General features: G+C 44.3%; 1 protein-coding gene and 337 non-coding genes across 341 annotated transcripts; 1 reads left to right on the top strand and 337 right to left on the bottom strand.

Moving 5' to 3' along the window:
- Positions 1 to 21,206: 21,206 nt before the first annotated feature.
- On the top strand, positions 21,207 to 65,378 carry jcada (junctional cadherin 5 associated a). 4 transcript variants are annotated; one of them, XM_033638924.2, is made up of 6 exons: positions 39,061 to 39,422; positions 40,658 to 40,736; positions 52,125 to 52,664; positions 55,494 to 56,435; positions 57,117 to 60,898; positions 63,063 to 65,378. In XM_033638924.2, the coding sequence occupies exons 3-6, from the start codon at positions 52,294 to 52,296 to the stop codon at positions 63,095 to 63,097; spliced, it is 5,130 nt and encodes a 1,709-aa protein (XP_033494815.2). In that variant the 5' UTR covers positions 39,061 to 39,422; positions 40,658 to 40,736; positions 52,125 to 52,293; the 3' UTR covers positions 63,098 to 65,378. The 4 variants fall into 4 exon arrangements, with proteins under 4 accessions (XP_033494817.2, XP_033494815.2, XP_033494814.2 ...); XM_033638926.2 differs by lacking the exons at positions 39,061 to 39,422; positions 40,658 to 40,736 and adding an exon at positions 21,207 to 21,278; XM_033638923.2 differs by lacking the exon at positions 40,658 to 40,736.
- Positions 65,379 to 78,447: 13,069 nt separating this feature from the next.
- On the bottom strand, positions 78,448 to 78,519 carry trnag-ucc (transfer RNA glycine (anticodon UCC)). Its single transcript has one exon. It is a non-coding gene; the product is annotated as a tRNA-Gly (tRNA).
- Positions 78,520 to 82,024: 3,505 nt separating this feature from the next.
- trnag-ucc (transfer RNA glycine (anticodon UCC)) lies at positions 82,025 to 82,096 on the bottom strand. The gene has a single exon. It is a non-coding gene; the product is annotated as a tRNA-Gly (tRNA).
- Positions 82,097 to 82,345: 249 nt separating this feature from the next.
- Positions 82,346 to 82,427, bottom strand: trnas-aga (transfer RNA serine (anticodon AGA)). The gene has a single exon. It is a non-coding gene; the product is annotated as a tRNA-Ser (tRNA).
- A 309-nt stretch (positions 82,428 to 82,736) lies between these two features.
- Positions 82,737 to 82,808, bottom strand: trnaq-cug (transfer RNA glutamine (anticodon CUG)). Its single transcript has one exon. It is a non-coding gene; the product is annotated as a tRNA-Gln (tRNA).
- Positions 82,809 to 83,034: 226 nt separating this feature from the next.
- trnal-cag (transfer RNA leucine (anticodon CAG)) lies at positions 83,035 to 83,117 on the bottom strand. The gene has a single exon. It is a non-coding gene; the product is annotated as a tRNA-Leu (tRNA).
- Positions 83,118 to 83,755: 638 nt separating this feature from the next.
- Positions 83,756 to 83,827, bottom strand: trnaa-ugc (transfer RNA alanine (anticodon UGC)). The gene has a single exon. It is a non-coding gene; the product is annotated as a tRNA-Ala (tRNA).
- A 413-nt stretch (positions 83,828 to 84,240) lies between these two features.
- trnag-ucc (transfer RNA glycine (anticodon UCC)) lies at positions 84,241 to 84,312 on the bottom strand. Its single transcript has one exon. It is a non-coding gene; the product is annotated as a tRNA-Gly (tRNA).
- A 249-nt stretch (positions 84,313 to 84,561) lies between these two features.
- trnas-aga (transfer RNA serine (anticodon AGA)) lies at positions 84,562 to 84,643 on the bottom strand. Its single transcript has one exon. It is a non-coding gene; the product is annotated as a tRNA-Ser (tRNA).
- A 309-nt stretch (positions 84,644 to 84,952) lies between these two features.
- Positions 84,953 to 85,024, bottom strand: trnaq-cug (transfer RNA glutamine (anticodon CUG)). Its single transcript has one exon. It is a non-coding gene; the product is annotated as a tRNA-Gln (tRNA).
- Positions 85,025 to 85,251: 227 nt separating this feature from the next.
- trnal-cag (transfer RNA leucine (anticodon CAG)) lies at positions 85,252 to 85,334 on the bottom strand. The gene has a single exon. It is a non-coding gene; the product is annotated as a tRNA-Leu (tRNA).
- A 638-nt stretch (positions 85,335 to 85,972) lies between these two features.
- Positions 85,973 to 86,044, bottom strand: trnaa-ugc (transfer RNA alanine (anticodon UGC)). Its single transcript has one exon. It is a non-coding gene; the product is annotated as a tRNA-Ala (tRNA).
- Positions 86,045 to 86,457: 413 nt separating this feature from the next.
- Positions 86,458 to 86,529, bottom strand: trnag-ucc (transfer RNA glycine (anticodon UCC)). The gene has a single exon. It is a non-coding gene; the product is annotated as a tRNA-Gly (tRNA).
- Positions 86,530 to 86,778: 249 nt separating this feature from the next.
- On the bottom strand, positions 86,779 to 86,860 carry trnas-aga (transfer RNA serine (anticodon AGA)). Its single transcript has one exon. It is a non-coding gene; the product is annotated as a tRNA-Ser (tRNA).
- Positions 86,861 to 87,169: 309 nt separating this feature from the next.
- On the bottom strand, positions 87,170 to 87,241 carry trnaq-cug (transfer RNA glutamine (anticodon CUG)). Its single transcript has one exon. It is a non-coding gene; the product is annotated as a tRNA-Gln (tRNA).
- A 227-nt stretch (positions 87,242 to 87,468) lies between these two features.
- On the bottom strand, positions 87,469 to 87,551 carry trnal-cag (transfer RNA leucine (anticodon CAG)). The gene has a single exon. It is a non-coding gene; the product is annotated as a tRNA-Leu (tRNA).
- A 627-nt stretch (positions 87,552 to 88,178) lies between these two features.
- Positions 88,179 to 88,250, bottom strand: trnaa-ugc (transfer RNA alanine (anticodon UGC)). The gene has a single exon. It is a non-coding gene; the product is annotated as a tRNA-Ala (tRNA).
- Positions 88,251 to 88,663: 413 nt separating this feature from the next.
- On the bottom strand, positions 88,664 to 88,735 carry trnag-ucc (transfer RNA glycine (anticodon UCC)). The gene has a single exon. It is a non-coding gene; the product is annotated as a tRNA-Gly (tRNA).
- A 249-nt stretch (positions 88,736 to 88,984) lies between these two features.
- On the bottom strand, positions 88,985 to 89,066 carry trnas-aga (transfer RNA serine (anticodon AGA)). The gene has a single exon. It is a non-coding gene; the product is annotated as a tRNA-Ser (tRNA).
- Positions 89,067 to 89,375: 309 nt separating this feature from the next.
- trnaq-cug (transfer RNA glutamine (anticodon CUG)) lies at positions 89,376 to 89,447 on the bottom strand. The gene has a single exon. It is a non-coding gene; the product is annotated as a tRNA-Gln (tRNA).
- A 227-nt stretch (positions 89,448 to 89,674) lies between these two features.
- Positions 89,675 to 89,757, bottom strand: trnal-cag (transfer RNA leucine (anticodon CAG)). The gene has a single exon. It is a non-coding gene; the product is annotated as a tRNA-Leu (tRNA).
- Positions 89,758 to 90,395: 638 nt separating this feature from the next.
- On the bottom strand, positions 90,396 to 90,467 carry trnaa-ugc (transfer RNA alanine (anticodon UGC)). The gene has a single exon. It is a non-coding gene; the product is annotated as a tRNA-Ala (tRNA).
- A 413-nt stretch (positions 90,468 to 90,880) lies between these two features.
- On the bottom strand, positions 90,881 to 90,952 carry trnag-ucc (transfer RNA glycine (anticodon UCC)). Its single transcript has one exon. It is a non-coding gene; the product is annotated as a tRNA-Gly (tRNA).
- A 249-nt stretch (positions 90,953 to 91,201) lies between these two features.
- Positions 91,202 to 91,283, bottom strand: trnas-aga (transfer RNA serine (anticodon AGA)). Its single transcript has one exon. It is a non-coding gene; the product is annotated as a tRNA-Ser (tRNA).
- A 309-nt stretch (positions 91,284 to 91,592) lies between these two features.
- Positions 91,593 to 91,671, bottom strand: trnaq-cug (transfer RNA glutamine (anticodon CUG)). The gene has a single exon. It is a non-coding gene; the product is annotated as a tRNA-Gln (tRNA).
- A 226-nt stretch (positions 91,672 to 91,897) lies between these two features.
- trnal-cag (transfer RNA leucine (anticodon CAG)) lies at positions 91,898 to 91,980 on the bottom strand. Its single transcript has one exon. It is a non-coding gene; the product is annotated as a tRNA-Leu (tRNA).
- Positions 91,981 to 92,621: 641 nt separating this feature from the next.
- On the bottom strand, positions 92,622 to 92,693 carry trnaa-ugc (transfer RNA alanine (anticodon UGC)). The gene has a single exon. It is a non-coding gene; the product is annotated as a tRNA-Ala (tRNA).
- Positions 92,694 to 93,106: 413 nt separating this feature from the next.
- On the bottom strand, positions 93,107 to 93,178 carry trnag-ucc (transfer RNA glycine (anticodon UCC)). The gene has a single exon. It is a non-coding gene; the product is annotated as a tRNA-Gly (tRNA).
- A 249-nt stretch (positions 93,179 to 93,427) lies between these two features.
- Positions 93,428 to 93,509, bottom strand: trnas-aga (transfer RNA serine (anticodon AGA)). The gene has a single exon. It is a non-coding gene; the product is annotated as a tRNA-Ser (tRNA).
- A 309-nt stretch (positions 93,510 to 93,818) lies between these two features.
- Positions 93,819 to 93,897, bottom strand: trnaq-cug (transfer RNA glutamine (anticodon CUG)). The gene has a single exon. It is a non-coding gene; the product is annotated as a tRNA-Gln (tRNA).
- Positions 93,898 to 94,123: 226 nt separating this feature from the next.
- On the bottom strand, positions 94,124 to 94,206 carry trnal-cag (transfer RNA leucine (anticodon CAG)). Its single transcript has one exon. It is a non-coding gene; the product is annotated as a tRNA-Leu (tRNA).
- A 641-nt stretch (positions 94,207 to 94,847) lies between these two features.
- On the bottom strand, positions 94,848 to 94,919 carry trnaa-ugc (transfer RNA alanine (anticodon UGC)). Its single transcript has one exon. It is a non-coding gene; the product is annotated as a tRNA-Ala (tRNA).
- A 413-nt stretch (positions 94,920 to 95,332) lies between these two features.
- Positions 95,333 to 95,404, bottom strand: trnag-ucc (transfer RNA glycine (anticodon UCC)). Its single transcript has one exon. It is a non-coding gene; the product is annotated as a tRNA-Gly (tRNA).
- Positions 95,405 to 95,653: 249 nt separating this feature from the next.
- trnas-aga (transfer RNA serine (anticodon AGA)) lies at positions 95,654 to 95,735 on the bottom strand. Its single transcript has one exon. It is a non-coding gene; the product is annotated as a tRNA-Ser (tRNA).
- Positions 95,736 to 96,044: 309 nt separating this feature from the next.
- On the bottom strand, positions 96,045 to 96,123 carry trnaq-cug (transfer RNA glutamine (anticodon CUG)). Its single transcript has one exon. It is a non-coding gene; the product is annotated as a tRNA-Gln (tRNA).
- Positions 96,124 to 96,349: 226 nt separating this feature from the next.
- trnal-cag (transfer RNA leucine (anticodon CAG)) lies at positions 96,350 to 96,432 on the bottom strand. Its single transcript has one exon. It is a non-coding gene; the product is annotated as a tRNA-Leu (tRNA).
- A 641-nt stretch (positions 96,433 to 97,073) lies between these two features.
- On the bottom strand, positions 97,074 to 97,145 carry trnaa-ugc (transfer RNA alanine (anticodon UGC)). The gene has a single exon. It is a non-coding gene; the product is annotated as a tRNA-Ala (tRNA).
- A 413-nt stretch (positions 97,146 to 97,558) lies between these two features.
- Positions 97,559 to 97,630, bottom strand: trnag-ucc (transfer RNA glycine (anticodon UCC)). The gene has a single exon. It is a non-coding gene; the product is annotated as a tRNA-Gly (tRNA).
- Positions 97,631 to 97,879: 249 nt separating this feature from the next.
- On the bottom strand, positions 97,880 to 97,961 carry trnas-aga (transfer RNA serine (anticodon AGA)). The gene has a single exon. It is a non-coding gene; the product is annotated as a tRNA-Ser (tRNA).
- A 309-nt stretch (positions 97,962 to 98,270) lies between these two features.
- Positions 98,271 to 98,342, bottom strand: trnaq-cug (transfer RNA glutamine (anticodon CUG)). The gene has a single exon. It is a non-coding gene; the product is annotated as a tRNA-Gln (tRNA).
- A 227-nt stretch (positions 98,343 to 98,569) lies between these two features.
- trnal-cag (transfer RNA leucine (anticodon CAG)) lies at positions 98,570 to 98,652 on the bottom strand. Its single transcript has one exon. It is a non-coding gene; the product is annotated as a tRNA-Leu (tRNA).
- A 627-nt stretch (positions 98,653 to 99,279) lies between these two features.
- trnaa-ugc (transfer RNA alanine (anticodon UGC)) lies at positions 99,280 to 99,351 on the bottom strand. The gene has a single exon. It is a non-coding gene; the product is annotated as a tRNA-Ala (tRNA).
- A 413-nt stretch (positions 99,352 to 99,764) lies between these two features.
- On the bottom strand, positions 99,765 to 99,836 carry trnag-ucc (transfer RNA glycine (anticodon UCC)). The gene has a single exon. It is a non-coding gene; the product is annotated as a tRNA-Gly (tRNA).
- Positions 99,837 to 100,085: 249 nt separating this feature from the next.
- trnas-aga (transfer RNA serine (anticodon AGA)) lies at positions 100,086 to 100,167 on the bottom strand. The gene has a single exon. It is a non-coding gene; the product is annotated as a tRNA-Ser (tRNA).
- A 309-nt stretch (positions 100,168 to 100,476) lies between these two features.
- On the bottom strand, positions 100,477 to 100,548 carry trnaq-cug (transfer RNA glutamine (anticodon CUG)). Its single transcript has one exon. It is a non-coding gene; the product is annotated as a tRNA-Gln (tRNA).
- A 227-nt stretch (positions 100,549 to 100,775) lies between these two features.
- trnal-cag (transfer RNA leucine (anticodon CAG)) lies at positions 100,776 to 100,858 on the bottom strand. Its single transcript has one exon. It is a non-coding gene; the product is annotated as a tRNA-Leu (tRNA).
- Positions 100,859 to 101,496: 638 nt separating this feature from the next.
- On the bottom strand, positions 101,497 to 101,568 carry trnaa-ugc (transfer RNA alanine (anticodon UGC)). Its single transcript has one exon. It is a non-coding gene; the product is annotated as a tRNA-Ala (tRNA).
- A 413-nt stretch (positions 101,569 to 101,981) lies between these two features.
- On the bottom strand, positions 101,982 to 102,053 carry trnag-ucc (transfer RNA glycine (anticodon UCC)). The gene has a single exon. It is a non-coding gene; the product is annotated as a tRNA-Gly (tRNA).
- Positions 102,054 to 102,302: 249 nt separating this feature from the next.
- trnas-aga (transfer RNA serine (anticodon AGA)) lies at positions 102,303 to 102,384 on the bottom strand. The gene has a single exon. It is a non-coding gene; the product is annotated as a tRNA-Ser (tRNA).
- Positions 102,385 to 102,693: 309 nt separating this feature from the next.
- Positions 102,694 to 102,765, bottom strand: trnaq-cug (transfer RNA glutamine (anticodon CUG)). Its single transcript has one exon. It is a non-coding gene; the product is annotated as a tRNA-Gln (tRNA).
- Positions 102,766 to 102,992: 227 nt separating this feature from the next.
- trnal-cag (transfer RNA leucine (anticodon CAG)) lies at positions 102,993 to 103,075 on the bottom strand. The gene has a single exon. It is a non-coding gene; the product is annotated as a tRNA-Leu (tRNA).
- A 638-nt stretch (positions 103,076 to 103,713) lies between these two features.
- Positions 103,714 to 103,785, bottom strand: trnaa-ugc (transfer RNA alanine (anticodon UGC)). Its single transcript has one exon. It is a non-coding gene; the product is annotated as a tRNA-Ala (tRNA).
- Positions 103,786 to 104,198: 413 nt separating this feature from the next.
- On the bottom strand, positions 104,199 to 104,270 carry trnag-ucc (transfer RNA glycine (anticodon UCC)). The gene has a single exon. It is a non-coding gene; the product is annotated as a tRNA-Gly (tRNA).
- Positions 104,271 to 104,519: 249 nt separating this feature from the next.
- Positions 104,520 to 104,601, bottom strand: trnas-aga (transfer RNA serine (anticodon AGA)). Its single transcript has one exon. It is a non-coding gene; the product is annotated as a tRNA-Ser (tRNA).
- Positions 104,602 to 104,910: 309 nt separating this feature from the next.
- On the bottom strand, positions 104,911 to 104,982 carry trnaq-cug (transfer RNA glutamine (anticodon CUG)). Its single transcript has one exon. It is a non-coding gene; the product is annotated as a tRNA-Gln (tRNA).
- Positions 104,983 to 105,209: 227 nt separating this feature from the next.
- Positions 105,210 to 105,292, bottom strand: trnal-cag (transfer RNA leucine (anticodon CAG)). Its single transcript has one exon. It is a non-coding gene; the product is annotated as a tRNA-Leu (tRNA).
- A 627-nt stretch (positions 105,293 to 105,919) lies between these two features.
- On the bottom strand, positions 105,920 to 105,991 carry trnaa-ugc (transfer RNA alanine (anticodon UGC)). Its single transcript has one exon. It is a non-coding gene; the product is annotated as a tRNA-Ala (tRNA).
- Positions 105,992 to 106,404: 413 nt separating this feature from the next.
- On the bottom strand, positions 106,405 to 106,476 carry trnag-ucc (transfer RNA glycine (anticodon UCC)). Its single transcript has one exon. It is a non-coding gene; the product is annotated as a tRNA-Gly (tRNA).
- A 249-nt stretch (positions 106,477 to 106,725) lies between these two features.
- trnas-aga (transfer RNA serine (anticodon AGA)) lies at positions 106,726 to 106,807 on the bottom strand. The gene has a single exon. It is a non-coding gene; the product is annotated as a tRNA-Ser (tRNA).
- A 309-nt stretch (positions 106,808 to 107,116) lies between these two features.
- trnaq-cug (transfer RNA glutamine (anticodon CUG)) lies at positions 107,117 to 107,188 on the bottom strand. The gene has a single exon. It is a non-coding gene; the product is annotated as a tRNA-Gln (tRNA).
- Positions 107,189 to 107,414: 226 nt separating this feature from the next.
- On the bottom strand, positions 107,415 to 107,497 carry trnal-cag (transfer RNA leucine (anticodon CAG)). The gene has a single exon. It is a non-coding gene; the product is annotated as a tRNA-Leu (tRNA).
- A 641-nt stretch (positions 107,498 to 108,138) lies between these two features.
- trnaa-ugc (transfer RNA alanine (anticodon UGC)) lies at positions 108,139 to 108,210 on the bottom strand. The gene has a single exon. It is a non-coding gene; the product is annotated as a tRNA-Ala (tRNA).
- Positions 108,211 to 108,623: 413 nt separating this feature from the next.
- On the bottom strand, positions 108,624 to 108,695 carry trnag-ucc (transfer RNA glycine (anticodon UCC)). Its single transcript has one exon. It is a non-coding gene; the product is annotated as a tRNA-Gly (tRNA).
- A 249-nt stretch (positions 108,696 to 108,944) lies between these two features.
- Positions 108,945 to 109,026, bottom strand: trnas-aga (transfer RNA serine (anticodon AGA)). The gene has a single exon. It is a non-coding gene; the product is annotated as a tRNA-Ser (tRNA).
- Positions 109,027 to 109,335: 309 nt separating this feature from the next.
- trnaq-cug (transfer RNA glutamine (anticodon CUG)) lies at positions 109,336 to 109,414 on the bottom strand. Its single transcript has one exon. It is a non-coding gene; the product is annotated as a tRNA-Gln (tRNA).
- Positions 109,415 to 109,640: 226 nt separating this feature from the next.
- trnal-cag (transfer RNA leucine (anticodon CAG)) lies at positions 109,641 to 109,723 on the bottom strand. Its single transcript has one exon. It is a non-coding gene; the product is annotated as a tRNA-Leu (tRNA).
- A 641-nt stretch (positions 109,724 to 110,364) lies between these two features.
- Positions 110,365 to 110,436, bottom strand: trnaa-ugc (transfer RNA alanine (anticodon UGC)). Its single transcript has one exon. It is a non-coding gene; the product is annotated as a tRNA-Ala (tRNA).
- Positions 110,437 to 110,849: 413 nt separating this feature from the next.
- trnag-ucc (transfer RNA glycine (anticodon UCC)) lies at positions 110,850 to 110,921 on the bottom strand. The gene has a single exon. It is a non-coding gene; the product is annotated as a tRNA-Gly (tRNA).
- Positions 110,922 to 111,170: 249 nt separating this feature from the next.
- Positions 111,171 to 111,252, bottom strand: trnas-aga (transfer RNA serine (anticodon AGA)). Its single transcript has one exon. It is a non-coding gene; the product is annotated as a tRNA-Ser (tRNA).
- A 309-nt stretch (positions 111,253 to 111,561) lies between these two features.
- On the bottom strand, positions 111,562 to 111,640 carry trnaq-cug (transfer RNA glutamine (anticodon CUG)). Its single transcript has one exon. It is a non-coding gene; the product is annotated as a tRNA-Gln (tRNA).
- Positions 111,641 to 111,866: 226 nt separating this feature from the next.
- On the bottom strand, positions 111,867 to 111,949 carry trnal-cag (transfer RNA leucine (anticodon CAG)). The gene has a single exon. It is a non-coding gene; the product is annotated as a tRNA-Leu (tRNA).
- Positions 111,950 to 112,590: 641 nt separating this feature from the next.
- On the bottom strand, positions 112,591 to 112,662 carry trnaa-ugc (transfer RNA alanine (anticodon UGC)). Its single transcript has one exon. It is a non-coding gene; the product is annotated as a tRNA-Ala (tRNA).
- A 413-nt stretch (positions 112,663 to 113,075) lies between these two features.
- On the bottom strand, positions 113,076 to 113,147 carry trnag-ucc (transfer RNA glycine (anticodon UCC)). The gene has a single exon. It is a non-coding gene; the product is annotated as a tRNA-Gly (tRNA).
- Positions 113,148 to 113,396: 249 nt separating this feature from the next.
- On the bottom strand, positions 113,397 to 113,478 carry trnas-aga (transfer RNA serine (anticodon AGA)). Its single transcript has one exon. It is a non-coding gene; the product is annotated as a tRNA-Ser (tRNA).
- A 309-nt stretch (positions 113,479 to 113,787) lies between these two features.
- On the bottom strand, positions 113,788 to 113,859 carry trnaq-cug (transfer RNA glutamine (anticodon CUG)). Its single transcript has one exon. It is a non-coding gene; the product is annotated as a tRNA-Gln (tRNA).
- Positions 113,860 to 114,085: 226 nt separating this feature from the next.
- trnal-cag (transfer RNA leucine (anticodon CAG)) lies at positions 114,086 to 114,168 on the bottom strand. The gene has a single exon. It is a non-coding gene; the product is annotated as a tRNA-Leu (tRNA).
- A 641-nt stretch (positions 114,169 to 114,809) lies between these two features.
- On the bottom strand, positions 114,810 to 114,881 carry trnaa-ugc (transfer RNA alanine (anticodon UGC)). Its single transcript has one exon. It is a non-coding gene; the product is annotated as a tRNA-Ala (tRNA).
- A 413-nt stretch (positions 114,882 to 115,294) lies between these two features.
- On the bottom strand, positions 115,295 to 115,366 carry trnag-ucc (transfer RNA glycine (anticodon UCC)). The gene has a single exon. It is a non-coding gene; the product is annotated as a tRNA-Gly (tRNA).
- Positions 115,367 to 115,615: 249 nt separating this feature from the next.
- Positions 115,616 to 115,697, bottom strand: trnas-aga (transfer RNA serine (anticodon AGA)). The gene has a single exon. It is a non-coding gene; the product is annotated as a tRNA-Ser (tRNA).
- Positions 115,698 to 116,006: 309 nt separating this feature from the next.
- trnaq-cug (transfer RNA glutamine (anticodon CUG)) lies at positions 116,007 to 116,078 on the bottom strand. Its single transcript has one exon. It is a non-coding gene; the product is annotated as a tRNA-Gln (tRNA).
- Positions 116,079 to 116,304: 226 nt separating this feature from the next.
- Positions 116,305 to 116,387, bottom strand: trnal-cag (transfer RNA leucine (anticodon CAG)). The gene has a single exon. It is a non-coding gene; the product is annotated as a tRNA-Leu (tRNA).
- Positions 116,388 to 117,513: 1,126 nt separating this feature from the next.
- Positions 117,514 to 117,585, bottom strand: trnag-ucc (transfer RNA glycine (anticodon UCC)). The gene has a single exon. It is a non-coding gene; the product is annotated as a tRNA-Gly (tRNA).
- Positions 117,586 to 117,834: 249 nt separating this feature from the next.
- Positions 117,835 to 117,916, bottom strand: trnas-aga (transfer RNA serine (anticodon AGA)). The gene has a single exon. It is a non-coding gene; the product is annotated as a tRNA-Ser (tRNA).
- Positions 117,917 to 118,225: 309 nt separating this feature from the next.
- Positions 118,226 to 118,297, bottom strand: trnaq-cug (transfer RNA glutamine (anticodon CUG)). Its single transcript has one exon. It is a non-coding gene; the product is annotated as a tRNA-Gln (tRNA).
- Positions 118,298 to 118,523: 226 nt separating this feature from the next.
- On the bottom strand, positions 118,524 to 118,606 carry trnal-cag (transfer RNA leucine (anticodon CAG)). Its single transcript has one exon. It is a non-coding gene; the product is annotated as a tRNA-Leu (tRNA).
- Positions 118,607 to 119,732: 1,126 nt separating this feature from the next.
- Positions 119,733 to 119,804, bottom strand: trnag-ucc (transfer RNA glycine (anticodon UCC)). Its single transcript has one exon. It is a non-coding gene; the product is annotated as a tRNA-Gly (tRNA).
- Positions 119,805 to 120,053: 249 nt separating this feature from the next.
- On the bottom strand, positions 120,054 to 120,135 carry trnas-aga (transfer RNA serine (anticodon AGA)). The gene has a single exon. It is a non-coding gene; the product is annotated as a tRNA-Ser (tRNA).
- Positions 120,136 to 120,444: 309 nt separating this feature from the next.
- On the bottom strand, positions 120,445 to 120,516 carry trnaq-cug (transfer RNA glutamine (anticodon CUG)). The gene has a single exon. It is a non-coding gene; the product is annotated as a tRNA-Gln (tRNA).
- A 226-nt stretch (positions 120,517 to 120,742) lies between these two features.
- On the bottom strand, positions 120,743 to 120,825 carry trnal-cag (transfer RNA leucine (anticodon CAG)). Its single transcript has one exon. It is a non-coding gene; the product is annotated as a tRNA-Leu (tRNA).
- A 1,126-nt stretch (positions 120,826 to 121,951) lies between these two features.
- Positions 121,952 to 122,023, bottom strand: trnag-ucc (transfer RNA glycine (anticodon UCC)). Its single transcript has one exon. It is a non-coding gene; the product is annotated as a tRNA-Gly (tRNA).
- Positions 122,024 to 122,272: 249 nt separating this feature from the next.
- On the bottom strand, positions 122,273 to 122,354 carry trnas-aga (transfer RNA serine (anticodon AGA)). The gene has a single exon. It is a non-coding gene; the product is annotated as a tRNA-Ser (tRNA).
- A 309-nt stretch (positions 122,355 to 122,663) lies between these two features.
- Positions 122,664 to 122,735, bottom strand: trnaq-cug (transfer RNA glutamine (anticodon CUG)). The gene has a single exon. It is a non-coding gene; the product is annotated as a tRNA-Gln (tRNA).
- A 226-nt stretch (positions 122,736 to 122,961) lies between these two features.
- Positions 122,962 to 123,044, bottom strand: trnal-cag (transfer RNA leucine (anticodon CAG)). Its single transcript has one exon. It is a non-coding gene; the product is annotated as a tRNA-Leu (tRNA).
- Positions 123,045 to 124,170: 1,126 nt separating this feature from the next.
- On the bottom strand, positions 124,171 to 124,242 carry trnag-ucc (transfer RNA glycine (anticodon UCC)). Its single transcript has one exon. It is a non-coding gene; the product is annotated as a tRNA-Gly (tRNA).
- Positions 124,243 to 124,491: 249 nt separating this feature from the next.
- trnas-aga (transfer RNA serine (anticodon AGA)) lies at positions 124,492 to 124,573 on the bottom strand. Its single transcript has one exon. It is a non-coding gene; the product is annotated as a tRNA-Ser (tRNA).
- A 309-nt stretch (positions 124,574 to 124,882) lies between these two features.
- On the bottom strand, positions 124,883 to 124,954 carry trnaq-cug (transfer RNA glutamine (anticodon CUG)). The gene has a single exon. It is a non-coding gene; the product is annotated as a tRNA-Gln (tRNA).
- Positions 124,955 to 125,180: 226 nt separating this feature from the next.
- On the bottom strand, positions 125,181 to 125,263 carry trnal-cag (transfer RNA leucine (anticodon CAG)). Its single transcript has one exon. It is a non-coding gene; the product is annotated as a tRNA-Leu (tRNA).
- Positions 125,264 to 126,389: 1,126 nt separating this feature from the next.
- On the bottom strand, positions 126,390 to 126,461 carry trnag-ucc (transfer RNA glycine (anticodon UCC)). The gene has a single exon. It is a non-coding gene; the product is annotated as a tRNA-Gly (tRNA).
- Positions 126,462 to 126,710: 249 nt separating this feature from the next.
- Positions 126,711 to 126,792, bottom strand: trnas-aga (transfer RNA serine (anticodon AGA)). The gene has a single exon. It is a non-coding gene; the product is annotated as a tRNA-Ser (tRNA).
- Positions 126,793 to 127,101: 309 nt separating this feature from the next.
- On the bottom strand, positions 127,102 to 127,173 carry trnaq-cug (transfer RNA glutamine (anticodon CUG)). The gene has a single exon. It is a non-coding gene; the product is annotated as a tRNA-Gln (tRNA).
- A 226-nt stretch (positions 127,174 to 127,399) lies between these two features.
- trnal-cag (transfer RNA leucine (anticodon CAG)) lies at positions 127,400 to 127,482 on the bottom strand. The gene has a single exon. It is a non-coding gene; the product is annotated as a tRNA-Leu (tRNA).
- Positions 127,483 to 128,608: 1,126 nt separating this feature from the next.
- Positions 128,609 to 128,680, bottom strand: trnag-ucc (transfer RNA glycine (anticodon UCC)). Its single transcript has one exon. It is a non-coding gene; the product is annotated as a tRNA-Gly (tRNA).
- Positions 128,681 to 128,929: 249 nt separating this feature from the next.
- trnas-aga (transfer RNA serine (anticodon AGA)) lies at positions 128,930 to 129,011 on the bottom strand. Its single transcript has one exon. It is a non-coding gene; the product is annotated as a tRNA-Ser (tRNA).
- Positions 129,012 to 129,320: 309 nt separating this feature from the next.
- trnaq-cug (transfer RNA glutamine (anticodon CUG)) lies at positions 129,321 to 129,392 on the bottom strand. The gene has a single exon. It is a non-coding gene; the product is annotated as a tRNA-Gln (tRNA).
- A 226-nt stretch (positions 129,393 to 129,618) lies between these two features.
- Positions 129,619 to 129,701, bottom strand: trnal-cag (transfer RNA leucine (anticodon CAG)). The gene has a single exon. It is a non-coding gene; the product is annotated as a tRNA-Leu (tRNA).
- A 1,126-nt stretch (positions 129,702 to 130,827) lies between these two features.
- Positions 130,828 to 130,899, bottom strand: trnag-ucc (transfer RNA glycine (anticodon UCC)). Its single transcript has one exon. It is a non-coding gene; the product is annotated as a tRNA-Gly (tRNA).
- Positions 130,900 to 131,148: 249 nt separating this feature from the next.
- trnas-aga (transfer RNA serine (anticodon AGA)) lies at positions 131,149 to 131,230 on the bottom strand. Its single transcript has one exon. It is a non-coding gene; the product is annotated as a tRNA-Ser (tRNA).
- Positions 131,231 to 131,539: 309 nt separating this feature from the next.
- Positions 131,540 to 131,611, bottom strand: trnaq-cug (transfer RNA glutamine (anticodon CUG)). The gene has a single exon. It is a non-coding gene; the product is annotated as a tRNA-Gln (tRNA).
- Positions 131,612 to 131,837: 226 nt separating this feature from the next.
- trnal-cag (transfer RNA leucine (anticodon CAG)) lies at positions 131,838 to 131,920 on the bottom strand. The gene has a single exon. It is a non-coding gene; the product is annotated as a tRNA-Leu (tRNA).
- A 1,126-nt stretch (positions 131,921 to 133,046) lies between these two features.
- Positions 133,047 to 133,118, bottom strand: trnag-ucc (transfer RNA glycine (anticodon UCC)). Its single transcript has one exon. It is a non-coding gene; the product is annotated as a tRNA-Gly (tRNA).
- A 249-nt stretch (positions 133,119 to 133,367) lies between these two features.
- Positions 133,368 to 133,449, bottom strand: trnas-aga (transfer RNA serine (anticodon AGA)). Its single transcript has one exon. It is a non-coding gene; the product is annotated as a tRNA-Ser (tRNA).
- A 309-nt stretch (positions 133,450 to 133,758) lies between these two features.
- On the bottom strand, positions 133,759 to 133,830 carry trnaq-cug (transfer RNA glutamine (anticodon CUG)). Its single transcript has one exon. It is a non-coding gene; the product is annotated as a tRNA-Gln (tRNA).
- A 226-nt stretch (positions 133,831 to 134,056) lies between these two features.
- trnal-cag (transfer RNA leucine (anticodon CAG)) lies at positions 134,057 to 134,139 on the bottom strand. Its single transcript has one exon. It is a non-coding gene; the product is annotated as a tRNA-Leu (tRNA).
- Positions 134,140 to 135,265: 1,126 nt separating this feature from the next.
- Positions 135,266 to 135,337, bottom strand: trnag-ucc (transfer RNA glycine (anticodon UCC)). The gene has a single exon. It is a non-coding gene; the product is annotated as a tRNA-Gly (tRNA).
- A 249-nt stretch (positions 135,338 to 135,586) lies between these two features.
- Positions 135,587 to 135,668, bottom strand: trnas-aga (transfer RNA serine (anticodon AGA)). Its single transcript has one exon. It is a non-coding gene; the product is annotated as a tRNA-Ser (tRNA).
- Positions 135,669 to 135,977: 309 nt separating this feature from the next.
- On the bottom strand, positions 135,978 to 136,049 carry trnaq-cug (transfer RNA glutamine (anticodon CUG)). Its single transcript has one exon. It is a non-coding gene; the product is annotated as a tRNA-Gln (tRNA).
- Positions 136,050 to 136,275: 226 nt separating this feature from the next.
- On the bottom strand, positions 136,276 to 136,358 carry trnal-cag (transfer RNA leucine (anticodon CAG)). The gene has a single exon. It is a non-coding gene; the product is annotated as a tRNA-Leu (tRNA).
- Positions 136,359 to 137,484: 1,126 nt separating this feature from the next.
- trnag-ucc (transfer RNA glycine (anticodon UCC)) lies at positions 137,485 to 137,556 on the bottom strand. Its single transcript has one exon. It is a non-coding gene; the product is annotated as a tRNA-Gly (tRNA).
- A 249-nt stretch (positions 137,557 to 137,805) lies between these two features.
- Positions 137,806 to 137,887, bottom strand: trnas-aga (transfer RNA serine (anticodon AGA)). The gene has a single exon. It is a non-coding gene; the product is annotated as a tRNA-Ser (tRNA).
- Positions 137,888 to 138,196: 309 nt separating this feature from the next.
- trnaq-cug (transfer RNA glutamine (anticodon CUG)) lies at positions 138,197 to 138,268 on the bottom strand. Its single transcript has one exon. It is a non-coding gene; the product is annotated as a tRNA-Gln (tRNA).
- Positions 138,269 to 138,494: 226 nt separating this feature from the next.
- Positions 138,495 to 138,577, bottom strand: trnal-cag (transfer RNA leucine (anticodon CAG)). The gene has a single exon. It is a non-coding gene; the product is annotated as a tRNA-Leu (tRNA).
- Positions 138,578 to 139,703: 1,126 nt separating this feature from the next.
- Positions 139,704 to 139,775, bottom strand: trnag-ucc (transfer RNA glycine (anticodon UCC)). The gene has a single exon. It is a non-coding gene; the product is annotated as a tRNA-Gly (tRNA).
- Positions 139,776 to 140,024: 249 nt separating this feature from the next.
- trnas-aga (transfer RNA serine (anticodon AGA)) lies at positions 140,025 to 140,106 on the bottom strand. The gene has a single exon. It is a non-coding gene; the product is annotated as a tRNA-Ser (tRNA).
- Positions 140,107 to 140,415: 309 nt separating this feature from the next.
- On the bottom strand, positions 140,416 to 140,487 carry trnaq-cug (transfer RNA glutamine (anticodon CUG)). The gene has a single exon. It is a non-coding gene; the product is annotated as a tRNA-Gln (tRNA).
- A 226-nt stretch (positions 140,488 to 140,713) lies between these two features.
- On the bottom strand, positions 140,714 to 140,796 carry trnal-cag (transfer RNA leucine (anticodon CAG)). The gene has a single exon. It is a non-coding gene; the product is annotated as a tRNA-Leu (tRNA).
- A 1,126-nt stretch (positions 140,797 to 141,922) lies between these two features.
- Positions 141,923 to 141,994, bottom strand: trnag-ucc (transfer RNA glycine (anticodon UCC)). Its single transcript has one exon. It is a non-coding gene; the product is annotated as a tRNA-Gly (tRNA).
- Positions 141,995 to 142,243: 249 nt separating this feature from the next.
- On the bottom strand, positions 142,244 to 142,325 carry trnas-aga (transfer RNA serine (anticodon AGA)). The gene has a single exon. It is a non-coding gene; the product is annotated as a tRNA-Ser (tRNA).
- Positions 142,326 to 142,634: 309 nt separating this feature from the next.
- Positions 142,635 to 142,706, bottom strand: trnaq-cug (transfer RNA glutamine (anticodon CUG)). The gene has a single exon. It is a non-coding gene; the product is annotated as a tRNA-Gln (tRNA).
- Positions 142,707 to 142,932: 226 nt separating this feature from the next.
- On the bottom strand, positions 142,933 to 143,015 carry trnal-cag (transfer RNA leucine (anticodon CAG)). The gene has a single exon. It is a non-coding gene; the product is annotated as a tRNA-Leu (tRNA).
- Positions 143,016 to 144,141: 1,126 nt separating this feature from the next.
- trnag-ucc (transfer RNA glycine (anticodon UCC)) lies at positions 144,142 to 144,213 on the bottom strand. Its single transcript has one exon. It is a non-coding gene; the product is annotated as a tRNA-Gly (tRNA).
- Positions 144,214 to 144,462: 249 nt separating this feature from the next.
- Positions 144,463 to 144,544, bottom strand: trnas-aga (transfer RNA serine (anticodon AGA)). The gene has a single exon. It is a non-coding gene; the product is annotated as a tRNA-Ser (tRNA).
- Positions 144,545 to 144,853: 309 nt separating this feature from the next.
- trnaq-cug (transfer RNA glutamine (anticodon CUG)) lies at positions 144,854 to 144,925 on the bottom strand. The gene has a single exon. It is a non-coding gene; the product is annotated as a tRNA-Gln (tRNA).
- A 226-nt stretch (positions 144,926 to 145,151) lies between these two features.
- On the bottom strand, positions 145,152 to 145,234 carry trnal-cag (transfer RNA leucine (anticodon CAG)). Its single transcript has one exon. It is a non-coding gene; the product is annotated as a tRNA-Leu (tRNA).
- A 1,126-nt stretch (positions 145,235 to 146,360) lies between these two features.
- On the bottom strand, positions 146,361 to 146,432 carry trnag-ucc (transfer RNA glycine (anticodon UCC)). The gene has a single exon. It is a non-coding gene; the product is annotated as a tRNA-Gly (tRNA).
- Positions 146,433 to 146,681: 249 nt separating this feature from the next.
- On the bottom strand, positions 146,682 to 146,763 carry trnas-aga (transfer RNA serine (anticodon AGA)). Its single transcript has one exon. It is a non-coding gene; the product is annotated as a tRNA-Ser (tRNA).
- Positions 146,764 to 147,072: 309 nt separating this feature from the next.
- Positions 147,073 to 147,144, bottom strand: trnaq-cug (transfer RNA glutamine (anticodon CUG)). The gene has a single exon. It is a non-coding gene; the product is annotated as a tRNA-Gln (tRNA).
- A 226-nt stretch (positions 147,145 to 147,370) lies between these two features.
- On the bottom strand, positions 147,371 to 147,453 carry trnal-cag (transfer RNA leucine (anticodon CAG)). Its single transcript has one exon. It is a non-coding gene; the product is annotated as a tRNA-Leu (tRNA).
- A 641-nt stretch (positions 147,454 to 148,094) lies between these two features.
- On the bottom strand, positions 148,095 to 148,166 carry trnaa-ugc (transfer RNA alanine (anticodon UGC)). Its single transcript has one exon. It is a non-coding gene; the product is annotated as a tRNA-Ala (tRNA).
- A 413-nt stretch (positions 148,167 to 148,579) lies between these two features.
- trnag-ucc (transfer RNA glycine (anticodon UCC)) lies at positions 148,580 to 148,651 on the bottom strand. The gene has a single exon. It is a non-coding gene; the product is annotated as a tRNA-Gly (tRNA).
- Positions 148,652 to 148,900: 249 nt separating this feature from the next.
- trnas-aga (transfer RNA serine (anticodon AGA)) lies at positions 148,901 to 148,982 on the bottom strand. The gene has a single exon. It is a non-coding gene; the product is annotated as a tRNA-Ser (tRNA).
- Positions 148,983 to 149,291: 309 nt separating this feature from the next.
- On the bottom strand, positions 149,292 to 149,363 carry trnaq-cug (transfer RNA glutamine (anticodon CUG)). Its single transcript has one exon. It is a non-coding gene; the product is annotated as a tRNA-Gln (tRNA).
- A 226-nt stretch (positions 149,364 to 149,589) lies between these two features.
- On the bottom strand, positions 149,590 to 149,672 carry trnal-cag (transfer RNA leucine (anticodon CAG)). The gene has a single exon. It is a non-coding gene; the product is annotated as a tRNA-Leu (tRNA).
- A 641-nt stretch (positions 149,673 to 150,313) lies between these two features.
- trnaa-ugc (transfer RNA alanine (anticodon UGC)) lies at positions 150,314 to 150,385 on the bottom strand. The gene has a single exon. It is a non-coding gene; the product is annotated as a tRNA-Ala (tRNA).
- A 413-nt stretch (positions 150,386 to 150,798) lies between these two features.
- Positions 150,799 to 150,870, bottom strand: trnag-ucc (transfer RNA glycine (anticodon UCC)). Its single transcript has one exon. It is a non-coding gene; the product is annotated as a tRNA-Gly (tRNA).
- A 249-nt stretch (positions 150,871 to 151,119) lies between these two features.
- trnas-aga (transfer RNA serine (anticodon AGA)) lies at positions 151,120 to 151,201 on the bottom strand. The gene has a single exon. It is a non-coding gene; the product is annotated as a tRNA-Ser (tRNA).
- A 309-nt stretch (positions 151,202 to 151,510) lies between these two features.
- Positions 151,511 to 151,582, bottom strand: trnaq-cug (transfer RNA glutamine (anticodon CUG)). The gene has a single exon. It is a non-coding gene; the product is annotated as a tRNA-Gln (tRNA).
- Positions 151,583 to 151,808: 226 nt separating this feature from the next.
- On the bottom strand, positions 151,809 to 151,891 carry trnal-cag (transfer RNA leucine (anticodon CAG)). Its single transcript has one exon. It is a non-coding gene; the product is annotated as a tRNA-Leu (tRNA).
- A 641-nt stretch (positions 151,892 to 152,532) lies between these two features.
- Positions 152,533 to 152,604, bottom strand: trnaa-ugc (transfer RNA alanine (anticodon UGC)). The gene has a single exon. It is a non-coding gene; the product is annotated as a tRNA-Ala (tRNA).
- Positions 152,605 to 153,017: 413 nt separating this feature from the next.
- trnag-ucc (transfer RNA glycine (anticodon UCC)) lies at positions 153,018 to 153,089 on the bottom strand. Its single transcript has one exon. It is a non-coding gene; the product is annotated as a tRNA-Gly (tRNA).
- A 249-nt stretch (positions 153,090 to 153,338) lies between these two features.
- trnas-aga (transfer RNA serine (anticodon AGA)) lies at positions 153,339 to 153,420 on the bottom strand. The gene has a single exon. It is a non-coding gene; the product is annotated as a tRNA-Ser (tRNA).
- A 309-nt stretch (positions 153,421 to 153,729) lies between these two features.
- Positions 153,730 to 153,801, bottom strand: trnaq-cug (transfer RNA glutamine (anticodon CUG)). The gene has a single exon. It is a non-coding gene; the product is annotated as a tRNA-Gln (tRNA).
- Positions 153,802 to 154,027: 226 nt separating this feature from the next.
- On the bottom strand, positions 154,028 to 154,110 carry trnal-cag (transfer RNA leucine (anticodon CAG)). The gene has a single exon. It is a non-coding gene; the product is annotated as a tRNA-Leu (tRNA).
- A 641-nt stretch (positions 154,111 to 154,751) lies between these two features.
- trnaa-ugc (transfer RNA alanine (anticodon UGC)) lies at positions 154,752 to 154,823 on the bottom strand. Its single transcript has one exon. It is a non-coding gene; the product is annotated as a tRNA-Ala (tRNA).
- A 413-nt stretch (positions 154,824 to 155,236) lies between these two features.
- trnag-ucc (transfer RNA glycine (anticodon UCC)) lies at positions 155,237 to 155,308 on the bottom strand. Its single transcript has one exon. It is a non-coding gene; the product is annotated as a tRNA-Gly (tRNA).
- Positions 155,309 to 155,557: 249 nt separating this feature from the next.
- On the bottom strand, positions 155,558 to 155,639 carry trnas-aga (transfer RNA serine (anticodon AGA)). The gene has a single exon. It is a non-coding gene; the product is annotated as a tRNA-Ser (tRNA).
- Positions 155,640 to 155,948: 309 nt separating this feature from the next.
- On the bottom strand, positions 155,949 to 156,020 carry trnaq-cug (transfer RNA glutamine (anticodon CUG)). Its single transcript has one exon. It is a non-coding gene; the product is annotated as a tRNA-Gln (tRNA).
- A 226-nt stretch (positions 156,021 to 156,246) lies between these two features.
- trnal-cag (transfer RNA leucine (anticodon CAG)) lies at positions 156,247 to 156,329 on the bottom strand. The gene has a single exon. It is a non-coding gene; the product is annotated as a tRNA-Leu (tRNA).
- A 641-nt stretch (positions 156,330 to 156,970) lies between these two features.
- On the bottom strand, positions 156,971 to 157,042 carry trnaa-ugc (transfer RNA alanine (anticodon UGC)). The gene has a single exon. It is a non-coding gene; the product is annotated as a tRNA-Ala (tRNA).
- A 413-nt stretch (positions 157,043 to 157,455) lies between these two features.
- Positions 157,456 to 157,527, bottom strand: trnag-ucc (transfer RNA glycine (anticodon UCC)). The gene has a single exon. It is a non-coding gene; the product is annotated as a tRNA-Gly (tRNA).
- A 249-nt stretch (positions 157,528 to 157,776) lies between these two features.
- Positions 157,777 to 157,858, bottom strand: trnas-aga (transfer RNA serine (anticodon AGA)). Its single transcript has one exon. It is a non-coding gene; the product is annotated as a tRNA-Ser (tRNA).
- Positions 157,859 to 158,167: 309 nt separating this feature from the next.
- Positions 158,168 to 158,246, bottom strand: trnaq-cug (transfer RNA glutamine (anticodon CUG)). The gene has a single exon. It is a non-coding gene; the product is annotated as a tRNA-Gln (tRNA).
- A 226-nt stretch (positions 158,247 to 158,472) lies between these two features.
- On the bottom strand, positions 158,473 to 158,555 carry trnal-cag (transfer RNA leucine (anticodon CAG)). Its single transcript has one exon. It is a non-coding gene; the product is annotated as a tRNA-Leu (tRNA).
- A 641-nt stretch (positions 158,556 to 159,196) lies between these two features.
- trnaa-ugc (transfer RNA alanine (anticodon UGC)) lies at positions 159,197 to 159,268 on the bottom strand. Its single transcript has one exon. It is a non-coding gene; the product is annotated as a tRNA-Ala (tRNA).
- Positions 159,269 to 159,681: 413 nt separating this feature from the next.
- On the bottom strand, positions 159,682 to 159,753 carry trnag-ucc (transfer RNA glycine (anticodon UCC)). Its single transcript has one exon. It is a non-coding gene; the product is annotated as a tRNA-Gly (tRNA).
- A 249-nt stretch (positions 159,754 to 160,002) lies between these two features.
- trnas-aga (transfer RNA serine (anticodon AGA)) lies at positions 160,003 to 160,084 on the bottom strand. Its single transcript has one exon. It is a non-coding gene; the product is annotated as a tRNA-Ser (tRNA).
- A 309-nt stretch (positions 160,085 to 160,393) lies between these two features.
- Positions 160,394 to 160,465, bottom strand: trnaq-cug (transfer RNA glutamine (anticodon CUG)). The gene has a single exon. It is a non-coding gene; the product is annotated as a tRNA-Gln (tRNA).
- A 226-nt stretch (positions 160,466 to 160,691) lies between these two features.
- Positions 160,692 to 160,774, bottom strand: trnal-cag (transfer RNA leucine (anticodon CAG)). The gene has a single exon. It is a non-coding gene; the product is annotated as a tRNA-Leu (tRNA).
- Positions 160,775 to 161,415: 641 nt separating this feature from the next.
- trnaa-ugc (transfer RNA alanine (anticodon UGC)) lies at positions 161,416 to 161,487 on the bottom strand. Its single transcript has one exon. It is a non-coding gene; the product is annotated as a tRNA-Ala (tRNA).
- A 413-nt stretch (positions 161,488 to 161,900) lies between these two features.
- trnag-ucc (transfer RNA glycine (anticodon UCC)) lies at positions 161,901 to 161,972 on the bottom strand. Its single transcript has one exon. It is a non-coding gene; the product is annotated as a tRNA-Gly (tRNA).
- Positions 161,973 to 162,221: 249 nt separating this feature from the next.
- Positions 162,222 to 162,303, bottom strand: trnas-aga (transfer RNA serine (anticodon AGA)). Its single transcript has one exon. It is a non-coding gene; the product is annotated as a tRNA-Ser (tRNA).
- A 309-nt stretch (positions 162,304 to 162,612) lies between these two features.
- Positions 162,613 to 162,684, bottom strand: trnaq-cug (transfer RNA glutamine (anticodon CUG)). The gene has a single exon. It is a non-coding gene; the product is annotated as a tRNA-Gln (tRNA).
- A 226-nt stretch (positions 162,685 to 162,910) lies between these two features.
- trnal-cag (transfer RNA leucine (anticodon CAG)) lies at positions 162,911 to 162,993 on the bottom strand. Its single transcript has one exon. It is a non-coding gene; the product is annotated as a tRNA-Leu (tRNA).
- Positions 162,994 to 163,634: 641 nt separating this feature from the next.
- trnaa-ugc (transfer RNA alanine (anticodon UGC)) lies at positions 163,635 to 163,706 on the bottom strand. The gene has a single exon. It is a non-coding gene; the product is annotated as a tRNA-Ala (tRNA).
- Positions 163,707 to 164,119: 413 nt separating this feature from the next.
- trnag-ucc (transfer RNA glycine (anticodon UCC)) lies at positions 164,120 to 164,191 on the bottom strand. Its single transcript has one exon. It is a non-coding gene; the product is annotated as a tRNA-Gly (tRNA).
- Positions 164,192 to 164,440: 249 nt separating this feature from the next.
- Positions 164,441 to 164,522, bottom strand: trnas-aga (transfer RNA serine (anticodon AGA)). Its single transcript has one exon. It is a non-coding gene; the product is annotated as a tRNA-Ser (tRNA).
- A 309-nt stretch (positions 164,523 to 164,831) lies between these two features.
- Positions 164,832 to 164,910, bottom strand: trnaq-cug (transfer RNA glutamine (anticodon CUG)). Its single transcript has one exon. It is a non-coding gene; the product is annotated as a tRNA-Gln (tRNA).
- Positions 164,911 to 165,136: 226 nt separating this feature from the next.
- trnal-cag (transfer RNA leucine (anticodon CAG)) lies at positions 165,137 to 165,219 on the bottom strand. The gene has a single exon. It is a non-coding gene; the product is annotated as a tRNA-Leu (tRNA).
- A 641-nt stretch (positions 165,220 to 165,860) lies between these two features.
- trnaa-ugc (transfer RNA alanine (anticodon UGC)) lies at positions 165,861 to 165,932 on the bottom strand. Its single transcript has one exon. It is a non-coding gene; the product is annotated as a tRNA-Ala (tRNA).
- A 413-nt stretch (positions 165,933 to 166,345) lies between these two features.
- trnag-ucc (transfer RNA glycine (anticodon UCC)) lies at positions 166,346 to 166,417 on the bottom strand. The gene has a single exon. It is a non-coding gene; the product is annotated as a tRNA-Gly (tRNA).
- A 249-nt stretch (positions 166,418 to 166,666) lies between these two features.
- On the bottom strand, positions 166,667 to 166,748 carry trnas-aga (transfer RNA serine (anticodon AGA)). The gene has a single exon. It is a non-coding gene; the product is annotated as a tRNA-Ser (tRNA).
- A 309-nt stretch (positions 166,749 to 167,057) lies between these two features.
- trnaq-cug (transfer RNA glutamine (anticodon CUG)) lies at positions 167,058 to 167,136 on the bottom strand. Its single transcript has one exon. It is a non-coding gene; the product is annotated as a tRNA-Gln (tRNA).
- A 226-nt stretch (positions 167,137 to 167,362) lies between these two features.
- Positions 167,363 to 167,445, bottom strand: trnal-cag (transfer RNA leucine (anticodon CAG)). The gene has a single exon. It is a non-coding gene; the product is annotated as a tRNA-Leu (tRNA).
- Positions 167,446 to 168,086: 641 nt separating this feature from the next.
- On the bottom strand, positions 168,087 to 168,158 carry trnaa-ugc (transfer RNA alanine (anticodon UGC)). Its single transcript has one exon. It is a non-coding gene; the product is annotated as a tRNA-Ala (tRNA).
- A 413-nt stretch (positions 168,159 to 168,571) lies between these two features.
- Positions 168,572 to 168,643, bottom strand: trnag-ucc (transfer RNA glycine (anticodon UCC)). The gene has a single exon. It is a non-coding gene; the product is annotated as a tRNA-Gly (tRNA).
- Positions 168,644 to 168,892: 249 nt separating this feature from the next.
- On the bottom strand, positions 168,893 to 168,974 carry trnas-aga (transfer RNA serine (anticodon AGA)). Its single transcript has one exon. It is a non-coding gene; the product is annotated as a tRNA-Ser (tRNA).
- A 309-nt stretch (positions 168,975 to 169,283) lies between these two features.
- trnaq-cug (transfer RNA glutamine (anticodon CUG)) lies at positions 169,284 to 169,362 on the bottom strand. Its single transcript has one exon. It is a non-coding gene; the product is annotated as a tRNA-Gln (tRNA).
- Positions 169,363 to 169,588: 226 nt separating this feature from the next.
- On the bottom strand, positions 169,589 to 169,671 carry trnal-cag (transfer RNA leucine (anticodon CAG)). Its single transcript has one exon. It is a non-coding gene; the product is annotated as a tRNA-Leu (tRNA).
- Positions 169,672 to 170,312: 641 nt separating this feature from the next.
- Positions 170,313 to 170,384, bottom strand: trnaa-ugc (transfer RNA alanine (anticodon UGC)). Its single transcript has one exon. It is a non-coding gene; the product is annotated as a tRNA-Ala (tRNA).
- A 413-nt stretch (positions 170,385 to 170,797) lies between these two features.
- Positions 170,798 to 170,869, bottom strand: trnag-ucc (transfer RNA glycine (anticodon UCC)). The gene has a single exon. It is a non-coding gene; the product is annotated as a tRNA-Gly (tRNA).
- A 249-nt stretch (positions 170,870 to 171,118) lies between these two features.
- Positions 171,119 to 171,200, bottom strand: trnas-aga (transfer RNA serine (anticodon AGA)). Its single transcript has one exon. It is a non-coding gene; the product is annotated as a tRNA-Ser (tRNA).
- Positions 171,201 to 171,509: 309 nt separating this feature from the next.
- trnaq-cug (transfer RNA glutamine (anticodon CUG)) lies at positions 171,510 to 171,581 on the bottom strand. The gene has a single exon. It is a non-coding gene; the product is annotated as a tRNA-Gln (tRNA).
- A 226-nt stretch (positions 171,582 to 171,807) lies between these two features.
- trnal-uag (transfer RNA leucine (anticodon UAG)) lies at positions 171,808 to 171,890 on the bottom strand. Its single transcript has one exon. It is a non-coding gene; the product is annotated as a tRNA-Leu (tRNA).
- A 641-nt stretch (positions 171,891 to 172,531) lies between these two features.
- trnaa-ugc (transfer RNA alanine (anticodon UGC)) lies at positions 172,532 to 172,603 on the bottom strand. The gene has a single exon. It is a non-coding gene; the product is annotated as a tRNA-Ala (tRNA).
- Positions 172,604 to 173,016: 413 nt separating this feature from the next.
- trnag-ucc (transfer RNA glycine (anticodon UCC)) lies at positions 173,017 to 173,088 on the bottom strand. The gene has a single exon. It is a non-coding gene; the product is annotated as a tRNA-Gly (tRNA).
- A 249-nt stretch (positions 173,089 to 173,337) lies between these two features.
- Positions 173,338 to 173,419, bottom strand: trnas-aga (transfer RNA serine (anticodon AGA)). The gene has a single exon. It is a non-coding gene; the product is annotated as a tRNA-Ser (tRNA).
- Positions 173,420 to 173,728: 309 nt separating this feature from the next.
- Positions 173,729 to 173,807, bottom strand: trnaq-cug (transfer RNA glutamine (anticodon CUG)). The gene has a single exon. It is a non-coding gene; the product is annotated as a tRNA-Gln (tRNA).
- Positions 173,808 to 174,033: 226 nt separating this feature from the next.
- Positions 174,034 to 174,116, bottom strand: trnal-cag (transfer RNA leucine (anticodon CAG)). The gene has a single exon. It is a non-coding gene; the product is annotated as a tRNA-Leu (tRNA).
- A 641-nt stretch (positions 174,117 to 174,757) lies between these two features.
- trnaa-ugc (transfer RNA alanine (anticodon UGC)) lies at positions 174,758 to 174,829 on the bottom strand. Its single transcript has one exon. It is a non-coding gene; the product is annotated as a tRNA-Ala (tRNA).
- Positions 174,830 to 175,242: 413 nt separating this feature from the next.
- Positions 175,243 to 175,314, bottom strand: trnag-ucc (transfer RNA glycine (anticodon UCC)). Its single transcript has one exon. It is a non-coding gene; the product is annotated as a tRNA-Gly (tRNA).
- Positions 175,315 to 175,563: 249 nt separating this feature from the next.
- On the bottom strand, positions 175,564 to 175,645 carry trnas-aga (transfer RNA serine (anticodon AGA)). Its single transcript has one exon. It is a non-coding gene; the product is annotated as a tRNA-Ser (tRNA).
- A 309-nt stretch (positions 175,646 to 175,954) lies between these two features.
- On the bottom strand, positions 175,955 to 176,026 carry trnaq-cug (transfer RNA glutamine (anticodon CUG)). Its single transcript has one exon. It is a non-coding gene; the product is annotated as a tRNA-Gln (tRNA).
- A 226-nt stretch (positions 176,027 to 176,252) lies between these two features.
- trnal-cag (transfer RNA leucine (anticodon CAG)) lies at positions 176,253 to 176,335 on the bottom strand. Its single transcript has one exon. It is a non-coding gene; the product is annotated as a tRNA-Leu (tRNA).
- Positions 176,336 to 176,976: 641 nt separating this feature from the next.
- On the bottom strand, positions 176,977 to 177,048 carry trnaa-ugc (transfer RNA alanine (anticodon UGC)). The gene has a single exon. It is a non-coding gene; the product is annotated as a tRNA-Ala (tRNA).
- A 413-nt stretch (positions 177,049 to 177,461) lies between these two features.
- trnag-ucc (transfer RNA glycine (anticodon UCC)) lies at positions 177,462 to 177,533 on the bottom strand. Its single transcript has one exon. It is a non-coding gene; the product is annotated as a tRNA-Gly (tRNA).
- A 249-nt stretch (positions 177,534 to 177,782) lies between these two features.
- Positions 177,783 to 177,864, bottom strand: trnas-aga (transfer RNA serine (anticodon AGA)). The gene has a single exon. It is a non-coding gene; the product is annotated as a tRNA-Ser (tRNA).
- Positions 177,865 to 178,173: 309 nt separating this feature from the next.
- trnaq-cug (transfer RNA glutamine (anticodon CUG)) lies at positions 178,174 to 178,252 on the bottom strand. The gene has a single exon. It is a non-coding gene; the product is annotated as a tRNA-Gln (tRNA).
- A 226-nt stretch (positions 178,253 to 178,478) lies between these two features.
- trnal-cag (transfer RNA leucine (anticodon CAG)) lies at positions 178,479 to 178,561 on the bottom strand. The gene has a single exon. It is a non-coding gene; the product is annotated as a tRNA-Leu (tRNA).
- Positions 178,562 to 179,202: 641 nt separating this feature from the next.
- trnaa-ugc (transfer RNA alanine (anticodon UGC)) lies at positions 179,203 to 179,274 on the bottom strand. The gene has a single exon. It is a non-coding gene; the product is annotated as a tRNA-Ala (tRNA).
- A 413-nt stretch (positions 179,275 to 179,687) lies between these two features.
- Positions 179,688 to 179,759, bottom strand: trnag-ucc (transfer RNA glycine (anticodon UCC)). Its single transcript has one exon. It is a non-coding gene; the product is annotated as a tRNA-Gly (tRNA).
- Positions 179,760 to 180,008: 249 nt separating this feature from the next.
- On the bottom strand, positions 180,009 to 180,090 carry trnas-aga (transfer RNA serine (anticodon AGA)). Its single transcript has one exon. It is a non-coding gene; the product is annotated as a tRNA-Ser (tRNA).
- A 309-nt stretch (positions 180,091 to 180,399) lies between these two features.
- On the bottom strand, positions 180,400 to 180,471 carry trnaq-cug (transfer RNA glutamine (anticodon CUG)). The gene has a single exon. It is a non-coding gene; the product is annotated as a tRNA-Gln (tRNA).
- Positions 180,472 to 180,697: 226 nt separating this feature from the next.
- trnal-cag (transfer RNA leucine (anticodon CAG)) lies at positions 180,698 to 180,780 on the bottom strand. Its single transcript has one exon. It is a non-coding gene; the product is annotated as a tRNA-Leu (tRNA).
- A 641-nt stretch (positions 180,781 to 181,421) lies between these two features.
- trnaa-ugc (transfer RNA alanine (anticodon UGC)) lies at positions 181,422 to 181,493 on the bottom strand. Its single transcript has one exon. It is a non-coding gene; the product is annotated as a tRNA-Ala (tRNA).
- Positions 181,494 to 181,906: 413 nt separating this feature from the next.
- On the bottom strand, positions 181,907 to 181,978 carry trnag-ucc (transfer RNA glycine (anticodon UCC)). The gene has a single exon. It is a non-coding gene; the product is annotated as a tRNA-Gly (tRNA).
- Positions 181,979 to 182,227: 249 nt separating this feature from the next.
- Positions 182,228 to 182,309, bottom strand: trnas-aga (transfer RNA serine (anticodon AGA)). The gene has a single exon. It is a non-coding gene; the product is annotated as a tRNA-Ser (tRNA).
- A 309-nt stretch (positions 182,310 to 182,618) lies between these two features.
- Positions 182,619 to 182,697, bottom strand: trnaq-cug (transfer RNA glutamine (anticodon CUG)). Its single transcript has one exon. It is a non-coding gene; the product is annotated as a tRNA-Gln (tRNA).
- A 226-nt stretch (positions 182,698 to 182,923) lies between these two features.
- Positions 182,924 to 183,006, bottom strand: trnal-cag (transfer RNA leucine (anticodon CAG)). Its single transcript has one exon. It is a non-coding gene; the product is annotated as a tRNA-Leu (tRNA).
- A 641-nt stretch (positions 183,007 to 183,647) lies between these two features.
- Positions 183,648 to 183,719, bottom strand: trnaa-ugc (transfer RNA alanine (anticodon UGC)). Its single transcript has one exon. It is a non-coding gene; the product is annotated as a tRNA-Ala (tRNA).
- A 413-nt stretch (positions 183,720 to 184,132) lies between these two features.
- Positions 184,133 to 184,204, bottom strand: trnag-ucc (transfer RNA glycine (anticodon UCC)). Its single transcript has one exon. It is a non-coding gene; the product is annotated as a tRNA-Gly (tRNA).
- A 249-nt stretch (positions 184,205 to 184,453) lies between these two features.
- On the bottom strand, positions 184,454 to 184,535 carry trnas-aga (transfer RNA serine (anticodon AGA)). Its single transcript has one exon. It is a non-coding gene; the product is annotated as a tRNA-Ser (tRNA).
- A 309-nt stretch (positions 184,536 to 184,844) lies between these two features.
- On the bottom strand, positions 184,845 to 184,916 carry trnaq-cug (transfer RNA glutamine (anticodon CUG)). Its single transcript has one exon. It is a non-coding gene; the product is annotated as a tRNA-Gln (tRNA).
- Positions 184,917 to 185,142: 226 nt separating this feature from the next.
- trnal-cag (transfer RNA leucine (anticodon CAG)) lies at positions 185,143 to 185,225 on the bottom strand. The gene has a single exon. It is a non-coding gene; the product is annotated as a tRNA-Leu (tRNA).
- A 640-nt stretch (positions 185,226 to 185,865) lies between these two features.
- trnaa-ugc (transfer RNA alanine (anticodon UGC)) lies at positions 185,866 to 185,937 on the bottom strand. The gene has a single exon. It is a non-coding gene; the product is annotated as a tRNA-Ala (tRNA).
- A 413-nt stretch (positions 185,938 to 186,350) lies between these two features.
- Positions 186,351 to 186,422, bottom strand: trnag-ucc (transfer RNA glycine (anticodon UCC)). Its single transcript has one exon. It is a non-coding gene; the product is annotated as a tRNA-Gly (tRNA).
- A 249-nt stretch (positions 186,423 to 186,671) lies between these two features.
- Positions 186,672 to 186,753, bottom strand: trnas-aga (transfer RNA serine (anticodon AGA)). Its single transcript has one exon. It is a non-coding gene; the product is annotated as a tRNA-Ser (tRNA).
- Positions 186,754 to 187,062: 309 nt separating this feature from the next.
- trnaq-cug (transfer RNA glutamine (anticodon CUG)) lies at positions 187,063 to 187,134 on the bottom strand. The gene has a single exon. It is a non-coding gene; the product is annotated as a tRNA-Gln (tRNA).
- A 226-nt stretch (positions 187,135 to 187,360) lies between these two features.
- On the bottom strand, positions 187,361 to 187,443 carry trnal-cag (transfer RNA leucine (anticodon CAG)). Its single transcript has one exon. It is a non-coding gene; the product is annotated as a tRNA-Leu (tRNA).
- A 641-nt stretch (positions 187,444 to 188,084) lies between these two features.
- On the bottom strand, positions 188,085 to 188,156 carry trnaa-ugc (transfer RNA alanine (anticodon UGC)). Its single transcript has one exon. It is a non-coding gene; the product is annotated as a tRNA-Ala (tRNA).
- A 413-nt stretch (positions 188,157 to 188,569) lies between these two features.
- Positions 188,570 to 188,641, bottom strand: trnag-ucc (transfer RNA glycine (anticodon UCC)). The gene has a single exon. It is a non-coding gene; the product is annotated as a tRNA-Gly (tRNA).
- Positions 188,642 to 188,890: 249 nt separating this feature from the next.
- trnas-aga (transfer RNA serine (anticodon AGA)) lies at positions 188,891 to 188,972 on the bottom strand. The gene has a single exon. It is a non-coding gene; the product is annotated as a tRNA-Ser (tRNA).
- A 309-nt stretch (positions 188,973 to 189,281) lies between these two features.
- Positions 189,282 to 189,353, bottom strand: trnaq-cug (transfer RNA glutamine (anticodon CUG)). Its single transcript has one exon. It is a non-coding gene; the product is annotated as a tRNA-Gln (tRNA).
- A 226-nt stretch (positions 189,354 to 189,579) lies between these two features.
- Positions 189,580 to 189,662, bottom strand: trnal-cag (transfer RNA leucine (anticodon CAG)). Its single transcript has one exon. It is a non-coding gene; the product is annotated as a tRNA-Leu (tRNA).
- A 641-nt stretch (positions 189,663 to 190,303) lies between these two features.
- On the bottom strand, positions 190,304 to 190,375 carry trnaa-ugc (transfer RNA alanine (anticodon UGC)). The gene has a single exon. It is a non-coding gene; the product is annotated as a tRNA-Ala (tRNA).
- A 413-nt stretch (positions 190,376 to 190,788) lies between these two features.
- On the bottom strand, positions 190,789 to 190,860 carry trnag-ucc (transfer RNA glycine (anticodon UCC)). The gene has a single exon. It is a non-coding gene; the product is annotated as a tRNA-Gly (tRNA).
- Positions 190,861 to 191,109: 249 nt separating this feature from the next.
- trnas-aga (transfer RNA serine (anticodon AGA)) lies at positions 191,110 to 191,191 on the bottom strand. Its single transcript has one exon. It is a non-coding gene; the product is annotated as a tRNA-Ser (tRNA).
- Positions 191,192 to 191,500: 309 nt separating this feature from the next.
- Positions 191,501 to 191,572, bottom strand: trnaq-cug (transfer RNA glutamine (anticodon CUG)). Its single transcript has one exon. It is a non-coding gene; the product is annotated as a tRNA-Gln (tRNA).
- A 226-nt stretch (positions 191,573 to 191,798) lies between these two features.
- trnal-cag (transfer RNA leucine (anticodon CAG)) lies at positions 191,799 to 191,881 on the bottom strand. Its single transcript has one exon. It is a non-coding gene; the product is annotated as a tRNA-Leu (tRNA).
- A 641-nt stretch (positions 191,882 to 192,522) lies between these two features.
- Positions 192,523 to 192,594, bottom strand: trnaa-ugc (transfer RNA alanine (anticodon UGC)). Its single transcript has one exon. It is a non-coding gene; the product is annotated as a tRNA-Ala (tRNA).
- A 413-nt stretch (positions 192,595 to 193,007) lies between these two features.
- Positions 193,008 to 193,079, bottom strand: trnag-ucc (transfer RNA glycine (anticodon UCC)). The gene has a single exon. It is a non-coding gene; the product is annotated as a tRNA-Gly (tRNA).
- A 249-nt stretch (positions 193,080 to 193,328) lies between these two features.
- On the bottom strand, positions 193,329 to 193,410 carry trnas-aga (transfer RNA serine (anticodon AGA)). Its single transcript has one exon. It is a non-coding gene; the product is annotated as a tRNA-Ser (tRNA).
- A 614-nt stretch (positions 193,411 to 194,024) lies between these two features.
- On the bottom strand, positions 194,025 to 194,107 carry trnal-cag (transfer RNA leucine (anticodon CAG)). Its single transcript has one exon. It is a non-coding gene; the product is annotated as a tRNA-Leu (tRNA).
- Positions 194,108 to 194,748: 641 nt separating this feature from the next.
- Positions 194,749 to 194,820, bottom strand: trnaa-ugc (transfer RNA alanine (anticodon UGC)). Its single transcript has one exon. It is a non-coding gene; the product is annotated as a tRNA-Ala (tRNA).
- Positions 194,821 to 195,233: 413 nt separating this feature from the next.
- On the bottom strand, positions 195,234 to 195,305 carry trnag-ucc (transfer RNA glycine (anticodon UCC)). The gene has a single exon. It is a non-coding gene; the product is annotated as a tRNA-Gly (tRNA).
- Positions 195,306 to 195,554: 249 nt separating this feature from the next.
- On the bottom strand, positions 195,555 to 195,636 carry trnas-aga (transfer RNA serine (anticodon AGA)). Its single transcript has one exon. It is a non-coding gene; the product is annotated as a tRNA-Ser (tRNA).
- Positions 195,637 to 195,945: 309 nt separating this feature from the next.
- Positions 195,946 to 196,024, bottom strand: trnaq-cug (transfer RNA glutamine (anticodon CUG)). The gene has a single exon. It is a non-coding gene; the product is annotated as a tRNA-Gln (tRNA).
- A 226-nt stretch (positions 196,025 to 196,250) lies between these two features.
- On the bottom strand, positions 196,251 to 196,333 carry trnal-cag (transfer RNA leucine (anticodon CAG)). Its single transcript has one exon. It is a non-coding gene; the product is annotated as a tRNA-Leu (tRNA).
- A 641-nt stretch (positions 196,334 to 196,974) lies between these two features.
- On the bottom strand, positions 196,975 to 197,046 carry trnaa-ugc (transfer RNA alanine (anticodon UGC)). The gene has a single exon. It is a non-coding gene; the product is annotated as a tRNA-Ala (tRNA).
- A 413-nt stretch (positions 197,047 to 197,459) lies between these two features.
- On the bottom strand, positions 197,460 to 197,531 carry trnag-ucc (transfer RNA glycine (anticodon UCC)). Its single transcript has one exon. It is a non-coding gene; the product is annotated as a tRNA-Gly (tRNA).
- A 249-nt stretch (positions 197,532 to 197,780) lies between these two features.
- Positions 197,781 to 197,862, bottom strand: trnas-aga (transfer RNA serine (anticodon AGA)). Its single transcript has one exon. It is a non-coding gene; the product is annotated as a tRNA-Ser (tRNA).
- A 309-nt stretch (positions 197,863 to 198,171) lies between these two features.
- On the bottom strand, positions 198,172 to 198,250 carry trnaq-cug (transfer RNA glutamine (anticodon CUG)). Its single transcript has one exon. It is a non-coding gene; the product is annotated as a tRNA-Gln (tRNA).
- Positions 198,251 to 198,476: 226 nt separating this feature from the next.
- On the bottom strand, positions 198,477 to 198,559 carry trnal-cag (transfer RNA leucine (anticodon CAG)). Its single transcript has one exon. It is a non-coding gene; the product is annotated as a tRNA-Leu (tRNA).
- Positions 198,560 to 199,200: 641 nt separating this feature from the next.
- On the bottom strand, positions 199,201 to 199,272 carry trnaa-ugc (transfer RNA alanine (anticodon UGC)). The gene has a single exon. It is a non-coding gene; the product is annotated as a tRNA-Ala (tRNA).
- Positions 199,273 to 199,685: 413 nt separating this feature from the next.
- On the bottom strand, positions 199,686 to 199,757 carry trnag-ucc (transfer RNA glycine (anticodon UCC)). The gene has a single exon. It is a non-coding gene; the product is annotated as a tRNA-Gly (tRNA).
- Positions 199,758 to 200,006: 249 nt separating this feature from the next.
- Positions 200,007 to 200,088, bottom strand: trnas-aga (transfer RNA serine (anticodon AGA)). The gene has a single exon. It is a non-coding gene; the product is annotated as a tRNA-Ser (tRNA).
- A 309-nt stretch (positions 200,089 to 200,397) lies between these two features.
- Positions 200,398 to 200,476, bottom strand: trnaq-cug (transfer RNA glutamine (anticodon CUG)). The gene has a single exon. It is a non-coding gene; the product is annotated as a tRNA-Gln (tRNA).
- Positions 200,477 to 200,702: 226 nt separating this feature from the next.
- Positions 200,703 to 200,785, bottom strand: trnal-cag (transfer RNA leucine (anticodon CAG)). The gene has a single exon. It is a non-coding gene; the product is annotated as a tRNA-Leu (tRNA).
- A 641-nt stretch (positions 200,786 to 201,426) lies between these two features.
- Positions 201,427 to 201,498, bottom strand: trnaa-ugc (transfer RNA alanine (anticodon UGC)). The gene has a single exon. It is a non-coding gene; the product is annotated as a tRNA-Ala (tRNA).
- A 413-nt stretch (positions 201,499 to 201,911) lies between these two features.
- trnag-ucc (transfer RNA glycine (anticodon UCC)) lies at positions 201,912 to 201,983 on the bottom strand. Its single transcript has one exon. It is a non-coding gene; the product is annotated as a tRNA-Gly (tRNA).
- Positions 201,984 to 202,232: 249 nt separating this feature from the next.
- trnas-aga (transfer RNA serine (anticodon AGA)) lies at positions 202,233 to 202,314 on the bottom strand. Its single transcript has one exon. It is a non-coding gene; the product is annotated as a tRNA-Ser (tRNA).
- A 309-nt stretch (positions 202,315 to 202,623) lies between these two features.
- Positions 202,624 to 202,702, bottom strand: trnaq-cug (transfer RNA glutamine (anticodon CUG)). The gene has a single exon. It is a non-coding gene; the product is annotated as a tRNA-Gln (tRNA).
- A 226-nt stretch (positions 202,703 to 202,928) lies between these two features.
- Positions 202,929 to 203,011, bottom strand: trnal-cag (transfer RNA leucine (anticodon CAG)). Its single transcript has one exon. It is a non-coding gene; the product is annotated as a tRNA-Leu (tRNA).
- A 642-nt stretch (positions 203,012 to 203,653) lies between these two features.
- On the bottom strand, positions 203,654 to 203,725 carry trnaa-ugc (transfer RNA alanine (anticodon UGC)). The gene has a single exon. It is a non-coding gene; the product is annotated as a tRNA-Ala (tRNA).
- A 413-nt stretch (positions 203,726 to 204,138) lies between these two features.
- On the bottom strand, positions 204,139 to 204,210 carry trnag-ucc (transfer RNA glycine (anticodon UCC)). The gene has a single exon. It is a non-coding gene; the product is annotated as a tRNA-Gly (tRNA).
- A 249-nt stretch (positions 204,211 to 204,459) lies between these two features.
- Positions 204,460 to 204,541, bottom strand: trnas-aga (transfer RNA serine (anticodon AGA)). The gene has a single exon. It is a non-coding gene; the product is annotated as a tRNA-Ser (tRNA).
- Positions 204,542 to 204,850: 309 nt separating this feature from the next.
- Positions 204,851 to 204,929, bottom strand: trnaq-cug (transfer RNA glutamine (anticodon CUG)). The gene has a single exon. It is a non-coding gene; the product is annotated as a tRNA-Gln (tRNA).
- A 226-nt stretch (positions 204,930 to 205,155) lies between these two features.
- On the bottom strand, positions 205,156 to 205,238 carry trnal-cag (transfer RNA leucine (anticodon CAG)). The gene has a single exon. It is a non-coding gene; the product is annotated as a tRNA-Leu (tRNA).
- A 641-nt stretch (positions 205,239 to 205,879) lies between these two features.
- trnaa-ugc (transfer RNA alanine (anticodon UGC)) lies at positions 205,880 to 205,951 on the bottom strand. Its single transcript has one exon. It is a non-coding gene; the product is annotated as a tRNA-Ala (tRNA).
- Positions 205,952 to 206,364: 413 nt separating this feature from the next.
- On the bottom strand, positions 206,365 to 206,436 carry trnag-ucc (transfer RNA glycine (anticodon UCC)). Its single transcript has one exon. It is a non-coding gene; the product is annotated as a tRNA-Gly (tRNA).
- A 249-nt stretch (positions 206,437 to 206,685) lies between these two features.
- trnas-aga (transfer RNA serine (anticodon AGA)) lies at positions 206,686 to 206,767 on the bottom strand. Its single transcript has one exon. It is a non-coding gene; the product is annotated as a tRNA-Ser (tRNA).
- A 309-nt stretch (positions 206,768 to 207,076) lies between these two features.
- On the bottom strand, positions 207,077 to 207,155 carry trnaq-cug (transfer RNA glutamine (anticodon CUG)). Its single transcript has one exon. It is a non-coding gene; the product is annotated as a tRNA-Gln (tRNA).
- A 226-nt stretch (positions 207,156 to 207,381) lies between these two features.
- On the bottom strand, positions 207,382 to 207,464 carry trnal-cag (transfer RNA leucine (anticodon CAG)). The gene has a single exon. It is a non-coding gene; the product is annotated as a tRNA-Leu (tRNA).
- A 642-nt stretch (positions 207,465 to 208,106) lies between these two features.
- trnaa-ugc (transfer RNA alanine (anticodon UGC)) lies at positions 208,107 to 208,178 on the bottom strand. Its single transcript has one exon. It is a non-coding gene; the product is annotated as a tRNA-Ala (tRNA).
- A 413-nt stretch (positions 208,179 to 208,591) lies between these two features.
- On the bottom strand, positions 208,592 to 208,663 carry trnag-ucc (transfer RNA glycine (anticodon UCC)). Its single transcript has one exon. It is a non-coding gene; the product is annotated as a tRNA-Gly (tRNA).
- A 249-nt stretch (positions 208,664 to 208,912) lies between these two features.
- On the bottom strand, positions 208,913 to 208,994 carry trnas-aga (transfer RNA serine (anticodon AGA)). The gene has a single exon. It is a non-coding gene; the product is annotated as a tRNA-Ser (tRNA).
- A 309-nt stretch (positions 208,995 to 209,303) lies between these two features.
- On the bottom strand, positions 209,304 to 209,382 carry trnaq-cug (transfer RNA glutamine (anticodon CUG)). The gene has a single exon. It is a non-coding gene; the product is annotated as a tRNA-Gln (tRNA).
- A 226-nt stretch (positions 209,383 to 209,608) lies between these two features.
- On the bottom strand, positions 209,609 to 209,691 carry trnal-cag (transfer RNA leucine (anticodon CAG)). Its single transcript has one exon. It is a non-coding gene; the product is annotated as a tRNA-Leu (tRNA).
- A 641-nt stretch (positions 209,692 to 210,332) lies between these two features.
- On the bottom strand, positions 210,333 to 210,404 carry trnaa-ugc (transfer RNA alanine (anticodon UGC)). The gene has a single exon. It is a non-coding gene; the product is annotated as a tRNA-Ala (tRNA).
- A 413-nt stretch (positions 210,405 to 210,817) lies between these two features.
- Positions 210,818 to 210,889, bottom strand: trnag-ucc (transfer RNA glycine (anticodon UCC)). Its single transcript has one exon. It is a non-coding gene; the product is annotated as a tRNA-Gly (tRNA).
- A 249-nt stretch (positions 210,890 to 211,138) lies between these two features.
- trnas-aga (transfer RNA serine (anticodon AGA)) lies at positions 211,139 to 211,220 on the bottom strand. The gene has a single exon. It is a non-coding gene; the product is annotated as a tRNA-Ser (tRNA).
- A 309-nt stretch (positions 211,221 to 211,529) lies between these two features.
- trnaq-cug (transfer RNA glutamine (anticodon CUG)) lies at positions 211,530 to 211,608 on the bottom strand. The gene has a single exon. It is a non-coding gene; the product is annotated as a tRNA-Gln (tRNA).
- Positions 211,609 to 211,834: 226 nt separating this feature from the next.
- On the bottom strand, positions 211,835 to 211,917 carry trnal-cag (transfer RNA leucine (anticodon CAG)). Its single transcript has one exon. It is a non-coding gene; the product is annotated as a tRNA-Leu (tRNA).
- A 641-nt stretch (positions 211,918 to 212,558) lies between these two features.
- Positions 212,559 to 212,630, bottom strand: trnaa-ugc (transfer RNA alanine (anticodon UGC)). The gene has a single exon. It is a non-coding gene; the product is annotated as a tRNA-Ala (tRNA).
- Positions 212,631 to 213,043: 413 nt separating this feature from the next.
- On the bottom strand, positions 213,044 to 213,115 carry trnag-ucc (transfer RNA glycine (anticodon UCC)). Its single transcript has one exon. It is a non-coding gene; the product is annotated as a tRNA-Gly (tRNA).
- Positions 213,116 to 213,364: 249 nt separating this feature from the next.
- On the bottom strand, positions 213,365 to 213,446 carry trnas-aga (transfer RNA serine (anticodon AGA)). The gene has a single exon. It is a non-coding gene; the product is annotated as a tRNA-Ser (tRNA).
- Positions 213,447 to 213,755: 309 nt separating this feature from the next.
- Positions 213,756 to 213,834, bottom strand: trnaq-cug (transfer RNA glutamine (anticodon CUG)). Its single transcript has one exon. It is a non-coding gene; the product is annotated as a tRNA-Gln (tRNA).
- A 226-nt stretch (positions 213,835 to 214,060) lies between these two features.
- trnal-cag (transfer RNA leucine (anticodon CAG)) lies at positions 214,061 to 214,143 on the bottom strand. The gene has a single exon. It is a non-coding gene; the product is annotated as a tRNA-Leu (tRNA).
- A 641-nt stretch (positions 214,144 to 214,784) lies between these two features.
- On the bottom strand, positions 214,785 to 214,856 carry trnaa-ugc (transfer RNA alanine (anticodon UGC)). Its single transcript has one exon. It is a non-coding gene; the product is annotated as a tRNA-Ala (tRNA).
- Positions 214,857 to 215,269: 413 nt separating this feature from the next.
- Positions 215,270 to 215,341, bottom strand: trnag-ucc (transfer RNA glycine (anticodon UCC)). Its single transcript has one exon. It is a non-coding gene; the product is annotated as a tRNA-Gly (tRNA).
- A 249-nt stretch (positions 215,342 to 215,590) lies between these two features.
- trnas-aga (transfer RNA serine (anticodon AGA)) lies at positions 215,591 to 215,672 on the bottom strand. Its single transcript has one exon. It is a non-coding gene; the product is annotated as a tRNA-Ser (tRNA).
- A 309-nt stretch (positions 215,673 to 215,981) lies between these two features.
- Positions 215,982 to 216,060, bottom strand: trnaq-cug (transfer RNA glutamine (anticodon CUG)). The gene has a single exon. It is a non-coding gene; the product is annotated as a tRNA-Gln (tRNA).
- Positions 216,061 to 216,286: 226 nt separating this feature from the next.
- Positions 216,287 to 216,369, bottom strand: trnal-cag (transfer RNA leucine (anticodon CAG)). The gene has a single exon. It is a non-coding gene; the product is annotated as a tRNA-Leu (tRNA).
- Positions 216,370 to 217,010: 641 nt separating this feature from the next.
- trnaa-ugc (transfer RNA alanine (anticodon UGC)) lies at positions 217,011 to 217,082 on the bottom strand. The gene has a single exon. It is a non-coding gene; the product is annotated as a tRNA-Ala (tRNA).
- A 413-nt stretch (positions 217,083 to 217,495) lies between these two features.
- On the bottom strand, positions 217,496 to 217,567 carry trnag-ucc (transfer RNA glycine (anticodon UCC)). The gene has a single exon. It is a non-coding gene; the product is annotated as a tRNA-Gly (tRNA).
- A 249-nt stretch (positions 217,568 to 217,816) lies between these two features.
- On the bottom strand, positions 217,817 to 217,898 carry trnas-aga (transfer RNA serine (anticodon AGA)). The gene has a single exon. It is a non-coding gene; the product is annotated as a tRNA-Ser (tRNA).
- Positions 217,899 to 218,207: 309 nt separating this feature from the next.
- trnaq-cug (transfer RNA glutamine (anticodon CUG)) lies at positions 218,208 to 218,286 on the bottom strand. Its single transcript has one exon. It is a non-coding gene; the product is annotated as a tRNA-Gln (tRNA).
- A 226-nt stretch (positions 218,287 to 218,512) lies between these two features.
- On the bottom strand, positions 218,513 to 218,595 carry trnal-cag (transfer RNA leucine (anticodon CAG)). The gene has a single exon. It is a non-coding gene; the product is annotated as a tRNA-Leu (tRNA).
- Positions 218,596 to 219,236: 641 nt separating this feature from the next.
- On the bottom strand, positions 219,237 to 219,308 carry trnaa-ugc (transfer RNA alanine (anticodon UGC)). Its single transcript has one exon. It is a non-coding gene; the product is annotated as a tRNA-Ala (tRNA).
- Positions 219,309 to 219,721: 413 nt separating this feature from the next.
- On the bottom strand, positions 219,722 to 219,793 carry trnag-ucc (transfer RNA glycine (anticodon UCC)). Its single transcript has one exon. It is a non-coding gene; the product is annotated as a tRNA-Gly (tRNA).
- Positions 219,794 to 220,042: 249 nt separating this feature from the next.
- Positions 220,043 to 220,124, bottom strand: trnas-aga (transfer RNA serine (anticodon AGA)). The gene has a single exon. It is a non-coding gene; the product is annotated as a tRNA-Ser (tRNA).
- A 309-nt stretch (positions 220,125 to 220,433) lies between these two features.
- Positions 220,434 to 220,512, bottom strand: trnaq-cug (transfer RNA glutamine (anticodon CUG)). The gene has a single exon. It is a non-coding gene; the product is annotated as a tRNA-Gln (tRNA).
- Positions 220,513 to 220,738: 226 nt separating this feature from the next.
- Positions 220,739 to 220,821, bottom strand: trnal-cag (transfer RNA leucine (anticodon CAG)). Its single transcript has one exon. It is a non-coding gene; the product is annotated as a tRNA-Leu (tRNA).
- Positions 220,822 to 221,462: 641 nt separating this feature from the next.
- On the bottom strand, positions 221,463 to 221,534 carry trnaa-ugc (transfer RNA alanine (anticodon UGC)). The gene has a single exon. It is a non-coding gene; the product is annotated as a tRNA-Ala (tRNA).
- Positions 221,535 to 221,947: 413 nt separating this feature from the next.
- trnag-ucc (transfer RNA glycine (anticodon UCC)) lies at positions 221,948 to 222,019 on the bottom strand. Its single transcript has one exon. It is a non-coding gene; the product is annotated as a tRNA-Gly (tRNA).
- Positions 222,020 to 222,268: 249 nt separating this feature from the next.
- trnas-aga (transfer RNA serine (anticodon AGA)) lies at positions 222,269 to 222,350 on the bottom strand. The gene has a single exon. It is a non-coding gene; the product is annotated as a tRNA-Ser (tRNA).
- Positions 222,351 to 222,659: 309 nt separating this feature from the next.
- Positions 222,660 to 222,738, bottom strand: trnaq-cug (transfer RNA glutamine (anticodon CUG)). Its single transcript has one exon. It is a non-coding gene; the product is annotated as a tRNA-Gln (tRNA).
- A 226-nt stretch (positions 222,739 to 222,964) lies between these two features.
- Positions 222,965 to 223,047, bottom strand: trnal-cag (transfer RNA leucine (anticodon CAG)). The gene has a single exon. It is a non-coding gene; the product is annotated as a tRNA-Leu (tRNA).
- A 621-nt stretch (positions 223,048 to 223,668) lies between these two features.
- trnaa-ugc (transfer RNA alanine (anticodon UGC)) lies at positions 223,669 to 223,740 on the bottom strand. The gene has a single exon. It is a non-coding gene; the product is annotated as a tRNA-Ala (tRNA).
- Positions 223,741 to 224,153: 413 nt separating this feature from the next.
- trnag-ucc (transfer RNA glycine (anticodon UCC)) lies at positions 224,154 to 224,225 on the bottom strand. Its single transcript has one exon. It is a non-coding gene; the product is annotated as a tRNA-Gly (tRNA).
- Positions 224,226 to 224,474: 249 nt separating this feature from the next.
- trnas-aga (transfer RNA serine (anticodon AGA)) lies at positions 224,475 to 224,556 on the bottom strand. The gene has a single exon. It is a non-coding gene; the product is annotated as a tRNA-Ser (tRNA).
- Positions 224,557 to 224,865: 309 nt separating this feature from the next.
- Positions 224,866 to 224,937, bottom strand: trnaq-cug (transfer RNA glutamine (anticodon CUG)). The gene has a single exon. It is a non-coding gene; the product is annotated as a tRNA-Gln (tRNA).
- Positions 224,938 to 225,163: 226 nt separating this feature from the next.
- Positions 225,164 to 225,246, bottom strand: trnal-cag (transfer RNA leucine (anticodon CAG)). Its single transcript has one exon. It is a non-coding gene; the product is annotated as a tRNA-Leu (tRNA).
- A 650-nt stretch (positions 225,247 to 225,896) lies between these two features.
- trnaa-ugc (transfer RNA alanine (anticodon UGC)) lies at positions 225,897 to 225,968 on the bottom strand. Its single transcript has one exon. It is a non-coding gene; the product is annotated as a tRNA-Ala (tRNA).
- Positions 225,969 to 226,381: 413 nt separating this feature from the next.
- trnag-ucc (transfer RNA glycine (anticodon UCC)) lies at positions 226,382 to 226,453 on the bottom strand. The gene has a single exon. It is a non-coding gene; the product is annotated as a tRNA-Gly (tRNA).
- Positions 226,454 to 226,702: 249 nt separating this feature from the next.
- trnas-aga (transfer RNA serine (anticodon AGA)) lies at positions 226,703 to 226,784 on the bottom strand. Its single transcript has one exon. It is a non-coding gene; the product is annotated as a tRNA-Ser (tRNA).
- A 309-nt stretch (positions 226,785 to 227,093) lies between these two features.
- trnaq-cug (transfer RNA glutamine (anticodon CUG)) lies at positions 227,094 to 227,172 on the bottom strand. The gene has a single exon. It is a non-coding gene; the product is annotated as a tRNA-Gln (tRNA).
- A 226-nt stretch (positions 227,173 to 227,398) lies between these two features.
- On the bottom strand, positions 227,399 to 227,481 carry trnal-cag (transfer RNA leucine (anticodon CAG)). The gene has a single exon. It is a non-coding gene; the product is annotated as a tRNA-Leu (tRNA).
- A 641-nt stretch (positions 227,482 to 228,122) lies between these two features.
- Positions 228,123 to 228,194, bottom strand: trnaa-ugc (transfer RNA alanine (anticodon UGC)). Its single transcript has one exon. It is a non-coding gene; the product is annotated as a tRNA-Ala (tRNA).
- Positions 228,195 to 228,607: 413 nt separating this feature from the next.
- On the bottom strand, positions 228,608 to 228,679 carry trnag-ucc (transfer RNA glycine (anticodon UCC)). The gene has a single exon. It is a non-coding gene; the product is annotated as a tRNA-Gly (tRNA).
- Positions 228,680 to 228,928: 249 nt separating this feature from the next.
- trnas-aga (transfer RNA serine (anticodon AGA)) lies at positions 228,929 to 229,010 on the bottom strand. Its single transcript has one exon. It is a non-coding gene; the product is annotated as a tRNA-Ser (tRNA).
- Positions 229,011 to 229,319: 309 nt separating this feature from the next.
- trnaq-cug (transfer RNA glutamine (anticodon CUG)) lies at positions 229,320 to 229,391 on the bottom strand. The gene has a single exon. It is a non-coding gene; the product is annotated as a tRNA-Gln (tRNA).
- Positions 229,392 to 229,617: 226 nt separating this feature from the next.
- trnal-cag (transfer RNA leucine (anticodon CAG)) lies at positions 229,618 to 229,700 on the bottom strand. Its single transcript has one exon. It is a non-coding gene; the product is annotated as a tRNA-Leu (tRNA).
- Positions 229,701 to 230,341: 641 nt separating this feature from the next.
- Positions 230,342 to 230,413, bottom strand: trnaa-ugc (transfer RNA alanine (anticodon UGC)). The gene has a single exon. It is a non-coding gene; the product is annotated as a tRNA-Ala (tRNA).
- Positions 230,414 to 230,826: 413 nt separating this feature from the next.
- On the bottom strand, positions 230,827 to 230,898 carry trnag-ucc (transfer RNA glycine (anticodon UCC)). The gene has a single exon. It is a non-coding gene; the product is annotated as a tRNA-Gly (tRNA).
- Positions 230,899 to 231,147: 249 nt separating this feature from the next.
- On the bottom strand, positions 231,148 to 231,229 carry trnas-aga (transfer RNA serine (anticodon AGA)). The gene has a single exon. It is a non-coding gene; the product is annotated as a tRNA-Ser (tRNA).
- Positions 231,230 to 231,538: 309 nt separating this feature from the next.
- trnaq-cug (transfer RNA glutamine (anticodon CUG)) lies at positions 231,539 to 231,610 on the bottom strand. Its single transcript has one exon. It is a non-coding gene; the product is annotated as a tRNA-Gln (tRNA).
- Positions 231,611 to 231,836: 226 nt separating this feature from the next.
- Positions 231,837 to 231,919, bottom strand: trnal-cag (transfer RNA leucine (anticodon CAG)). The gene has a single exon. It is a non-coding gene; the product is annotated as a tRNA-Leu (tRNA).
- A 640-nt stretch (positions 231,920 to 232,559) lies between these two features.
- trnaa-ugc (transfer RNA alanine (anticodon UGC)) lies at positions 232,560 to 232,631 on the bottom strand. Its single transcript has one exon. It is a non-coding gene; the product is annotated as a tRNA-Ala (tRNA).
- Positions 232,632 to 233,044: 413 nt separating this feature from the next.
- trnag-ucc (transfer RNA glycine (anticodon UCC)) lies at positions 233,045 to 233,116 on the bottom strand. Its single transcript has one exon. It is a non-coding gene; the product is annotated as a tRNA-Gly (tRNA).
- Positions 233,117 to 233,365: 249 nt separating this feature from the next.
- trnas-aga (transfer RNA serine (anticodon AGA)) lies at positions 233,366 to 233,447 on the bottom strand. Its single transcript has one exon. It is a non-coding gene; the product is annotated as a tRNA-Ser (tRNA).
- Positions 233,448 to 233,756: 309 nt separating this feature from the next.
- trnaq-cug (transfer RNA glutamine (anticodon CUG)) lies at positions 233,757 to 233,828 on the bottom strand. Its single transcript has one exon. It is a non-coding gene; the product is annotated as a tRNA-Gln (tRNA).
- A 226-nt stretch (positions 233,829 to 234,054) lies between these two features.
- On the bottom strand, positions 234,055 to 234,137 carry trnal-cag (transfer RNA leucine (anticodon CAG)). Its single transcript has one exon. It is a non-coding gene; the product is annotated as a tRNA-Leu (tRNA).
- Positions 234,138 to 234,777: 640 nt separating this feature from the next.
- On the bottom strand, positions 234,778 to 234,849 carry trnaa-ugc (transfer RNA alanine (anticodon UGC)). Its single transcript has one exon. It is a non-coding gene; the product is annotated as a tRNA-Ala (tRNA).
- A 413-nt stretch (positions 234,850 to 235,262) lies between these two features.
- trnag-ucc (transfer RNA glycine (anticodon UCC)) lies at positions 235,263 to 235,334 on the bottom strand. The gene has a single exon. It is a non-coding gene; the product is annotated as a tRNA-Gly (tRNA).
- A 249-nt stretch (positions 235,335 to 235,583) lies between these two features.
- trnas-aga (transfer RNA serine (anticodon AGA)) lies at positions 235,584 to 235,665 on the bottom strand. The gene has a single exon. It is a non-coding gene; the product is annotated as a tRNA-Ser (tRNA).
- A 309-nt stretch (positions 235,666 to 235,974) lies between these two features.
- Positions 235,975 to 236,046, bottom strand: trnaq-cug (transfer RNA glutamine (anticodon CUG)). The gene has a single exon. It is a non-coding gene; the product is annotated as a tRNA-Gln (tRNA).
- A 226-nt stretch (positions 236,047 to 236,272) lies between these two features.
- Positions 236,273 to 236,355, bottom strand: trnal-cag (transfer RNA leucine (anticodon CAG)). Its single transcript has one exon. It is a non-coding gene; the product is annotated as a tRNA-Leu (tRNA).
- A 618-nt stretch (positions 236,356 to 236,973) lies between these two features.
- trnaa-ugc (transfer RNA alanine (anticodon UGC)) lies at positions 236,974 to 237,045 on the bottom strand. The gene has a single exon. It is a non-coding gene; the product is annotated as a tRNA-Ala (tRNA).
- A 413-nt stretch (positions 237,046 to 237,458) lies between these two features.
- On the bottom strand, positions 237,459 to 237,530 carry trnag-ucc (transfer RNA glycine (anticodon UCC)). The gene has a single exon. It is a non-coding gene; the product is annotated as a tRNA-Gly (tRNA).
- Positions 237,531 to 248,217: the final 10,687 nt, after the last annotated feature.

Below are 248,217 nucleotides of genomic sequence, written 5' to 3'. Positions count from 1 at the left end.
CCTCTATTCCCTCTGACACCTTCGCCCTCTTCTCCATCGTCCTCTCTCCCATGTCAGAGCTCTGGCATGAAATTCCACACATGCCTTTAATTTGGAACGAGGCAGCTCAGGAGTGAAGTTATCTCGCCGCTGTGGAATTTTCCACTCTTGCCTCCGACATGAGCCCAGAAGCAATTAAGCAAAAAATAAAAGTGGGGTGTATTATCGGATTGGGAAAACGGGGCGATGGCTGTCTGTGAATGAAAGCAAACGCTGTTGTGTTTGTTCAGGCCACTGTTTACCGGAGAGTGTGAGTGAGAGTGGCAGGATGGGGAGATAACGATGAGAAGGTGAGAGGTGGAGGAGGAATAAATACTGCAGTCTTCTCTGGAGTCTGAGCTAAAAGGGGTTGCAGTGACAGGGGATGAATTGAGAGAGGATGGGCAAAAGAATATTTATCTTAACCCCGGATGACCCTCCCTCGTTATCTGACTTTCCCCCCTTCACTTGGTCAGAAAATGTTTGCCCATTACCCCTCACATGATGAGCCAAATCTCAACTGAGTCATGCCTTTTAATAGGCTCCCCAGCCCCGACAGAATAATGATCACTGTTACATAAAAATGGAAAAGACAACATTTCCTACGTCCCACAAAACAATTCCTCTTCCGTCTCACTCGGCCTCCTCTGGGAAATCTGCGAGCCACGAGTAACCCAATCACTGACTTCGTGATGGATCTGTCAGATACATCGGATCATTGGCTCTGCGTTTGACCGCCTGGCCTGCTTTTGTACTCACGTCCTTGGTTTGGTTTCTGCTCCTTTTGTCTCACTGCTGAAGAAAAAGCCGGGTTATAAAAAGAACAGTGACGGAAGGCCTTTGAAGTTTTCCACGAGAAATCGTGAAGAGGAGTGAGGAAACAGTTGGGTCCTTTCTACTTGAAATAGCAATTATGCTAACGCTTTGATATTTTGGATACTGGGAGCACGCGTTCAATCCTCCTATTCTCAGTGCTGCAATATAGAGAGAAAAAATTCCCATTCTCTTGAATAATAACCACATTGATGTTCAGAAAAGATCTTTATTCTGGAGTTCAGAGACGTGTGCTGCTTTTCTCTCATTCAAAAATCTGAAAGGAAACCTCCTTTTCAAGCACTAATTGATATTGAATCTAATGACCAGCTCCTTTTTCCTCTCTCTCAGTAAATGGCACTTTGCCAGCTGCTCAGCTAAAAAGAGAATTCACTCTGTGTTAACCAGCATTGTGTGAAATACAGGCTGCGCTCCGGCTTTGCTGCCGAAAATATATTGGGATGTTATCTTGACTGATACATTTTACAATTACGAAGGAGATCCTCAGGGTCCAAGTGCACTTTGGCAGTCAGTCATCTTCTCCGTCATCTGTAGTCAGGAAAATGTATGTATAATTTAACGTACTTAAAGGTTTGTAGTGACAAAGGAGGTCTTTTGTGATGAGACTTTGGGACATGTCCAGCTGTGTTTGAAATGTCAAAAGTGGGTCTTTTGTAACGATGCTATGGGATGTTTCCAGCCATGTTTGTAGCAAAAAAGTGGGTCTTTCATGACGAGAATTTGTGACATTTCCAGCTGTGTTTGTAGTGACCAAAGTGGGTCTTTTGTAACAAGACTTTAGGACATGCCCAGCCATATTTGTAGTGATAAAAGGAGGTCTTCTGTAATGATTCTTTGGGATATTTCCAGCCATGTTTGCTGCGAGAAAAGGTGGTCTTTAGTAACGAGACTTTATGACGTCTCCAGCCGTGTTTGTAGTGACAAAAGGAGGTCTTTTGTAAAGAGACTTCAGGACATGCCCAGCCATATTTGTAACGACAAAAGTGTTTTTTTTTTCTTAACGTGAGTTTGGGACAAGTCCAACTGTGTTTGTAGCAACAAAAGCGGGTCTTTTTAAATAAAACTTTGGGACATGTCCAGCCATATTTGTTGTGATAAAAGGAGGCCTTTTGTAACAAGACTTTAGGACATTTCCAGCTGTGTTTGTAGCAACAAAAGCAAGTATTTTTCAACAAGAGTTAGGGACATTTCCAGCAGTATATTTAGTGACAAAAGCGGGTCTTTTGTAACAAGACTTGAGGACGTGTCCAGCCATGTTTGTGTGTCCAAAGCAGATCTTTTTAAATGAAAGTTTGGGACATGTCCAGCCATATTTGTTTTGATAAAAGGAGACCTTTTCTAACAAGACTTAAGGACATTTCCAGCTGTGGTTGTAGCGACAAAAGCAAGTGTTTTTCAACAAGAGTTAGGGACATTTCCAGCAGTTTATTTAGTGACAAAAGCGTGTCTTTTGCAACAAGACTTAAGGACATGTCCAGCCATATTTGTAACGACAAGTGTTGTTGTTTTTTTAACAAGAGTTTGGGACATGTCCAGCTGTGTTTGTAGCAACAAAAGCGGGTCTTTTTAAATGAAAGTTTGGGACATGTCCAGCCATATTTCTAGTGATTAAAAGGGGCCTTTTGTAACAAGACTTCAGGACATTTCCAGCTGTGGTTGTAGCGCAAAAGCAAGTGTTTTTCAACAAGAGTTAGGTACATTTCCGACAGTTTATTTAGTGACAAAAGTGGGTCTTTCATACTGATACTTTGGGACATTTTCAGCCATGTTAGTAGTGACCAAAGCGGGTCTTTTCAGGACATTTCCAGCTGTGTTTGTAGCAACAAAAGCAAGTATTTTTAAACAAGAGTTACAGACATTTCCAGCAGTTTATTTAGTGACAAAAGCGGGTCTTTTGTAACAAGACTTAAGGACATGTCCAGCCATATTTGTAACGACAAAAGTGTTGTTGTTTTTTTAAACAAAAGTTTGGGACATGTCCAGCTGTGTTTGTAGCAACAAAAGCGGGTCTTTTTAAATGAAAGTTTTGGACATGTCCAGCCATATTTCTAGTGATTAAAAGGGGCCTTTTGTAACAAGACTTCAGGACATTTCCAGCTGTGGTTGTAGCGCAAAAGCAAGTGTTTTTCAACAAGAATTAGGTACATTTCCGACAGTTTATTTAGTGACAAAAGTGGGTCTTTCATACCGATACTTTGGGACATTTTCAGCCATGTTAGTAGTGACCAAAGCGGGTCTTTTGTAACAAGACTTCAGGACATTTCCAGCTGTGTTTGTAGCAACAAAAGCAAGTATTTTTAAACAAGAGTTACAGACATTTCCAGCAGTTTATTTAGTGACAAAAGCGGGTCTTTTGTAACAAGACTTAAGGACATGTCCAGCCATATTTGTAACGACAAAAGTGTTGTTGTTTTTTTAAACAAGAGTTTGGGACATGTCCAGCTGTGTTTGTAGCAACAAAAGCGAGTCTTTTTAAATAAAAGTTTGGGACATGTCCAGCCATATTTGTTGTGATAAAAGGAGGCCTTTTGTAACAAGACTTAAGGACATGTCCAGCCATATTTGTAACAACAAAAGTGTTGTTGTTTTTTTAACAAGAGTTTGGGACATGTCCAGCTGTGTTTGTAGCAACAAAAGTGGGTCTTTTTAAATGAAAGTTTGGGACATGTCCAGCCATATTTCTAGTGATTAAAAGGGGCCTTTTGTAACAAGACTTCAGGACATTTCCAGCTGTGGTTGTAGCGCAAAAGCAAGTGTTTTTCAACAAGAGTTAGGTACATTTCCGACAGTTTATTTAGTGACAAAAGTGGGTCTTTCATACTGATACTTTGGGACATTTTCAGCCATGTTAGTAGTGACCAAAGCGGGTCTTTTGTAACAAGACTTAAGGACATGTCCAGCCATATTTGTAACGACAAAAGTGGGTTTTTTTTAAACAAGAGTTTGGGACATGTCCAGCTGTATTTGTAGCAACAAAAGCGAGTCTTTTTAAATAAAAGTTTGGGACATGTCTAGTTATACTTGTTGTGATAAAAGGGGTCTTTCATACTGATACTTTGGGACATTTCCAGCCATGTTTGTAGCAACCAAAGTTTTAAACTAAAAAGAAAAGTCACTCTGTGTTAACCAGCATTGTGTGAAATACAGGCTGCGCTCTGGCCTTGCTGCAGCAAAATATATTGGGATGTTATCTTGACTGATATATGTTACCAATAGGAAGTAGATCCTCAGGGTGCAAGAGCACTTTGGCAGTCAGTCATCTTCTCCGTCATCTGTAGTCGGGAAAATGTATGACTGTGCTGCTATCATCAGAAAGTGAAGAGAGGACAACTCTGAGGCCTTTGCACCAGTTTCAGTTACATGAAACCCACCCCTGCTGTCTGGCCAACTCCTGCTCTCCGCCCTGTGCTGCAAATGAAAACATGGGTGTGTGCCGCAGAGAGAGGGGAGGAAGGAAGAAATAGCTGCTTGTTTTTTTTTTAATCTCTCTTTATTTTCATCTGGCTATTGAAGATATCCAGATATTTTTAAAAAAACTCACATTACAATGTGACGACTAGCCACGTTTGAGCTGGAGAGATTAAGATGACAGTAAGAAAGGAAACAGAGGACAGCTGAGGACTGAGTAAAAGTGAGACACAGAGAAATAACAAGCAGATGAGAGTAAAAATGGAGAGGTGAGCAGTTGTGCGATGGGTTGTCTGGGCCGGCGAGCGGCTCACTGGGAGTCTGTGTCCTCTCTTTGAACTCAGACACAAGGAGGTGACACTGCCGTCTGCCTCTCAACAGTCAATATCAATAACCGCACTGGACGTCACAGGAGGAGGAAGTGAGGAGGAAAGGAGGGGATGCTCTTAGTGGGATGGGCAGCGGGTGTGAAACCTGCACTTTCTCAGTCTTTGTGAAGTCATGAAGAGGACGTTTAATGGTGGGTTCAAACTGGTTGGCTTCAATTTAATCATCCATCTGTCACTAAAGGGTCGTTTGCTTTGGAGTTCTGTCCAGTGAAAAGTATTATCCAAAGTAAGAAGAAAAGACCTTTTAGTGAACAAAAACTACGGACTACTGTCAGCATAAAATCCTTAAAGCAGCTTTACTGGATCAGAAGAAAAAAGCCTTGCTGTTTCTGTCTGCATCCTTTTTTCTATAAGTCTGCGATGTTTTGTGTTTGACCTTGGAGCTTCATCAGGATGGTGAACAGTTTCTTTTTTTAGACTTTACAGACAGCATTATACTCGTTTCATTTGGTGAATCAGTTATTGTTATGTAGCTTGCGATGCGTTCAGAATACAGTGTGTTTGTCTTTGACTGCCTCTGATGATCAAGGCCAGTGCTTTGGTCATCCAAGCTTGTCCAACAACCTCATTAACTGTCTGTCAAATACAGTGTTACTGGCAAATAGTCAACAATGTCATTTGATTGATAGTCATGATTTGTAAACTTTGGTACCCTTCGTAGAGTTATTCTAGTTGTAGTATGTAACACGTATGTTTGAGGACCTTGTAACCCACATTTACTCCCACTGTGTCAGCCCAGTCACCAGGATAAAATGTTGGCATTGTATGTTCCTACAAACCAAAGCTATGTTACATTTTTACATTTCATAAATACAACGTAGTTCAGATTACATGTATATGAACAGAAGAAGGAGAAGGAGAAGAAGGTGGATGGTGTGACACCTAGCTGAGCAGCAGACCACTATTCAAGACCAACAAAAGCAGGGGTTTTTAACGAGAGTTCAGGACATATCCAGCTGTGTTTGTAGTGACAAAAGTTGGTGTTTTTACTGACAGTTTGGGACATGTCCAGCTGTGTTGGTAGCAAAAAAAGTGTGATTTTTAACAAGAGTTTGGGGCATGTCCAGCCACAAAATTAAGTCTTTTTAAATGAGGGTTAGGGGCAAGTCCAGCCATATTTGTGGTGACAAAAGGAGGTCTTTTGTAACGAGACTTTGGGATCTTTCCAGCTGTTTATCATAAAGCAGTTTTTTAAGAGGAGTTCTGGACATGTCCAGTCATATTTGTAGCGACAAAAGGAGGTCTTTTGTAACAAGACTTTGAGACATGTGCTGTTGTGTTTGCAGCGACAAAAGCAAGTATTTTTTTCACAAGAGTTTGTGACATTGCCAGCCATGTGCGTAGCAACAAAAGTGGGACTTTTGTAACAAGACTTAAGGACTTGTTTAGCCGTGTTTGTATGATAAAATTAAATCTTTTGTAAATATCCTTTAGGATATTTCTAGCCCTGTTTGTAGCAACAAAAATGAGTCTTTTTAAACTAAAGTTCTGGACATGTCCAGCCATATTTGTAATGACAGAAGGAGATCTTTTGTAATGAGACTTTGGGGCATGTCCAGCTGTGTTTGGAATATCAAAATCAATTTTTTTCAAGAAGAATTCAGGACATTTCCAGCCGTGTTTGTAGCAACAAAAGCAGGTCTTTTAATTTGATGCTTTTGATGCTTCAGGTTATTTTCAGCTGTGTCTGTAGCAACAAAGGTGGGACTTTTTTCAATGACATTTCAGGACATTTCCAGCCATTTTGTAGCGACAAAAGCAGGTCTTTTTAAATGAAAGTTCTGGACATGTCCAGTCATATTTGTAGCGACAAAAGGAGGTCTTTTGTAACAAGACTTTGAGACATGTGCTGTTGTGTTTGCAGTGACAAAAGCAAGTATTTTTTTCACAAGAGTTTGTGACATTTCCAGCCATGTGTGTAGCAACAAAAGTGGGACTTTTGTAACAAGACTTCAGGACATGTCCAGCTGTGTTTGTAGTGACAAAAGGAGGTCTTTTGTAAATATCCTTTGGGATATTTCCAGCCCTGTTTGAAGCAACAAGAGCAGGTATTTTCTAAAGAGAGTTCTGGACATGTCCAGCCATATTTGTAGTGGCAAAAGGTGATATTTTGTAATGAGACTTTGGGACATTTCCAGCTGTGTTTGTAGCCACAAAAGTGGGTCTTTTGTAACAAGACTTCGGGATGTGTCCAGCCATATTTGTGGTGGCAAAAGAAGGTCTGTTGATTTGATGCTTTTGATGCTTCAGGTTATTTTCAGCCATGTTTGTAGCAACAAAAGTGAGACTTCTTGCAGTGACATATCAGGACATTTCCAGCCATTTTGTAGCAACAAAAGTGAGACTTCTTGCAGTGACATATCAGGACATTTCCAGCCATTTTGTAGCGACAAAAGCAGGTCTTTTTAAATGAAAGTTCTGGACCTGTCCAGTCATATTTGTAGCGACAACAGGAGGTCTTTTATAACAAGACTTTGAGACATGTGCTGTTGTGTTTGCAGCGACAAAAGCAAGTGTTTTTTTCACGAGAGTTTGTGACATTTTCAGCCATGTGTGTAGCAACAAAAGTGGGACTTTTGTAACAAGACTTAAGGACTTGTTCAGCCGTGTTTGCAGCGACAAAAGCAAGTATTTTTTTCACGAGAGTTTGTGACATTTCCAGTCGTGTGTAGCAACAAAAATGGTACTTTTGTAACAAGACTTAAGGACTTGTTCAGCCGTGTTTGTAGTGACAAAGGGAAGTCTTTTTAAACTAAAGTTCTGGACATGTTCAGCCATATTTGTAGTGACAGAAGGAGATCTTTTGTATTGAGACTTTGGGACATGTCCAGCTGTGTTTGGAATATCAAAATCAATTTTTTTCAAGAAGAATTCAGGACATTTCCAGCTGTGTTTGTAGCGGCAAAAGTGGGTCTTTTGTAACAAGACTTCGGGACGTGTCCAGCCATATTTGTAGTGGCAAAAGCAGGTCTTGTGATTTGATGCTTTTGGTGCTTCGGGTTATTTTCAGCTGTGTCTGTAGCAACAAAGGTGGGACTTTTTTTAATGACATTTCATGACAGTTCCAGCCATTTTGTAGCGACAAAAGGAGGTCTTCTTAAATGAAAGTTCAGGATATGTCCAGTCACGTTTGTAGCGACAAAAGGTCTTTAAAGCCAAAACATGATCTTTCTCTCTACATAACTGCTACATATAAAACGTAAAAATGTTGGATTGTAGAAATGTACAATGCCAACATTTATTTTAGCTGTTGGGTGGACTGTCTTGTACAATGAGAGCAGTGAAAGTAAACCACAGTGGTTATGCTGCAGGTTGTAAACTATAACAAGGTTAAAAACACTAATACACAGTTGTGTTTAAGGGAACGATTTGAGAGAGTTGATTGATAACTCTGTCTTTGTCACCAGGATCAAGCCTTTCACATTCCCCACAGTCATTGGTTTCATTGGTTATATAAACCATTAGTTTAGTGCAGCTTTAAATGTATTTTTGGTGAAAATCAGCAAAAGCCTAAAACAATGGGCTTTGCACATATATTACATCAGACACAGCTGGAGCTACTTCTGGCCTCCTTTCATATCATATTTTAACATTTACTAATACATCTGATAGACTAGAACTATATCATTGAAGGTAACTTCCCATATACCACTAGAACTGATACAAATTTAGATGCTCTCCCTTTTAAGAGAATGTTTTTGACTTTTATTTTGCAGCATGGTTTAAACTAGCATTGTTATGTTTTCAGTATAAAATAGATTAGCTGGCTGTGTGCTCATTCTCCGTCAAACCTAGTGTGTTTGTTTTTTACATTAAACATGAAACAATGGACTGATAAAAGTAAATGAATCTGACTTGGAGTCTGTTGGCTTGATGATACTAGCAACAAAAAAGCATTGCATGAAACATTAAACCGTTTCCCTAAAAGGGAAATTTTGTCAATCTGCTCACCTTTAACATTAAAATGTTGATTTAGACAGTAGCAAATACACAAACGGATCGACACGAGTGGCCGAGCAGACCCAGGAGAAATGTTAGGATTTAGTGAAAGCATGTGGTTTGGGGAGAGAGGGACTTTAACTCTCAAATATCTCTGGACACTGCGAAAACTAACATAACCCAAATCAGAAATGGAGTCTTTAGGCACCCAGGCTCACTGAACCGTACCATCCATCTTGCCATGTGGCGACCATCCAGAATCTGGCTCGTGACCCGTTTCAAGGCCCGGACCGAAGTCGAAGGAGTACTCTGCCGTGAGCGATGAGGAGCGAGCCATGGTTGTTGTTTTTGGAGTCCAGAGTTACCCACTGTGAACTTCGCTGGTTCAGTCCAGACTGGGCCTGCTGATCCATGCTCTGGCTTTCTCACCAGATCCTCAGCGCGCTGCTCCGCTCGCCTGCCTGCTGGGCTTCCTGTGCTCGGGAAAGAGAGTTAGAGCGGGAGGCGGGTGGCAGGCAGCCAGGAGCCAGGAGCATGTGTGAGCAATCTGTAGAGCCAGACCAGTGGAGGAGGGTGTGTGTGTGTGTGTGTGTGTGTGTGTGTGTGTGGAGGCTGGGGCTGCTGTGTGTTTGCGAGAGTGGGTCGGGGTTGCCATACCTGCTCTGTGTAATCACATCTTAATCATACCTTTTCATGTCACTCTGCATTTAGCCGCATGCAGTCCTCCAGTAGACAGTTTGTGATGAGAGGTTTCAGTTGGAGGTGCAGTCTGCTGCCAGCTGAGGTCTGAAACCTGAGTCAGTTTATTTTAATCTTATCTGCACTGGAAAAAGATTCTCCCGGAAATCTCATTTGAATTCCATGTAGAGCACAAAATGTACAAAAGGCGGATTTCTCTGCGGAGGACCTGTTTGTTTCCGTAATGCCCAGATTAGAGTGTGCTATTGCGCAAGCACGCAAACCAGTGACCCTGATCCCTCAGGGTCCATCCCCATCACCGCCACCCCTGAGGCCTGGAGAGCCTCTGAGCCCTGACCCATGAAAGTGATCGCCCAGCCCTCTGAGATTAACCCCTGACCTCTACCTTCACTAATATTTGACCATCGTCCAACCCCCACTGAGAGACAACAGAGCCCCATTCAGATGAGAGACTCTCCGACTGCTCGTTAGACAGGCAGACACTCAGAGCGGTGTGGGCTCACGTTCAGGCCAGACCAAACACTTCAGATTGCTACCCTGAGACGCACTTTACAGTTTACTCCAGCATGCACAAGCTGCAGCGTTTGAGACATGACTGTTTGTCCCAGAGCAATTTATTAGTATAATTTCCTCTCCACCTCTGGGACGGCAAACTCCCTTCATTTCACTTCATTTTAACTTAGCGGAGCCTGACCCCCCCCCCCCCCCCCCCCCCCCCCACCAAATAACGAGCACCATTAAGGCCTGTTAGGCACCGGCACGCTGTTTACGGAAATGCTTTTTTCCTCATGTGGGTGCTGGCTGTAGCGTATGCTTGTCAACTTGGACTTGGCACTTCGCTTGAACTCCTGAAGTCAGTCTGTATGTGAGTAATGTGTGGAGGTGTATTCCAAGAGAGCTGATTACTGCATCAGCCCAAAACAACACGCTCCCTCCTCCGACCTACATGGTAGCCTATTAAACTGACATGACAAATGGAATGTCTTCGCTCTACAAACAATCAGCATGTGGGTGTAAACTTAAAAGCTCGTGCTATAATTATGACGGATGCCTTTTGGTACTGTACGTCTTTGGTGTTTCTGTCAGTGTAGCGCTCAAAGGCAAAAACTGCTTATTGATGGAATCAAGCCGTCTTGAAGTCTTGTATTTATAGTGTGTTATCAGGTTTGTTTTGGAGCGCTATCACAAAGACGTGCTATCGGTTTTTCCCATGCTGATATCTCTTGGAATGTGGATCGCCACTGGCTGGGTTCCCACAGAGAGGGGATGGGTGTGTCTCCTGCCAGAGACACTGTCCAGAGCGAGCGAGGACACTGCAGAAATCACAGTTTGCCTGGAAATCAAGAAGTAGCACTGACGTGTAGACGTAGAGACTGACTCCGCTGAGGGTGTGAGGTGAAGATGGGGGAGGTGGAGAGGACTCACTGCTGAAAGGAATGAATCTTGTTTAATATATTGATTTACATGATGGAAAAATCACCAATTTGTGATCAGTGAATTCCATAAAAAAACATTCAATATTTGAAATTCGTAAGTTTCCAGGATTGTAGGAATACTGATGTCCCAGCTACAGGCAACAATCCCCCCACCCAAGACCACTAAACTAATTCAACTGTTTAAACATCATTCTTGGTAAATGTTAGTTTATTTTTAAAGTTCTAGTGTGCAGGATTTTGTGGCATCTGGCAGCGAGATTGCAGATTGCAACCGACTGAAACTTCTCCTGTGTGCAAAGCTGTTGGAGAATTAAGGTGGCCGATGTGAAAATGTGAAAGGCCCTATCTAGAGCCTGTGTTTGAGGTGTCCACTCTGGAAGCAGCTAACGAGTAGGCAATCTCGCTTCCTTCCTTCTTATCGCTGTTGAGTTACATCTGTTCCTTAACTCTTTTCCATGACCTCGATGGAAAACGTTATGAGTTGAGGTGAGGTGAGGTGTGTGTGGGAAAGAAAGGCTGCTAAAAGACATAGAGTGTGCTTGTTATTGGTTACTGTTATTGCCACTTGTTAGGGGTCTGTGCTTTGAAAGCTATTTTCCAATCTGTTTCTCCACTCTGTGATGTTCCTCAGATGCAACCTGCTGCCATGCTCTAGAAAGCTGGCACAAAACACGACACAAAAGTAGCACCCAGCACATGACGTCCCATTTTCCTGGTGGTTAAAGACGCAGGCTAAGTGTTTCCATCTTCGTAATTAGCTTGCTGCTTTGTAGTCCCGCCACCAGACAATCACAGATCTCCGCGTTCTGATAGTCTGGGGACACTCCTTTCTAAAGTGTGTTTAACACACCGGCGAAAACGGCCGGCAACAAAGCAACGCCTGTTGCATTTTTGAAAAGGACACGCCTTCTCGGAAATGTGCGCTCCCCCTTTTCTCGTCCACAAGGAAACAAACACACAGAGAGCTTGAAAATGGATGCCGAGAGATTAAACTCTGTTTTATCAAACATGTGCTCATCCGTGAAGAAAATATTTTTTTCGGGGGGGGGGGGTTGAGGGAGAACAGGCTCTGATTGGAGGGAGAGCTAACCACGCCCACTTAGGAGACAGGAAGAGTAACCGTTTTCTTAACATTGGATAAGCCTACAGTGGGGTATCTCCTTTATCCAATATCTCTGGTAACGTTAATGTTCCGAGGCAGTGTTTCGATCCCTGCTTCGGCACGCCCACAATCACGTGACTACCGGGAGTGAGGCCTCGTTACAGGCAGTCCTGGTCCCAATGGTCTTCCACTTAGATGCAGTTCTGACACACAGCCAGCAGATGTCACTCTTCTGACTGTATGCTTCGAAATGCTTCGAAGCAGTGTGTCATTCTTGAAGCAGGTGTGTCAAAGTGGTTCAATGCTTCATGAAGCTTCGATTTCACCATCACTACATATATAGAGTGCCAAAGTCACGCCCCTTCCGGTAGAGCTCATGGGACCTTAGATCGGAAAAAATATGAATGGCAGTGAATGGGGAGAGCAATATTAGCTTTTGTTCCCGTTTGAGTTGCGACATGAAATCCAAATATGTTGTTAATGAATTTAAAACATAAATTTTAAGGTCAAGGAAGTCATACTTTGTGGTAAAACTGTTGAGATATAAGCTTTTTAATTAGAAAGACTCAAGAGTACACAGGAGGAGGTCGCGTATGTGACATCATAGCTTTCGCTCGCTTCCTGCAGCTTGGCCTCCCCGCTGAAATTCCACTGTTTTATGATTAATTGATTTATGATTGAAGATGTCTGTGTGTTTTGTGCCAGGTTGCAGTCACTCCAAGCTGCTGGAAGCGGGCGAAAGCTATGACGTCACATATGTGAGCGCCTCCTGTGTAGTCTTTCTAATTACGTTTTTTCAAAAGCTTATATCTCAACAGTTTTACCACAAAGTATGACTTTCTTGACCTTAAAATATATGTTTTAAATTCATTAACGACATATTTGGATTTCATGTCACAACTCAAACGGGACCAAAAGATAATATTTTTCTCCTCATTCACTGCCATTCATATTTTTTCTGATCTAAGGTCCCATGAGCTTCACCGGAAGGGGCGTGACTTCGGCACTCTATATATATATATATATATATATATAGCTAAAAGCTCTGCTGGTTTTCTACCTGGAAGTATTTGTAAACATCAAGGCGATTCCCTCTATAGTCCGGCTGGACGGATGAGTCATGGCCTTGTAAAAGACAAACATCCACTAACTTTGTCGGCGTTTTCTGCGAGCGCGGCTGAGCCATTTTGTACCATTACACGTGTTTCTAGTGGGACTATGTTTACAAGCACAAGAGTTCAGCGAGCCACCGAAGGACCGCCCTGTGGATTTACTAGGCTATTGGTTCTGCAACGTAGGGAGTTTTTTTAAACTCTGAAATTGTATCCGCCCATCTAAACACAAAATCAGGGAGAAAGACATCAGTCTTTAGTTAAGCAAAGCGTCTAAAGACTGACTTGTGAGTCTAGCTGCTTTGTGGCGTGCCTGAGCAGCTCAATGATTACGAAAAGGAGTTGTATTTCATGTCAGTTCTGACGTGATAACAAAAGTAACGTTGTAACAAGTCGTTTGGTTTTGGGATACTTTCATAACCGAAATTTTATTATTAATTAGTTACACAACTTGTTACTGGAAAAGGTAATATCATTACAATAACACGTTACTGCCCAACACTGTGGGCAGGTAGCATGCTGGGTACATTTGCTGTCTTTAGCTGGAAACAGGGTCGATAAGCGCAGTGAGACTAAACCAAAACGCTTAAGTTGCACGCCTTAAAACCAAAACAATGAGCTGAAAGACGCTAGAACTGTCCGTACAGCTCAAAGGAAATGTAGGTTTGTCACTATAGCCCCTTTTTCCACCAACATTTCCAGGAAGTTTTATTTCCAGGAATTTATTTACCTGGGTGTGGTTTGCGTTTCCACCGCACCTCAAAGCTCCGGAAAATGTATTCAGATTACCGTGATGACGTAGATGATTCGGTGTGTGCCCTGTATTTGCCTCTGCGAGCTTAATGGCTGGTAACATGGTAACATTAGTGCTGCTACAGAAATAAGGGGCGTTTTGTCTCAGCCAGTAGCTAAGTTTAAAAGTATTTTAAGATAAGTGTCAAACTAAGTTAGTCTACATACAGACAGCTGTCATTTGAGCTTATTAGTAACAATTCACTATCAGCCCAACTAGCGTGCTGTCCTTGTGTAAGACATAACGTTAGTGTCAGTGGATGAGAGACTGTGGACGGAGCATATTGAATATTACTGTCTACATTTTCACATGTATTGATAAATTACTGGCTTCTTACTCACAAAGGGTTAATGTCACTTACAGTAACGAGTGTAGCTGCCGTTGACTCGAGTCATTTTCGAGTTATCTTCACTTCGTTTCCACCGCGGCAGCTCGGCTGTTCACCGGTTATCGTGTCGCGTAGATGTTTGTGTGGAGGCGTGTGGAGGAGATCAGCGCCGGCACAGAGCGCAGAGGAGAACCGATGCCGTTAGCACTTACCAAAACTATGGTCTTTGATAATTTAGCCTCGGGGCTAATTTAGTACTGGGTTTCAGTACCCATCCTTTATCAAAACACAAACAAAGTGGAGCTTGAAATGAAATAAAGTTTGCATCCACACTGGCATGAAAGTGCGGAACGCTGCAAGTGTGTGTTCCACCAATCAGCGTTCGTCAGCACACAGCCCCGCCCCTCAAGAATTCCGGGGAATCTGAAAAGTCCTACCCCCCTACTAGGTACTTTTTTCAGGGAAAGTTTGGGGTTGAGGGAAAGTTTTTTTCCCCGGGTAATTTCGGTGGAAACACGCTGAGGTTTTTCAAAATCCCGGGTAAATGATTAAAGTTCCTGCGGTGGAAAAGGGGCTAATGAGTGATGTCTTATATGGAACAAACATTTGTTTTTCTGTTGTTAAAAAAACATGATTAGTGCAGCTTTAAATTGTAAAATGTAATGTAAGATACATCAAAATATCCATAAAAAAACAGAGTGTGACACTGTGAGGAGATGATTCTTCCAGGTGAAAGCTGAAACAACAGTACAACATGTGTTGTGCATTGAATTCTAGTTTAGCCCACAGCTGGTTGAGAAAGTGGGATCTCTGCCTCTTCTACAACAGATTTCTCCCTTTACGATTACCGAACTCTGGTGTTAAACTGTGACTTAACAAACAGGAACTTGGTCTTTGATTAATCTATATTTGGCTAATGAGAATAAAACCACAGAACAGCATGGGCCCAGACATGGATGTGACATCACCGACAGCTGTTTGTGATAGCACCAGAGTGTTTAATGAATGGTTTTTCTTTGAGTCCACTTGTTAACCTGCAGGTGTCCACGCATTCATCACTGCTCCACATAAACTGAGCCAAATTATCCTCCAGAAAGCAGCACGATCAAAAAATCTTCCTCCCTGCCGACCTCTACACCAGTCCACTTGGATCAATATTTTCATAGTTGTCTTTTACCTTGTCTCATTTCCACAGACATCAGCAAGGTTGATGTGGCCGGATGGTAAAACCCTGTAATACCCACTCACTGGGGAAGGGTGGGGAGGCGGGAGAAAACGACCACTAAACGGGCCCTCCAAAGGGCCTCTCTACGTTGGTGGTCCTCCCTGCCTCAGATTTTATGGCACAGTCTAGTCAGTGCTCTTGGCTCTTTCTTGGATAGCAAAAGGGGCAAGAAGAAGTGGAATGCTGTAATGTATAGCATGTGGGGAAGCACCCTGATGTGTATGGAGGTCTATTCTGTTAAACAATGGTGGCACTGGAGCCTATTGTAAAGCAGGCACTGACACAGGGCCAGCTGCTGTGAGAGGACTCTGAAATTATGGACAAGATGAGGAGGAATAAATGTTGCTAATGCTGAGGCAGATAGTGAGGCTGTTTTAATTATTAGTCACATTCCACATTATCGCATCGCCCTGGGGCTACAGTGTCGAGGCTCCACGGCCGCCTCGTGTCCCTGACTCCCACCACTGTCCCTGAGCTGCAGCTGGACTGCAGATAACTGCTGTTTACAGAGGAAGAGGGAGGTGGAGGTGGCTGGTTGGATAGTTGGTTGCTGGCTTTAGATCACAGGTTGTGTGCATACAAACCTCAGAGCGAAACAGGCCGTGCCAGACAGCACCAGATTTGCCCTGCAACATTAACAGGCTCTTAATCTGCGCTGCTCCATTCATGCTTTCACCAGCTCACACGCCACTGCATCCGTGACTGACTGTCATTTTTACAGAGTCCAACATTTTATCTTTGATCCCCATAAACTGCATTGTATTTTTCTAATTTTAGGGAACCAGTTTCTTCTTAATGTGTGCGAAGTATGTCGGTTTTGTCATCTGTACTATTGTGTCTATATTAAACTGTACCCAACAGTGTAGATACCACACCCAACTATGATGTCATGGTGTACTGACACACCCTGCTGTGTAGCTCTGTGCTAAAAGCAGTGCAGGAGGGCCACATCAGTGGGGTCGTGTTGTTTAAGGTCCCAGTGAGACAAAAGGTTTTCTGACTCAACAGTTCTGGGGAGCTCCCCTGAGAACTACATGCTGTCTAAGGCTTTTTTTTTTGTTTGTATTTGCACTGGCAATAGGAACGCTGAAATGATGTAAGCCGGCCTACGCCTATTTCACTTTGACAAGTCAAAATCGTGATGTATTTCCCCACTCGCATATATTCTCAGTAAAGTCTGAACTCCACTGTTGGTCCATACGTCCGTGTTTTCTTCCATTTCAAGCTGTTGTTTGTGGTTTTTTGTGATGTCTGTTGTTTACACGACTAACAGGTTTAAAAAATGGCGGTTGCCAGTGCTGCATTGGCTCATGTTTGACCAGTTACTGTACACTTACATATATCAAAGTTCCTCTTGTGCTGGGAGAGAGCCTGCTCTGAAGTAGGCGTTCGAAGAAATTCTATCGTTCGTAGTTCTTCTGGTGCAGACACAATGAAAAGTGAAGCTCTTACAACTATGAAGAAGTTGCTCAGGTCCAAAAACCTCTAAAGTAATGTGATCCAGGAACTCCAGTTTTTCCAGAAATTAATGGTAGTGGCTAGATGGTAATTCTAGATTTGCAAATCTCTTGTGAGCTGCTTCAAAATAGTCTTGCCTCATTGATTTAAGTTGTGACAATGCTTAAGGTTAAGGTTTAGGCACAAAAGCACTCAGAGTTAGGTAAAGTTCATGGTTTGTTGTAAAAAGATCACTTGAAACATGAAGTTTCACAGGTGTTTTCACAAATTTGGGGTTGCGATTTATTTAGATATGACTCGGATTGATGTATTTAAAGGCTTACTAGACACCAGAAACTGTAGCTATAAGTAAAACTCAAACTCTGCAAAGCAATCACAGTGAAAACTATTTTGTCTTCTGTCATACCGAAATATAACGTTCACATTATGAAGTGATCTACCAAGAATGTGTGCTCACATGTATCAGCAAAAACTTAGCAAGGTTCAAGCTCTCTGCGTTGGCATCCTGCTGTGAACGCTACCTTACTTACTACTGTTTTTAAATTGAATGCCACTAGCAGAAAAAATGCTTGCTGCACCTTTTTACAGTTGCCAGGCAACCACCCCATCACCTCCTTTCCCTAACCTTCCCATGTAATCAATCCACCGTTATTTGTTTTATTTATTTCACAGTAATCAGTGTGTAGTTCCTGACATGTTGAGGCAGAGGGTACTGTCTGTAGCTCTGGTTGAGGGTGAGAGGCTGTCAGCAGATAAACAGAGATCTGTGTGGGTACATGAGACCCTAAAAAAGAGGCTGGATCATGGGGAGTACCACCAGTTGGTCCAGGAGCTTCTCCTCCGTGATGGACGTTTCCAGGCGTATTTTAGGATGACTCAGGGGCAGTTTCACAACCTGCTGTCTATCGTCGCGCCGTATAGCTCTGTGTATCCAGCAACCACTACCACCAGTTTCTCCTCCACTGTTTACCAACTGTAAACTTGTTGTCGTGACCACCACAGAAGGCCCGCCTCTCAAATCATCTGATTAGACAATGGGAAAAAAGTGGAGGTGACGTTTTTTCAACTTCAGGAGTTCAGAGCGCTCCGGCAAAAACGCCAGGCGCCTAGAGCACAGAAACACAAGGTGTGTAGCGACACAAAAACAGTGAGTAAAAAGCTTCATTCTCATTAAAAATAATTACAAAAAGCCGCCTCCAGCTGCTGAAACACTTTGTGTGTGATCGGGGCCTCCGTCAACACAGCCAACCTCCACCATGGTACATTATGTAATCACGGTGTGTGTCTGTTGCAGAACAATACATGTTAGGAATGACTTGATTCTTAGACGTTCCCCCTATAGAGAAGATGAACTGATTAGATTCTGGAGCACCTAGATACATACATTTGCATACTAATGAAAACACCACATCCCTTTAATGCTTTAAGATCCATTTATATTAATAGCGGTCATGTGAAGTGTGTTGACTTGGACATATGTGCTAATTATTGTATTAATGTGCTGAATTAATGACCCCTGGCGTTACAGGTTGTGTTTAATATATCACAGTGGTTAAAGCGAGGATGGCAGCTCAAGTGCTTCTACATTATATTGTAAAGCTGAATAGGCATATTTTAACACAAATTTCTTGCCTCCTAATTAATTTGTGCATAGATTACACCTTAAAGAGCTGAAAGTGAGGAGTTCAGCTTGAGGTGGGAGCAGTTTGGGCAGCAGTTATTCACTACAGCTACATCTGTATTCAGCAGCTTTGGCCTTATAGCTCAGAGTAAACTCTGGAAGAATGATTCAGCGGTGATGCACTGTGTTTGACCCTGCACGCTGCTTCCAGTCTGCTCCGATGGACTCACAGTGAACTGGGCAATTGCTGATAATGTTCGTGAATGACTTGCTGGAAGTCAGTGGAACGTGTTGAGCGATGTGTGTGCATGCAGCTGCGTCGTAGGAGGTCTGCACATTGTTGATTGGTAGCAGACCTAATCGGGCGGGGCGCGCAGCACAATGGAGCATCCAGATTTAGTCCCCGAGTTTCCTGCTGTCCCCTGTCACGTTGTTTACATGTACACAAACTGCTGGAGAGGAGCAGTCGGCCAGATGCATTAATTATAAATCTCACACCCTCCCCGGCTCCGTCCCACAGTGTGCAGCGCTGGAGCAAAAATAATGAGGCACGGACGGGCCCTGGAGAGTTGCGGATTGAGCCTTTAACTTCATCCTTGAGCGACTCCTCGCCGCAGACCTCCAGCGTTGCGCAGAACGGCACGGAGAGCTTAGATTCCTCTCCGGATCAACATGCTGAACAACAACAAACGCTTTCAGTCCTCTTGGCTCAACTTCTGCGCTCCGTCTTTACCTCTCAAGAGCGCTCGCATTGGAACTCAGCAAAAACAACACTGTGTCATATTTCCCTCTCCCAAAGTGATTTAATGTTCAATTGAGCTTGAAAAAGGCCAGTGGTTTTGTTTTGATACACTCAGGACACACCTCTCCCACTTCCACATGCTCTACCTCCCTGTTTCTTTCTGACTATTTGGTAACTTTATATTTTACACTCCAGTCATGGTCTGCTATTTACTTGAAATATAAAAGAAAATATAATAGTAGGATAGTATAAAAAGAACTGACTAGTACGTACTAAGTTATGTACATGGAAATCTACCAGAAGTATAGATGGTAATAAAATCTAGGTATCAGCGTAGTACCCCTGAGAAAAGGAGAATAAGTACTAAAGCCCCTGTTTCACTTTTGGTATGGTACCTTTGGAACCAACAGTAACCCTTCAGACAACCTAGACCCTAGCGTTCATATAATCCAGGTGAAATCAGTATATATTTTTAAACGCTTCAAGATCCACTCATTACTAAAAGTGTCGCAGTGAAATTTAAGGTGTGCTGATGGGTTAATGTTGTCAATTTATACATTGAGTAACATTACAAGTTAACGTTCCACCTTAAAAGTCACCGGCAGTCGGCCCAGTGAATGAAGTTATTGTTTCTCAGACTCCAGCTGCTGTGAGAGGCAGCAAAACATCCTTTCATTGTATAGTTACAGTTTCCTAATAAAACTCTCCACAGTATGAACAGTGGTTACATGAGCCTCAAAACCAGCCACAACTCAGCCCTGAGCAGAGTGACCGTCCTCTACTGACCAATCAGACTGCAGTGTTCACAGCTCCACCTTTTAGCACCAGATCTGTGTGCTAGGTACCCCAACAGAGGGGGGACCAAACATGGGGACGGTACAGAATGGTTCCATTGGTACCATCCACAACTTTTCACAGTGGAAAAAAGTGTAACGAACTGAACTGTACCGTACCGCTTGGTGGAAACAGGGCTGAAGTTATCACGTAGTGCCTGTACATAAAATCATACCAGGAAAATAAATGGTAACAGAATATTGGTACTTAATACCTAGATTGTGTTATCATCAAGTTTCATAGGTTTTTATGTATTTACTAAGTAATAACTTAATATTTACTATCAGGTTCTTTGGGTTCTTTCTTAATGACCATATTTTTAACACGTAGTATACTATGTTCCCCTTTGTTGACTTGGTAACAACTTAGTCCTTATCCTTTTCTTAAGGGTACTATATTAGATTTCATTACTGTCTACACCAATCCACCAAAATATTAAAACCACTGACAGGTGAAGTGAATAACACTGATCATCTTGTTATGATGCCATGTTCTGTTGGGAAACCTTCGGTCCAGGCATTCATTTGGATGCCATTTGGCACAATTGACAGACATAACCCACCCAAACACCTTTGCAGACCAAGTATACCCCTCATGGCTGTTCAAGAACGGCAGGAGCAACATGACAAAGAGCTCAAGGCGTCGTCCTGGCCTGCAGATTGCCCAAATCCTGATCTTATTGAGCATCTGTTGCATGTGGCAGTAGCCCAGAAGTCCTGTGTCCATGCCTCACTAGGTCAGAGGCCCCAGTGTGAATTGGACTTGGCTAGGACATGTCGAGGCATGTTCACAGGATCTCTGGGGGTGTCCTGGGGTGTGACACCAGGGCGTTGGTGACAGATCCTTTGTGGGTTGTGAAGTGGGGTACTGTCATGTCCCGCGGATGCTAGATGAGATTAAGATCTGGGAAATTTAGAGGCCAGGTCGATGCGTTGAGCTCTTTGTCACGTTACTCTGGCCATTCCTACGCAGTTTTTGGCATGGCACATTGTCATGTGTGGGTGGGTGGTGCATGTCAAATGGCATCCACCTGAATGCCAGGACCCAAGGTTTCCCTGATCCGTGTAGTTTCCTGGTGGGTTTCCAAACTTACTAAGCAATGCTTACTATTTACTATTGTACTTAATAGCCAGTTCTTTTGGTACTTTCCAAATAGCTATAGTTTGGTACCATCTAGTTTCCTAGTCAATACCAGGTAATTAGTGGACTGTGAAATAAAGGGCTACACTTATTTATTCGCCTTCAATTTTATTTCTCTCTCTTCAGGTCAGTTCCTCTCAGGTTTGCCAAGAACATTTGCCAAGAACTCCTGATAATATCCCTCGGAGCAGGACACACAGGTAAGCCTTTTTAAGTGCAATGGGATTTATGTAACATTATCAGAAGTGCTTCTCATGCCATCGGCTCCTGCTCCTCTCCTACAACCCATCCATTAAAATAAAGTAAGAAGTAAGTAAGAAATATGAGTTTTGCCTTGTTTCCTGCATACAGTAAGAGTAAAGTTTTCTTTGCTATTGGCAAAAGCCAGAGAGTATGTGGAACAGCTGGGTGTAGGAATGGGTGCAGATAGGCTGACACTATAATTAGTCACTGGAAGGGTTCAGTGGAAAGCTAACAGTGGCTGCTGTGAGTCCTCAGGGTGGAGGAAGAGAGTTCCTTATCCCTGAGCAACATGTCAAGAGAGGGAGGGAACCTGCTGAGGAATCCCAACCATGTCTGCACTGTGTGTGTGTGTGTGTACTCTCCATCAACTGCTGTCGCTCATCCATCTCTCACGCCTGTTGGCCCCCACTGAGCGAATCATACTGCTAATGTCTCTTCTGGGAAGGATGGATGTCGTTCAGTATGTTTGTGTGCATGCTGAAGTGTGTGAGTGAGCGATAATGGAGACTCAGTGGCGTGCACTTCAAACTAAATCATAACTTTTGCATACATACCATACCATCTGTACAAAGCCACCGGCACCAAAAGGTTTGCAGGTTTTAGTTGAATAAACATGTTATCGTCACCCTCAGCTATTTTGGAATTCCGTTTTAGTTTTGATAGGAAAGACTTTACAGACGTGCTGCGATCCTGTGGTTTTGGTCAGTTTCAATGTTCCCTTTCTGCCTCTTGTTAACTGAACCACTGCTCTGCTCACCCACTGAACAATGAATAAGGAGAGGCCCAGTGTAGCAGACTAGATGGAGAGGTTTTCTCAGAGGATATAAGCTGTGCAGCAGACACAAGTGGGTTTTTTTTGTCCTCTCTCCAGCCTTAGTGACTCCAGTGAAAGCTAAGTGGAGACCCTGTTTGTGGCTCCAGATGTGAGTTATCTCATCCCACGTCAGTGGCCCAGCATGCACATCATCACCCCCCTGCTGGGGTGTTTGTGGGGGGAGGAAAGTGAACTGGGGGTTGATGGGTAGAGATGGGTGCCTGGTACTGGTCAGGGCAGGACTTGCGTCATCCTCCCAACACACAGATCACCACATAAAGGGGTTGATTAACTAAAATAACAAATGAATAAACATATAGAAATTGCTTCCTTGTGATGATACCTGGCCTTACAAATAGTTTTGTTGAGGTTCATCTGTTGCTGAGATTTTTGCCTCAATCCGAACAGTAAGCCACACTGAAGAGTTTTGTTCCAGTACAGAAAGTACAAAAAAACAAATTCAAATGAAAAAACAGCTTAAAAATTCAGCCCTTGAACATAAGCCATGTGATACCACTTCATAATACTTTGCATACTTGCTAAGCAGTTCGCTCTTTATGCCTAGACAAGGACCATAATAAAAAGTAAGATCAAGCTTTATTTTTCAGTTTTTGCTGGCCTTTAAAGTGCCTATAATCAACTTTTATGTACATGTTACGAAAACAATTTGCCAGTAAGTGTGTTTCCTTACAACGTTTGCACATTTTGAAATTATGCACAAAAACTTAAAGAAAAAAATGACAATTCACAAAAAAAGTTGAACTAGCACAAAAAGGTTTTTATGTTACACTGAGGTGGAAAAGTCGATGTATCGGGGGAGAAAAAATGCAACAAAGTGCAATGGAAACTGACTTAGGGTGCTTTCACACCTGCCCTGTTTGGTTTGGTTCAATCAGACTCAAGTTTGTTTTCCCCCTCAGTGCGGCTCATTTGTGTAGGTGTGAACACAGCAATCACACTCAGGTGTGCACCAAAACAACCAGACCAAGACCTTCTTGAAGAGGTGGTCTCAGTCCGGTTCCAAATGAACTCTGGTGCAGTTGGTTTGTGGTGAGAAGGTGTTCCGACCTGGATGTGAAGCAACTGCAGTCACATGACACATTGTTTGGGTTAAACATGAGCATGTTACAGTCCTGGAGGATTATTAATGTGCACCTCCTCCTGTACTGCCTTAATATGCACATTCAGCACATCCAATGCATCAAAACATTGTTTTCTAGTTGGAGCCGCGCCTCGTTTTCAAACTGTATGGTTTGACTAAAATGAACAATGACAGCAATATAGTCCACGATGAGCAGCGCTAAAATCAACCTGCGTAGTTGTCCCTCCATTGTGACATTAGAAAGTGTCACATTTATCTTGCAAGTGTACTCTTCTTCAATGTTTGCTTTACTTCCTGGATTTTTCCCACATGGAAATTCTGACCAATCAAGAGCAGTTTTCTCATGCAGTGTTTGATCTGGTGTAGATGCTGCCATGAGAACACGAACCAACTCTAGGCAATTATACAACTTTGTGACAAAATTAGTCCCTGATTCAGACCAAACGAGACGACTCTAAGTCTGAGAGCAACCTAAGAGAAAAAATTGTAATGTTTATGAAGCGTGTGACTTTAACATCCACTGAAGGCATGAAAAACAGGTAGATGAAAGCATCAGATCTGTGTGGGTTCCCAAATGAGTCAAACAGAAAGCCAAACTGATTTAAAATCACAGTGACATTTGTAACAACACAAATGACTACAAATCCAACCTTCGAACATAACCTTGCCCAGTACCACTCAGTAACACTCAACATGCTTCGTCAGTGCTGTGTATCATGTGGCTCCAGCTGTATGTCTATATAAGGATTAAAAAAATGTTTTCTCCTCTCACATTTGATGCATTTTCCAGCCTTTACCAAGAACACAATTTCCCACAAGCCCAAGACCTTTGGGGGTTTTATCCCACCACCTCTTCAGAGGAGGCAAGTCCAGACATGCCTGTAACAACAGCAGGACAGAGAGGACTTTACAGTTTAGAGGTTGAAATAACACTTACAGAGTTAGAAAGATGACACTGGAGGATATAGTGGCATATGTGGATATCACAGATAAGAGATAAACCAACAGTTATGATGATATAGTCTGCAGGGTATGCTAGTAAAACCTGTTGGAGCTAATGCTAATACATTAACTGTTCTTTAATTTTGCAAGTCATTTTCTGCAAGTGCTATATTAGTTACACATCTGTCTTAGAATATGGAGTGTTTCAGACAGATGAAAGTAGACGTAGAACAGCAGCCAGCCTGAGTGATACCAGGGCTTCAACTGTCTAAGTTAAAGAAGACGAATGTAGCCTAATAGAGTGGTGCAGGAATTAGTCCTAAAACCTGAAACAACACTTTAAGCACTACTGATTTCCTCATCTTGAAGTTAGTGGGTTAATGGATTTTTGGTTGATGCCTGAAATAAGGTCTGTGGTTAACACAAGCTTAAGAGACTTTCACGTTTTGTTCTACGACATAAAATACATCAGTAAAAACTCGGGATGAGCGAGTACACCATTATCTGTATCTGTTTCTGTATCTGTTTCACCATCTAAATTATCTGTATGTGCATCTGTACTTGGAATGGGCGGAGGTTGGACTGAAAGTGGGTGTGTCCTAATCTGAAGTGGTTATTTTAAGCCTGAAATTGATACTGGTTGGTCAGAAGTTGCTATATTTATTATTTAGCAGAAAACTATTCTTATACAACAATCTCAGAATTGAACTACAGGTCATTTTTGATCAAAAGAGCAAGAGATTGAACACAGGTACCCAAATGAGGATGTCCCCACATCAGGAGTACAGATTTTGACACATTTACTCATGTCATACTCGTATTCATATAAAGTACGTTATCTGTAGCTGATACTCATTTAATCTGAGTATTTGTCTCAACCCTAGTAAACACTCCAATCTTAAATTTTGCATTTCTTAAAATTGGTGGTTGCTAACAAGTGGATAAATGAGACGACAGGATGTTATCAAGCCGAAAACGGCTTTACAGCCTTGTTGTGTTGTGTTGGTGACGTTGAAGTCATGCGACTGTGATGCAGACTAGTTCGTTTATAGCCTGACATTAGCATTCACGCTTCAAAATAAGTAGTAACAGTAGTGTTTATTTGTGAAGATTGTCTTGCTGAATAAAATGTGTAAGTATCATAACCTTCTTGAAAGGAAGGCAACCCAGGCACTCCAAAAAAAAATATAGAAAAACGCCTTTATTGTCGAGGCTAAGTCATTAAAAGAGCTAACATGTTTCGACCACTGCAGGTCTCCGTCAGGGCCTGGATTGCTTTCCTGTGGATCCTGTTGTTTCCCGTTCTCCACGAGCACCCGACACAAGATTTCGATCGTCCTTTGTAGTCGTCACTCTCTTTTTCTAGGTTTTTGGACCGTGCTGTGGGAATTGCCCAGTGACTCGGTACATGCGCCGCTCTTTTTTATATTCATTTGAGCGTATGTATCTCACTGTTCTACTTATGCAATGAGCTACTTCTCTTACTCTCACGGGGAAGGAAGGAAGAGTCTTGTTCTGGACTCTCTTTTACACTGAGGACTATGTTCCCCATACAGAGACAAGAAAGGCACAATGAGTGACATGAACTCTTGGAGAAGGACATGAATTTTTGTTTGCCACAGAGTTTATTTTCTGCAGTAATTCAGAATCCAGTGGTAAAATCCTACTGACTTTTTGTTGAGGGAACCAGGGCGATGTTAACTTTCATGTTCTCCTACAAAAAAAATCATCCCTGCACCACTCTAGTTGGCTTGTACTAGTTTAATCATTGACAAATTTCTTTTCATTCTCCAGAAACAATGTGTCAGATACTCTGGAACACACAAACAATTTCTTCAGGCACTACGTCTATAGTGGTTTCAGTGAAAACTGTTGACTGTGTGTTCTGTGGAGTCACCAGTGACACATTTTCTGGAAATTTATTTTTTAAAGAAAATAGTGAAAAAAAAGAGAGTAACAAAGCAAAAGTTTCTGTGGCCAGACACCACAAGAATTAAGCAAGAAAAAACACTTTCTTTGTAATGTGGGTGAACAAGCCCTTTAAAACCTCTCAGCCTGTCACCTTTATATCATCAGCCACTTATCCCTGAAATAATGCTCTTTCTCTGCATTGTCAGACTGGTAATTAGGCTAGCTGTGGTGTAATTACACATTACTGCTAACTTATAAAACTTTCTGCAGATTGGAAACACTGGGCTGTCTACACGATAAGGCTGTATTTTCCCTCTGGCACTCTTCCATCCTCCTTCCCTCTCTTTTCCATGTCTGGCTCACTGGGCTGTCTGTGTGTCTGCTGCACTCTAGTCAGATCCCATGAGAAACCCAGGACAGCCTATATTGCTCCGACTGTGTGTGTGTGTGTGTGTGTGTGTGTGTTACTGGGATTGTGTGTTTTACCATATGACAGCCCAGTGATACTTTGAGGGGCACGGAGTGCAAACAACACACTGGGATGGCAAAATACACACAGAGTGACTCACTTAGTTGTCTTCCAAGTCTGGCAAGCATTTCCTGAAAGAGTGATCCATGTGAGTGCACATATTCCGAGTAGATCTGTCATCCAAATGATATGTGTGGGGAAATGAATTAAACCTAATGATTTTTGAAGGACTGTTTTGTGCAATGGGATTTAGTATCCTGGCTGCAGACAGTTAATGCGAATTGGATCATCATGACTCTGCTATTACCCCCCGATATTTCATCTGTAAAAGCGCAGAGGACGACAGCCATCAGTCACACTGACTTTCTCATGCGGCGTCCCTCTGCAAAGTGTACTGATGTCATCTCTGGCATGAGCAGCCCTGATGTGAACATATCAAATTAGCCATGATGTCCGCATGAAAGCACTTATCTGTGTGACTCATATACCAAACAGAGGTCAAATATCTCGCCCATGGGTACCTCATGCACTGCCTTCACGGAGCATCTATATCTTATCTAATTCAGATAATGAGAGACATACTTCTGCATTCAAACAATGTGACGTGTCTCAGAGAGCAGCAGGCCGGTGCCCTGTGCTCTCTCAGCTCTGTGGGGGTTACAGGTTTGAGCCGACGTGTTTATCCTGTTGTGCCTTTGAGCACCAAATTGTTGAGCCTCAACAAAAAGCTTAAACGTAATTAAACCGAGGAGTTTCCTCCAAGTGGGGTCTGTAGTGACCTTGCGGGCTCCTCTCAGGCTGGCAACAGCAGAATCAGGAGTGGATTCATTTCATTTACCAGTTAGCGTGAGGAGAGAATGGGTGTATCATTACTTCATTGGTTCCCTTCCTACCAATTATTCCACCACTTTTAAACAAGCAGCTTAAAGCAGATTAAATGAAATCTTAGTGAAGCAAAGAGGAGAGGCTGATGAGGTCCGCAGCCAGATGGCTCACTATTTTGCAGTCCTTGGCTAAATATCTGAGATCCACTGAAACAAGCAATTAACTACAAGGATTGTATTGATGCAAACTGCTTCCTCAGTGCACTGCAGCCTCTTTTTTTCCCAAGCCATGCTCAAAGGTCCGTCCATTAACAGAGAGCTGCTTGATGGAATTTCTCAAGACAAATAAACATTGTAGTGAATGTTTAAATAAAAAACACTACTGCTGATACAGTACAGTGCGTTCTTGACTTTCTCCACCCAAAGAAGCAGAAATTGGGCAAGAGTCCAGTTAAGCTACAAGTCATTCACTTTATTTTTTCAGCTAGAAAATACCTCTCATCACTCTTTATTACTGTGACATCAACCCATTTGTCCATTACTTTCAGATTCAACTTGCAAACTAATTTTTCACAGACACTTGATTGCAGCACGAGGTGTTGGTAAGAGGTGTGTCCTCTGCATTTAGCCTGTCACAGCTGGTGGTGTCTTGGCTATTTTAACAAGTAGAGCTAATAAACTGAATCGGCCAATATATGAGATGATTATTTCAGACATATCAGTATCAGCATGTATGTTGGCCAAAGTGGCATGACACTGCTGTACAGAAATTCCAAAGATATGTTTGTGGTTTAACTTCTGTGAGACCAGGAGTTAAATTACACAGTGGTGGCACATATTGTGTTGAAATGACGTGCCAATGGAAAGTCCGTTAGGATTGTTTGTTGTGGTGGTCACCCAGCACATTCTCATCCCAAGTTGTCACATGTTGCTGCTTTGTCAGTGGCCTTTCACGTCTACATATTACGTACTAGGTATGTTAACGTTCCAGGATGTGCTACCCATGGTGGGATGTCAACGAAAGCACATAGTTAGGTTTAGGCAACAAAAGCATTTCAATCAGGAGAGACAGAAGACTGAAGTAAAGATAATATTTAATACAGAATATCAATCAATCAATCAATCAATCAATCTTTTTATTTAGACTCCAGTTCCATTAATATGAGTGTACAGGTTAAGAGATGATTTGTGCAGATTAAGATTTAACTTAAGCCTTTGGCGCTCTAGACGCTGATAGTGGTGGTGGTGTAAGATGATAGGCTGACAGAAAGTAGGATGACCATATTTTGATTTCCAAAAAAGAGGACACTCAGCCCGGCCACGACATAGCCTACTTAAATGATACTCGCAGTTTACTCAAAGATGCCTTATAACTTTAATATATTTAAAGTTTATATGTATGGATAGAAAATTCAGTTATATTACAAAATAATATCTCTCAAAGACAGAAATTCAGATAGGCCCCTATAGATAGGGGACACACACACACACTAGAGTGTGGCTACCCGATCCGAGCCCAACAGGACCTGTCGGTATCCGACAGGTCAGGCCAGGTTCGGTCAAAAATGTATAAATTGTATTCGGGCTCGGGTCGGATTCGGTCAGCTTTCAGTGAAAATGTAGTGTAAAAATAAATAAATCCTATTGTCTGTCCTGTTTATTGCTTGGGCACTGTTATTTACGTGACAACACCTGAACATAACACACACAGACATTGGCTGTTTGTTTCTACCTCTCCCCTCGCTGGAAGTCTCGGACCTTCCGCTGCCCGCCTCCGCCTTGATTAAATGCTGAAAATAAAATAAAAGAGGGAGACAGGTTTTTCCTATTTTATCTTATTTTGTTATATTTCTCCCTCTCCCCTCGCTGGAAGCATCGTACCTCCCGCCACCCGCTCCCGTGTCAAACACGGAGGTCTCCCTCTCCGTGGAGCACCCACGGCGCACGCCCGGCCTGTTAAATAGCCTGTAACCATAACAACTGTGTGACACAAACTCAGTGCTTTAGTAATTAAATAATGTTGGACTCGGTTCGGTTTTGACATAACAAAACAGAATGACTGTCGGGTTCAGACAGAAATATGCGGCCTGTGCCGCACTCTAACACACACACACACACACAAGGAAATTATCATCAATTTATAAACACCCCCCCGACGCCCTGGACGTGACAAGTGGACATGTCCGGGCAAAAGAGGACGTTTGGTCAGCCTAACAGAAAGGGTGTGTCGCTGTGCTATTGGTTGATTGTGGTTTAGCTGAAAAACAGCTGATGACTCAATTGACAGACCCGAACAATGACACCTAGAGACAGTGAATAAGCACATGTGCAAGGAGTGAATGGCAGAGTGGGAAAGAAAACTTTAAGTCTGAGCATAAAAAGTCTTCCTAACTGAACTTTCGCAACAGCTACATTAGCAACAAATGCAGGGACCTCAACAAAAGCACATGGTTAGGTTAAGAAAAAACCCGTCATGGTTTGGCTCTACATTTTTACATGAAGACACCAGTCTCCCAGGTGAAAGTCCAGGGTTTGTTGGACCCATCCACCAACCCTCCCACCTGCCCTATTGGGACTTTACAGCTCCTTATATTACATGGTTGCTGGCAGCGTTTCTACCTATCGTACCACCACGACAGGTGCCATTTCGCCAACCCGCGATGTATCATAACAACGTGAAAGCTTACATCTGGCCACACTTAATATTGATGCTGCCTGGCCTCGTATCATACCACCTCGAAAGATGGCTTTTGACGTCAGATGTCTGACACCAAAGTCACTAGCAAAGTGCCGGTATTCCACGACTTTGTAATAAGAACTGACTGTGGTCACACGAATTCTCTGGTGGAACAACGTCATGCAGTGGGTGGTGGTTAATGTCACCACCCCACAGGAAGTTTAAAGAGCAAGAAATTCCTCATTGGGAGGAGTTCATGATGGTGGATGGCTCAACAAACATCAGACTTCCACCTGGGAGACTGCTGCTTGTGTCCCATGTGAAACTGAAACGCAATGTACTTACATGCCTGTATGTAACAGGTGTGGTCATTTTAACATGATCTTTTTATAAACCTAACCAAGTAGTGTTGGTACCTAGACCCATCCGTGCTGCCAAGACAATACATGGCACCATGTAATGCGTGTACAGAGGTCACGGTAATTTCGATATCTCTGTGAGATCACGTTGTCATAAACTGTGTCTACATACATAATTTGTCTTCCAGGTAGCACTGATAAGCTGACATTTTTAAATTGTACAGTGTCAGGGTATTGTAAAGATCAGGTTGTTAATCACTGCTTACTGCTTAAGGGGATTGTTGTAAGGCTTTCTGGGAACTCAAGGAAGTCATAAATGGAAGTAGCCAGGTTTGGGGAAAGTGAGAATGACATTAAAGGGATAGTGCACCCAAAAATGAAAATTCAGCCATTATCTACTCATCCATATGCAGAGGGAGGCTCAGGTGAAGTTTTAGAGTCCTCACATCACTTCCAGAGATCCCAGGGGAGAGCAGGTAGCAACACAACTCCACCTAATGGAGGCTGATGGCGCCCCAAATTAAAACATCCAAAAACACATAACTGAAACCACAAAATATCTCCATACTGCTCGTCCGTAGTGATCCAAGTGTCCTGAAGCCCCGACATAAAAAGTTGTTTGGAAAAACGTGTTGTTGCTACCTCCTCTCCCCTTGGATCTCTGCAAGTGATGTGAGGACACTAAAACTTCACCAGAGCCTCCCTCGGCATATGGGTGAGTAGATAATGGCTGAATTTTCATTTTTGGGTGCACTATCCCTTTAAGATGAAATACAATTTTTAATTCCCAAGTAACTGCTGGAATGCATGGATCATTACAAATTGGTAATATAATCGTGAGAGTATCTTTGGGTGGTGTCCCCTGTAATATGTTCATGTACCGATTAGTATACACCAAAATGGGAGGGGCCTTAAGGCAACATCTGCAGTTGTACCTCCCTGTTTTGTAGGTCAGAATCTTTTAAACTCTTAGAAAACCTTAAAATTAGGTTTTAATTTAATAGGCTTATGTGGTGTATATTCATAAAACAATGCATTTGATTAATTGTACATAGTGAGTTGAGAAACGGGGGGGGGTGGGGGCCCACAGCTCACTTGTTGCCCTTGGCCCACTCAAGGGTTAATCCGCCCCTGGTGGGAGAGTATTTTCATGTAAAGGCAGATCATGAAACAGGTAGATGAACATCTTGCACTTTCCAAAAACTACTCTCTGACACAATATGAGCACAGTTGTCTGCATGAATCTGGATCAAGGTGGATCAAAGCGAATCTCTGCATCAACATGAGGCAGCTGTTCACACCATGGGTTCAGAGGTGAGGGGGCTTTACATGATCCTCATGTGTTGAGAGTGGCCCGCGTGCCCTCTTCCCCACAGATCTCTTACCTTACAACAATAACCGCAATCCACGGCCGGACCAAAACACAAAGAAAATCCCCGGTCGGTCTCTCAGATCTCCTGAGCAGATGCCTGTGGGTGGTGTGATACCGCTAGGGAGGCTCAGACCTCATACAGTCCGGCCCTCTCCACATCTGTCCTGAGTTACGGTAGGCACTTCACTCCGTCAAAACCCAGCTGTTTAGGGATTTGCTCAGTTGGTGTAGAGCTAGCTTGATCGTGGCTGAGTATCATCGTGTTCCCAAATTTCTCTCTGCTGTTTCAGCTAGTTGCTGACCAGTTGCTGTGGGATCACAGCCCAGGAAAATAAAAGCGCTCCAGAGGAAGACACTGAGTAGATTAGATAACCAGTGTTGGGATATGATGTCGTGAGCTCACTCTTTCTCAGTGTATTTGAAAAGCAATCATGTCGTAGCATGTGATGGCTGAATAACACATTTTGTTGTCAAATGAGTTTTGTGTCCAGACATTTTGTTGCAGACAGACAACAGTGTTTCTGAGCAGCAAACAAGGAGCACATGTTTGTAATCACAGCCCAACAATACCCCAAATGTTGACAATGGTTTCCTGCTGTTGATTCACAATTTCATCGGAGCCGTGGTGATGGATTGAGGAATGTAACACAGAATCAGATTTGTGTTTATGTTACACTGTGGTGCAATTGTTTGGGTTCAGGGCAGCTCCTGTGGCTCTGCGAGATAGATTCAGAGGATGCAGTGACCACTGGATACTCTGGTGTTCCTAAAATAATCCTAATTATAGGTCTGCAGATGGATTCTGATGGGAAATGGACAATTTTGGTCCACGAGGCCCACAAATGCGCAGTTATTATAGCCGAGCCAAGTTTAGCACATTCTTTCTGTATGAAAAAGCATTTAAGTTCTGAAATCGGCGAGATAGAGTAGAAGCAGCATAAAATCATTCTTTGGCATTCCCTTTGAGAGCGAGCCATAAAGGTGATGTTAAATAAAATCCGTCTGGAAATGGTTTCACAACCCCTGCATCTTTTAAAAATGGCCTGGCAAGTTTTCTTTTTTGTTGCCAAGAAGAAAGGTTAAATCATCGCCAGTTATTTGTCAGAAGAGAACTAAAGACAAATGCTGAGACAAGAGGCTGTGAGCCAGCTCCTGGATGCACGGTGGCCGTAAATTAGACCGATCACAGAGAGGCTCATGTTTGCCAGGTGGCACCGTAGCCCCCTGATGGTAATCTGTCTGGCCCATGCCAAGCTTTAAAAGGTGGCCACACTCGCTACATTAGGACTGCTACAATTACAGCCTTCCAAAGCCCATTACCTGCTGATCTATTTAAAGCTACTGTAGCAAGCCTCTCTCCACAGACGCCTTTGATGTGAGCCTCACCTCAGCAGAGGTAACTCCTACAATACACCATGTACACTGATTGGACTTAATGATAGGGACATGCGGTCTCTTCAGACAGGGCTGTAGTTACAGCTGAGGGCGCTCACTTAATGCCTTCTATTTCCTATTTTTCCTGTAATTTGGGAATTTTAGCAGACTCCTTCCTGTATTTTTAGACTCAATATCTTTAAATGTGACTGCTTAGTATTAGACCTACAAAGTGAAATACATTCTCCATATTTCCCATTTCATTCCTGGCTGTATGGAGCAGGATATTAAAGTGTCAAAATAGGTGGGTAAATAAAATAGATAGAAAAACATACTGTCATAGCAATACAGGAACGATCTAAATGACCTGAGTATTTTACTTTATAATGAGTGGCGAATGATCTAAATATCTCCAAAATCCTGGTTATGGTCGTGTTTTAGACAAGACAAGTCACTAATCTGTATACATCGTATTCATTTATTAAAGAATACTTTTTTGGACATACTTGCTTTGGTGCAAGGAGTTGGATGACAAGATTAATATTATTCTCATATCTGTTCCTTAGCTTAGCATAAAAACTGCTAACATGTCTGAAAGTGACAAAATCTACCACCTACCAGCACCTCTAAGGCCTCATTTACACCGCAAGTGATGCATTCATGTAGCGCTCGCGAACAGTCGCGGTTTACTCACGTTTTCATTTTGGGCGAGCATGTTAACAGGTTAGAGCATTCACACCGCATCCGTTCTACGCGCTGCTCGAGTCGCGCTGCTTTCGCGAGCAAGCTTGAAAATAGAAGAGAGGCTGAGTTTTTGCGCGAGTCGCAAGCGATTGGTCGCGGTATTCAACAAAAAACGTGAGTTTGTGTGTGGTGTGACCTCTCTCGGCCACCGTAGATGCGAGACCTGACAGGCACATGTTTCATGTACTTACCCATTTGTGGTGCTTAATATTAATTCTCCAAGTGTTGGAATAATAACTGGTGCATGAACCTGTCCACCCTGGGCTTTGGGTTCAAACTCACTTCTTCTTCTTTGAAGTTTATTGGAGATTTACAAACACGGTGCACTACCGCCACTGTCAGTTCGGGTGTGGTTTGTATTTTGACGGGACAGCAGTGGCCGCTGCGTGACGCGTCTGTTAGGTTTTGGTGTGGATACATGTGTGCTGCTGCGACGCTTGTGGACTGCTTCGCAAGTACTACGCGAACGCATCGTTTACAGTGTAAATGAGGCCTAAAGCTCACTTATACCCATTTTCCCAACATGTTATTACTCAGACCTTGTCACATATTGACTGTTGGTCATGGACTTTATGTGTCCAGATACGACGTAAAAGGTACCCAGGGTACGTTGTCTGCTGACGTTCTGGAACGCTGTGTCAAGTTCTGCCTGTTACATGCATTGCCTTCTTTCAAAATACACTTCCATTTTCACAGGAAATTTAACGTTTACATACACTCTCTTTCAAAATAAAAGCACTATGTCAGTACATCAGTGCAAAAGAAGTTTTATTTTTCCTTCAACAACTAACGCACATGGTTATATTTAGGAAAAAATTACAGGGTTTGGCGTTACAATGTTACAGGATGCAAACAACGCTACCCCAGATGAAAGTCGGTGTTTGTTAGACCCATCCACAACCCCTCTCGCCCACCCCACTCGAACTCTTACCACCTTAACTTTAGTTCTTGCCTTTCTGTGTTTTCCCCTGATGCCGCTGAGTGCCGTTAAACTATAACGGTGACCGGCCGCGTATCATGCCATTGTTAAAGGACGGCGATTTTTGTCAGTGTTAGACGCAGCGAGTCATTTTAACGACTTCGGAGTGAGACTGGGTTCCTTTTACACCAAAATTAGCTCATGTGCATTTTTTTAAGCACCGGTAAACCCTCTACAGACTCCCTTTCCATTGCCAGTAGATTAGAGCTGTGTGCACGGCTCTGTAGCAGATGAGCATGCCTTTCTGTGTGTGTTTTTATATTTTTGGTGTGTCACGTTTGATGTCAAGGACAGGGCGCAAAACAGGTCAGTGAAAACTTTACAGTGGTTACTTCTTCCTAAAAATCTCTTACTTATTCAGTCTTTCAAACTCAGTGCAGACGAAATTTGAACGATGTTTGAGTGCTGCTTGGGTGAAGACCGACGGTCATTTTGTGACAGTCTGTCGTTGCATCTTGCCGGTAAAGGAGCTAAAATTAGCGCATTCACTTTAGTGTCAATGCTGATCTGTACCAGAGCTGATAAATACCTGTGACTGCTGCAGAGTCATTTGACCCAAGTGTGATTGCCTATCAAAACCTTTTCCATTGCATTAAAAAGCCAAATGTAAGCCAGTGTTAGCATGTTTTTGTGCAGTGGGAAAGGGGCTTTTGTTTGTTTATGACAAGTTGTGGTTTTATGGCAGGTTGTGTGCTGGACTATTTCTTGTACACATGCAGTGACGAACTTAAAAGGTGCTTGTAGGTGGGATATTTCACCCTCTGAACCCACCATGCTAAGTGTTTCCAGTCTTTATGCTAAGCTATGCTAACTGTCTCGTGGCTGTAGCCTCATATTCAATGGGAAACAGGCATCCAACTTTCAGGAAGAAAGAACATATGCATATTTCTTCAAATGTCGTTGACACCTGCCAACTGTATCACCATGCAGAAGGAAGCATGCATCTACAGAAAGAGATGTTGCTGTTGCATTTTTCAGATGTAGTTTGTGGCACTTTGGGCACCACAAGCTAAGTGCCATCTAGTTCCATTATATTAGAGAGAAGGCAGACATCTGTACGGCTGATATCTCCAATACTCTGCATCTCACACCAAAACAATGTAGATTTATAAATAGCTCTACAGGTAAGAGGAAAGATATGTGTTTTTGATTTTTGGGATGAACTGTCTCTTTAAGATTCATGAGTCCATGTCAGAGTTCTCCCAGGTTGATATTGCTCTCTGGTTAGAGGAGCAGAGAGATACACATATTAACCCCCCCACACCTACAGAGTCAAGATGTTAGACCACAGTTCTGGGGAACTGGGGAGCGGCAACTTCAGCAGCCCACAGCAGGCAAACGCTCAGACTCCAAACCACAACTGGCAAACGGAGCAGTGACATCAGCGTCTCTGCACCACATTTCAGTGCATTGCATATGAGCTGCATATGTACGGCACAATTGGAAACAGACGCGGCCAGACTGTTGGGTGCAGGGCGGTACAGGCAGCGTGCACTCTGCTGAACACAGGGAGCAACAGAGGGGTTGACCTTCAGTGATACTCAGCAGATGCCAGTAAGTCACAGGCCAAATCAAATGATATGCCTTTCCCAAACTACTGTACCACGGCAGTTACAGTATCTCACATCACTCCTGTTATTCTCTCACTTTTAACATGTCATGTTGTCCAAGGTCATAACCTCCAATTCATTCTATGGGCAAACTGTGTACAAGCAGCACAGGGAACTCAAACACCACCGCCTCTTTGGCTCTATTAAGTCATTATGGATGTTTTTCTCCATAAACTAGTGGCCCCAGGATATGTAACGTCAACAACTGGAACAATAGCTAGCTCCACAGGAAGGCAGATAACCATCAAGTAGGTAATTCAAAGTTAAGCTGACTTAATGTAAACATGATCATTATTGTTGCAGCTATTGCCAAGGGAACACCTTAACAACTGTGATCAGGCAAAGATGTATTTCAGTGGTCAGATACGAGGCAGTCCGCTCAAATGATTCCCACTGTGGGAATACACGAGCCTGGGCCGACAGAAGCTCACCGGCCTCTCTTAGTTCCAGGGGAATTCAGTTGTATGCAACATCTGTGTCAATATTATGGAGGTTTTAGGGTCCTCTGTTCTTTTTAAGAGGTGGAAAGGGAGTGCAGCTTTCAGCTCTGATGGCCTGCAGCCAGGCGGGTGTAAAGCAGGTTTTGGCAAACCCTTACAGGAACACCAGAACAAAAAGTGGACCAAAGTTTGATTAACTGCTGTGAATAGTAAGGACGTCGTAAATAAGGGCGTGGGTTTTGTTTTCAACACTGAGGGGGACACACATGAAACAGGCGGGTTTGAAGGTCCTCCGCCAAGAATTTTTCCTGCATTTTGTTGAATATTTATTCACCAATTTGAACCTTTTCTGCATCAATTAAAGAGCGCAGCGTGCAGGATGTAGAGGGTATACTGGCAGAAATGGACTACAGAGTACACAGATAAATGTGACACTTTCTAATGTCACAATGGAGGGACAACTACGCAGGTTGATTTTAGCGCTGCTCATCGTGGACTATATTGCTGTCATTGTTCATTTTAGTCAAACCATACAGTTTGAAAACGAGGCGCGGCTCCAACTAGAAAACAATGTTTTGATGCATTGGATGTGCTGAATGTGCATATTAAGGCAGTACAGGAGGAGGTGCACATTAATAATCCTCCAGGACTGTAACATGCTCATGTTTAAGCCAAACAATGTGTCATGTGACTGCAGTTGCTTCACATCCAGGTCGGAACACCTTCTCACCACAAACCAACCGCACCAGAGTTCCTTTGGAACCGGACTGAGACCACCTCTTCAAGAAGGTCTCGGTCCGGTTGTTTTGGTGTGTTCACACCTGCACAAACGAACCGCACTGAGGGGGCAAAAGAACTTGAGTTCGACTGAACTGAACCAAACAGGGCAGGTGTGAAAGCACCCTTAGAATGAGGGTCATCGTCTATGGAAAACATCATGCTGCACTGCCATGTTGCTACAGTACAGAACCAACAAACCAAACACTGGCTTTAGACAGAGCCATTTATGTTTCCACATCGACCACCAACATTACAAGTTTCTCTGCAAAGAGCAGTGTTGTAAAGCGTTTAAAGGATTTTTAAGCATTTTCTTTTGTGTATTCATCAGTTTAAATCACCTTGCCTGTGTGCTTGGGGGGGACAAATGCACATGTTCAAAATATTGAGGGGCCTGTCCCCTGCGTCCTCCCCAATACACCTGCGGTCATACACAAATAATGAATACTGAATAATGTTCTGCAGCATAAACCCTGTGAAGCAAATTGTAGCAGATTTTTGTAATTTTTTGCTTGAAATTGCCTTAAATATTAGCCTAATCAAAATGGCAGTTGTTGATTAATTTTCTGCCAGTTATTAAAGATTACCTGCTTAATACTTGACCACCTGTTGAAGCTCTGCATACGTTAACAGAAAAAAGAGTCCATTTGGGAGGGCTGAATGATACATCAAAGTGTTAAAATACTTATATTTTATTTTATTTGCACAGGGATGTCAAGTGGGGGGGAAGTGGGACTGATTACCCAGGGCCCCAGTAGAGAGGGGGGGCCCTTGAAAAACCTGGAAAAAAATCAATGTAATGAATAAATGTTCAGACAGGGAAGTTGGGGTTCCAAAACAGAAAGAAGAAATGAAAGAAAGCAAACTGACTTCGATAAAGAAATTTTCAAAAGACATGTATAAAAAGCCCGGTCTCACTTTGACGTTGTTGAAATCTGGTGCTTGGGAGGTGACTTGCAGTGTCAGACACTGACGATAAAAGCCATCCTTTAACGTTGGTGTGATACACAGCTGGTTGCCTTTATAGTTTAATGGTGCTCATGTGGCGGGTCAAGAATGAAAGTTAAGGCGATGAAAGTCTGAGACTTTCACCTGGGGGAGGAGTGTTTACTTTGCGTCCTGTTAGATTGTTAAACTCTGTTATTTTTCCTAAACCTGACCACGTGCTTTAGTTGTTGGAGGAAAAAAATCCATTTGCATTGTTGTACTGACGTGTGTTTATTTTGCAAGAGATTACTTCTGCACAGGGCCCAGAGTGTGGTGCTACGCCCCTGCCTGTGTATATGCCACACACACACAGTCCAAGACCCAAGACATATAACTGGAGAAGTGTGGAGGTGATGGTCATCATACACACATTATTAGACTATTTGCAAGTGATCAACCGTCATAAGTGGACATCAATCATCCTGATTGCAGCCACAGTGATTACAGAATGTAGATTATATAATAATTGAATCCCTGATGGACAGACAGACAGACTGCATGAGTTTGATTACTTTGTCTCGAAACACTGAGAGTGAAGTGACCTTATCGCTGAGCAGCATCCAGCTGCCTCCCCGCTGGAGAAGAGGGATGTTTCCTCAGTGCTGCGCTGCTGTGGTGTAGAGGGGCTGTTCCCTCAGCAGATCCCAGCTCAGTCCGTCCAGAGCAGCGGCGGGGATGAGCGCTGGGGACTAGGCGGCAACGCAACGACGCATTTCACAGGTAAGACTGGCTCCAGGTCGAGCGACGCACTGTCTTTAAACACAGGCTTTGGCTGGGGGTGGTTTTCTTCATATTTCCCGTCCCGTGCGGTGGCCAGAGGAGGCGATCCGCAGCTGTGAGGACTACACAGAGGTTGAGAGTCGCATCTGCGCTGCGTTCAACATTTCCAGCGGTCCCTCAACTTGCAGCCCAGCCAGCTACCTCGGCGCTCTCCTGTCCGGCTGTCCCTGCCTCCTGTGCCGGGGATTAGAGGGATTTAGGACCAGACTGTGGCACTTTCAGGCGGCGACAATAGAAGGTGAACGACTGAGAGGATGGCGCTGTTTATTTTTTAACTTGAAGCGTGTGCGGGGGCGACTGGCACTATGTGCGGACGCGCTCCGATCAGCTGAAGGTTAAAGATTGCTGATGGAGCTAGCCAGGCTAGCGCTAGCTCCGCTCAGAGCCGTCCTCTCTCCTCTGGGCCAAAGTCCGTACAAATTACGCAGTTTTATAATATCCTCGCATCCCAGCAGAAATGTATATGCAGAAGAACACTAATTAGGGACTTAAGTGAAATAATGCCACCATGGCTTGTATTCGGCATGCATTCACTGTTACTCCAAACAGCTTTACTTGTGTATACATTTTTAACTTGTAGAATTGCTGTGCTTTAAATGTTCTCAGTGGGATTCCTCCCACAGTGTGCTGTGATGGGCGACACTGAGCAGCTGGAGTTATAAAACAGAGCTGCTGTTGTAATACAGTCTGAATAATGGGTCATGTATGGGCCGAATTTAACAAGGACCTCCACTGATCTGTCTAAGGTCTTAAGTGTTGTCAAACAGGTAGGCATTTATTCCTTACTCTAAAGAAATCTTAAACAGACAGATGTTTTAATTGAATTTGGCGTGGTATCCTAAATGCATCCGTGAACTGCGCGCATCAGGGCTAGGCTAGTATGCTACGGCTGCAACCTGCACCAGAACCAGCGGAGGCTAGCGTCATGCCAAGCCTGTCAATCATTTCGTAACGACATGATGACAACACTCGGGTCCGGCACCGTGTAGCTCTCGGTTCTGCTCGGGTGCTCAGGAGCACCAAATGGCGATGGAAATGAGCTGCGGATAGCCCTTGGCAAATGGTATGCCAAGTTTAGGCTGCTTTGATGTTTGCATGTTGTCACTTTGTCACACCTGCTGTTTGCATGATGGTGATGGCTGCTGCTTGACCTCTCTTCTCCTTCCCCCATGCAGCCTCCTGCACGCACCGCCTCACAACCTCGCATGCATCTGCTGTCAGAGCAGCCATCCTGCTGTCAGTTGGCACAAATGGGTAAATAATGTTATGCGCCTTTGATTTACGTTTTAATATTGAACGCTGGGCTTAAAAGGTTTTTACAGCGTAGTTATATTTAATAGCCTACAAGACTGGATGGATAAAACACTGCTCTGCTCTTAACTCACACCCCAAATTATGTCACAGTGTTCACAATTGCTTAATGGCTTTAATTTTAGAAGGTCTTGCACATAAATTGTTACTGTCACTTAGGGACCTCTAGAGGCCAGATTGTCAAAGCCAAGATTTCACCTGACCTGTTCAAGTTCAACATTATGCCATCATCTATGTGTTCGTGTACTTTTCCTATTTTATCCCAACTTCTTATCTGGGCCGGTCTGTCACAGCCTGAGGTCTGATTATTTTAGGTCGTGTTGCTTATAGTATTTATGGAGTACTATTAACATTGCCCCGGAGTGATCTGTTCCTTCTTGCCAAGACCTTTCATAGCTCAGTGAGCTTACATCAAAAGCTGTTAGTAAATGTCAGTAAAGAAGCATTTTCCTGACGGTGCGCAGGATTTGTAGATAACAGCAGCTGATGACTTGAAAAGACAAAAACACTGCAAAACACAGACCAGCGCCGGCTAATGTGCATTTTAACAGAGGGAGAATAAGAGAAATTTTAAGTGTGTGTGCGTAGGCGCATGTGTGTTATGTGGTGGGTCTTTCACACATCCTTGAGACTGGGATGGTGTGTGAACACAAGGCCCTGCTAGATGCCCTGAGGGGGGTGAGGTATGGTGGGACGGGGAGTGTATTAAGAAGGGAAGCAGCTCATTAATTCCTTCCAGCAGCGGAGGAAAGGGTTGGTCAGCGAAACTGGAGGGGCCCTCCACGGCTATGAAATGAGTCATACCAGTTCAACTTTCAGGAGTGGTCCAAACAGCCAGCGATAAGTGTGGGCTGGGTTAGTTTCCTCGTGTTGCAGGCAGTCTGGTTAACCCACGGGTACACTTTCCCTTTCCAGTAATCGTGCGTGTGCGTGCAGTAGTTGCTTTAGCAGCTCTGACAGACTCCTTCACTCTCTGTTTGTCTTCAGTTTTTATTTCTAGGCCATCAAGAAAATGAGTTTCTCTGCCATTGGGTAGCTACAGCCAAAGCCTTTGAAAGTCATCTGCCCGGCTACAGGGATCCCCTCGGAGGTCCTGCCTGATGTCACATGTGATGTCAGAGCAGAGGTGACGCAGGCAGGAGGAAGGAGGATGGTGGATGAAGCCAGCCAGAAATGTGTGAAAGCTACTGACATCTGCCAGCGTGCCTCTCAGAGTGAGAACGCAGGCCAGTGAATGTGAGGCAATGTAACGGCAGGCACGCCAGTGTATATACTATTATGTTCCGAGCTGGATGCTGGCCGCTTGATGTTTGTACGTTTGGCAGATGCCTGCTTTGTGATTTCTGTGTGTCACTTCTGTGCCGGTGCGGTGATGAAGCCCTTGAGATAACCCTGAGCATTCATTTTCATGTGTTTACATCGCACTTTTCTACATCCACCAGGCCATCCATCATGACAACACGTTACTTACATTGCGGGGGAGAGCCTTTTCATCCCACCTGTAATCTGCATCACAGTCATCTGTCACCATAATTCTGCTGTTGCCACGTCCTGTCAGCTGTCTTTAAACATCACACTCCTCATGCGCCTAAGATGTCTTGACAAGGCACAGTCTCTTGCATCGGTGAAATGTATTTATGTTGGGTTGTTTATTACCTTTCCTGCTATAATACTGTGCAAGAAGCATGCAGAGTCCATCTGATTAGCAGGAAGCCAGAGCGTGCTAACTCTTTGATCACTGTGTTTCTGGCTGATAAACCATGCCACTGTCATCTCTAGCGAGCCCTGGACCTTGACAGACACTAATTACCATGAAGCCAGTTTGGCATGCTCAGAAACAGCATGGGTTGGGAATAGTTCAGTGCAGGTGAAGCCCACTGTGCCGCAGAACAGTGCCTCGGTGGATTAGCGTGCCTAATAACCTCTCCTTTATGTTTTGTTTTTGATCCTCATATGAAATGATAATTTTCAGCTGTTGGCATGAGCTGTGGTGTTTTGGATCAAATGCATAGCCCTGAATCTCCCTGCACGTGAGTGTTGGACGCATTCGGTTGAAGGAAATCTCATGACGTCAAAGCGCTGCATCTCAGCTGAACTGAGCTAAGCCTGCGATACAATGGCAAAATGAGTCCATTGATATAATAACCCTCACATCGTCAGTGTCTTGCTGGTGCACGGCTTTGCCTTGTGCATTAATGAGCTATTAGCTATACTGGTCTTGTGCGTGAGCCAGTTATTATTGAAAATTTTCTTTGGATTGAAACACTGATACTGCAGCAGACAAATGTTTGGCTGGACTACTTTTTGGCTGTCTGAAATGAATCAGAACCAGACCGTACTGTTTCAGACTGTGATGTGTTGGAATATGGTGGAATAAAAACACCCCCCAACACACACACACACACACACACACACGCTCCCCGTCCCATCCTGCCTTTGATTTCGCTGCCAGTGAGTCTGACTGTAATAAGTTTTGGACTGAAGCAATGCAGCGGGAATATCTTAGCAGCCCACATGCTATTGTCTGTGAGCTGCCATTCACAAAAGCAAAACAACTGTTGCCATGGGATATGCTCAACAAAATAATGTGAGTGGGTGTTTTTTTGGCTAAACCTTTCCGCATGAGCTAATTGACTCACAATGCACAGGCCCTGCCTGTTTCTACTCTCTCTATGAGGAGGGCGTAGATGCTACAGAAAGCACATGGGTTGCAACGTGGTGATGAGTTCTCCTTTGTGATGGCTAGTGAAGTGTTTTTGTTTTTACACATCATTTAAACAGATGTTCAATGGTTAGTTTACAAACCTGTTGTAGAGATCATCCTTAAAAGAATACTTCACATGCAGAATAATCATTTGCATATGAATTACTCACAGCATGTTACCTTGAATTCACTAAGAAAAGTTGGTTTTTCAAACATGTCTCCTTGGTGAACAAAGAATCCAAAAAAGGCGAACGTAAACGCGTTTATGAGACACAAAGAACTGATCTTTTGCTAAGCCCCGCCCCTTTGTGGTGGTCCAACAAGCTGTCAGGTAAAAATGGAGCCCACACTGTAACTAACTGCACTCCCTGAAGAAATATGATCATATTTTTGGAGAAATGAAAGAGTGATTCCAGAGAGAAGCAGACAGAGGGGTCTACAGTCTGTGTTTGAAGGATATATCCAGGATGTCAAACTGACTCAGCAGCAACAACAGGTTAAAAAGACAAAGCTAGTTAGAAGCTAAAGCCGAACTATAGGCTACAGATCACAGTGTAAAAGTGAACCACCACATCACTGCTGATCGCCACACAAGACAATGAATATAAAGGGAAACTTTGCTCATATTGAACCAGCTGTGTGGCATCGCAGTGTGTGCACATGAACAGTGTTTGGCTTCGGATCTCTAGGGGAAGTCAAACAACGTTCATCTGCGCACACTGTGATGCCACACAGCTGGTTGAATCTCAGCAAAGTCTCCCTGCTTCCCTTCACTGGTTCCTGTACAGCAGGGTCGGTCTTTGTTTCACTGTTATAATCATTACAAAGCAAAAGCAGCATGTGTATACATTCAGTAGGCTATATCTTCAGTAGCTAGCTAGCTAACCCTACACTTTTCAGGGTCTGATTTTGGTTTTGGAACAGGGAAGAAACGTATATCTTTTTCCAACCTCTCCAGGTAACGAGTATCATTAATACACGACGTGCCCCAGGCACAACATTTAGCTCCAAATCCACAAAACCAGCCTGAAAATGAAGGAAATCTGAAACGACTGCATTAGAGTCAATGGAGCACAGCTGCGTTGGTGTCGGACCCTGGTCTGAGACGTCCCGATGCTACGTTATGATTGGCCAGTCTGCGTCTGGGGGTCAGTTAGCGCCTCATGGCTGATGTTACGTACACAAAGTCACATAGGTTAGGTTTAGGAAAAGAAACATGTGACTCTTCCCTAAAATAAGTCAGAGTTCGCTTGGTTTCTCACTGTCCCAAACATCGGGCTCCTTGGGGAAAGTCCTGTGTTGTTTGACCCACCAACCACCCCAACCTACCTCCTTATGCAGACTTTCGGTCTTTATGCTACTTCCTGTTTTACTCCCGTCAGCGCATTGGTTGCAGGATTGCAGCCTTTCTGATGATGTGGGTTATATATGAATTGTGGTATATAAACGTACGACTTGATAACTGAGACTTGGATAATACTGAACGAGTTGTTTGAGAGTTTGTGAATGAATGTTTCCATATTGTTTTGCTGACCCTGTTTACTTTAATTCCTGAAGAATGTTTGCCTTTTTTGGATTCTTCGTTCACCATGGAGCCATGCAAAAAACTAATGCAACATGATACATGATGAGTAATTCATATACAAATGGTCATTTTGCAGGTTTAATTTGTCATTGTCACAATAGGTCATAATCGCCCTAAACTATAGTTGCATGGCTCCTGAGCCCAGTGGGATTTTTCTGATGGATGGCGAGTGTCCAGAGGGCAGATAGCTCCCCAGATAATATGCCCACTTTTTATGTTGCTGAGTTACAGTCTACCTGAAGTGGAGAACATTGTGCTTTCTAGAGGTCAGGGTGGGTAAAATATGGCCCGAGGTTGTTTGGCTGTTTATTCCTCCGGCCGCAGCCAAAAACAGGCCTCCAACTTCTTTCCCCGGGACAAACAGGAGCTCACACAGAGCCTGATTGGAAACATTTGCGACACTGTCGGCTCTCCTCCGTCCCCACAACTACGCACTTCCTCAGGAAGAGAGACGGCCCCTCCGCTGGACACAGTGATGTCACATAGATAAACAATCTGCGGACCGTTGCTGTTTGCTGAATGTGATGGGCTGTCATCCCTGAGAAATCCCTGTGCGTGCACAGTCCTAACAGATGCAGGCCAGAGACTAGCCAAGAACACACCCACTCGGGTCAGTTGTTATAGATCCAAGGAGACTGGGAACAATGTGGTAGAGAGGTGCGGCTCTTGTGGAATATTTTAGGAAGCAGGCTAATCGTCTTTTTGGTTCCAGGCTCTGGCATATGAGATTTCTTTTGTTGTGGTGTTTTTATGCTGCAGCCTGTTAGATCCAGATTTGTTTTTGTCTGTATTTCTTTACTTTTAAGAGGGATGTGCTATTTTAACACATCTCAGTGTCTTCTTCAGGACAGCATTAATCACTGTTAATTTATTTTGACTACAGTGCAGAACATCTTCTCTTTTTCTATTTCCTATACAGTATATTTAATAGTCTGTCGTGGCTGCTCTCTGTCTTTGGAGTTTATTTACACAGTCTGTATCCCATGCCTGCAAACTGGACTATCTAGCAGCTCCCTCTAACTCTGCACTTCTGTCCTCCCTGAGGCCTGATCTAGGTCTCTGTCCTGCATTGTCTGCCACCCATGTTCTCCCTCTGCTACCCCACCTCCCCACTATGCCCTCATCTCAGTTGGGCCATGAATAAGGAGCTGACACCAAACTGTCAACCTGCAAGCCGTCATGCCCCTGCAGCCTGCTGCTGGTGTAGCCACCAGTAAGGGCACAGGCCCCCCCTTTACGCAGCTAAAAAATGCTTGTATCTGTTTTTAATAAACAAGCCCTGGCCTTGGCAAAAGTTCACTTGACCTCGAAAGCGGCGCTCTTACAACTTTAACTGCGTAGTAAATGTAAATGATGTTACAGTAGTAGTGCACAGTGGCTGATTAGAGAAAATGTGGAGGCTGGTGTGAGGGTCGTCTGCAGGGAAATGCCAGCTCTCATGTGGTTCTTTTTATTTTTAGCTTACTTTGCAGCACATGTTAGCCATAAACTGTATCATTAATTTTCCTCTTTGAGTGAGCTGTGTCATTAAAATACAGCAGATCTGCCCTGTTTTTTTTCTCCCCCAGTTGCCAAATTCTAGCGCCTGTAATGCCAATCTTTTTCACATAAGAAGGCATTGTGGCGAAACACAATGTTGTTGTGTTTAGGGGGATGAAAGCCGGCCATTGTTGCGTACCGTTGCTTGAATCCGAGGTTTTATTTGATATAAAATGGGTAATTCCATTGCGTAACAGCATTAGCAGTATTTAAACTGAGCCTGTCATGGGAAGGAAGGAGTGGGGGTGGGGAAGTGTTGGGGGACTGAATGCGGGCAGGTCACTTTACAGGAGGAAATCCTCACTTTTACTGGTGATGGAGATAATCCTCATTTAGTGATGACACCAAGAGCAATTGCCCCAGATTAAGGGTTTAGCGAGATTAGACAGCATATGGATGTGCAGTCAAAATAGGTTAATGTGCAACTATCATAACAAAAGTGAATTATCATATTTATGAACATAGCCCTTGACCTACGGCTCACTTAATTAAGCTTTTGCTTGCTTGGAGCGATAGGCCTCATCCACAGGGAGGGAAGGATGATGATAGCAATCTGACTCTAATCTGCGAGTCTGATATGTATGGAGGCAAATAAGAGACATAAGTATTTACATTTTTACTGACACTGAATTCATTGCATTGAAATATTTTACTTTTAAACCCATGTATTTGAGTTTATTTGTTCTGAATACACCTTTTTGAAATATAAATATGGTTAGCTGAATTTGAATGTATTTTTTTCAATGTCACAACTTCAGACCCAAAAATTGAAAATGTATTATATGAATCCCCAGGCGAAATTTTTTCACTCTGTTGTCATACACACATATACGCACCTCGGCAGTGCCCAGGAGTCAAGCTGGCACCTCTCCAGCCACCAGTGCATGCTTCATGTTTGGTCTGGACAGGGGCTTGAGCTGGCAAGCCTCTGGTTTCCAATCCAAGTCCATATGGAGTGATCTACTGCCGCCCCAAAGTTCCAGAATTTCAGAAATCAAGGAAAAAAATAGATTCAGGTTGCTCAAATTTGATTGGTCAGATCTAAAAAATCAAGTTGCAAAACATCAAATACAGCAGCAGGTACAGTACAATCAGATTGTTCATAAACAGCACAAATGGGAAGACTAACTAGCGCACTGTCGGGTCTCCCTGGTAGTCATCATTAGGTTTCAGTTTTCCAGCTGCTTTCTTGAATCATGGATGTTGCTATTAAAAAAAAAAAAATTAAGTGGAATTTTTGCATCTGAATTTAACTAATCAAATTTCAAAAGTCTAAAATTCTGAAACTTGAATTCTTGGATCTGAATTCATGAGCATAAACAAATCTCAAAATTCAGCTTTGGAAATTGCAAATGAAGACATTTAATATTTTAATTTCAATGGGGTGAATTTAGAACAAAGGAATTCAAATGCACAGTTTTTAAAGTTCAATATTTTAATGTAGGGATGCATAATAATATCAGCATGCTGTTGGTATCGGCTGATATTGGCTTAAAATTGAAATCAGAATCCGCCAACATGCTTTTTTTAAAAAAATTTTGCACAATAAATATTACATACATTGAAAAGTATTGTATTTCATGTCTCCATCTGCTGGTGGGCTGTCACGATAAGAGCATGCATGCATAGTATGATGGTAATTCCACAACAGAAGAGACATGATGATCGCTAAAATGAGGTGGGGAAAAAAGTGGATATATCGATATCAGTATCAGTTATTGGCCAAATAAGTCATTATATATCGGATATTGGCAAAAAAAATTGCGCATCCCTATTTTGGTGCTATGAATTCAGTGAAGTGTACATTTCAATGTTAAGTATTCAGAGGTTTTGAAGGTTAAAATACTTTTGTCTCTTATTTGTTTTCATAGATTGGGGCGTCTCGAGCGTTGCATAGAGTCCTGGTGTTGATTTTTAATTTAAAACACAGAAGAAAAAAAGTTTGGATTTTAGAGAAACATTCTCGTCCATCAAATGACCACAAATATTACCATCTTGGGTTCCATTTTACGCCATTTACAGTATTCAGAGACACACTGTGACTTACTGAACATAGTCATTGGCCTGTTGCCCAGCTCAAGTTCAAGTACAGTTCATGAAATAACAGTCAATGAAGAACTGTATGTCCGCGGTCTGCATGCTCGTCTGGATGAAAGAGACCAAAACCCATTTTTTAACATTGTTGACAAAGGCCTCCCGACCAAACTCAGAACTAGCTTCTCTTAGAAGAAAGAGTTAAACTCAACAAAAGTATTAACTGGGTAAGCGCCAAGAGTCAATCCTCCAAAACTAACAGGTTTAAAGCCTTAAATGAAAAAGATAATCGTATTAGAGAGCCAGACATACAAAGAGAGCGGCATTTCACGGTCTTGGATCCTGTTAATCACCTAGTAGGCTATCCTAGGGTTCAGGTACAAGGAGGAGGGAGGGAGGGAGCAGGAGGAAATAGAGCGGGGTAGTGATGCTGCCCTCTGAGTCAGGAGGCCTTTCATAGATGGATTTTGTCATCTCTATGGGACCGTCGTGGCTAAACAAATGCTAAGAAGCAAAACAAATGCTAATCTGTTTGCAGCTGAATACATTTTGGTGAGGCTGTGTCGGCCGTCTGTTTTACAGAACCGAAAACAAGCGATTTGGCTGTGTCATTAAACGATCATAGTGTGATTGGTTTTTAAACTGTCTGAACAGCATTTGATTCTGGCAACGAGTCTCGCGCTGCTGTTCCTGAATGCCATTTCTTATTAAGGACAGCCAGGTTGTTGGCAGTCTGCTCCAGTGGAGAGTATTGAATGAGTGGGCCGCAGCAGCATCTGTCCTGTTGACAAGGCAGCAAGCATGACTTCATCAAGGGCGTTACATCACGAGCAGATGCACCCTGGGTATTATCAATTCAGTTCTTCATCATTCCTTGATCCTGATGCTTGTTGACATTTTTCGAGCAGAAAGCAAAAGTAAGAATGTTGTTTTACCTGGGGGTGTAGCGATACAGCGATCTGGATCGATATAGATTCAACAATCCAGTATTGTCAATGCAAAGTGAAAACACTGCTACGTCATCATCGTAAAAATACGCCTTTATTTTGAAATTCCCATGGCATGACTGTGTCACCAACAGTGCCAATGGCCAAGTGACGAGCAGCCGAGAAGGATATTTATAGACATCATCTTGTATCAGTCACAGGCCTCTGAATTGAATGGAAAGCGTATTGTGGCAGACTTTGTGATACCAGCAAACGTTGTTGTACGAAGAATTGAAATAATACTGTATCATGATGAAACTTGTGATTTGCACCTCTAATTGTACCTTTTACAGTCTTTGTGGATTGTTAGGGTTTACTCTGTGTTATTGCAGTGTCCCTCGCTCAGTTGTTTTTGCTGTGTCCCTCGACAACTATTACATCTTCAAGCTTAATTAGAGCACTTACAGCACTGGTGCTTGTGAAGGAAAACACACAAATAGGGTTGCAACCATCTGTTATTTTCATTATTTAATAGTTTGTGGATTATTTCTTTTATTAACTGAGGAATTCTGTCGTCTAAAGAAGAAAAGAAAATAGTAAAACATTTCCATCATGCCATTATACACTAGGGCTGGACAATTTATCATTACTATATCTATATTGTCATATAAGACCTCTTAGATTTTAGATATCTTAGTCTGTAAGTGTTGTCTTTTCCTGTTTTAAAGGCTGCATTACAGTAAATTGATGTAATTTTCTGAATTTTGTTCAAGCTGTTCTATTATCCGCCTTTACCTACTTAGTCATTATATCACGTGTTATTATTTATCAGAAATGTCTTTGTGTGAATATTATGTGAAAGCACCAGTAGTCAACCTGCAACATCAATATCATGACATTTGATTTTCTCCATATCCCCCATCCCTGTATTTGTGGCGCTCACTTGGGTGATGCCTCAGTGTACAACCATGTTTTGTGCAGTCATGTGTAGTTCATGCAGTTACTTATAGTTCTATGAGCCGTGGTTATGGGCTCTATTGGTTTGCTTTTGTGATCTACCGATGGGATGACATTGTAAATGGGAGACAACTACTGCTGTCTCTTGCTTGGGTTTTATTTAAATTTGTCTATGTTGTTAATTGTCTACGATGTCATAAGTTAATGTCTTGTCTTGTTTTTGCGTTTTGTGTGGACCCCGGGAAGAGTAGTTGTTACCAGGGTAATGACTAATGAGGATCCCGAATAAAGACTATTCAACTGACTATTATAGAGGACTAGGAAAACTAATAGTGTTGAGCCAAATACATGGATGAAACAAGTATCCGGTACAGATGATGTACTTTTCTACAAAGTCTTGTGATAAAAAAGCTCAATTCCGAGGCTGCTGTGTAAATACTTTTCCCATAGGTGATAAATATTGCAACTTATGATTAATCCATGTAAATTTCAGGCTTAGAATAACAACTTTCAATCAGACCCAACCCACTTTTGACTTAAACCCCGCCCACTTCTGGCATAAACTCCGCCCACGCCGAGTACAGATACAGATAATTTCTTGGTTGAACAGATACAGACACAGATACAGATAATGCTGTACTCGCTTATCCCTAAAAACGAACAAATTTCAAACTGAGGAGCAGAAACCATCAACATTTTGGCATTTTTGCCATAGAAAACTGAAAACGAATTAATTGTTTTGTCGATCATTTAACTGGCTAATCATATGAGCTCTACACACCATAAGAAAGGGCATGGAGCATGTTGAATGATTTGTTCTACACCTTTTGATTCTGATGTTCTATAGTTTTTATGTTGATTTCAATTCTATAATTTTCTTTAACATCCAGAAGTGAAGGGAGCTGTTTTGAAATAAAACCCTTATGCAAGATGGAAATTATTTTAGGGCACATAGCTGAAAAAATGTCCTCCTTTAAGACTCAAACCAGCAAATACCTTTGAGATGAAGACAAGATGTCGATAGAGAGGATGCGGAAGTGAGCAGAGAGGAACACAATCCCCCAGTAGCCTCATTGATGCAAAACATGAGCAGCGGTTGGCTGCTAGCAGCTACCTTACAGCCACTGTATGGAAGTCTACAGGGAGCCAACTGTAAACAGTGACATTTCACTGCAGCACCAGCAGTCTTCTCAAACTCACGTCACCGCTAATCATCATGCTAATTATGGTTGCTTTTGAGGGTGTTTGTTTACCTCCCTGTCCGCCTCACTTCTGGACGTGGACGGGTTTGGTGCCGTGATCTCCGAGTGAGATGGAAAGAGGGTTGTTGCTAGGAGGACTGGAGAAGAGAGGAGGGAGGGACAGACTGCTGGGAAGGCGGGTGATGTCGGTTTTGTCGTGGTGGCTCAGAATTTGGGTTCGGGGGTCTTTTTTTTTTGTTTCGTCCTCTCAACTGTCCATATGGGTTTGGACCCATGACAGAAACTGGACACGGGTAGCGGGTATAATGTGTTTAGCGTCACCTTCTTTTCTCTGTCTGTCTTCTTGTCTCCTCATATCGTCCCCTTCTCTCTTTTTCTTCCCAGTGATGGCCTCAGCTGCGCAGCTGTGCCGGTGATCCTGCCGCTGCACGTAGGGAAGAAGCAGAGACGCCTTGACAACCGATCTACCTTCCTCTCTCTCTCTCTCAAGAAAAAAAAAAAAAAGGCAGAGAGAGGAAAAAAAGAAAACACACCAGCATAAACAAATGCGACCATGTACAGCGTGGAGGACCTCCTCATCTCTCATGGATACAAACTGCCCAAGCATACCACCTCCTCCTCCACCCCTACCCCAGCCCCCGCGTCCTCGTCCCGCCAGCCTCCCTCGTCCTCACCGCCGTCCTACAGCAAACACCATGAAATCCTGGAGAACAGGCCCGGTCCCCGGACGGTGAATGGCTATGAAAGAGGGCCTGGGATGCCCTATGGGAATGGTGGCGCCGCCAGGCAGCCCCAAGCGTATGGCAGCGGCTGTCCCAACAACAACAATGAAACAAGGGACAGGAGCTTGTCCAGGCGGGAGGGCGAGAGCAGGAGCCAAATTGACACACACTCCTTGGGAGAGTCGCTGACCTCAGACAGCGGGTAAGACATAGCGTGCGCTGTACCTTGAGACGAGTGATGTGCTCCTTGTGCATTATGGTTGTCCTCAATCTTTATTGATAGATTACACAATCATGCATTGTTATGGTGCTTTGATGGAGCAGATTAGTGAAATTAAAAACCTCATCAAGGAGTTTTGCACGGGGACTTTGTGTTGCATCTTAACTGCCTAACACTGCCGCTCAGTCCCTCCTGCAATCTCTCTTTTGCTTTTGTCTTTTCTCTTGTGTGCAACTTTCTCTCACTTCATCTCCATTCCCCTCTCTCCTCCTCCTCTTTCCAATCAAGTGTTGGGCAGGGGAGGAGAGATAGTGTGTGCTGGAGTCTTAATCTGCCACATGGGACCTCGGAGTTCTAATCAAAACAGCTTTTGGGCAAACCTGAGCGCCCCATTTGAGCATGCCCAAACTTACACACACAAGTTGCCAGGTTTGTTAGGAAACCCCATTCCCCATTCTACCTCTCAATATGCCTCACAGTGTCACAAGCATTATACCTACTTATATAATGCATACCCCATCAATAATACAGTGTTCATATAGGGTGTATTTAAATATGTATATGGCAGATAGGCTATATTTAGCTCAGTCTGGAGTTATGCAATTGAAACTCTCTTGGGTAAGGACTGTTATAACATATGATGTTTCCAGAGATATCGCCCGGCTGCAGCCAATCTGTTTTCCTGAAAACAGGATTGTTTAATTTGCCTATTTGCACCAGTTCTGGGGGTTAGTGTGCTGTAACTGAGACAAAGTCAATACAGCTGTTCTCATGTCCACACAATTAGGCAGGCTTGTCAGATTGTTTTCTCTTTTTCCTTACATTTTGTTTGGCTGACTTTCTTTTTTTCCCCCCTAATCCCTTTTTGCCACCAGCCAGTGACAGAGCATCTGAAAATAGTCAAATGACCTTGAATAATGTCAGTGGTTGTGTTGGTGTTTTATCACTTTTCAGTTTTATTCTTTGAGACGAGTAATCCGCATTTTCATGTCGCAGCTCTGCCAGTGCTATCAGAGCATTCTGTTGGGAATGTGGGAATTGCTAAGACATATGTTCTGCGATTTCAGTCTGTTATTTGTTCATCCTTCTTTTTTTTCCCCTCTCTCATCCAAATCCGTTTTGCCTGGCAGCTTTAGTTTAGATAAGGAACAGGCCTATCTTGGCACTCCCATTAGGCAGTGCTACTTAGACCCAATTAGGCTAATGATGGTAACTCATCTTACATAAGATGCCCTCAAATTCAGCAGACTGGCATGGCCAGCCCCCTCTTCCCCTAGCAAACATCACTGGCCAGTGATGATCATGGATGGAAATGTCAAGGACGCTCAGTGGCCTCGGCCCCGGGGGGGTGTACACATGTGCTTGCGTCTTGTTTGTGTTGTCAGTCAGTCAGTCACTCCGCAAATAGCCTGAAATGATCAGGCTGTATGCTGAGACCCATTGCATCTTGTTGTAGCCCATCAGGTCTGCCATCAAACATCCTCTCAGAGATGTAGTAGGAGCTTTCTTTAAGCTGGTGTAGAGAAATGCTGCCCATGTTCTCACATTAGGAGCTAAAGAACAGCGCAATACAAAGACTGTCAATGAAGCGTCCTCTAAATTGTTGATCTGTCTTGGAGGACATCTGGGACTAACAGCCACAGTGTATCATTGTGTAATGTGTTCATTATGCCCCATAGAAAAACACAATTACTAAACACTGTGCTGCTACTCATGGTCATCTGTCTCCATCTAGTGGGAGATGCTTTCCTCTTTTTTCACTCTGTCCACACTGCAAACTGTTAACGGATATTTACCTCATATCCTTTGCACAGTACCTATTTGTTGGCATTTAATAGCCCTGAGCAGTTGTGTTTCAGTGCTTTGATTACTTTGATGTTTCAAAGAGCTCATAACTTTACTCAGATTTTTCCAGAGTGAGTAGCTTAGCGCATTCCTTTGGCTCATTCATAAACAAAGGATCTTAAAGGTCGAGTTGTGCTTGAGCAAATTAGTTTGTACGACACAGCCTGACCATGTTTGAAGGTAAAAGAGCTTATAGCTGCTCCGAACGGCTGTAGGCTACTCCCTGTACTACTCAAGGCTGTTTGAACTGCCTGCCATTAACGATCAAATACAGGGATAAAAGTAGACACTTTGGGGCAGTCTTTCATGAAAGGAATTAATAGTGTTGAACACATAAAGGGACAGAAATAATTGTGTAAAGAATGATACCTGCATAAATGACTTATCTACGCAGGCAAGGGTTACAGTGACTTTCAAGGTATACCTTGATATAAAAGTTGATGTAAAAGTTATCACACCCTTTCCATTTGCTTTTCTATGATATTGGAAAAAATTGCAACTGGACGGAGAATCCAGAATACCCTTTATAGTAGTTATATTCAAACAGGAGACTTTTACACATACTTCCATTAACAAAATGGTTTCAAGTTTTAATTATAGTGATAAAATGCTCGTTCAACTAAAATTACCCTTCTATTTCATTCCTTTAAGGGTCATTCTGACTGATAATGACATAAATTCTGTAGCACCATGATACCATGAACCGCGAGATGTTCTGAGACGGTTATTGTACTGTGAAAATCTCATCCCAAAGCGCTTTGGGGTTGCATTTTTGATGTATGAAAGGTGCTCTATAAATAAAGTTTGATTGATTGATTGATTGATCCCTAATGTAGACTGGGCTTGCTTGCCAGATTGTTACAGAACCCAGTTCTGATGTTGGAGTGGTGTAGGGGAGACACTATTCAACCATCAAATAAGCATTTTGATTGAAGCATAATCACGCCTTTATTTGTGTGTCTCCAGGTTCTGTGATGGCACCAGAGGTCCTCAGCCGCAGTCCAAGGATGTATCCTACTGGAGGAGGAGAGGCCAGGATTTCACTGTGCTGCTGGACTATGCTGACCTCAGAGATTCCCATGGAGGAGGGCAAGGGGGTTACAGCAGACCGGAGGGGCCTCAACAAGCAAGGGGCCAAGAGCTGTCTGCAGAGGAGCGTCAGAGGATAGCTCAGGAGAGGCAGCGGTGGGCAGCCCAGGCCCAGGCTCAGGTGCAGGCCCAAGCCCAGGTCCAGGCTCAGGCCCGCTCTAGAGAGAGGGAAGCTGCTCTCCATCAGTGGAGGATGGCGAGTGAGAGGAAGTGCCAAAGCCTGGGGACAGAGGAGTGGCGTCCAGCAGTGAGCTTTGCCCGCCAGCTGTCACAGAGTGAGGGTGAGCGTTGGGCACAGGAGCAGCAGCGGCTTCATGCCAGGACACCAGAGGGTATGGTAGTCCATCCCAGGACCAAAGCCAAATCCCAGTCCCTGCCCAGGATGCTGCAGCCTGAGAGCCTGCAATATGTGGACATAGCCTCGTCCGGTCTGGAACTGTACAGGCGGGTCAATGGCCACCCACTGGCACACCACGACTTTTACAGGGCACCCCGCTGGCCGGAGAATGGCAGGCCAGCTAGCGCCAACCAACTCTCAATGACACCAAAGCCCCGCTTCACCCGACCCCCCAGACCTCCCTCTTATGAGATGCACCAGCAGATCAGGGGAAGCTGTGAGATGCTGTCTGGGAGAGACTCTGTGATTCCCCAGGCCAGGGACAGAACGCCACTTCCAATATCAAGGACAGGTGACCCCCAACTGGACTATTTTGCACAGGACTCTGGACCTCCAGGATACATCCCTCCCCCGTCATATAAAAGAGTTCCTATAATGGGAGGGGTGCGCCGGGGATATGGTGAAATTGCTGTAGACTACAGGTAAATTAGTCTTTTATCTTTTTCTTTCACTTAAATTAGACATTTTTACCTTTAACATAAATTAGTTGGGCATTTAAATTTAACATTGGGTATCTAAAACCCTTAGTTAAGCATCAATATTACTTGGTTGTACTTGACAAGAGGCTCTAATGTTTTGTAGTGTTAATATGAGACTATAACAAATATAGTAAACATTTCAACATTTTGCTTGTAGGAAAGTTCACCTCGTGTTCATCAGCAGAGATGGTACAACACTTAATCTTGTATGCCATGTCATCCCTATACATTTAAGATGAAACTCAACCTAAAAAAGTGTGACAAAGCATAAGTTGAAACTACCAACTAACATGTTTTGCATGTGAGGCCCAATTCAGATTGTGATGGATCTCTTGTGCTATAACAATGGAGAGGCTCCAGTCTTGTTAGGATCATATGTCTCTTCTCTGGTGGTGTTCACTGATATCTTTAAATCTATCCAGTGCAATGAAAGTACCTCTGTGCTGTATTCCGAAATTGTGTCATTTCACTTGACACCACATTTGCAAAAGTAGTTCTTAACTTGCTAAAATAAAAAAGTAAAGCAATATAGCTAGGTTAACACCACGTCTTTTCTTTTGATTTATGTCTTGTTTAAGTCATTGTTGCTTAAATAAAGTACAACTGTGTTGTTCTTACTCCTAGGTACAGAGGGGATGTGTACCAGCAGATACAAGTGGCTCCAGATGGGACTCACTGGTTCACCAGACATCCAGCTGGTTCCTGGCCTGATCCACAGAGAGAAAGGAGCTTGTCCAGCCAGAAGCAGCTTTACCCGGTATATACTACCCAGGAGCGCCCCGGTGGAGGGATCCAATACATCCCCTTTGATGACCCCCGCATCCGCCATATTTCCTCAGCCCTGGGTGGCAACTCCCTGACGGACGCTGACAAGATCCGGCACATCCGCAACGAGCTTCCCAGCGTCACCGTGTCGGAGCCTGCATCCAACGACAGTGCCTTTTTGCCCCCGCCATTGGGGCCTTTCATCGCCGCCAAACTGGCCAATGATGCTAACCCGACGTCTTCTAGCGACTTCGACAATGACAATAACAGGTGGCACAGTGATTTGCACAAAGAGGCTGTCGATAACTTCCCAGCAACTGACCAAAACTGCAACAACAGATATCCCAAAAACCAACGTCCTCCTTCATCTCCCTCTTCAGCCTTCCAGGCCCCATTAACAAGAAGTTCTTCTCGCCAGGGGTCCAGCTCAGATCAGGTCTTTGCAGAAACCATCACCCAAGTGAAGAAAATTGCCCCAGATTCAGGACCAGAGAACACTAAGAGAAGAGTGAGTGAGACCATCTTCTGCCTTGTGTCTGTCCCTGTTCACACACCGACTAACATTAGCAAAGACTTAGCAGCAGATCAGAACAACAATGAGACGATACCAAGCCTGACTGTCACCAAAACAGAAACTTTCGCTGTAGGCCTCAAAGAGAGCCCCAATGTGCGGAGCAAGTCAGTGAATGAGATGCCCATCAAACACCACTACTCTTACTTCCACACCAGCAGCACATCCTCAATGAGGAACTACAAGAGGGCTCCTTTGAGGAAGGAGATAATAGATGCTTGGGCACTTCAAGCCAGTGAAGACAAAGAGTTGTGCTATGCTGGGTCCTGGCCTGGAAACCAGTATCGTAACCAGGAAACCCAGACTGGCTCACCTTTGACGGTGGTGAAAAGTCCAGAACCCCAAAGTCCTCCTGGAGGGCAAGAGCCTGTTCAGTCCATCTCAGACACAACAACAGACAGTGGTTTGGGGACAGACAGTAACTCCTCTTATGGTTACCCCATGGCAGGCCAGAAAAATCTTCATCCGTCCAGCAACAGCGCCTTCTCCCGTCTCAGCCTCAGCCCAACACAACCGACATCCCTTCAACCCTTACAACAAGAGCCACTCTCCCCATCAAAGGTCCGGCATCTGGGAGACCAGCAACCATCCTCCCCAACAAAAGTCCGACATCTGGGAGACCAGCAACCATCCTCCCCAACAAAGGTCCGACATCTGGGAGACCAGCAACCATCCTCCCCAACAAAGGTCCGACATCTGGGAGACCAGCAACCATCCTCCCCAACAAAGGTCCGACATCTGGGAGACCAGCAACCATCCTCCCCATCAAAGGTCCGGGAACTGGTAGACCAGCAACTATCCTCCCCAAAGAAGAGCAACTCAAGTCCCCCAGAGAGTGCGGAGCAAGTGACCTTTGGTCAGTTTCTCTTAAAACCAGTGAACCGACGACCCTGCGATGTCATTGGTGAACTGGAAACAATTAATAAGGAAATGGAAGACACAATCAGCAAGAGACCCCATGTGGTTCAGTGCTTTGATGATCTAGATGGGGTGAAGAGATATGACCGGTTTAAATCAGGAGCACATTTCACTGCTGGTCCAGAACCAGGTAGGGAAGCAATCAGTCTTCCGCCAATGCACATAGAAAAACCCAACTATATGAAAGTCAGATCAAAGTCCTTTGCTTCTACTGCTGATCTGGAATCCATGGACATGAAGAGTGCTTTCTCAAGGCCACAGGCCAATAACATACCACCAACAAATGAGTTATCCATACTGTCCAACCCAGGCCCCACAGACAGTTGTCTCCTGCCCTCACTACCCCCACACTATGAGTCAAACCGTCTCTACAGACAGGACATCCCAGTCCCTCAAGAATCCTTGCTCAGGGATGTGGGTTTAACTGTCTACACAGAGACTCCCGGTGGTCCTGGGGAGCCAATGCAGCGCTCCCTCTCAGTCCCATCTCCCCTCGATCATAAGGAGCTTATTCAGTCAGTGGAGCTCCCGTGGGACAGCAGGACAGCACTTAATAAAAATAGTGGTAGCCCTGAGCACAATTCAAATAAAGAGCCTCAAGCTGAGGTAGAGACTGAGAGAAAGGCTAAATCAGACAGTGTTCCACCATTCAGGGGTGAGGTAAATTTAAGCATCTGTAGAAGCAGGAGTGAAAGCAGCAGATCACCTCAGAAAGAGAGATCACCATGTATCACCAGGCTGACCAGGGAGGTTTCTTTTGTGTTAAAGGATGATGATGGTGATGGACGATACGCCATCTCTGAGCCTCTGACCTATAAGAATGAGTCAACAATGGCAGATAGGCACCTGGAGAACTTACTGATTCAGGAGAAAGCCAATTCTTTACCTGCAGAGGACCTCAGCAACCTGTATGAGGTCAAATGTGCAAAAGGTATCCCTGAAAATGAGTCCATCGAACAGAGGGCTGCCAGAATCCTGGGGATAGCTGTTCCAGTGGAGGCCTTGGGTGTAGCTGACAAACAGTCAGAGGACAACCAGGATGATATGGATACCACTGGAGCTGAGGGACTACAAAGTCAAAATGAAGAGACACAGCAGGTGATAGGAGAGTGTGAGCAAGTCAGAGAGGAGTCCTTGATTGTTCAGGGAGCAGAGGCAGAGGAGCTTAAGGGGACAGAATCAGGAGTGGACCATGAAGAAGGAGACGGACAAAAGCACAGCAGCAACCACAGTGATGGTGAAGACAATGAGGATACTGAGATTCAGTCCCTGGTGGTACTGGACCTGCCCGAGTTCCCACCTCCTAAACTCCCCCTATCCCTACCCATCAGCCCTGATGACAAGCTAGCACTGAGCATGTGCAGTGTGGAGAGGAGGGGGCGAGGTGGAGCATGCAAATTAATCGAATCCCTGCAAGATAAGCTAAACTCTTCCACTTCTCCATCAGCTACATCTCTGGGCAGGTCAACCCCAGACAGAATGGCCCGTATGAAAGAGCTGGACTCAGTGTCTCGAATCAGACGTCTCAGTCTCAAAGGTTCAGAGTCTGGAGGGGAATCTGAGGAGCAGAATGGTGACAGAGAGGAGAGTGAAGTTCAGGAAGTGACACGGGAGGAAGTTGTGGAGCAACAAGAAAAGGAAGAGGATAAGAAACTGGAGGAAGAGGGAGATGAACATGCACATGAGACACATGATAAGTTGGAAGAACCTGAAGAAGATTGTAAACCTAAAGAAGAAGCCAATGAAGAGATATGTGAAGAAGAGCAAAGACAAGAGGAGGAGACAGAACAGATGAATGTTGAGATTGCACTAAAAGAAGAAAATGAAGGGAGTAAAGAGGCAGATGTTGAATTAAAAACAGAGGAGACAGATGGAGAAGTGGAGCTAAAAAATGCGGAGGATGACAAAGACAAGTCTTTGGAGAAGGCGAGAGACAGACAGAATACAGCCGAGGTCAGCAGAGCTGAGACGACACAACAAGCCAAGGGAGGAAAGTTGCCCAAACCAAAGCAGCGCACCAGGCTGCAGAAGCCTCCTCTGCTTCCTAAACCTCGCAGTGTTCCCAAGAGAGAAATAACGCTTCCTGTCAGCTTCAGCACTGGGACCTGTGGCCCCTCGAATATGGAGGATGAGGAGATGCTGTCTGTCTCAGGTGGGTAAGAAGGAAGGAGATTAATCTTTTCTTTTGCTTGTTTTGCATTTTAAGTAAAGCAGAATCAAAGTATAACATGGATAGTAGCTATGAGCAATAAGTATGCTTTTGATTAGGATTCTGTTGTTTAAGGGATAATTCAACAATTTTGGATATATTTTTATTTGGTTACTGGCTGAGTGTGAGTTGATAAAATTGATAACCATGTCCTGACTCCAGCTTTGCGCTCAATGCACAAACATCGGACTGATATCAATGGGCCTCACTCACCAATATCAGACATTTTTTCTTAAATTTGTTCTTAAGAAAAATCTTAATAAAAGTCTATGACACGTTCTTAAATTAGCACAGGTAATCACCCTGCAAATCCCCATGAAGACTACAGGGCGGTGTGCACACATAGAACCTGAAGAAGCTGCAACAGCTGATAGAATCAAGTCAAGAGCGCCCAAATGAAAGTCTTAAGAGGGTGGGGCACCGGACACCAAATATCACAAACGGATGCATGGGATGCTAAAAATACACGGACCTGCAAACCTTAAAAACCTTCAGCATTATAGTAGCACAAGTGTCAGGACTGAGGACAGAGATGAGAGACCGAGAGATGGGAGAGAAGATGAACGTTATGTTTCTGTAAGTTATTAATAATTTACTCAGAACGCTGCTTTGTCACTTTTCGTCCTGCCCACCAGAACTGTCAGTGATATTTTCTAGTGTGATCAATCACTAATTATCAGATGGCCTGATTCCCATTAACATAACTGATGTGAAGTGTTCGTGTAGTGTTTATTTATAAGACCATAATGCTTTTTGTAAATTAAGCAAAATAGTTATTAAAAAATATTATAAGTTATAAAAATATTATAACTTTAATCCTAGATGTCAACTGTAGAATTGAAGAAAACACAATAACCAATTATTTTGCCAAACGTGTATAAGAGTGCTCTAGAGCAGTGGTTCCCAACTGGTGGCTCGTGGTCCAAAAGTGGGTCGTGGGTCCGTTCTGAATAGACCACACATGACTCGCAAAAACACTTTATTTTGAAGTACAGTGAATTTCTTATTCTGAAGTGCCATTTCCTGTTGGAGAGTGAGTAAATAACGGATAGCTACTTAACAGAGACAGCAAACGAGTCCATATCATTGGTCCGACAGCCCATTGGTGCAGCATCCCATTAGTCTGACGTCCCGTTGTTCTGATATGTGATTAAACTAGGCTATACTGTATTTGTGTACCATAGAGGATCAGCAAACGCAACAAAAGTAGGCTACTGGTCGAGATACAAGTGTCATAGAGAGAAGAGAGTGAAACACCATAACCTCCTGTTATTGACTCTGGGGTTGGGGTTGTGTGGGGAGCTCTCTGCAGTGCTGAACGGCTCCCGACGGGCGTATTTCTACCTTGATAGTGTGCGCGACCAGCTCTGGGTCAGCTGGGAAAGGCTTGAGGCGAAGCAGGCTCACGGCTTATGTGTTTGTCACTTTCTTTTTCATTTTAACCCACACCATGATCTTTTCCTGACCCTAACCAAGTGGTTTTTGTGCCTAAACCTAACCAGACCTTAACCACAGGGCATCATGATGATTTCGGAACAACGGGACTTTGGAACAATGGGTTTTATATGGTCGGAACAATGGGATGTCAGACCAATGGGCAGTTCCCCAGCAAACCAGCGCCACAACATGGCCAAACACAAGTGTGACGCTCAATGTATTCAGCTGTCTGGACCTTGAACTAATGACTAGGGAGAAATGTGGACCCTGTGGCTGGACCAGTTGGGAACCACTGGTTTAGTGTGTGTGGGTTCAGTTCTTACCTAGGAACAAATCCAAAATAAGAAAACATTGGTGAATATCAAGATCTTTGTGAAAATTGCATCTGTGGGTTTTAAAAATACATTTCTTCTTGAAGCAGCTGGTGAATGAGGCCAGTTACCCAAATTGTTCATCTATTCCTTTGCAGGCGCTGCAGACGTTCTTATTAACAAAGTTACTGTTTACATTCAGTGTTACTCACCAACAGTCATTGTATGTAGCAAGCACTAACAAACAGTCCAACTCCACAGGGTACCTTTATTTTCCACCTTTTTAAGGGCAAATAATATCGTTGTGACTTGTTTTGATTGTGTTGTCTCATCTTTTCTTCCCTCTCTTTTCTCATCAGACTCCTACGACCCCAGTCGAGTGGAGAGAGTGTAACCCCTGACACTGCCTTCGCCACTGTGGAAATCTGTCTTTCTCAAGTTAACAGCTTTTTCCAACAACAAAAGCTTTCATCTCACCTCACGGCCTAGTCAGCCATGACCCCTCCAATATTGTTACGAATTACTTCTCACAGAACTGACTGTCCTGGTGCTGCGAGAGCATTTTTACAGCCAAATAAAGGCGCCGCCGGTGCCAATTCTCCAGGCCTTTTCAACCTCGACGTCCTCGTCCTTCCATTCTCTCCACCTCTCTCCGAAAGTTTATTTGCTCAAGCAAGCGGACTTCCTCCTTTTGAAGTCGTCTTATTTTGCTTTTGGAAAAATGCATGTCATTATTCCCTGTCTGCACTCGGGCTCCTTCTCGAGCCCGGGTGTTGAAATATGAATGTAAAAGTGCTTCTGCTCAACAAACATAAGAAATGTAACAGAAAAAACAACAACAAGAAGGCAACAGTATTGCATTACAATCAGTATTAACCTACACCAAATGTAAATAAGAAAGAGTTATAAGATTTTATTAAGAATATAAAAAAGTAAATTTAAGTCATTTAATTGCTGAAGAAATGTATATTTTCTTATCTATGTTAAGAAAAGACTAGATTTTTTGGAAGTGTAGTCTTTGGGTGTATTACTAATAATGAAACCCCCTGTTCTTTATTCTTATACTTGTGTGATAGAGAATGTACTCAGAGAGCCTGGATTGCAATGAGAAACACTGTGGTCCTTGAATAGTTTCACTAAGAGCAATATAGTCGTTGTATACGGGACATTTGTGACATGATTTAAGTAGTTTAACTCTCCATTTCAAGGAGCTCATCTCATTTAAGCATCTGCTTTAAAGCTCTACCTTTTGGTACAGGTGTTAGGTTTGCACTGCTGAGATTATTGGCTTTATGTTACCAGCGAGCACCTGATAATCTCCTCAAATACTCAGAGATTACACTAGGAGGGATTCACGTCTGCATCCTCCCCGTTCTCCGACGCTGCCAGTCTCAGCATCAGCGAACGCAACATGTATCAGAGAACGTCTGATTTAAGTGTTATTTCTGTTCATCCTCACACTGTTGAAGATCTATTTTGTGGCATTAACAGAAGTCTTTATTTAACCGTGGAGTTTTCCTTTGTTCACATCTCCGTTTGTGTGATTTTAGAAGTGCTTTTTTTGCAGGAAACGATAGATGTAGCTATACTGATCGCAGTGTGCCTTGTACACACTGTTTCTGTGGAGAACTTGATTTGTGTGTCACACATCCAGTATTGTCGGTTTACAAATCCTAATTTTAACTGGACACCAGTGATTCTTTTTATTTTAATGAAAACATTTGGAGTTGTTTTGGCAATAATAATAATATTCAGCTGAAGAAGCTTAATATTGATGCTGTACAGAACATTGTTGTTGGAATACTAATCACAGTATCTGAACATGTTCAATAATTTAATGTTGACATATCAGTGCTTTTGTGTGTCGTGGGCATAACTGGCAACTGGTTTACACTCACTTCACATATGGGGTAGCAATACGAAAAAAATTCAAAACATACCAAACCAAACTTTGTGCTATGCATTGGACATCTACATTTACTGGGTTTAATACCAAAATTCAAAGCTAAAACTGCAACTTTTGGTTTGCTTGTTTGACCCTGTCACTCTTTGATCCAGTGTTAGATGTTGAACCTGTCGGATCTGGTTGTAGACTTGCGTAGAAGCGGCTCTGACTGGAGTTCACCAGTGGAAGCTCAGTGCCAGGTTTTGTCTTTGTCCTGTTAACCAACCCAGTACCCGTACCTCTGTGTTCCAGGTAATGTGTTATCTGGTCATTCTCGTAGGTCTTTTTGTACTGCAAGTTCTTTGTAACATGATATAGACTATTGGTGCACATCTTGCTTTGATATTTTCTATTTTCATACAGGAGTATGTACAGCTTCTTTTGTATGCGCGACATCTTTTTTTTTCTCCTCTTTTTTTTTGTGCATGAAATGCGTCAGAAGTCACAGAGAGAAGGTGTATTTGCATATAATTGCATTTGGTACTATATAGTCTATCCAATAAACAACTGTTATATTTCATATAATGTATATTTTATTTTCAAAAAGTTATGCTACATATTTAAAAACAGAACAAGGTATTTTTAGATTATTGTGAAAAGGGAACTGTTTTTGAAGGCACAATATTTGTCTATATTTGAAATGATCATTGAGAATGATCAGAAATAGAGACAAGTGTGTGCTGTTGTAGAGTACTGCAGACTATTCATAAATAAAAGTCTTTGCATGAAACATTTTGTCTCTTGATTCTGTGTGTGAATATTATACAGTATTTGATGCAAAGAGTGTTTGGATGGTTGTGCATATTTGATCATAACAGGGAAAATTAAACAATATAAACTATCATATTACTTTCTTGGGAAGTATCACTGTGACCATGGTTGCATGACAGACACATTTTGGTTGATACCAAAACAGTACACAGAGTCAACAGAGTCCAGTATCCCCCCTGAAGCCAAAGCTAAAGCTGGAACCACTCAGTCCACTCACACCACAAGTGCGTCCTCAGAGAGACGAGACAATGATTCTTTTCAATGACTTTTTTTTATTACATAAAAATACAGACACACACCCTGGCCAGATAATAACCATAAATAGTTATTCATGTGTGGACGGTGCCCATCAGATAATAGGATAAATGAATCCATATGCATAATAAGGTTTGTAAAAGAAATGATGGTTCAAGTTGTAAGACCTTCAAAAGACAGATGACTGTGGCTCCTGGCTGCATTCCAACACTGAGTGCATCAAAATAATATGAAGTGTTCTTACACAGCACCATGGGCTGAACAGAGGGGGACAATGCAATTTAATGATCCTTTTAGGGCATTTAAAGGCCTTGCACAATTTGCATTTACATTTTCTTTAGATATTTACACCCCATTTGTTTTTATTTAGATATTCACCCTCTGCTAGTATACTGTATTTAACCTTCTGTGCATTTTACATTTTCCATACACGTCTTTTGTAGTAACAGCTCTCTATAGCAGTCCTGGGAGAAGACCATCGTTTCACTGCTCTGTGTTTTTATTCTTACGTTTCTATTCTTACAGCTTAGTCTATCTATATCTATCTATCTATCTATCTATCTACACACACATATATATTCAAGTTCCAGTCTAATGAGCAGCAGTAACATCAGGAAGAAGGAGCACGAAAAGAGTGAGAAGTACTAGGGGCTGAAGGAACAACTGGAACAGATGTGGAAGGTGAGGTCCAAAGCGGACCCAGTGGTAACAGGCGCATTAGGGGCTGTGACCCCCAAACTGGGAGGACTGGGAGAGTGGCTCCAGCAAATTCCAGGAACAACAACTGAAGACTCTGTCCAGAAGAGTGCAATCCTAGGAACAGCTAAGATTTGACACAGAACCCTCAGACTCCCATGCCTTTGGTAGAAGACCTGAGCTTGAGGAGGACACACACCACCCCCACCAAGTGGAGTAAAAAACTCCCTCTCACCTCCATACATATAACTTTAAATAATGATTATGATAATCTACATGAGGGCTGCCCTCTTTTGACCAACTGATGTATTGTCACTATGTCAGTTTACTATTCACAGTTGCAGAAGAATACTGGTAAAATCAGTGATTTCTTTTCAGGGGCTTGAGATAAATGTGGCTTTGTGGACAAACTATACATTCCCGTACAGTAAGTAAAACTCAGAGCACATTATGTTTGACGCAGCACACTGAGTTTTAGTCTTTTATTTAAAATTATGTGAGATCCTCTGTGTAGTAATCATGATTTTTAAATAGATCTATACAAGGTCATACAATACAACTGGGGGCAGCAGTAGCTCAGTCCACATGGAGTCCAGAAGGTCGTCCGTTCTGACATCTCTCCATTTAATGCATGTATAGGTCCTGTTTGCACAAGTGTATGTATTTTGGGCCTGTGTGTATATGACAGAGTGAAAAATGACTTTCTCTCCGGGGATTAATACAGTATATCTTCTACAATTTACAAAAGAATATGTGGAAAACCATGGTGGCTGATACTCCAGTTTTATTTAAAAACAACTTGTAAGTGTAAAAATAAAGCAGCTACTGTGTTTCATGTAATGTGAAAATGCTCTTTGTATTCCCTGATTAGAAATTAATCATCAAAAGTTTTGAGCAGCAACACATTAATTACTATGAAACTTTTGTGGCCTCAAATCTACGTTGGACCTTTGCAGAATCAATCCATCAATCTTAAATCTTGACATGTAATCATAAGTCTGCTCTGAGGCACATTAAAGGATGCCGACAGTTTCCAGAGCCCAGGCCGAGATCGTCTGATTATTCATCAGTGAAACCAAAGTGTCTGAAATGTGTGAAGTGTATCTCTGCTCACGCCCACTCTCTGTCTTTATAACAGAAACACATGTGAGTGGGTGTTGAGCTGTGAAGACTATGGTTTTGAATCTTTATGCAGTGCAGGCAGCCTTCCAGTTCCTTTATCCAGGAAATATGACAGAGTAACAGGGCCATCTGCTGGAAAGAGTGAATAATTCACGTCTACTATTTAAATGTAATTCAATGAATTGGACATAGAAATAAGCACCTTGTATATTGGACTCTGACAGGGAAAACGGTAAAGAACACGTAAAACAAACAAACACATTAAGTAACATGATGACATACTGTACTATGACTTTTTTCATGGTTTTGGACGACACACTATACGATGACTTTTTTTCATAATTCTGGACGACATACTATACTATGACTTTCTTTCATGATTTTGGACGACATACTATACTATGACGTTCTTTCATGATTCTGAACAACATACTATACTATGACTTTCTTTCATGATTTTGGACGACATACTATACTATGACTTTTTTTCATGATTTTGGACGACATACTATACTATGACTTTTTTCATGATTTTGGACGACATACTATACTATGACTTTTTTTCATGATTTTGAACGACATACTATACTATGACTTTCTTTCATGATTCTGAACGACATGCTATACTATGACTTTCTTTCATGATTTTGGACGACATACTATACTATGACTTTTTTCATGATTTTGGACGACATACTATACTATGACTTTCTTTCATGATTCTGAACGACATGTTATACTATGACTTTTTTTCATGATTTCGGACGACATGCTATACTATGACTTTTTTTCATGATTTCGGACGACATGGTATACTATGACTTTTTTTCATGATTTTGGATGACATACTATACTATGACCTTTTTTTATGATTTTGAACAACATACTATACTCTGACTTTTGTTCATGATTCTGAACGACATGCTATACTATGACTTTCTTTCATGATTTTGGACGACATACTATACGATGACTTTTTTTCATGATTTTGAACGACATACTATACTATGACTTTTTTTCATGATTTTGGACGACATACTATACTATGACTTTTTTCACGATTTTGGACGACATACTATAGTATGACTTTTTTTTCACGATTTTGGACGACATACTATACTATGACTTTTTTTCATGATTTTGGATGACATACTATACTATGACTTTTTTCATGATTTTGGACAACATACTATACTGTGACCTTTTTTCATGATTTTGGATGACATACTATACTATGACTTTTTTCATGATTTTGGACAACATACTATACTGTGATCTTTTTTCATGATTTTGGATGACATACTATACTATGACTTTTTTCATGATTTTGGATCATATGCTATATACTCTGACTTTTTTTCATGATTTTGGACGATATACTATACTATGACTTTTTTTCATGATTCTGAACGACATGCTATACTATGACTTTCTTTCATGATTTTGGACGACATACTATACTATGACTTTCTTTCATGATTTTGGACGATATACTATACTATGACTTATTTTCATGATTCTGAACGACATGCTATACTATGACTTTCTTTCATGATTTTGGACGACATACTATACTATGACTTTTTTTCATGATTTCGGACGACATGGTATACTATGACTTTTTTCATGATTTCGGACGACATGGTATACTATGACTTTTTTTCATGATTCTGAACGACATGCTATACTATGACTTTCTTTCATGATTTTGGACGACATACTATACTATGACTTTCTTTCATGATTCTGAACGACATGCTATACTATGACTTTCTTTCATGATTTTGGACGACATACTATACTATGACTTTTTTCATGATTTTGGACGACATACTATACTATGACTTTCTTTCATGATTCTGAACGACATGTTATACTATGACTTTTTTTCATGATTTCGGACGACATGCTATACTATGACTTTTTTTCATGATTTCGGACGACATGGTATACTATGACTTTTTTTCATGATTTTGGATGACATACTATACTATGACCTTTTTTTATGATTTTGAACAACATACTATACTCTGACTTTTGTTCATGATTCTGAACGACATGCTATACTATGACTTTCTTTCATGATTTTGGACGACATACTATACGATGACTTTTTTTCATGATTTTGGACGACATACTATACTATGACTTTTTTCACGATTTTGGACGACATACTATAGTATGACTTTTTTTTCACGATTTTGGACGACATACTATACTATGACTTTTTTTCATGATTTTGGATGACATACTATACTATGACTTTTTTCATGATTTTGGACAACATACTATACTGTGACCTTTTTTCATGATTTTGGATGACATACTATACTATGACTTTTTTCATGATTTTGGACAACATACTATACTGTGACCTTTTTTCATGATTTTGGATGACATACTATACTATGACTTTTTTCATGATTTTGGATCATATGCTATATACTCTGACTTTTTTTCATGATTTTGGACGATATACTATACTATGACTTTTTTTCATGATTCTGAACGACATGCTATACTATGACTTTCTTTCATGATTTTGGACGACATACTATACTATGACTTTCTTTCATGATTTTGGACGATATACTATACTATGACTTATTTTCATGATTCTGAACGACATGCTATACTATGACTTTCTTTCATGATTTTGGACGACATACTATACTATGACTTTTTTTCATGATTTCGGACGACATGGTATACTATGACTTTTTTCATGATTTCGGACGACATGGTATACTATGACTTTTTTCATGATTTCGGACGACATGGTATACTATGACTTTCTTTCATGATTCTGAACGACATACTATACTATGACTTTCTTTCATGATTTTGGACGACATACTATACTATGACTTTTTTCATGATTTCGGACGACATGGTATACTATGACTTTTTTCATGATTTCGGACGACATGGTATACTATGACTTTTTTTCATGATTTTGGATGACATACTATACTATGACTTTCTTTCATGATTTTGGACGATATACTATACTATGACTTTTTTTCATGATTCTGAACGACATGCTATACTATGACTTTCTTTCATGATTTTGGACGACATACTATACTATGACTTTCTTTCATGATTCTGAACGACATACTATACTATGACTTTCTTTCATGATTTTGGACGACATACTATACTATGACTTTTTTTCATGATTTCGGACGACATGGTATACTATGACTTTTTTTCATGATTTCGGACGACATGGTATACAATGACTTTTTTTCATGATTTCGGACGACATACTATACTATGACTTTCTTTCATGATTTTGGACGACATACTATACTATGACTTTTTTTCATGATTTCGGACGACATGCTATACTATGACTTTTTTTCATGATTTCGGACGACATGGTATACTATGACTTTTTTCATGATTTTGGACGACATGCTATACTCTGACTTTTGTTCATGATTCTGAACGACATGCTATACTATGACTTTCTTTCATGATTTTGGACAACATACTATACTATGACTTTCTTTCATGATTTTGGACGACATACTATACTCTGACTTTTGTTCATGATTTTGAACGACATACTATACTATGACTTTTTTTCATGATTTTGGACGACATACTATACGATGACTTTTTTTTCACGATTTTGGATGACATACTATACGATGACTTTTTTTCATGATTTTGGACGACATACTATACTATGACTTTCTTTCATGATTTTGGACGACATACTATACTCTGACTTTTGTTCATGATTTTGAACAACATACTATACTATGACTTTTTTTCATGATTTTGGACGACATACTATACTATGACTTTCTTTCATGATTCTGAACGACATGCTATACTATGACTTTCTTTCATGATTTTGGACGACATACTATACGATGACTTTTTTCATGATTTTGGACGACATACTATACTATGACTTTCTTTCATGATTCTGAACGACATACTATACTATGACTTTCTTTCATGATTTTGGACGACATGTTATACGATGACTTTTTTTCATGATTTCGGACGACATGGTATACTATGACTTTTTTTCATGATTTTGGATGACATACTATACTATGACCTTTTTTTATGATTTTGAACGACATACTATACTCTGACTTTTGTTCATGATTCTGAACGACATGCTATACTATGACTTTCTTTCATGATTTTGGACGACATACTATACAATGACTTTTTTTCATGATTTTGAACGACATACTATACTATGACTTTTTTTCATGATTTTGGACGACATACTATACGATGACTTTTTTCACGATTTTGGACGACATACTATAGTATGACTTTTTTTTCACGATTTTGGACGACATACTATACTATGACTTTTTTTCATGATTTTGGATGACATACTATACTATGACTTTTTTCATGATTTTGGACAACATACTATACTGTGACCTTTTTTCATGATTTTGGATGACATACTATACTATGACTTTTTTCATGATTTTGGACAACATACTATACTGTGACCTTTTTTCATGATTTTGGATGACATACTATACTATGACTTTTTTCATGATTTTGGATGACATACTATACTATGACTTTTTTTCATGATTTTGGACGACATACTATACTATGACTTTCTTTCATGATTTTGGACGATATACTATACTATGACTTTCTTTCATGATTCTGAACGACATACTATACTATGACTTTCTTTCATGATTCTGAACGACATACTATACTATGACTTTTTTCATGATTTCGGACGACATGGTATACTATGACTTTTTTTCATGATTTCGGACGACATGGTATACTATGACTTTTTTTCATGATTTTGGACGACATACTATACTATGACTTTCTTTCATGATTTTGGACGACATGCTATACTATGACTTTTTTTCATGATTTCGGACGACATGGTATACTATGACTTTTTTCATGATTTTGGACGACATGCTATACTCTGACTTTTGTTCATGATTCTGAACGACATGCTATACTATGACTTTCTTTCATGATTTTGGACAACATACTATACTATGACTTTTTTTCATGATTTCGGACGACATGGTATACTATGACTTTTTTTCATGATTTCGGACGACATGGTATACTATGACTTTTTTTCATGATTTTGGACGACATACTATACTATGACTTTCTTTCATGATTTTGGACGACATGCTATACTATGACTTTTTTTCATGATTTCGGACGACATGGTATACTATGACTTTTTTCATGATTTTGGACGACATGCTATACTCTGACTTTTGTTCATGATTCTGAACGACATGCTATACTATGACTTTCTTTCATGATTTTGGACAACATACTATACTATGACTTTCTTTCATGATTTTGGACGACATACTATACTCTGACTTTTGTTCATGATTTTGAACGACATACTATACTATGACTTTTTTTCATGATTTTGGACGACATACTATACGATGACTTTTTTTTCACGATTTTGGACGACATACTATACGATGACTTTTTTTCATGATTTTGGACGACATACTATACTATGACTTTCTTTCATGATTTTGGACGACATACTATACTCTGACTTTTGTTCATGGTTTTGAACGACATACTATACTATGACTTTTTTTCATGATTTTGGACGACATACTATACTATGACTTTCTTTCATGATTCTGAACGACATACTATACTATGACTTTCTTTCATGATTTTGGACGACATACTATACTATGACTTTTTTTCATGATTTCGGACGACATGGTATACTATGACTTTTTTTCATGATTTCGGACGACATGGTATACTATGACTTTTTTTCATGATTTTGGACGACATACTATACTATGACTTTCTTTCATGATTTTGGACGACATACTATACTATGACTTTTTTTCATGATTTCGGACGACATGTTATACTATGACTTTTTTTCATGATTTCGGACGACATGTTATACTATGACTTTTTTTCATGATTTCGGACGACATGGTATACTATGACTTTTTTCATGGTTTTGGACGACATGCTATACTCTGACTTTTGTTCATGATTCTGAACGACATGCTATACTATGACTTTCTTTCATGATTTTGGACGACATACTATACTATAACTTTTTTCATGATTTTGGACGACATACTATACTATGACTTTTTTTCATGATTTCGGACGACATGGTATACTATGACTTTTTTCATGATTTTGGACGACATGCTATACTCTGACTTTTGTTCATGATTCTGAACGACATGCTATACTATGACTTTCTTTCATGATTTTGGACAACATACTATACTATGACTTTCTTTCATGATTTTGGACGACATACTATACTCTGACTTTTGTTCATGATTTTGAACGACATACTATACTATGACTTTTTTTCATGATTTTGGACGACATACTATACGATGACTTTTTTTTCACGATTTTGGACGACATACTATATGATGACTTTTGTTCATGATTTTGGACGACATACTATACTATGACTTTCTTTCATGATTTTGGACGACATACTATACTCTGACTTTTGTTCATGGTTTTGAACGACATACTATACTATGACTTTTTTTCATGATTTTGGACGACATACTATACTATGACTTTCTTTCATGATTCTGAACGACATACTATACTATGACTTTCTTTCATGATTTTGGACGACATACTATACTATGACTTTTTTTCATGATTTCGGACGACTTGGTATACTATGACTTTTTTCATGATTTCGGACGACATGGTATACTATGACTTTTTTTCATGATTTTGGACGACATACTATACTATGACTTTCTTTCATGATTTTGGACGACATACTATACTATGACTTTTTTTCATGATTTCGGACGACATGCTATACTATGACTTTTTTTCATGATTTCGGACGACATGGTATACTATGACTTTTTTCATGGTTTTGGACGACATGCTATACTCTGACTTTTGTTCATGATTCTGAACGACATGCTATACTATGACTTTCTTTCATGATTTTGGACGACATACTATACTATAACTTTTTTCATGATTTTGGACGACATACTATACTATGACTTTTTTTCATGATTCAGGATGACATGCTATACTATGACTTTTTTTCATGATTTTGGATGACATACTATACTATGACTTTTTTCATGATTTTGGACAACATACTATACAATGACCTTTTTTCATGATTTTGGACGACATACTATACTGTGACTTTTTTTTCATGGTTTTGGACGACATACTATACTATGACTTTTTTTCCATGTTTTTGGACGACATACGACATATGACTATGATGTTTTTTCATGATTCTGAACAACATACTATACTATGACTTTTTTTCATGATTTTGGACGACATGCTATACTATGACTTTTGTTCATGATTTTGGACGACATACTATACTATTATACTAAATCAGTAGTATAGTATGTCCTCCACAACCATGAAAAAAAGTCATAGTATAGTATGTCATCCAAAACCATTAAAAAAAGTCATAGTATAGTATGTTGTCCAAAACCATGAATAAAAAGTCATAGTATAGTATGTCGTCCAGAATCATGAATAAAAAGTCATAGTATAGTATGTTGTCCAGAATCATGAAAAAAAGTCATAGTATAGTATGTCGTCCAAAACCATGAACAAAAGTCATAATATAGTATGTCGTCCAAAATCCTGAAAAAAAGTCATAGTATAAAGCATATCATCGAAAATCATGAAAAAAAGTCATAGTATATAGCATATCATCCAAAATCATGAAAAAAAGTCATAGTATAGTAAGTTCTCCAGAATCATGAAAAAAGTCATAGTATAGTATGTCGTCCAAAACCATGAAAAAAAGTCATAGTATAGTAAGTTCTCCAGAATCATGAAAAAAGTCATAGTATAGTATGTCGTCAAAAATCATGAAAAAAGTCATAGAATAGTATATCATCCAAAACCATGAAAAAAAAGTCATAGTATAGTATGTCGTTCAAAATTATGAAAAAAGGTCATAGTATGGTACGTCGTCCAGAATTATGAAAAAAGTCATAGTATAGTATGTCGTCCAGAATTATGAAAAAAAATCATAGTATAGTATGTTGTCCAAAATCATGAAAAAAAGTCATAGTATAGTATGTCGTCCAAAACCATGGAAAAAAAGTCATAGTATAGTATGTCGTCCAGAATCATGAAAAAAAGTCATAGTATAGTATGTCGTCCAAAACTATGAAAAAAAGTCATAGTATAGTAAGTTCTCCAGAATCACGAAAAAAGTCATAGTGTAGTATGTCGTCCAGAATCATGAAAAAAGTCATAGTATAATATGTCGTCAAAAATCAGGAAAAAAGTCATAGTATAGTATGTCGTCCAAAATCATGAACAAAAGTCATAGTATAGTATGTCGTCCAGAATCATGAATAAAAGTCATAGTATAGTATGTCGTCCAAAATCATGAACAAAAGTCATAGTATAGCATGTCGTCCAAAATCATGAAAAAAATTCATAGCATAGTATGTCATCCAGAATCATGAAAAAACATCATAGTCGTATGTCATATGTCGTCCAAAAACATGAAAAAAAAGTCATAGTATAGTATGTTGTCCAAAATCCTGAAAAAAAAGTCATAGTATATAGCATATCATCCAAAATCATGAAAAAAAGTCAGAGTATATAGCATATGATCCAAAATCATGAAAAAAAGTCATAGTATAGTATATCAACCAAAACCATGAAAAAAAGTCAGAGTATATAGCATATGATCCAAAATCATGAAAATAAGTCATAGTATAGTATGTCGTCCAAAACCATGAAAAAAGTCATAGTATAGCATGTCGTCCAAAACCATGAAAAAAAAGTCATAGTATATAGCATATCATCCAAAATCATGAAAAAAAATCAGAGTATAGTATGTTGTCCAAAATCAGGAAAAAAAGTCATAGTATAGTATGTCGTCCAAAATCATGAAAAAAAGTCATAGTATAGTATGTCGTTCAAAAATCATGAAAAAAAGTCATAGTATGGTATGTCATCCAAAACCATCAAAAAAAGTCATAGCATAGTGTGTCGTCCTGAATCATGAAAAAACGTCATATTATAGTATGTTCTCCAGAATCATGAAAAAAAGTCATAGTATAGTATGTCGTCCAAAATCATGAAAAAAAGTCATAGTATAGTATGTCGTCCAAAATCATGAAAAAAGTCATAGTATAATATGTCGTCCAAAATCCTGAAGAAAAAGGTCATAGTATATAGCATATCATCCAAAATCATGAAAAAAAGTCATAGTATAGTATGTCGTCCAAAATCATGAAAAAAAAAAGTCATAGCATAGTGCGTCGTCCAAAACCATGAAAAAAAGTCATGGTATAGTATGTCGTCAAAAATCATGAAAAAAGTCATAGTATAGTATGTCGTCCAGAATCATGAAAAAAGTCATAGTATAGTATGTCGTCAAAAATCATGAAAAAAGTCATAGAACAGCATGTCATCCAAAACCATGAAAAAAAGTCATAGTATAGTATGTCGTCCAAAATCATGAAAAAAGGTCATAGTATAGTATGTCGTCAAAAATCATGAAAAAAGTCATAGTATAATATGTCGTCCAAAATCCTGAAAAAAAGGTCATAGTATATAGCATATCATCCAAAATCATGAAAAAAAGTCATAGTATAGTATGTCGTCCAAAACCATGAAAAAAAGTCATGGTATAGTATGTCGTCCAAAACCATGAAAAAAAGTCATAGTATAGTATGTCGTCCAAAACCATGAACAAAAGTCATAGTATAGTATGTCGTCCAGAATCATGAAAAAAGTCATAGTATAGTATGTTGTCCAAAACCATGAAAAAAAGTAATAATAATAATAATAATAATAATGCATTTTATTTAACAGCACCTTCTTATACTATGACATTTTCATCATGGTTTTTGACGACATATTATACTATGACTTTTTATTTAATCCACTATGGAAAAGTGCTTTTAGCCAGTCAGTCTGGTCTGTCAGAGGTTCAAGAGAGAGGTTCAATTCACACACTTCACAAAAATGTATAGATCTTTCAGTTATCAATTAAAACAATGGATGGTTAGTACATGCACATGCAAGCGCTAAACTATTTTCTGCTGCTGCAAATGATATGTCCTGTTAGCCCTGCAGTATTGTTCTATGCGAATTTGTCACCTCTGCCTCTAGTGCTTTAAAAAATGGTATGTCCCTTTATGTTGCATCAACTTTTCCCTAAGTTTTAGCCCTGAATCACACATGTGATGATCATTACATTCTTGTAACTAAAAATACATGTTCAAATAATTCCACAGATGAAAAATAGCCTTTTGGCTAATTCTGGCATTTTAATACCATGTGTATTTATTAATTTGCACTGTTTCTAAACTGAAACTGAATCTCTAAGCAGTGCCTGCACAGCAGCGGTGCTGGTAGGGTGGTTAAATGCATACAACAAGTTGAGGAGCATATAGCCCTGTGTAAAAACACCTGCTGTTACTGACATCGCGTAATAATCACTACATCAAGTGCTCCTAATTGCTCCTCCGTCTCTGTGGTAAAATATTATCACTGGCTAACAAGACCATTTAACCTTCTAGGCGTTGTTTTAAAACCTAAAACACATCACTGCGGGGTTAATGAGTGATGCGTAAAAGCGCAAAACCCTCCATGACGCGCGTCGTTACGCACGGAATAAACATTTACTACACCACACTGAACGCTCTACACTGAACTTAAATAAAAGAGCAGCAGGTCACAGGTTGTGTCATCATCACTCCGTGGCTCACCTGTCCGCTCTGCTGCTGTTCAGATATAACACGCAGACTCACCCGACTTGCACAGTATGATATGTGAATGTAGCTGTGAACGCGACTGGTTAAAGGACAGATTTATTTCCTCACACCTCAGAGTTTACAGCTGTGTCACTCAGACGCCAATCAAGCTGCGACTTCCGTGTTAAACTCGTCTGTATTCTATCGTAGCACAAGAAAAAGCATTGCGATGGCCGGGAATCGAACCCGGGTCAACTGCTTGGAAGGCAGCTATGCTTACCACTATACCACCATCGCACAGCAAAAATGTTTTTAACAGCAGAATCATCGGTTCAGGAGGAAAGGAAAAGAGGAGGAGTGGAGAAGATGGGGAGGTACACCAGCAGGGAAGAGAGATGTTTACGTGGCGACCGCTGTACACTCCGTGACTACACCGAGACTGACTGAACGACAGGCTACACTCATATGAACATTTTAGAATGGAGCTTTGGCCATAATACATCTTTTCAACCTCTGTAACTTATTTGTCGCTGCGTGGAAACATCGTTTCCTTCTCCTGCTGTCCGCTGGTAGCATTCAGCGTTTGTGCTGGACGTGGAAATGAAACTCACCGGGTGTCTGTGTGTCTCCGTCTGCTCTCTTCGCTACATCTTTTTCAGTATCTGTGAACATTAGACAGCGGAGGAAGTTTATAATCCAGCCACATCTACCTTTGACTCCTGCAGCACGCTGAAGCCAAAGATACACTGGTTTCAAAATACTGTTTTCCATAAACGTGCTGGCTCTGCGTCTAGTCTGAAGTCGTGTTCAGTTTGCAGTCATGGCAGCCACCTTCTCTATTCCTCAAACCCATGCACATTTTATTGCACTATATGAAACCCATAACGTTTCATTTAATTCAATTTTAAAACTGCATCCACGATATTTATTACTTTCAGATATGATTATTTAAACACGAAGACTGACGTGAATATTGTTTTAAAATATAAATGCATCCTAATCTCTGATACCAAAGCAAAATGCAGCTCTTCACTATCTATCTATTTATCTATCTATCTATCTATCTATCTATTTATCTATCTATCTGAGATTCTCATCATGGATGTGCAGCCAACAAATCTGCAGCAACTGTGTGATGTCATCATGTCAATATGGACCAGATCTCTGATGAATGTTTCCAGCTCTATGACACCAAGAATTAAGGCAGTTTTGAAGCTAACAGGGGGTCCAACTTGCTACTAGAAAGGTGTACCTAATAAATTGGTCAGTGAGTGTGTAACTGTGAAATTATCTACATGATTGATTTATCTTAACACCAGTAGTACTACTAGTTGTAATTATAATAAAACAATTCAGGACTTTTCAAAACAAAGTTACAAAGCAGTGGTTAAAACATTTCCATATTTTTTTTCAAAGCATAATTTGATAAAAAAAAAAATGTTTGCAGCTTGCAGCAACAAATGTTAACTAACACTTCAGAACACACATGCAATATAAATATAGAAGACACAAAAGTGCACATAAATCACTGCGATCATTTGCTGCTGGTTTATTGGAGGTTCCCAGCAACAGCCAGAAGAAGATCAGGGATGCAGCCTTTGTGAATTGCTCCCCAAAGCTGTGAAACACACCACCTATAGATATCAGGGAAGCTAGCTCGCTACATATTTTTTTAAGAGAAAACAAAAAACGTATCAGTTGTCTTTAGTCTTTAACTAGCTCTGACGCTCCTGATACAGGTCTGAAACTCTTTCTTTTTACACTTCACACTGCTGCAACTCACTTAATTTTATAGTTTTACAATTTTACGATTTTATGAATCAGTTCTGTTTTATGTTCATTCTTTCTATTTTTATATGTAGAAGCAGTGCTCTCTCTCTCTCTTTCTCTCTCTATATATATATGTATCGCTATTGGTCCAAAATCCAAAGTTATTCACAGTACTATTAGCATAAACCAGCAAATTTTACACATGACATCTTTCATGATGAATGCTGAAGTGAATCACCAAATCATATTCAGTGTTGAAGTAATGTGTGTCCCAGCCATAAGAGAGACATGGTCCTACATTTGTCACAGTATTTAAAAAATTTGACTGTTTAACCATGAACTACTGAAAAATACAACTTAATATGCAGGAATTTTATTTTTAACATTTTTATTTTTTGCAATGTTTCCTCAAATTATCAATTATCTAAATGACCAATTATAGCCAAATTAAAGTAGCCAATTAACCTAATCTGCATGTCTAATCTGAAACTGGATCACCCAGAGTAAATCGGAAGGGGCACAGGGAGAACATAGTCCACACAGAAAGGCACCAGCCGGTCAGCGGGTTCCTCCTGAGGTAACAGTGCTCACCACTGCACCACCATGTCCCTCCTTTCATTAGTAGACTTTTTTCCCTGCACACATGATGACTTCTCACAAGTGAAAATGTCTGCTGGGAAAGGGTCTACTTATTGGGGTGGGATTAGTTTTGGGTCGTGTTTTTCTTCCACCTCTGAGGTTTTCTCAACCCCAGAAAGTGGCGGACCCTTCTCCAGATGGAAGGCATCTTTGTTGTTTCTGAAGGCCTCTGCTCTGAGACTTCATTTGCCGTGGCGCTTTCCTGAAGGACTTTAATCTCCTCCGCCATTCTGTCACGGAGGGTGTCCTGCACAGCCTTTAAATTCTGCATCAGCTACAGGTCTGCTGACACTTTGTCTGCGTGAGCTTCGAGTTCAATGTTAAGATCACGCTGAACGTTGAGCTGAGATTTTAGCTCCTCCTGCTCTCTGTGAAAAGCTGTTTCATTTACAATGGCATTTTCCTGAAGGATTTTAATCTCTTCCGCCATTTTGTTACAGATGGCAGCCTGCTCAGCCCTCAAACTTTGCATCAGCTGCTGGTCTGCTGACACCCTGTCTGTGTGAGCCTTGATTTCATTGTGTAACTCAGGCTGAAGAGAGTCAGCTCCTTTCAGCTCCTCATTCAGCTCCTCCTTCTGAAGGACCTTCTTCTTCTTCTCTTTCATGGTGTCCCTCATCTGAACAGCCATCTTGTGTGTGCTGAGAGTTTCTGGGTCAGCGTATTTTTGAACCCTCTCCAGCTCTCTTCTTGTGTCTTTTTCCCTGTTGATGTACATTTCCTTCAGGGACTTCTGTTTGGCCAACTGCTGTTTTGTGGCTAAGTTGTTTCCTCTCACGGACATGGCCGGCCCACTCTCTTTGCAACAGGTTATCAAGTTCTGTAACCTGTTGAAAAAGTGCATCGCGTTCCATTAAGAGGTTCTGCTGAGGTTGACCTCTGCTCTGCTGTCTGTAGGGCCTCCTAATTCCTCTGAATTCCTGTGGTTGCTGCATTTTGTTTGGTCACTAAAATGAGTTCAAATTAATATGTTTTTTTTAGTTGCAGTTTTTCTCTGATGAAAGGATGTTCCTTGTATCAGTGTGGTCTGCCTCTGGGTTCTCTTGAAGCTGTCTCTTGCAGTTGTGTCAAACAATGAATATGTCCATCACAGTTGCATTTTACAAGTTTCACCGCTGGGGGCTGCTTTGAAATCTCTTATCTCCGACTAACAGACTAATATATTGGTGATTGGCTGAGCACATTGGTGGTTGTTATTGGTTTGTTGTTTTGGTTATTTTATTGGCTTTGAGAGCCAGAGGTTAAAATGAGACTGCCATGGAATGACAGCAAAGCTGGGTGAATTTCTTGCAGCACTATACCACCAATCACTGCGGAGAAGTGGAACATTTGCTGGCTTTGTGCTGACTTTCTGTCAACAAAAGCAGGCAACAGTACACTGGCAGAAAAGGACTGCGATGGCCGGGAATCAAACCCGGGTCAACTGCTTGGAAGGCAGCTATGCTTACCACTATACCACCATCGCTGGGCAAAAGGCATTTTACTGCAAATTCAGCAATTTATCTGAGCATTGAGACTGAATAGAGCACATAAGGATTGGAAGGTATCGATAAAGGAGCAACACACAAGAGGGAGCGCCCACTAACTCAACAGTTATCATTAAAGCATCACTTGGTTTGCTTTGACACTGATACATTTCCCAGACACACCTGTGGGTGCAGTAGTCTGCAAATGCCTCATTGGTGGGCGCCTACTGCTGAAAAGTGGTGCCTCACGTTGTCGGCAGGATTCGAACCTGCGCGGGGAAACCCCAATGGATTTCTAGTCCATCGCCTTAACCACTCGGCCACGACAACCACAGATATGCTTTTAAACTGACTTCCCATCGCTGCGCCAAAAGCAATTGACTGCAAAGTTGGCACTTTATTGAGGCAATATTTTAAATGAAATGAAAATATTGTAAGGATTACAACTATTATCAAAGCATGACTTTGTGATACTCTTCTAAGTTGCACCTGAAATGTGTCAGTAGGTGCCCTGTTGCAGTGTCACGTAACATGCAACGTTTCCAAGGAAGAAGCCCTGGCTATCCGGAGTGCAATTCCAAGCCGAGATTGGGATGGTGGAGGGACTCATCCTTTAGCCCCATACTGTGGTTATAAAGCAGGTTCCACCGAGACTTGAACTCGGATTACTGGATTCAGAGTCCAGAGTGCTAACCATTACACCATGGAACCTTCATGTTGATTGAGAGAGCGTTTCTGGCATGATATCAGCATGCATGTGGTCATCATTCACAAATAAACAACAAAGAAGGTATCCCAAACAGAGTGTAGAAGCTGTGAAATGCTTGTGCAGTGCAAGTAGTAAGAAGACTGGAGTTGGTCATATGAGTGACATTAGTGCTCACTTTACTTCCCCGCTATCAGGTTACAAGCACTGCCTCCAGTGAAAAACTCCAGCTGTCAGAAGTGGGATTCCAACCCACGCCTCCAGGGGAGACTGCGACCTGAACGCAGCGCCTTAGACCGCTCGGCCATCCTGACATCACGTACCTTTAATCTTTCTATTAAAAAAAAAAAAGCCGGCATATGAATAGCAATATTCTTCATTTGATTCATCTCAAAAAACTAGAGTTATGGCCCTGCAGATGTATGCCTTGGCCAACCAGTAAAGTTGCAGTTTACATGTAGGTGAAGATTGTCAGTCATCCAGGTCATGGTTATCTTAAGTGCTTTATCGTAGGCAACTGGACTTGCTTGAGTTTCTTGCAGACATTTGGCATCTCATCCAAGAGGTTTCTTCAATTCTGGGTGTGAACCCTTAATCCAAGAGGTTTCTTGAGTTCTGGGTGTGAAACCCTTACAGAGTCGTTGAGGTGACATGTGAGGCTCTGACTTTCAGAGTCGTTAAGGTCACCTGAGAGTCGTTGACCCACCCGGCCATGTTGTGCGTCATTAGGGTTAGATGGGTCCAGGTGTGAATGGGCGTAAAGTTGTCTGAGGAGGGATCCCAAGACTGCTGGTCAGGGTTGCACACAAGTTAAGTTAATCTTCCACAGTGCGTGTTACTTACCTGTGTGATACTCAATACCTCCCATTTGAGGGTGGCTGTGATTCCGTGTTGTTTTTTGGGAGTTCATGAGCCAACAGATTCATCCTTATTCCGTCACCATAATACCTGTTGGAGATGCCGGGGATTGAACCCGGGGCCTCATACATGCAAAGCATGCGCTCTACCACTGAGCTACATCCCCAGCGAGCACTGTACTCAATTGATTTTCTTTGACGATGCCTGAATGGAAGAAGCAATCTGATCAAGATACTGATGTAACCCTAGTAAAGGGCTTTGAAACTTGTAAAATGCAACTGCGATGGACAGACATCAAACTGTGGCAGCTGCTTTGAAATCTCTTATCTCCGACTAACAGACTAATATATGGGTGACTGGCTGAGCACATTGGTGGTTGTTATTGGTTTGTTGTTTTGGTTATTTTATTGGCTTTGAGAGCCAGAGGTTAAAATGAGACTGCCATGGAATGACAGCAAAGCTGGGTGAATTTCTTGCAGCACTATACCACCAATCACTGCGGAGAAGTGGAACATTTGCTGGCTTTGTGCTGACTTTCTGTCAACAAAAGCAGGCAACAGTACACTGGCAGAAAAGGACTGCGATGGCCGGGAATCGAACCCGGGTCAACTGCTTGGAAGGCAGCTATGCTTACCACTATACCACCATCGCTGGGCGAAAGGCATTTTACTGCAAATTCAGCAATTTATCTGAGCATTGAGACTGAATAGAGCACATAAGGATTGGAAGGTATCGATCAAGGGGCAACACACAAGAGGGAGCGCCCACTAACTCAACAGTTATCATTAAAGCATCACTTGGTTTGCTTTGACACTGATACATTTCCCAGACACACCTGTGGGTGCAGTAGTCTGCAAATGCCTCATTGGTGGGCGCCTACTGCTGCAAAGTGGTGCCTCTCGTTGTCGGCAGGATTCGAACCTGCGCGGGGAAACCCCAATGGATTTCTAGTCCATCGCCTTAACCACTCGGCCACGACAACCACAGATATGCTTTTAAACTGACTTCCCATCGCTGCGCCAAAAGCAACTGACTGCAAAGTCGGCATTTTATTGAGGCAATATTTTAAATGAAATGAAAATATTGTAAGGATTACAACCATTATCAAAGCATGACTTTGTGATACTCTTCTAAGTTGCACCTGAAATGTGTCAGTAGGTGCCCTGTTGCAGTGTCACGTAACATGCAACGTTTCCAAGGAAGAAGCCCTGGCTATCCGGAGTGCAATTCCAAGCCGAGATTGGGATGGTGGAGGGACTCATCCTTTAGCCCCATACTGTGGTTATAAAGCAGGTTCCACCGAGACTTGAACTCGGATTACTGGATTCAGAGTCCAGAGTGCTAACCATTACACCATGGAACCTTCATGTTGATTGACAGAGCGTTTCTGGCATGATATCAGCATGCATGTGGTCATCATTCACAAATAAACAACAAAGAAGGTATCCCAAACAGAGTGTAGAAGCTGTGAAATGCTTGTGCAGTGCAAGTAGTAAGAAGACTGGAGTTGGTCATATGAGTGACATTAGTGCTCACTTTACTTCCCCGCTATCAGGTTACAAGCACTGCCTCCAGTGAAAAAGCTCCAGCTGTCAGAAGTGGGATTCGAACCCACGCCTCCAGGGGAGACTGTGACCTGAACGCAGCGCCTTAGACCGCTCGGCCATCCTGACATCACGTACCTTTAATCTTTCTATTAAAAAAAAAAAAGCCGGCATATGAATAGCAATATTCTTCATTTGATTCATCTCAAAAAACTAGAGTTATGGCCCTGCAGATGTATGCCTTGGCCAACCAGTAAAGTTGCAGTTTACATGTAGGTGAAGATTGTCAGTCATCCAGGTCATGGTTATCTTAAGTGCTTTATCGTAGGCAAGTGGACTTGCTTGAGTTTCTTGCAGACATTTGGCATCTCATCCAAGAGGTTTCTTCAATTCTGGGTGTGAACCCTTAATCCAAGAGGTTTCTTGAGTTCTGGGTGTGAAACCCTTACAGAGTCGTTGAGGTGACATGTGAGGCTCTGACTTTCAGAGTCGTTAAGGTCACCTGAGAGTCGTTGACCCACCCGGCCATGTTGTGCGTCATTAGGGTTAGATGGGTCCAGGTGTGAATGGGCGTAAAGTTGTCTGAGGAGGGATCCCAAGACTGCTGGTCAGGGTTGCACACAAGTTAAGTTAATCTTCCACAGTGCGTGTTACTTACCTGTGTGATACTCAATACCTCCCATTTGAGGGTGGCTGTGATTCCGTGTTGTTTTTTGGGAGTTCATGAGCCAACAGATTCATCCTTATTCCGTCACCATAATACCTGTTGGAGATGCCGGGGATTGAACCCGGGGCCTCATACATGCAAAGCATGCGCTCTACCACTGAGCTACATCCCCAGCGAGCACTGTACTCAATTGATTTTCTTTGACGATGCCTGAATGGAAGAAGCAATCTGATCAAGATACTGATGTAACCCTAGTAAAGGGCTTTGAAACTTGTAAAATGCAACTGCGATGGACAGACATCAAACTGTGGCAGCTGCTTTGAAATCTCTTATCTCCGACTAACAGACTAATATATGGGTGACTGGCTGAGCACATTGGTGGTTGTTATTGGTTTGTTGTTTTGGTTATTTTATTGGCTTTGAGAGCCAGAGGTTAAAATGAGACTGCCATGGAATGACAGCAAAGCTGGGTGAATTTCTTGCAGCACTATACCACCAATCACTGCGGAGAAGTGAAACATTTGCTGGCTTTGTGCTGACTTTCTGTCAACAAAAGCAGGCAACAGTACACTGGCAGAAAAGGACTGCGATGGCCGGGAATCGAACCCGGGTCAACTGCTTGGAAGGCAGCTATGCTTACCACTATACCACCATCGCTGGGCGAAAGGCATTTTACTGCAAATTCAGCAATTTATCTGAGCATTGAGACTGAATAGAGCACATAAGGATTGGAAGGTATCGATCAAGGGGCAACACACAAGAGGGAGCGCCCACTAACTCAACAGTTATCATTAAAGCATCACTTGGTTTGCTTTGACACTGATACATTTCCCAGACACACCTGTGGGTGCAGTAGTCTGCAAATGCCTCATTGGTGGGCGCCTACTGCTGCAAAGTGGTGCCTCTCGTTGTCGGCAGGATTCGAACCTGCGCGGGGAAACCCCAATGGATTTCTAGTCCATCGCCTTAACCACTCGGCCACGACAACCACAGATATGCTTTTAAACTGACTTCCCATCGCTGCGCCAAAAGCAACTGACTGCAAAGTCGGCATTTTATTGAGGCAATATTTTAAATGAAATGAAAATATTGTAAGGATTACAACCATTATCAAAGCATGACTTTGTGATACTCTTCTAAGTTGCACCTGAAATGTGTCAGTAGGTGCCCTGTTGCAGTGTCACGTAACATGCAACGTTTCCAAGGAAGAAGCCCTGGCTATCCGGAGTGCAATTCCAAGCCGAGATTGGGATGGTGGAGGGACTCATCCTTTAGCCCCATACTGTGGTTATAAAGCAGGTTCCACCGAGACTTGAACTCGGATTACTGGATTCAGAGTCCAGAGTGCTAACCATTACACCATGGAACCTTCATGTTGATTGACAGAGCGTTTCTGGCATGATATCAGCATGCATGTGGTCATCATTCACAAATAAACAACAAAGAAGGTATCCCAAACAGAGTGTAGAAGCTGTGAAATGCTTGTGCAGTGCAAGTAGTAAGAAGACTGGAGTTGGTCATATGAGTGACATTAGTGCTCACTTTACTTCCCCGCTATCAGGTTACAAGCACTGCCTCCAGTGAAAAAGCTCCAGCTGTCAGAAGTGGGATTCGAACCCACGCCTCCAGGGGAGACTGTGACCTGAACGCAGCGCCTTAGACCGCTCGGCCATCCTGACATCACGTACCTTTAATCTTTCTATTAAAAAAAAAAAAGCCGGCATATGAATAGCAATATTCTTCATTTGATTCATCTCAAAAAACTAGAGTTATGGCCCTGCAGATGTATGCCTTGGCCAACCAGTAAAGTTGCAGTTTACATGTAGGTGAAGATTGTCAGTCATCCAGGTCATGGTTATCTTAAGTGCTTTATCGTAGGCAAGTGGACTTGCTTGAGTTTCTTGCAGACATTTGGCATCTCATCCAAGAGGTTTCTTCAATTCTGGGTGTGAACCCTTAATCCAAGAGGTTTCTTGAGTTCTGGGTGTGAAACCCTTACAGAGTCGTTGAGGTGACATGTGAGGCTCTGACTTTCAGAGTCGTTAAGGTCACCTGAGAGTCGTTGACCCACCCGGCCATGTTGTGCGTCATTAGGGTTAGATGGGTCCAGGTGTGAATGGGCGTAAAGTTGTCTGAGGAGGGATCCCAAGACTGCTGGTCAGGGTTGCACACATCTTCCACAGTGCGTGTTACTTACCTGTGTGATACTCAATACCTCCCATTTGAGGGTGGCTGTGATTCCGTGTTGTTTTTTGGGAGTTCATGAGCCAACAGATTCATCCTTATTCCGTCACCATAATACCTGTTGGAGATGCCGGGGATTGAACCCGGGGCCTCATACATGCAAAGCATGCGCTCTACCACTGAGCTACATCCCCAGCGAGCACTGTACTCAATTGATTTTCTTTGACGATGCCTGAATGGAAGAAGCAATCTGATCAAGATACTGATGTAACCCTAGTAAAGGGCTTTGAAACTTGTAAAATGCAACTGCGATGGACAGACATCAAACTGTGGCAGCTGCTTTGAAATCTCTTATCTCCGACTAACAGACTAATATATGGGTGACTGGCTGAGCACATTGGTGGTTGTTATTGGTTTGTTGTTTTGGTTATTTTATTGGCTTTGAGAGCCAGAGGTTAAAATGAGACTGCCATGGAATGACAGCAAAGCTGGGTGAATTTCTTGCAGCACTATACCACCAATCACTGCGGAGAAGTGGAACATTTGCTGGCTTTGTGCTGACTTTCTGTCAACAAAAGCAGGCAACAGTACACTGGCAGAAAAGGACTGCGATGGCCGGGAATCGAACCCGGGTCAACTGCTTGGAAGGCAGCTATGCTTACCACTATACCACCATCGCTGGGCGAAAGGCATTTTACTGCAAATTCAGCAATTTATCTGAGCATTGAGACTGAATAGAGCACATAAGGATTGGAAGGTATCGATCAAGGGGCAACACACAAGAGGGAGCGCCCACTAACTCAACAGTTATCATTAAAGCATCACTTGGTTTGCTTTGACACTGATACATTTCCCAGACACACCTGTGGGTGCAGTAGTCTGCAAATGCCTCATTGGTGGGCGCCTACTGCTGCAAAGTGGTGCCTCTCGTTGTCGGCAGGATTCGAACCTGCGCGGGGAAACCCCAATGGATTTCTAGTCCATCGCCTTAACCACTCGGCCACGACAACCACAGATATGCTTTTAAACTGACTTCCCATCGCTGCGCCAAAAGCAACTGACTGCAAAGTCGGCATTTTATTGAGGCAATATTTTAAATGAAATGAAAATATTGTAAGGATTACAACCATTATCAAAGCATGACTTTGTGATACTCTTCTAAGTTGCACCTGAAATGTGTCAGTAGGTGCCCTGTTGCAGTGTCACGTAACATGCAACGTTTCCAAGGAAGAAGCCCTGGCTATCCGGAGTGCAATTCCAAGCCGAGATTGGGATGGTGGAGGGACTCATCCTTTAGCCCCATACTGTGGTTATAAAGCAGGTTCCACCGAGACTTGAACTCGGATTACTGGATTCAGAGTCCAGAGTGCTAACCATTACACCATGGAACCTTCATGTTGATTGACAGAGCGTTTCTGGCATGATATCAGCATGCATGTGGTCATCATTCACAAATAAACAACAAAGAAGGTATCCCAAACAGAGTGTAGAAGCTGTGAAATGCTTGTGCAGTGCAAGTAGTAAGAAGACTGGAGTTGGTCATATGAGTGACATTAGTGCTCACTTTACTTCCCCGCTATCAGGTTACAAGCACTGCCTCCAGTGAAAAAGCTCCAGCTGTCAGAAGTGGGATTCGAACCCACGCCTCCAGGGGAGACTGCGACCTGAACGCAGCGCCTTAGACCGCTCGGCCATCCTGACATCACGTACCTTTAATCTTTCTATTAAAAAAAAAAAAGCCGGCATATGAATAGCAATATTCTTCATTTGATTCATCTCAAAAAACTAGAGTTATGGCCCTGCAGATGTATGCCTTGGCCAACCAGTAAAGTTGCAGTTTACATGTTGGTGAAGATTGTCAGTCATCCAGGTCATGGTTATCTTAAGTGCTTTATCGTAGGCAAGTGGACTTGCTTGAGTTTCTTGCAGACATTTGGCATCTCATCCAAGAGGTTTCTTCAATTCTGGGTGTGAACCCTTAATCCAAGAGGTTTCTTGAGTTCTGGGTGTGAAACCCTTACAGAGTCGTTGAGGTGACATGTGAGGCTCTGACTTTCAGAGTCGTTAAGGTCACCTGAGAGTCGTTGACCCACCCGGCCATGTTGTGCGTCATTAGGGTTAGATGGGTCCAGGTGTGAATGGGCGTAAAGTTGTCTGAGGAGGGATCCCAAGACTGCTGGTCAGGGTTGCACACAAGTTAAGTTAATCTTCCACAGTGCGTGTTACTTACCTGTGTGATACTCAATACCTCCCATTTGAGGGTGGCTGTGATTCCGTGTTGTTTTCTGGGAGTTCATGAGCCAACAGATTCATCCTTATTCCGTCACCATAATACCTGTTGGAGATGCCGGGGATTGAACCCGGGGCCTCATACATGCAAAGCATGCGCTCTACCACTGAGCTACATCCCCAGCGAGCACTGCACTCAATTGATTTTCTTTGACGATGCCTGAATGGAAGAAGCAATCTGATCAAGATACTGATGTAACCCTAGTAAAGGGCTTTGAAACTTGTAAAATGCAACTGCGATGGACAGACATCAAACTGTGGCAGCTGCTTTGAAATCTCTTATCTCCGACTAACAGACTAATATATGGGTGATTGGCTGAGCACATTGGTGGTTGTTATTGGTTTGTTGTTTTGGTTATTTTATTGGCTTTGAGAGCCAGAGGTTAAAATGAGACTGCCATGGAATGACAGCAAAGCTGGGTGAATTTCTTGCAGCACTATACCACCAATCACTGCGGAGAAGTGGAACATTTGCTGGCTTTGTGCTGACTTTCTGTCAACAAAAGCAGGCAACAGTACACTGGCAGAAAAGGACTGCGATGGCCGGGAATCGAACCCGGGTCAACTGCTTGGAAGGCAGCTATGCTTACCACTATACCACCATCGCTGGGCGAAAGGCATTTTACTGCAAATTCAGCAATTTATCTGAGCATTGAGACTGAATAGAGCACATAAGGATTGGAAGGTATCGATCAAGGGGCAACACACAAGAGGGAGCGCCCACTAACTCAACAGTTATCATTAAAGCATCACTTGGTTTGCTTTGACACTGATACATTTCCCAGACACACCTGTGGGTGCAGTAGTCTGCAAATGCCTCATTGGTGGGCGCCTACTGCTGAAAAGTGGTGCCTCTCGTTGTCGGCAGGATTCGAACCTGCGCGGGGAAACCCCAATGGATTTCTAGTCCATCGCCTTAACCACTCGGCCACAACAACCACAGATATGCTTTTAAACTGACTTCCCATCGCTGCGCCAAAAGCAACTGACTGCAAAGTCGGCATTTTATTAAGGCAATATTTTAAATGAAATGAAAATATTGTAAGGATTACAACCATTATCAAAGCATGACTTTGTGATACTCTTCTAAGTTGCACCTGAAATGTGTCAGTAGGTGCCCTGTTGCAGTGTCACGTAACATGCAACGTTTCCAAGGAAGAAGCCCTGGCTATCCGGAGTGCAATTCCAAGCCGAGATTGGGATGGTGGAGGGACTCATCCTTTAGCCCCATACTGTGGTTATAAAGCAGGTTCCACCGAGACTTGAACTCGGATTACTGGATTCAGAGTCCAGAGTGCAGAGTGCTAACCATTACACCATGGAACCTTCATGTTGATTGAGAGAGCGTTTCTGGCATGATATCAGCATGCATGTGGTCATCATTCACAAATAAACAACAAAGAAGGTATCCCAAACAGAGTGTAGAAGCTGTGAAATGCTTGTGCAGTGCAAGTAGTAAGAAGACTGGAGTTGGTCATATGAGTGACAGTAGTGCTCACTTTACTTGCCCGCTATCAGGTTACAAGCACTGCCTCCAGTGAAAAGCTGCAGCTGTCAGAAGTGGGATTCGAACCCACGCCTCCAGGGGAGACTGCGACCTGAACGCAGCGCCTTAGACCGCTCGGCCATCCTGACATCACGTACCTTTAATCTTTCTATTAAAAAAAAAAAAAAAGCCGGCATATGAATAGCAATATTCTTCATTTGATTTATCTCAAAAAACTAGAGTTATGGCCCTGCAGATGTATGCCTTGGCCAACCAGTAAAGTTGCAGTTTACATGTAGGTGAAGATTGTCAGTCATCCAGGTCATGGTTATCTTAAGTGCTTTATCGTAGGCAAGTGGACTTGCTTGAGTTTCTTGCAGACATTTGGCATCTCATCCAAGAGGTTTCTTCAATTCTGGGTGTGAACCCTTAATCCAAGAGGTTTCTTGAGTTCTGGGTGTGAAACCCTTACAGAGTCGTTGAGGTGACATGTGAGGCTCTGACTTTCAGAGTCGTTAAGGTCACCTGAGAGTCGTTGACCCACCCGGCCATGTTGTGCGTCATTAGGGTTAGATGGGTCCAGGTGTGAATGGGCGTAAAGTTGTCTGAGGAGGGATCCCAAGACTGCTGGTCAGGGTTGCACACAAGTTAAGTTAATCTTCCACAGTGCGTGTTACTTACCTGTGTGATACTCAATACCTCCCATTTGAGGGTGGCTGTGATTCCGTGTTGTTTTCTGGGAGTTCATGAGCCAACAGATTCATCCTTATTCCGTCACCATAATACCTGTTGGAGATGCCGGGGATTGAACCCGGGGCCTCATACATGCAAAGCATGCGCTCTACCACTGAGCTACATCCCCAGCGAGCACTGCACTCAATTGATTTTCTTTGACGATGCCTGAATGGAAGAAGCAATCTGATCAAGATACTGATGTAACCCTAGTAAAGGGCTTTGAAACTTGTAAAATGCAACTGCGATGGACAGACATCAAACTGTGGCAGCTGCTTTGAAATCTCTTATCTCCGACTAACAGACTAATATATGGGTGATTGGCTGAGCACATTGGTGGTTGTTATTGGTTTGTTGTTTTGGTTATTTTATTGGCTTTGAGAGCCAGAGGTTAAAATGAGACTGCCATGGAATGACAGCAAAGCTGGGTGAATTTCTTGCAGCACTATACCACCAATCACTGCGGAGAAGTGGAACATTTGCTGGCTTTGTGCTGACTTTCTGTCAACAAAAGCAGGCAACAGTACACTGGCAGAAAAGGACTGCGATGGCCGGGAATCGAACCCGGGTCAACTGCTTGGAAGGCAGCTATGCTTACCACTATACCACCATCGCTGGGCGAAAGGCATTTTACTGCAAATTCAGCAATTTATCTGAGCATTGAGACTGAATAGAGCACATAAGGATTGGAAGGTATCGATCAAGGGGCAACACACAAGAGGGAGCGCCCACTAACTCAACAGTTATCATTAAAGCATCACTTGGTTTGCTTTGACACTGATACATTTCCCAGACACACCTGTGGGTGCAGTAGTCTGCAAATGCCTCATTGGTGGGCGCCTACTGCTGAAAAGTGGTGCCTCTCGTTGTCGGCAGGATTCGAACCTGCGCGGGGAAACCCCAATGGATTTCTAGTCCATCGCCTTAACCACTCGGCCACAACAACCACAGATATGCTTTTAAACTGACTTCCCATCGCTGCGCCAAAAGCAACTGACTGCAAAGTCGGCATTTTATTAAGGCAATATTTTAAATGAAATGAAAATATTGTAAGGATTACAACCATTATCAAAGCATGACTTTGTGATACTCTTCTAAGTTGCACCTGAAATGTGTCAGTAGGTGCCCTGTTGCAGTGTCACGTAACATGCAACGTTTCCAAGGAAGAAGCCCTGGCTATCCGGAGTGCAATTCCAAGCCGAGATTGGGATGGTGGAGGGACTCATCCTTTAGCCCCATACTGTGGTTATAAAGCAGGTTCCACCGAGACTTGAACTCGGATTACTGGATTCAGAGTCCAGAGTGCAGAGTGCTAACCATTACACCATGGAACCTTCATGTTGATTGAGAGAGCGTTTCTGGCATGATATCAGCATGCATGTGGTCATCATTCACAAATAAACAACAAAGAAGGTATCCCAAACAGAGTGTAGAAGCTGTGAAATGCTTGTGCAGTGCAAGTAGTAAGAAGACTGGAGTTGGTCATATGAGTGACAGTAGTGCTCACTTTACTTGCCCGCTATCAGGTTACAAGCACTGCCTCCAGTGAAAAGCTGCAGCTGTCAGAAGTGGGATTCGAACCCACGCCTCCAGGGGAGACTGCGACCTGAACGCAGCGCCTTAGACCGCTCGGCCATCCTGACATCACGTACCTTTAATCTTTCTATTAAAAAAAAAAAAAAAGCCGGCATATGAATAGCAATATTCTTCATTTGATTTATCTCAAAAAACTAGAGTTATGGCCCTGCAGATGTATGCCTTGGCCAACCAGTAAAGTTGCAGTTTACATGTAGGTGAAGATTGTCAGTCATCCAGGTCATGGTTATCTTAAGTGCTTTATCGTAGGCAAGTGGACTTGCTTGAGTTTCTTGCAGACATTTGGCATCTCATCCAAGAGGTTTCTTCAATTCTGGGTGTGAACCCTTAATCCAAGAGGTTTCTTGAGTTCTGGGTGTGAAACCCTTACAGAGTCGTTGAGGTGACATGTGAGGCTCTGACTTTCAGAGTCGTTAAGGTCACCTGAGAGTCGTTGACCCACCCGGCCATGTTGTGCGTCATTAGGGTTAGATGGGTCCAGGTGTGAATGGGCGTAAAGTTGTCTGAGGAGGGATCCCAAGACTGCTGGTCAGGGTTGCACACAAGTTAAGTTAATCTTCCACAGTGCGTGTTACTTACCTGTGTGATACTCAATACCTCCCATTTGAGGGTGGCTGTGATTCCGTGTTGTTTTCTGGGAGTTCATGAGCCAACAGATTCATCCTTATTCCGTCACCATAATACCTGTTGGAGATGCCGGGGATTGAACCCGGGGCCTCATACATGCAAAGCATGCGCTCTACCACTGAGCTACATCCCCAGCGAGCACTGCACTCAATTGATTTTCTTTGACGATGCCTGAATGGAAGAAGCAATCTGATCAAGATACTGATGTAACCCTAGTAAAGGGCTTTGAAACTTGTAAAATGCAACTGCGATGGACAGACATCAAACTGTGGCAGCTGCTTTGAAATCTCTTATCTCCGACTAACAGACTAATATATGGGTGATTGGCTGAGCACATTGGTGGTTGTTATTGGTTTGTTGTTTTGGTTATTTTATTGGCTTTGAGAGCCAGAGGTTAAAATGAGACTGCCATGGAATGACAGCAAAGCTGGGTGAATTTCTTGCAGCACTATACCACCAATCACTGCGGAGAAGTGGAACATTTGCTGGCTTTGTGCTGACTTTCTGTCAACAAAAGCAGGCAACAGTACACTGGCAGAAAAGGACTGCGATGGCCGGGAATCGAACCCGGGTCAACTGCTTGGAAGGCAGCTATGCTTACCACTATACCACCATCGCTGGGCGAAAGGCATTTTACTGCAAATTCAGCAATTTATCTGAGCATTGAGACTGAATAGAGCACATAAGGATTGGAAGGTATCGATCAAGGGGCAACACACAAGAGGGAGCGCCCACTAACTCAACAGTTATCATTAAAGCATCACTTGGTTTGCTTTGACACTGATACATTTCCCAGACACACCTGTGGGTGCAGTAGTCTGCAAATGCCTCATTGGTGGGCGCCTACTGCTGAAAAGTGGTGCCTCTCGTTGTCGGCAGGATTCGAACCTGCGCGGGGAAACCCCAATGGATTTCTAGTCCATCGCCTTAACCACTCGGCCACAACAACCACAGATATGCTTTTAAACTGACTTCCCATCGCTGCGCCAAAAGCAACTGACTGCAAAGTTGGCATTTTATTAAGGCAATATTTTAAATGAAATGAAAATATTGTAAGGATTACAACCATTATCAAAGCATGACTTTGTGATACTCTTCTAAGTTGCACCTGAAATGTGTCAGTAGGTGCCCTGTTGCAGTGTCACGTAACATGCAACGTTTCCAAGGAAGAAGCCCTGGCTATCCGGAGTGCAATTCCAAGCCGAGATTGGGATGGTGGAGGGACTCATCCTTTAGCCCCATACTGTGGTTATAAAGCAGGTTCCACCGAGACTTGAACTCGGATTACTGGATTCAGAGTCCAGAGTGCAGAGTGCTAACCATTACACCATGGAACCTTCATGTTGATTGAGAGAGCGTTTCTGGCATGATATCAGCATGCATGTGGTCATCATTCACAAATAAACAACAAAGAAGGTATCCCAAACAGAGTGTAGAAGCTGTGAAATGCTTGTGCAGTGCAAGTAGTAAGAAGACTGGAGTTGGTCATATGAGTGACAGTAGTGCTCACTTTACTTGCCCGCTATCAGGTTACAAGCACTGCCTCCAGTGAAAAGCTGCAGCTGTCAGAAGTGGGATTCGAACCCACGCCTCCAGGGGAGACTGCGACCTGAACGCAGCGCCTTAGACCGCTCGGCCATCCTGACATCACGTACCTTTAATCTTTCTATTAAAAAAAAAAAAAAAGCCGGCATATGAATAGCAATATTCTTCATTTGATTCATCTCAAAAAACTAGAGTTATGGCCCTGCAGATGTATGCCTTGGCCAACCAGTAAAGCTGCAGTTTACATGTAGGTGAAGATTGTCAGTCATCCAGGTCATGGTTATCTTAAGTGCTTTATCGTAGGCAAGTGGACTTGCTTGAGTTTCTTGCAGACATTTGGCATCTCATCCAAGAGGTTTCTTCAATTCTGGGTGTGAACCCTTAATCCAAGAGGTTTCTTGAGTTCTGGGTGTGAAACCCTTACAGAGTCGTTGAGGTGACATGTGAGGCTCTGACTTTCAGAGTCGTTAAGGTCACCTGAGAGTCGTTGACCCACCCGGCCATGTTGTGCGTCATTAGGGTTAGATGGGTCCAGGTGTGAATGGGCGTAAAGTTGTCTGAGGAGGGATCCCAAGACTGCTGGTCAGGGTTGCACACAAGTTAAGTTAATCTTCCACAGTGCGTGTTACTTACCTGTGTGATACTCAATACCTCCCATTTGAGGGTGGCTGTGATTCCGTGTTGTTTTCTGGGAGTTCATGAGCCAACAGATTCATCCTTATTCCGTCACCATAATACCTGTTGGAGATGCCGGGGATTGAACCCGGGGCCTCATACATGCAAAGCATGCGCTCTACCACTGAGCTACATCCCCAGCGAGCACTGTACTCAATTGATTTTCTTTGACGATGCCTGAATGGAAGAAGCAATCTGATCAAGATACTGATGTAACCCTAGTAAAGGGCTTTGAAACTTGTAAAATGCAACTGCGATGGACAGACATCAAACTGTGGCAGCTGCTTTGAAATCTCTTATCTCCGACTAACAGACTAATATATGGGTGATTGGCTGAGCACATTGGTGGTTGTTATTGGTTTGTTGTTTTGGTTATTTTATTGGCTTTGAGAGCCAGAGGTTAAAATGAGACTGCCATGGAATGACAGCAAAGCTGGGTGAATTTCTTGCAGCACTATACCACCAATCACTGCGGAGAAGTGGAACATTTGCTGGCTTTGTGCTGACTTTCTGTCAACAAAAGCAGGCAACAGTACACTGGCAGAAAAGGACTGCGATGGCCGGGAATCGAACCCGGGTCAACTGCTTGGAAGGCAGCTATGCTTACCACTATACCACCATCGCTGGGCGAAAGGCATTTTACTGCAAATTCAGCAATTTATCTGAGCATTGAGACTGAATAGAGCACATAAGGATTGGAAGGTATCGATCAAGGGGCAACACACAAGAGGGAGCGCCCACTAACTCAACAGTTATCATTAAAGCATCACTTGGTTTGCTTTGACACTGATACATTTCCCAGACACACCTGTGGGTGCAGTAGTCTGCAAATGCCTCATTGGTGGGCGCCTACTGCTGCAAAGTGGTGCCTCTCGTTGTCGGCAGGATTCGAACCTGCGCGGGGAAACCCCAATGGATTTCTAGTCCATCGCCTTAACCACTCGGCCACGACAACCACAGATATGCTTTTAAACTGACTTCCCATCGCTGCGCCAAAAGCAACTGACTGCAAAGTCGGCATTTTATTGAGGCAATATTTTAAATGAAATGAAAATATTGTAAGGATTACAACCATTATCAAAGCATGACTTTGTGATACTCTTCTAAGTTGCACCTGAAATGTGTCAGTAGGTGCCCTGTTGCAGTGTCACGTAACATGCAACGTTTCCAAGGAAGAAGCCCTGGCTATCCGGAGTGCAATTCCAAGCCGAGATTGGGATGGTGGAGGGACTCATCCTTTAGCCCCATACTGTGGTTATAAAGCAGGTTCCACCGAGACTTGAACTCGGATTACTGGATTCAGAGTCCAGAGTGCTAACCATTACACCATGGAACCTTCATGTTGATTGAGAGAGCGTTTCTGGCATGATATCAGCATGCATGTGGTCATCATTCACAAATAAACAACAAAGAAGGTATCCCAAACAGAGTGTAGAAGCTGTGAAATGCTTGTGCAGTGCAAGTAGTAAGAAGACTGGAGTTGGTCATATGAGTGACATTAGTGCTCACTTTACTTCCCCGCTATCAGGTTACAAGCACTGCCTCCAGTGAAAAAGCTCCAGCTGTCAGAAGTGGGATTCGAACCCACGCCTCCAGGGGAGACTGCGACCTGAACGCAGCGCCTTAGACCGCTCGGCCATCCTGACATCACGTACCTTTAATCTTTCTATTAAAAAAAAAAAAGCCGGCATATGAATAGCAATATTCTTCATTTGATTCATCTCAAAAAACTAGAGTTATGGCCCTGCAGATGTATGCCTTGGCCAACCAGTAAAGTTGCAGTTTACATGTAGGTGAAGATTGTCAGTCATCCAGGTCATGGTTATCTTAAGTGCTTTATCGTAGGCAAGTGGACTTGCTTGAGTTTCTTGCAGACATTTGGCATCTCATCCAAGAGGTTTCTTCAATTCTGGGTGTGAACCCTTAATCCAAGAGGTTTCTTGAGTTCTGGGTGTGAAACCCTTACAGAGTCGTTGAGGTGACATGTGAGGCTCTGACTTTCAGAGTCGTTAAGGTCACCTGAGAGTCGTTGACCCACCCGGCCATGTTGTGCGTCATTAGGGTTAGATGGGTCCAGGTGTGAATGGGCGTAAAGTTGTCTGAGGAGGGATCCCAAGACTGCTGGTCAGGGTTGCACACATCTTCCACAGTGCGTGTTACTTACCTGTGTGATACTCAATACCTCCCATTTGAGGGTGGCTGTGATTCCGTGTTGTTTTTTGGGAGTTCATGAGCCAACAGATTCATCCTTATTCCGTCACCATAATACCTGTTGGAGATGCCGGGGATTGAACCCGGGGCCTCATACATGCAAAGCATGCGCTCTACCACTGAGCTACATCCCCAGCGAGCACTGTACTCAATTGATTTTCTTTGACGATGCCTGAATGGAAGAAGCAATCTGATCAAGATACTGATGTAACCCTAGTAAAGGGCTTTGAAACTTGTAAAATGCAACTGCGATGGACAGACATCAAACTGTGGCAGCTGCTTTGAAATCTCTTATCTCCGACTAACAGACTAATATATGGGTGACTGGCTGAGCACATTGGTGGTTGTTATTGGTTTGTTGTTTTGGTTATTTTATTGGCTTTGAGAGCCAGAGGTTAAAATGAGACTGCCATGGAATGACAGCAAAGCTGGGTGAATTTCTTGCAGCACTATACCACCAATCACTGCGGAGAAGTGGAACATTTGCTGGCTTTGTGCTGACTTTCTGTCAACAAAAGCAGGCAACAGTACACTGGCAGAAAAGGACTGCGATGGCCGGGAATCGAACCCGGGTCAACTGCTTGGAAGGCAGCTATGCTTACCACTATACCACCATCGCTGGGCGAAAGGCATTTTACTGCAAATTCAGCAATTTATCTGAGCATTGAGACTGAATAGAGCACATAAGGATTGGAAGGTATCGATCAAGGGGCAACACACAAGAGGGAGCGCCCACTAACTCAACAGTTATCATTAAAGCATCACTTGGTTTGCTTTGACACTGATACATTTCCCAGACACACCTGTGGGTGCAGTAGTCTGCAAATGCCTCATTGGTGGGCGCCTACTGCTGCAAAGTGGTGCCTCTCGTTGTCGGCAGGATTCGAACCTGCGCGGGGAAACCCCAATGGATTTCTAGTCCATCGCCTTAACCACTCGGCCACGACAACCACAGATATGCTTTTAAACTGACTTCCCATCGCTGCGCCAAAAGCAACTGACTGCAAAGTCGGCATTTTATTGAGGCAATATTTTAAATGAAATGAAAATATTGTAAGGATTACAACCATTATCAAAGCATGACTTTGTGATACTCTTCTAAGTTGCACCTGAAATGTGTCAGTAGGTGCCCTGTTGCAGTGTCACGTAACATGCAACGTTTCCAAGGAAGAAGCCCTGGCTATCCGGAGTGCAATTCCAAGCCGAGATTGGGATGGTGGAGGGACTCATCCTTTAGCCCCATACTGTGGTTATAAAGCAGGTTCCACCGAGACTTGAACTCGGATTACTGGATTCAGAGTCCAGAGTGCTAACCATTACACCATGGAACCTTCATGTTGATTGAGAGAGCGTTTCTGGCATGATATCAGCATGCATGTGGTCATCATTCACAAATAAACAACAAAGAAGGTATCCCAAACAGAGTGTAGAAGCTGTGAAATGCTTGTGCAGTGCAAGTAGTAAGAAGACTGGAGTTGGTCATATGAGTGACATTAGTGCTCACTTTACTTCCCCGCTATCAGGTTACAAGCACTGCCTCCAGTGAAAAAGCTCCAGCTGTCAGAAGTGGGATTCGAACCCACGCCTCCAGGGGAGACTGCGACCTGAACGCAGCGCCTTAGACCGCTCGGCCATCCTGACATCACGTACCTTTAATCTTTCTATTAAAAAAAAAAAAGCCGGCATATGAATAGCAATATTCTTCATTTGATTCATCTCAAAAAACTAGAGTTATGGCCCTGCAGATGTATGCCTTGGCCAACCAGTAAAGTTGCAGTTTACATGTTGGTGAAGATTGTCAGTCATCCAGGTCATGGTTATCTTAAGTGCTTTATCGTAGGCAACTGGACTTGCTTGAGTTTCTTGCAGACATTTGGCATCTCATCCAAGAGGTTTCTTCAATTCTGGGTGTGAACCCTTAATCCAAGAGGTTTCTTGAGTTCTGGGTGTGAAACCCTTACAGAGTCGTTGAGGTGACATGTGAGGCTCTGACTTTCAGAGTCGTTAAGGTCACCTGAGAGTCGTTGACCCACCCGGCCATGTTGTGCGTCATTAGGGTTAGATGGGTCCAGGTGTGAATGGGCGTAAAGTTGTCTGAGGAGGGATCCCAAGACTGCTGGTCAGGGTTGCACACAAGTTAAGTTAATCTTCCACAGTGCGTGTTACTTACCTGTGTGATACTCAATACCTCCCATTTGAGGGTGGCTGTGATTCCGTGTTGTTTTTTGGGAGTTCATGAGCCAACAGATTCATCCTTATTCCGTCACCATAATACCTGTTGGAGATGCCGGGGATTGAACCCGGGGCCTCATACATGCAAAGCATGCGCTCTACCACTGAGCTACATCCCCAGCGAGCACTGTACTCAATTGATTTTCTTTGACGATGCCTGAATGGAAGAAGCAATCTGATCAAGATACTGATGTAACCCTAGTAAAGGGCTTTGAAACTTGTAAAATGCAACTGCGATGGACAGACATCAAACTGTGGCAGCTGCTTTGAAATCTCTTATCTCCGACTAACAGACTAATATATGGGTGACTGGCTGAGCACATTGGTGGTTGTTATTGGTTTGTTGTTTTGGTTATTTTATTGGCTTTGAGAGCCAGAGGTTAAAATGAGACTGCCATGGAATGACAGCAAAGCTGGGTGAATTTCTTGCAGCACTATACCACCAATCACTGCGGAGAAGTGGAACATTTGCTGGCTTTGTGCTGACTTTCTGTCAACAAAAGCAGGCAACAGTACACTGGCAGAAAAGGACTGCGATGGCCGGGAATCGAACCCGGGTCAACTGCTTGGAAGGCAGCTATGCTTACCACTATACCACCATCGCTGGGCGAAAGGCATTTTACTGCAAATTCAGCAATTTATCTGAGCATTGAGACTGAATAGAGCACATAAGGATTGGAAGGTATCGATCAAGGGGCAACACACAAGAGGGAGCGCCCACTAACTCAACAGTTATCATTAAAGCATCACTTGGTTTGCTTTGACACTGATACATTTCCCAGACACACCTGTGGGTGCAGTAGTCTGCAAATGCCTCATTGGTGGGCGCCTACTGCTGCAAAGTGGTGCCTCTCGTTGTCGGCAGGATTCGAACCTGCGCGGGGAAACCCCAATGGATTTCTAGTCCATCGCCTTAACCACTCGGCCACGACAACCACAGATATGCTTTTAAACTGACTTCCCATCGCTGCGCCAAAAGCAACTGACTGCAAAGTCGGCATTTTATTGAGGCAATATTTTAAATGAAATGAAAATATTGTAAGGATTACAACCATTATCAAAGCATGACTTTGTGATACTCTTCTAAGTTGCACCTGAAATGTGTCAGTAGGTGCCCTGTTGCAGTGTCACGTAACATGCAACGTTTCCAAGGAAGAAGCCCTGGCTATCCGGAGTGCAATTCCAAGCCGAGATTGGGATGGTGGAGGGACTCATCCTTTAGCCCCATACTGTGGTTATAAAGCAGGTTCCACCGAGACTTGAACTCGGATTACTGGATTCAGAGTCCAGAGTGCTAACCATTACACCATGGAACCTTCATGTTGATTGAGAGAGCGTTTCTGGCATGATATCAGCATGCATGTGGTCATCATTCACAAATAAACAACAAAGAAGGTATCCCAAACAGAGTGTAGAAGCTGTGAAATGCTTGTGCAGTGCAAGTAGTAAGAAGACTGGAGTTGGTCATATGAGTGACATTAGTGCTCACTTTACTTCCCCGCTATCAGGTTACAAGCACTGCCTCCAGTGAAAAAGCTCCAGCTGTCAGAAGTGGGATTCGAACCCACGCCTCCAGGGGAGACTGCGACCTGAACGCAGCGCCTTAGACCGCTCGGCCATCCTGACATCACGTACCTTTAATCTTTCTATTAAAAAAAAAAAAGCCGGCATATGAATAGCAATATTCTTCATTTGATTCATCTCAAAAAACTAGAGTTATGGCCCTGCAGATGTATGCCTTGGCCAACCAGTAAAGTTGCAGTTTACATGTTGGTGAAGATTGTCAGTCATCCAGGTCATGGTTATCTTAAGTGCTTTATCGTAGGCAACTGGACTTGCTTGAGTTTCTTGCAGACATTTGGCATCTCATCCAAGAGGTTTCTTCAATTCTGGGTGTGAACCCTTAATCCAAGAGGTTTCTTGAGTTCTGGGTGTGAAACCCTTACAGAGTCGTTGAGGTGACATGTGAGGCTCTGACTTTCAGAGTCGTTAAGGTCACCTGAGAGTCGTTGACCCACCCGGCCATGTTGTGCGTCATTAGGGTTAGATGGGTCCAGGTGTGAATGGGCGTAAAGTTGTCTGAGGAGGGATCCCAAGACTGCTGGTCAGGGTTGCACACAAGTTAAGTTAATCTTCCACAGTGCGTGTTACTTACCTGTGTGATACTCAATACCTCCCATTTGAGGGTGGCTGTGATTCCGTGTTGTTTTTTGGGAGTTCATGAGCCAACAGATTCATCCTTATTCCGTCACCATAATACCTGTTGGAGATGCCGGGGATTGAACCCGGGGCCTCATACATGCAAAGCATGCGCTCTACCACTGAGCTACATCCCCAGCGAGCACTGTACTCAATTGATTTTCTTTGACGATGCCTGAATGGAAGAAGCAATCTGATCAAGATACTGATGTAACCCTAGTAAAGGGCTTTGAAACTTGTAAAATGCAACTGCGATGGACAGACATCAAACTGTGGCAGCTGCTTTGAAATCTCTTATCTCCGACTAACAGACTAATATATGGGTGACTGGCTGAGCACATTGGTGGTTGTTATTGGTTTGTTGTTTTGGTTATTTTATTGGCTTTGAGAGCCAGAGGTTAAAATGAGACTGCCATGGAATGACAGCAAAGCTGGGTGAATTTCTTGCAGCACTATACCACCAATCACTGCGGAGAAGTGGAACATTTGCTGGCTTTGTGCTGACTTTCTGTCAACAAAAGCAGGCAACAGTACACTGGCAGAAAAGGACTGCGATGGCCGGGAATCGAACCCGGGTCAACTGCTTGGAAGGCAGCTATGCTTACCACTATACCACCATCGCTGGGCGAAAGGCATTTTACTGCAAATTCAGCAATTTATCTGAGCATTGAGACTGAATAGAGCACATAAGGATTGGAAGGTATCGATCAAGGGGCAACACACAAGAGGGAGCGCCCACTAACTCAACAGTTATCATTAAAGCATCACTTGGTTTGCTTTGACACTGATACATTTCCCAGACACACCTGTGGGTGCAGTAGTCTGCAAATGCCTCATTGGTGGGCGCCTACTGCTGCAAAGTGGTGCCTCTCGTTGTCGGCAGGATTCGAACCTGCGCGGGGAAACCCCAATGGATTTCTAGTCCATCGCCTTAACCACTCGGCCACGACAACCACAGATATGCTTTTAAACTGACTTCCCATCGCTGCGCCAAAAGCAACTGACTGCAAAGTCGGCATTTTATTGAGGCAATATTTTAAATGAAATGAAAATATTGTAAGGATTACAACCATTATCAAAGCATGACTTTGTGATACTCTTCTAAGTTGCACCTGAAATGTGTCAGTAGGTGCCCTGTTGCAGTGTCACGTAACATGCAACGTTTCCAAGGAAGAAGCCCTGGCTATCCGGAGTGCAATTCCAAGCCGAGATTGGGATGGTGGAGGGACTCATCCTTTAGCCCCATACTGTGGTTATAAAGCAGGTTCCACCGAGACTTGAACTCGGATTACTGGATTCAGAGTCCAGAGTGCTAACCATTACACCATGGAACCTTCATGTTGATTGAGAGAGCGTTTCTGGCATGATATCAGCATGCATGTGGTCATCATTCACAAATAAACAACAAAGAAGGTATCCCAAACAGAGTGTAGAAGCTGTGAAATGCTTGTGCAGTGCAAGTAGTAAGAAGACTGGAGTTGGTCATATGAGTGACATTAGTGCTCACTTTACTTCCCCGCTATCAGGTTACAAGCACTGCCTCCAGTGAAAAAGCTCCAGCTGTCAGAAGTGGGATTCGAACCCACGCCTCCAGGGGAGACTGCGACCTGAACGCAGCGCCTTAGACCGCTCGGCCATCCTGACATCACGTACCTTTAATCTTTCTATTAAAAAAAAAAAAGCCGGCATATGAATAGCAATATTCTTCATTTGATTCATCTCAAAAAACTAGAGTTATGGCCCTGCAGATGTATGCCTTGGCCAACCAGTAAAGTTGCAGTTTACATGTTGGTGAAGATTGTCAGTCATCCAGGTCATGGTTATCTTAAGTGCTTTATCGTAGGCAAGTGGACTTGCTTGAGTTTCTTGCAGACATTTGGCATCTCATCCAAGAGGTTTCTTCAATTCTGGGTGTGAACCCTTAATCCAAGAGGTTTCTTGAGTTCTGGGTGTGAAACCCTTACAGAGTCGTTGAGGTGACATGTGAGGCTCTGACTTTCAGAGTCGTTAAGGTCACCTGAGAGTCGTTGACCCACCCGGCCATGTTGTGCGTCATTAGGGTTAGATGGGTCCAGGTGTGAATGGGCGTAAAGTTGTCTGAGGAGGGATCCCAAGACTGCTGGTCAGGGTTGCACACATCTTCCACAGTGCGTGTTACTTACCTGTGTGATACTCAATACCTCCCATTTGAGGGTGGCTGTGATTCCGTGTTGTTTTTTGGGAGTTCATGAGCCAACAGATTCATCCTTATTCCGTCACCATAATACCTGTTGGAGATGCCGGGGATTGAACCCGGGGCCTCATACATGCAAAGCATGCGCTCTACCACTGAGCTACATCCCCAGCGAGCACTGTACTCAATTGATTTTCTTTGACGATGCCTGAATGGAAGAAGCAATCTGATCAAGATACTGATGTAACCCTAGTAAAGGGCTTTGAAACTTGTAAAATGCAACTGCAATGGACAGACATCAAACTGTGGCAGCTGCTTTGAAATCTCTTATCTCCGACTAACAGACTAATATATGGGTGATTGGCTGAGCACATTGGTGGTTGTTATTGGTTTGTTGTTTTGGTTATTTTATTGGCTTTGAGAGCCAGAGGTTAAAATGAGACTGCCATGGAATGACAGCAAAGCTGGGTGAATTTCTTGCAGCACTATACCACCAATCACTGCGGAGAAGTGGAACATTTGCTGGCTTTGTGCTGACTTTCTGTCAACAAAAGCAGGCAACAGTACACTGGCAGAAAAGGACTGCGATGGCCGGGAATCGAACCCGGGTCAACTGCTTGGAAGGCAGCTATGCTTACCACTATACCACCATCGCTGGGCGAAAGGCATTTTACTGCAAATTCAGCAATTTATCTGAGCATTGAGACTGAATAGAGCACATAAGGATTGGAAGGTATCGATCAAGGGGCAACACACAAGAGGGAGCGCCCACTAACTCAACAGTTATCATTAAAGCATCACTTGGTTTGCTTTGACACTGATACATTTCCCAGACACACCTGTGGGTGCAGTAGTCTGCAAATGCCTCATTGGTGGGCGCCTACTGCTGCAAAGTGGTGCCTCTCGTTGTCGGCAGGATTCGAACCTGCGCGGGGAAACCCCAATGGATTTCTAGTCCATCGCCTTAACCACTCGGCCACGACAACCACAGATATGCTTTTAAACTGACTTCCCATCGCTGCGCCAAAAGCAACTGACTGCAAAGTCGGCATTTTATTGAGGCAATATTTTAAATGAAATGAAAATATTGTAAGGATTACAACCATTATCAAAGCATGACTTTGTGATACTCTTCTAAGTTGCACCTGAAATGTGTCAGTAGGTGCCCTGTTGCAGTGTCACGTAACATGCAACGTTTCCAAGGAAGAAGCCCTGGCTATCCGGAGTGCAATTCCAAGCCGAGATTGGGATGGTGGAGGGACTCATCCTTTAGCCCCATACTGTGGTTATAAAGCAGGTTCCACCGAGACTTGAACTCGGATTACTGGATTCAGAGTCCAGAGTGCTAACCATTACACCATGGAACCTTCATGTTGATTGAGAGAGCGTTTCTGGCATGATATCAGCATGCATGTGGTCATCATTCACAAATAAACAACAAAGAAGGTATCCCAAACAGAGTGTAGAAGCTGTGAAATGCTTGTGCAGTGCAAGTAGTAAGAAGACTGGAGTTGGTCATATGAGTGACATTAGTGCTCACTTTACTTCCCCGCTATCAGGTTACAAGCACTGCCTCCAGTGAAAAGCTGCAGCTGTCAGAAGTGGGATTCGAACCCACGCCTCCAGGGGAGACTGCGACCTGAACGCAGCGCCTTAGACCGCTCGGCCATCCTGACATCACGCACCTTTAATCTTTCTATTAAAAAAACAAAAAAAGCCGGCATATGAATAGCAATATTCTTCATTTGATTCATCTCAAAAAACTAGAGTTATGGCCCTGCAGATGTATGCCTTGGCCAACCAGTAAAGTTGCAGTTTACATGTAGGTGAAGATTGTCAGTCATCCAGGTCATGGTTATCTTAAGTGCTTTATCGTAGGCAAGTGGACTTGCTTGAGTTTCTTGCAGACATTTGGCATCTCATCCAAGAGGTTTCTTCAATTCTGGGTGTGAACCCTTAATCCAAGAGGTTTCTTGAGTTCTGGGTGTGAAACCCTTACAGAGTCGTTGAGGTGACATGTGAGGCTCTGACTTTCAGAGTCGTTAAGGTCACCTGAGAGTCGTTGACCCACCCGGCCATGTTGTGCGTCATTAGGGTTAGATGGGTCCAGGTGTGAATGGGCGTAAAGTTGTCTGAGGAGGGATCCCAAGACTGCTGGTCAGGGTTGCACACAAGTTAAGTTAATCTTCCACAGTGCGTGTTACTTACCTGTGTGATACTCAATACCTCCCATTTGAGGGTGGCTGTGATTCCGTGTTGTTTTCTGGGAGTTCATGAGCCAACAGATTCATCCTTATTCCGTCACCATAATACCTGTTGGAGATGCCGGGGATTGAACCCGGGGCCTCATACATGCAAAGCATGCGCTCTACCACTGAGCTACATCCCCAGCGAGCACAGCACTCAATTGATTTTCTTTGACGATGCCTGAATGGAAGAAGCAATCTGATCAAGATACTGATGTAACCCTAGTAAAGGGCTTTGAAACTTGTAAAATGCAACTGCGATGGACAGACATCAAACTGTGGCAGCTGCTTTGAAATCTCTTATCTCCGACTAACAGACTAATATATGGGTGATTGGCTGAGCACATTGGTGGTTGTTATTGGTTTGTTGTTTTGGTTATTTTATTGGCTTTGAGAGCCAGAGGTTAAAATGAGACTGCCATGGAATGACAGCAAAGCTGGGTGAATTTCTTGCAGCACTATACCACCAATCACTGCGGAGAAGTGGAACATTTGCTGGCTTTGTGCTGACTTTCTGTCAACAAAAGCAGGCAACAGTACACTGGCAGAAAAGGACTGCGATGGCCGGGAATCGAACCCGGGTCAACTGCTTGGAAGGCAGCTATGCTTACCACTATACCACCATCGCTGGGCGAAAGGCATTTTACTGCAAATTCAGCAATTTATCTGAGCATTGAGACTGAATAGAGCACATAAGGATTGGAAGGTATCGATCAAGGGGCAACACACAAGAGGGAGCGCCCACTAACTCAACAGTTATCATTAAAGCATCACTTGGTTTGCTTTGACACTGATACATTTCCCAGACACACCTGTGGGTGCAGTAGTCTGCAAATGCCTCATTGGTGGGCGCCTACTGCTGAAAAGTGGTGCCTCTCGTTGTCGGCAGGATTCGAACCTGCGCGGGGAAACCCCAATGGATTTCTAGTCCATCGCCTTAACCACTCGGCCACAACAACCACAGATATGCTTTTAAACTGACTTCCCATCGCTGCGCCAAAAGCAACTGACTGCAAAGTCGGCATTTTATTAAGGCAATATTTTAAATGAAATGAAAATATTGTAAGGATTACAACCATTATCAAAGCATGACTTTGTGATACTCTTCTAAGTTGCACCTGAAATGTGTCAGTAGGTGCCCTGTTGCAGTGTCACGTAACATGCAACGTTTCCAAGGAAGAAGCCCTGGCTATCCGGAGTGCAATTCCAAGCCGAGATTGGGATGGTGGAGGGACTCATCCTTTAGCCCCATACTGTGGTTATAAAGCAGGTTCCACCGAGACTTGAACTCGGATTACTGGATTCAGAGTCCAGAGTGCAGAGTGCTAACCATTACACCATGGAACCTTCATGTTGATTGAGAGAGCGTTTCTGGCATGATATCAGCATGCATGTGGTCATCATTCACAAATAAACAACAAAGAAGGTATCCCAAACAGAGTGTAGAAGCTGTGAAATGCTTGTGCAGTGCAAGTAGTAAGAAGACTGGAGTTGGTCATATGAGTGACAGTAGTGCTCACTTTACTTGCCCGCTATCAGGTTACAAGCACTGCCTCCAGTGAAAAGCTGCAGCTGTCAGAAGTGGGATTCGAACCCACGCCTCCAGGGGAGACTGCGACCTGAACGCAGCGCCTTAGACCGCTCGGCCATCCTGACATCACGTACCTTTAATCTTTCTATTAAAAAAACAAAAAAAGCCGGCATATGAATAGCAATATTCTTCATTTGATTCATCTCAAAAAACTAGAGTTATGGCCCTGCAGATGTATGCCTTGGCCAACCAGTAAAGTTGCAGTTTACATGTAGGTGAAGATTGTCAGTCATCCAGGTCATGGTTATCTTAAGTGCTTTATCGTAGGCAAGTGGACTTGCTTGAGTTTCTTGCAGACATTTGGCATCTCATCCAAGAGGTTTCTTCAATTCTGGGTGTGAACCCTTAATCCAAGAGGTTTCTTGAGTTCTGGGTGTGAAACCCTTAGAGAGTCGTTGAGGTGACATGTGAGGCTCTGACTTTCAGAGTCGTTAAGGTCACCTGAGAGTCGTTGACCCACCCGGCCATGTTGTGCGTCATTAGGGTTAGATGGGTCCAGGTGTGAATGGGCGTAAAGTTGTCTGAGGAGGGATCCCAAGACTGCTGGTCAGGGTTGCACACAAGTTAAGTTAATCTTCCACAGTGCGTGTTACTTACCTGTGTGATACTCAATACCTCCCATTTGAGGGTGGCTGTGATTCCGTGTTGTTTTCTGGGAGTTCATGAGCCAACAGATTCATCCTTATTCCGTCACCATAATACCTGTTGGAGATGCCGGGGATTGAACCCGGGGCCTCATACATGCAAAGCATGCGCTCTACCACTGAGCTACATCCCCAGCGAGCACTGCACTCAATTGATTTTCTTTGACGATGCCTGAATGGAAGAAGCAATCTGATCAAGATACTGATGTAACCCTAGTAAAGGGCTTTGAAACTTGTAAAATGCAACTGCGATGGACAGACATCAAACTGTGGCAGCTGCTTTGAAATCTCTTATCTCCGACTAACAGACTAATATATGGGTGATTGGCTGAGCACATTGGTGGTTGTTATTGGTTTGTTGTTTTGGTTATTTTATTGGCTTTGAGAGCCAGAGGTTAAAATGAGACTGCCATGGAATGACAGCAAAGCTGGGTGAATTTCTTGCAGCACTATACCACCAATCACTGCGGAGAAGTGGAACATTTGCTGGCTTTGTGCTGACTTTCTGTCAACAAAAGCAGGCAACAGTACACTGGCAGAAAAGGACTGCGATGGCCGGGAATCGAACCCGGGTCAACTGCTTGGAAGGCAGCTATGCTTACCACTATACCACCATCGCTGGGCGAAAGGCATTTTACTGCAAATTCAGCAATTTATCTGAGCATTGAGACTGAATAGAGCACATAAGGATTGGAAGGTATCGATCAAGGGGCAACACACAAGAGGGAGCGCCCACTAACTCAACAGTTATCATTAAAGCATCACTTGGTTTGCTTTGACACTGATACATTTCCCAGACACACCTGTGGGTGCAGTAGTCTGCAAATGCCTCATTGGTGGGCGCCTACTGCTGAAAAGTGGTGCCTCTCGTTGTCGGCAGGATTCGAACCTGCGCGGGGAAACCCCAATGGATTTCTAGTCCATCGCCTTAACCACTCGGCCACAACAACCACAGATATGCTTTTAAACTGACTTCCCATCGCTGCGCCAAAAGCAACTGACTGCAAAGTCGGCATTTTATTAAGGCAATATTTTAAATGAAATGAAAATATTGTAAGGATTACAACCATTATCAAAGCATGACTTTGTGATACTCTTCTAAGTTGCACCTGAAATGTGTCAGTAGGTGCCCTGTTGCAGTGTCACGTAACATGCAACGTTTCCAAGGAAGAAGCCCTGGCTATCCGGAGTGCAATTCCAAGCTGAGATTGGGATGGTGGAGGGACTCATCCTTTAGCCCCATACTGTGGTTATAAAGCAGGTTCCACCGAGACTTGAACTCGGATTACTGGATTCAGAGTCCAGAGTGCAGAGTGCTAACCATTACACCATGGAACCTTCATGTTGATTGAGAGAGCGTTTCTGGCATGATATCAGCATGCCTGTGGTCATCATTCACAAATAAACAACAAAGAAGGTATCCCAAACAGAGTGTAGAAGCTGTGAAATGCTTGTGCAGTGCAAGTAGTAAGAAGACTGGAGTTGGTCATATGAGTGACATTAGTGCTCACTTTACTTGCCCGCTATCAGGTTACAAGCACTGCCTCCAGTGAAAAGCTGCAGCTGTCAGAAGTGGGATTCGAACCCACGCCTCCAGGGGAGACTGCGACCTGAACGCAGCGCCTTAGACCGCTCGGCCATCCTGACATCACGTACCTTTAATCTTTCTATTAAAAAAAAAAAAAAAGCCGGCATATGAATAGCAATATTCTTCATTTGATTCATCTCAAAAAACTAGAGTTATGGCCCTGCAGATGTATGCCTTGGCCAACCAGTAAAGTTGCAGTTTACATGTAGGTGAAGATTGTCAGTCATCCAGGTCATGGTTATCTTAAGTGCTTTATCGTAGGCAAGTGGACTTGCTTGAGTTTCTTGCAGACATTTGGCATCTCATCCAAGAGGTTTCTTCAATTCTGGGTGTGAACCCTTAATCCAAGAGGTTTCTTGAGTTCTGGGTGTGAAACCCTTACAGAGTCGTTGAGGTGACATGTGAGGCTCTGACTTTCAGAGTCGTTAAGGTCACCTGAGAGTCGTTGACCCACCCGGCCATGTTGTGCGTCATTAGGGTTAGATGGGTCCAGGTGTGAATGGGCGTAAAGTTGTCTGAGGAGGGATCCCAAGACTGCTGGTCAGGGTTGCACACAAGTTAAGTTAATCTTCCATAGTGCGTGTTACTTACCTGTGTGATACTCAATACCTCCCATTGGAGGGTGGCTGTGATTCCGTGTTGTTTTCTGGGAGTTCATGAGCCAACAGATTCATCCTTATTCCATCACCATAATACCTGTTGGAGATGCCGGGGATTGAACCCGGGGCCTCATACATGCAAAGCATGCGCTCTACCACTGAGCTACATCCCCAGCGAGCACTGCACTCAATTGATTTTCTTTGACGATGCCTGAATGGAAGAAGCAATCTGATCAAGATACTGATGTAACCCTAGTAAAGGGCTTTGAAACTTGTAAAATGCAACTGCGATGGACAGACATCAAACTGTGGCAGCTGCTTTGAAATCTCTTATCTCCGACTAACAGACTAATATATGGGTGATTGGCTGAGCACATTGGTGGTTGTTATTGGTTTGTTTTTTTGGTTATTTTATTGGCTTTGAGAGCCAGAGGTTAAAATGAGACTGCCATGGAATGACAGCAAAGCTGGGTGAATTTCTTGCAGCACTATACCACCAATCACTGCAGAGAAGTGGAACATTTGCTGGCTTTGTGCTGACTTTCTGTCAACAAAAGCAGGCAACAGTACACTGGCAGAAAAGGACTGCGATGGCCGGGAATCGAACCCGGGTCAACTGCTTGGAAGGCAGCTATGCTTACCACTATACCACCATCGCTGGGCGAAAGGCATTTTACTGCAAATTCAGCAATTTATCTGAGCATTGAGACTGAATAGAGCACATAAGGATTGGAAGGTATCGATAAAGGGGCAACACACAAGAGGGAGCGCCCACTAACTCAACAGTTATCATTAAAGCATCACTTGGTTTGCTTTGACACTGATACATTTCCCAGACACACCTGTGGGTGCAGTAGTCTGCAAATGCCTCATTGGTGGGCGCCTACTGCTGAAAAGTGGTGCCTCTCGTTGTCGGCAGGATTCGAACCTGCGCGGGGAAACCCCAATGGATTTCTAGTCCATCGCCTTAACCACTCGGCCACGACAACCACAGATATGCTTTTAAACTGACTTCCCATCGCTGCGCCAAAAGCAACTGACTGCAAAGTCGGCATTTTATTGAGGCAATATTTTAAATGAAATGAAAATATTGTAAGGATTACAACCATTATCAAAGCATGACTTTGTGATACTCTTCTAAGTTGCACCTGAAATGTGTCAGTAGGTGCCCTGTTGCAGTGTCACGTAACATGCAACGTTTCCAAGGAAGAAGCCCTGGCTATCCGGAGTGCAATTCCAAGCCGAGATTGGGATGGTGGAGGGACTCATCCTTTAGCCCCATACTGTGGTTATAAAGCAGGTTCCACCGAGACTTGAACTCGGATTACTGGATTCAGAGTCCAGAGTGCTAACCATTACACCATGGAACCTTCATGTTGATTGAGAGAGCGTTTCTGGCATGATATCAGCATGCCTGTGGTCATCATTCACAAATAAACAACAAAGAAGGTATCCCAAACAGAGTGTAGAAGCTGTGAAATGCTTGTGCAGTGCAAGTAGTAAGAAGACAGGAGTTGGTCATATGAGTGACATTAGTGCTCACTTTACTTGCCCGCTATCAGGTTACAAGCACTGCCTCCAGTGAAAAGCTGCAGCTGTCAGAAGTGGGATTCGAACCCACGCCTCCAGGGGAGACTGCGACCTGAACGCAGCGCCTTAGACCGCTCGGCCATCCTGACATCACGTACCTTTAATCTTTCTATTAAAAAAAAAAAAAAAGCCGGCATATGAATAGCAATATTCTTCATTTGATTCATCTAAAAAAACTAGAGTTATGGCCCTGCAGATGTATGCCTTGGCCAACCAGTAAAGTTGCAGTTTACATGTAGGTGAAGATTGTCAGTCATCCAGGTCATGGTTATCTTAAGTGCTTTATCGTAGGCAAGTGGACTTGCTTGAGTTTCTTGCAGACATTTGGCATCTCATCCAAGAGGTTTCTTCAATTCTGGGTGTGAACCCTTAATCCAATAGGTTTCTTGAGTTCTGGGTGTGAAACCCTTACAGAGTCGTTGAGGTGACATGTGAGGCTCTGACTTTCAGAGTCGTTAAGGTCACCTGAGAGTCGTTGACCCACCCGGCCATGTTGTGCGTCATTAGGGTTAGATGGGTCCAGGTGTGAATGGGCGTAAAGTTGTCTGAGGAGGGATCCCAAGACTGCTGGTCAGGGTTGCACACAAGTTAAGTTAATCTTCCACAGTGCGTGTTACTTACCTGTGTGATACTCAATACCTCCCATTTGAGGGTGGCTGTGATTCCGTGTTGTTTTCTGGGAGTTCATGAGCCAACAGATTCATCCTTATTCCGTCACCATAATACCTGTTGGAGATGCCGGGGATTGAACCCGGGGCCTCATACATGCAAAGCATGCGCTCTACCACTGAGCTACATCCCCAGCGAGCACTGCACTCAATTGATTTTCTTTGACGATGCCTGAATGGAAGAAGCAATCTGATCAAGATACTGATGTAACCCTAGTAAAGGGCTTTGAAACTTGTAAAATGCAACTGCGATGGACAGACATCAAACTGTGGCAGCTGCTTTGAAATCTCTTATCTCCGACTAACAGACTAATATATGGGTGATTGGCTGAGCACATTGGTGGTTGTTATTGGTTTGTTGTTTTGGTTATTTTATTGGCTTTGAGAGCCAGAGGTTAAAATGAGACTACCATGGAATGACAGCAAAGCTGGGTGAATTTCTTGCAGCACTATACCACCAATCACTGCGGAGAAGTGGAACATTTGCTGGCTTTGTGCTGACTTTCTGTCAACAAAAGCAGGCAACAGTACACTGGCAGAAAAGGACTGCGATGGCCGGGAATCGAACCCGGGTCAACTGCTTGGAAGGCAGCTATGCTTACCACTATACCACCATCGCTGGGTGAAAGGCATTTTACTGCAAATTCAGCAATTTATCTGAGCATTGAGACTGAATAGAGCACATAAGGATTGGAAGGTATCGATCAAGGGGCAACACACAAGAGGGAGCGCCCACTAACTCAACAGTTATCATTAAAGCATCACTTGGTTTGCTTTGACACTGATACATTTCCCAGACACACCTGTGGGTGCAGTAGTCTGCAAATGCCTCATTGGTGGGCGCCTACTGCTGAAAAGTGGTGCCTCTCGTTGTCGGCAGGATTCGAACCTGCGCGGGGAAACCCCAATGGATTTCTAGTCCATCGCCTTAACCACTCGGCCACGACAACCACAGATATGCTTTTAAACTGACTTCCCATCGCTGCGCCAAAAGCAACTGACTGCAAAGTCGGCATTTTATTGAGGCAATATTTTAAATGAAATGAAAATATTGTAAGGATTACAACCATTATCAAAGCATGACTTTGTGATACTCTTCTAAGTTGCACCTGAAATGTGTCAGTAGGTGCCCTGTTGCAGTGTCACGTAACATGCAACATTTCCAAGGAAGAAGCCCTGGCTATCCGGAGTGCAATTCCAAGCCGAGATTGGGATGGTGGAGGGACTCATCCTTTAGCCCGATACTGTGGTTATAAAGCAGGTTCCACCGAGACTTGAACTCAGATTACTGGATTCAGAGTCCAGAGTGCTAACCATTACACCATGGAACCTTCATGTTGATTGAGAGAGCGTTTCTGGCATGATATCAGCATGCCTGTGGTCATCATTCACAAATAAACAACAAAGAAGGTATCCCAAACAGAGTGTAGAAGCTGTGAAATGCTTGTGCAGTGCAAGTAGTAAGAAGACTGGAGTTGGTCATATGAGTGACATTAGTGCTCACTTTACTTGCCCGCTATCAGGTTACAAGCACTGCCTCCAGTGAAAAGCTGCAGCTGTCAGAAGTGGGATTCGAACCCACGCCTCCAGGGGAGACTGCGACCTGAACGCAGCGCCTTAGACCGCTCGGCCATCCTGACATCACGCACCTTTAATCTTTCTATTAAAAAAAAAAAAAAAGCCGGCATATGAATAGCAATATTCTTCATTTGATTCATCTCAAAAAACTAGAGTTATGGCCCTACAGATGTATGCCTTGGCCAACCAGTAAAGTTGCAGTTTACATGTAGGTGAAGATTGTCAGTCATCCAGGTCATGGTTATCTTAAGTGCTTTATCGTAGGCAAGTGGACTTGCTTGAGTTTCTTGCAGACATTTGGCATCTCATCCAAGAGGTTTCTTCAATTCTGGGTGTGAACCCTTAATCCAAGAGGTTTCTTGAGTTCTGGGTGTGAAACCCTTACAGAGTCGTTGAGGTGACATGTGAGGCTCTGACTTTCAGAGTCGTTAAGGTCACCTGAGAGTCGTTGACCCACCCGGCCATGTTGTGCGTCATTAGGGTTAGATGGGTCCAGGTGTGAATGGGCGTAAAGTTGTCTGAGGAGGGATCCCAAGACTGCTGGTCAGGGTTGCACACAAGTTAAGTTAATCTTCCACAGTGCGTGTTACTTACCTGTGTGATACTCAATACCTCCCATTTGAGGGTGGCTGTGATTCCGTGTTGTTTTCTGGGAGTTCATGAGCCAACAGATTCATCCTTATTCCGTCACCATAATACCTGTTGGAGATACCGGGGATTGAACCCGGGGCCTCATACATGCAAAGCATGCGCTCTACCACTGAGCTACATCCCAAGCAAGCAGTGCACTCAATTGATTTTCTTTGACGATGCCTGAATGGAAGAAGCAATCTGATCAAGATACTGATGTAACCCTAGTAAAGGGCTTTGAAACTTGTAAAATGCAACTGCGATGGACAGACATCAAACTGTGGCAGCTGCTTTGAAATCTCTTATCTCCAACTAACAGACTAATATATGGGTGATTGGCTGAGCACATTGGTGGTTGTTATTGGTTTGTTGTTTTGGTTATTTTATTGGCTTTGAGAGCCAGAGGTTAAAATGAGACTGCCATGGAATGACAGCAAAGCTGGGTGAATTTCTTGCAGCACTATACCACCAATCACTGCGGAGAAGTGGAACATTTGCTGGCTTTGTGCTGACTTTCTGTCAACAAAAGCAGGCAACAGTACACTGGCAGAAAAGGACTGCGATGGCCGGGAATCGAACCCGGGTCAACTGCTTGGAAGGCAGCTATGCTTACCACTATACCACCATCGCTGGGTGAAAGGCATTTTACTGCAAATTCAGCAATTTATCTGAGCATTGAGACTGAATAGAGCACATAAGGATTGGAAGGTATCGATCAAGGGGCAACACACAAGAGGGAGCGCCCACTAACTCAACAGTTATCATTAAAGCATCACTTGGTTTGCTTTGACACTGATACATTTCCCAGACACACCTGTGGGTGCAGTAGTCTGCAAATGCCTCATTGGTGGGCGCCTACTGCTGAAAAGTGGTGCCTCTCGTTGTCGGCAGGATTCGAACCTGCGCGGGGAAACCCCAATGGATTTCTAGTCCATCGCCTTAACCACTCGGCCACGACAACCACAGATATGCTTTTAAACTGACTTCCCATCGCTGCGCCAAAAGCAACTGACTGCAAAGTCGGCATTTTATTGAGGCAATATTTTAAATGAAATGAAAATATTGTAAGGATTACAACCATTATCAAAGCATGACTTTGTGATACTCTTCTAAGTTGCACCTGAAATGTGTCAGTAGGTGCCCTGTTGCAGTGTCACGTAACATGCAACGTTTCCAAGGAAGAAGCCCTGGCTATCCGGAGTGCAATTCCAAGCCGAGATTGGGATGGTGGAGGGACTCATCCTTTAGCCCCATACTGTGGTTATAAAGCAGGTTCCACCGAGACTTGAACTCGGATTACTGGATTCAGAGTCCAGAGTGCTAACCATTACACCATGGAACCTTCATGTTGATTGAGAGAGCGTTTCTGGCATGATATCAGCATGCCTGTGGTCATCATTCATAAATAAACAACAAAGAAGGTATCCCAAACAGAGTGTAAAAGCTGTGAAATGCTTGTGCAGTGCAAGTAGTAAGAAGACTGGAGTTGGTCATATGAGTGACATTAGTGCTCACTTTACTTGCCCGCTATCAGGTTACAAGCACTGCCTCCAGTGAAAAGCTGCAGCTGTCAGAAGTGGGATTCGAACCCACGCCTCCAGGGGAGACTGCGACCTGAACGCAGCGCCTTAGACCGCTCGGCCATCCTGACATCACGCACCTTTAATCTTTCTATTAAAAAAAAAAAAAAAGCCGGCATATGAATAGCAATATTCTTCATTTGATTCATCTCAAAAAACTAGAGTTATGGCCCTGCAGATGTATGCCTTGGCCAACCAGTAAAGTTGCAGTTTACATGTAGGTGAAGATTGTCAGTCATCCAGGTCATGGTTATCTTAAGTGCTTTATCGTAGGCAAGTGGACTTGCTTGAGTTTCTTGCAGACATTTGGCATCTCATCCAAGAGGTTTCTTCAATTCTGGGTGTGAACCCTTAATCCAAGAGGTTTCTTGAGTTCTGGGTGTGAAACCCTTACAGAGTCGTTGAGGTGACATGTGAGGCTCTGACTTTCAGAGTCGTTAAGGTCACCTGAGAGTCGTTGACCCACCCGGCCATGTTGTGCGTCATTAGGGTTAGATGGGTCCAGGTGTGAATGGGCGTAAAGTTGTCTGAGGAGGGATCCCAAGACTGCTGGTCAGGGTTGCACACAAGTTAAGTTAATCTTCCACAGTGCGTGTTACTTACCTGTGTGATACTCAATACCTCCCATTGGAGGGTGGCTGTGATTCCGTGTTGTTTTCTGGGAGTTCATGAGCCAACAGATTCATCCTTATTCCATCACCATAATACCTGTTGGAGATGCCGGGGATTGAACCCGGGGCCTCATACATGCAAAGCATGCGCTCTACCACTGAGCTACATCCCAAGCAAGCAGTGCACTCAATTGATTTTCTTTGACGATGCCTGAATGGAAGAAGCAATCTGATCAAGATACTGATGTAACCCTAGTAAAGGGCTTTGAAACTTGTAAAATGCAACTGCGATGGACAGACATCAAACTGTGGCAGCTGCTTTGAAATCTCTTATCTCCGACTAACAGACTAATATATGGGTGATTGGCTGAGCACATTGGTGGTTGTTATTGGTTTGTTGTTTTGGTTATTTTATTGGCTTTGAGAGCCAGAGGTTAAAATGAGACTGCCATGGAATGACAGCAAAGCTGGGTGAATTTCTTGCAGCACTATACCACCAATCACTGCGGAGAAGTGGAACATTTGCTGGCTTTGTGCTGACTTTCTGTCAACAAAAGCAGGCAACAGTACACTGGCAGAAAAGGACTGCGATGGCCGGGAATCGAACCCGGGTCAACTGCTTGGAAGGCAGCTATGCTTACCACTATACCACCATCGCTGGGTGAAAGGCATTTTACTGCAAATTCAGCAATTTATCTGAGCATTGAGACTGAATAGAGCACATAAGGATTGGAAGGTATCGATCAAGGGGCAACACACAAGAGGGAGCGCCCACTAACTCAACAGTTATCATTAAAGCATCACTTGGTTTGCTTTGACACTGATACATTTCCCAGACACACCTGTGGGTGCAGTAGTCTGCAAATGCCTCATTGGTGGGCGCCTACTGCTGAAAAGTGGTGCCTCTCGTTGTCGGCAGGATTCGAACCTGCGCGGGGAAACCCCAATGGATTTCTAGTCCATCGCCTTAACCACTCGGCCACGACAACCACAGATATGCTTTTAAACTGACTTCCCATCGCTGCGCCAAAAGCAACTGACTGCAAAGTCGGCATTTTATTGAGGCAATATTTTAAATGACATGAAAATATTGTAAGGATTACAACCATTATCAAAGCATGACTTTGTGATACTCTTCTAAGTTGCACCTGAAATGTGTCAGTAGGTGCCCTGTTGCAGTGTCACGTAACATGCAACGTTTCCAAGGAAGAAGCCCTGGCTATCCGGAGTGCAATTCCAAGCCGAGATTGGGATGGTGGAGGGGCTCATCCTTTAGCCCCATACTGTGGTTATAAAGCAGGTTCCACCGAGACTTGAACTCGGATTACTGGATTCAGAGTCCAGAGTGCTAACCATTACACCATGGAACCTTCATGTTGATTGAGAGAGCGTTTCTGGCATGATATCAGCATGCCTGTGGTCATCATTCACAAATAAACAACAAAGAAGGTATCCCAAACAGAGTGTAGAAGCTGTGAAATGCTTGTGCAGTGCAAGTAGTAAGAAGACTGGAGTTGGTCATATGAGTGACATTAGTGCTCACTTTACTTGCCCGCTATCAGGTTACAAGCACTGCCTCCAGTGAAAAGCTGCAGCTGTCAGAAGTGGGATTCGAACCCACGCCTCCAGGGGAGACTGCGACCTGAACGCAGCGCCTTAGACCGCTCGGCCATCCTGACATCACGTACCTTTAATCTTTCTATTAAAAAAAAAAAAAAAGCTGGCATATGAATAGCAATATTCTTCATTTGATTCATCTCAAAAAACTAGAGTTATGGCCCTACAGATGTATGCCTTGGCCAACCAGTAAAGTTGCAGTTTACATGTAGGTGAAGATTGTCAGTCATCCAGGTCATGGTTATCTTAAGTGCTTTATCGTAGGCAAGTGGACTTGCTTGAGTTTCTTGCAGACATTTGGCATCTCATCCAAGAGGTTTCTTCAATTCTGGGTGTGAACCCTTAATCCAAGAGGTTTCTTGAGTTCTGGGTGTGAAACCCTTACAGAGTCGTTGAGGTGACATGTGAGGCTCTGACTTTCAGAGTCGTTAAGGTCACCTGAGAGTCGTTGACCCACCCGGCCATGTTGTGCGTCATTAGGGTTAGATGGGTCCAGGTGTGAATGGGCGTAAAGTTGTCTGAGGAGGGATCCCAAGACTGCTGGTCAGGGTTGCACACAAGTTAAGTTAATCTTCCACAGTGCGTGTTACTTACCTGTGTGATACTCAATACCTCCCATTTGAGGGTGGCTGTGATTCCGTGTTGTTTTCTGGGAGTTCATGAGCCAACAGATTCATCCTTATTCCGTCACCATAATACCTGTTGGAGATACTGGGGATTGAACCCGGGGCCTCATACATGCAAAGCATGCGCTCTACCACTGAGCTACATCCCAAGCAAGCAGTGCACTCAATTGATTTTCTTTGACGATGCCTGAATGGAAGAAGCAATCTGATCAAGATACTGATGTAACCCTAGTAAAGGGCTTTGAAACTTGTAAAATGCAACTGCGATGGACAGACATCAAACTGTGGCAGCTGCTTTGAAATCTCTTATCTCCGACTAACAGACTAATATATGGGTGATTGGCTGAGCACATTGGTGGTTGTTATTGGTTTGTTGTTTTGGTTATTTTATTGGCTTTGAGAGCCAGAGGTTAAAATGAGACTGCCATGGAATGACAGCAAAGCTGGGTGAATTTCTTGCAGCACTATACCACCAATCACTGCGGAGAAGTGGAACATTTGCTGGCTTTGTGCTGACTTTCTGTCAACAAAAGCAGGCAACAGTACACTGGCAGAAAAGGACTGCGATGGCCGGGAATCGAACCCGGGTCAACTGCTTGGAAGGCAGCTATGCTTACCACTATACCACCATCGCTGGGTGAAAGGCATTTTACTGCAAATTCAGCAATTTATCTGAGCATTGAGACTGAATAGAGCACATAAGGATTGGAAGGTATCGATCAAGGGGCAACACACAAGAGGGAGCGCCCACTAACTCAACAGTTATCATTAAAGCATCACTTGGTTTGCTTTGACACTGATACATTTCCCAGACACACCTGTGGGTGCAGTAGTCTGCAAATGCCTCATTGGTGGGCGCCTACTGCTGAAAAGTGGTGCCTCTCGTTGTCGGCAGGATTCGAACCTGCGCGGGGAAACCCCAATGGATTTCTAGTCCATCGCCTTAACCACTCGGCCACGACAACCACAGATATGCTTTTAAACTGACTTCCCATCGCTGCGCCAAAAGCAACTGACTGCAAAGTCGGCATTTTATTGAGGCAATATTTTAAATGACATGAAAATATTGTAAGGATTACAACCATTATCAAAGCATGACTTTGTGATACTCTTCTAAGTTGCACCTGAAATGTGTCAGTAGGTGCCCTGTTGCAGTGTCACGTAACATGCAACGTTTCCAAGGAAGAAGCCCTGGCTATCCGGAGTGCAATTCCAAGCCGAGATTGGGATGGTGGAGGGGCTCATCCTTTAGCCCCATACTGTGGTTATAAAGCAGGTTCCACCGAGACTTGAACTCGGATTACTGGATTCAGAGTCCAGAGTGCTAACCATTACACCATGGAACCTTCATGTTGATTGAGAGAGCGTTTCTGGCATGATATCAGCATGCCTGTGGTCATCATTCACAAATAAACAACAAAGAAAGTATCCCAAACAGAGTGTAGAAGCTGTGAAATGCTTGTGCAGTGCAAGTAGTAAGAAGACTGGAGTTGGTCATATGAGTGACATTAGTGCTCACTTTACTTGCCCGCTATCAGGTTACAAGCACTGCCTCCAGTGAAAAGCTGCAGCTGTCAGAAGTGGGATTCGAACCCACGCCTCCAGGGGAGACTGCGACCTGAACGCAGCGCCTTAGACCGCTCGGCCATCCTGACATCACGTACCTTTAATCTTTCTATTAAAAAAAAAAAAAAAGCCGGCATATGAATAGCAATATTCTTCATTTGATTCATCTCAAAAAACTAGAGTTATGGCCCTGCAGATGTATGCCTTGGCCAACCAGTAAAGTTGCAGTTTACATGTAGGTGAAGATTGTCAGTCATCCAGGTCATGGTTATCTTAAGTGCTTTATCGTAGGCAAGTGGACTTGCTTGAGTTTCTTGCAGACATTTGGCATCTCATCCAAGAGGTTTCTTCAATTCTGGGTGTGAACCCTTAATCCAAGAGGTTTCTTGAGTTCTGGGTGTGAAACCCTTACAGAGTCGTTGAGGTGACATGTGAGGCTCTGACTTTCAGAGTCGTTAAGGTCACCTGAGAGTCGTTGACCCACCCGGCCATGTTGTGCGTCATTAGGGTTAGATGGGTCCAGGTGTGAATGGGCGTAAAGTTGTCTGAGGAGGGATCCCAAGACTGCTGGTCAGGGTTGCACACAAGTTAAGTTAATCTTCCACAGTGCGTGTTACTTACCTGTGTGATACTCAATACCTCCCATTTGAGGGTGGCTGTGATTCCGTGTTGTTTTCTGGGAGTTCATGAGCCAACAGATTCATCCTTATTCCGTCACCATAATACCTGTTGGAGATACTGGGGATTGAACCCGGGGCCTCATACATGCAAAGCATGCGCTCTACCACTGAGCTACATCCCAAGCAAGCAGTGCACTCAATTGATTTTCTTTGACGATGCCTGAATGGAAGAAGCAATCTGATCAAGATACTGATGTAACCCTAGTAAAGGGCTTTGAAACTTGTAAAATGCAACTGCGATGGACAGACATCAAACTGTGGCAGCTGCTTTGAAATCTCTTATCTCCGACTAACAGACTAATATATGGGTGATTGGCTGAGCACATTGGTGGTTGTTATTGGTTTGTTGTTTTGGTTATTTTATTGGCTTTGAGAGCCAGAGGTTAAAATGAGACTGCCATGGAATGACAGCAAAGCTGGGTGAATTTCTTGCAGCACTATACCACCAATCACTGCGGAGAAGTGGAACATTTGCTGGCTTTGTGCTGACTTTCTGTCAACAAAAGCAGGCAACAGTACACTGGCAGAAAAGGACTGCGATGGCCGGGAATCGAACCCGGGTCAACTGCTTGGAAGGCAGCTATGCTTACCACTATACCACCATCGCTGGGTGAAAGGCATTTTACTGCAAATTCAGCAATTTATCTGAGCATTGAGACTGAATAGAGCACATAAGGATTGGAAGGTATCGATCAAGGGGCAACACACAAGAGGGAGCGCCCACTAACTCAACAGTTATCATTAAAGCATCACTTGGTTTGCTTTGACACTGATACATTTCCCAGACACACCTGTGGGTGCAGTAGTCTGCAAATGCCTCATTGGTGGGCGCCTACTGCTGAAAAGTGGTGCCTCTCGTTGTCGGCAGGATTCGAACCTGCGCGGGGAAACCCCAATGGATTTCTAGTCCATCGCCTTAACCACTCGGCCACGACAACCACAGATATGCTTTTAAACTGACTTCCCATCGCTGCGCCAAAAGCAACTGACTGCAAAGTCGGCATTTTATTGAGGCAATATTTTAAATGACATGAAAATATTGTAAGGATTACAACCATTATCAAAGCATGACTTTGTGATACTCTTCTAAGTTGCACCTGAAATGTGTCAGTAGGTGCCCTGTTGCAGTGTCACGTAACATGCAACGTTTCCAAGGAAGAAGCCCTGGCTATCCGGAGTGCAATTCCAAGCCGAGATTGGGATGGTGGAGGGGCTCATCCTTTAGCCCCATACTGTGGTTATAAAGCAGGTTCCACCGAGACTTGAACTCGGATTACTGGATTCAGAGTCCAGAGTGCTAACCATTACACCATGGAACCTTCATGTTGATTGAGAGAGCGTTTCTGGCATGATATCAGCATGCCTGTGGTCATCATTCACAAATAAACAACAAAGAAAGTATCCCAAACAGAGTGTAGAAGCTGTGAAATGCTTGTGCAGTGCAAGTAGTAAGAAGACTGGAGTTGGTCATATGAGTGACATTAGTGCTCACTTTACTTGCCCGCTATCAGGTTACAAGCACTGCCTCCAGTGAAAAGCTGCAGCTGTCAGAAGTGGGATTCGAACCCACGCCTCCAGGGGAGACTGCGACCTGAACGCAGCGCCTTAGACCGCTCGGCCATCCTGACATCACGTACCTTTAATCTTTCTATTAAAAAAAAAAAAAAAGCCGGCATATGAATAGCAATATTCTTCATTTGATTCATCTCAAAAAACTAGAGTTATGGCCCTGCAGATGTATGCCTTGGCCAACCAGTAAAGTTGCAGTTTACATGTAGGTGAAGATTGTCAGTCATCCAGGTCATGGTTATCTTAAGTGCTTTATCGTAGGCAAGTGGACTTGCTTGAGTTTCTTGCAGACATTTGGCATCTCATCCAAGAGGTTTCTTCAATTCTGGGTGTGAACCCTTAATCCAAGAGGTTTCTTGAGTTCTGGGTGTGAAACCCTTACAGAGTCGTTGAGGTGACATGTGAGGCTCTGACTTTCAGAGTCGTTAAGGTCACCTGAGAGTCGTTGACCCACCCGGCCATGTTGTGCGTCATTAGGGTTAGATGGGTCCAGGTGTGAATGGGCGTAAAGTTGTCTGAGGAGGGATCCCAAGACTGCTGGTCAGGGTTGCACACAAGTTAAGTTAATCTTCCACAGTGCGTGTTACTTACCTGTGTGATACTCAATACCTCCCATTTGAGGGTGGCTGTGATTCCGTGTTGTTTTCTGGGAGTTCATGAGCCAACAGATTCATCCTTATTCCGTCACCATAATACCTGTTGGAGATACCGGGGATTGAACCCGGGGCCTCATACATGCAAAGCATGCGCTCTACCACTGAGCTACATCCCAAGCAAGCAGTGCACTCAATTGATTTTCTTTGACGATGCCTGAATGGAAGAAGCAATCTGATCAAGATACTGATGTAACCCTAGTAAAGGGCTTTGAAACTTGTAAAATGCAACTGCGATGGACAGACATCAAACTGTGGCAGCTGCTTTGAAATCTCTTATCTCCGACTAACAGACTAATATATGGGTGATTGGCTGAGCACATTGGTGGTTGTTATTGGTTTGTTGTTTTGGTTATTTTATTGGCTTTGAGAGCCAGAGGTTAAAATGAGACTGCCATGGAATGACAGCAAAGCTGGGTGAATTTCTTGCAGCACTATACCACCAATCACTGCGGAGAAGTGGAACATTTGCTGGCTTTGTGCTGACTTTCTGTCAACAAAAGCAGGCAACAGTACACTGGCAGAAAAGGACTGCGATGGCCGGGAATCGAACCCGGGTCAACTGCTTGGAAGGCAGCTATGCTTACCACTATACCACCATCGCTGGGTGAAAGGCATTTTACTGCAAATTCAGCAATTTATCTGAGCATTGAGACTGAATAGAGCACATAAGGATTGGAAGGTATCGATCAAGGGGCAACACACAAGAGGGAGCGCCCACTAACTCAACAGTTATCATTAAAGCATCACTTGGTTTGCTTTGACACTGATACATTTCCCAGACACACCTGTGGGTGCAGTAGTCTGCAAATGCCTCATTGGTGGGCGCCTACTGCTGAAAAGTGGTGCCTCTCGTTGTCGGCAGGATTCGAACCTGCGCGGGGAAACCCCAATGGATTTCTAGTCCATCGCCTTAACCACTCGGCCACGACAACCACAGATATGCTTTTAAACTGACTTCCCATCGCTGCGCCAAAAGCAACTGACTGCAAAGTCGGCATTTTATTGAGGCAATATTTTAAATGAAATGAAAATATTGTAAGGATTACAACCATTATCAAAGCATGACTTTGTGATACTCTTCTAAGTTGCACCTGAAATGTGTCAGTAGGTGCCCTGTTGCAGTGTCACGTAACATGCAACGTTTCCAAGGAAGAAGCCCTGGCTATCCGGAGTGCAATTCCAAGCCGAGATTGGGATGGTGGAGGGACTCATCCTTTAGCCCCATACTGTGGTTATAAAGCAGGTTCCACCGAGACTTGAACTCGGATTACTGGATTCAGAGTCCAGAGTGCTAACCATTACACCATGGAACCTTCATGTTGATTGAGAGAGCGTTTCTGGCATGATATCAGCATGCCTGTGGTCATCATTCACAAATAAACAACAAAGAAGGTATCCCAAACAGAGTGTAAAAGCTGTGAAATGCTTGTGCAGTGCAAGTAGTAAGAAGACTGGAGTTGGTCATATGAGTGACATTAGTGCTCACTTTACTTGCCCGCTATCAGGTTACAAGCACTGCCTCCAGTGAAAAGCTGCAGCTGTCAGAAGTGGGATTCGAACCCACGCCTCCAGGGGAGACTGCGACCTGAACGCAGCGCCTTAGACCGCTCGGCCATCCTGACATCACGTACCTTTAATCTTTCTATTAAAAAAAAAAAAAAAGCCGGCATATGAATAGCAATATTCTTCATTTGATTCATCTCAAAAAACTAGAGTTATGGCCCTACAGATGTATGCCTTGGCCAACCAGTAAAGTTGCAGTTTACATGTAGGTGAAGATTGTCAGTCATCCAGGTCATGGTTATCTTAAGTGCTTTATCGTAGGCAAGTGGACTTGCTTGAGTTTCTTGCAGACATTTGGCATCTCATCCAAGAGGTTTCTTCAATTCTGGGTGTGAACCCTTAATCCAAGAGGTTTCTTGAGTTCTGGGTGTGAAACCCTTACAGAGTCGTTGAGGTGACATGTGAGGCTCTGACTTTCAGAGTCGTTAAGGTCACCTGAGAGTCGTTGACCCACCCGGCCATGTTGTGCGTCATTAGGGTTAGATGGGTCCAGGTGTGAATGGGCGTAAAGTTGTCTGAGGAGGGATCCCAAGACTGCTGGTCAGGGTTGCACACAAGTTAAGTTAATCTTCCACAGTGCGTGTTACTTACCTGTGTGATACTCAATACCTCCCATTTGAGGGTGGCTGTGATTCCGTGTTGTTTTCTGGGAGTTCATGAGCCAACAGATTCATCCTTATTCCGTCACCATAATACCTGTTGGAGATACCGGGGATTGAACCCGGGGCCTCATACATGCAAAGCATGCGCTCTACCACTGAGCTACATCCCAAGCAAGCAGTGCACTCAATTGATTTTCTTTGACGATGCCTGAATGGAAGAAGCAATCTGATCAAGATACTGATGTAACCCTAGTAAAGGGCTTTGAAACTTGTAAAATGCAACTGCGATGGACAGACATCAAACTGTGGCAGCTGCTTTGAAATCTCTTATCTCCGACTAACAGACTAATATATGGGTGATTGGCTGAGCACATTGGTGGTTGTTATTGGTTTGTTGTTTTGGTTATTTTATTGGCTTTGAGAGCCAGAGGTTAAAATGAGACTGCCATGGAATGACAGCAAAGCTGGGTGAATTTCTTGCAGCACTATACCACCAATCACTGCGGAGAAGTGGAACATTTGCTGGCTTTGTGCTGACTTTCTGTCAACAAAAGCAGGCAACAGTACACTGGCAGAAAAGGACTGCGATGGCCGGGAATCGAACCCGGGTCAACTGCTTGGAAGGCAGCTATGCTTACCACTATACCACCATCGCTGGGTGAAAGGCATTTTACTGCAAATTCAGCAATTTATCTGAGCATTGAGACTGAATAGAGCACATAAGGATTGGAAGGTATCGATCAAGGGGCAACACACAAGAGGGAGCGCCCACTAACTCAACAGTTATCATTAAAGCATCACTTGGTTTGCTTTGACACTGATACATTTCCCAGACACACCTGTGGGTGCAGTAGTCTGCAAATGCCTCATTGGTGGGCGCCTACTGCTGAAAAGTGGTGCCTCTCGTTGTCGGCAGGATTCGAACCTGCGCGGGGAAACCCCAATGGATTTCTAGTCCATCGCCTTAACCACTCGGCCACGACAACCACAGATATGCTTTTAAACTGACTTCCCATCGCTGCGCCAAAAGCAACTGACTGCAAAGTCGGCATTTTATTGAGGCAATATTTTAAATGAAATGAAAATATTGTAAGGATTACAACCATTATCAAAGCATGACTTTGTGATACTCTTCTAAGTTGCACCTGAAATGTGTCAGTAGGTGCCCTGTTGCAGTGTCACGTAACATGCAACGTTTCCAAGGAAGAAGCCCTGGCTATCCGGAGTGCAATTCCAAGCCGAGATTGGGATGGTGGAGGGACTCATCCTTTAGCCCCATACTGTGGTTATAAAGCAGGTTCCACCGAGACTTGAACTCGGATTACTGGATTCAGAGTCCAGAGTGCTAACCATTACACCATGGAACCTTCATGTTGATTGAGAGAGCGTTTCTGGCATGATATCAGCATGCCTGTGGTCATCATTCACAAATAAACAACAAAGAAGGTATCCCAAACAGAGTGTAAAAGCTGTGAAATGCTTGTGCAGTGCAAGTAGTAAGAAGACTGGAGTTGGTCATATGAGTGACATTAGTGCTCACTTTACTTGCCCGCTATCAGGTTACAAGCACTGCCTCCAGTGAAAAGCTGCAGCTGTCAGAAGTGGGATTCGAACCCACGCCTCCAGGGGAGACTGCGACCTGAACGCAGCGCCTTAGACCGCTCGGCCATCCTGACATCACGTACCTTTAATCTTTCTATTAAAAAAAAAAAAAAAGCCGGCATATGAATAGCAATATTCTTCATTTGATTCATCTCAAAAAACTAGAGTTATGGCCCTACAGATGTATGCCTTGGCCAACCAGTAAAGTTGCAGTTTACATGTAGGTGAAGATTGTCAGTCATCCAGGTCATGGTTATCTTAAGTGCTTTATCGTAGGCAAGTGGACTTGCTTGAGTTTCTTGCAGACATTTGGCATCTCATCCAAGAGGTTTCTTCAATTCTGGGTGTGAACCCTTAATCCAAGAGGTTTCTTGAGTTCTGGGTGTGAAACCCTTACAGAGTCGTTGAGGTGACATGTGAGGCTCTGACTTTCAGAGTCGTTAAGGTCACCTGAGAGTCGTTGACCCACCCGGCCATGTTGTGCGTCATTAGGGTTAGATGGGTCCAGGTGTGAATGGGCGTAAAGTTGTCTGAGGAGGGATCCCAAGACTGCTGGTCAGGGTTGCACACAAGTTAAGTTAATCTTCCACAGTGCGTGTTACTTACCTGTGTGATACTCAATACCTCCCATTTGAGGGTGGCTGTGATTCCGTGTTGTTTTCTGGGAGTTCATGAGCCAACAGATTCATCCTTATTCCGTCACCATAATACCTGTTGGAGATACTGGGGATTGAACCCGGGGCCTCATACATGCAAAGCATGCGCTCTACCACTGAGCTACATCCCAAGCAAGCAGTGCACTCAATTGATTTTCTTTGACGATGCCTGAATGGAAGAAGCAATCTGATCAAGATACTGATGTAACCCTAGTAAAGGGCTTTGAAACTTGTAAAATGCAACTGCGATGGACAGACATCAAACTGTGGCAGCTGCTTTGAAATCTCTTATCTCCGACTAACAGACTAATATATGGGTGATTGGCTGAGCACATTGGTGGTTGTTATTGGTTTGTTGTTTTGGTTATTTTATTGGCTTTGAAAGCCAGAGGTTAAAATGAGACTGCCATGGAATGACAGCAAAGCTGGGTGAATTTCTTGCAGCACTATACCACCAATCACTGCAGAGAAGTGGAACATTTGCTGGCTTTGTGCTGACTTTCTGTCAACAAAAGCAGGCAACAGTACACTGGCAGAAAAGGCCTGCGATGGCCGGGAATCGAACCCGGGTCAACTGCTTGGAAGGCAGCTATGCTTACCACTATACCACCATCGCTGGGTGAAAGGCATTTTACTGCAAATTCAGCAATTTATCTGAGCATTGAGACTGAATAGAGCACATAAGGATTGGAAGGTATCGATAAAGGGGCAACACACAAGAGGGAGCACCCACTAACTCAACAGTTATCATTAAAGCATCACTTGGTTTGCTTTGACACTGATACATTTCCCAGACCCACCTGTGGGTGCAGTAGTCTGCAAATGCCTCATTGGTGGGCGCCTACTGCTGAAAAGTGGTGCCTCTCGTTGTCGGCAGGATTCGAACCTGCGCGGGGAAACCCCAATGGATTTCTAGTCCATCGCCTTAACCACTCGGCCACGACAACCACAGATATGCTTTTAAACTGACTTCCCATCGCTGCGCCAAAAGCAACTGACTGCAAAGTCGGCATTTTATTGAGGCAATATTTTAAATGAAATGAAAATATTGTAAGGATTACAACCATTATCAAAGCATGACTTTGTGATACTCTTCTAAGTTGCACCTGAAATGTGTCAGTAGGTGCCCTGTTGCAGTGTCACGTAACATGCAACGTTTCCAAGGAAGAAGCCCTGGCTATCCGGAGTGCAATTCCAAGCTGAGATTGGGATGGTGGAGGGACTCATCCTTTAGCCCCATACTGTGGTTATAAAGCAGGTTCCACCGAGACTTGAACTCGGATTACTGGATTCAGAGTCCAGAGTGCTAACCATTACACCATGGAACCTTCATGTTGATTGAGAGAGCGTTTCTTGCATGATATCAGCATGCATGTGGTCATCATTCACAAATAAACAACAAAGAAGGTATCCCAAACAGAGTGTAGAAGCTGTGAAATGCTTGTGCAGTGCAAGTAGTAAGAAGACTGGAGTTGGTCATATGAGTGACATTAGTGCTCACTTTACTTGCCCGCTATCAGGTTACAAGCACTGCCTCCAGTGAAAAGCTCCAGCTGTCAGAAGTGGGATTCGAACCCACGCCTCCAGGGGAGACTGCGACCTGAACGCAGCGCCTTAGACCGCTCGGCCATCCTGACATCACGCACCTTTAATCTTTCTATTAAAAAAAAAAAAAAAGCTGGCATATGAATAGCAATATTCTTCATTTGATTCATCTCAAAAAACTAGAGTTATGGCCCTGCAGATGTATGCCTTGGCCAACCAGTAAAGTTGCAGTTTACATGTAGGTGAAGATTGTCAGTCATCCAGGTCATGGTTATCTTAAGTGCTTTATCGTAGGCAAGTGGACTTGCTTGAGTTTCTTGCAGACATTTGGCATCTCATCCAAGAGGTTTCTTCAATTCTGGGTGTGAACCCTTAATCCAAGAGGTTTCTTGAGTTCTGGGTGTGAAACCCTTACAGAGTCGTTGAGGTGACATGTGAGGCTCTGACTTTCAGAGTCGTTAAGGTCACCTGAGAGTCGTTGACCCACCCGGCCATGTTGTGCGTCATTAGGGTTAGATGGGTCCAGGTGTGAATGGGCGTAAAGTTGTCTGAGGAGGGATCCCAAGACTGCTGGTCAGGGTTGCACACAAGTTAAGTTAATCTTCCACAGTGCGTGTTACTTACCTGTGTGATACTCAATACCTCCCATTTGAGGGTGGCTGTGATTCCGTGTTGTTTTCTGGGAGTTCATGAGCCAACAGATTCATCCTTATTCCGTCACCATAATACCTGTTGGAGATACCGGGGATTGAACCCGGGGCCTCATACATGCAAAGCATGCGCTCTACCACTGAGCTACATCCCAAGCAAGCAGTGCACTCAATTGATTTTCTTTGACGATGCCTGAATGGAAGAAGCAATCTGATCAAGATACTGATGTAACCCTAGTAAAGGGCTTTGAAACTTGTAAAATGCAACTGCGATGGACAGACATCAAACTGTGGCAGCTGCTTTGAAATCTCTTATCTCCGACTAACAGACTAATATATGGGTGATTGGCTGAGCACATTGGTGGTTGTTATTGGTTTGTTGTTTTGGTTATTTTATTGGCTTTGAGAGCCAGAGGTTAAAATGAGACTGCCATGGAATGACAGCAAAGCTGGGTGAATTTCTTGCAGCACTATACCACCAATCACTGCGGAGAAGTGGAACATTTGCTGGCTTTGTGCTGACTTTCTGTCAACAAAAGCAGGCAACAGTACACTGGCAGAAAAGGACTGCGATGGCCGGGAATCGAACCCGGGTCAACTGCTTGGAAGGCAGCTATGCTTACCACTATACCACCATCGCTGGGCGAAAGGCATTTTACTGCAAATTCAGCAATTTATCTGAGCATTGAGACTGAATAGAGCACATAAGGATTGGAAGGTATCGATCAAGGGGCAACACACAAGAGGGAGCGCCCACTAACTCAACAGTTATCATTAAAGCATCACTTGGTTTGCTTTGACACTGATACATTTCCCAGACACACCTGTGGGTGCAGTAGTCTGCAAATGCCTCATTGGTGGGCGCCTACTGCTGAAAAGTGGTGCCTCTCGTTGTCGGCAGGATTCGAACCTGCGCGGGGAAACCCCAATGGATTTCTAGTCCATCGCCTTAACCACTCGGCCACGACAACCACAGATATGCTTTTAAACTGACTTCCCATCGCTGCGCCAAAAGCAACTGACTGCAAAGTCGGCATTTTATTGAGGCAATATTTTAAATGAAATGAAAATATTGTAAGGATTACAACCATTATCAAAGCATGACTTTGTGATACTCTTCTAAGTTGCACCTGAAATGTGTCAGTAGGTGCCCTGTTGCAGTGTCACGTAACATGCAACGTTTCCAAGGAAGAAGCCCTGGCTATCCGGAGTGCAATTCCAAGCCGAGATTGGGATGGTGGAGGGACTCATCCTTTAGCCCCATACTGTGGTTATAAAGCAGGTTCCACCGAGACTTGAACTCGGATTACTGGATTCAGAGTCCAGAGTGCTAACCATTACACCATGGAACCTTCATGTTGATTGAGAGAGCGTTTCTGGCATGATATCAGCATGCCTGTGGTCATCATTCACAAATAAACAACAAAGAAGGTATCCCAAACAGAGTGTAAAAGCTGTGAAATGCTTGTGCAGTGCAAGTAGTAAGAAGACTGGAGTTGGTCATATGAGTGACATTAGTGCTCACTTTACTTGCCCGCTATCAGGTTACAAGCACTGCCTCCAGTGAAAAGCTGCAGCTGTCAGAAGTGGGATTCGAACCCACGCCTCCAGGGGAGACTGCGACCTGAACGCAGCGCCTTAGACCGCTCGGCCATCCTGACATCACGTACCTTTAATCTTTCTATTAAAAAAAAAAAAAAAGCCGGTATATGAATAGCAATATTCTTCATTTGATTCATCTCAAAAAACTAGAGTTATGGCCCTACAGATGTATGCCTTGGCCAACCAGTAAAGTTGCAGTTTACATGTAGGTGAAGATTGTCAGTCATCCAGGTCATGGTTATCTTAAGTGCTTTATCGTAGGCAAGTGGACTTGCTTGAGTTTCTTGCAGACATTTGGCATCTCATCCAAGAGGTTTCTTCAATTCTGGGTGTGAACCCTTAATCCAAGAGGTTTCTTGAGTTCTGGGTGTGAAACCCTTACAGAGTCGTTGAGGTGACATGTGAGGCTCTGACTTTCAGAGTCGTTAAGGTCACCTGAGAGTCGTTGACCCACCCGGCCATGTTGTGCGTCATTAGGGTTAGATGGGTCCAGGTGTGAATGGGCGTAAAGTTGTCTGAGGAGGGATCCCAAGACTGCTGGTCAGGGTTGCACACAAGTTAAGTTAATCTTCCACAGTGCGTGTTACTTACCTGTGTGATACTCAATACCTCCCATTTGAGGGTGGCTGTGATTCCGTGTTGTTTTCTGGGAGTTCATGAGCCAACAGATTCATCCTTATTCCGTCACCATAATACCTGTTGGAGATACTGGGGATTGAACCCGGGGCCTCATACATGCAAAGCATGCGCTCTACCACTGAGCTACATCCCAAGCAAGCAGTGCACTCAATTGATTTTCTTTGACGATGCCTGAATGGAAGAAGCAATCTGATCAAGATACTGATGTAACCCTAGTAAAGGGCTTTGAAACTTGTAAAATGCAACTGCGATGGACAGACATCAAACTGTGGCAGCTGCTTTGAAATCTCTTATCTCCGACTAACAGACTAATATATGGGTGATTGGCTGAGCACATTGGTGGTTGTTATTGGTTTGTTGTTTTGGTTATTTTATTGGCTTTGAGAGCCAGAGGTTAAAATGAGACTGCCATGGAATGACAGCAAAGCTGGGTGAATTTCTTGCAGCACTATACCACCAATCACTGCGGAGAAGTGGAACATTTGCTGGCTTTGTGCTGACTTTCTGTCAACAAAAGCAGGCAACAGTACACTGGCAGAAAAGGACTGCGATGGCCGGGAATCGAACCCGGGTCAACTGCTTGGAAGGCAGCTATGCTTACCACTATACCACCATCACTGGGTGAAAGGCATTTTACTGCAAATTCAGCAATTTATCTGAGCATTGAGACTGAATAGAGCACATAAGGATTGGAAGGTATCGATCAAGGGGCAACACACAAGAGGGAGCGCCCACTAACTCAACAGTTATCATTAAAGCATCACTTGGTTTGCTTTGACACTGATACATTTCCCAGACACACCTGTGGGTGCAGTAGTCTGCAAATGCCTCATTGGTGGGCGCCTACTGCTGAAAAGTGGTGCCTCTCGTTGTCGGCAGGATTCGAACCTGCGCGGGGAAACCCCAATGGATTTCTAGTCCATCGCCTTAACCACTCGGCCACGACAACCACAGATATGCTTTTAAACTGACTTCCCATCGCTGCGCCAAAAGCAACTGACTGCAAAGTCGGCATTTTATTGAGGCAATATTTTAAATGACATGAAAATATTGTAAGGATTACAACCATTATCAAAGCATGACTTTGTGATACTCTTCTAAGTTGCACCTGAAATGTGTCAGTAGGTGCCCTGTTGCAGTGTCACGTAACATGCAACGTTTCCAAGGAAGAAGCCCTGGCTATCCGGAGTGCAATTCCAAGCCGAGATTGGGATGGTGGAGGGGCTCATCCTTTAGCCCCATACTGTGGTTATAAAGCAGGTTCCACCGAGACTTGAACTCGGATTACTGGATTCAGAGTCCAGAGTGCTAACCATTACACCATGGAACCTTCATGTTGATTGAGAGAGCGTTTCTGGCATGATATCAGCATGCCTGTGGTCATCATTCACAAATAAACAACAAAGAAAGTATCCCAAACAGAGTGTAGAAGCTGTGAAATGCTTGTGCAGTGCAAGTAGTAAGAAGACTGGAGTTGGTCATATGAGTGACATTAGTGCTCACTTTACTTGCCCGCTATCAGGTTACAAGCACTGCCTCCAGTGAAAAGCTGCAGCTGTCAGAAGTGGGATTCGAACCCACGCCTCCAGGGGAGACTGCGACCTGAACGCAGCGCCTTAGACCGCTCGGCCATCCTGACATCACGTACCTTTAATCTTTCTATTAAAAAAAAAAAAAAAGCCGGCATATGAATAGCAATATTCTTCATTTGATTCATCTCAAAAAACTAGAGTTATGGCCCTGCAGATGTATGCCTTGGCCAACCAGTAAAGTTGCAGTTTACATGTAGGTGAAGATTGTCAGTCATCCAGGTCATGGTTATCTTAAGTGCTTTATCGTAGGCAAGTGGACTTGCTTGAGTTTCTTGCAGACATTTGGCATCTCATCCAAGAGGTTTCTTCAATTCTGGGTGTGAACCCTTAATCCAAGAGGTTTCTTGAGTTCTGGGTGTGAAACCCTTACAGAGTCGTTGAGGTGACATGTGAGGCTCTGACTTTCAGAGTCGTTAAGGTCACCTGAGAGTCGTTGACCCACCCGGCCATGTTGTGCGTCATTAGGGTTAGATGGGTCCAGGTGTGAATGGGCGTAAAGTTGTCTGAGGAGGGATCCCAAGACTGCTGGTCAGGGTTGCACACAAGTTAAGTTAATCTTCCACAGTGCGTGTTACTTACCTGTGTGATACTCAATACCTCCCATTTGAGGGTGGCTGTGATTCCGTGTTGTTTTCTGGGAGTTCATGAGCCAACAGATTCATCCTTATTCCGTCACCATAATACCTGTTGGAGATACCGGGGATTGAACCCGGGGCCTCATACATGCAAAGCATGCGCTCTACCACTGAGCTACATCCCAAGCAAGCAGTGCACTCAATTGATTTTCTTTGACGATGCCTGAATGGAAGAAGCAATCTGATCAAGATACTGATGTAACCCTAGTAAAGGGCTTTGAAACTTGTAAAATGCAACTGCGATGGACAGACATCAAACTGTGGCAGCTGCTTTGAAATCTCTTATCTCCGACTAACAGACTAATATATGGGTGATTGGCTGAGCACATTGGTGGTTGTTATTGGTTTGTTGTTTTGGTTATTTTATTGGCTTTGAGAGCCAGAGGTTAAAATGAGACTGCCATGGAATGACAGCAAAGCTGGGTGAATTTCTTGCAGCACTATACCACCAATCACTGCGGAGAAGTGGAACATTTGCTGGCTTTGTGCTGACTTTCTGTCAACAAAAGCAGGCAACAGTACACTGGCAGAAAAGGACTGCGATGGCCGGGAATCGAACCCGGGTCAACTGCTTGGAAGGCAGCTATGCTTACCACTATACCACCATCGCTGGGTGAAAGGCATTTTACTGCAAATTCAGCAATTTATCTGAGCATTGAGACTGAATAGAGCACATAAGGATTGGAAGGTATCGATCAAGGGGCAACACACAAGAGGGAGCGCCCACTAACTCAACAGTTATCATTAAAGCATCACTTGGTTTGCTTTGACACTGATACATTTCCCAGACACACCTGTGGGTGCAGTAGTCTGCAAATGCCTCATTGGTGGGCGCCTACTGCTGAAAAGTGGTGCCTCTCGTTGTCGGCAGGATTCGAACCTGCGCGGGGAAACCCCAATGGATTTCTAGTCCATCGCCTTAACCACTCGGCCACGACAACCACAGATATGCTTTTAAACTGACTTCCCATCGCTGCGCCAAAAGCAACTGACTGCAAAGTCGGCATTTTATTGAGGCAATATTTTAAATGAAATGAAAATATTGTAAGGATTACAACCATTATCAAAGCATGACTTTGTGATACTCTTCTAAGTTGCACCTGAAATGTGTCAGTAGGTGCCCTGTTGCAGTGTCACGTAACATGCAACGTTTCCAAGGAAGAAGCCCTGGCTATCCGGAGTGCAATTCCAAGCCGAGATTGGGATGGTGGAGGGACTCATCCTTTAGCCCCATACTGTGGTTATAAAGCAGGTTCCACCGAGACTTGAACTCGGATTACTGGATTCAGAGTCCAGAGTGCTAACCATTACACCATGGAACCTTCATGTTGATTGAGAGAGCGTTTCTGGCATGATATCAGCATGCCTGTGGTCATCATTCACAAATAAACAACAAAGAAGGTATCCCAAACAGAGTGTAAAAGCTGTGAAATGCTTGTGCAGTGCAAGTAGTAAGAAGACTGGAGTTGGTCATATGAGTGACATTAGTGCTCACTTTACTTGCCCGCTATCAGGTTACAAGCACTGCCTCCAGTGAAAAGCTGCAGCTGTCAGAAGTGGGATTCGAACCCACGCCTCCAGGGGAGACTGCGACCTGAACGCAGCGCCTTAGACCGCTCGGCCATCCTGACATCACGTACCTTTAATCTTTCTATTAAAAAAAAAAAAAAAGCCGGCATATGAATAGCAATATTCTTCATTTGATTCATCTCAAAAAACTAGAGTTATGGCCCTACAGATGTATGCCTTGGCCAACCAGTAAAGTTGCAGTTTACATGTAGGTGAAGATTGTCAGTCATCCAGGTCATGGTTATCTTAAGTGCTTTATCGTAGGCAAGTGGACTTGCTTGAGTTTCTTGCAGACATTTGGCATCTCATCCAAGAGGTTTCTTCAATTCTGGGTGTGAACCCTTAATCCAAGAGGTTTCTTGAGTTCTGGGTGTGAAACCCTTACAGAGTCGTTGAGGTGACATGTGAGGCTCTGACTTTCAGAGTCGTTAAGGTCACCTGAGAGTCGTTGACCCACCCGGCCATGTTGTGCGTCATTAGGGTTAGATGGGTCCAGGTGTGAATGGGCGTAAAGTTGTCTGAGGAGGGATCCCAAGACTGCTGGTCAGGGTTGCACACAAGTTAAGTTAATCTTCCACAGTGCGTGTTACTTACCTGTGTGATACTCAATACCTCCCATTTGAGGGTGGCTGTGATTCCGTGTTGTTTTCTGGGAGTTCATGAGCCAACAGATTCATCCTTATTCCGTCACCATAATACCTGTTGGAGATACTGGGGATTGAACCCGGGGCCTCATACATGCAAAGCATGCGCTCTACCACTGAGCTACATCCCAAGCAAGCAGTGCACTCAATTGATTTTCTTTGACGATGCCTGAATGGAAGAAGCAATCTGATCAAGATACTGATGTAACCCTAGTAAAGGGCTTTGAAACTTGTAAAATGCAACTGCGATGGACAGACATCAAACTGTGGCAGCTGCTTTGAAATCTCTTATCTCCGACTAACAGACTAATATATGGGTGATTGGCTGAGCACATTGGTGGTTGTTATTGGTTTGTTGTTTTGGTTATTTTATTGGCTTTGAAAGCCAGAGGTTAAAATGAGACTGCCATGGAATGACAGCAAAGCTGGGTGAATTTCTTGCAGCACTATACCACCAATCACTGCAGAGAAGTGGAACATTTGCTGGCTTTGTGCTGACTTTCTGTCAACAAAAGCAGGCAACAGTACACTGGCAGAAAAGGACTGCGATGGCCGGGAATCGAACCCGGGTCAACTGCTTGGAAGGCAGCTATGCTTACCACTATACCACCATCGCTGGGTGAAAGGCATTTTACTGCAAATTCAGCAATTTATCTGAGCATTGAGACTGAATAGAGCACATAAGGATTGGAAGGTATCGATAAAGGGGCAACACACAAGAGGGAGCACCCACTAACTCAACAGTTATCATTAAAGCATCACTTGGTTTGCTTTGACACTGATACATTTCCCAGACACACCTGTGGGTGCAGTAGTCTGCAAATGCCTCATTGGTGGGCGCCTACTGCTGAAAAGTGGTGCCTCTCGTTGTCGGCAGGATTCGAACCTGCGCGGGGAAACCCCAATGGATTTCTAGTCCATCGCCTTAACCACTCGGCCACGACAACCACAGATATGCTTTTAAACTGACTTCCCATCGCTGCGCCAAAAGCAACTGACTGCAAAGTCGGCATTTTATTGAGGCAATATTTTAAATGAAATGAAAATATTGTAAGGATTACAACCATTATCAAAGCATGACTTTGTGATACTCTTCTAAGTTGCACCTGAAATGTGTCAGTAGGTGCCCTGTTGCAGTGTCACGTAACATGCAACGTTTCCAAGGAAGAAGCCCTGGCTACCCGGAGTGCAATTCCAAGCCGAGATTGGGATGGTGGAGGGACTCATCCTTTAGCCCCATACTGTGGTTATAAAGCAGGTTCCACCGAGACTTGAACTCGGATTACTGGATTCAGAGTCCAGAGTGCTAACCATTACACCATGGAACCTTCATGTTGATTGAGAGAGCGTTTCTGGCATGATATCAGCATGCCTGTGGTCATCATTCACAAATAAACAACAAAGAAGGTATCCCAAACAGAGTGTAAAAGCTGTGAAATGCTTGTGCAGTGCAAGTAGTAAGAAGACTGGAGTTGGTCATATGAGTGACATTAGTGCTCACTTTACTTGCCCGCTATCAGGTTACAAGCACTGCCTCCAGTGAAAAGCTGCAGCTGTCAGAAGTGGGATTCGAACCCACGCCTCCAGGGGAGACTGCGACCTGAACGCAGCGCCTTAGACCGCTCGGCCATCCTGACATCACGTACCTTTAATCTTTCTATTAAAAAAAAAAAAAAAGCCGGCATATGAATAGCAATATTCTTCATTTGATTCATCTCAAAAAACTAGAGTTATGGCCCTACAGATGTATGCCTTGGCCAACCAGTAAAGTTGCAGTTTACATGTAGGTGAAGATTGTCAGTCATCCAGGTCATGGTTATCTTAAGTGCTTTATCGTAGGCAAGTGGACTTGCTTGAGTTTCTTGCAGACATTTGGCATCTCATCCAAGAGGTTTCTTCAATTCTGGGTGTGAACCCTTAATCCAAGAGGTTTCTTGAGTTCTGGGTGTGAAACCCTTACAGAGTCGTTGAGGTGACATGTGAGGCTCTGACTTTCAGAGTCGTTAAGGTCACCTGAGAGTCGTTGACCCACCCGGCCATGTTGTGCGTCATTAGGGTTAGATGGGTCCAGGTGTGAATGGGCGTAAAGTTGTCTGAGGAGGGATCCCAAGACTGCTGGTCAGGGTTGCACACAAGTTAAGTTAATCTTCCACAGTGCGTGTTACTTACCTGTGTGATACTCAATACCTCCCATTTGAGGGTGGCTGTGATTCCGTGTTGTTTTCTGGGAGTTCATGAGCCAACAGATTCATCCTTATTCCGTCACCATAATACCTGTTGGAGATACTGGGGATTGAACCCGGGGCCTCATACATGCAAAGCATGCGCTCTACCACTGAGCTACATCCCAAGCAAGCAGTGCACTCAATTGATTTTCTTTGACGATGCCTGAATGGAAGAAGCAATCTGATCAAGATACTGATGTAACCCTAGTAAAGGGCTTTGAAACTTGTAAAATGCAACTGCGATGGACAGACATCAAACTGTGGCAGCTGCTTTGAAATCTCTTATCTCCGACTAACAGACTAATATATGGGTGATTGGCTGAGCACATTGGTGGTTGTTATTGGTTTGTTGTTTTGGTTATTTTATTGGCTTTGAGAGCCAGAGGTTAAAATGAGACTGCCATGGAATGACAGCAAAGCTGGGTGAATTTCTTGCAGCACTATACCACCAATCACTGCGGAGAAGTGGAACATTTGCTGGCTTTGTGCTGACTTTCTGTCAACAAAAGCAGGCAACAGTACACTGGCAGAAAAGGACTGCGATGGCCGGGAATCGAACCCGGGTCAACTGCTTGGAAGGCAGCTATGCTTACCACTATACCACCATCGCTGGGTGAAAGGCATTTTACTGCAAATTCAGCAATTTATCTGAGCATTGAGACTGAATAGAGCACATAAGGATTGGAAGGTATCGATCAAGGGGCAACACACAAGAGGGAGCGCCCACTAACTCAACAGTTATCATTAAAGCATCACTTGGTTTGCTTTGACACTGATACATTTCCCAGACACACCTGTGGGTGCAGTAGTCTGCAAATGCCTCATTGGTGGGCGCCTACTGCTGAAAAGTGGTGCCTCTCGTTGTCGGCAGGATTCGAACCTGCGCGGGGAAACCCCAATGGATTTCTAGTCCATCGCCTTAACCACTCGGCCACGACAACCACAGATATGCTTTTAAACTGACTTCCCATCGCTGCGCCAAAAGCAACTGACTGCAAAGTCGGCATTTTATTGAGGCAATATTTTAAATGACATGAAAATATTGTAAGGATTACAACCATTATCAAAGCATGACTTTGTGATACTCTTCTAAGTTGCACCTGAAATGTGTCAGTAGGTGCCCTGTTGCAGTGTCACGTAACATGCAACGTTTCCAAGGAAGAAGCCCTGGCTATCCGGAGTGCAATTCCAAGCCGAGATTGGGATGGTGGAGGGGCTCATCCTTTAGCCCCATACTGTGGTTATAAAGCAGGTTCCACCGAGACTTGAACTCGGATTACTGGATTCAGAGTCCAGAGTGCTAACCATTACACCATGGAACCTTCATGTTGATTGAGAGAGCGTTTCTGGCATGATATCAGCATGCCTGTGGTCATCATTCACAAATAAACAACAAAGAAAGTATCCCAAACAGAGTGTAGAAGCTGTGAAATGCTTGTGCAGTGCAAGTAGTAAGAAGACTGGAGTTGGTCATATGAGTGACATTAGTGCTCACTTTACTTGCCCGCTATCAGGTTACAAGCACTGCCTCCAGTGAAAAGCTGCAGCTGTCAGAAGTGGGATTCGAACCCACGCCTCCAGGGGAGACTGCGACCTGAACGCAGCGCCTTAGACCGCTCGGCCATCCTGACATCACGTACCTTTAATCTTTCTATTAAAAAAAAAAAAAAAGCCGGCATATGAATAGCAATATTCTTCATTTGATTCATCTCAAAAAACTAGAGTTATGGCCCTGCAGATGTATGCCTTGGCCAACCAGTAAAGTTGCAGTTTACATGTAGGTGAAGATTGTCAGTCATCCAGGTCATGGTTATCTTAAGTGCTTTATCGTAGGCAAGTGGACTTGCTTGAGTTTCTTGCAGACATTTGGCATCTCATCCAAGAGGTTTCTTCAATTCTGGGTGTGAACCCTTAATCCAAGAGGTTTCTTGAGTTCTGGGTGTGAAACCCTTACAGAGTCGTTGAGGTGACATGTGAGGCTCTGACTTTCAGAGTCGTTAAGGTCACCTGAGAGTCGTTGACCCACCCGGCCATGTTGTGCGTCATTAGGGTTAGATGGGTCCAGGTGTGAATGGGCGTAAAGTTGTCTGAGGAGGGATCCCAAGACTGCTGGTCAGGGTTGCACACAAGTTAAGTTAATCTTCCACAGTGCGTGTTACTTACCTGTGTGATACTCAATACCTCCCATTTGAGGGTGGCTGTGATTCCGTGTTGTTTTCTGGGAGTTCATGAGCCAACAGATTCATCCTTATTCCGTCACCATAATACCTGTTGGAGATACCGGGGATTGAACCCGGGGCCTCATACATGCAAAGCATGCGCTCTACCACTGAGCTACATCCCAAGCAAGCAGTGCACTCAATTGATTTTCTTTGACGATGCCTGAATGGAAGAAGCAATCTGATCAAGATACTGATGTAACCCTAGTAAAGGGCTTTGAAACTTGTAAAATGCAACTGCGATGGACAGACATCAAACTGTGGCAGCTGCTTTGAAATCTCTTATCTCCGACTAACAGACTAATATATGGGTGATTGGCTGAGCACATTGGTGGTTGTTATTGGTTTGTTGTTTTGGTTATTTTATTGGCTTTGAGAGCCAGAGGTTAAAATGAGACTGCCATGGAATGACAGCAAAGCTGGGTGAATTTCTTGCAGCACTATACCACCAATCACTGCGGAGAAGTGGAACATTTGCTGGCTTTGTGCTGACTTTCTGTCAACAAAAGCAGGCAACAGTACACTGGCAGAAAAGGACTGCGATGGCCGGGAATCGAACCCGGGTCAACTGCTTGGAAGGCAGCTATGCTTACCACTATACCACCATCGCTGGGTGAAAGGCATTTTACTGCAAATTCAGCAATTTATCTGAGCATTGAGACTGAATAGAGCACATAAGGATTGGAAGGTATCGATCAAGGGGCAACACACAAGAGGGAGCGCCCACTAACTCAACAGTTATCATTAAAGCATCACTTGGTTTGCTTTGACACTGATACATTTCCCAGACACACCTGTGGGTGCAGTAGTCTGCAAATGCCTCATTGGTGGGCGCCTACTGCTGAAAAGTGGTGCCTCTCGTTGTCGGCAGGATTCGAACCTGCGCGGGGAAACCCCAATGGATTTCTAGTCCATCGCCTTAACCACTCGGCCACGACAACCACAGATATGCTTTTAAACTGACTTCCCATCGCTGCGCCAAAAGCAACTGACTGCAAAGTCGGCATTTTATTGAGGCAATATTTTAAATGAAATGAAAATATTGTAAGGATTACAACCATTATCAAAGCATGACTTTGTGATACTCTTCTAAGTTGCACCTGAAATGTGTCAGTAGGTGCCCTGTTGCAGTGTCACGTAACATGCAACGTTTCCAAGGAAGAAGCCCTGGCTATCCGGAGTGCAATTCCAAGCCGAGATTGGGATGGTGGAGGGACTCATCCTTTAGCCCCATACTGTGGTTATAAAGCAGGTTCCACCGAGACTTGAACTCGGATTACTGGATTCAGAGTCCAGAGTGCTAACCATTACACCATGGAACCTTCATGTTGATTGAGAGAGCGTTTCTGGCATGATATCAGCATGCCTGTGGTCATCATTCACAAATAAACAACAAAGAAGGTATCCCAAACAGAGTGTAAAAGCTGTGAAATGCTTGTGCAGTGCAAGTAGTAAGAAGACTGGAGTTGGTCATATGAGTGACATTAGTGCTCACTTTACTTGCCCGCTATCAGGTTACAAGCACTGCCTCCAGTGAAAAGCTGCAGCTGTCAGAAGTGGGATTCGAACCCACGCCTCCAGGGGAGACTGCGACCTGAACGCAGCGCCTTAGACCGCTCGGCCATCCTGACATCACGTACCTTTAATCTTTCTATTAAAAAAAAAAAAAAAGCCGGCATATGAATAGCAATATTCTTCATTTGATTCATCTCAAAAAACTAGAGTTATGGCCCTACAGATGTATGCCTTGGCCAACCAGTAAAGTTGCAGTTTACATGTAGGTGAAGATTGTCAGTCATCCAGGTCATGGTTATCTTAAGTGCTTTATCGTAGGCAAGTGGACTTGCTTGAGTTTCTTGCAGACATTTGGCATCTCATCCAAGAGGTTTCTTCAATTCTGGGTGTGAACCCTTAATCCAAGAGGTTTCTTGAGTTCTGGGTGTGAAACCCTTACAGAGTCGTTGAGGTGACATGTGAGGCTCTGACTTTCAGAGTCGTTAAGGTCACCTGAGAGTCGTTGACCCACCCGGCCATGTTGTGCGTCATTAGGGTTAGATGGGTCCAGGTGTGAATGGGCGTAAAGTTGTCTGAGGAGGGATCCCAAGACTGCTGGTCAGGGTTGCACACAAGTTAAGTTAATCTTCCACAGTGCGTGTTACTTACCTGTGTGATACTCAATACCTCCCATTTGAGGGTGGCTGTGATTCCGTGTTGTTTTCTGGGAGTTCATGAGCCAACAGATTCATCCTTATTCCGTCACCATAATACCTGTTGGAGATACTGGGGATTGAACCCGGGGCCTCATACATGCAAAGCATGCGCTCTACCACTGAGCTACATCCCAAGCAAGCAGTGCACTCAATTGATTTTCTTTGACGATGCCTGAATGGAAGAAGCAATCTGATCAAGATACTGATGTAACCCTAGTAAAGGGCTTTGAAACTTGTAAAATGCAACTGCGATGGACAGACATCAAACTGTGGCAGCTGCTTTGAAATCTCTTATCTCCGACTAACAGACTAATATATGGGTGATTGGCTGAGCACATTGGTGGTTGTTATTGGTTTGTTGTTTTGGTTATTTTATTGGCTTTGAAAGCCAGAGGTTAAAATGAGACTGCCATGGAATGACAGCAAAGCTGGGTGAATTTCTTGCAGCACTATACCACCAATCACTGCAGAGAAGTGGAACATTTGCTGGCTTTGTGCTGACTTTCTGTCAACAAAAGCAGGCAACAGTACACTGGCAGAAAAGGACTGCGATGGCCGGGAATCGAACCCGGGTCAACTGCTTGGAAGGCAGCTATGCTTACCACTATACCACCATCGCTGGGTGAAAGGCATTTTACTGCAAATTCAGCAATTTATCTGAGCATTGAGACTGAATAGAGCACATAAGGATTGGAAGGTATCGATAAAGGGGCAACACACAAGAGGGAGCACCCACTAACTCAACAGTTATCATTAAAGCATCACTTGGTTTGCTTTGACACTGATACATTTCCCAGACCCACCTGTGGGTGCAGTAGTCTGCAAATGCCTCATTGGTGGGCGCCTACTGCTGAAAAGTGGTGCCTCTCGTTGTCGGCAGGATTCGAACCTGCGCGGGGAAACCCCAATGGATTTCTAGTCCATCGCCTTAACCACTCGGCCACGACAACCACAGATATGCTTTTAAACTGACTTCCCATCGCTGCGCCAAAAGCAACTGACTGCAAAGTCGGCATTTTATTGAGGCAATATTTTAAATGAAATGAAAATATTGTAAGGATTACAACCATTATCAAAGCATGACTTTGTGATACTCTTCTAAGTTGCACCTGAAATGTGTCAGTAGGTGCCCTGTTGCAGTGTCACGTAACATGCAACGTTTCCAAGGAAGAAGCCCTGGCTATCCGGAGTGCAATTCCAAGCTGAGATTGGGATGGTGGAGGGACTCATCCTTTAGCCCCATACTGTGGTTATAAAGCAGGTTCCACCGAGACTTGAACTCGGATTACTGGATTCAGAGTCCAGAGTGCTAACCATTACACCATGGAACCTTCATGTTGATTGAGAGAGCGTTTCTTGCATGATATCAGCATGCATGTGGTCATCATTCACAAATAAACAACAAAGAAGGTATCCCAAACAGAGTGTAGAAGCTGTGAAATGCTTGTGCAGTGCAAGTAGTAAGAAGACTGGAGTTGGTCATATGAGTGACATTAGTGCTCACTTTACTTGCCCGCTATCAGGTTACAAGCACTGCCTCCAGTGAAAAGCTCCAGCTGTCAGAAGTGGGATTCGAACCCACGCCTCCAGGGGAGACTGCGACCTGAACGCAGCGCCTTAGACCGCTCGGCCATCCTGACATCACGCACCTTTAATCTTTCTATTAAAAAAAAAAAAAAAGCTGGCATATGAATAGCAATATTCTTCATTTGATTCATCTCAAAAAACTAGAGTTATGGCCCTGCAGATGTATGCCTTGGCCAACCAGTAAAGTTGCAGTTTACATGTAGGTGAAGATTGTCAGTCATCCAGGTCATGGTTATCTTAAGTGCTTTATCGTAGGCAAGTGGACTTGCTTGAGTTTCTTGCAGACATTTGGCATCTCATCCAAGAGGTTTCTGCAATTCTGGGTGTGAACCCTTAATCCAAGAGGTTTCTTGAGTTCTGGGTGTGAAACCCTTACAGAGTCGTTGAGGTGACATGTGAGGCTCTGACTTTCAGAGTCGTTAAGGTCACCTGAGAGTCGTTGACCCACCCGGCCATGTTGTGCGTCATTAGGGTTAGATGGGTCCAGGTGTGAATGGGCGTAAAGTTGTCTGAGGAGGGATCCCAAGACTGCTGGTCAGGGTTGCACACAAGTTAAGTTAATCTTCCACAGTGCGTGTTACTTACCTGTGTGATACTCAATACCTCCCATTGGAGGGTGGCTGTGATTCCGTGTTGTTTTCTGGGAGTTCATGAGCCAACAGATTCATCCTTATTCCATCACCATAATACCTGTTGGAGATGCCGGGGATTGAACCCGGGGCCTCATACATGCAAAGCATGCGCTCTACCACTGAGCTACATCCCCAGCGAGCACTGCACTCAATTGATTTTCTTTGACGATGCCTGAATGGAAGAAGCAATCTGATCAAGATACTGATGTAACCCTAGTAAAGGGCTTTGAAACTTGTAAAATGCAACTGCGATGGACAGACATCAAACTGTGGCAGCTGCTTTGAAATCTCTTATCTCCGACTAACAGACTAATATATGGGTGATTGGCTGAGCACATTGGTGGTTGTTATTGGTTTGTTTTTTTGGTTATTTTATTGGCTTTGAGAGCCAGAGGTTAAAATGAGACTGCCATGGAATGACAGCAAAGCTGGGTGAATTTCTTGCAGCACTATACCACCAATCACTGCAGAGAAGTGGAACATTTGCTGGCTTTGTGCTGACTTTCTGTCAACAAAAGCAGGCAACAGTACACTGGCAGAAAAGGACTGCGATGGCCGGGAATCGAACCCGGGTCAACTGCTTGGAAGGCAGCTATGCTTACCACTATACCACCATCGCTGGGCGAAAGGCATTTTACTGCAAATTCAGCAATTTATCTGAGCATTGAGACTGAATAGAGCACATAAGGATTGGAAGGTATCGATAAAGGGGCAACACACAAGAGGGAGCGCCCACTAACTCAACAGTTATCATTAAAGCATCACTTGGTTTGCTTTGACACTGATACATTTCCCAGACACACCTGTGGGTGCAGTAGTCTGCAAATGCCTCATTGGTGGGCGCCTACTGCTGAAAAGTGGTGCCTCTCGTTGTCGGCAGGATTCGAACCTGCGCGGGGAAACCCCAATGGATTTCTAGTCCATCGCCTTAACCACTCGGCCACGACAACCACAGATATGCTTTTAAACTGACTTCCCATCGCTGCGCCAAAAGCAACTGACTGCAAAGTCGGCATTTTATTGAGGCAATATTTTAAATGAAATGAAAATATTGTAAGGATTACAACCATTATCAAAGCATGACTTTGTGATACTCTTCTAAGTTGCACCTGAAATGTGTCAGTAGGTGCCCTGTTGCAGTGTCACGTAACATGCAACGTTTCCAAGGAAGAAGCCCTGGCTATCCGGAGTGCAATTCCAAGCCGAGATTGGGATGGTGGAGGGACTCATCCTTTAGCCCCATACTGTGGTTATAAAGCAGGTTCCACCGAGACTTGAACTCAGATTACTGGATTCAGAGTCCAGAGTGCTAACCATTACACCATGGAACCTTCATGTTGATTGAGAGAGCGTTTCTGGCATGATATCAGCATGCATGTGGTCATCATTCACAAATAAACAACAAAGAAGGTATCCCAAACAGAGTGTAGAAGCTGTGAAATGCTTGTGCAGTGCAAGTAGTAAGAAGACTGGAGTTGGTCATATGAGTGACATTAGTGCTCACTTTACTTGCCCGCTATCAGGTTACAAGCACTGCCTCCAGTGAAAAGCTCCAGCTGTCAGAAGTGGGATTCGAACCCACGCCTCCAGGGGAGACTGCGACCTGAACGCAGCGCCTTAGACCGCTCGGCCATCCTGACATCACGCACCTTTAATCTTTCTATTAAAAAAAAAAAAAAAGCTGGCATATGAATAGCAATATTCTTCATTTGATTCATCTCAAAAAACTAGAGTTATGGCCCTGCAGATGTATGCCTTGGCCAACCAGTAAAGTTGCAGTTTACATGTAGGTGAAGATTGTCAGTCATCCAGGTCATGGTTATCTTAAGTGCTTTATCGTAGGCAACTGGACTTGCTTGAGTTTCTTGCAGACATTTGGCATCTCATCCAAGAGGTTTCTTCAATTCTGGGTGTGAACCCTTAATCCAAGAGGTTTCTTGAGTTCTGGGTGTGAAACCCTTACAGAGTCGTTGAGGTGACATGTGAGGCTCTGACTTTCAGAGTCGTTAAGGTCACCTGAGAGTCGTTGACCCACCCGGCCATGTTGTGCGTCATTAGGGTTAGATGGGTCCAGGTGTGAATGGGCGTAAAGTTGTCTGAGGAGGGATCCCAAGACTGCTGGTCAGGGTTGCACACAAGTTAAGTTAATCTTCCACAGTGCGTGTTACTTACCTGTGTGATACTCAATACCTCCCATTGGAGGGTGGCTGTGATTCCGTGTTGTTTTCTGGGAGTTCATGAGCCAACAGATTCATCCTTATTCCATCACCATAATACCTGTTGGAGATGCCGGGGATTGAACCCGGGGCCTCATACATGCAAAGCATGCGCTCTACCACTGAGCTACATCCCCAGCGAGCACTGCACTCAATTGATTTTCTTTGACGATGCCTGAATGGAAGAAGCAATCTGATCAAGATACTGATGTAACCCTAGTAAAGGGCTTTGAAACTTGTAAAATGCAACTGCGATGGACAGACATCAAACTGTGGCAGCTGCTTTGAAATCTCTTATCTCCGACTAACAGACTAATATATGGGTGATTGGCTGAGCACATTGGTGGTTGTTATTGGTTTGTTTTTTTGGTTATTTTATTGGCTTTGAGAGCCAGAGGTTAAAATGAGACTGCCATGGAATGACAGCAAAGCTGGGTGAATTTCTTGCAGCACTATACCACCAATCACTGCGGAGAAGTGGAACATTTGCTGGCTTTGTGCTGACTTTCTGTCAACAAAAGCAGGCAACAGTACACTGGCAGAAAAGGACTGCGATGGCCGGGAATCGAACCCGGGTCAACTGCTTGGAAGGCAGCTATGCTTACCACTATACCACCATCGCTGGGCGAAAGGCATTTTACTGCAAATTCAGCAATTTATCTGAGCATTGAGACTGAATAGAGCACATAAGGATTGGAAGGTATCGATAAAGGGGCAACACACAAGAGGGAGCGCCCACTAACTCAACAGTTATCATTAAAGCATCACTTGGTTTGCTTTGACACTGATACATTTCCCAGACACACCTGTGGGTGCAGTAGTCTGCAAATGCCTCATTGGTGGGCGCCTACTGCTGAAAAGTGGTGCCTCTCGTTGTCGGCAGGATTCGAACCTGCGCGGGGAAACCCCAATGGATTTCTAGTCCATCGCCTTAACCACTCGGCCACGACAACCACAGATATGCTTTTAAACTGACTTCCCATCGCTGCACCAAAAGCAACTGACTGCAAAGTCGGCATTTTATTGAGGCAATATTTTAAATGAAATGAAAATATTGTAAGGATTACAACCATTATCAAAGCATGACTTTGTGATACTCTTCTAAGTTGCACCTGAAATGTGTCAGTAGGTGCCCTGTTGCAGTGTCACGTAACATGCAACGTTTCCAAGGAAGAAGCCCTGGCTATCCGGAGTGCAATTCCAAGCCGAGATTGGGATGGTGGAGGGACTCATCCTTTAGCCCCATACTGTGGTTATAAAGCAGGTTCCACCGAGACTTGAACTCAGATTACTGGATTCAGAGTCCAGAGTGCTAACCATTACACCATGGAACCTTCATGTTGATTGAGAGAGCGTTTCTGGCATGATATCAGCATGCATGTGGTCATCATTCACAAATAAACAACAAAGAAGGTATCCCAAACAGAGTGTAGAAGCTGTGAAATGCTTGTGCAGTGCAAGTAGTAAGAAGACTGGAGTTGGTCATATGAGTGACATTAGTGCTCACTTTACTTGCCCGCTATCAGGTTACAAGCACTGCCTCCAGTGAAAAGCTCCAGCTGTCAGAAGTGGGATTCGAACCCACGCCTCCAGGGGAGACTGCGACCTGAACGCAGCGCCTTAGACCGCTCGGCCATCCTGACATCACGCACCTTTAATCTTTCTATTAAAAAAAAAAAAAAAGCTGGCATATGAATAGCAATATTCTTCATTTGATTCATCTCAAAAAACTAGAGTTATGGCCCTGCAGATGTATGCCTTGGCCAACCAGTAAAGTTGCAGTTTACATGTAGGTGAAGATTGTCAGTCATCCAGGTCATGGTTATCTTAAGTGCTTTATCGTAGGCAACTGGACTTGCTTGAGTTTCTTGCAGACATTTGGCATCTCATCCAAGAGGTTTCTTCAATTCTGGGTGTGAACCCTTAATCCAAGAGGTTTCTTGAGTTCTGGGTGTGAAACCCTTACAGAGTCGTTGAGGTGACATGTGAGGCTCTGACTTTCAGAGTCGTTAAGGTCACCTGAGAGTCGTTGACCCACCCGGCCATGTTGTGCGTCATTAGGGTTAGATGGGTCCAGGTGTGAATGGGCGTAAAGTTGTCTGAGGAGGGATCCCAAGACTGCTGGTCAGGGTTGCACACAAGTTAAGTTAATCTTCCACAGTGCGTGTTACTTACCTGTGTGATACTCAATACCTCCCATTGGAGGGTGGCTGTGATTCCGTGTTGTTTTCTGGGAGTTCATGAGCCAACAGATTCATCCTTATTCCATCACCATAATACCTGTTGGAGATGCCGGGGATTGAACCCGGGGCCTCATACATGCAAAGCATGCGCTCTACCACTGAGCTACATCCCCAGCGAGCACTGCACTCAATTGATTTTCTTTGACGATGCCTGAATGGAAGAAGCAATCTGATCAAGATACTGATGTAACCCTAGTAAAGGGCTTTGAAACTTGTAAAATGCAACTGCGATGGACAGACATCAAACTGTGGCAGCTGCTTTGAAATCTCTTATCTCCGACTAACAGACTAATATATGGGTGATTGGCTGAGCACATTGGTGGTTGTTATTGGTTTGTTTTTTTGGTTATTTTATTGGCTTTGAGAGCCAGAGGTTAAAATGAGACTGCCATGGAATGACAGCAAAGCTGGGTGAATTTCTTGCAGCACTATACCACCAATCACTGCAGAGAAGTGGAACATTTGCTGGCTTTGTGCTGACTTTCTGTCAACAAAAGCAGGCAACAGTACACTGGCAGAAAAGGACTGCGATGGCTGGGAATCGAACCCGGGTCAACTGCTTGGAAGGCAGCTATGCTTACCACTATACCACCATCGCTGGGCGAAAGGCATTTTACTGCAAATTCAGCAATTTATCTGAGCATTGAGACTGAATAGAGCACATAAGGATTGGAAGGTATCGATCAAGGGGCAACACACAAGAGGGAGCGCCCACTAACTCAACAGTTATCATTAAAGCATCACTTGGTTTGCTTTGACACTGATACATTTCCCAGACACACCTGTGGGTGCAGTAGTCTGCAAATGCCTCATTGGTGGGCGCCTACTGCTGAAAAGTGGTGCCTCTCGTTGTCGGCAGGATTCGAACCTGCGCGGGGAAACCCCAATGGATTTCTAGTCCATCGCCTTAACCACTCGGCCACGACAACCACAGATATGCTTTTAAACTGACTTCCCATCGCTGCGCCAAAAGCAACTGACTGCAAAGTCGGCATTTTATTGAGGCAATATTTTAAATGAAATGAAAATATTGTAAGGATTACAACCATTATCAAAGCATGACTTTGTGATACTCTTCTAAGTTGCACCTGAAATGTGTCAGTAGGTGCCCTGTTGCAGTGTCACGTAACATGCAACGTTTCCAAGGAAGAAGCCCTGGCTATCCGGAGTGCAATTCCAAGCCGAGATTGGGATGGTGGAGGGACTCATCCTTTAGCCCCATACTGTGGTTATAAAGCAGGTTCCACCGAGACTTGAACTCAGATTACTGGATTCAGAGTCCAGAGTGCTAACCATTACACCATGGAACCTTCATGTTGATTGAGAGAGCGTTTCTGGCATGATATCAGCATGCATGTGGTCATCATTCACAAATAAACAACAAAGAAGGTATCCCAAACAGAGTGTAGAAGCTGTGAAATGCTTGTGCAGTGCAAGTAGTAAGAAGACTGGAGTTGGTCATATGAGTGACATTAGTGCTCACTTTACTTGCCCGCTATCAGGTTACAAGCACTGCCTCCAGTGAAAAGCTCCAGCTGTCAGAAGTGGGATTCGAACCCACGCCTCCAGGGGAGACTGCGACCTGAACGCAGCGCCTTAGACCGCTCTGCCATCCTGACATCACGCACCTTTAATCTTTCTATTAAAAAAAAAAAAAAAGCTGGCATATGAATAGCAATATTCTTCATTTGATTCATCTCAAAAAACTAGAGTTATGGCCCTGCAGATGTATGCCTTGGCCAACCAGTAAAGTTGCAGTTTACATGTAGGTGAAGATTGTCAGTCATCCAGGTCATGGTTATCTTAAGTGCTTTATCGTAGGCAACTGGACTTGCTTGAGTTTCTTGCAGACATTTGGCATCTCATCCAAGAGGCTTCTTCAATTCTGGGTGTGAACCCTTAATCCAAGAGGTTTCTTGAGTTCTGGGTGTGAAACCCTTACAGAGTCGTTGAGGTGACATGTGAGGCTCTGACTTTCAGAGTCGTTAAGGTCACCTGAGAGTCGTTGACCCACCCGGCCATGTTGTGCGTCATTAGGGTTAGATGGGTCCAGGTGTGAATGGGCGTAAAGTTGTCTGAGGAGGGATCCCAAGACTGCTGGTCAGGGTTGCACACAAGTTAAGTTAATCTTCCACAGTGCGTGTTACTTACCTGTGTGATACTCAATACCTCCCATTGGAGGGTGGCTGTGATTCCGTGTTGTTTTCTGGGAGTTCATGAGCCAACAGATTCATCCTTATTCCATCACCATAATACCTGTTGGAGATGCCGGGGATTGAACCCGGGGCCTCATACATGCAAAGCATGCGCTCTACCACTGAGCTACATCCCCAGCGAGCACTGCACTCAATTGATTTTCTTTGACGATGCCTGAATGGAAGAAGCAATCTGATCAAGATACTGATGTAACCCTAGTAAAGGGCTTTGAAACTTGTAAAATGCAACTGCGATGGACAGACATCAAACTGTGGCAGCTGCTTTGAAATCTCTTATCTCCGACTAACAGACTAATATATGGGTGATTGGCTGAGCACATTGGTGGTTGTTATTGGTTTGTTGTTTTGGTTATTTTATTGGCTTTGAGAGCCAGAGGTTAAAATGAGACTGCCATGGAATGACAGCAAAGCTGGGTGAATTTCTTGCAGCACTATACCACCAATCACTGCAGAGAAGTGGAACATTTGCTGGCTTTGTGCTGACTTTCTGTCAACAAAAGCAGGCAACAGTACACTGGCAGAAAAGGACTGCGATGGCCGGGAATCGAACCCGGGTCAACTGCTTGGAAGGCAGCTATGCTTACCACTATACCACCATCGCTGGGCAAAAGGCATTTTACTGCAAATTCAGCAATTTATCTGAGCATTGAGACTGAATAGAGCACATAAGGATTGGAAGGTATCGATAAAGGGGCAACACACAAGAGGGAGCACCCACTAACTCAACAGTTATCATTAAAGCATCACTTGGTTTGCTTTGACACTGATACATTTCCCAGACACACCTGTGGGTGCAGTAGTCTGCAAATGCCTCATTGGTGGGCGCCTACTGCTGAAAAGTGGTGCCTCTCGTTGTCGGCAGGATTCGAACCTGCGCGGGGAAACCCCAATGGATTTCTAGTCCATCGCCTTAACCACTCGGCCACGACAACCACAGATATGCTTTTAAACTGACTTCCCATCGCTGCGCCAAAAGCAACTGACTGCAAAGTCGGCATTTTATTGAGGCAATATTTTAAATGAAATGAAAATATTGTAAGGATTACAACCATTATCAAAGCATGACTTTGTGATACTCTTCTAAGTTGCACCTGAAATGTGTCAGTAGGTGCCCTGTTGCAGTGTCACGTAACATGCAACGTTTCCAAGGAAGAAGCCCTGGCTATCCGGAGTGCAATTCCAAGCCGAGATTGGGATGGTGGAGGGACTCATCCTTTAGCCCCATACTGTGGTTATAAAGCAGGTTCCACCGAGACTTGAACTCGGATTACTGGATTCAGAGTCCAGAGTGCTAACCATTACACCATGGAACCTTCATGTTGATTGAGAGAGCGTTTCTGGCATGATATCAGCATGCCTGTGGTCATCATTCACAAATAAACAACAAAGAAGGTATCCCAAACAGAGTGTAGAAGCTGTGAAATGCTTGTGCAGTGCAAGTAGTAAGAAGACTGGAGTTGGTCATATGAGTGAAATTAGTGCTCACTTTACTTGCCCGCTATCAGGTTACAAGCACTGCCTCCAGTGAAAAGCTGCAGCTGTCAGAAGTGGGATTCGAACCCACGCCTCCAGGGGAGACTGCGACCTGAACGCAGCGCCTTAGACCGCTCGGCCATCCTGACATCACGTACCTTTAATCTTTCTATTAAAAAAAAAAAAAAAGCCGGCATATGAATAGCAATATTCTTCATTTGATTCATCTCAAAAAACTAGAGTTATGGCCCTGCAGATGTATGCCTTGGCCAACCAGTAAAGTTGCAGTTTACATGTAGGTGAAGATTGTCAGTCATCCAGGTCATGGTTATCTTAAGTGCTTTATCGTAGGTAAGTGGACTTGCTTGAGTTTCTCGCAGACATTTGGCATCTCATCCAAGAGGTTTCTTCAATTCTGGGTGTGAACCCTTAATCCAAGAGGTTTCTTGAGTTCTGGGTGTGAAACCCTTACAGAGTCGTTGAGGTGACATGTGAGGCTCTGACTTTCAGAGTCGTTAAGGTCACCTGAGAGTCGTTGACCCACCCGGCCATGTTGTGCGTCATTAGGGTTAGATGGGTCCAGGTGTGAATGGGCGTAAAGTTGTCTGAGGAGGGATCCCAAGACTGCTGGTCAGGGTTGCACACAAGTTAAGTTAATCTTCCACAGTGCGTGTTACTTACCTGTGTGATACTCAATACCTCCCATTTGAGGGTGGCTGTGATTCCGTGTTGTTTTCTGGGAGTTCATGAGCCAACAGATTCATCCTTATTCCGTCACCATAATACCTGTTGGAGATGCTGGGGATTGAACCCGGGGCCTCATACATGCAAAGCATGCGCTCTACCACTGAGCTACATCCCCAGCGAGCACTGCACTCAATTGATTTTCTTTGACGATGCCTGAATGGAAGAAGCAATCTGATCAAGATACTGATGTAACCCTAGTAAAGGGCTTTGAAACTTGTAAAATGCAACTGCGATGGACAGACATCAAACTGTGGCAGCTGCTTTGAAATCTCTTATCTCCGACTAACAGACTAATATATGGGTGATTGGCTGAGCACATTGGTGGTTGTTATTGGTTTGTTGTTTTGGTTATTTTATTGGCTTTGAGAGCCAGAGGTTAAAATGAGACTGCCATGGAATGACAGCAAAGCTGGGTGAATTTCTTGCAGCACTATACCACCAATCACTGCGGAGAAGTGGAACATTTGCTGGCTTTGTGCTGACTTTCTGTCAACAAAAGCAGGCAACAGTACACTGGCAGAAAAGGACTGCGATGGCCGGGAATCGAACCCGGGTCAACTGCTTGGAAGGCAGCTATGCTTACCACTATACCACCATCGCTGGGTGAAAGGCATTTTACCGCAAATTCAGCAATTTATCTGAGCATTGAGACTGAATAGAGCACATAAGGATTGGAAGGTATCCATCAAGGGGCAACACACAAGAGGGAGCGCCCACTAACTCAACAGTTATCATTAAAGCATCACTTGGTTTGCTTTGACACTGATACATTTCCCAGACACACCTGTGGGTGCAGTAGTCTGCAAATGCCTCATTGGTGGGCGCCTACTGCTGAAAAGTGGTGCCTCTCGTTGTCGGCAGGATTCGAACCTGCGCGGGGAAACCCCAATGGATTTCTAGTCCATCGCCTTAACCACTCGGCCACGACAACCACAGATATGCTTTTAAACTGACTTCCCATCACTGCGCCAAAAGCAACTGACTGCAAAGTCGGCATTTTATTGAGGCAATATTTTAAATGAAATGAAAATATTGTAAGGATTACAACCATTATCAAAGCATGACTTTGTGATACTCTTCTAAGTTGCACCTGAAATGTGTCAGTAGGTGCCCTGTTGCAGTGTCACGTAACATGCAACGTTTCCAAGGAAGAAGCCCTGGCTATCCGGAGTGCAATTCCAAGCCGAGATTGGGATGGTGGAGGGACTCATCCTTTAGCCCCATACTGTGGTTATAAAGCAGGTTCCACCGAGACTTGAACTCGGATTACTGGATTCAGAGTCCAGAGTGCAGAGTGCTAACCATTACACCATGGAACCTTCATGTTGATTGAGAGAGCGTTTCTGGCATGATATCAGCATGCCTGTGGTCATCATTCACAAATAAACAACAAAGAAGGTATCCCAAACAGAGTGTAGAAGCTGTGAAATGCTTGTGCAGTGCAAGTAGTAAGAAGACTGGAGTTGGTCATATGAGTGACATTAGTGCTCACTTTACTTGCCCGCTATCAGGTTACAAGCACTGCCTCCAGTGAAAAGCTGCAGCTGTCAGAAGTGGGATTTGAACCCACGCCTCCAGGGGAGACTGCGACCTGAACGCAGCGCCTTAGACCGCTCGGCCATCCTGACATCACGTACCTTTAATCTTTCTATTAAAAAAAAAAAAAAAGCCGGCATATGAATAGCAATATTCTTCATTTGATTCATCTCAAAAAACTAGAGTTATGGCCCTGCAGATGTATGCCTTGGCCAACCAGTAAAGTTGCAGTTTACATGTAGGTGAAGATTGTCAGTCATCCAGGTCATGGTTATCTTAAGTGCTTTATCGTAGGTAAGTGGACTTGCTTGAGTTTCTTGCAGACATTTGGCATCTCATCCAAGAGGTTTCTTCAATTCTGGGTGTGAACCCTTAATCCAAGAGGTTTCTTGAGTTCTGGGTGTGAAACCCTTACAGAGTCGTTGAGGTGACATGTGAGGCTCTGACTTTCAGAGTCGTTAAGGTCACCTGAGAGTCGTTGACCCACCCGGCCATGTTGTGCGTCATTAGGGTTAGATGGGTCCAGGTGTGAATGGGCGTAAAGTTGTCTGAGGAGGGATCCCAAGACTGCTGGTCAGGGTTGCACACAAGTTAAGTTAATCTTCCACAGTGCGTGTTACTTACCTGTGTGATACTCAATACCTCCCATTTGAGGGTGGCTGTGATTCCGTGTTGTTTTCTGGGAGTTCATGAGCCAACAGATTCATCCTTATTCCGTCACCATAATACCTGTTGGAGATGCCGGGGATTGAACCCGGGGCCTCATACATGCAAAGCATGCGCTCTACCACTGAGCTACATCCCCAGCGAGCACTGCACTCAATTGATTTTCTTTGACGATGCCTGAATGGAAGAAGCAATCTGATCAAGATACTGATGTAACCCTAGTAAAGGGCTTTGAAACTTGTAAAATGCAACTGCGATGGACAGACATCAAACTGTGGCAGCTGCTTTGAAATCTCTTATCTCCGACTAACAGACTAATATATGGGTGATTGGCTGAGCACATTGGTGGTTGTTATTGGTTTGTTGTTTTGGTTATTTTATTGGCTTTGAGAGCCAGAGGTTAAAATGAGACTGCCATGGAATGACAGCAAAGCTGGGTGAATTTCTTGCAGCACTATACCACCAATCACTGCGGAGAAGTGGAACATTTGCTGGCTTTGTGCTGACTTTCTGTCAACAAAAGCAGGCAACAGTACACTGGCAGAAAAGGACTGCGATGGCCGGGAATCGAACCCGGGTCAACTGCTTGGAAGGCAGCTATGCTTACCACTATACCACCATCGCTGGGTGAAAGGCATTTTACTGCAAATTCAGCAATTTATCTGAGCATTGAGACTGAATAGAGCACATAAGGATTGGAAGGTATCGATCAAGGGGCAACACACAAGAGGGAGCGCCCACTAACTCAACAGTTATCATTAAAGCATCACTTGGTTTGCTTTGACACTGATACATTTCCCAGACACACCTGTGGGTGCAGTAGTCTGCAAATGCCTCATTGGTGGGCGCCTACTGCTGAAAAGTGGTGCCTCTCGTTGTCGGCAGGATTCGAACCTGCGCGGGGAAACCCCAATGGATTTCTAGTCCATCGCCTTAACCACTCGGCCACGACAACCACAGATATGCTTTTAAACTGACTTCCCATCGCTGCGCCAAAAGCAACTGACTGCAAAGTCGGCATTTTATTGAGGCAATATTTTAAATGAAATGAAAATATTGTAAGGATTACAACCATTATCAAAGCATGACTTTGTGATACTCTTCTAAGTTGCACCTGAAATTTGTCAGTAGGTGCCCTGTTGCAGTGTCACGTAACATGCAACGTTTCCAAGGAAGAAGCCCTGGCTATCCGGAGTGCAATTCCAAGCCGAGATTGGGATGGTGGAGGGACTCATCCTTTAGCCCCATACTGTGGTTATAAAGCAGGTTCCACCGAGACTTGAACTCAGATTACTGGATTCAGAGTCCAGAGTGCTAACCATTACACCATGGAACCTTCATGTTGATTGAGAGAGCGTTTCTGGCATGATATCAGCATGCATGTGGTCATCATTCACAAATAAACAACAAAGAAGGTATCCCAAACAGAGTGTAGAAGCTGTGAAATGCTTGTGCAGTGCAAGTAGTAAGAAGACTGGAGTTGGTCATATGAGTGACATTAGTGCTCACTTTACTTGCCCGCTATCAGGTTACAAGCACTGCCTCCAGTGAAAAGCTCCAGCTGTCAGAAGTGGGATTCGAACCCACGCCTCCAGGGGAGACTGCGACCTGAACGCAGCGCCTTAGACCGCTCTGCCATCCTGACATCACGCACCTTTAATCTTTCTATTAAAAAAAAAAAAAAAGCTGGCATATGAATAGCAATATTCTTCATTTGATTCATCTCAAAAAACTAGAGTTATGGCCCTGCAGATGTATGCCTTGGCCAACCAGTAAAGTTGCAGTTTACATGTAGGTGAAGATTGTCAGTCATCCAGGTCATGGTTATCTTAAGTGCTTTATCGTAGGCAACTGGACTTGCTTGAGTTTCTTGCAGACATTTGGCATCTCATCCAAGAGGCTTCTTCAATTCTGGGTGTGAACCCTTAATCCAAGAGGTTTCTTGAGTTCTGGGTGTGAAACCCTTACAGAGTCGTTGAGGTGACATGTGAGGCTCTGACTTTCAGAGTCGTTAAGGTCACCTGAGAGTCGTTGACCCACCCGGCCATGTTGTGCGTCATTAGGGTTAGATGGGTCCAGGTGTGAATGGGCGTAAAGTTGTCTGAGGAGGGATCCCAAGACTGCTGGTCAGGGTTGCACACAAGTTAAGTTAATCTTCCACAGTGCGTGTTACTTACCTGTGTGATACTCAATACCTCCCATTTGAGGGTGGCTGTGATTCCGTGTTGTTTTCTGGGAGTTCATGAGCCAACAGATTCATCCTTATTCCATCACCATAATACCTGTTGGAGATGCCGGGGATTGAACCCGGGGCCTCATACATGCAAAGCATGCGCTCTACCACTGAGCTACATCCCCAGCGAGCACTGCACTCAATTGATTTTCTTTGACGATGCCTGAATGGAAGAAGCAATCTGATCAAGATACTGATGTAACCCTAGTAAAGGGCTTTGAAACTTGTAAAATGCAACTGCGATGGACAGACATCAAACTGTGGCAGCTGCTTTGAAATCTCTTATCTCCGACTAACAGACTAATATATGGGTGATTGGCTGAGCACATTGGTGGTTGTTATTGGTTTGTTGTTTTGGTTATTTTATTGGCTTTGAGAGCCAGAGGTTAAAATGAGACTGCCATGGAATGACAGCAAAGCTGGGTGAATTTCTTGCAGCACTATACCACCAATCACTGCAGAGAAGTGGAACATTTGCTGGCTTTGTGCTGACTTTCTGTCAACAAAAGCAGGCAACAGTACACTGGCAGAAAAGGACTGCGATGGCCGGGAATCGAACCCGGGTCAACTGCTTGGAAGGCAGCTATGCTTACCACTATACCACCATCGCTGGGCAAAAGGCATTTTACTGCAAATTCAGCAATTTATCTGAGCATTGAGACTGAATAGAGCACATAAGGATTGGAAGGTATCGATAAAGGGGCAACACACAAGAGGGAGCGCCCACTAACTCAACAGTTATCATTAAAGCATCACTTGGTTTGCTTTGACACTGATACATTTCCCAGACACACCTGTGGGTGCAGTAGTCTGCAAATGCCTCATTGGTGGGCGCCTACTGCTGAAAAGTGGTGCCTCTCGTTGTCGGCAGGATTCGAACCTGCGCGGGGAAACCCCAATGGATTTCTAGTCCATCGCCTTAACCACTCGGCCACGACAACCACAGATATGCTTTTAAACTGACTTCCCATCGCTGCGCCAAAAGCAACTGACTGCAAAGTCGGCATTTTATTGAGGCAATATTTTAAATGAAATGAAAATATTGTAAGGATTACAACCATTATCAAAGCATGACTTTGTGATACTCTTCTAAGTTGCACCTGAAATGTGTCAGTAGGTGCCCTGTTGCAGTGTCACGTAACATGCAACGTTTCCAAGGAAGAAGCCCTGGCTATCCGGAGTGCAATTCCAAGCCGAGATTGGGATGGTGGAGGGACTCATCCTTTAGCCCCATACTGTGGTTATAAAGCAGGTTCCACCGAGACTTGAACTCGGATTACTGGATTCAGAGTCCAGAGTGCTAACCATTACACCATGGAACCTTCATGTTGATTGAGAGAGCGTTTCTGGCATGATATCAGCATGCCTGTGGTCATCATTCACAAATAAACAACAAAGAAGGTATCCCAAACAGAGTGTAGAAGCTGTGAAATGCTTGTGCAGTGCAAGTAGTAAGAAGACTGGAGTTGGTCATATGAGTGAAATTAGTGCTCACTTTACTTGCCCGCTATCAGGTTACAAGCACTGCCTCCAGTGAAAAGCTGCAGCTGTCAGAAGTGGGATTCGAACCCACGCCTCCAGGGGAGACTGCGACCTGAACGCAGCGCCTTAGACCGCTCGGCCATCCTGACATCACGTACCTTTAATCTTTCTATTAAAAAAAAAAAAAAAGCCGGCATATGAATAGCAATATTCTTCATTTGATTCATCTCAAAAAACTAGAGTTATGGCCCTGCAGATGTATGCCTTGGCCAACCAGTAAAGTTGCAGTTTACATGTAGGTGAAGATTGTCAGTCATCCAGGTCATGGTTATCTTAAGTGCTTTATCGTAGGTAAGTGGACTTGCTTGAGTTTCTCGCAGACATTTGGCATCTCATCCAAGAGGTTTCTTCAATTCTGGGTGTGAACCCTTAATCCAAGAGGTTTCTTGAGTTCTGGGTGTGAAACCCTTACAGAGTCGTTGAGGTGACATGTGAGGCTCTGACTTTCAGAGTCGTTAAGGTCACCTGAGAGTCGTTGACCCACCCGGCCATGTTGTGCGTCATTAGGGTTAGATGGGTCCAGGTGTGAATGGGCGTAAAGTTGTCTGAGGAGGGATCCCAAGACTGCTGGTCAGGGTTGCACACAAGTTAAGTTAATCTTCCACAGTGCGTGTTACTTACCTGTGTGATACTCAATACCTCCCATTTGAGGGTGGCTGTGATTCCGTGTTGTTTTCTGGGAGTTCATGAGCCAACAGATTCATCCTTATTCCGTCACCATAATACCTGTTGGAGATGCTGGGGATTGAACCCGGGGCCTCATACATGCAAAGCATGCGCTCTACCACTGAGCTACATCCCCAGCGAGCACTGCACTCAATTGATTTTCTTTGACGATGCCTGAATGGAAGAAGCAATCTGATCAAGATACTGATGTAACCCTAGTAAAGGGCTTTGAAACTTGTAAAATGCAACTGCGATGGACAGACATCAAACTGTGGCAGCTGCTTTGAAATCTCTTATCTCCGACTAACAGACTAATATATGGGTGATTGGCTGAGCACATTGGTGGTTGTTATTGGTTTGTTGTTTTGGTTATTTTATTGGCTTTGAGAGCCAGAGGTTAAAATGAGACTGCCATGGAATGACAGCAAAGCTGGGTGAATTTCTTGCAGCACTATACCACCAATCACTGCGGAGAAGTGGAACATTTGCTGGCTTTGTGCTGACTTTCTGTCAACAAAAGCAGGCAACAGTACACTGGCAGAAAAGGACTGCGATGGCCGGGAATCGAACCCGGGTCAACTGCTTGGAAGGCAGCTATGCTTACCACTATACCACCATCGCTGGGTGAAAGGCATTTTACCGCAAATTCAGCAATTTATCTGAGCATTGAGACTGAATAGAGCACATAAGGATTGGAAGGTATCCATCAAGGGGCAACACACAAGAGGGAGCGCCCACTAACTCAACAGTTATCATTAAAGCATCACTTGGTTTGCTTTGACACTGATACATTTCCCAGACACACCTGTGGGTGCAGTAGTCTGCAAATGCCTCATTGGTGGGCGCCTACTGCTGAAAAGTGGTGCCTCTCGTTGTCGGCAGGATTCGAACCTGCGCGGGGAAACCCCAATGGATTTCTAGTCCATCGCCTTAACCACTCGGCCACGACAACCACAGATATGCTTTTAAACTGACTTCCCATCACTGCGCCAAAAGCAACTGACTGCAAAGTCGGCATTTTATTGAGGCAATATTTTAAATGAAATGAAAATATTGTAAGGATTACAACCATTATCAAAGCATGACTTTGTGATACTCTTCTAAGTTGCACCTGAAATGTGTCAGTAGGTGCCCTGTTGCAGTGTCACGTAACATGCAACGTTTCCAAGGAAGAAGCCCTGGCTATCCGGAGTGCAATTCCAAGCCGAGATTGGGATGGTGGAGGGACTCATCCTTTAGCCCCATACTGTGGTTATAAAGCAGGTTCCACCGAGACTTGAACTCGGATTACTGGATTCAGAGTCCAGAGTGCAGAGTGCTAACCATTACACCATGGAACCTTCATGTTGATTGAGAGAGCGTTTCTGGCATGATATCAGCATGCCTGTGGTCATCATTCACAAATAAACAACAAAGAAGGTATCCCAAACAGAGTGTAGAAGCTGTGAAATGCTTGTGCAGTGCAAGTAGTAAGAAGACTGGAGTTGGTCATATGAGTGACATTAGTGCTCACTTTACTTGCCCGCTATCAGGTTACAAGCACTGCCTCCAGTGAAAAGCTGCAGCTGTCAGAAGTGGGATTCGAACCCACGCCTCCAGGGGAGACTGCGACCTGAACGCAGCGCCTTAGACCGCTCGGCCATCCTGACATCACGTACCTTTAATCTTTCTATTAAAAAAAAAAAAAAAGCCGGCATATGAATAGCAATATTCTTCATTTGATTCATCTCAAAAAACTAGAGTTATGGCCCTACAGATGTATGCCTTGGCCAACCAGTAAAGTTGCAGTTTACATGTAGGTGAAGATTGTCAGTCATCCAGGTCATGGTTATCTTAAGTGCTTTATCGTAGGTAAGTGGACTTGCTTGAGTTTCTTGCAGACATTTGGCATCTCATCCAAGAGGTTTCTTCAATTCTGGGTGTGAACCCTTAATCCAAGAGGTTTCTTGAGTTCTGGGTGTGAAACCCTTACAGAGTCGTTGAGGTGACATGTGAGGCTCTGACTTTCAGAGTCGTTAAGGTCACCTGAGAGTCGTTGACCCACCCGGCCATGTTGTGCGTCATTAGGGTTAGATGGGTCCAGGTGTGAATGGGCGTAAAGTTGTCTGAGGAGGGATCCCAAGACTGCTGGTCAGGGTTGCACACAAGTTAAGTTAATCTTCCACAGTGCGTGTTACTTACCTGTGTGATACTCAATACCTCCCATTTGAGGGTGGCTGTGATTCCGTGTTGTTTTCTGGGAGTTCATGAGCCAACAGATTCATCCTTATTCCGTCACCATAATACCTGTTGGAGATGCCGGGGATTGAACCCGGGGCCTCATACATGCAAAGCATGCGCTCTACCACTGAGCTACATCCCCAGCGAGCACTGCACTCAATTGATTTTCTTTGACGATGCCTGAATGGAAGAAGCAATCTGATCAAGATACTGATGTAACCCTAGTAAAGGGCTTTGAAACTTGTAAAATGCAACTGCGATGGACAGACATCAAACTGTGGCAGCTGCTTTGAAATCTCTTATCTCCGACTAACAGACTAATATATGGGTGATTGGCTGAGCACATTGGTGGTTGTTATTGGTTTGTTGTTTTGGTTATTTTATTGGCTTTGAGAGCCAGAGGTTAAAATGAGACTGCCATGGAATGACAGCAAAGCTGGGTGAATTTCTTGCAGCACTATACCACCAATCACTGCGGAGAAGTGGAACATTTGCTGGCTTTGTGCTGACTTTCTGTCAACAAAAGCAGGCAACAGTACACTGGCAGAAAAGGACTGCGATGGCCGGGAATCGAACCCGGGTCAACTGCTTGGAAGGCAGCTATGCTTACCACTATACCACCATCGCTGGGCGAAAGGCATTTTACTGCAAATTCAGCAATTTATCTGAGCATTGAGACTGAATAGAGCACATAAGGATTGGAAGGTATCGATCAAGGGGCAACACACAAGAGGGAGCGCCCACTAACTCAACAGTTATCATTAAAGCATCACTTGGTTTGCTTTGACACTGATACATTTCCCAGACACACCTGTGGGTGCAGTAGTCTGCAAATGCCTCATTGGTGGGCGCCTACTGCTGAAAAGTGGTGCCTCTCGTTGTCGGCAGGATTCGAACCTGCGCGGGGAAACCCCAATGGATTTCTAGTCCATCGCCTTAACCACTCGGCCACAACAACCACAGATATGCTTTTAAACTGACTTCCCATCGCTGCGCCAAAAGCAACTGACTGCAAAGTCGGCATTTTATTAAGGCAATATTTTAAATGAAATGAAAATATTGTAAGGATTACAACCATTATCAAAGCATGACTTTGTGATACTCTTCTAAGTTGCACCTGAAATGTGTCAGTAGGTGCCCTGTTGCAGTGTCACGTAACATGCAACGTTTCCAAGGAAGAAGCCCTGGCTACCCGGAGTGCAATTCCAAGCCGAGATTGGGATGGTGGAGGGACTCATCCTTTAGCCCCATACTGTGGTTATAAAGCAGGTTCCACCGAGACTTGAACTCGGATTACTGGATTCAGAGTCCAGAGTGCAGAGTGCTAACCATTACACCATGGAACCTTCATGTTGATTGAGAGAGCGTTTCTGGCATGATATCAGCATGCATGTGGTCATCATTCACAAATAAACAACAAAGAAGGTATCCCAAACAGAGTGTAGAAGCTGTGAAATGCTTGTGCAGTGCAAGTAGTAAGAAGACTGGAGTTGGTCATATGAGTGACATTAGTGCTCACTTTACTTGCCCGCTATCAGGTTACAAGCACTGCCTCCAGTGAAAAGCTGCAGCTGTCAGAAGTGGGATTCGAACCCACGCCTCCAGGGGAGACTGCGACCTGAACGCAGCGCCTTAGACCGCTCGGCCATCCTGACATCACGTACCTTTAATCTTTCTATTGAAAAAAAAAAAAAAGCCGGCATATGAATAGCAATATTCTTCATTTGATTCATCTCAAAAAACTAGAGTTATGGCCCTGCAGATGTATGCCTTGGCCAACCAGTAAAGCTGCAGTTTACATGTAGGTGAAGATTGTCAGTCATCCAGGTCATGGTTATCTTAAGTGCTTTATCGTAGGCAAGTGGACTTGCTTGAGTTTCTTGCAGACATTTGGCATCTCATCCAAGAGGTTTCTTCAATTCTGGGTGTGAACCCTTAATCCAAGAGGTTTCTTGAGTTCTGGGTGTGAAACCCTTACAGAGTCGTTGAGGTGACATGTGAGGCTCTGACTTTCAGAGTCGTTAAGGTCACCTGAGAGTCGTTGACCCACCCGGCCATGTTGTGCGTCATTAGGGTTAGATGGGTCCAGGTGTGAATGGGCGTAAAGTTGTCTGAGGAGGGATCCCAAGACTGCTGGTCAGGGTTGCACACAAGTTAAGTTAATCTTCCACAGTGCGTGTTACTTACCTGTGTGATACTCAATACCTCCCATTTGAGGGTGGCTGTGATTCCGTGTTGTTTTCTGGGAGTTCATGAGCCAACAGATTCATCCTTATTCCGTCACCATGATACCTGTTGGAGATGCCGGGGATTGAACCCGGGGCCTCATACATGCAAAGCATGCGCTCTACCACTGAGCTACATCCCCAGCGAGCACTGCACTCAATTGATTTTCTTTGACGATGCCTGAATGGAAGAAGCAATCTGATCAAGATACTGATGTAACCCTAGTAAAGGGCTTTGAAACTTGTAAAATGCAACTGCGATGGACAGACATCAAACTGTGGCAGCTGCTTTGAAATCTCTTATCTCCGACTAACAGACTAATATATGGGTGATTGGCTGAGCACATTGGTGGTTGTTATTGGTTTGTTGTTTTGGTTATTTTATTGGCTTTGAGAGCCAGAGGTTAAAATGAGACTGCCATGGAATGACAGCAAAGCTGGGTGAATTTCTTGCAGCACTATACCACCAATCACTGCGGAGAAGTGGAACATTTGCTGGCTTTGTGCTGACTTTCTGTCAACAAAAGCAGGCAACAGTACACTGGCAGAAAAGGACTGCGATGGCCGGGAATCGAACCCGGGTCAACTGCTTGGAAGGCAGCTATGCTTACCACTATACCACCATCGCTGGGCGAAAGGCATTTTACTGCAAATTCAGCAATTTATCTGAGCATTGAGACTGAATAGAGCACATAAGGATTGGAAGGTATCGATCAAGGGGCAACACACAAGAGGGAGCGCCCACTAACTCAACAGTTATCATTAAAGCATCACTTGGTTTGCTTTGACACTGATACATTTCCCAGACACACCTGTGGGTGCAGTAGTCTGCAAATGCCTCATTGGTGGGCGCCTACTGCTGAAAAGTGGTGCCTCTCGTTGTCGGCAGGATTCGAACCTGCGCGGGGAAACCCCAATGGATTTCTAGTCCATCGCCTTAACCACTCGGCCACAACAACCACAGATATGCTTTTAAACTGACTTCCCATCGCTGCGCCAAAAGCAACTGACTGCAAAGTCGGCATTTTATTAAGGCAATATTTTAAATGAAATGAAAATATTGTAAGGATTACAACCATTATCAAAGCATGACTTTGTGATACTCTTCTAAGTTGCACCTGAAATGTGTCAGTAGGTGCCCTGTTGCAGTGTCACGTAACATGCAACGTTTCCAAGGAAGAAGCCCTGGCTACCCGGAGTGCAATTCCAAGCCGAGATTGGGATGGTGGAGGGACTCATCCTTTAGCCCCATACTGTGGTTATAAAGCAGGTTCCACCGAGACTTGAACTCGGATTACTGGATTCAGAGTCCAGAGTGCAGAGTGCTAACCATTACACCATGGAACCTTCATGTTGATTGAGAGAGCGTTTCTGGCATGATATCAGCATGCATGTGGTCATCATTCACAAATAAACAACAAAGAAGGTATCCCAAACAGAGTGTAGAAGCTGTGAAATGCTTGTGCAGTGCAAGTAGTAAGAAGACTGGAGTTGGTCATATGAGTGACATTAGTGCTCACTTTACTTGCCCGCTATCAGGTTACAAGCACTGCCTCCAGTGAAAAGCTGCAGCTGTCAGAAGTGGGATTCGAACCCACGCCTCCAGGGGAGACTGCGACCTGAACGCAGCGCCTTAGACCGCTCGGCCATCCTGACATCACGTACCTTTAATCTTTCTATTGAAAAAAAAAAAAAAGCCGGCATATGAATAGCAATATTCTTCATTTGATTCATCTCAAAAAACTAGAGTTATGGCCCTGCAGATGTATGCCTTGGCCAACCAGTAAAGCTGCAGTTTACATGTAGGTGAAGATTGTCAGTCATCCAGGTCATGGTTATCTTAAGTGCTTTATCGTAGGCAAGTGGACTTGCTTGAGTTTCTTGCAGACATTTGGCATCTCATCCAAGAGGTTTCTTCAATTCTGGGTGTGAACCCTTAATCCAAGAGGTTTCTTGAGTTCTGGGTGTGAAACCCTTACAGAGTCGTTGAGGTGACATGTGAGGCTCTGACTTTCAGAGTCGTTAAGGTCACCTGAGAGTCGTTGACCCACCCGGCCATGTTGTGCGTCATTAGGGTTAGATGGGTCCAGGTGTGAATGGGCGTAAAGTTGTCTGAGGAGGGATCCCAAGACTGCTGGTCAGGGTTGCACACAAGTTAAGTTAATCTTCCACAGTGCGTGTTACTTACCTGTGTGATACTCAATACCTCCCATTTGAGGGTGGCTGTGATTCCGTGTTGTTTTCTGGGAGTTCATGAGCCAACAGATTCATCCTTATTCCGTCACCATGATACCTGTTGGAGATGCCGGGGATTGAACCCGGGGCCTCATACATGCAAAGCATGCGCTCTACCACTGAGCTACATCCCCAGCGAGCACTGCACTCAATTGATTTTCTTTGACGATGCCTGAATGGAAGAAGCAATCTGATCAAGATACTGATGTAACCCTAGTAAAGGGCTTTGAAACTTGTAAAATGCAACTGCGATGGACAGACATCAAACTGTGGCAGCTGCTTTGAAATCTCTTATCTCCGACTAACAGACTAATATATGGGTGATTGGCTGAGCACATTGGTGGTTGTTATTGGTTTGTTGTTTTGGTTATTTTATTGGCTTTGAGAGCCAGAGGTTAAAATGAGACTGCCATGGAATGACAGCAAAGCTGGGTGAATTTCTTGCAGCACTATACCACCAATCACTGCGGAGAAGTGGAACATTTGCTGGCTTTGTGCTGACTTTCTGTCAACAAAAGCAGGCAACAGTACACTGGCAGAAAAGGACTGCGATGGCCGGGAATCGAACCCGGGTCAACTGCTTGGAAGGCAGCTATGCTTACCACTATACCACCATCGCTGGGCGAAAGGCATTTTACTGCAAATTCAGCAATTTATCTGAGCATTGAGACTGAATAGAGCACATAAGGATTGGAAGGTATCGATCAAGGGGCAACACACAAGAGGGAGCGCCCACTAACTCAACAGTTATCATTAAAGCATCACTTGGTTTGCTTTGACACTGATACATTTCCCAGACACACCTGTGGGTGCAGTAGTCTGCAAATGCCTCATTGGTGGGCGCCTACTGCTGAAAAGTGGTGCCTCTCGTTGTCGGCAGGATTCGAACCTGCGCGGGGAAACCCCAATGGATTTCTAGTCCATCGCCTTAACCACTCGGCCACGACAACCACAGATATGCTTTTAAACTGACTTCCCATCGCTGCGCCAAAAGCAACTGACTGCAAAGTCGGCATTTTATTGAGGCAATATTTTAAATGAAATGAAAATATTGTAAGGATTACAACCATTATCAAAGCATGACTTTGTGATACTCTTCTAAGTTGCACCTGAAATGTGTCAGTAGGTGCCCTGTTGCAGTGTCACGTAACATGCAACGTTTCCAAGGAAGAAGCCCTGGCTATCCGGAGTGCAATTCCAAGCCGAGATTGGGATGGTGGAGGGACTCATCCTTTAGCCCCATACTGTGGTTATAAAGCAGGTTCCACCGAGACCTGAACTCGGATTACTGGATTCAGAGTCCAGAGTGCTAACCATTACACCATGGAACCTTCATGTTGATTGAGAGAGCGTTTCTGGCATGATATCAGCATGCCTGTGGTCATCATTCACAAATAAACAACAAAGAAGGTATCCCAAACAGAGTGTAGAAGCTGTGAAATGCTTGTGCAGTGCAAGTAGTAAGAAGACTGGAGTTGGTCATATGAGTGACATTAGTGCTCACTTTACTTGCCCGCTATCAGGTTACAAGCACTGCCTCCAGTGAAAAGCTGCAGCTGTCAGAAGTGGGATTCGAACCCACGCCTCCAGGGGAGACTGCGACCTAAACGCAGCGCCTTAGACCGCTCGGCCATCCTGACATCACGTACCTTTAATCTTTCTATTGAAAAAAAAAAAAAAGCCGGCATATGAATAGCAATATTCTTCATTTGATTCATCTCAAAAAACTAGAGTTATGGCCCTGCAGATGTATGCCTTGGCCAACCAGTAAAGTTGCAGTTTACATGTAGGTGAAGATTGTCAGTCATCCAGGTCATGGTTATCTTAAGTGCTTTATCGTAGGCAAGTGGACTTGCTTGAGTTTCTTGCAGACATTTGGCATCTCATCCAAGAGGTTTCTTCAATTCTGGGTGTGAACCCTTAATCCAAGAGGTTTCTTGAGTTCTGGGTGTGAAACCCTTAAAGAGTCGTTGAGGTGACATGTGAAGCTCTGACTTTCACAGTCGTTAAGGTCACCTGAGAGTCGTTGACCCACCCGGCCATGTTGTGCGTCATTAGGGTTAGATGGGTCCAGGTGTGAATGGGCGTAAAGTTGTCTGAGGAGGGATCCCAAGACTGCTGGTCAGGGTTGCACACAAGTTAAGTTAATCTTCCACAGTGCGTGTTACTTACCTGTGTGATACTCAATACCTCCCATTTGAGGGTGGCTGTGATTCCGTGTTGTTTTTTGGGAGTTCATGAGCCAACAGATTCATCCTTATTCCGTCACCATAATACCTGTTGGAGATGCCGGGGATTGAACCCGGGGCCTCATACATGCAAAGCATGCGCTCTACCACTGAGCTACATCCCCAGCGAGCACTGCACTCAATTGATTTTCTTTGACGATGCCTGAATGGAAGAAGCAATCTGATCAAGATACTGATGTAACCCTAGTAAAGGGCTTTGAAACTTGTAAAATGCAACTGCAATGGACAGACATCAAACTGTGGCAGCTGCTTTGAAATCTCTTATCTCCGACTAACAGACTAATATATGGGTGATTGGCTGAGCACATTGGTGGTTGTTATTGGTTTGTTGTTTTGGTTATTTTATTGGCTTTGAGAGCCAGAGGTTAAAATGAGACTGCCATGGAATGACAGCAAAGCTGGGTGAATTTCTTGCAGCACTATACCACCAATCACTGCGGAGAAGTGGAACATTTGCTGGCTTTGTGCTGACTTTCTGTCAACAAAAGCAGGCAACAGTACACTGGCAGAAAAGGACTGCGATGGCCGGGAATCGAACCCGGGTCAACTGCTTGGAAGGCAGCTATGCTTACCACTATACCACCATCGCTGGGTGAAAGGCATTTTACTGCAAATTCAGCAATTTATCTGAGCATTGAGACTGAATAGAGCACATAAGGATTGGAAGGTATCGATCAAGGGGCAACACACAAGAGGGAGCGCCCACTAACTCAACAGTTATCATTAAAGCATCACTTGGTTTGCTTTGACACTGATACATTTCCCAGACACACCTGTGGGTGCAGTAGTCTGCAAATGCCTCATTGGTGGGCGCCTACTGCTGAAAAGTGGTGCCTCTCGTTGTCGGCAGGATTCGAACCTGCGCGGGGAAACCCCAATGGATTTCTAGTCCATCGCCTTAACCACTCGGCCACGACAACCACAGATATGCTTTTAAACTGACTTCCCATCGCTGCGCCAAAAGCAACTGACTGCAAAGTCGGCATTTTATTGAGGCAATATTTTAAATGAAATGAAAATATTGTAAGGATTACAACCATTATCAAAGCATGACTTTGTGATACTCTTCTAAGTTGCACCTGAAATGTGTCAGTAGGTGCCCTGTTGCAGTGTCACGTAACATGCAACGTTTCCAAGGAAGAAGCCCTGGCTATCCGGAGTGCAATTCCAAGCCGAGATTGGGATGGTGGAGGGACTCATCCTTTAGCCCCATACTGTGGTTATAAAGCAGGTTCCACCGAGACTTGAACTCGGATTACTGGATTCAGAGTCCAGAGTGCAGAGTGCTAACCATTACACCATGGAACCTTCATGTTGATTGAGAGAGCGTTTCTGGCATGATATCAGCATGCCTGTGGTCATCATTCACAAATAAACAACAAAGAAGGTATCCCAAACAGAGTGTAGAAGCTGTGAAATGCTTGTGCAGTGCAAGTAGTAAGAAGACTGGAGTTGGTCATATGAGTGACATTAGTGCTCACTTTACTTGCCCGCTATCAGGTTACAAGCACTGCCTCCAGTGAAAAGCTGCAGCTGTCAGAAGTGGGATTCGAACCCACGCCTCCAGGGGAGACTGCGACCTGAACGCAGCGCCTTAGACCGCTCGGCCATCCTGACATCACGTACCTTTAATCTTTCTATTAAAAAAAAAAAAAAAGCCGGCATATGAATAGCAATATTCTTCATTTGATTCATCTCAAAAAACTAGAGTTATGGCCCTGCAGATGTATGCCTTGGCCAACCAGTAAAGTTGCAGTTTACATGTAGGTGAAGATTGTCAGTCATCCAGGTCATGGTTATCTTAAGTGCTTTATCGTAGGTAAGTGGACTTGCTTGAGTTTCTTGCAGACATTTGGCATCTCATCCAAGAGGTTTCTTCAATTCTGGGTGTGAACCCTTAATCCAAGAGGTTTCTTGAGTTCTGGGTGTGAAACCCTTACAGAGTCGTTGAGGTGACATGTGAGGCTCTGACTTTCAGAGTCGTTAAGGTCACCTGAGAGTCGTTGACCCACCCGGCCATGTTGTGCGTCATTAGGGTTAGATGGGTCCAGGTGTGAATGGGCGTAAAGTTGTCTGAGGAGGGATCCCAAGACTGCTGGTCAGGGTTGCACACAAGTTAAGTTAATCTTCCACAGTGCGTGTTACTTACCTGTGTGATACTCAATACCTCCCATTTGAGGGTGGCTGTGATTCCGTGTTGTTTTCTGGGAGTTCATGAGCCAACAGATTCATCCTTATTCCGTCACCATAATACCTGTTGGAGATGCCGGGGATTGAACCCGGGGCCTCATACATGCAAAGCATGCGCTCTACCACTGAGCTACATCCCCAGCGAGCACTGCACTCAATTGATTTTCTTTGACGATGCCTGAATGGAAGAAGCAATCTGATCAAGATACTGATGTAACCCTAGTAAAGGGCTTTGAAACTTGTAAAATGCAACTGCGATGGACAGACATCAAACTGTGGCAGCTGCTTTGAAATCTCTTATCTCCGACTAACAGACTAATATATGGGTGATTGGCTGAGCACATTGGTGGTTGTTATTGGTTTGTTGTTTTGGTTATTTTATTGGCTTTGAGAGCCAGAGGTTAAAATGAGACTGCCATGGAATGACAGCAAAGCTGGGTGAATTTCTTGCAGCACTATACCACCAATCACTGCGGAGAAGTGGAACATTTGCTGGCTTTGTGCTGACTTTCTGTCAACAAAAGCAGGCAACAGTACACTGGCAGAAAAGGACTGCGATGGCCGGGAATCGAACCCGGGTCAACTGCTTGGAAGGCAGCTATGCTTACCACTATACCACCATCGCTGGGTGAAAGGCATTTTACTGCAAATTCAGCAATTTATCTGAGCATTGAGACTGAATAGAGCACATAAGGATTGGAAGGTATCGATCAAGGGGCAACACACAAGAGGGAGCGCCCACTAACTCAACAGTTATCATTAAAGCATCACTTGGTTTGCTTTGACACTGATACATTTCCCAGACACACCTGTGGGTGCAGTAGTCTGCAAATGCCTCATTGGTGGGCGCCTACTGCTGAAAAGTGGTGCCTCTCGTTGTCGGCAGGATTCGAACCTGCGCGGGGAAACCCCAATGGATTTCTAGTCCATCGCCTTAACCACTCGGCCACGACAACCACAGATATGCTTTTAAACTGACTTCCCATCGCTGCGCCAAAAGCAACTGACTGCAAAGTCGGCATTTTATTGAGGCAATATTTTAAATGAAATGAAAATATTGTAAGGATTACAACCATTATCAAAGCATGACTTTGTGATACTCTTCTAAGTTGCACCTGAAATGTGTCAGTAGGTGCCCTGTTGCAGTGTCACGTAACATGCAACGTTTCCAAGGAAGAAGCCCTGGCTATCCGGAGTGCAATTCCAAGCCGAGATTGGGATGGTGGAGGGACTCATCCTTTAGCCCCATACTGTGGTTATAAAGCAGGTTCCACCGAGACTTGAACTCAGATTACTGGATTCAGAGTCCAGAGTGCTAACCATTACACCATGGAACCTTCATGTTGATTGAGAGAGCGTTTCTGGCATGATATCAGCATGCCTGTGGTCATCATTCACAAATAAACAACAAAGAAGGTATCCCAAACAGAGTGTAGAAGCTGTGAAATGCTTGTGCAGTGCAAGTAGTAAGAAGACTGGAGTTGGTCATATGAGTGACATTAGTGCTCACTTTACTTGCCCGCTATCAGGTTACAAGCACTGCCTCCAGTGAAAAGCTGCAGCTGTCAGAAGTGGGATTCGAACCCACGCCTCCAGGGGAGACTGCGACCTGAACGCAGCGCCTTAGACCGCTCGGCCATCCTGACATCACGTACCTTTAATCTTTCTATTAAAAAAAAAAAAAAAGCCGGCATATGAATAGCAATATTCTTCATTTGATTCATCTCAAAAAACTAGAGTTATGGCCCTGCAGATGTATGCCTTGGCCAACCAGTAAAGTTGCAGTTTACATGTAGGTGAAGATTGTCAGTCATCCAGGTCATGGTTATCTTAAGTGCTTTATCGTAGGCAAGTGGACTTGCTTGAGTTTCTTGCAGACATTTGGCATCTCATCCAAGAGGTTTCTTCAATTCTGGGTGTGAACCCTTAATCCAAGAGGTTTCTTGAGTTCTGGGTGTGAAACCCTTACAGAGTCGTTGAGGTGACATGTGAGGCTCTGACTTTCAGAGTCGTTAAGATCACCTGAGAGTCGTTGACCCACCCGGCCATGTTGTGCGTCATTAGGGTTAGATGGGTCCAGGTGTGAATGGGCGTAAAGTTGTCTGAGGAGGGATCCCAAGACTGCTGGTCAGGGTTGCACACAAGTTAAGTTAATCTTCCACAGTGCGTGTTACTTACCTGTGTGATACTCAATACCTCCCATTTGAGGGTGGCTGTGATTCCGTGTTGTTTTCTGGGAGTTCATGAGCCAACAGATTCATCCTTATTCCGTCACCATAATACCTGTTGGAGATGCCGGGGATTGAACCCGGGGCCTCATACATGCAAAGCATGCGCTCTACCACTGAGCTACATCCCCAGCGAGCACTGCACTCAATTGATTTTCTTTGACGATGCCTGAATGGAAGAAGCAATCTGATCAAGATACTGATGTAACCCTAGTAAAGGGCTTTGAAACTTGTAAAATGCAACTGCGATGGACAGACATCAAACTGTGGCAGCTGCTTTGAAATCTCTTATCTCCGACTAACAGACTAATATATGGGTGATTGGCTGAGCACATTGGTGGTTGTTATTGGTTTGTTGTTTTGGTTATTTTATTGGCTTTGAGAGCCAGAGGTTAAAATGAGACTGCCATGGAATGACAGCAAAGCTGGGTGAATTTCTTGCAGCACTATACCACCAATCACTGCGGAGAAGTGGAACATTTGCTGGCTTTGTGCTGACTTTCTGTCAACAAAAGCAGGCAACAGTACACTGGCAGAAAAGGACTGCGATGGCCGGGAATCGAACCCGGGTCAACTGCTTGGAAGGCAGCTATGCTTACCACTATACCACCATCGCTGGGTGAAAGGCATTTTACTGCAAATTCAGCAATTTATCTGAGCATTGAGACTGAATAGAGCACATAAGGATTGGAAGGTATCGATCAAGGGGCAACACACAAGAGGGAGCGCCCACTAACTCAACAGTTATCATTAAAGCATCACTTGGTTTGCTTTGACACTGATACATTTCCCAGACACACCTGTGGGTGCAGTAGTCTGCAAATGCCTCATTGGTGGGCGCCTACTGCTGAAAAGTGGTGCCTCTCGTTGTCGGCAGGATTCGAACCTGCGCGGGGAAACCCCAATGGATTTCTAGTCCATCGCCTTAACCACTCGGCCACGACAACCACAGATATGCTTTTAAACTGACTTCCCATCGCTGCGCCAAAAGCAACTGACTGCAAAGTCGGCATTTTATTGAGGCAATATTTTAAATGAAATGAAAATATTGTAAGGATTACAACCATTATCAAAGCATGACTTTGTGATACTCTTCTAAGTTGCACCTGAAATGTGTCAGTAGGTGCCCTGTTGCAGTGTCACGTAACATGCAACGTTTCCAAGGAAGAAGCCCTGGCTATCCGGAGTGCAATTCCAAGCCGAGATTGGGATGGTGGAGGGACTCATCCTTTAGCCCCATACTGTGGTTATAAAGCAGGTTCCACCGAGACTTGAACTCGGATTACTGGATTCAGAGTCCAGAGTGCAGAGTGCTAACCATTACACCATGGAACCTTCATGTTGATTGAGAGAGCGTTTCTGGCATGATATCAGCATGCCTGTGGTCATCATTCACAAATAAACAACAAAGAAGGTATCCCAAACAGAGTGTAGAAGCTGTGAAATGCTTGTGCAGTGCAAGTAGTAAGAAGACTGGAGTTGGTCATATGAGTGACATTAGTGCTCACTTTACTTGCCCGCTATCAGGTTACAAGCACTGCCTCCAGTGAAAAGCTGCAGCTGTCAGAAGTGGGATTCGAACCCACGCCTCCAGGGGAGACTGCGACCTGAACGCAGCGCCTTAGACCGCTCGGCCATCCTGACATCACGTACCTTTAATCTTTCTATTAAAAAAAAAAAAAAAGCCGGCATATGAATAGCAATATTCTTCATTTGATTCATCTCAAAAAACTAGAGTTATGGCCCTGCAGATGTATGCCTTGGCCAACCAGTAAAGTTGCAGTTTACATGTAGGTGAAGATTGTCAGTCATCCAGGTCATGGTTATCTTAAGTGCTTTATCGTAGGTAAGTGGACTTGCTTGAGTTTCTTGCAGACATTTGGCATCTCATCCAAGAGGTTTCTTCAATTCTGGGTGTGAACCCTTAATCCAAGAGGTTTCTTGAGTTCTGGGTGTGAAACCCTTACAGAGTCGTTGAGGTGACATGTGAGGCTCTGACTTTCAGAGTCGTTAAGGTCACCTGAGAGTCGTTGACCCACCCGGCCATGTTGTGCGTCATTAGGGTTAGATGGGTCCAGGTGTGAATGGGCGTAAAGTTGTCTGAGGAGGGATCCCAAGACTGCTGGTCAGGGTTGCACACAAGTTAAGTTAATCTTCCACAGTGCGTGTTACTTACCTGTGTGATACTCAATACCTCCCATTTGAGGGTGGCTGTGATTCCGTGTTGTTTTCTGGGAGTTCATGAGCCAACAGATTCATCCTTATTCCGTCACCATAATACCTGTTGGAGATGCCGGGGATTGAACCCGGGGCCTCATACATGCAAAGCATGCGCTCTACCACTGAGCTACATCCCCAGCGAGCACTGCACTCAATTGATTTTCTTTGACGATGCCTGAATGGAAGAAGCAATCTGATCAAGATACTGATGTAACCCTAGTAAAGGGCTTTGAAACTTGTAAAATGCAACTGCGATGGACAGACATCAAACTGTGGCAGCTGCTTTGAAATCTCTTATCTCCGACTAACAGACTAATATATGGGTGATTGGCTGAGCACATTGGTGGTTGTTATTGGTTTGTTGTTTTGGTTATTTTATTGGCTTTGAGAGCCAGAGGTTAAAATGAGACTGCCATGGAATGACAGCAAAGCTGGGTGAATTTCTTGCAGCACTATACCACCAATCACTGCGGAGAAGTGGAACATTTGCTGGCTTTGTGCTGACTTTCTGTCAACAAAAGCAGGCAACAGTACACTGGCAGAAAAGGACTGCGATGGCCGGGAATCGAACCCGGGTCAACTGCTTGGAAGGCAGCTATGCTTACCACTATACCACCATCGCTGGGTGAAAGGCATTTTACTGCAAATTCAGCAATTTATCTGAGCATTGAGACTGAATAGAGCACATAAGGATTGGAAGGTATCGATCAAGGGGCAACACACAAGAGGGAGCGCCCACTAACTCAACAGTTATCATTAAAGCATCACTTGGTTTGCTTTGACACTGATACATTTCCCAGACACACCTGTGGGTGCAGTAGTCTGCAAATGCCTCATTGGTGGGCGCCTACTGCTGAAAAGTGGTGCCTCTCGTTGTCGGCAGGATTCGAACCTGCGCGGGGAAACCCCAATGGATTTCTAGTCCATCGCCTTAACCACTCGGCCACGACAACCACAGATATGCTTTTAAACTGACTTCCCATCGCTGCGCCAAAAGCAACTGACTGCAAAGTCGGCATTTTATTGAGGCAATATTTTAAATGAAATGAAAATATTGTAAGGATTACAACCATTATCAAAGCATGACTTTGTGATACTCTTCTAAGTTGCACCTGAAATGTGTCAGTAGGTGCCCTGTTGCAGTGTCACGTAACATGCAACGTTTCCAAGGAAGAAGCCCTGGCTATCCGGAGTGCAATTCCAAGCCGAGATTGGGATGGTGGAGGGACTCATCCTTTAGCCCCATACTGTGGTTATAAAGCAGGTTCCACCGAGACTTGAACTCAGATTACTGGATTCAGAGTCCAGAGTGCTAACCATTACACCATGGAACCTTCATGTTGATTGAGAGAGCGTTTCTGGCATGATATCAGCATGCCTGTGGTCATCATTCACAAATAAACAACAAAGAAGGTATCCCAAACAGAGTGTAGAAGCTGTGAAATGCTTGTGCAGTGCAAGTAGTAAGAAGACTGGAGTTGGTCATATGAGTGACATTAGTGCTCACTTTACTTGCCCGCTATCAGGTTACAAGCACTGCCTCCAGTGAAAAGCTGCAGCTGTCAGAAGTGGGATTCGAACCCACGCCTCCAGGGGAGACTGCGACCTGAACGCAGCGCCTTAGACCGCTCGGCCATCCTGACATCACGTACCTTTAATCTTTCTATTAAAAAAAAAAAAAAAGCCGGCATATGAATAGCAATATTCTTCATTTGATTCATCTCAAAAAACTAGAGTTATGGCCCTGCAGATGTATGCCTTGGCCAACCAGTAAAGTTGCAGTTTACATGTAGGTGAAGATTGTCAGTCATCCAGGTCATGGTTATCTTAAGTGCTTTATCGTAGGCAAGTGGACTTGCTTGAGTTTCTTGCAGACATTTGGCATCTCATCCAAGAGGTTTCTTCAATTCTGGGTGTGAACCCTTAATCCAAGAGGTTTCTTGAGTTCTGGGTGTGAAACCCTTACAGAGTCGTTGAGGTGACATGTGAGGCTCTGACTTTCAGAGTCGTTAAGATCACCTGAGAGTCGTTGACCCACCCGGCCATGTTGTGCGTCATTAGGGTTAGATGGGTCCAGGTGTGAATGGGCGTAAAGTTGTCTGAGGAGGGATCCCAAGACTGCTGGTCAGGGTTGCACACAAGTTAAGTTAATCTTCCACAGTGCGTGTTACTTACCTGTGTGATACTCAATACCTCCCATTTGAGGGTGGCTGTGATTCCGTGTTGTTTTCTGGGAGTTCATGAGCCAACAGATTCATCCTTATTCCGTCACCATAATACCTGTTGGAGATGCCGGGGATTGAACCCGGGGCCTCATACATGCAAAGCATGCGCTCTACCACTGAGCTACATCCCCAGCGAGCACTGCACTCAATTGATTTTCTTTGACGATGCCTGAATGGAAGAAGCAATCTGATCAAGATACTGATGTAACCCTAGTAAAGGGCTTTGAAACTTGTAAAATGCAACTGCGATGGACAGACATCAAACTGTGGCAGCTGCTTTGAAATCTCTTATCTCCGACTAACAGACTAATATATGGGTGATTGGCTGAGCACATTGGTGGTTGTTATTGGTTTGTTGTTTTGGTTATTTTATTGGCTTTGAGAGCCAGAGGTTAAAATGAGACTGCCATGGAATGACAGCAAAGCTGGGTGAATTTCTTGCAGCACTATACCACCAATCACTGCGGAGAAGTGGAACATTTGCTGGCTTTGTGCTGACTTTCTGTCAACAAAAGCAGGCAACAGTACACTGGCAGAAAAGGACTGCGATGGCCGGGAATCGAACCCGGGTCAACTGCTTGGAAGGCAGCTATGCTTACCACTATACCACCATCGCTGGGCGAAAGGCATTTTACTGCAAATTCAGCAATTTATCTGAGCATTGAGACTGAATAGAGCACATAAGGATTGGAAGGTATCGATCAAGGGGCAACACACAAGAGGGAGCGCCCACTAACTCAACAGTTATCATTAAAGCATCACTTGGTTTGCTTTGACACTGATACATTTCCCAGACACACCTGTGGGTGCAGTAGTCTGCAAATGCCTCATTGGTGGGCGCCTACTGCTGAAAAGTGGTGCCTCTCGTTGTCGGCAGGATTCGAACCTGCGCGGGGAAACCCCAATGGATTTCTAGTCCATCGCCTTAACCACTCGGCCACAACAACCACAGATATGCTTTTAAACTGACTTCCCATCGCTGCGCCAAAAGCAACTGACTGCAAAGTCGGCATTTTATTAAGGCAATATTTTAAATGAAATGAAAATATTGTAAGGATTACAACCATTATCAAAGCATGACTTTGTGATACTCTTCTAAGTTGCACCTGAAATGTGTCAGTAGGTGCCCTGTTGCAGTGTCACGTAACATGCAACGTTTCCAAGGAAGAAGCCCTGGCTACCCGGAGTGCAATTCCAAGCCGAGATTGGGATGGTGGAGGGACTCATCCTTTAGCCCCATACTGTGGTTATAAAGCAGGTTCCACCGAGACTTGAACTCGGATTACTGGATTCAGAGTCCAGAGTGCAGAGTGCTAACCATTACACCATGGAACCTTCATGTTGATTGAGAGAGCGTTTCTGGCATGATATCAGCATGCATGTGGTCATCATTCACAAATAAACAACAAAGAAGGTATCCCAAACAGAGTGTAGAAGCTGTGAAATGCTTGTGCAGTGCAAGTAGTAAGAAGACTGGAGTTGGTCATATGAGTGACATTAGTGCTCACTTTACTTGCCCGCTATCAGGTTACAAGCACTGCCTCCAGTGAAAAGCTGCAGCTGTCAGAAGTGGGATTCGAACCCACGCCTCCAGGGGAGACTGCGACCTGAACGCAGCGCCTTAGACCGCTCGGCCATCCTGACATCACGTACCTTTAATCTTTCTATTGAAAAAAAAAAAAAAGCCGGCATATGAATAGCAATATTCTTCATTTGATTCATCTCAAAAAACTAGAGTTATGGCCCTGCAGATGTATGCCTTGGCCAACCAGTAAAGCTGCAGTTTACATGTAGGTGAAGATTGTCAGTCATCCAGGTCATGGTTATCTTAAGTGCTTTATCGTAGGCAAGTGGACTTGCTTGAGTTTCTTGCAGACATTTGGCATCTCATCCAAGAGGTTTCTTCAATTCTGGGTGTGAACCCTTAATCCAAGAGGTTTCTTGAGTTCTGGGTGTGAAACCCTTACAGAGTCGTTGAGGTGACATGTGAGGCTCTGACTTTCAGAGTCGTTAAGGTCACCTGAGAGTCGTTGACCCACCCGGCCATGTTGTGCGTCATTAGGGTTAGATGGGTCCAGGTGTGAATGGGCGTAAAGTTGTCTGAGGAGGGATCCCAAGACTGCTGGTCAGGGTTGCACACAAGTTAAGTTAATCTTCCACAGTGCGTGTTACTTACCTGTGTGATACTCAATACCTCCCATTTGAGGGTGGCTGTGATTCCGTGTTGTTTTCTGGGAGTTCATGAGCCAACAGATTCATCCTTATTCCGTCACCATGATACCTGTTGGAGATGCCGGGGATTGAACCCGGGGCCTCATACATGCAAAGCATGCGCTCTACCACTGAGCTACATCCCCAGCGAGCACTGCACTCAATTGATTTTCTTTGACGATGCCTGAATGGAAGAAGCAATCTGATCAAGATACTGATGTAACCCTAGTAAAGGGCTTTGAAACTTGTAAAATGCAACTGCGATGGACAGACATCAAACTGTGGCAGCTGCTTTGAAATCTCTTATCTCCGACTAACAGACTAATATATGGGTGATTGGCTGAGCACATTGGTGGTTGTTATTGGTTTGTTGTTTTGGTTATTTTATTGGCTTTGAGAGCCAGAGGTTAAAATGAGACTGCCATGGAATGACAGCAAAGCTGGGTGAATTTCTTGCAGCACTATACCACCAATCACTGCGGAGAAGTGGAACATTTGCTGGCTTTGTGCTGACTTTCTGTCAACAAAAGCAGGCAACAGTACACTGGCAGAAAAGGACTGCGATGGCCGGGAATCGAACCCGGGTCAACTGCTTGGAAGGCAGCTATGCTTACCACTATACCACCATCGCTGGGCGAAAGGCATTTTACTGCAAATTCAGCAATTTATCTGAGCATTGAGACTGAATAGAGCACATAAGGATTGGAAGGTATCGATCAAGGGGCAACACACAAGAGGGAGCGCCCACTAACTCAACAGTTATCATTAAAGCATCACTTGGTTTGCTTTGACACTGATACATTTCCCAGACACACCTGTGGGTGCAGTAGTCTGCAAATGCCTCATTGGTGGGCGCCTACTGCTGAAAAGTGGTGCCTCTCGTTGTCGGCAGGATTCGAACCTGCGCGGGGAAACCCCAATGGATTTCTAGTCCATCGCCTTAACCACTCGGCCACGACAACCACAGATATGCTTTTAAACTGACTTCCCATCGCTGCGCCAAAAGCAACTGACTGCAAAGTCGGCATTTTATTGAGGCAATATTTTAAATGAAATGAAAATATTGTAAGGATTACAACCATTATCAAAGCATGACTTTGTGATACTCTTCTAAGTTGCACCTGAAATGTGTCAGTAGGTGCCCTGTTGCAGTGTCACGTAACATGCAACGTTTCCAAGGAAGAAGCCCTGGCTATCCGGAGTGCAATTCCAAGCCGAGATTGGGATGGTGGAGGGACTCATCCTTTAGCCCCATACTGTGGTTATAAAGCAGGTTCCACCGAGACCTGAACTCGGATTACTGGATTCAGAGTCCAGAGTGCTAACCATTACACCATGGAACCTTCATGTTGATTGAGAGAGCGTTTCTGGCATGATATCAGCATGCCTGTGGTCATCATTCACAAATAAACAACAAAGAAGGTATCCCAAACAGAGTGTAGAAGCTGTGAAATGCTTGTGCAGTGCAAGTAGTAAGAAGACTGGAGTTGGTCATATGAGTGACATTAGTGCTCACTTTACTTGCCCGCTATCAGGTTACAAGCACTGCCTCCAGTGAAAAGCTGCAGCTGTCAGAAGTGGGATTCGAACCCACGCCTCCAGGGGAGACTGCGACCTGAACGCAGCGCCTTAGACCGCTCGGCCATCCTGACATCACGTACCTTTAATCTTTCTATTGAAAAAAAAAAAAAGCCGGCATATGAATAGCAATATTCTTCATTTGATTCATCTCAAAAAACTAGAGTTATGGCCCTGCAGATGTATGCCTTGGCCAACCAGTAAAGTTGCAGTTTACATGTAGGTGAAGATTGTCAGTCATCCAGGTCATGGTTATCTTAAGTGCTTTATCGTAGGCAAGTGGACTTGCTTGAGTTTCTTGCAGACATTTGGCATCTCATCCAAGAGGTTTCTTCAATTCTGGGTGTGAACCCTTAATCCAAGAGGTTTCTTGAGTTCTGGGTGTGAAACCCTTACAGAGTCGTTGAGGTGACATGTGAGGCTCTGACTTTCAGAGTCGTTAAGGTCACCTGAGAGTCGTTGACCCACCCGGCCATGTTGTGCGTCATTAGGGTTAGATGGGTCCAGGTGTGAATGGGCGTAAAGTTGTCTGAGGAGGGATCCCAAGACTGCTGGTCAGGGTTGCACACAAGTTAAGTTAATCTTCCACAGTGCGTGTTACTTACCTGTGTGATACTCAATACCTCCCATTTGAGGGTGGCTGTGATTCCGTGTTGTTTTCTGGGAGTTCATGAGCCAACAGATTCATCCTTATTCCGTCACCATAATACCTGTTGGAGATGCCGGGGATTGAACCCGGGGCCTCATACATGCAAAGCATGCGCTCTACCACTGAGCTACATCCCCAGCGAGCACTGCACTCAATTGATTTTCTTTGACGATGCCTGAATGGAAGAAGCAATCTGATCAAGATACTGATGTAACCCTAGTAAAGGGCTTTGAAACTTGTAAAATGCAACTGCGATGGACAGACATCAAACTGTGGCAGCTGCTTTGAAATCTCTTATCTCCGACTAACAGACTAATATATGGGTGATTGGCTGAGCACATTGGTGGTTGTTATTGGTTTGTTGTTTTGGTTATTTTATTGGCTTTGAGAGCCAGAGGTTAAAATGAGACTGCCATGGAATGACAGCAAAGCTGGGTGAATTTCTTGCAGCACTATACCACCAATCACTGCGGAGAAGTGGAACATTTGCTGGCTTTGTGCTGACTTTCTGTCAACAAAAGCAGGCAACAGTACACTGGCAGAAAAGGACTGCGATGGCCGGGAATCGAACCCGGGTCAACTGCTTGGAAGGCAGCTATGCTTACCACTATACCACCATCGCTGGGCGAAAGGCATTTTACTGCAAATTCAGCAATTTATCTGAGCATTGAGACTGAATAGAGCACATAAGGATTGGAAGGTATCGATCAAGGGGCAACACACAAGAGGGAGCGCCCACTAACTCAACAGTTATCATTAAAGCATCACTTGGTTTGCTTTGACACTGATACATTTCCCAGACACACCTGTGGGTGCAGTAGTCTGCAAATGCCTCATTGGTGGGCGCCTACTGCTGAAAAGTGGTGCCTCTCGTTGTCGGCAGGATTCGAACCTGCGCGGGGAAACCCCAATGGATTTCTAGTCCATCGCCTTTACCACTCGGCCACAACAACCACAGATATGCTTTTAAACTGACTTCCCATCGCTGCGCCAAAAGCAACTGACTGCAAAGTCGGCATTTTATTAAGGCAATATTTTAAATGAAATGAAAATATTGTAAGGATTACAACCATTATCAAAGCATGACTTTGTGATACTCTTCTAAGTTGCACCTGAAATGTGTCAGTAGGTGCCCTGTTGCAGTGTCACGTAACATGCAACGTTTCCAAGGAAGAAGCCCTGGCTATCCGGAGTGCAATTCCAAGCCGAGATTGGGATGGTGGAGGGACTCATCCTTTAGCCCCATACTGTGGTTATAAAGCAGGTTCCACCGAGACTTGAACTCGGATTACTGGATTCAGAGTCCAGAGTGCTAACCATTACACCATGGAACCTTCATGTTGATTGAGAGAGCGTTTCTGGCATGATATCAGCATGCCTGTGGTCATCATTCACAAATAAACAACAAAGAAGGTATCCCAAACAGAGTGTAGAAGCTGTGAAATGCTTGTGCAGTGCAAGTAGTAAGAAGACTGGAGTTGGTCATATGAGTGACATTAGTGCTCACTTTACTTGCCCGCTATCAGGTTACAAGCACTGCCTCCAGTGAAAAGCTGCAGCTGTCAGAAGTGGGATTCGAACCCACGCCTCCAGGGGAGACTGCGACCTGAACGCAGCGCCTTAGACCGCTCGGCCATCCTGACATCACGTACCTTTAATCTTTCTATTAAAAAAAAAAAAAAAGCCGGCATATGAATAGCAATATTCTTCATTTGATTCATCTCAAAAAACTAGAGTTATGGCCCTGCAGATGTATGCCTTGGCCAACCAGTAAAGTTGCAGTTTACATGTAGGTGAAGATTGTCAGTCATCCAGGTCATGGTTATCTTAAGTGCTTTATCGTAGGCAACTGGACTTGCTTGAGTTTCTTGCAGACATTTGGCATCTCATCCAAGAGGTTTCTTCAATTCTGGGTGTGAACCCTTAATCCAAGAGGTTTCTTGAGTTCTGGGTGTGAAACCCTTACAGAGTCGTTGAGGTGACATGTGAGGCTCTGACTTTCAGAGTCGTTAAGGTCACCTGAGAGTCGTTGACCCACCCGGCCATGTTGTGCGTCATTAGGGTTAGATGGGTCCAGGTGTGAATGGGCATAAAGTTGTCTGAGGAGGGATCCCAAGACTGCTGGTCAGGGTTGCACACAAGTTAAGTTAATCTTCCACAGTGCGTGTTACTTACCTGTGTGATACTCAATACCTCCCATTTGAGGGTGGCTGTGATTCCGTGTTGTTTTCTGGGAGTTCATGAGCCAACAGATTCATCCTTATTCCGTCACCATAATACCTGTTGGAGATGCCGGGGATTGAACCCGGGGCCTCATACATGCAAAGCATGCGCTCTACCACTAAGCTACACCCCTAGAGAGCGCTGCACTCAATTGATTTTCTTTGACGATGCCTGAATGGAAGAAGCAATCTGATCAAGATACTGATGTAACCCTAGTAAAGGGCTTTGAAACTTGTAAAATGCAACTGCGATGGACAGACATCAAACTGTGGCAGCTGCTTTGAAATCTCTTATCTCCGACTAACAGACTAATATATGGGTGATTGGCTGAGCACATTGGTGGTTGTTATTGGTTTGTTGTTTTGGTTATTTTATTGGCTTTGAGAGCCAGAGGTTAAAATGAGACTGCCATGGAATGACAGCAAAGCTGGGTGAATTTCTTGCAGCACTATACCACCAATCACTGCGGAGAAGTGGAACATTTGCTGGCTTTGTGCTGACTTTCTGTCAACAAAAGCAGGCAACAGTACACTGGCAGAAAAGGACTGCGATGGCCGGGAATCGAACCCGGGTCAACTGCTTGGAAGGCAGCTATGCTTACCACTATACCACCATCGCTGGGCGAAAGGCATTTTACTGCAAATTCAGCAATTTATCTGAGCATTGAGACTGAATAGAGCACATAAGGATTGGAAGGTATCGATCAAGGGGCAACACACAAGAGGGAGCGCCCACTAACTCAACAGTTATCATTAAAGCATCACTTGGTTTGCTTTGACACTGATACATTTCCCAGACACACCTGTGGGTGCAGTAGTCTGCAAATGCCTCATTGGTGGGCGCCTACTGCTGAAAAGTGGTGCCTCTCGTTGTCGGCAGGATTCGAACCTGCGCGGGGAAACCCCAATGGATTTCTAGTCCATCGCCTTAACCACTCGGCCACGACAACCACAGATATGCTTTTAAACTGACTTCCCATCGCTGCGCCAAAAGCAACTGACTGCAAAGTCGGCATTTTATTAAGGCAATATTTTAAATGAAATGAAAATATTGTAAGGATTACAACCATTATCAAAGCATGACTTTGTGATACTCTTCTAAGTTGCACCTGAAATGTGTCAGTAGGTGCCCTGTTGCAGTGTCACGTAACATGCAACGTTTCCAAGGAAGAAGCCCTGGCTATCCGGAGTGCAATTCCAAGCCGAGATTGGGATGGTGGAGGGACTCATCCTTTAGCCCCATACTGTGGTTATAAAGCAGGTTCCACCGAGACTTGAACTCGGATTACTGGATTCAGAGTCCAGAGTGCTAACCATTACACCATGGAACCTTCATGATGATTGAGAGAGCGTTTCTGGCATGATATCAGCATGCCTGTGGTCATCATTCACAAATAAACAACAAAGAAGGTATCCCAAACAGAGTGTAGAAGCTGTGAAATGCTTGTGCAGTGCAAGTAGTAAGAAGACTGGAGTTGGTCATATGAGTGACATTAGTGCTCACTTTACTTGCCCGCTATCAGGTTACAAGCACTGCCTCCAGTGAAAAGCTGCAGCTGTCAGAAGTGGGATTCGAACCCACGCCTCCAGGGGAGACTGTGACCTGAACGCAGCGCCTTAGACCGCTCGGCCATCCTGACATCACGTACCTTTAATCTTTCTATTGAAAAAAAAAAAAAAGCCGGCATATGAATAGCAATATTCTTCATTTGATTCATCTCAAAAAACTAGAGTTATGGCCCTGCAGATGTATGCCTTGGCCAACCAGTAAAGTTGCAGTTTACATGTAGGTGAAGATTGTCAGTCATCCAGGTCATGGTTATCTTAAGTGCTTTATCGTAGGCAACTGGACTTGCTTGAGTTTCTTGCAGACATTTGGCATCTCATCCAAGAGGTTTCTTCAATTCTGGGTGTGAACCCTTAATCCAAGAGGTTTCTTGAGTTCTGGGTGTGAAACCCTTACAGAGTCGTTGAGGTGACATGTGAGGCTCTGACTTTCAGAGTCGTTAAGGTCACCTGAGAGTCGTTGACCCACCCGGCCATGTTGTGCGTCATTAGGGTTAGATGGGTCCAGGTGTGAATGGGCATAAAGTTGTCTGAGGAGGGATCCCAAGACTGCTGGTCAGGGTTGCACACAAGTTAAGTTAATCTTCCACAGTGCGTGTTACTTACCTGTGTGATACTCAATACCTCCCATTTGAGGGTGGCTGTGATTCCGTGTTGTTTTCTGGGAGTTCATGAGCCAACAGATTCATCCTTATTCCGTCACCATAATACCTGTTGGAGATGCCGGGGATTGAACCCGGGGCCTCATACATGCAAAGCATGCGCTCTACCACTGAGCTACATCCCCAGCGAGCACTGCACTCAATTGATTTTCTTTGACGATGCCTGAATGGAAGAAGCAATCTGATCAAGATACTGATGTAACCCTAGTAAAGGGCTTTGAAACTTGTAAAATGCAACTGCGATGGACAGACATCAAACTGTGGCAGCTGCTTTGAAATCTCTTATCTCCGACTAACAGACTAATATATGGGTGATTGGCTGAGCACATTGGTGGTTGTTATTGGTTTGTTGTTTTGGTTATTTTATTGGCTTTGAGAGCCAGAGGTTAAAATGAGACTGCCATGGAATGACAGCAAAGCTGGGTGAATTTCTTGCAGCACTATACCACCAATCACTGCGGAGAAGTGGAACATTTGCTGGCTTTGTGCTGACTTTCTGTCAACAAAAGCAGGCAACAGTACACTGGCAGAAAAGGACTGCGATGGCCGGGAATCGAACCCGGGTCAACTGCTTGGAAGGCAGCTATGCTTACCACTATACCACCATCGCTGGGCGAAAGGCATTTTACTGCAAATTCAGCAATTTATCTGAGCATTGAGACTGAATAGAGCACATAAGGATTGGAAGGTATCGATCAAGGGGCAACACACAAGAGGGAGCGCCCACTAACTCAACAGTTATCATTAAAGCATCACTTGGTTTGCTTTGACACTGATACATTTCCCAGACACACCTGTGGGTGCAGTAGTCTGCAAATGCCTCATTGGTGGGCGCCTACTGCTGAAAAGTGGTGCCTCTCGTTGTCGGCAGGATTCGAACCTGCGCGGGGAAACCCCAATGGATTTCTAGTCCATCGCCTTAACCACTCGGCCACGACAACCACAGATATGCTTTTAAACTGACTTCCCATCGCTGCGCCAAAAGCAACTGACTGCAAAGTCGGCATTTTATTAAGGCAATATTTTAAATGAAATGAAAATATTGTAAGGATTACAACCATTATCAAAGCATGACTTTGTGATACTCTTCTAAGTTGCACCTGAAATGTGTCAGTAGGTGCCCTGTTGCAGTGTCACGTAACATGCAACGTTTCCAAGGAAGAAGCCCTGGCTATCCGGAGTGCAATTCCAAGCCGAGATTGGGATGGTGGAGGGACTCATCCTTTAGCCCCATACTGTGGTTATAAAGCAGGTTCCACCGAGACTTGAACTCGGATTACTGGATTCAGAGTCCAGAGTGCTAACCATTACACCATGGAACCTTCATGTTGATTGAGAGAGCGTTTCTGGCATGATATCAGCATGCCTGTGGTCATCATTCACAAATAAACAACAAAGAAGGTATCCCAAACAGAGTGTAGAAGCTGTGAAATGCTTGTGCAGTGCAAGTAGTAAGAAGACTGGAGTTGGTCATATGAGTGACATTAGTGCTCACTTTACTTGCCCGCTATCAGGTTACAAGCACTGCCTCCAGTGAAAAGCTGCAGCTGTCAGAAGTGGGATTCGAACCCACGCCTCCAGGGGAGACTGCGACCTGAACGCAGCGCCTTAGACCGCTCGGCCATCCTGACATCACGTACCTTTAATCTTTCTATTAAAAAAAAAAAAAAAGCCGGCATATGAATAGCAATATTCTTCATTTGATTCATCTCAAAAAACTAGAGTTATGGCCCTGCAGATGTATGCCTTGGCCAACCAGTAAAGTTGCAGTTTACATGTAGGTGAAGATTGTCAGTCATCCAGGTCATGGTTATCTTAAGTGCTTTATCGTAGGCAAGTGGACTTGCTTGAGTTTCTTGCAGACATTTGGCATCTCATCCAAGAGGTTTCTTCAATTCTGGGTGTGAACCCTTAATCCAAGAGGTTTCTTGAGTTCTGGGTGTGAAACCCTTACAGAGTCGTTGAAGTGACATGTGAGGCTCTGACTTTCAGAGTCGTTAAGGTCACCTGAGAGTCGTTGACCCACCCGGCCATGTTGTGCGTCATTAGGGTTAGATGGGTCCAGGTGTGAATGGGCGTAAAGTTGTCTGAGGAGGGATCCCAAGACTGCTGGTCAGGGTTGCACACAAGTTAAGTTAATCTTCCACAGTGCGTGTTACTTACCTGTGTGATACTCAATACCTCCCATTTGAGGGTGGCTGTGATTCCGTGTTGTTTTCTGGGAGTTCATGAGCCAACAGATTCATCCTTATTCCGTCACCATAATACCTGTTGGAGATGCCGGGGATTGAACCCGGGGCCTCATACATGCAAAGCATGCGCTCTACCACTGAGCTACATCCCCAGCGAGCACTGCACTCAATTGATTTTCTTTGACGATGCCTGAATGGAAGAAGCAATCTGATCAAGATACTGATGTAACCCTAGTAAAGGGCTTTGAAACTTGTAAAATGCAACTGCGATGGACAGACATCAAACTGTGGCAGCTGCTTTGAAATCTCTTATCTCCGACTAACAGACTAATATATGGGTGATTGGCTGAGCACATTGGTGGTTGTTATTGGTTTGTTGTTTTGGTTATTTTATTGGCTTTGAGAGCCAGAGGTTAAAATGAGACTGCCATGGAATGACAGCAAAGCTGGGTGAATTTCTTGCAGCACTATACCACCAATCACTGCGGAGAAGTGGAACATTTGCTGGCTTTGTGCTGACTTTCTGTCAACAAAAGCAGGCAACAGTACACTGGCAGAAAAGGACTGCGATGGCCGGGAATCGAACCCGGGTCAACTGCTTGGAAGGCAGCTATGCTTACCACTATACCACCATCGCTGGGTGAAAGGCATTTTACTGCAAATTCAGCAATTTATCTGAGCATTGAGACTGAATAGAGCACATAAGGATTGGAAGGTATCGATCAAGGGGCAACACACAAGAGGGAGCGCCCACTAACTCAACAGTTATCATTAAAGCATCACTTGGTTTGCTTTGACACTGATACATTTCCCAGACACACCTGTGGGTGCAGTAGTCTGCAAATGCCTCATTGGTGGGCGCCTACTGCTGAAAAGTGGTGCCTCTCGTTGTCGGCAGGATTCGAACCTGCGCGGGGAAACCCCAATGGATTTCTAGTCCATCGCCTTAACCACTCGGCCACGACAACCACAGATATGCTTTTAAACTGACTTCCCATCGCTGCGCCAAAAGCAACTGACTGCAAAGTCGGCATTTTATTGAGGCAATATTTTAAATGAAATGAAAATATTGTAAGGATTACAACCATTATCAAAGCATGACTTTGTGATACTCTTCTAAGTTGCACCTGAAATGTGTCAGTAGGTGCCCTGTTGCAGTGTCACGTAACATGCAACGTTTCCAAGGAAGAAGCCCTGGCTATCCGGAGTGCAATTCCAAGCCGAGATTGGGATGGTGGAGGGACTCATCCTTTAGCCCCATACTGTGGTTATAAAGCAGGTTCCACCGAGACTTGAACTCGGATTACTGGATCTAGAGTCCAAAGTGCAGAGGGCTAACCATTACACCATGGAACCTTCATGTTGATTGAGAGAGCGTTTCTGGCATGATATCAGCATGCATGTGGTCATCATTCACAAATAAACAACAAAGAAGGTATCCCAAACAGAGTGTAGAAGCTGTGAAATGCTTGTGCAGTGCAAGTAGTAAGAAGACTGGAGTTGGTCATATGAGTGACATTAGTGCTCACTTTACTTGCCCGCTATCAGGTTACAAGCACTGCCTCCAGTGAAAAGCTGCAGCTGTCAGAAGTGGGATTCGAACCCACGCCTCCAGGGGAGACTGCGACCTGAACGCAGCGCCTTAGACCGCTCGGCCATCCTGACATCACGTACCTTTAATCTTTCTATTGAAAAAAAAAAAAAAGCCGGCATATGAATAGCAATATTCTTCATTTGATTCATCTCAAAAAACTAGAGTTATGGCCCTGCAGATGTATGCCTTGGCCAACCAGTAAAGCTGCAGTTTACATGTAGGTGAAGATTGTCAGTCATCCAGGTCATGGTTATCTTAAGTGCTTTATCGTAGGCAAGTGGACTTGCTTGAGTTTCTTGCAGACATTTGGCATCTCATCCAAGAGGTTTCTTCAATTCTGGGTGTGAACCCTTAATCCAAGAGGTTTCTTGAGTTCTGGGTGTGAAACCCTTACAGAGTCGTTGAGGTGACATGTGAGGCTCTGACTTTCAGAGTCGTTAAGGTCACCTGAGAGTCGTTGACCCACCCGGCCATGTTGTGCGTCATTAGGGTTAGATGGGTCCAGGTGTGAATGGGCGTAAAGTTGTCTGAGGAGGGATCCCAAGACTGCTGGTCAGGGTTGCACACAAGTTAAGTTAATCTTCCACAGTGCGTGTTACTTACCTGTGTGATACTCAATACCTCCCATTTGAGGGTGGCTGTGATTCCGTGTTGTTTTCTGGGAGTTCATGAGCCAACAGATTCATCCTTATTCCGTCACCATAATACCTGTTGGAGATGCCGGGGATTGAACCCGGGGCCTCACACATGCAAAGCATGCGCTCTACCACTGAGCTACATCCCCAGCGAGCACTGCACTCAATTGATTTTCTTTGACGATGCCTGAATGGAAGAAGCAATCTGATCAAGATACTGATGTAACCCTAGTAAAGGGCTTTGAAACTTGTAAAATGCAACTGCGATGGACAGACATCAAACTGTGGCAGCTGCTTTGAAATCTCTTATCTCCGACTAACAGACTAATATATGGGTGATTGGCTGAGCACATTGGTGGTTGTTATTGGTTTGTTGTTTTGGTTATTTTATTGGCTTTGAGAGCCAGAGGTTAAAATGAGACTGCCATGGAATGACAGCAAAGCTGGGTGAATTTCTTGCAGCACTATACCACCAATCACTGCGGAGAAGTGGAACATTTGCTGGCTTTGTGCTGACTTTCTGTCAACAAAAGCAGGCAACAGTACACTGGCAGAAAAGGACTGCGATGGCCGGGAATCGAACCCGGGTCAACTGCTTGGAAGGCAGCTATGCTTACCACTATACCACCATCGCTGGGTGAAAGGCATTTTACTGCAAATTCAGCAATTTATCTGAGCATTGAGACTGAATAGAGCACATAAGGATTGGAAGGTATCGATCAAGGGGCAACACACAAGAGGGAGCGCCCACTAACTCAACAGTTATCATTAAAGCATCACTTGGTTTGCTTTGACACTGATACATTTCCCAGACACACCTGTGGGTGCAGTAGTCTGCAAATGCCTCATTGGTGGGCGCCTACTGCTGAAAAGTGGTGCCTCTCGTTGTCGGCAGGATTCGAACCTGCGCGGGGAAACCCCAATGGATTTCTAGTCCATCGCCTTAACCACTCGGCCACGACAACCACAGATATGCTTTTAAACTGACTTCCCATCGCTGCGCCAAAAGCAACTGACTGCAAAGTCGGCATTTTATTGAGGCAATATTTTAAATGAAATGAAAATATTGTAAGGATTACAACCATTATCAAAGCATGACTTTGTGATACTCTTCTAAGTTGCACCTGAAATGTGTCAGTAGGTGCCCTGTTGCAGTGTCACGTAACATGCAACGTTTCCAAGGAAGAAGCCCTGGCTATCCGGAGTGCAATTCCAAGCCGAGATTGGGATGGTGGAGGGACTCATCCTTTAGCCCCATACTGTGGTTATAAAGCAGGTTCCACCGAGACTTGAACTCGGATTACTGGATTCAGAGTCCAGAGTGCAGAGTGCTAACCATTACACCATGGAACCTTCATGTTGATTGAGAGAGCGTTTCTGGCATGATATCAGCATGCATGTGGTCATCATTCACAAATAAACAACAAAGAAGGTATCCCAAACAGAGTGTAGAAGCTGTGAAATGCTTGTGCAGTGCAAGTAGTAAGAAGACTGGAGTTGGTCATATGAGTGACATTAGTGCTCACTTTACTTGCCCGCTATCAGGTTACAAGCACTGCCTCCAGTGAAAAGCTGCAGCTGTCAGAAGTGGGATTCGAACCCACGCCTCCAGGGGAGACTGCGACCTGAACGCAGCGCCTTAGACCGCTCGGCCATCCTGACATCACGTACCTTTAATCTTTCTATTGAAAAAAAAAAAAAAGCCGGCATATGAATAGCAATATTCTTCATTTGATTCATCTCAAAAAACTAGAGTTATGGCCCTGCAGATGTATGCCTTGGCCAACCAGTAAAGCTGCAGTTTACATGTAGGTGAAGATTGTCAGTCATCCAGGTCATGGTTATCTTAAGTGCTTTATCGTAGGCAAGTGGACTTGCTTGAGTTTCTTGCAGACATTTGGCATCTCATCCAAGAGGTTTCTTCAATTCTGGGTGTGAACCCTTAATCCAAGAGGTTTCTTGAGTTCTGGGTGTGAAACCCTTACAGAGTCGTTGAGGTGACATGTGAGGCTCTGACTTTCAGAGTCGTTAAGGTCACCTGAGAGTCGTTGACCCACCCGGCCATGTTGTGCGTCATTAGGGTTAGATGGGTCCAGGTGTGAATGGGCGTAAAGTTGTCTGAGGAGGGATCCCAAGACTGCTGGTCAGGGTTGCACACAAGTTAAGTTAATCTTCCACAGTGCGTGTTACTTACCTGTGTGATACTCAATACCTCCCATTTGAGGGTGGCTGTGATTCCGTGTTGTTTTCTGGGAGTTCATGAGCCAACAGATTCATCCTTATTCCGTCACCATAATACCTGTTGGAGATGCCGGGGATTGAACCCGGGGCCTCATACATGCAAAGCATGCGCTCTACCACTGAGCTACATCCCCAGCGAGCACTGCACTCAATTGATTTTCTTTGACGATGCCTGAATGGAAGAAGCAATCTGATCAAGATACTGATGTAACCCTAGTAAAGGGCTTTGAAACTTGTAAAATGCAACTGCGATGGACAGACATCAAACTGTGGCAGCTGCTTTGAAATCTCTTATCTCCGACTAACAGACTAATATATGGGTGATTGGCTGAGCACATTGGTGGTTGTTATTGGTTTGTTGTTTTGGTTATTTTATTGGCTTTGAGAGCCAGAGGTTAAAATGAGACTGCCATGGAATGACAGCAAAGCTGGGTGAATTTCTTGCAGCACTATACCACCAATCACTGCGGAGAAGTGGAACATTTGCTGGCTTTGTGCTGACTTTCTGTCAACAAAAGCAGGCAACAGTACACTGGCAGAAAAGGACTGCGATGGCCGGGAATCGAACCCGGGTCAACTGCTTGGAAGGCAGCTATGCTTACCACTATACCACCATCGCTGGGTGAAAGGCATTTTACTGCAAATTCAGCAATTTATCTGAGCATTGAGACTGAATAGAGCACATAAGGATTGGAAGGTATCGATCAAGGGGCAACACACAAGAGGGAGCGCCCACTAACTCAACAGTTATCATTAAAGCATCACTTGGTTTGCTTTGACACTGATACATTTCCCAGACACACCTGTGGGTGCAGTAGTCTGCAAATGCCTCATTGGTGGGCGCCTACTGCTGAAAAGTGGTGCCTCTCGTTGTCGGCAGGATTCGAACCTGCGCGGGGAAACCCCAATGGATTTCTAGTCCATCGCCTTAACCACTCGGCCACAACAACCACAGATATGCTTTTAAACTGACTTCCCATCGCTGCGCCAAAAGCAACTGACTGCAAAGTCGGCATTTTATTAAGGCAATATTTTAAATGAAATGAAAATATTGTAAGGATTACAACCATTATCAAAGCATGACTTTGTGATACTCTTCTAAGTTGCACCTGAAATGTGTCAGTAGGTGCCCTGTTGCAGTGTCACGTAACATGCAACGTTTCCAAGGAAGAAGCCCTGGCTATCCGGAGTGCAATTCCAAGCCGAGATTGGGATGGTGGAGAGACTCATCCTTTAGCCCCATACTGTGGTTATAAAGCAGGTTCCACCGAGACTTGAACTCGGATTACTGGATTCAGAGTCCAGAGTGCAGAGTGCTAACCATTACACCATGGAACCTTCATGTTGATTGAGAGAGCGTTTCTGGCATGATATCAGCATGCATGTGGTCATCATTCACAAATAAACAACAAAGAAGGTATCCCAAACAGAGTGTAGAAGCTGTGAAATGCTTGTGCAGTGCAAGTAGTAAGAAGACTGGAGTTGGTCATATGAGTGACATTAGTGCTCACTTTACTTGCCCGCTATCAGGTTACAAGCACTGCCTCCAGTGAAAAGCTGCAGCTGTCAGAAGTGGGATTCGAACCCACGCCTCCAGGGGAGACTGCGACCTGAACGCAGCGCCTTAGACCGCTCGGCCATCCTGACATCACGTACCTTTAATCTTTCTATTGAAAAAAAAAAAAAAGCCGGCATATGAATAGCAATATTCTTCATTTGATTCATCTCAAAAAACTAGAGTTATGGCCCTGCAGATGTATGCCTTGGCCAACCAGTAAAGCTGCAGTTTACATGTAGGTGAAGATTGTCAGTCATCCAGGTCATGGTTATCTTAAGTGCTTTATCGTAGGCAAGTGGACTTGCTTGAGTTTCTTGCAGACATTTGGCATCTCATCCAAGAGGTTTCTTCAATTCTGGGTGTGAACCCTTAATCCAAGAGGTTTCTTGAGTTCTGGGTGTGAAACCCTTACAGAGTCGTTGAGGTGACATGTGAGGCTCTGACTTTCAGAGTCGTTAAGGTCACCTGAGAGTCGTTGACCCACCCGGCCATGTTGTGCGTCATTAGGGTTAGATGGGTCCAGGTGTGAATGGGCGTAAAGTTGTCTGAGGAGGGATCCCAAGACTGCTGGTCAGGGTTGCACACAAGTTAAGTTAATCTTCCACAGTGCGTGTTACTTACCTGTGTGATACTCAATACCTCCCATTTGAGGGTGGCTGTGATTCCGTGTTGTTTTCTGGGAGTTCATGAGCCAACAGATTCATCCTTATTCCGTCACCATAATACCTGTTGGAGATGCCGGGGATTGAACCCGGGGCCTCATACATGCAAAGCATGCGCTCTACCACTGAGCTACATCCCCAGCGAGCACTGCACTCAATTGATTTTCTTTGACGATGCCTGAATGGAAGAAGCAATCTGATCAAGATACTGATGTAACCCTAGTAAAGGGCTTTGAAACTTGTAAAATGCAACTGCGATGGACAGACATCAAACTGTGGCAGCTGCTTTGAAATCTCTTATCTCCGACTAACAGACTAATATATGGGTGATTGGCTGAGCACATTGGTGGTTGTTATTGGTTTGTTGTTTTGGTTATTTTATTGGCTTTGAGAGCCAGAGGTTAAAATGAGACTGCCATGGAATGACAGCAAAGCTGGGTGAATTTCTTGCAGCACTATACCACCAATCACTGCGGAGAAGTGGAACATTTGCTGGCTTTGTGCTGACTTTCTGTCAACAAAAGCAGGCAACAGTACACTGGCAGAAAAGGACTGCGATGGCCGGGAATCGAACCCGGGTCAACTGCTTGGAAGGCAGCTATGCTTACCACTATACCACCATCGCTGGGTGAAAGGCATTTTACTGCAAATTCAGCAATTTATCTGAGCATTGAGACTGAATAGAGCACATAAGGATTGGAAGGTATCGATCAAGGGGCAACACACAAGAGGGAGCGCCCACTAACTCAACAGTTATCATTAAAGCATCACTTGGTTTGCTTTGACACTGATACATTTCCCAGACACACCTGTGGGTGCAGTAGTCTGCAAATGCCTCATTGGTGGGCGCCTACTGCTGAAAAGTGGTGCCTCTCGTTGTCGGCAGGATTCGAACCTGCGCGGGGAAACCCCAATGGATTTCTAGTCCATCGCCTTAACCACTCGGCCACGACAACCACAGATATGCTTTTAAACTGACTTCCCATCGCTGCGCCAAAAGCAACTGACTGCAAAGTCGGCATTTTATTGAGGCAATATTTTAAATGAAATGAAAATATTGTAAGGATTACAACCATTATCAAAGCATGACTTTGTGATACTCTTCTAAGTTGCACCTGAAATGTGTCAGTAGGTGCCCTGTTGCAGTGTCACGTAACATGCAACGTTTCCAAGGAAGAAGCCCTGGCTATCCGGAGTGCAATTCCAAGCCGAGATTGGGATGGTGGAGGGACTCATCCTTTAGCCCCATACTGTGGTTATAAAGCAGGTTCCACCGAGACTTGAACTCGGATTACTGGATTCAGAGTCCAGAGTGCAGAGTGCTAACCATTACACCATGGAACCTTCATGTTGATTGAGAGAGCGTTTCTGGCATGATATCAGCATGCATGTGGTCATCATTCACAAATAAACAACAAAGAAGGTATCCCAAACAGAGTGTAGAAGCTGTGAAATGCTTGTGCAGTGCAAGTAGTAAGAAGACTGGAGTTGGTCATATGAGTGACATTAGTGCTCACTTTACTTGCCCGCTATCAGGTTACAAGCACTGCCTCCAGTGAAAAGCTGCAGCTGTCAGAAGTGGGATTCGAACCCACGCCTCCAGGGGAGACTGCGACCTGAACGCAGCGCCTTAGACCGCTCGGCCATCCTGACATCACGTACCTTTAATCTTTCTATTGAAAAAAAAAAAAAAGCCGGCATATGAATAGCAATATTCTTCATTTGATTCATCTCAAAAAACTAGAGTTATGGCCCTGCAGATGTATGCCTTGGCCAACCAGTAAAGCTGCAGTTTACATGTAGGTGAAGATTGTCAGTCATCCAGGTCATGGTTATCTTAAGTGCTTTATCGTAGGCAAGTGGACTTGCTTGAGTTTCTTGCAGACATTTGGCATCTCATCCAAGAGGTTTCTTCAATTCTGGGTGTGAACCCTTAATCCAAGAGGTTTCTTGAGTTCTGGGTGTGAAACCCTTACAGAGTCGTTGAGGTGACATGTGAGGCTCTGACTTTCAGAGTCGTTAAGGTCACCTGAGAGTCGTTGACCCACCCGGCCATGTTGTGCGTCATTAGGGTTAGATGGGTCCAGGTGTGAATGGGCGTAAAGTTGTCTGAGGAGGGATCCCAAGACTGCTGGTCAGGGTTGCACACAAGTTAAGTTAATCTTCCACAGTGCGTGTTACTTACCTGTGTGATACTCAATACCTCCCATTTGAGGGTGGCTGTGATTCCGTGTTGTTTTCTGGGAGTTCATGAGCCAACAGATTCATCCTTATTCCGTCACCATAATACCTGTTGGAGATGCCGGGGATTGAACCCGGGGCCTCATACATGCAAAGCATGCGCTCTACCACTGAGCTACATCCCCAGCGAGCACTGCACTCAATTGATTTTCTTTGACGATGCCTGAATGGAAGAAGCAATCTGATCAAGATACTGATGTAACCCTAGTAAAGGGCTTTGAAACTTGTAAAATGCAACTGCGATGGACAGACATCAAACTGTGGCAGCTGCTTTGAAATCTCTTATCTCCGACTAACAGACTAATATATGGGTGATTGGCTGAGCACATTGGTGGTTGTTATTGGTTTGTTGTTTTGGTTATTTTATTGGCTTTGAGAGCCAGAGGTTAAAATGAGACTGCCATGGAATGACAGCAAAGCTGGGTGAATTTCTTGCAGCACTATACCACCAATCACTGCGGAGAAGTGGAACATTTGCTGGCTTTGTGCTGACTTTCTGTCAACAAAAGCAGGCAACAGTACACTGGCAGAAAAGGACTGCGATGGCCGGGAATCGAACCCGGGTCAACTGCTTGGAAGGCAGCTATGCTTACCACTATACCACCATCGCTGGGCGAAAGGCATTTTACTGCAAATTCAGCAATTTATCTGAGCATTGAGACTGAATAGAGCACATAAGGATTGGAAGGTATCGATCAAGGGGCAACACACAAGAGGGAGCGCCCACTAACTCAACAGTTATCATTAAAGCATCACTTGGTTTGCTTTGACACTGATACATTTCCCAGACACACCTGTGGGTGCAGTAGTCTGCAAATGCCTCATTGGTGGGCGCCTACTGCTGAAAAGTGGTGCCTCTCGTTGTCGGCAGGATTCGAACCTGCGCGGGGAAACCCCAATGGATTTCTAGTCCATCGCCTTAACCACTCGGCCACGACAACCACAGATATGCTTTTAAACTGACTTCCCATCGCTGCGCCAAAAGCAACTGACTGCAAAGTCGGCATTTTATTGAGGCAATATTTTAAATGAAATGAAAATATTGTAAGGATTACAACCATTATCAAAGCATGACTTTGTGATACTCTTCTAAGTTGCACCTGAAATGTGTCAGTAGGTGCCCTGTTGCAGTGTCACGTAACATGCAACGTTTCCAAGGAAGAAGCCCTGGCTATCCGGAGTGCAATTCCAAGCCGAGATTGGGATGGTGGAGGGACTCATCCTTTAGCCCCATACTGTGGTTATAAAGCAGGTTCCACCGAGACTTGAACTCGGATTACTGGATTCAGAGTCCAGAGTGCAGAGTGCTAACCATTACACCATGGAACCTTCATGTTGATTGAGAGAGCGTTTCTGGCATGATATCAGCATGCATGTGGTCATCATTCACAAATAAACAACAAAGAAGGTATCCCAAACAGAGTGTAGAAGCTGTGAAATGCTTGTGCAGTGCAAGTAGTAAGAAGACTGGAGTTGGTCATATGAGTGACATTAGTGCTCACTTTACTTGCCCGCTATCAGGTTACAAGCACTGCCTCCAGTGAAAAGCTGCAGCTGTCAGAAGTGGGATTCGAACCCACGCCTCCAGGGGAGACTGCGACCTGAACGCAGCGCCTTAGACCGCTCGGCCATCCTGACATCACGTACCTTTAATCTTTCTATTGGAAAAAAAAAAAAAAGCCGGCATATGAATAGCAATATTCTTCATTTGATTCATCTCAAAAAACTAGAGTTATGGCCCTGCAGATGTATGCCTTGGCCAACCAGTAAAGCTGCAGTTTACATGTAGGTGAAGATTGTCAGTCATCCAGGTCATGGTTATCTTAAGTGCTTTATCGTAGGCAAGTGGACTTGCTTGAGTTTCTTGCAGACATTTGGCATCTCATCCAAGAGGTTTCTTCAATTCTGGGTGTGAACCCTTAATCCAAGAGGTTTCTTGAGTTCTGGGTGTGAAACCCTTACAGAGTCGTTGAGGTGACATGTGAGGCTCTGACTTTCAGAGTCGTTAAGGTCACCTGAGAGTCGTTGACCCACCCGGCCATGTTGTGCGTCATTAGGGTTAGATGGGTCCAGGTGTGAATGGGCGTAAAGTTGTCTGAGGAGGGATCCCAAGACTGCTGGTCAGGGTTGCACACAAGTTAAGTTAATCTTCCACAGTGCGTGTTACTTACCTGTGTGATACTCAATACCTCCCATTTGAGGGTGGCTGTGATTCCGTGTTGTTTTCTGGGAGTTCATGAGCCAACAGATTCATCCTTATTCCGTCACCATAATACCTGTTGGAGATGCCGGGGATTGAACCCGGGGCCTCATACATGCAAAGCATGCGCTCTACCACTGAGCTACATCCCCAGCGAGCACTGCACTCAATTGATTTTCTTTGACGATGCCTGAATGGAAGAAGCAATCTGATCAAGATACTGATGTAACCCTAGTAAAGGGCTTTGAAACTTGTAAAATGCAACTGCGATGGACAGACATCAAACTGTGGCAGCTGCTTTGAAATCTCTTATCTCCGACTAACAGACTAATATATGGGTGATTGGCTGAGCACATTGGTGGTTGTTATTGGTTTGTTGTTTTGGTTATTTTATTGGCTTTGAGAGCCAGAGGTTAAAATGAGACTGCCATGGAATGACAGCAAAGCTGGGTGAATTTCTTGCAGCACTATACCACCAATCACTGCGGAGAAGTGGAACATTTGCTGGCTTTGTGCTGACTTTCTGTCAACAAAAGCAGGCAACAGTACACTGGCAGAAAAGGACTGCGATGGCCGGGAATCGAACCCGGGTCAACTGCTTGGAAGGCAGCTATGCTTACCACTATACCACCATCGCTGGGCGAAAGGCATTTTACTGCAAATTCAGCAATTTATCTGAGCATTGAGACTGAATAGAGCACATAAGGATTGGAAGGTATCGATCAAGGGGCAACACACAAGAGGGAGCGCCCACTAACTCAACAGTTATCATTAAAGCATCACTTGGTTTGCTTTGACACTGATACATTTCCCAGACACACCTGTGGGTGCAGTAGTCTGCAAATGCCTCATTGGTGGGCGCCTACTGCTGAAAAGTGGTGCCTCTCGTTGTCGGCAGGATTCGAACCTGCGCGGGGAAACCCCAATGGATTTCTAGTCCATCGCCTTAACCACTCGGCCACGACAACCACAGATATGCTTTTAAACTGACTTCCCATCGCTGCGCCAAAAGCAACTGACTGCAAAGTCGGCATTTTATTGAGGCAATATTTTAAATGAAATGAAAATATTGTAAGGATTACAACCATTATCAAAGCATGACTTTGTGATACTCTTCTAAGTTGCACCTGAAATGTGTCAGTAGGTGCCCTGTTGCAGTGTCACGTAACATGCAACGTTTCCAAGGAAGAAGCCCTGGCTATCCGGAGTGCAATTCCAAGCCGAGATTGGGATGGTGGAGGGACTCATCCTTTAGCCCCATACTGTGGTTATAAAGCAGGTTCCACCGAGACTTGAACTCGGATTACTGGATTCAGAGTCCAGAGTGCAGAGTGCTAACCATTACACCATGGAACCTTCATGTTGATTGAGAGAGCGTTTCTGGCATGATATCAGCATGCATGTGGTCATCATTCACAAATAAACAACAAAGAAGGTTTCCCAAACAGAGTGTAGAAGCTGTGAAATGCTTGTGCAGTGCAAGTAGTAAGAAGACTGGAGTTGGTCATATGAGTGACATTAGTGCTCACTTTACTTGCCCGCTATCAGGTTACAAGCACTGCCTCCAGTGAAAAGCTGCAGCTGTCAGAAGTGGGATTCGAACCCACGCCTCCAGGGGAGACTGCGACCTGAACGCAGCGCCTTAGACCGCTCGGCCATCCTGACATCACGTACCTTTAATCTTTCTATTGAAAAAAAAAAAAAAGCCGGCATATGAATAGCAATATTCTTCATTTGATTCATCTCAAAAAACTAGAGTTATGGCCCTGCAGATGTATGCCTTGGCCAACCAGTAAAGCTGCAGTTTACATGTAGGTGAAGATTGTCAGTCATCCAGGTCATGGTTATCTTAAGTGCTTTATCGTAGGCAAGTGGACTTGCTTGAGTTTCTTGCAGACATTTGGCATCTCATCCAAGAGGTTTCTTCAATTCTGGGTGTGAACCCTTAATCCAAGAGGTTTCTTGAGTTCTGGGTGTGAAACCCTTACAGAGTCGTTGAGGTGACATGTGAGGCTCTGACTTTCAGAGTCGTTAAGGTCACCTGAGAGTCGTTGACCCACCCGGCCATGTTGTGCGTCATTAGGGTTAGATGGGTCCAGGTGTGAATGGGCGTAAAGTTGTCTGAGGAGGGATCCCAAGACTGCTGGTCAGGGTTGCACACAAGTTAAGTTAATCTTCCACAGTGCGTGTTACTTACCTGTGTGATACTCAATACCTCCCATTTGAGGGTGGCTGTGATTCCGTGTTGTTTTCTGGGAGTTCATGAGCCAACAGATTCATCCTTATTCCGTCACCATAATACCTGTTGGAGATGCCGGGGATTGAACCCGGGGCCTCATACATGCAAAGCATGCGCTCTACCACTGAGCTACATCCCCAGCGAGCACTGCACTCAATTGATTTTCTTTGACGATGCCTGAATGGAAGAAGCAATCTGATCAAGATACTGATGTAACCCTAGTAAAGGGCTTTGAAACTTGTAAAATGCAACTGCGATGGACAGACATCAAACTGTGGCAGCTGCTTTGAAATCTCTTATCTCCGACTAACAGACTAATATATGGGTGATTGGCTGAGCACATTGGTGGTTGTTATTGGTTTGTTGTTTTGGTTATTTTATTGGCTTTGAGAGCCAGAGGTTAAAATGAGACTGCCATGGAATGACAGCAAAGCTGGGTGAATTTCTTGCAGCACTATACCACCAATCACTGCGGAGAAGTGGAACATTTGCTGGCTTTGTGCTGACTTTCTGTCAACAAAAGCAGGCAACAGTACACTGGCAGAAAAGGACTGCGATGGCCGGGAATCGAACCCGGGTCAACTGCTTGGAAGGCAGCTATGCTTACCACTATACCACCATCGCTGGGCGAAAGGCATTTTACTGCAAATTCAGCAATTTATCTGAGCATTGAGACTGAATAGAGCACATAAGGATTGGAAGGTATCGATCAAGGGGCAACACACAAGAGGGAGCGCCCACTAACTCAACAGTTATCATTAAAGCATCACTTGGTTTGCTTTGACACTGATACATTTCCCAGACACACCTGTGGGTGCAGTAGTCTGCAAATGCCTCATTGGTGGGCGCCTACTGCTGAAAAGTGGTGCCTCTCGTTGTCGGCAGGATTCGAACCTGCGCGGGGAAACCCCAATGGATTTCTAGTCCATCGCCTTAACCACTCGGCCACGACAACCACAGATATGCTTTTAAACTGACTTCCCATCGCTGCGCCAAAAGCAACTGACTGCAAAGTCGGCATTTTATTGAGGCAATATTTTAAATGAAATGAAAATATTGTAAGGATTACAACCATTATCAAAGCATGACTTTGTGATACTCTTCTAAGTTGCACCTGAAATGTGTCAGTAGGTGCCCTGTTGCAGTGTCACGTAACATGCAACGTTTCCAAGGAAGAAGCCCTGGCTATCCGGAGTGCAATTCCAAGCCGAGATTGGGATGGTGGAGGGACTCATCCTTTAGCCCCATACTGTGGTTATAAAGCAGGTTCCACCGAGACTTGAACTCGGATTACTGGATTCAGAGTCCAGAGTGCAGAGTGCTAACCATTACACCATGGAACCTTCATGTTGATTGAGAGAGCGTTTCTGGCATGATATCAGCATGCATGTGGTCATCATTCACAAATAAACAACAAAGAAGGTATCCCAAACAGAGTGTAGAAGCTGTGAAATGCTTGTGCAGTGCAAGTAGTAAGAAGACTGGAGTTGGTCATATGAGTGACATTAGTGCTCACTTTACTTGCCCGCTATCAGGTTACAAGCACTGCCTCCAGTGAAAAGCTGCAGCTGTCAGAAGTGGGATTCGAACCCACGCCTCCAGGGGAGACTGCGACCTGAACGCAGCGCCTTAGACCGCTCGGCCATCCTGACATCACGTACCTTTAATCTTTCTATTGGAAAAAAAAAAAAAAGCCGGCATATGAATAGCAATATTCTTCATTTGATTCATCTCAAAAAACTAGAGTTATGGCCCTGCAGATGTATGCCTTGGCCAACCAGTAAAGCTGCAGTTTACATGTAGGTGAAGATTGTCAGTCATCCAGGTCATGGTTATCTTAAGTGCTTTATCGTAGGCAAGTGGACTTGCTTGAGTTTCTTGCAGACATTTGGCATCTCATCCAAGAGGTTTCTTCAATTCTGGGTGTGAACCCTTAATCCAAGAGGTTTCTTGAGTTCTGGGTGTGAAACCCTTACAGAGTCGTTGAGGTGACATGTGAGGCTCTGACTTTCAGAGTCGTTAAGGTCACCTGAGAGTCGTTGACCCACCCGGCCATGTTGTGCGTCATTAGGGTTAGATGGGTCCAGGTGTGAATGGGCGTAAAGTTGTCTGAGGAGGGATCCCAAGACTGCTGGTCAGGGTTGCACACAAGTTAAGTTAATCTTCCACAGTGCGTGTTACTTACCTGTGTGATACTCAATACCTCCCATTTGAGGGTGGCTGTGATTCCGTGTTGTTTTCTGGGAGTTCATGAGCCAACAGATTCATCCTTATTCCGTCACCATAATACCTGTTGGAGATGCCGGGGATTGAACCCGGGGCCTCATACATGCAAAGCATGCGCTCTACCACTGAGCTACATCCCCAGCGAGCACTGCACTCAATTGATTTTCTTTGACGATGCCTGAATGGAAGAAGCAATCTGATCAAGATACTGATGTAACCCTAGTAAAGGGCTTTGAAACTTGTAAAATGCAACTGCGATGGACAGACATCAAACTGTGGCAGCTGCTTTGAAATCTCTTATCTCCGACTAACAGACTAATATATGGGTGATTGGCTGAGCACATTGGTGGTTGTTATTGGTTTGTTGTTTTGGTTATTTTATTGGCTTTGAGAGCCAGAGGTTAAAATGAGACTGCCATGGAATGACAGCAAAGCTGGGTGAATTTCTTGCAGCACTATACCACCAATCACTGCGGAGAAGTGGAACATTTGCTGGCTTTGTGCTGACTTTCTGTCAACAAAAGCAGGCAACAGTACACTGGCAGAAAAGGACTGCGATGGCCGGGAATCGAACCCGGGTCAACTGCTTGGAAGGCAGCTATGCTTACCACTATACCACCATCGCTGGGCGAAAGGCATTTTACTGCAAATTCAGCAATTTATCTGAGCATTGAGACTGAATAGAGCACATAAGGATTGGAAGGTATCGATCAAGGGGCAACACACAAGAGGGAGCGCCCACTAACTCAACAGTTATCATTAAAGCATCACTTGGTTTGCTTTGACACTGATACATTTCCCAGACACACCTGTGGGTGCAGTAGTCTGCAAATGCCTCATTGGTGGGCGCCTACTGCTGAAAAGTGGTGCCTCTCGTTGTCGGCAGGATTCGAACCTGCGCGGGGAAACCCCAATGGATTTCTAGTCCATCGCCTTAACCACTCGGCCACGACAACCACAGATATGCTTTTAAACTGACTTCCCATCGCTGCGCCAAAAGCAACTGACTGCAAAGTCGGCATTTTATTGAGGCAATATTTTAAATGAAATGAAAATATTGTAAGGATTACAACCATTATCAAAGCATGACTTTGTGATACTCTTCTAAGTTGCACCTGAAATGTGTCAGTAGGTGCCCTGTTGCAGTGTCACGTAACATGCAACGTTTCCAAGGAAGAAGCCCTGGCTATCCGGAGTGCAATTCCAAGCCGAGATTGGGATGGTGGAGGGACTCATCCTTTAGCCCCATACTGTGGTTATAAAGCAGGTTCCACCGAGACTTGAACTCGGATTACTGGATTCAGAGTCCAGAGTGCAGAGTGCTAACCATTACACCATGGAACCTTCATGTTGATTGAGAGAGCGTTTCTGGCATGATATCAGCATGCATGTGGTCATCATTCACAAATAAACAACAAAGAAGGTTTCCCAAACAGAGTGTAGAAGCTGTGAAATGCTTGTGCAGTGCAAGTAGTAAGAAGACTGGAGTTGGTCATATGAGTGACATTAGTGCTCACTTTACTTGCCCGCTATCAGGTTACAAGCACTGCCTCCAGTGAAAAGCTGCAGCTGTCAGAAGTGGGATTCGAACCCACGCCTCCAGGGGAGACTGCGACCTGAACGCAGCGCCTTAGACCGCTCGGCCATCCTGACATCACGTACCTTTAATCTTTCTATTGAAAAAAAAAAAAAAGCCGGCATATGAATAGCAATATTCTTCATTTGATTCATCTCAAAAAACTAGAGTTATGGCCCTGCAGATGTATGCCTTGGCCAACCAGTAAAGCTGCAGTTTACATGTAGGTGAAGATTGTCAGTCATCCAGGTCATGGTTATCTTAAGTGCTTTATCGTAGGCAAGTGGACTTGCTTGAGTTTCTTGCAGACATTTGGCATCTCATCCAAGAGGTTTCTTCAATTCTGGGTGTGAACCCTTAATCCAAGAGGTTTCTTGAGTTCTGGGTGTGAAACCCTTACAGAGTCGTTGAGGTGACATGTGAGGCTCTGACTTTCAGAGTCGTTAAGGTCACCTGAGAGTCGTTGACCCACCCGGCCATGTTGTGCGTCATTAGGGTTAGATGGGTCCAGGTGTGAATGGGCGTAAAGTTGTCTGAGGAGGGATCCCAAGACTGCTGGTCAGGGTTGCACACAAGTTAAGTTAATCTTCCACAGTGCGTGTTACTTACCTGTGTGATACTCAATACCTCCCATTTGAGGGTGGCTGTGATTCCGTGTTGTTTTCTGGGAGTTCATGAGCCAACAGATTCATCCTTATTCCGTCACCATAATACCTGTTGGAGATGCCGGGGATTGAACCCGGGGCCTCATACATGCAAAGCATGCGCTCTACCACTGAGCTACATCCCCAGCGAGCACTGCACTCAATTGATTTTCTTTGACGATGCCTGAATGGAAGAAGCAATCTGATCAAGATACTGATGTAACCCTAGTAAAGGGCTTTGAAACTTGTAAAATGCAACTGCGATGGACAGACATCAAACTGTGGCAGCTGCTTTGAAATCTCTTATCTCCGACTAACAGACTAATATATGGGTGATTGGCTGAGCACATTGGTGGTTGTTATTGGTTTGTTGTTTTGGTTATTTTATTGGCTTTGAGAGCCAGAGGTTAAAATGAGACTGCCATGGAATGACAGCAAAGCTGGGTGAATTTCTTGCAGCACTATACCACCAATCACTGCGGAGAAGTGGAACATTTGCTGGCTTTGTGCTGACTTTCTGTCAACAAAAGCAGGCAACAGTACACTGGCAGAAAAGGACTGCGATGGCCGGGAATCGAACCCGGGTCAACTGCTTGGAAGGCAGCTATGCTTACCACTATACCACCATTGCTGGGCGAAAGGCATTTTACTGCAAATTCAGCAATTTATCTGAGCATTGAGACTGAATAGAGCACATAAGGATTGGAAGGTATCGATCAAGGGGCAACACACAAGAGGGAGCGCCCACTAACTCAACAGTTATCATTAAAGCATCACTTGGTTTGCTTTGACACTGATACATTTCCCAGACACACCTGTGGGTGCAGTAGTCTGCAAATGCCTCATTGGTGGGCGCCTACTGCTGAAAAGTGGTGCCTCTCGTTGTCGGCAGGATTCGAACCTGCGCGGGGAAACCCCAATGGATTTCTAGTCCATCGCCTTAACCACTCGGCCACGACAACCACAGATATGCTTTTAAACTGACTTCCCATCGCTGCGCCAAAAGCAACTGACTGCAAAGTCGGCATTTTATTGAGGCAATATTTTAAATGAAATGAAAATATTGTAAGGATTACAACCATTATCAAAGCATGACTTTGTGATACTCTTCTAAGTTGCACCTGAAATGTGTCAGTAGGTGCCCTGTTGCAGTGTCACGTAACATGCAACGTTTCCAAGGAAGAAGCCCTGGCTATCCGGAGTGCAATTCCAAGCCGAGATTGGGATGGTGGAGGGACTCATCCTTTAGCCCCATACTGTGGTTATAAAGCAGGTTCCACCGAGACTTGAACTCGGATTACTGGATTCAGAGTCCAGAGTGCAGAGTGCTAACCATTACACCATGGAACCTTCATGTTGATTGAGAGAGCGTTTCTGGCATGATATCAGCATGCATGTGGTCATCATTCACAAATAAACAACAAAGAAGGTATCCCAAACAGAGTGTAGAAGCTGTGAAATGCTTGTGCAGTGCAAGTAGTAAGAAGACTGGAGTTGGTCATATGAGTGACATTAGTGCTCACTTTACTTGCCCGCTATCAGGTTACAAGCACTGCCTCCAGTGAAAAGCTGCAGCTGTCAGAAGTGGGATTCGAACCCACGCCTCCAGGGGAGACTGCGACCTGAACGCAGCGCCTTAGACCGCTCGGCCATCCTGACATCACGTACCTTTAATCTTTCTATTGAAAAAAAAAAAAAAGCCGGCATATGAATAGCAATATTCTTCATTTGATTCATCTCAAAAAACTGGAGTTATGGCCCTGCAGATGTATGCCTTGGCCAACCAGTAAAGCTGCAGTTTACATGTAGGTGAAGATTGTCAGTCATCCAGGTCATGGTTATCTTAAGTGCTTTATCGTAGGCAAGTGGACTTGCTTGAGTTTCTTGCAGACATTTGGCATCTCATCCAAGAGGTTTCTTCAATTCTGGGTGTGAACCCTTAATCCAAGAGGTTTCTTGAGTTCTGGGTGTGAAACCCTTACAGAGTCGTTGAGGTGACATGTGAGGCTCTGACTTTCAGAGTCGTTAAGGTCACCTGAGAGTCGTTGACCCACCCGCCCATGTTGTGCGTCATTAGGGTTAGATGGGTCCAGGTGTGAATGGGCGTAAAGTTGTCTGAGGAGGGATCCCAAGACTGCTGGTCAGGGTTGCACACAAGTTAAGTTAATCTTCCACAGTGCGTGTTACTTACCTGTGTGATACTCAATACCTCCCATTTGAGGGTGGCTGTGATTCCGTGTTGTTTTCTGGGAGTTCATGAGCCAACAGATTCATCCTTATTCCGTCACCATAATACCTGTTGGAGATGCCGGGGATTGAACCCGGGGCCTCATACATGCAAAGCATGCGCTCTACCACTGAGCTACATCCCCAGTGAGCACTGCACTCAATTGATTTTCTTTGACGATGCCTGAATGGAAGAAGCAATCTGATCAAGATACTGATGTAACCCTAGTAAAGGGCTTTGAAACTTGTAAAATGCAACTGCGATGGACAGACATCAAACTGTGGCAGCTGCTTTGAAATCTCTTATCTCCGACTAACAGACTAATATATGGGTGATTGGCTGAGCACATTGGTGGTTGTTATTGGTTTGTTGTTTTGGTTATTTTATTGGCTTTGAGAGCCAGAGGTTAAAATGAGACTGCCATGGAATGACAGCAAAGCTGGGTGAATTTCTTGCAGCACTATACCACCAATCACTGCGGAGAAGTGGAACATTTGCTGGCTTTGTGCTGACTTTCTGTCAACAAAAGCAGGCAACAGTACACTGGCAGAAAAGGACTGCGATGGCCGGGAATCGAACCCGGGTCAACTGCTTGGAAGGCAGCTATGCTTACCACTATACCACCATCGCTGGGCGAAAGGCATTTTACTGCAAATTCAGCAATTTATCTGAGCATTGAGACTGAATAGAGCACATAAGGATTGGAAGGTATCGATCAAGGGGCAACACACAAGAGGGAGCGCCCACTAACTCAACAGTTATCATTAAAGCATCACTTGGTTTGCTTTGACACTGATACATTTCCCAGACACACCTGTGGGTGCAGTAGTCTGCAAATGCCTCATTGGTGGGCGCCTACTGCTGAAAAGTGGTGCCTCTCGTTGTCGGCAGGATTCGAACCTGCGCGGGGAAACCCCAATGGATTTCTAGTCCATCGCCTTAACCACTCGGCCACAACAACCACAGATATGCTTTTAAACTGACTTCCCATCGCTGCGCCAAAAGCAACTGACTGCAAAGTCGGCATTTTATTAAGGCAATATTTTAAATGAAATGAAAATATTGTAAGGATTACAACCATTATCAAAGCATGACTTTGTGATACTCTTCTAAGTTGCACCTGAAATGTGTCAGTAGGTGCCCTGTTGCAGTGTCACGTAACATGCAACGTTTCCAAGGAAGAAGCCCTGGCTATCCGGAGTGCAATTCCAAGCCGAGATTGGGATGGTGGAGGGACTCATCCTTTAGCCCCATACTGTGGTTATAAAGCAGGTTCCACCGAGACTTGAACTCGGATTACTGGATTCAGAGTCCAGAGTGCAGAGTGCTAACCATTACACCATGGAACCTTCATGTTGATTGAGAGAGCGTTTCTGGCATGATATCAGCATGCATGTGGTCATCATTCACAAATAAACAACAAAGAAGGTATCCCAAACAGAGTGTAGAAGCTGTGAAATGCTTGTGCAGTGCAAGTAGTAAGAAGACTGGAGTTGGTCATATGAGTGACATTAGTGCTCACTTTACTTGCCCGCTATCAGGTTACAAGCACTGCCTCCAGTGAAAAGCTGCAGCTGTCAGAAGTGGGATTCGAACCCACGCCTCCAGGGGAGACTGCGACCTGAACGCAGCGCCTTAGACCGCTCGGCCATCCTGACATCACGTACTTTTAATCTTTCTATTGAAAAAAAAAAAAAAGCCGGCATATGAATAGCAATATTCTTCATTTGATTCATCTCAAAAAACTAGAGTTATGGCCCTGCAGATGTATGCCTTGGCCAACCAGTAAAGCTGCAGTTTACATGTAGGTGAAGATTGTCAGTCATCCAGGTCATGGTTATCTTAAGTGCTTTATCGTAGGCAAGTGGACTTGCTTGAGTTTCTTGCAGACATTTGGCATCTCATCCAAGAGGTTTCTTCAATTCTGGGTGTGAACCCTTAATCCAAGAGGTTTCTTGAGTTCTGGGTGTGAAACCCTTACAGAGTCGTTGAGGTGACATGTGAGGCTCTGACTTTCAGAGTCGTTAAGGTCACCTGAGAGTCGTTGACCCACCCGGCCATGTTGTGCGTCATTAGGGTTAGATGGGTCCAGGTGTGAATGGGCGTAAAGTTGTCTGAGGAGGGATCCCAAGACTGCTGGTCAGGGTTGCACACAAGTTAAGTTAATCTTCCACAGTGCGTGTTACTTACCTGTGTGATACTCAATACCTCCCATTTGAGGGTGGCTGTGATTCCGTGTTGTTTTCTGGGAGTTCATGAGCCAACAGATTCATCCTTATTCCGTCACCATAATACCTGTTGGAGATGCCGGGGATTGAACCCGGGGCCTCATACATGCAAAGCATGCGCTCTACCACTGAGCTACATCCCCAGCGAGCACTGCACTCAATTGATTTTCTTTGACGATGCCTGAATGGAAGAAGCAATCTGATCAAGATACTGATGTAACCCTAGTAAAGGGCTTTGAAACTTGTAAAATGCAACTGCGATGGACAGACATCAAACTGTGGCAGCTGCTTTGAAATCTCTTATCTCCGACTAACAGACTAATATATGGGTGATTGGCTGAGCACATTGGTGGTTGTTATTGGTTTGTTGTTTTGGTTATTTTATTGGCTTTGAGAGCCAGAGGTTAAAATGAGACTGCCATGGAATGACAGCAAAGCTGGGTGAATTTCTTGCAGCACTATACCACCAATCACTGCGGAGAAGTGGAACATTTGCTGGCTTTGTGCTGACTTTCTGTCAACAAAAGCAGGCAACAGTACACTGGCAGAAAAGGACTGCGATGGCCGGGAATCGAACCCGGGTCAACTGCTTGGAAGGCAGCTATGCTTACCACTATACCACCATCGCTGGGTGAAAGGCATTTTACTGCAAATTCAGCAATTTATCTGAGCATTGAGACTGAATAGAGCACATAAGGATTGGAAGGTATCGATCAAGGGGCAACACACAAGAGGGAGCGCCCACTAACTCAACAGTTATCATTAAAGCATCACTTGGTTTGCTTTGACACTGATACATTTCCCAGACACACCTGTGGGTGCAGTAGTCTGCAAATGCCTCATTGGTGGGCGCCTACTGCTGAAAAGTGGTGCCTCTCGTTGTCGGCAGGATTCGAACCTGCGCGGGGAAACCCCAATGGATTTCTAGTCCATCGCCTTAACCACTCGGCCACGACAACCACAGATATGCTTTTAAACTGACTTCCCATCGCTGCGCCAAAAGCAACTGACTGCAAAGTCGGCATTTTATTGAGGCAATATTTTAAATGAAATGAAAATATTGTAAGGATTACAACCATTATCAAAGCATGACTTTGTGATACTCTTCTAAGTTGCACCTGAAATGTGTCAGTAGGTGCCCTGTTGCAGTGTCACGTAACATGCAACGTTTCCAAGGAAGAAGCCCTGGCTATCCGGAGTGCAATTCCAAGCCGAGATTGGGATGGTGGAGGGACTCATCCTTTAGCCCCATACTGTGGTTATAAAGCAGGTTCCACCGAGACTTGAACTCGGATTACTGGATTCAGAGTCCAGAGTGCAGAGTGCTAACCATTACACCATGGAACCTTCATGTTGATTGAGAGAGCGTTTCTGGCATGATATCAGCATGCATGTGGTCATCATTCACAAATAAACAACAAAGAAGGTATCCCAAACAGAGTGTAGAAGCTGTGAAATGCTTGTGCAGTGCAAGTAGTAAGAAGACTGGAGTTGGTCATATGAGTGACATTAGTGCTCACTTTACTTGCCCGCTATCAGGTTACAAGCACTGCCTCCAGTGAAAAGCTGCAGCTGTCAGAAGTGGGATTCGAACCCACGCCTCCAGGGGAGACTGCGACCTGAACGCAGCGCCTTAGACCGCTCGGCCATCCTGACATCACGTACCTTTAATCTTTCTATTGAAAAAAAAAAAAAAGCCGGCATATGAATAGCAATATTCTTCATTTGATTCATCTCAAAAAACTAGAGTTATGGCCCTGCAGATGTATGCCTTGGCCAACCAGTAAAGCTGCAGTTTACATGTAGGTGAAGATTGTCAGTCATCCAGGTCATGGTTATCTTAAGTGCTTTATCGTAGGCAAGTGGACTTGCTTGAGTTTCTTGCAGACATTTGGCATCTCATCCAAGAGGTTTCTTCAATTCTGGGTGTGAACCCTTAATCCAAGAGGTTTCTTGAGTTCTGGGTGTGAAACCCTTACAGAGTCGTTGAGGTGACATGTGAGGCTCTGACTTTCAGAGTCGTTAAGGTCACCTGAGAGTCGTTGACCCACCCGGCCATGTTGTGCGTCATTAGGGTTAGATGGGTCCAGGTGTGAATGGGCGTAAAGTTGTCTGAGGAGGGATCCCAAGACTGCTGGTCAGGGTTGCACACAAGTTAAGTTAATCTTCCACAGTGCGTGTTACTTACCTGTGTGATACTCAATACCTCCCATTTGAGGGTGGCTGTGATTCCGTGTTGTTTTCTGGGAGTTCATGAGCCAACAGATTCATCCTTATTCCGTCACCATAATACCTGTTGGAGATGCCGGGGATTGAACCCGGGGCCTCATACATGCAAAGCATGCGCTCTACCACTGAGCTACATCCCCAGCGAGCACTGCACTCAATTGATTTTCTTTGACGATGCCTGAATGGAAGAAGCAATCTGATCAAGATACTGATGTAACCCTAGTAAAGGGCTTTGAAACTTGTAAAATGCAACTGCGATGGACAGACATCAAACTGTGGCAGCTGCTTTGAAATCTCTTATCTCCGACTAACAGACTAATATATGGGTGATTGGCTGAGCACATTGGTGGTTGTTATTGGTTTGTTGTTTTGGTTATTTTATTGGCTTTGAGAGCCAGAGGTTAAAATGAGACTGCCATGGAATGACAGCAAAGCTGGGTGAATTTCTTGCAGCACTATACCACCAATCACTGCGGAGAAGTGGAACATTTGCTGGCTTTGTGCTGACTTTCTGTCAACAAAAGCAGGCAACAGTACACTGGCAGAAAAGGACTGCGATGGCCGGGAATCGAACCCGGGTCAACTGCTTGGAAGGCAGCTATGCTTACCACTATACCACCATCGCTGGGCGAAAGGCATTTTACTGCAAATTCAGCAATTTATCTGAGCATTGAGACTGAATAGAGCACATAAGGATTGGAAGGTATCGATCAAGGGGCAACACACAAGAGGGAGCGCCCACTAACTCAACAGTTATCATTAAAGCATCACTTGGTTTGCTTTGACACTGATACATTTCCCAGACACACCTGTGGGTGCAGTAGTCTGCAAATGCCTCATTGGTGGGCGCCTACTGCTGAAAAGTGGTGCCTCTCGTTGTCGGCAGGATTCGAACCTGCGCGGGGAAACCCCAATGGATTTCTAGTCCATCGCCTTAACCACTCGGCCACGACAACCACAGATATGCTTTTAAACTGACTTCCCATCGCTGCGCCAAAAGCAACTGACTGCAAAGTCGGCATTTTATTGAGGCAATATTTTAAATGAAATGAAAATATTGTAAGGATTACAACCATTATCAAAGCATGACTTTGTGATACTCTTCTAAGTTGCACCTGAAATGTGTCAGTAGGTGCCCTGTTGCAGTGTCACGTAACATGCAACGTTTCCAAGGAAGAAGCCCTGGCTATCCGGAGTGCAATTCCAAGCCGAGATTGGGATGGTGGAGGGACTCATCCTTTAGCCCCATACTGTGGTTATAAAGCAGGTTCCACCGAGACTTGAACTCGGATTACTGGATTCAGAGTCCAGAGTGCAGAGTGCTAACCATTACACCATGGAACCTTCATGTTGATTGAGAGAGCGTTTCTGGCATGATATCAGCATGCATGTGGTCATCATTCACAAATAAACAACAAAGAAGGTATCCCAAACAGAGTGTAGAAGCTGTGAAATGCTTGTGCAGTGCAAGTAGTAAGAAGACTGGAGTTGGTCATATGAGTGACATTAGTGCTCACTTTACTTGCCCGCTATCAGGTTACAAGCACTGCCTCCAGTGAAAAGCTGCAGCTGTCAGAAGTGGGATTCGAACCCACGCCTCCAGGGGAGACTGCGACCTGAACGCAGCGCCTTAGACCACTCGGCCATCCTGACATCACGTACCTTTAATCTTTCTATTGAAAAAAAAAAAAAAGCCGGCATATGAATAGCAATATTCTTCATTTGATTCATCTCAAAAAACTAGAGTTATGGCCCTGCAGATGTATGCCTTGGCCAACCAGTAAAGCTGCAGTTTACATGTAGGTGAAGATTGTCAGTCATCCAGGTCATGGTTATCTTAAGTGCTTTATCGTAGGCAAGTGGACTTGCTTGAGTTTCTTGCAGACATTTGGCATCTCATCCAAGAGGTTTCTTCAATTCTGGGTGTGAACCCTTAATCCAAGAGGTTTCTTGAGTTCTGGGTGTGAAACCCTTACAGAGTCGTTGAGGTGACATGTGAGGCTCTGACTTTCAGAGTCGTTAAGGTCACCTGAGAGTCGTTGACCCACCCGGCCATGTTGTGCGTCATTAGGGTTAGATGGGTCCAGGTGTGAATGGGCGTAAAGTTGTCTGAGGAGGGATCCCAAGACTGCTGGTCAGGGTTGCACACAAGTTAAGTTAATCTTCCACAGTGCGTGTTACTTACCTGTGTGATACTCAATACCTCCCATTTGAGGGTGGCTGTGATTCCGTCTTGTTTTCTGGGAGTTCATGAGCCAACAGATTCATCCTTATTCCGTCACCATAATACCTGTTGGAGATGCCGGGGATTGAACCCGGGGCCTAATACATGCAAAGCATGCGCTCTACCACTGAGCTACATCCCCAGCGAGCACTGCACTCAATTGATTTTCTTTGACGATGCCTGAATGGAAGAAGCAATCTGATCAAGATACTGATGTAACCCTAGTAAAGGGCTTTGAAACTTGTAAAATGCAACTGCGATGGACAGACATCAAACTGTGGCAGCTGCTTTGAAATCTCTTATCTCCGACTAACAGACTAATATATGGGTGATTGGCTGAGCACATTGGTGGTTGTTATTGGTTTGTTGTTTTGGTTATTTTATTGGCTTTGAGAGCCAGAGGTTAAAATGAGACTGCCATGGAATGACAGCAAAGCTGGGTGAATTTCTTGCAGCACTATACCACCAATCACTGCGGAGAAGTGGAACATTTGCTGGCTTTGTGCTGACTTTCTGTCAACAAAAGCAGGCAACAGTACACTGGCAGAAAAGGACTGCGATGGCCGGGAATCGAACCCGGGTCAACTGCTTGGAAGGCAGCTATGCTTACCACTATACCACCATCGCTGGGCGAAAGGCATTTTACTGCAAATTCAGCAATTTATCTGAGCATTGAGACTGAATAGAGCACATAAGGATTGGAAGGTATCGATCAAGGGGCAACACACAAGAGGGAGCGCCCACTAACTCAACAGTTATCATTAAAGCATCACTTGGTTTGCTTTGACACTGATACATTTCCCAGACACACCTGTGGGTGCAGTAGTCTGCAAATGCCTCATTGGTGGGCGCCTACTGCTGAAAAGTGGTGCCTCTCGTTGTCGGCAGGATTCGAACCTGCGCGGGGAAACCCCAATGGATTTCTAGTCCATCGCCTTAACCACTCGGCCACGACAACCACAGATATGCTTTTAAACTGACTTCCCATCGCTGCGCCAAAAGCAACTGACTGCAAAGTCGGCATTTTATTGAGGCAATATTTTAAATGAAATGAAAATATTGTAAGGATTACAACCATTATCAAAGCATGACTTTGTGATACTCTTCTAAGTTGCACCTGAAATGTGTCAGTAGGTGCCCTGTTGCAGTGTCACGTAACATGCAACGTTTCCAAGGAAGAAGCCCTGGCTATCCGGAGTGCAATTCCAAGCCGAGATTGGGATGGTGGAGGGACTCATCCTTTAGCCCCATACTGTGGTTATAAAGCAGGTTCCACCGAGACTTGAACTCGGATTACTGGATTCAGAGTCCAGAGTGCAGAGTGCTAACCATTACACCATGGAACCTTCATGTTGATTGAGAGAGCGTTTCTGGCATGATATCAGCATGCATGTGGTCATCATTCACAAATAAACAACAAAGAAGGTATCCCAAACAGAGTGTAGAAGCTGTGAAATGCTTGTGCAGTGCAAGTAGTAAGAAGACTGGAGTTGGTCATATGAGTGACATTAGTGCTCACTTTACTTGCCCGCTATCAGGTTACAAGCACTGCCTCCAGTGAAAAGCTGCAGCTGTCAGAAGTGGGATTCGAACCCACGCCTCCAGGGGAGACTGCGACCTGAACGCAGCGCCTTAGACCGCTCGGCCATCCTGACATCACGTACCTTTAATCTTTCTATTGAAAAAAAAAAAAAAGCCGGCATATGAATAGCAATATTCTTCATTTGATTCATCTCAAAAAACTAGAGTTATGGCCCTGCAGATGTATGCCTTGGCCAACCAGTAAAGCTGCAGTTTACATGTAGGTGAAGATTGTCAGTCATCCAGGTCATGGTTATCTTAAGTGCTTTATCGTAGGCAAGTGGACTTGCTTGAGTTTCTTGCAGACATTTGGCATCTCATCCAAGAGGTTTCTTCAATTCTGGGTGTGAACCCTTAATCCAAGAGGTTTCTTGAGTTCTGGGTGTGAAACCCTTACAGAGTCGTTGAGGTGACATGTGAGGCTCTGACTTTCAGAGTCGTTAAGGTCACCTGAGAGTCGTTGACCCACCCGGCCATGTTGTGCGTCATTAGGGTTAGATGGGTCCAGGTGTGAATGGGCGTAAAGTTGTCTGAGGAGGGATCCCAAGACTGCTGGTCAGGGTTGCACACAAGTTAAGTTAATCTTCCACAGTGCGTGTTACTTACCTGTGTGATACTCAATACCTCCCATTTGAGGGTGGCTGTGATTCCGTGTTGTTTTCTGGGAGTTCATGAGCCAACAGATTCATCCTTATTCCGTCACCATAATACCTGTTGGAGATGCCGGGGATTGAACCCGGGGCCTCATACATGCAAAGCATGCGCTCTACCACTGAGCTACATCCCCAGCGAGCACTGCACTCAATTGATTTTCTTTGACGATGCCTGAATGGAAGAAGCAATCTGATCAAGATACTGATGTAACCCTAGTAAAGGGCTTTGAAACTTGTAAAATGCAACTGCGATGGACAGACATCAAACTGTGGCAGCTGCTTTGAAATCTCTTATCTCCGACTAACAGACTAATATATGGGTGATTGGCTGAGCACATTGGTGGTTGTTATTGGTTTGTTGTTTTGGTTATTTTATTGGCTTTGAGAGCCAGAGGTTAAAATGAGACTGCCATGGAATGACAGCAAAGCTGGGTGAATTTCTTGCAGCACTATACCACCAATCACTGCGGAGAAGTGGAACATTTGCTGGCTTTGTGCTGACTTTCTGTCAACAAAAGCAGGCAACAGTACACTGGCAGAAAAGGACTGCGATGGCCGGGAATCGAACCCGGGTCAACTGCTTGGAAGGCAGCTATGCTTACCACTATACCACCATCGCTGGGTGAAAGGCATTTTACTGCAAATTCAGCAATTTATCTGAGCATTGAGACTGAATAGAGCACATAAGGATTGGAAGGTATCGATCAAGGGGCAACACACAAGAGGGAGCGCCCACTAACTCAACAGTTATCATTAAAGCATCACTTGGTTTGCTTTGACACTGATACATTTCCCAGACACACCTGTGGGTGCAGTAGTCTGCAAATGCCTCATTGGTGGGCGCCTACTGCTGAAAAGTGGTGCCTCTCGTTGTCGGCAGGATTCGAACCTGCGCGGGGAAACCCCAATGGATTTCTAGTCCATCGCCTTAACCACTCGGCCACGACAACCACAGATATGCTTTTAAACTGACTTCCCATCGCTGCGCCAAAAGCAACTGACTGCAAAGTCGGCATTTTATTGAGGCAATATTTTAAATGAAATGAAAATATTGTAAGGATTACAACCATTATCAAAGCATGACTTTGTGATACTCTTCTAAGTTGCACCTGAAATGTGTCAGTAGGTGCCCTGTTGCAGTGTCACGTAACATGCAACGTTTCCAAGGAAGAAGCCCTGGCTATCCGGAGTGCAATTCCAAGCCGAGATTGGGATGGTGGAGGGACTCATCCTTTAGCCCCATACTGTGGTTATAAAGCAGGTTCCACCGAGACTTGAACTCGGATTACTGGATTCAGAGTCCAGAGTGCAGAGTGCTAACCATTACACCATGGAACCTTCATGTTGATTGAGAGAGCGTTTCTGGCATGATATCAGCATGCATGTGGTCATCATTCACAAATAAACAACAAAGAAGGTATCCCAAACAGAGTGTAGAAGCTGTGAAATGCTTGTGCAGTGCAAGTAGTAAGAAGACTGGAGTTGGTCATATGAGTGACATTAGTGCTCACTTTACTTGCCCGCTATCAGGTTACAAGCACTGCCTCCAGGGAAAAGCTGCAGCTGTCAGAAGTGGGATTCGAACCCACGCCTCCAGGGGAGACTGCGACCTGAACGCAGCGCCTTAGACCGCTCGGCCATCCTGACATCACGTACCTTTAATCTTTCTATTGAAAAAAAAAAAAAAGCCGGCATATGAATAGCAATATTCTTCATTTGATTCATCTCAAAAAACTAGAGTTATGGCCCTGCAGATGTATGCCTTGGCCAACCAGTAAAGCTGCAGTTTACATGTAGGTGAAGATTGTCAGTCATCCAGGTCATGGTTATCTTAAGTGCTTTATCGTAGGCAAGTGGACTTGCTTGAGTTTCTTGCAGACATTTGGCATCTCATCCAAGAGGTTTCTTCAATTCTGGGTGTGAACCCTTAATCCAAGAGGTTTCTTGAGTTCTGGGTGTGAAACCCTTACAGAGTCGTTGAGGTGACATGTGAGGCTCTGACTTTCAGAGTCGTTGACCCACCCGGCCATGTTGTGCGTCATTAGGGTTAGATGGGTCCAGGTGTGAATGGGCGTAAAGTTGTCTGAGGAGGGATCCCAAGACTGCTGGTCAGGGTTGCACACAAGTTAAGTTAATCTTCCACAGTGCGTGTTACTTACCTGTGTGATACTCAATACCTCCCATTTGAGGGTGGCTGTGATTCCGTGTTGTTTTCTGGGAGTTCATGAGCCAACAGATTCATCCTTATTCCGTCACCATAATACCTGTTGGAGATGCCGGGGATTGAACCCGGGGCCTCATACATGCAAAGCATGCGCTCTACCACTGAGCTACATCCCCAGCGAGCACTGCACTCAATTGATTTTCTTTGACGATGCCTGAATGGAAGAAGCAATCTGATCAAGATACTGATGTAACCCTAGTAAAGGGCTTTGAAACTTGTAAAATGCAACTGCGATGGACAGACATCAAACTGTGGCAGCTGCTTTGAAATCTCTTATCTCCGACTAACAGACTAATATATGGGTGATTGGCTGAGCACATTGGTGGTTGTTATTGGTTTGTTGTTTTGGTTATTTTATTGGCTTTGAGAGCCAGAGGTTAAAATGAGACTGCCATGGAATGACAGCAAAGCTGGGTGAATTTCTTGCAGCACTATACCACCAATCACTGCGGAGAAGTGGAACATTTGCTGGCTTTGTGCTGACTTTCTGTCAACAAAAGCAGGCAACAGTACACTGGCAGAAAAGGACTGCGATGGCCGGGAATCGAACCCGGGTCAACTGCTTGGAAGGCAGCTATGCTTACCACTATACCACCATCGCTGGGCGAAAGGCATTTTACTGCAAATTCAGCAATTTATCTGAGCATTGAGACTGAATAGAGCACATAAGGATTGGAAGGTATCGATCAAGGGGCAACACACAAGAGGGAGCGCCCACTAACTCAACAGTTATCATTAAAGCATCACTTGGTTTGCTTTGACACTGATACATTTCCCAGACACACCTGTGGGTGCAGTAGTCTGCAAATGCCTCATTGGTGGGCGCCTACTGCTGAAAAGTGGTGCCTCTCGTTGTCGGCAGGATTCGAACCTGCGCGGGGAAACCCCAATGTATTTCTAGTCCATCGCCTTAACCACTCGGCCACGACAACCACAGATATGCTTTTAAACTGACTTCCCATCGCTGCGCCAAAAGCAACTGACTGCAAAGTCGGCATTTTATTAAGGCAATATTTTAAATGAAATGAAAATATTGTAAGGATTACAACCATTATCAAAGCATGACTTTGTGATACTCTTCTAAGTTGCACCTGAAATGTGTCAGTAGGTGCCCTGTTGCAGTGTCACGTAACATGCAACGTTTCCAAGGAAGAAGCCCTGGCTATCCGGAGTGCAATTCCAAGCCGAGATTGGGATGGTGGAGGGACTCATCCTTTAGCCCCATACTGTGGTTATAAAGCAGGTTCCACCGAGACTTGAACTCGGATTACTGGATTCAGAGTCCAGAGTGCTAACCATTACACCATGGAACCTTCATGTTGATTGAGAGAGCGTTTCTGGCATGATATCAGCATGCATGTGGTCATCATTCACAAATAAACAACAAAGAAGGTATCCCAAACAGAGTGTAGAAGCTGTGAAATGCTTGTGCAGTGCAAGTAGTAAGAAGACTGGAGTTGGTCATATGAGTGACATTAGTGCTCACTTTACTTGCCCGCTATCAGGTTACAAGCACTGCCTCCAGTGAAAAGCTGCAGCTGTCAGAAGTGGGATTCGAACCCACGCCTCCAGGGGAGACTGCGACCTGAACGCAGCGCCTTAGACCGCTCGGCCATCCTGACATCACGTACCTTTAATCTTTCCATTAATAAAAAAAAAAAAAAAAAAAAAAAGCCGGCATATGAATAGCAATATTCTTCATTTGATTCATCTCAAAAAACTAGAGTTATGGCCCTGCAGATGTATGCCTTGGCCAACCAGTAAAGCTGCAGTTTACATGTAGGTGAAGATTGTCAGTCATCCAGGTCATGGTTATCTTAAGTGCTTTATCGTAGGCAAGTGGACTTGCTTGAGTTTCTTGCAGACATTTGGCATCTCATCCAAGAGGTTTCTTCAATTCTGGGTGTGAACCCTTAATCCAAGAGGTTTCTTGAGTTCTGGGTGTGAAACCCTTACAGAGTCGTTGAGGTGACGTGAGGCTCTGACTTTCAGAGTCGTTAAGGTCACCTGAGAGTCGTTGACCCACCCGGCCATGTTGTGCGTCATTAGGGTTAGATGGGTCCAGGTGTGAATGGGCGTAAAGTTGTCTGAGGAGGGATCCCAAGACTGCTGGTCAGGGTTGCACACAAGTTAAGTTAATCTTCCACAGTGCGTGTTACTTACCTGTGTGATACTCAATACCTCCCATTTGAGGGTGGCTGTGATTCCGTGTTGTTTTCTGGGAGTTCATGAGCCAACAGATTCATCCTTATTCCGTCACCATAATACCTGTTGGAGATGCCGGGGATTGAACCCGGGGCCTCATACATGCAAAGCATGCGCTCTACCACTGAGCTACATCCCCAGCGAGCACTGCACTCAATTGATTTTCTTTGACGATGCCTGAATGGAAGAAGCAATCTGATCAAGATACTGATGTAACCCTAGTAAAGGGCTTTGAAACTTGTAAAATGCAACTGCGATGGACAGACATCAAACTGTGGCAGCTGCTTTGAAATCTCTTATCTCCGACTAACAGACTAATATATGGGTGATTGGCTGAGCACATTGGTGGTTGTTATTGGTTTGTTGTTTTGGTTATTTTATTGGCTTTGAGAGCCAGAGGTTAAAATGAGACTGCCATGGAATGACAGCAAAGCTGGGTGAATTTCTTGCAGCACTATACCACCAATCACTGCGGAGAAGTGGAACATTTGCTGGCTTTGTGCTGACTTTCTGTCAACAAAAGCAGGCAACAGTACACTGGCAGAAAAGGACTGCGATGGCCGGGAATCGAACCCGGGTCAACTGCTTGGAAGGCAGCTATGCTTACCACTATACCACCATCGCTGGGCGAAAGGCATTTTACTGCAAATTCAGCAATTTATCTGAGCATTGAGACTGAATAGAGCACATAAGGATTGGAAGGTATCGATCAAGGGGCAACACACAAGAGGGAGCGCCCACTAACTCAACAGTTATCATTAAAGCATCACTTGGTTTGCTTTGACACTGATACATTTCCCAGACACACCTGTGGGTGCAGTAGTCTGCAAATGCCTCATTGGTGGGCGCCTACTGCTGAAAAGTGGTGCCTCTCGTTGTCGGCAGGATTCGAACCTGCGCGGGGAAACCCCAATGGATTTCTAGTCCATCGCCTTAACCACTCGGCCACGACAACCACAGATATGCTTTTAAACTGACTTCCCATCGCTGTGCCAAAAGCAACTGACTGCAAAGTCGGCATTTTATTAAGGCAATATTTTAAATGAAATGAAAATATTGTAAGGATTACAACCATTATCAAAGCATGACTTTGTGATACTCTTCTAAGTTGCACCTGAAATGTGTCAGTAGGTGCCCCGTTGCAGTGTCACGTAACATGCAACGTTTCCAAGGAAGAAGCCCTGGCTATCCGGAGTGCAATTCCAAGCCGAGATTGGGATGGTGGAGGGACTCATCCTTTAGCCCCATACTGTGGTTATAAAGCAGGTTCCACCGAGACTTGAACTCGGATTACTGGATTCAGAATCCAGAGTGCAGAGTGCTAACCATTACACCATGGAACCTTCATGTTGATTGAGAGAGCGTTTCTGGCATGATATCAGCATGCATGTGGTCATCATTCACAAATAAACAACAAAGAAGGTATCCCAAACAGAGTGTAGAAGCTGTGAAATGCTTGTGCAGTGCAAGTAGTAAGAAGACTGGAGTTGGTCATATGAGTGACATTAGTGCTCACTTTACTTGCCCGCTATCAGGTTACAAGCACTGCCTCCAGTGAAAAGCTGCAGCTGTCAGAAGTGGGATTCGAACCCACGCCTCCAGGGGAGACTGCGACCTGAACGCAGCGCCTTAGACCGCTCGGCCATCCTGACATCACGTACCTTTAATCTTTCTATTGAAAAAAAAAAAAAAGCCGGCATATGAATAGCAATATTCTTCATTTGATTCATCTCAAAAAACTAGAGTTATGGCCCTGCAGATGTATGCCTTGGCCAACCAGTAAAGCTGCAGTTTACATGTAGGTGAAGATTGTCAGTCATCCAGGTCATGGTTATCTTAAGTGCTTTATCGTAGGCAAGTGGACTTGCTTGAGTTTCTTGCAGACATTTGGCATCTCATCCAAGAGGTTTCTTCAATTCTGGGTGTGAACCCTTAATCCAAGAGGTTTCTTGAGTTCTGGGTGTGAAACCCTTACAGAGTCGTTGAGGTGACATGTGAGGCTCTGACTTTCAGAGTCGTTAAGGTCACCTGAGAGTCGTTGACCCACCCGGCCATGTTGTGCGTCATTAGGGTTAGATGGGTCCAGGTGTGAATGGGCGTAAAGTTGTCTGAGGAGGGATCCCAAGACTGCTGGTCAGGGTTGCACACAAGTTAAGTTAATCTTCCACAGTGCGTGTTACTTACCTGTGTGATACTCAATACCTCCCATTTGAGGGTGGCTGTGATTCCGTGTTGTTTTCTGGGAGTTCATGAGCCAACAGATTCATCCTTATTCCGTCACCATAATACCTGTTGGAGATGCCGGGGATTGAACCCGGGGCCTCATACATGCAAAGCATGCGCTCTACCACTGAGCTACATCCCCAGCGAGCACTGCACTCAATTGATTTTCTTTGACGATGCCTGAATGGAAGAAGCAATCTGATCAAGATACTGATGTAACCCTAGTAAAGGGCTTTGAAACTTGTAAAATGCAACTGCGATGGACAGACATCAAACTGTGGCAGCTGCTTTGAAATCTCTTATCTCCGACTAACAGACTAATATATGGGTGATTGGCTGAGCACATTGGTGGTTGTTATTGGTTTGTTGTTTTGGTTATTTTATTGGCTTTGAGAGCCAGAGGTTAAAATGAGACTGCCATGGAATGACAGCAAAGCTGGGTGAATTTCTTGCAGCACTATACCACCAATCACTGCGGAGAAGTGGAACATTTGCTGGCTTTGTGCTGACTTTCTGTCAACAAAAGCAGGCAACAGTACACTGGCAGAAAAGGACTGCGATGGCCGGGAATCGAACCCGGGTCAACTGCTTGGAAGGCAGCTATGCTTACCACTATACCACCATCGCTGGGCGAAAGGCATTTTACTGCAAATTCAGCAATTTATCTGAGCATTGAGACTGAATAGAGCACATAAGGATTGGAAGGTATCGATCAAGGGGCAACACACAAGAGGGAGCGCCCACTAACTCAACAGTTATCATTAAAGCATCACTTGGTTTGCTTTGACACTGATACATTTCCCAGACACACCTGTGGGTGCAGTAGTCTGCAAATGCCTCATTGGTGGGCGCCTACTGCTGAAAAGTGGTGCCTCTCGTTGTCGGCAGGATTCGAACCTGCGCGGGGAAACCCCAATGGATTTCTAGTCCATCGCCTTAACCACTCGGCCACGACAACCACAGATATGCTTTTAAACTGACTTCCCATCGCTGCGCCAAAAGCAACTGACTGCAAAGTCGGCATTTTATAAAGGCAATATTTTAAATGAAATGAAAATATTGTAAGGATTACAACCATTATCAAAGCATGACTTTGTGATACTCTTCTAAGTTGCACCTGAAATGTGTCAGTAGGTGCCCTGTTGCAGTGTCACGTAACATGCAACATTTCCAAGGAAGAAGCCCTGGCTATCCGGAGTGCAATTCCAAGCCGAGATTGGGATGGTGGAGGGACTCATCCTTTAGCCCCATACTGTGGTTATAAAGCAGGTTCCACCGAGACTTGAACTCAGATTACTGGATTCAGAGTCCAGAGTGCTAACCATTACACCATGGAACCTTCATGTTGATTGAGAGAGCGTTTCTGGCATGATATCAGCATGCCTGTGGTCATCATTCACAAATAAACAACAAAGAAGGTATCCCAAACAGAGTGTAGAAGCTGTGAAATGCTTGTGCAGTGCAAGTAGTAAGAAGACTGGAGTTGGTCATATGAGTGACATTAGTGCTCACTTTACTTGCCCGCTATCAGGTTACAAGCACTGCCTCCAGTGAAAAGCTGCAGCTGTCAGAAGTGGGATTCGAACCCACGCCTCCAGGGGAGACTGCGACCTGAACGCAGCGCCTTAGACCGCTCGGCCATCCTGACATCACGCACCTTTAATCTTTCTATTAAAAAAACAAAAAAAGCCGGCATATGAATAGCAATATTCTTCATTTGATTCATCTCAAAAAACTAGAGTTATGGCCCTGCAGATGTATGCCTTGGCCAACCAGTAAAGTTGCAGTTTACATGTAGGTGAAGATTGTCAGTCATCCAGGTCATGGTTATCTTAAGTGCTTTATCGTAGGCAAGTGGACTTGCTTGAGTTTCTTGCAGACATTTGGCATCTCATCCAAGAGGTTTCTTCAATTCTGGGTGTGAACCCTTAATCCAAGAGGTTTCTTGAGTTCTGGGTGTGAAACCCTTACAGAGTCGTTGAGGTGACATGTGAGGCTCTGACTTTCAGAGTCGTTAAGGTCACCTGAGAGTCGTTGACCCACCCGGCCATGTTGTGCGTCATTAGGGTTAGATGGGTCCAGGTGTGAATGGGCGTAAAGTTGTCTGAGGAGGGATCCCAAGACTGCTGGTCAGGGTTGCACACAAGTTAAGTTAATCTTCCACAGTGCGTGTTACTTACCTGTGTGATACTCAATACCTCCCATTTGAGGGTGGCTGTGATTCCGTGTTGTTTTCTGGGAGTTCATGAGCCAACAGATTCATCCTTATTCCGTCACCATAATACCTGTTGGAGATGCCGGGGATTGAACCCGGGGCCTCATACATGCAAAGCATGCGCTCTACCACTGAGCTACATCCCCAGCGAGCACTGCACTCAATTGATTTTCTTTGACGATGCCTGAATGGAAGAAGCAATCTGATCAAGATACTGATGTAACCCTAGTAAAGGGCTTTGAAACTTGTAAAATGCAACTGCGATGGACAGACATCAAACTGTGGCAGCTGCTTTGAAATCTCTTATCTCCGACTAACAGACTAATATATGGGTGATTGGCTGAGCACATTGGTGGTTGTTATTGGTTTGTTGTTTTGGTTATTTTATTGGCTTTGAGAGCCAGAGGTTAAAATGAGACTGCCATGGAATGACAGCAAAGCTGGGTGAATTTCTTGCAGCACTATACCACCAATCACTGCGGAGAAGTGGAACATTTGCTGGCTTTGTGCTGACTTTCTGTCAACAAAAGCAGGCAACAGTACACTGGCAGAAAAGGACTGCGATGGCCGGGAATCGAACCCGGGTCAACTGCTTGGAAGGCAGCTATGCTTACCACTATACCACCATCGCTGGGTGAAAGGCATTTTACTGCAAATTCAGAAATTTATCTGAGCATTGAGACTGAATAGAGCACATAAGGATTGGAAGGTATCGATCAAGGGGCAACACACAAGAGGGAGCGCCCACTAACTCAACAGTTATCATTAAAGCATCACTTGGTTTGCTTTGACACTGATACATTTCCCAGACACACCTGTGGGTGCAGTAGTCTGCAAATGCCTCATTGGTGGGCGCCTACTGCTGAAAAGTGGTGCCTCTCGTTGTCGGCAGGATTCGAACCTGCGCGGGGAAACCCCAATGGATTTCTAGTCCATCGCCTTAACCACTCGGCCACGACAACCACAGATATGCTTTTAAACTGACTTCCCATCGCTGCGCCAAAAGCAACTGACTGCAAAGTCGGCATTTTATTGAGGCAATATTTTAAATGAAATGAAAATATTGTAAGGATTACAACCATTATCAAAGCATGACTTTGTGATACTCTTCTAAGTTGCACCTGAAATGTGTCAGTAGGTGCCCTGTTGCAGTGTCACGTAACATGCAACATTTCCAAGGAAGAAGCCCTGGCTATCCGGAGTGCAATTCCAAGCCGAGATTGGGATGGTGGAGGGACTCATCCTTTAGCCCCATACTGTGGTTATAAAGCAGGTTCCACCGAGACTTGAACTCGGATTACTGGATTCAGAGTCCAGAGTGCTAACCATTACACCATGGAACCTTCATATTGATTGAGAGAGCGTTTCTGGCATGATATCAGCATGCCTGTGGTCATCATTCACAAATAAACAACAAAGAAGGTATCCCAAACAGAGTGTAGAAGCTGTGAAATGCTTGTGCAGTGCAAGTAGTAAGAAGACTGGAGTTGGTCATATGAGTGACATTAGTGCTCACTTTACTTGCCCGCTATCAGGTTACAAGCACTGCCTCCAGTGAAAAGCTGCAGCTGTCAGAAGTGGGATTCGAACCCACGCCTACAGGGGAGACTGCGACCTGAACGCAGCGCCTTAGACCGCTCGGCCATCCTGACATCACGTACCTTTAATCTTTCTATTAAAAAAAGAAAAAAGCCGGCATATGAATAGCAATATTCTTCATTTGATTCATCTCAAAAAACTAGAGTTATGGCCCTGCAGATGTATGCCTTGGCCAACCAGTAAAGTTGCAGTTTACATGTAGGTGAAGATTGTCAGTCATCCAGGTCATGGTTATCTTAAGTGCTTTATCGTAGGCAAGTGGACTTGCTTGAGTTTCTTGCAGACATTTGGCATCTCATCCAAGAGGTTTCTTCAATTCTGGGTGTGAACCCTTAATCCAAGAGGTTTCTTGAGTTCTGGGTGTGAAACCCTTACAGAGTCGTTGAGGTGACATGTGAGGCTCTGACTTTCAGAGTCGTTAAGGTCACCTGAGAGTCGTTGACCCACCCGGCCATGTTGTGCGTCATTAGGGTTAGATGGGTCCAGGTGTGAATGGGCGTAAAGTTGCCTGAGGAGGGATCCCAAGACTGCTGGTCAGGGTTGCACACAAGTTAAGTTAATCTTCCACAGTGCGTGTTACTTACCTGTGTGATACTCAATACCTCCCATTTGAGGGTGGCTGTGATTCCGTGTTGTTTTCTGGGAGTTCATGAGCCAACAGATTCATCCTTATTCCGTCACCATAATACCTGTTGGAGATGCCGGGGATTGAACCCGGGGCCTCATACATGCAAAGCATGCGCTCTACCACTGAGCTACATCCCCAGCGAGCACTGCACTCAATTGATTTTCTTTGACGATGCCTGAATGGAAGAAGCAATCTGATCAAGATACTGATGTAACCCTAGTAAAGGGCTTTGAAACTTGTAAAATGCAACTGCGATGGACAGACATCAAACTGTGGCAGCTGCTTTGAAATCTCTTATCTCCGACTAACAGACTAATATATGGGTGATTGGCTGAGCACATTGGTGGTTGTTATTGGTTTGTTTTTTTGGTTATTTTATTGGCTTTGAGAGCCAGAGGTTAAAATGAGACTGCCATGGAATGACAGCAAAGCTGGGTGAATTTCTTGCAGCACTATACCACCAATCACTGCGGAGAAGTGGAACATTTGCTGGCTTTGTGCTGACTTTCTGTCAACAAAAGCAGGCAACAGTACACTGGCAGAAAAGGACTACGATGGCCGGGAATCGAACCCGGGTCAACTGCTTGGAAGGCAGCTATGCTTACCACTATACCACCATCGCTGGGCGAAAGGCATTTTACTGCAAATTCAGCAATTTATCTGAGCATTGAGACTGAATAGAGCACATAAGGATTGGAAGGTATCGATAAAGGGGCAACACACAAGAGGGAGCGCCCACTAACTCAACAGTTATCATTAAAGCATCACTTGGTTTGCTTTGACACTGATACATTTCCCAGACACACCTGTGGGTGCAGTAGTCTGCAAATGCCTCATTGGTGGGTGCCTACTGCTGAAAAGTGGTGCCTCTCGTTGTCGGCAGGATTCGAACCTGCGCGGGGAAACCCCAATGGATTTCTAGTCCATCGCCTTAACCACTCGGCCACGACAACCACAGACATGCTTTTAAACTGACTTCCCATCGCTGCGCCAAAAGCAACTGACTGCAAAGTCGGCATTTTATTGAGGCAATATTTTAAATGAAATGAAAATATTGTAAGGATTACAACCATTATCAAAGCATGACTTTGTGATACTCTTCTAAGTTGCACCTGAAATGTGTCAGTAGGTGCCCTGTTGCAGTGTCACGTAACATGCAACGTTTCCAAGGAAGAAGCCCTGGCTATCCGGAGTGCAATTCCAAGCCGAGATTGGGATGGTGGAGGGACTCATCCTTTAGCCCCATACTGTGGTTATAAAGCAGGTTCCACCGAGACTTGAACTCAGATTACTGGATTCAGAGTCCAGAGTGCTAACCATTACACCATGGAACCTTCATGTTGATTGAGAGAGCGTTTCTGGCATGATATCAGCATGCATGTGGTCATCATTCACAAATAAACAACAAAGAAGGTATCCCAAACAGAGTGTAGAAGCTGTGAAATGCTTGTGCAGTGCAAGTAGTAAGAAGACTGGAGTTGGTCATATGAGTGACATTAGTGCTCACTTTACTTGCCCGCTATCAGGTTACAAGCACTGCCTCCAGTGAAAAGCTCCAGCTGTCAGAAGTGGGATTCGAACCCACGCCTCCAGGGGAGACTGCGACCTGAACGCAGCGCCTTAGACCGCTCGGCCATCCTGACATCACGCACCTTTAATCTTTCTATTAAAAAAAAAAAAAAGCTGGCATATGAATAGCAATATTCTTCATTTGATTCATCTCAAAAAACTAGAGTTATGGCCCTGCAGATGTATGCCTTGGCCAACCAGTAAAGTTGCAGTTTACATGTAGGTGAAGATTGTCAGTCATCCAGGTCATGGTTATCTTAAGTGCTTTATCGTAGGCAAGTGGACTTGCTTGAGTTTCTTGCAGACATTTGGCATCTCATCCAAGAGGTTTCTTCAATTCTGGGTGTGAACCCTTAATCCAAGAGGTTTCTTGAGTTCTGGGTGTGAAACCCTTACAGAGTCGTTGAGGTGACATGTGAGGCTCTGACTTTCAGAGTCGTTAAGGTCACCTGAGAGTCGTTGACCCACCCGGCCATGTTGTGCGTCATTAGGGTTAGATGGGTCCAGGTGTGAACGGGCGTAAAGTTGCCTGAGGAGGGATCCCAAGACTGCTGGTCAGGGTTGCACACAAGTTAAGTTAATCTTCCACAGTGCGTGTTACTTACCTGTGTGATACTCAATACCTCCCATTTGAGGGTGGCTGTGATTCCGTGTTGTTTTCTGGGAGTTCATGAGCCAACAGATTCATCCTTATTCCGTCACCATAATACCTGTTGGAGATGCAGGGGATTGAACCCGGGGCCTCATACATGCAAAGCATGCGCTCTACCACTGAGCTACATCCCCAGCGAGCACTGCACTCGATTGATTTTCTTTGACGATGCCTGAATGGAAGAAGCAATCTGATCAAGATACTGATGTAACCCTAGTAAAGGGCTTTGAAACTTGTAAAATGCAACTGCGATGGACAGACATCAAACTGTGGCAGCTGCTTTGAAATCTCTTATCTCCGACTAACAGACTAATATATGGGTGATTGGCTGAGCACATTGGTGGTTGTTATTGGTTTGTTGTTTTGGTTATTTTATTGGCTTTGAGAGCCAGAGGTTAAAATGAGACTGCCATGGAATGACAGCAAAGCTGGGTGAATTTCTTGCAGCACTATACCACCAATCACTGCGGAGAAGTGGAACATTTGCTGGCTTTGTGCTGACTTTCTGTCAACAAAAGCAGGCAACAGTACACTGGCAGAAAAGGACTGCGATGGCCGGGAATCGAACCCGGGTCAACTGCTTGGAAGGCAGCTATGCTTACCACTATACCACCATCGCTGGGCGAAAGGCATTTTACTGCAAATTCAGCAATTTATCTGAGCATTGAGACTGAATAGAGCACATAAGGATTGGAAGGTATCGATAAAGGGGCAACACACAAGAGGGAGCGCCCACTAACTCAACAGTTATCATTAAAGCATCACTTGGTTTGCTTTGACACTGATACATTTCCCAGACACACCTGTGGGTGCAGTAGTCTGCAAATGCCTCATTGGTGGGCGCCTACTGCTGAAAAGTGGTGCCTCTCGTTGTCGGCAGGATTCGAACCTGCGCGGGGAAACCCCAATGGATTTCTAGTCCATCGCCTTAACCACTCGGCCACGACAACCACAGATATGCTTTTAAACTGACTTCCCATCGCTGCGCCAAAAGCAACTGACTGCAAAGTCGGCATTTTATTGAGGCAATATTTTAAATGAAATGAAAATATTGTAAGGATTACAACCATTATTAAAAGATGACTTTGTGATACTCTTCTAAGTTGCACCTGAAATGTGTCAGTAGGTGCCCTGTTGCAGTGTCACGTAACATGCAACGTTTCCAAGGAAGAAGCCCTGGCTATCCGGAGTGCAATTCCAAGCCGAGATTGGGATGGTGGAGGGACTCATCCTTTAGCCCCATACTGTGGTTATAAAGCAGGTTCCACCGAGACTTGAACTCGGATTACTGGATTCAGAGTCCAGAGTGCTAACCATTACACCACGGAACCTTCATGTTGACTGAGAGAGCGTTTCTGGCATGATATCAGCATGCCTGTGGTCATCATTCACAAATAAACAACAAAGAAGGTATCCCAAACAGAGTGTAGAAGCTGTGAAATGCTTGTGCAGTGCAAGTAGTAAGAAGACTGGAGTTGGTCATATGAGTGACATTAGTGCTCACTTTACTTGCCCGCTATCAGGTTACAAGCACTGCCTCCAGTGAAAAGCTGCAGCTGTCAGAAGTGGGATTCGAACCCACGCCTCCAGGGGAGACTGCGACCTGAACGCAGCGCCTTAGACCGCTCGGCCATCCTGACATCACGTACCTTTAATCTTTCTATTAAAAAAAAAAAAAAGCCGGCATATGAATAGCAATATTCTTCATTTGATTCATCTCAAAAAACTAGAGTTATGGCCCTGCAGATGTATGCCTTGGCCAACCAGTAAAGTTGCAGTTTACATGTAGGTGAAGATTGTCAGTCATCCAGGTCATGGTTATCTTAAGTGCTTTATCGTAGGCAAGTGGACTTGCTTGAGTTTCTTGCAGACATTTGGCATCTCATCCAAGAGGTTTCTTCAATTCTGGGTGTGAACCCTTAATCCAAGAGGTTTCTTGAGTTCTGGGTGTGAAACCCTTACAGAGTCGTTGAGGTGACGTGAGGCTCTGACTTTCAGAGTCGTTAACCCACCCGGCCATGTTGTGCGTCATTAGGGTTAGATGGGTCCAGGTGTGAATGGGCGTAAAGTTGTCTGAGGAGGGATCCCAAGACTGCTGGTCAGGGTTGCACACAAGTTAAGTTAATCTTCCACAGTGCGTGTTACTTACCTGTGTGATACTCAATACCTCCCATTTGAGGGTGGCTGTGATTCCGTGTTGTTTTCTGGGAGTTCATGAGCCAACAGATTCATCCTTATTCCGTCACCATAATACCTGTTGGAGATGCCGGGGATTGAACCCGGGGCCTCATACATGCAAAGCATGCGCTCTACCACTGAGCTACATCCCCAGCGAGCACTGCACTCAATTGATTTTCTTTGACGATGCCTGAATGGAAGAAGCAATCTGATCAAGATACTGATGTAACCCTAGTAAAGGGCTTTAAAACTTGCAAAATGCAACTGCGATGGACAGACATCAAACTGTGGCAGCTGCTTTGAAATCTCTTATCTCCGACTAACAGACTAATATATGGGTGATTGGCTGAGCACATTGGTGGTTGTTATTGGTTTGTTGTTTTGGTTATTTTATTGGCTTTGAGAGCCAGAGGTTAAAATGAGACTGCCATGGAATGACAGCAAAGCTGGGTGAATTTCTTGCAGCACTATACCACCAATCACTGCGGAGAAGTGGAACATTTGCTGGCTTTGTGCTGACTTTCTGTCAACAAAAGCAGGCAACAGTACACTGGCAGAAAAGGACTGCGATGGCTGGGAATCGAACCCGGGTTAACTGCTTGGAAGGCAGCTATGCTTACCACTATACCACCATCGCTGGGCAAAAGGCATTTTACTGCAAATTCAGCAATTTATCTGAGCATTGAGACTGAATAGAGCACATAAGGATTGGAAGGTATCGATCAAGGGGCAACACACAAGAGGGAGCGCCCACTAACTCAACAGTTATCATTAAAGCATCACTTGGTTTGCTTTGACACTGATACATTTCCCAGACACACCTGTGGTTGCAGTAGTCTGCAAATGCCTCATTGGTGGGCGCCTACTGCTGAAAAGTGGTGCCTGTCGTTGTCGGCAGGATTCAAATCTTCTTCAGGCATTCGTGAGGTGACACGATTAGGTCAAGAAAGTGGATTAAGATGTGTTCTATTTATTACACAACCTTCCAGGTGCCACAGTGAGGCTGAGCTCTGCACTGTTGCCTGAGCGGGATGTGGGTTCAAATCCACTTGGGGCCCAGCTTTGTTGATTTAGCTGTTATAAGCTCCAGCCCAACATCTCTCTTTTCCAGCATAAGAGGCTGCGGATAATAAATGAATAATTTCAGTTAGAAAAGTTTTCTTTTCAAAATTGCTTTAACACCAGGGTCTTTTTTATTTAATCTAATGTTTAGAAACACATGGCACAGTGACATAATCTCAGAGCCAGTGGTGCTCATAAGAGAGTTGCGTTGCTTTCTCCAGCAGATGGTGCTACTGGCCTATTATAATCACTAATACTATGAAAACATGTTGCATACAATTCACAGTGAAGCAGTTGTGTTTTTAAGACATTTACTGCATCTGGCGTAACAGTGAGCCTTAACCTTTACACAGGACAAATAACTTTATGATACCATCAGTCATCTTTCTTTTGGTGCATGTGGGTCTGTGTGAGTGTTTGTATATATGAGAGAGATTGGCACAACCTGCTCATGTGGCAGGTTGACTGAGTTTTCCTGGACAATGGTGTGTGTTTGCGAGAGTCCCTCCACATGACTCCTTTCATGAAAGTTTGACTCTGTGTGGTTATCAGTGTGAATGTTGGTGTGAAAGCATATTCGAGGAGAATGTGTGTGTGTGTGTGTGTGTGTGTGCGTGTGTGTGTGTGCGTGTGTGTGTGTGTGTGCTCCAAAGCCCTATAATCTCACCCAGGACTAACAGTGGAATCCAAGCAGTCACAACGAGCTCTTTGTGATGAGTGCAGAGCCAGCAGGTGAAAACTCAGAGAGACCATGTGATATGGAGTTGGTACAGTGTTCAGGCTTATCTGCATGTATGTGTGTCAGCGTGTGTTTATACACAATGTGGATGACCTGCAGCACACATGCTTAAGTGATGCTGTGCATGCCAACCAAGATTAACCATGTTTAAACCTCTGAGGATTACATGATTTTGAAACGATACTTAAATCAATGAAATTAACTATAAAAGCATAGTTACAGTGGAAAAACATAGTATTTGTCTTGTTTAAAGTGACTACAACCAAACTAAATGAAATCCAAATTATTCAGGCATTTGACTAAGAATAAACAACAAAAAAAAAAGTAACATGAGGCAGCTCTGGTCGCAGTTTCTATTCAAGCCTGAGTTGCTCCATCATCACATACAAATATGGATTCCGAGCAGGACCCGGTCTCCTCTGCCAGGCTGACAAAGCTCTGTCTGTGCTGCGTTGAAGCAGGGCACTGGGGCACAGCGGAGCAGCACATTCAGTCGCTGACATTTCAACAGTCGTTTACATGACGCTATGCCATGAGGACTGTTTTCCTTCCATGAAACGAGCAGCTGCACTGACGCTGGCAACGATGCAGATGAGGATTCTGTGTTTGCATTTAAGTGGCTCATGTTCCTGCTTATGGCTTTATTCAAAAGACCATCACGTAGAGATTGTTGGTGGTTATGTGCATAATTATGTTTATTTGCTCACACCTACATTTCAGAAATGTTGGCATTGTACAATTTTGCAAATCACGGATGTGTTATAATTGCATGTTTTATATGTATCACATTGTTTCTGAAGTAATGTAGCTCTGATTACATGCATATGAGCTGACTGTGTCACTGGGAGGTGGACTAGATGGCATGAATCTTAGGTGAGATGGCTGCCAAGCTGCAGACCATTGTCTGAGAATAACAAGCAGCAACAGTGGCTGTATGTTAGTGAGATATGAATGGCATTTCCAGCGGCAAATGTGCCACCAAAAGCCGGTATTTTAAGCCTAAACATGATCTTTTCCTTACCGTGACCAGGTAGTTTCTGTGCTTAAACATAACCACAGCATTCTTGAAACATAAAGGGTCAACATGTGCGCAACATAATGTACAAAACATACATGTTCTTGGTTTGCAGAAATGTACAATGCCAGCATTTATTCTGTTGATTTAGTAGCATTTGCTGTGAACATGATGTGTTTTATGCACTTCATGAGGAGTGTGATGTCATAAAAGCATTTGAATCAAGCATGTGTGTGAATCACTGTATTTCTGCATTTGCGTGCATGTGCAGCATCACTGTGCATACATATTCCCCTTTTGTTTGACTTGGCCACTGTCACCTCCTGCTGTTCGCCTGTTTGTGTTACCCTCCACTGAGGCTGAGACTTGGACCTGCAGCACAGCAGGAATGACTAAGAAAGAAATGACACATATTCTCTGAGGTGAGTTTCCCCACACTTCTTGGCGCTGTCTGGCTCTGGCTGGGGGCCCATGGGCAGGGACCGATGCCCAGTGAGGAGGTCTGAAGGGGGGGAAGGTGGGCTGGACGCTTCTCCATCCCTAGAGGACAGCTGGACTGGTAAGTTTCAACTAAGCAGAACCCAAGTTGTGCCTAATAAACCACGTGTGTTCCAGCCTCCGTCACACACAGTAAGACATATTTAGTGAGCCATGCATCTGCACTGTATGAAAATTAAATTTGTGAATAGTCTTACAGCTCAGGAGAATAAGCTGATACTCTTGCCAAGTTTGAACTCTGATTAATGAGCAGGGATATTAGGGGTAAGTGAAAGTAAAACATGCAGTGAACTAAAGCAACATAGATTTCATGGTCTTACCACAGAAATGCTGCTTGTTTTCAGATGAAGCAACCCTGGCGTTGCCCCGGAGTGGCCTTTGTGTTCAAATTGTGACTTTACACCCCGGGGAGCAGCAGCCCTTCAAACACAATTTTATTGCCCTTTCACTTTGAGAAACACAGTAAGACAACACACAAACATTCAAATAAAAAAACAAACAGGGAAAAGTTTTGTCACCAGAGTCTTTTTCTGTGTCACATTCAAAGACACATGAACGGCGCTGACACAAAATCTCTTTAAAGACTCAGTTTGTGGTTTTAACTGACTTTCCACTTTGCATGCCACCATGTAGAAGATTGTATGTTGTCATTGGCAATATCTGGGGCACAGACTCAGAGCCTACTGAGTGACAACAGGGTGACCGTCATCTTGGCAAGCCAATAATCTGGATCCATTTAAAGCCAAAAAGCATCAGAAAATGAATCCTTTGTGGGTTTCACAAACATTAGTTGCCCAAATTACATACAATTTCTCAAAGAATGCATCACACTGGTCACGGGTGGTCCTGCATACATGGCAGTTTTTACATTTCCTTCTATATAACAGCTTTTTCCAAAGAAATCACATTCAATTATTTGCAACATTTTATCAGGACTACCTAAAAACCTTTTATAAACACGACGTCAGGTACATTTAGCATCGACTTGAGTCAGCACAGTGCTGTCAGGTATACCTTTCCCCATTCACCGCAAAGACCCCATCTGGCGGAGGCTGACAGTAAAATAGGCTGGGGCTACTTTATTGTGGTCTGTACCAGCAGAGGTACGGTTCTTGAAATCACAGACCCTCTCATCAAGCCACCAGTATGGATTCCATCTGTATCACGTTACTAACTCTGAGCTGCTCTGTGATGTAGATGTTCCTGCTCTGTGTGTGTTTCTAAATCTTAACATCACTAAACTCTCCTGTGCTAAAAGAGAACAGAATAGCACCCCCTCAACTGATCTCATAGGAACCCCCTCTGAGATAAATATCACAGACATAATTGCAAACACAAAGGAAGATCGCTATCATGGGTGGGTACTGTACGGGCCCAGTGGCTTGAATCCTGACATGATCATCATTAAACATACCGGCACTGGAAAAAGTTAAATGTCAGTGTGGTGGAGTCTAAGATAAGCTTGTCTGTCTGATACTGGCAGGCCCAGAGCACAAGCTGCAAAGACTAGTGGATCAATGTTGCAACCATGTATCACACAAAAATGCTGAGACAAAACATTTACAGAATATGAGAAATCAATGTCTATAAACATATTTTTAGAGATTCGTAGAATTAGATTTTTTTCCAACTGTGGCTCCCTCTAGTGGTAGTATATAAAAGGCACTGTGGCAGAAAGCAATATACACCGCTACCCTCCATCTATCTGGCCTGGAGACGTTAAGGTGAATGGGCCTAACATAACATATACACTAAAAGAGTTTCATTACTCAGCAAAAACAAAAAACAGTTCAAAGATGCTATAATCATCCAAATAATCCATTCAAAGCTGCACTAAAAAATATGACCCTATTCACCTGGCTGTCTGCTTAAAACTAAAACCCACCTTGCCATGGAATTACTCAAGTCACGATACAGCAATCCGCAACTTTGATGATGATGATGACAACTTCCATCCAGGTGCCAGTGACTTTATTCCACAGTGGACTCTTCAAATAGAACAAGAAAAACAGTCTTGGATGAGTGTCGGCTCTCTGTGCTGCTATCTTGACAAGTGCAACCTACAAACTAATGCCGGGTACACACTACATGATATCAGCCCGATTATAGCCCAGCACAGCGACATATAGTGACAGCTCGCATCGTGAATGACAATGAGTGTCGTAGGCAATAATCCCTCATTACATCTCATGTAGTGTGTCATAGTAGACGACAACCGACGCCACATTTGGGAGCCTCACGATGTTACAACAGAAAGTCTAGCATGTTTGATTTTCTTTTTGTTGTTCACGACTTCTCCTGTCACAGCTGTCACTTTGACCAATAGAAACAGAGAGCGATCTGCTGCCGTGGAAACTGTACGGCAACAACACACCAGGGTTTTAGATATTTCCACTAGGGACGTTACCTCACGGAATAAAAGGAAAAATGAAGGGGGAGGGGGGGAAACAGCGAAGGCATTTTATCAACATGATGAGTACTGCCATTAGCATCAAGCTAGCAAACAATGTTATTTCTTCATAATGGAGGATAAAAAGGAATGACATTAAAAACTAGTGGCTTTTACTTACCACAGCTGCAGAGGGTACCAGCTTCATGTGAAACAGACTACATAATGAACGGGCCATTATCTATTATTCCCTCTGTATTTTTATATTTGTACTTTTTATCCGCTCCCGTTGCCTTGATAAAGTTAATGCATCACACCGTCATTTCAATCTCAACAACAAATTCCTGTATCTGTTTCAAATTAAAAGCACCTTATAACTTCGGTTGAGAGAATGCTTTAAGTTTCTAAACAGGCTTTTATTGTGAAACATTTGCAGGAACGTGTGGAGGATTCAGTAACTGTTATAGTTTGCATGTGGAACTTCAAATCTAGCTCCTGCCATCTGCTGGCACTTTTTATGTTACTACAATAACATTTCGGCTGACACATGAACAGACACTGATTGAAATAATAGTAAAAGTAATTAAAAAAATAGGACAAGAATAACATGATGACATCACACACGTCATGAAAGAGGACCAAGGATGATTGGTGTGGACCATCGTGTGGTCTGTCATATCTATCGGCCAAGTCACGACATGATTTTATGACTTGGGCAGAACAGACAGAAGTGTTGTGTAGTGTGATCAAAGTATAATAAACTACATATTTTTAGCTGCTTACGTCATTTGCTCACTGTTGTCTCTGCCACTGAGCACTGTATTTATTTGTATCATACATCATCTAAACTGAGTGTATTAATCATTTGTCATATCAGCCAGTTTTCACATTGTTAGTGTACCAAATAAACTGTTCATATTGGCTGCTCAACATATCAGTTACTGAACACAATAACTGTGCGAAACATGTTTAAAACTGCTCACAGTAGCTGCTTCATGTTTACAAACTTCTGAACGCAACATTTATTCACATAATAAACGATATAAGTACAAGATAAAACCACAAACATTACTGTGCGGCGCCATTAGCTATTTATGCTCGCACAAGGCCCTCCTTGATAGCTACGGCGGGCACGACATGCTTGTGTTAGCAGCTAAAGCTAGCAATAGTTAGCTTCCTTATGAACATGAATTATACTGTAAACATAAAAAATATGGCGCCACAACTTAAGGAGGAGCTTAACATAAATGTGTAGGGCGTTTGTGCACTTTGCTCACCTGAAAATATAACAGGAAACCAGTCTTTCATGAGTATTGGCTTTCTGCGCCGCCATCTTGACTGTCTTACGTTTCACCACTGAGCTCGCAGCGTCAGTCAGCTACAAAGCCAATACTGACACCTTGTGGCGGAAACTAGTATGGCCCTACACTTACTTCAGGTGAAGCAGGTGAGTGTTTTTAATAGTGACACAAAACGTTTTAAACTATATTAATGAGAAAAATAATATAAAAATATTACAAAAACTAATAAAGAAATAATTCTGGACATTTTTTGTATTTGCTGTGTCGTATGTAATCATCACCCGCTTATACTGAACTCCATTTCTAAATGCCAGAAGTGACAAGAATTTACAAGAAAATGATGAATAATTAACAATAAAAATGAGAAAAAAAGAAAGGCTTTATTTTTATTCTGGACATTATCTGAACTAACAAAATGTCCACAGTGCCACAAAGGCACAAAAGCAGCGATATACATATATATATTTTTTTATCACATTTTAACGGCATATGTTGCCAATGAATGTATGGTATCTACAACTGTGTAGAATGTGAGTGGACGAAGGCATTTATTTATCTATTTTTATTACTATTTATTACTGATTTTTATGTATGAGCCTGGTCCTTGAGAGCACCTGAATGTTGTTGGATGTTTGAACAATGACAACAAAGAAATCTGATCTGAAATCTGAATCTAAAGCGGGAGGGCAATGGCCTGTTCCCTACTTCGTACCTCCTCCTGGTGCCCTTGCTCAGACCACACCCATTTTCAAACTCAGCCGTAATTTGGATCTCAACTCTATAAACATCTGCAAAGTTTGTGGCTGCATTTTGCATAGATGGGACGTTACCCCATTGATAAAAATCTGTCTCACTGACATATAAACAAATGTCAAAGTACTCAAAAATGGCTCATGTGATAGATCCTGATACAAAAGGTGTCACCAGGAGCACATTAACTCTAAATATAACCTAGATAGCTTAAGCCTTGTCTCCACTAACCAGTCCGGTTAAGTTCAGTTTGGTATACATTAGAAAGGTTATTTTTACGTTTCTATTATGAAAAGGAGTGGATGGTAACAGCAGGGCTGTCCCCATTTTCATCACCCCTCTGTTGGGGTACCTAGCACACTGATCTGGTACTAAAAGGTGACACTAGAAACCCTCTGTCCATTGATTAGTCAATAGAAAACTGTCACTCCTACTCAGGGGTGACAGTTTTCGGCTGGTTTTAAAGGTTATGTAACTACTGTTCATACATTAGTAAACTATAGCTATAAAATGAAATGTTTTGCTGCCTCCTGCAGCAGCTGTAGACTGAGAAAAAATATTTTAATTCACTTGGCTGAATACCAGCAACTACCTGCAACTTTTAAGGTCGAACGTTTACTTGTAACGTTACTCAGTGCGTGAGCTGACGATGTGAAGGGATTTATAGTGAAAACCTCCCCTCTAGAAATTTAAATCTATCTTTAAATCATATTGTACAAGTGTTGATTTAATTTCTTGAACAGAGGACCCGATGATATTCAACGAGTTGCGGCAGTTGCCAATCGGACAAATTTCTTTTGGATTAAAAGGTTTTTTGCATGGAAGAAGGTACTCTCGCCACCAGACAATCAGAGATCTCCGCCTTCTGATGGTCTGGGGACACTCCTTTCTAAAGTCTGTTTAACACACCGGAGAAAACGGCCGGCAACAAAGCAATGCCTCTTGCATTTTTGAAAAGGACACGCCCTCCCGGAAAGTTGCGCTCCCCCTTTTCTCGTCCGCAAGGACACAAACACACACAGAGCTTGAAAATGGATGCCGAGAGATTTAACTCTGTTTTATCAAACGTGTGCTCAGTCCACAAGATTGTAGAAATGAAGGACTTACAGCGACTTGAGCCATTTTGTACCGCTACACGTGTTTCTAGTCGGACTATGTTTACAAGCACAATCAGTTCAGCGAGCCACCGAAGGACCACCCTGCAGATTTACTATTGGTTCTGCAACATAGGGAGTTTTTTTAAACTCTGAAATTGTATCCGCCCATCTAAACACAAAATCAGGGAGAAAGACATCAGTCTTTAGTTAAGCAAAGCGTCTAAAGACTGACTTGTGAGTCTAGGAAGAAGGATATGTACTGTCCCAAATGATGTTACGGTATGATATCTATGGATACATTAAATATTGTAGAGTTTTAGTTGACAGGATTGATTCACCATTGAGCTAATGCTAACAAGTTTTCTAATGACGCCAAAAGACTTCTTAGTTGTTTTTTTTACACCAACTCAATGTTGTCTTTCCAGGACAGTTCATCTACTAATACACCTAAGAATTTTGCAGAAATAGATCAATTGATTTCAATATTACTGATGCACAGTTTAGCATCTTCCTTTTTATTTTTATTCCTGAAAATTAAAGAAATTTTGTTCATCTTAAACCATTTTTCGGTACATGATAGGGTATAATGTTGGCGTGCAACCCCGTTACGTGGATGATGAACAAGAAGCAGATGTTCCTCTGTATCACCGGTGAAGAGGAAATTCAGCAAAGCTAGATGAAGCAGTATGTGACACCAACCCCGTCTACACTGTGCTGTCTGGGGTAGAAGTACTAAATGGATCTATGTTCTAGGTACATGAACGCAGGGGTTTCTTTTGGTTCTGAAGGTGCTATACTGAAAGTTTCAGGCGGAAACAGGGCTTTAGCCACCTAGTTCTTTGTCTATACACATAAATTGTTATTTTGTGGTCTTGAATTTGTTAAATATAAAGAACTGCAGCTATCAAGAAAACTACAATATCACAACAGGTGGCCAGAAAGACAAGTCCAAATTAATGATAACAATGTTCTGGCTGTGTATGCTCGATCTGCAAACAGGCCAAGTACCAGCAAATTTGCTTTGATAACTTCACAAGGTGATAATATATCAGTGTTGTTTTATTAGCTTGTTTCCCTGCCTCAAGTGGCACCCCCACCACCACCACCCCCACCCTGCAATAAAAAATAAATAATGCAGCCTTAAATAAGACTGTTTTGTTGTAAACAGAAACACAATTAAACTCCAAATGCGAGCCTCACTGCACCGATGAGAACAGACAATTTACCATCCACTGCTACGTTCTGGGAAAACCAACGGATGTGATTCAGAGCCATTACTTTAACTTCCCTGCGTCTGCTTACAGTGTTTATTTAGCTTTAATCATCCACTGTCTCATATTAAAGATAGTTAGCTTTATGACTTCCTTTGCGTCTCTCTCTCTGAAATCCACACCTCACGACTCCCCAGCCCCCTCTGCTTCTCTACTCCCATGAAAATCTACATCCAGGAAGCCCACTTACTATTTATTCTCCACTATATGAAACAGAGTCTGAGTCTTGTCTGTGTAAATATAGGTGAAATGAGAGATCTGCCCGAAGGAGGCAGGGGAATATAAGTCGGATTTAACAGGACATGCAATAGTTATTTTACTGTCTCTTTAACTTTAATCCGTATTCCAGAGGACTTGGCACGCATCTGAGCTTTCAAACAGTGCCCAGCGAATGTTGTTAATATAAGCACTAAATCTAAATTAACAACAAGGAGGCATATTATGTGGCTCCCGAGGAGATTTATCTTCTATTGCGGCCAGGCTCAGGGAACGGAGAAGGAGTATTAGGGAGGACTGAATGTGGAGTCTAAACACAGTGCACACGTTACAGCTCATTAAACAGTCACCACCCTCACACACACACACACACACAGCACCTGTAGTGTTTTTTCACTGGTTTATCAGTGTGTTCTGGTGAAGATATCAAGCTCTGGCGCTAGTAAAAGAAAAAAAGCATCTTTATTACAAACAATATTCCTTCTGGTTTGCTTTTCACACTTTTATTTTGTCAAAATCTGCAGCAAATAATCCCCCATAACCTTCAAACTGCAGTGCAAATGATGAAATATGTCAGCAACACAGACTCTGCCGTAGGATGAAGTTCAGGTTCACACTGTAAACCCTGGTTAAAGGTTTCAGTGCAAGAGTTAACACTGGATTTATTCTTATTTCATATTAATTAAATGCTGCGCTCACATGCAATCAGGCAGACGATGTTAAAAATGAACGAACGAATGCCTTTATTGTCACTGCGTGTTCACTGCATGATTTCGACGACTTCAAAGTGAGACCCGGTCGAGTAAGCACATTATAACTAGGCTAAGTTTGACCTCACAAACAGCTGGTGCGGCTGGCAGCTGATCTCTGACATGAATCATAACTTGACCATAAGCAATCATTTTTCACCCTCACCATCTTCTTGCTTGAGATAAACGAGCATTCAGACCTGCTCTGACCTTTGACCTCGCAGCAAGCTGGTGCCT

The sequence above is a fragment of the Epinephelus lanceolatus genome, chromosome 20 (assembly GCF_041903045.1).
Source record: "Epinephelus lanceolatus isolate andai-2023 chromosome 20, ASM4190304v1, whole genome shotgun sequence".
Classification (NCBI taxonomy): domain Eukaryota; kingdom Metazoa; phylum Chordata; class Actinopteri; order Perciformes; family Serranidae; genus Epinephelus; species Epinephelus lanceolatus.
This window is presented reverse-complemented; position numbering and strand designations above follow the sequence as displayed.

Bases quoted from the DNA above. Each gene is read 5' to 3' on its own strand.
- jcada (XM_033638926.2), top strand. From the start codon at position 52,294: ATGTACAGCGTGGAGGACCTCCTCATCTCTCATGGATACAAACTGCCC. The intron at 56,436-57,116 runs GTAAATTAGTCT...TCTTACTCCTAG, and splicing joins GAAATTGCTGTAGACTACAG to GTACAGAGGGGATGTGTACC. The intron at 60,899-63,062 runs GTGGGTAAGAAG...TTTTCTCATCAG, and splicing joins GGAGATGCTGTCTGTCTCAG to ACTCCTACGACCCCAGTCGA.